This window comes from Colossoma macropomum, unplaced genomic scaffold (assembly GCF_904425465.1).
Source record: "Colossoma macropomum unplaced genomic scaffold, Colossoma_macropomum, whole genome shotgun sequence".
Taxonomy (NCBI): domain Eukaryota; kingdom Metazoa; phylum Chordata; class Actinopteri; order Characiformes; family Serrasalmidae; genus Colossoma; species Colossoma macropomum.
Genome location: NW_023494792.1, coordinates 8,772,074 through 9,011,252, shown reverse-complemented (window position 1 = coordinate 9,011,252; position 239,179 = coordinate 8,772,074). Strand labels below are relative to the sequence as shown.

Here is a 239,179-nt window from a genome sequence, read left to right as displayed (position 1 = left end):
GAGCGCTGAATCGTGGTGTTTTGTCTAATACTCTGATTAACCACGGCGTGGGCTGCCTTAAAAACGCTCAGCGTAAAGCCAGTGGGCCGCCAGCTATGCCACGAGTGGGTCAGCAGTGGCCCAGTGTGCTCCTGATGTGTGTCGGAACACGAGGTGAAAACAGGGCCCTGAGCACAGCGCTCAGTCATAGTGATCATTTAGGCACAACAGTCCTGACTGACAGTACATGTGCTGCAGCAGGAAACTGTTCGCATCCAGAGTGGAATATGTCTACAAATCAAGAACAGCCTCAATAATAATAATAATAATAATAATAATAATGATAATAATGATAATGATACAAAATCAATTTAGGTCATGAATTGGAGACGCTCCAAATGTAAAGAATGAATAAAATAAACACCACTGCTAAAAAGTCCAACACAAGAAAAATACATACTGACTTATACATACTTTTCATTGCCATTAGACTAAGGTATCGCAAACATAGGAGCCCCTGCTTTTAATTACTGGAACCTCTTTTTTCTTTCAATGTTCTGTGTAGAACAGCGAGCCATTTGAATGCATATCAGAGTATGTCACGGTATGATCGTCCATCTTTTGATTTAACCAAGTTGTTTGTGTGTCCAGTGATGCCGGCCTACGCAGAGTTCACTCAAATTTTACGAAAGATGATGGCTAAACTGAAAACAAATAAGCGTCAGTTTCTCTCTCAGCACTTCTGGACGTTTTGTGAGTTTGTTCACAGCCGTGTTTGAAAAAGCTCTAAATAGCTGTGCTGTGATTATAATGATGATGGCCAGTGAGCTGCGACGAGCTGCGTTTCACACAGCAGTTTCCGCAGGATGAGTTAATTTGATAATGTTTACATTAATGTATGTGCTTAATCCGGGTCATCAGAGCTCACTGCACTCTGTTCTAGGCCGCGTGCAAGATCACTCTCATTTCAAAATTCAAAACGCAACGAAACGTTTAAAAGAGCGCGAGACTAACCGTCATTTGTACCGCTGCCCTGCAGAAAAATCATAGAAACCGTTAAAGGTTTCTGTTGGTTCCTGGTGGTGCCCAGTACTCAGTAATGGTATGCTGTGTTGTCCTGATAGGTTGATATCACAGTGTAAATGATTTTAATGGTTTAGCAGGTGTTCGGGGGCGATTCCAGATACATTTGACAGGCTCCCCAATGGGATCTAAAGGTGTCCTACAGGAAACTAGTGGTCTCCATCAAGCCAATTCCCATTAGAAAGCAAAATCATCAGGTTTTAATAATGATGATTCTAAAGGTCTGTTTTCCAGCAAGGTGGAACAAGAAGAACTAATCTAGGTTCATAAAAAATAGGTTTGCTTTTAATTGTTCGTGTTGTTATCTTATTATGAAGACATAATAACACATGGTACGAAGATATGTACAGTAATGTATTGTAAGGTAATTTTGATAATCAACCCCAGCTAAGCTAATTTATCTTAATGTCAGACCGTTCTTGAAGGATTTACCAAGTCATGTTAGGCCAAAGGTGTAGCCAAGGGGCCAGGAACACTCTAACATGAAGCATAGCCATCATTCTCTGGCCATCCCAGTCATGGAAAGTGAGACAATCAACCTTCAATTACACTTCACGGTGAAATGGGGTAGCTTCCAATCGGCTATGAGAGTATGATGAAGCTGCACTTAATAATTAGCATATGGTGCTGTAATAGGTTAAGTTGCTGACCACACGGGCCAGGGTATGTGCACCTGGTCCCTTCAGCAATGCTGTCCCATGAGCTACATTATGAAGTAGGTGGTGTGATGGTAAGATGAGTTAACTGGCAAAATTGGTCAGCTATTAACATTTATCAAGCTAACTAATCACTTTTCACAGCTGAATACATGCATGCTGTGTGGGGTGGATTCCATCTGTGAAACATATTTTTGCAAAAGCTAGGTCAGCTTTGTTGTCTGGCTTTTAGGCCTTCTATGACCTGTCTATGTGCAATGTTATTATTAAAGTTAAGGTTGTGCACTGAATGTAAAGGCAGTGCTGAATGTATTTTGCTTGATTTAAATACATCATTTTCTCATGAATGACTAAAATTGGTTACATCACTTCAAACACATCAAAATATAAGCTTTTGTCTTTCAGTTTACTTCTGGCAATAGTGGAATTGATGTAATATTTTATTAATGTGGAAATGATGGACAGAGTTATGTGCAGAGAAAAGCCAGCACATCACTTTTTTTGTTATTTCAGTTCAGTAATGCTGTTTTATGCCACCTCAATAAAAATCTCTGGGTCCTGTGTGGACACCCCATTCTAAAGGTTCTAGCTAATCCCCTGTGCTAGCCAGCAGAAGCAGGTAGAGTAGCTAAACCCACACTGCAGAAAAATGATTGATGTTACTATAGTTATGACTCAAGTAGAAGTAAATGCACTTTTCCAAGAATCAACTTGAGTAGTGGTGTAAAATAATAGGCTAAATCTCAAAATTTAGATGCATGACCAATCACAAAGCAGCACAGATTCTGTCCCCAACCTATAACACAATGAAGTTAAGGCCAAAAAAGGAGAAACTAAATGTTAATGACTAAAATCTTGCCAAACAAAAGAAGACTTTCCACATCAATATATTACTTTAGCTGAAGAAGGACAAAAATGAAACCATCATTTTACCTGCAGTACGTAAAACATAGTTATGATATATATATATATATATATATATATATATATATATATATATATATATATAAACAAAAATATGGTTCTTCAGGGCTATATAGAACCCTTAACACTCAAAGAAACATCTGCGTGTTTAAAAAAGTTCTTTTTTGCATCATGAAATGGCTCTTTAGATTAATATAGAATGTGTTCTATAAAGAACCTTTTTGAAAATGGTTGAAAACCTTGCTAAACAAGACAAAGCTCTTCATAAGAGACACACAATTTGGCAAATTCATGTGATGCTCTTATATGGGAAACTTATTTGGACTAAATAGTGTGAACCAAACAGTCACAGCAGTGAAACATGAAATAGACTTCCAAACTGAGCTCTTCCACCTCTGAGGTTAAAGGGCAGTAATACAGCGCAGATATTGTTCACTACCTGCTGACCATAAAGCATAGTTGTATGTCACTGATCTAAGGCTATGTTTCTTTTAATACTCCAATTAAAGAATGAACTAAGCCTCTTACAGAAACACTGATATGTTTGAATGACAGGAACAGCATTTTTAGGGCCGGTTTGTTGCAAAAGGATTGGCAACTGTGCTCCTGGTTCTCAGTATTTATAATAAAAATAATAATAATAATATCATCTCAGGACTGACTGTACAGTTCAGACGTTCCAGAAAAGTATATGTGTGTTCTGCTACATTCACACAAGATGGTGCTGCTACCATTTCCATACAGCTGACCAACACTGACTTTTACAGAGATATAAATATCAATCTTAGCTTCTTCTTCTTCTTCTTCTTCTTCTTCTTCTTCTTTCTCTTCTATTATTATTATTATTTGTAGTAGTAGTAGTAGTAATAGTATAATATATATATATATATATATATATATATATATATATATATATATATATATATATGTGTGTGAACACAGCTTTACTTACATTTTTACACTGAGCTTTACTTATAGTTATACACTGAGCTTTTCTTATATTTATACAGAGTTTTTCTTATATTTATACACTGAACTAAGCTTTACTTTCATTTATACATGAACACTGACCTTTTTGATATTTATACATTGAGCTTTACTTATATTTATACACTAAACTTTATGCTTACATTTATACACTAAGCTTTATACTTATATTTATACGCTGAGCTTCGCGTATATTTATAACTATTCTTGAATACATGTACACTTAAAGACAGTTTTGTGAAAGAGCAGTACACCAATGCATTATAGGCGTTTTTGACGATATGCAAAACAGTTATATTAATTGAATATTAAATAACAGTGATATTGTGAAAACAATAATTGTAATTGAAAGCGTTTTATTAAATGAGTGGAATCATTTGCTGTGTTTAAACGTGAATGTGTGTGGGGCTCCATTTTTATTTTAACTAATTTATTTACTTATGTATCACGCTCTTAGTTCCGTATACTGCACCGCTTATGACATTTAATTGTTTTACCTTCAAAACAATTAAAAAAAAAAGAGAAAGAGCGAAAACGGCTGTTTAAAAATCTGCTGATGAAATAACTGCAGTTAAGAGTCAGAACTTGCTGACTACACTTTAAAATGTGAGGTATTTCTGTTCTGTACTTTCTCCCACATTATCTGTGGAAAAGAAACAGACGGGCTCGTTTTTGTGTATAAATAAGTCTTATCTTTATTAATCCCACATTCACTCGCTGAAGATGTATAAATATAAAGTTGAACGCTGGACACAACAAACTCCTCACACAGGCAGCATTAAATACACAGTTAGGTTTGATCACTTCTCCGTGTTCTGTTTCTTTTTTTCTTTTTTAACAAAACAACTCTTATGTACACATATACAAAAATGGTCCTCTACTTTTCATATCTGAAGTGGTTATTCTCTCGTGAATAATTAGGAAATAATAAAAGGTGACAGAAAAGAGAAAAAAGGGAAAGATATGGTCACATAATTGCAGCGCTGACACAGTTACATAAATAAGAATCCTTAAGAAACTGACTTCTGCAGAGCCATCATCATCATCATCATCGTCATCATGGAATTAGACACTTTCTACAGAAAAATAAAAAAGAAAGAATAAAAAGGGAACAAAAAACAAGAAAGAAAGAAAGAAAGAAAGAAATGAAACGTTAGAAAAGAAAGAATGAATGAAAAAATAAAGAAACGTAAGAAAAAAGAACGAAATGAAGACCGAAGGTGAGGATAAATGCAGTTTTCTGATCTCCCGTTTCTGTCCTCTCGCGGAGGAACAGCAGAGTCCTGAAGGCTCGTCCCGCGTGTCTGTGATCTACAGGACCTGGTAGACGGGGTCGGGAGCGCGCACGGCGTTCCGTGGGGAAGGAGCGCGCGGCCCCGCTTCGCTCAGAGCGGATCCGTCGTGCGGAGAGCGCGGGCTGCTGTCCGAGGGCTCGTGCGCTGCGATCGGAGGACACGCGGGCGTCTCTGTGGAAATCCGCTCTACGATACTGGACAGACAGTCCAGACTGGACACCACTGTGGACTTGTTGCTCCGCAGGTCACCTGGAGGAAATCAACAATAAAAACCGGTTAATATTTAATTAAGTTATGTCAAAATGTAACATTCGATATTTCAATATATGTCAGTAAGTTAGCATTTAATATTTAATTAACTAACTTTTGTCACATGAGGGAGAAAACCTAACGAACTGAGACATCCTGAATTATTATTTTATTTGTAAAGTTAACTTTAGATTTATTTATAAATTAGATTTATTTAGTAACGAGGAAGAGTCGTAATTGAAAAACATTCAATCAACATATTTAAAAACGTCATTTAAATGTTGAATTAAGCTCTTTGATATCGACTAAAAGTTATTTATTCAGCCTATTAGTTTGGTTAGGTCTCGTTGATCTTACCATTCTGACTCTCGCTGAAGTAGGAGCTGTCATAACTGTTTCTTCTTCCAGACGGGCATGTAGGACCATTGAAATCCATCTGGGGAGAAACAAATAACAATAATACATTATTTATTTATTCCTAATTGTACAATAGAAACATTATTTTTTACTCCTAATTAAACAAAATACATTATTTCTTTATTCCTAATTAAACAATCGAAACATTATTGATTTACCCCTAATTAGACAACAGAAAATGTATACTCGTATTTGAACAGTACAATGAAAACACAGGCAGGCGACGGATTCACCCTCTAGATTATCTATCTACTGCTTAATCAAGAACACGTCAGAGTCGCTACATGTCCTTAGAGGAGACCTCGGTTCCTCACCATGCCATCGGAGCAGTTGGATCTGGGGCTGGACGCGTCCGAGTCCCCGCTGTACTGATCCAGGACGGGGTAGTAGGAGTCCTCCTGGCTGCGCAGCAGAGCCTGCAGGGACTCGATGTAGCTGATGGCGTTCCTCAGGATCTCCACCTTGGGCAGCCTCTGGTTGGGGTTGGCCGACGTGCAGCGCTTCAGTGTCTCGAAGGCGTCGTTCACTTTGCTCAGGCGCCTCCTCTCCCGCATGGTGGCGGCCTTCCGCCGGTCCGCGTTCGTCGTCTTCCTCTTGCATGCCTTGCACGCCCACAGGAGGCACCTGCCCGCCTGGTGGTGGCCGCTCGGCGCGCGCACGTGCTCGTCCTCCGCGTGTCCGTGCTCGTCTGGCTTGAGCAGGCTCACGTGCACGAGCCGCGGGTCAAGGTCCTCGAAGAAGTGCATGTCGTTGGTGTTGAAGCACGGGTCGTCGTAGAAGTCGTCCGCGGAGGGGATGGGGAACGGGATATCCGACAGCTCCATCTCTTCTGACCAAAAAACAAAATAAAATAAAAAAAAAACACAGACTCAACTTTTATATGTGTGAAAAAACAAAGTCCAGACGTTCACGTGCATCCAGTGCGCACGGACGCGTTTTGGCTATGATCTGTTTTTAAAGACAGGCTCTTAAGGTCCTTGGTGAGTGAGTGAGTGAGTGAGGTCTGCAGGTGAGGATCCACCACTGATGTCCCTGTGCAGCCTGCAGCCACTTGTTGCTGAGGAGTCTTAAAGCCGGTTTATATGCTCCAGCAGCTGCCCGGAGGTGTGGCCTGGGCCTGGCCGACTGACCAATAGACGTGCGCAGCGAGGCGATGGGCGGTGTTTCATTTGTGCTTGATGAAAACTAAACTAAAAGACAACAATGAAGGTTACAATGAGAAATTCGTTCAAAAGTCAAAATCACAACTTAACGACTGGCTTAATATGAAAGAGGCAATTTAAATGCCCAGGAACATGAAACACCCGGAGACTGTCCAGCAGTTGTTGGTGCATTTTTAGGAAACGAATAATACCTTTGTAAATAAAACGAAAAAGTAAATATGGCAAAAGAAAGGAGACGTCAATGTCTATTCTGTCCTTACTTTGTTTATGCTGCCTGTCTGGTAAACGCAAATGACTTATTATAATACTGAATATTAAAATACTAATTTCTGTGTTACTTAAATGTAGCTTTCCGCCTGAACATATTAGAGGATGAGCTGTGTAGTCTAATACAATAAATACATCCATTACATTTATTAAAGTGAGGAGGTTTAATACATAATCTCAATATTAAAAGGCTAAACGAAAATCTTGACGATGTGATCAGGAGGGTTTCACCCAAACCACTTCACATATAACCAGACGACCCCTGAGACCCCCAGTATTCGATTACAGTAGATAGTAGTGCTGAGAAAAAATGAAAGCAAGGTTAAAAACGTCTACACTTATTAACTGGATTGAGCGCAGTTCCAGTTCTTTAGGATAATCGTTTCAAGTTTCTTTCTCTCTGATTATTGTTATGATTAATATTATTGTCCAGAAACTGTAACACAGCATAGGTAAAAGGAAGGGATCTCTGGTAATTAATGAACGAATCGATTTAATAAATAACTAAATGAACAAATTGCTAAATAACGTTTCTGACAGGGGGAACTAATTTTAGGAGTTCATTCGGTTCATAGACTACTTATGTCATGAACTAGCCTCCTTTATTTAGTTTCCCTTAAATATATCCTCTAGCAGTGCTAAGTCATCACCAACAGATGGCAGAAATGAGCCAATAGGATCGTGGTTTGTCATTCACTTCAAAGAACCAGGGTCACAGCAGAATCTACTTCTCTACACTCCAGAGTGCATATTCTAGATTCACCTTACAACCAACATATTAACAATGGACCTACCTTCATACATATGGGCTAAAATAAAAACCCCTAAAAATTTGATTATTTCCTTTATGTTTTATTTTTATGGCTTAAATCAATACACAACACACCAATAACTGCTAAAGACAATACAGTGCAATGAAGGACACACTTCGGTTTAATACTTACAATAACAATACATGTGGAGTTCTCTCTTTGGCCATGCAAACTTCTAGAAATGAATACACTTATTTGAATATAAGGTAATGTGTAATGATATGCTACATTTCTAAAAACACTCAGAGTGCATGCTTATAGAATGGCAGAGACAGAAATGTATTTGAAATGGAAAAGATGTATTATTAAAATCGCAATGCTACAGAAAAATAGGCAGAGTGTGGTAAAAAAAATGCCTCCGACACACAATCCATATCAAAAGACTCATTTAGCCTCTGTCAAAAAACAAATACAATGATCCATTGTAAAATAAAACGATTGTCTCTTTTTAAATAGAATCAGTCTTTATCAAGAATGGCAAGTTTCTTTTCCAAACTATAGGCATCTGATACAAAAACACATTCATAAGAACAAAGCTCTCAAAACAGCCAGCTTAATACTGTTGTTTCTCGTTTTAAATACTTTGCTGAAGTCACGAAACTTCCTCGTTTACGTAACAATAAAATTCACCCAATATTTCACTCGAGCAATACTTTTACCTGAGGAGGAATTTTAATACTAAGTTATAAAAGTGCTTTTCAACAAACCCATAATTCATTTCTATTAAAGTCTAGAACTACAGTTTGTGCATTGCTTTTAATAGCAATGAACTGTAGTTAAGAACAGAAAACATGTATAGGAAAGAACTGCTGGTCAGGCTTTTTAACGCATCAGTATGAGGCTCATCAGGAGGAAGCTCAATCACTTCTTGTCAGCTCTTCATACAGCTGGTCAATGATGTACTCTCCGAATCCTCCCGCACCATCACTGGTGCAGCCCACTTTTCGAGCATTGGTCAAGAGGTCACCTAGTAGTTTGATCTTTGGTGTGAGGGGCTGGAGGAAGTGGCTTTTGAGCATGCTGGCAGAGTGGGGGTCTCCATGCTCACGTGCTAGCTGACACAGCTCCACCATGATGGCCATCTCCTCCTTCCATTGGCCCAGCAGGAGCTCCAGAGCAGGGAGTAGCGCACACACCTGCTCTGTGCCTGGTCTCTGCAAACCCAAACACATGCTTAAAACACACATAGTGTATATTGTGTATAGGGTGGGTGATACGGTACCATTATAATATCACAAAATGTTCACAGTATATGAAATATAATTTTTATTTCTGACATTTAATAAGTTGGAACAGCAAACAAACATCAGCAGTGCCACATCTTAAAATATACAAAATCAAAACCATTTCAACTACATTTTCACATACTGTGCTGACTATAAAAGCTCTAAATCTAGTTGAAGCATACTGTGGTGTAATTTATCACAATAAAAATATATGTTGTCATATTTCCCACCCCTAATTAAATGTATTTATATATACATGTAGTAGCTAGAGATGTAGAGGTGTCTAAATGGCTAATTTTGATTATTGACAAATGAGACACCCTTGAAAGCAGCCTACTAGCAATAGATTAGAATTTCAGTATTCTGCTTTGATGTATAATTTTTACATTTTTTGAGACTGTATTGAAATTACACCATTAGTATATGCACACACAAATACGGAAACAAAGACCAGTCAGACCACTCTGCATACCAGAATACATCAGTAAGATGGGTGTTTTGCAAAATCAGAGACTGGATAAATAATATACATGCTGGAATTTGTGCAATACAAGCAAATCAAGGAACCATCTACTATCAATTATCATGAAATATGTCATGCCCGCAGCAAACACAGCTGTCTTGAACGTGGCTTTAAAATCCTCATCTTCATTTTAGTAGTCAAATCAAGAAACAGGAGTTCTCTTACTTAAAGGTACTTTAGTTATCTGTATAATTCATTAAGATTTTACAATCGAGCAACACAACCAGCTACTTTTAAACATACACATGCCTTAGTCTCTCCATGCATCAGCGGATAACAAGGTGTTCCAAATCGCTGCTGATGGACCCTCACCAGCCTCACTCCGGATCAATTTTACATGAGTCATAAAACTAGGGAAAAGGAGGAGGTTGGAAGGGAACAAGAGAAGACCCAGGCTGAAGTGGCAGCAGGGCCAGTGCCACAGTGTACATCTGGAACTACAATTAATGCACTGTCCTTCCGCTTTCACATTAATCTCCCCAATTTTCCGGAACTCAGGGGAAACGTATACCCTGACAGGCATTAGAGAAGAGATCCCCGCAAAGCCCACAGCGGTTTAGCCCTCTCCTCTCTCTCTCTCTCTCTGACCCCTTCCCCCCTAAACCGCTGCCCTTTACAGCCAAGAGCCACCCTAAAAAAATGAGATTTTTAAAGGTATAGAGAGACATGGATGGCTCGGTAATATGATGAGGATATCGTTTTGGCAATAACTGCTGGCACTAAAATAACTCTGGATAACTGAGAAAACTTTTTGTTCTCAACAACATGAGCAGGAAGCAGATCAAGAGTGTAAAAAGCAAAAGTGGCTATATTAATTCTGATATTCTGAACACACAAAGGTTCTCATGACTGACTAATATTTTTATGAAGAAAACAATCGTAAATTTAAACCCTTAGAAATGGCTGAAAGATTAACCATTTTTAAAGTGAAAGCACAATTTCAATGAGTGCAATTTTGATTATAACCTATACTGTCAACAACGCTGACACAAGTTCTACATGGTGAAATTTAACCTGATAACACTGAGTGGATCACCTGTAGATTAGTCAGACCATTTAGAAGCTGCTTAAAAAAAATTACATATCAGCCTAAATTGTTTCAGAATATCAGTGCTGGTTATGAACTGATGTAGTGCTGGTCAGTCTTTATGTAATCGGCACGTTACCTGAATATCTTTGTTGCAGTACTGTCCTCCACGCTCTGACAGGTAGTGGAGCATGGCCTCCGCCTGCTCGTGCTCCCTCGTGGACTCCTGATGGAAGTATGCAGCCACACGGGGCAATGCCATGTCATCCTGCTCAAAGATCTTAGCCTGAAATACGCAATATACACAAATTACAATGTAACTATTAAAACTGTTAAACAAGGGAGGGCACCAGACAAAAATATGATGATCATGTTCCTTTATTACTATAACTATCCCGCATACAAAATTACAAAACTATAAAAACAGCATATTATTATCACATTATGCATTTTAATTGAATTTCTATGTGTTATAAAAAAGCAATACTTATAACTGAATTATAAATTATTAACTTCAATTTTAAGAAAAATGAATCTTGATATATGTGCCTGAAAACATCAGTAATGTTAAAATATTAAACTAGGTAATGATGTGATGAGGCATAGACAAAACAATGGATTAATCATATGGAAGTGGTCTGCTTTTTGCTTTTAGAGTAGTTTTTCTTAAACTAATATAATCTACATCTTGAACAGTTTCTGGTAGGAAATGCACAGATCAGGTTATGTTGTTTGATGGCTTTCTTGCCTTTGTTGTATTAAATGTAGAAACAATATCAAACCCTATCAAACACCATGCTGTGCACCGCCCACCTGCCCTGAGGTCTGTTTTGTGAAAGTGATCCAAGTTTATATTGACATGTGGTTTCTAACCCAGTTTTATCAGCAAGTGTTTCTTGTGAGTTCTTTTGTCCCCACTGTTTGGCAACAATGGCAATGGAAGCTACTTTCTGCTTCTATCCCATCTAATGTTCTTTGTTTTAAACTTGTCATTACTTCTCTATTGCCATAATGATGCATTTTGCTGTTTCTGCCTCAGTTTCCTCAGTTTTGAGTCATCCTTTCACTATATGTCATCTTGAAAAGAAAAGAAAAAAGAAAAGAAAAAAGAAAAAGTCAGGAAAGAAAGACATGTTGTAACTTATTACATTTAATGTAACAGCCTGCCTTGACTTTCGCTTGAGATTATAGTCTTCTGGATATGATCCTTTGGTCATCTTTTAGGGTTGTTGGTATTGAGTCAACAGTGTGTTAGGTAATATAGGACATCACAGGCCCTGAATAATGAAGATATTTTTTACCATCCACCAAAATTTTATTTCCCACTACATTTCCCACTTATTTCATTTCCCCCTAAAAATAACATCAGTTTAACTAGCCTAATTACAGTACGTTCCTTCCTCATTTACAAAGAATACACTAATAAGCATCAGGAAACCGGAACAAACGAGATCTAATTAAGGTGGACCATAGTACCTGAATTCAACTGTACTTTGTGGTTTCTTCCATGCTATTTTCTCCTCATATTACGGCTAATTCTGAACGAATCTGAAGATATTAAGCTAAGAGTGTTGATAACTTTCATATAATCAGGTCTAATCTGGCATGAATGTCCCAAGGCCACCATTCCTCGAGCAGTCCCAGCAGTTCTGTTCAAGAGTGAGTAGGGAGAGGAGTGTAAGCAGACTGGATGTGAGGAAGTGTGAAAGCAGAGAGCGTTTATGTCTCCTGTCTGTCTCCTCTTACCAGCGCTTGGAGACGGTAAGCTAACTCCATGAGCAAGCTGGAAACTCCGCACAGCCCCTCCTCCACCACGGAGGGCAGATTCTGCCTTACTGCACTCCCGACCGAGGCTCGGTGTGTTTTACAGACGGGGACGCTGGTTTTTAACCTCTTGCCGCGCGGTTCCGACATGCCTGAGCCTCAACTCAACAGTCCTGCCCGCCTGGCTGTGAAGTGTCGCCGAACTGCTGCTCGTTTCGGGTTTCTTCACACGCCTGGGTGTTCAGTCAGAGCGCTGCAGTGTCAGGAAATAAGCTAAAATGTCTGCAGTGTTTACAGTAGACGCCAGAATTAAGCAACCGTGGATTTAACCGAGTTGACAGCGTGAAATCGTTTCCCGTTCAAACTGTCAAGTTCATCCGGTTCGTGTGAGCAGACGGGGCGCTGTGGGCGATAAACACGCAGCCCGAGCCTCAGCGCCCACAGCTCACTCAGAGACAGACAGGCGCTCGTTCAGGAACAGCCAGCGAGGCTCGTACACTGTTAGAAATAAAGGTTCTGCACAGGTACATTTCTTGTTCATCAAGGTACAAACAATGTAAATGTACCCTCAAAGGTACAACCGTAGTTTTAAGGTCCAAATGTGTACCTTAAATATATTTTTTTCCAGGTGAAAAGTACGTATTTGTACCTTTTCATAAACTAATGTTTTAAAACAGAACAATATAAAGCGTGGAGACGAGACGGGGTGTGTGGAGCCAGTACAACCTAGAAAATATAATTTAAATGGATTATGGTTCAGTTATATTCCCTGACTAAAGGTACTGAGATGTACCATTGAGGGTACCACCACAGTGACAAAAGGGGTACTGTGACAGTTTAGTACCTTTATTTTAGAGAGTGTATCGAAAGTACGACTGCAACCAGCTGAGGTACAATTTTAAATTCATTGGACTATAAATAATAAGTTAACACAACATAAAGCAATGGTTTTGTGGTGACCTATTAGAATTTCAATGAACTCAATTTTATTAACTTTTTTAAAAAAAAACATTCATTCATTCATTCATTGATTTGGTGTGGGCTTCAGTGCAGTATGTTGATAAATACTCTCAGAACAGTCTTTAGACTATTAATGTAAGTTAGTTACTTTGTTTTTGTCAAATATTTATATGCATTTATGATATACTGTATATTCTGTTCTCTATTCTTCTGCATCCACATCCACTGTCTCTCAGCAGTCATCACAGCATCTACTGTCTGTTTCAGTAAAGTTAACAAATGACTAATTATCATGACACATTGTATTTAATATTTTTATTTCTTACTTTTCTCTTTTTGTATAACTCTAATCCAATAGAGTTTCTATCCTGTATCCTTCTCCACTGTATTCTATCCTTTGACAATGGAGTAACTAAGATATGGGTCCTAGTACAAAACAATTAATGCTCCCCCATACGAAAATTACTTTAACTAATTGTTCTGCTCCGATGTCTGCCACTTCCCCCACTAGCATCTCATTTTTACCCAAATGTTTGCATTGGACAACATATTTAAGATTTTAGAGTTATAAATAATGAATATATATTATTGCAGGTTGTCAAAGCTCCTTTTGAGAATGATTACCATGTATGAGATGCATTATGAACAAGAAGGAGATAAGCAGTCATCAGGACTGTCTGTGTGGTGTTGATAGAAGCTAACTTCTGGTGAGGGATATTAAAAAAAATATATCTTTCTGTGATTAATGGGTGTACAGTTGGGTGAGTATCAATATGAGGGGCCCATAAGACCCCCAGTATTTATGCCCTGTCCACTGATATGTTCTAGTGAGATTTTGTCAACCCTCATCCTTCACCAAAATAGTTGTGTTTTCCCAACTCACTGAAAAACACTGATTGCTAATAGGTGATGAAGCAATGCCCCTCCTCATCCATGTCATACCCCTGTAACACATGCCATAAGTCGCTGACTGTGGGCTGTATCCCCCCATCCACTACCCAGAGGGATCCCTCTCTTGTTTCATTCATGGCCCGTGTCGCTGTGCTCTCCCTGGGCTGGATGAGTGACGTGAGGGACTGGACAGACCCTAGGGGCCCGTTGGGCCTGGAGGGAAGAAAGAGGAACACCCAGCTTATGGTCAGCCCTGGGTCACCACAACCTGCACCCTTGACTTGACCTCTGCTCTTTAAGACATATACATAATCACCTTGTCCGGTTTTATGTAAGTGTAACAAATTACAGATCCAGTCCAGCAAAACAGCTTTGATGGCTGGTTCACGATGAATCTGAGATAAAACTTTGACAATTGGAATTAGAATACCTGAGATCACCTTTCATTATAAGCATCATACATGGTGAGGAGGGTGTGTGTGTGTGTGTGTGTGGTATGCAGAACTGCAGAACTGTGTTTTTCCTAAGGAACAGAGTGACAAAGTTTGTCATACTGTTGGGAAGCACACTACAGACCTCCCTGTAGACCACCACCTGCCTTTTGTCCATGTTTTGTCTCTGGCTGAGCTGGAGAAGTGTGTCTCTGGGTGCAGCTGTCAAAAGATTCCCAACATTTTTAACCACTCTTCTCTACAGTCGTTTTCTTTCTTTCATGTTTGCACTTTCTGTCTTATTTAAAAATAATGTCATTTGTAGAAATCTATAGAAAAAAAAAACATAAAACAAGTTAATGGAAAAGGCATGTTATCGTAGTGTTTTTTGCAATAATATGCAGTCACTTAGGGCCACTGAGCCACAAGGGGCCCCACAAATATGTATTATCATTTATATATATATACATATATATGTATATATATATATATATATATATATATATATATATATATATATATATATATATATATGATGTTACATTTTTTCTGAAATTACCCTTCATGTTACTTATATAATCAAGTTATAAATACATAAATTCTTGCAATTAATTGTTGTCACTTAATTCAGGCAAGTTGTTTGTACCACCTAGTTGAAACTCAAGCACGCTTATTTTTGTGACATAAACAAACTGAACAAAACAAATTATAAGGGATTGTAGGGCTTTGTTTCCCAGAGTTCTTTTCGGTTTTGTTCTTTTCTGTTTATCAGCTCTTTTTATTCTTACTTTACCTTTAATAGGCTAATTTAAGTCCTTTGTTTTAATTTCATTTTATTATTGTATTCTACTTTATGTACTTTGTACTTTTTAAAATTGTTTTTAAAGATTTGTGTCTTTTATTGTTTTTCATTCTTAAGCACTTTGTCTTTATTTTTTCTTTTGACGTTCTTTCTCCTTTTATTTTTGTAAAGCACATTGAATTGGCTTTGTGTATGAAACGTGCTATAAAAATAAACTTGCCTTGCCTTCTGACATTGTTCACACATAAACCACATTTTCTCATTATGTATGTATGTGTATATGATGTTGCTTTGCATCTCTAGTAGTCAGTTTGTATGGCTGTCTGGTTGTTATTGCCATCTCAGCCATCTTTTTAAAGGCAGGCATAATAGTGCGTAACTCTGAAAACACATTTCTCTTCCATCTGATCTTGTGACTGTTACAATTGTACATTATCAAAATGCAAATTTCATTGGTATAAATATCAACAAAATCCATGAGAATAAGTTAAATAACGAATGCTGTAAGCTTAATCAAATTAGATGAGATGTGTATAAGTAATACTCAAGCTACTGCAACTCTATACTTTGATTGATAACTACTTACACTTTGTGAAATTTAAAGGTTTATGTATATTCAACACAATGAATAATTACACATTTTTCAAAATGTAATTTGTTTGGGGCAAAAACTTTGGTCAAATAGAGTAAACTAAATTTATCAGGGTTGTTCATATCTTTTCAAAAATTTCCATATGTGTTATTTGTAATACATGTGATCTTGGATATAACAAAACTCTTAATTGCTTCTCCCTTATAATTCCCCATCCCACCAACTACTTGAGTGTAAACACATAGTAGACTACTAAACTGGATTCAGGTGTTAATGAGCTAATTAGTTCAATTAAGTTATACCCAAAATAACTTTAGCTCAGCTCAGTGATACCTTCGTTACCGGACTAACTGCGCTGAACCAAAGTTAGCTTGCTAATCTTCGAATCTGTCGTTGCAGTATACTTGCTGACAAACTGTGTCTGTGAGTGACGGGGAGAGCCCCTCTCTTCACACCTGCTCTGGGCTGTAAAGATGGTGACCCTCCTTGACGCGCCATTATGACTACAGGCCCAGCACTGTGCTAGGACAGCCCCAGCTCTAGATTACATTACCAGTGGATTACACTCTGAACAATACTGAAAAGGACACGAGAACTTGGGCATGCTGCAATAGGGTGTGGGGATTACTGGCCCAAACCCAGATTTATGTTTATGCCATCCAGGAGCCAGTCGGAGGGGCTGTTTGACTTGTCTAACCTCTGCTCTCAAGGCTCTGCTGAGGCCTCTGCTGGCCATGTCTGCCCTGACTAAAGGAGCCACAGGATTGTCTTTACTTATTGATAGTCTGGAATGACTCATAGTGGCTAGACAACCCCTCTCTTAATGCTAGCCAAACATACCCCAGTTAGACAGAGAGGCTTAGCTGTTTCTCCCCAAGGGATATCGCTTTCTGTCCAATCAGATGATGCTGCTGTCAGCTTTTAATGAATTTAACCAGCTTCTTTTCGGGCTTGGCTAATAGGCTAAATGATTTTGATTAAGTATACCATTTGTGTTGGATTTGTACTGCCTCAGGCTTGGCAGTGATACAGAGCACTTCTAATTGTGACTGCACAGTCACAGATAGCGGTAAGGATGCCACCAAATAGTGGTAATTAAAATATTAGAAGGGACATTAAAGGAATAATGCTTGCCCCATTATCATCATTAAAATTAATTTATCTCTATCCAAATTCATCTCCCATCACTCACAGTTTAGCCATAGAGAAGAATGTTCCATATTTCTCATTGTCTAATGGAGGTGACTTGTAAAGTCTGTCTGTCTTCCTGTGGTTTATTATTTCATTTGTGGCGCTATTTCTGATGTTGTTGATCCGGGGCATCATGGAGTGTTTGTGTAAATTCTCAGTACGCTGGTCCCGGAATGTGGCCTTTTCCATTTTAATGCCCGTCTCTCATCATGAAGCTCAGAAAATAAAATTGAGCTCATGCACAGCAGTGGCCTTTGAATTCCTCCATTGCTTCTTTACAGTGGAAAGAATAGGTTGTAGTGTTCTGATAAGCACTCTAACAAGTCTAACACTAAAGAACCCTTAAAGGCACCTTCATTTCTAAGAGTGGGGTCCCGTACTAAAGTGGAGTGGAGTGGAGATTTTCAGCTGAAAATGATTTTTTAGGCTAAGAATAAGGTTAGTCTTTTTTTTGGACACCAGTGCCAGAGTTTTTAGATAGCTGAATGAAAAATTAGATGGCTAGATGAAAGAGATTAACAGATTAATTAATGAGGGATTAACTGTTGGCCCCAGTAAGTCACTGCCTTAATGACGCTGAGAATTAACAATGCTTGATCTCGAGTGTAGTGTAGATGAGTCAATATTTAAACCCCACTAAAATAAACATGCCACCAATTTAATGAAATAATGGCTCAAGTAGAAGTTGAAATAGGTACCATAAGCCAACTATGTGAGTAGGAGTAAAAAGTTTTGGGTCAAAAACTAAAATAAATTCCCAACTATAGTGAAATTTCTTAGTATGAGCAGGACCTGAGGTCAGTTAGGCTCTATTCTTCTGTTTTTAGGATCCTTTTAGTCTAAAATAAAATGCTAAAGCTCAAAAGTCAGTTAACAGTAAAGCAGTCCAGGTGCTGGACTAACAGAACAGGGAGAAAACGCATAACACAAACCATATAAGGCCTTTTTAACCCCTTAAATTTCCAAGCTTATTACATCCTCAGGATTATTATTGAATAATTAAAGAGTAAAAATGGAAGCCTTGATCCACCAGTAGGTCCTGGTTAATTAAAAGGTAAACAATAAAAATATGACGGATAATTCTTTGACTAATAACACATCATATTGCATCAGACTGCTACTGATTGTGTGCTATATTGTGTGCTATATGGGGCCATGACAGAGCACGAGAGGCCATCCAGGGCTTACAAGCACAGCTGGTAAGTACATCAGTGGGTCTTTGCTTTTACCAGGCCCAGCAGCTGTCTGTTAGCAATGTTCAGTAACGTCAACAGCACAACATAACCCAACCTACTGGCCTGCTAATTGCCACCCGAACAGCGCAGTGAGAGGGGCAAAGAAAAATACAAAGGGTGATCATAACACAAAAAAGCTGGAAAGCTGATCCCTTTGTCGACCCTCTGTTTCATAGGTGGTACCTGACACCTCCCCTAGAATCATCCACAGTGGAATGGCTGAGTTATGGGCTCCTTTACTGTGGTATAAGAGGATTCGAAGTGTGCTCCTCAAACTCTTTATTTGGATTTTGTAGCTCTGGTGAAGTTGTTGTTAAAGTGTTGTGAGTGAGATGCGTGCCGCCTCGTTGACGACCAGCATGTGCTGAGGGGTACTGTGTGTGTGTCTGTGTGTCTATGTACTCTGGCCTGGGCACATTTGTCCTAGGCACTGCGATTAGGCAGAAAGCCCCTGGAATGCTGGCCCCTCATTAAAGAGACAAATATAGCATACTGAGTTTGGGTGTGTGTAACATAATACCCTGTTTTATGCAGCATGAATTGAAGAATGATAAATGATGATCATGTTGTTGTTGTTGATGATGATGATGTGGAACCTTTTTAGAACTGAGCTGTTTAGAGTCATGGTGGTTTGGATCATTTCTGTTTCAGTTCATCAAACACATCAAATAACAACTAGAAGTCTAATAACAAGAAAAGAAATAAGATATATGGCATGAATGTAACAAGCAAATGATGATCATGTTGTTGTTGATGAACCTTTTTGGAACTGGGCTGGTCAGAAGCATGGCTGTTTTGAGCTGTTTTGAGCTGTTTCAGTTTCAGGTTATCAAATGCATGTTAAATAACATCAATAAATCTAAGAGCAAGAAGTGACAAGCAATAGCAAGAGTCTTTTTTTTATTTCTGCTCATCAGCTCAGGTGTGTTGAATAAAGTGCATTGGCTAAAGTTTGTGTTGCTCAAGTACCTATACTGGTACATTGTTTATCAGTAGTGAACCATCACTATTAGAGCTAGTCCCTATTGGATTTAATTAATTTAATAGTTTGTTAGCGCTAAGCTAACATTTTTTGGCTGTAGATTAAAAAAGGACATTTAAAGGCACATCTATATATTTTATGTGAAGCTTAATAATAGACATATTAACATATATATTTACCTTGTATATAGCAGTTTTTCATGACTCCTTCAGTAAAGAGTCTGTCTCTGCCATTTTTCATTTCAAACAACTAACTGAAAAGCATTGGTTAGACTACCACTTGTACTCGCAGTCAGTGACGTCATAGCCAGGAGGCCTAGGCTACGACTGAAACGGATCCCTATTTTCGTTTAGGGCACTGTTGAGTAAAACATAATTCAAGAGTGATTTTAAGGGCACTACATTCTCCCACAATTCACTTGTAATTCCTAGTGAATGCTGTAGATGTATACCATAGTGCATTGTGAGTTTCTTGTTATTAACGCAATGGACAGAGGAGCATTACTTTATCATCAAACTCTTATCAAACCCTCTCAACTCTCCATAGAAACACTACAAAAAACACAGTAGCTCTGTATAATTAAAAACAAAGACCCTAACGCTGCTCTTCAAACACCAAAAACGCCGAATAATAAATGCAAGTTATTGCAGTCGTGGGATATAAAATACATCCCCAGTCATGCCCTTCTTCCTTGTCCCCTGCACTTTTTGTTTATGCAACTGTTGAGCAACAATGCAGACAAGTAATGAGAAAGTGTCTGATTTCATTTATCATTAATATGTTTTTACCACTATTTTGTCAACTATACAGTTCTACCGTATGCAGTGCAGTGCTAAGAAAGTAGGGATCCATGTTGGTTATAGCCCTACAGTGACATTTCTTCTTACAAAATCAGTCAGTTACTAATTATGTTAGTAGTTAATCTGACACTTTAGGCCTTCAGTTTAGCTCCTGAAGTTCTCCCCAATGAGAGAGCTCGCTTGGCTGCATCTGCCTAGATACTACAGAGATGAAATCCTGATTGAACAACTTTAAAAACAACAAGCATAATGACTTATTACCTGAAATAAAAATGAACTAAAAATTTCAGACAAGCATTTTTTTATTTCACAGAAATGAGCAGGCCTTCTCTTAAGGCCTACAAGGCTCTGAGAGGTCTCCATTGTTGTTGAGATGTAAAAAAACAAAAAAGGCCTAATAGTTTTAACACATCATGATAGTGATATTTACTGACCCCAACACTAGATTCTCAATGTAATTGCACTAGCTCTGCAGCTAGCTTTGCTTAAATACACTCCTTGAATCCATGTCCTATGGGTGATTTAAAATAAGTTAGTGTTTGAAGTGCTACATCTTGTCGACGGTTTGGCTGTAAAAGTGGATAGGAGGTTCCAGCGCTCTGACGTTGAATAAAATGCAAGTCATGCCGTGCGTCCGGAGTTACAGGGGCAGGAGAGCATGGTGATGAGTGGGCCAGGGCTGGTGTGAATGTTTGGGATGCAGAGCTGTGGCACGGCTGCCCAGCTTGCCGGCTTGGGTTTCAGCTTGCTCTCCTTTGCTATCAGGAGTAATGAGGACCCTGGCACCATGCGAAAGTCACCTTAGCTTTATGGTCCCTGTAACGCTGTGCATTCTAGAACGTTCCACCACCACCACTTCATTCGTAGAAATGTACTGGTATGAGTTAGTCATCTATTGCTAAACTCCACTTCACTGTGGTGACTGATTTCACAGTTTAAAAGAGCAGCATGATGCACTGTTTGATACTACAATTTAGCAACAACCAAATCATTGTTGATAATTAAGTTACTACTTCTATCAATATATAAACCCATTCAAAATATGACTCTACAAGTCAGGAAGTAGGTTTTGTTGGGGTGAAGCTGAACAGTTTTTTTTTTTACTGAGAATAATGTATAAAGAGTCTTAAACCGGTGTGGTACAGAGAAATTATACTTAAGTTTATATTGTATTATTATTCCTTGAGTATTATTATTCCTTATTCAATTACAAATGAAAGTATGAAGTCAAAAATATACTTAAGTGGAAGTCAGAATGTTTTTGCATGTAAACAACCTTGAGTGTAATAAATTAACAGCTAAAATGAAGATCCAGAACCTTCTTTACACTAATGTACCTGAAATACAGGGCACAAGCTGATCATAAGGATGAACTTTGCATGTATATTTGCACTCTCACAACTACATAACTCACATATTAGTTTCACAGTAGTTAACAAATAATTTATAGTAGTGACCGAATAAGTAAGTTTGAACATTAAGCATTTAGTTTAGGGGGTTAAAACTTGTTTACACTGTATGAAGCTAAAGAATTTCAATGGTGAGTTTGATATGCTGGCAAAAGTGACCTATGGCAACAAGACTTGCATGTATTAAAAGAAATTTGGCACTTAGGATGACAGATGAGTATGTGAAGATTAGCTGGTGTATAAAGTGTCTGTGTGTTTGGATGTGTGTTTTTCAGATGGTTGGGACATGTCTTTGAGTGGGGTGGGGTGGGGTGAAGAGGCATCTAGTAGCAATTTAAAGGGCAATGTAATTCTATGAGATAGAGGGCTGAAACTGAACCCTGTTCAAGAGCCAGGCTCTGGGCAGCGGGAGGCTGGAAGGGAGGCTCAGGGGTTCATGGTGGGGGTCTTCTGCCTGATCCCCTGCAGTCTGTCAAAGTGGAGGGCCAGCAATATCCTACGTGTGTGTGTGTGTGTGTGTGTGTGTGTGTGTGTGTGTGTGTGAGAGAGAGAGAGAGAGAGAGAGAGAGAGAGCTTGGGGTGTCATGGCCTGGGTCTCCTGTAAACACTTCTTTGAAGAGGAGCTCTTTAAAACAACAGGAGCCATCATCAAGACACACCTTCACCCTGGCCCACCCAGTCTCAAACCTCTCTGTGTGTGTTTCTTGCTTGGGACTATCCATACCCCCATGAAAATAAAATTGTTATATGCTATCAGTATATAAATATATAACACAATTTAACTAGCATACAGTACTGTGCAAAAGAGACCCCATCATTTATTTCACCTTCAAAGTTTAGACTTAGAAATTTTTTGGAATTTCTGCTTCTCAGAAATATTAATACCAAACACATTCAGTGATGTAGAGGTCTGGACTTTGGAGTGGTCAGTCCATTGTTCTGAGAACACCAGCAGGTCTTTGTTTGATTTCCTTTTCTCAGTAAGGGCTTTTTGACAGCTACACATCCTTTCAGATTCATAGTGTTGAGTTGTCTTCTCACAGTGGAAGGATGGACACAAACACTTTTTTCAGATCTGATACAAAAGTCGAGCTTTATTTTCTCCTTTCTCTCAAAGATGAAGGCTTTGAGTTCTGCTTATAAGGACAGTATGGGTAGTCTACCAGGGCGTGCATGGTTGTTGGGAGTTCCGTTTTCTCTGTATCCTTTAACCATTTTTCAAACTCCAATTTTGGAAACTCCTTTTTTTACTTATTTTTTCGGTTTCTTCTTCCTCATGCAAGTGGAACATCTTATTATCTTACCTCGCATTTGAACTAAACTAAATAAATGAAGGGTTGTCGCTAACTTTCACACAGTACTGTTTTTGGGATATAGTTTCAATACATTTCATCTTTTATATACACAGAATTTTTTTTCTCATAGTAGTAAGGATATCTAATCTGTTATATACATATTTGAAATCACCAACTCCACTTTATATTGTCTGATTTGTTTTTATAGTGAATGTATTAATAGAAATAGAACTAGAAATGATTCACTTGCTTCATTTATAACACTCACACTAACCTATTCACTCATTCATATTCATGTGATATGAGTATCTTCAGTGATTATCCAGAAAAAGTTCATAACCATAAACCACACTGTTGCAGTTAGTTAAGGCCCTGTTTCCAGCTGACCCTGAAGACCACTTTTAAAATAAATGCGAGAAATACTGATGAGACTCATATTACACTGCCAGTTAGGCACAAGGTCAGACAAGAGTGACTGTGTATGTATGTGTGTGTGTGCAGTTGTGTCCATGTGTGTACATGTGAGTGCTTAGCTGTGTGTATGTGTGTTTGGACCTGGGAGGGGGTGTGGACGTGGGGTGCTCTCTCTCTGTGTGGTCTGTTTAACTCTCATCGGTCCCAAAGCCATGGGACCTCCAACACTCTTTGGACCAGCTCAGTCAGTGAAGCCGAAATGGGGCAATATATTACCACACATTTTTACCAATTATACCTACATTATCTGCACACTGGACAGAGATAATGCAGCTGCTGCTGTGTACATCACTCAGCTGAAGGAGCATTCTAGCACTTCTAGACCAATTTGTAACTGCGTAGTTCTTCGTTCAGCTTTACTACTTTTGTCTCATTTTCTGCCACTCTTTGTCAGTCCATTGGATAACTATTACACACTCTTAGAAAAAAAGGTACGAAACTGTTACTGGGGCAGTACCCCGTTTGTCACTGGGGTGGCACCCTTAAGGGTACATCTCAGTACCTTTAGTCAGGGAACATAATTGTGCCATAATCCACTGAAATTATAACATATATTTATAAGTTATATTGACATCATCTCGTCTTCAATCTTTTATTTTATTGTTCTGTTTTAAACCATTAGGCTATGAAAAAGTAACAAATGTGTACTTTTCCTCTGGGAAAAACTTATTTAAGGTACACAATTGGACCTTAAAACCACTGTTGTACCTTCGAGGGTACACTTACATTGTTTACACCTTCATGAATGAAAAATGTGCCTGCACAATATCTTTATTTCTAACAGTGTAGCTCTGTTTTTATAAGAAAATAAATGCTTATTATGGTGAGGCATTCTTTTAAAGTCTCATAAGTGCCAAGTCCAAAGTACTACGTAATTACTTTGGTTAACATACTCCAAGACAGTCTAACCAAATTACATTGAAATGCTTGACAGATTTTGGCTATTAAATAGAAAAAAACAACAAGATATTAACCCCCAAATCACTCAAGCTTCTTACATCATATTGCTTCTTACCCTGCAGCAATCCAGACTGCCTTGATTATTTTTGAGCATTGACTACAAGGCCTTGCTTATGACATTTACAGCTCTTAATGGCCAGCTCCAGCATATCTTACTTATCTGTTGAAGCATCATAGGCCATAATGACCACTTCGCTTTGCTCATATAGGATCACTTACAGTTCAGTAGGGGAAAGATCATTTTCTATTATGCTACCAAAACAAATTTTAGGAATGCAAGCTCAATATGAGTATTTACATCTGGATTAAATATAGAAAAAATATTTGTTTGGGTTAGCATATTCCTAGATGTATTATAGCTCATTTTCTCCTGCTTGTAATTGTGCTGTTATTTTCATTTAGAGTGTTTTAATCTTTCCCATGTGTTACTTACAGTATTGCATTAAGCACAGAATTTGTAACTAAACTGTTACATAAAGAAAGACTTTTAATTTATTGTTAGGTTGGTTATAGGGATGAGGAATGGTGGGTCCTGCTCATTTAAGGGGCTTACATATGCGCTGTAACTTTCCCTGTATTGTCATATGATTCTAAGAGATAAAGGGTTGAAAAACCTGGTTAATACCTAGAACCTAAGGGGATGGTAACAAATGTACCTCTGTCATTAGGGAATGTCACTTCTCACTCTAGTAAATTGCAGAAGCTCTCTCAAAGTAAGCCTGCATGGCTCAGACCCTCATGAACACCTCGGTGCTTTCTGTCTCCCCAGTGGTCTATGAGGTTGTCCCCAGCCGTGGTGGCCCTTGGCCGGGCATCGCCAATGCTTTAGCACCCGGGGGCAGGATCACAGCTCCACAACGTTATGATAGGCTCCAGGCTTTGATCTCTATGTGTTGGCTTGCGTCCTGGGGCAGGGGATCCAGGAGAACACACACAGACGCTGTCGTGTGACAACAGGACGTTAAGACACTAGGCCAGGGTTTGGGACCGTTATAGTGACGGGGAGGCAGGTGTGAAAACCAAGCAGAAGACAAACCGACTTCTCCCAAATTTAGCCCAGATTTAGGGGGAGGAGGTAGCTAACAGTGTGTTCATCTCGGTTAGCCACTGTCACCTCCCCTGCTTTGTTGCTTTTGTCTTGGTGGTCCATTTTGCTACATTTTTTGTCACATGCAAATGGCCAAGGTTGTTTTTTTGTGGTGCATGGTGGCCCAAATGTAGAATATCCTCAGTGGATGTGAGGCATAAGGAATGTGCTCTGCTGCTAATGTAATATACTAATCACCAGGCAGTCACACCTTTAAGAACCAGAAACCCACCCTTCATTTACAGAAGACAGAAAACCTATTTAACAAAAAAATTAATAAATAAAGTCAAAGGAAAAGAAGAACAACTAAATATAATATCAGATTTTTCAGAACTTAGTACGGTCACTCTTTGTCTTTATTACAGCTTCCATTCTTTCCAGTAGACTTGCTTTCAGTTATTTTCAAAGAAATCTGCAGGGATATCTTTCCACACCTCCAAGTTTAAAAATTAGACTAATCAATCTATAAAACCTTACGCCACATCTCAGATGTCCAGTTTCAGTGTTCTGGGAAATTTTTCTTCTTTTTGTCTATTTTCTTTTCTCAGTAACTTCAGCTGAGAAGAGCAGCTACACATCCTTTCAGACTTAGTGTTGTCTTCTCACAGTGGAAGAATGAACAGAAACACCTGTGTATTTTTCCAGATCTGAAGCAAAAGTGGAGCTTGATTTTCTCCTGTCTCTCAAACATATGAATCATTGTTATTCTGATGGTGACAGTTTTGGTGGTCTACAAGGTCTTGCATGGTTGGAAGGAGTCTCATTTTATGTATATATTTTAATCATTTTCTGAGCTCCAGTTTTGGAAACTAGACAAATTTTTCACTTCTTTTCCTTTGACTTTGCTTTATTGTGCAAATAAATTATTTTATATCTAATCTCCTCAGAAATATCTCCTAATAAAAATAAATAACTTACTTATATTAAATCCATGAAATGACTATTGCAAAATACTGTATATTTAAAATATATATACACATTATACAAATATACATTATACACTCTTTAAAAAGATGGTTGTTCAAGGGTTTATTAAAGGCAATAAAGAAGGCAAATGTTTTTTTTTTTTCAGAAAGATATTGAATGTGTTGTATATGGTTCTATATAGAACCTTTTTTATAATGGTTCTATATGGCATCAAAAAGGGTTCTACTACCATTATGATCTCTAGCTTGTAACAATAAAAAAATCTTTTTGGTTCTATATAGAACCATTTCCTAAATGAACCATATACAACATATTCCCCATAAATCTGAAGAACCAATTCACCATGCAAAAAAACATTTAAGCATGCAAATGGTTCTTTGAGTGTTCACAGTTCTATAAAGAATCAGTGATTTGGCTAAAGAACCCTTGAAGAGCCACCTTTTTTAAGAATGTATTCTATGTGTTTCATTTAACAGTTAGAAGAATATGCATCCTAGCCTTCTGTCTCCTTCACTTCTTGGAATGCATTTGTCACCTTAACAGTTTAGAGCATTAGCACATTAAAGCTAAGGGCCATCAGCATGCGAACTGGGCCTGGTGTGAAACAGAAGGTGCTGCTCACTAATTATACTCATTTGCGGTAATTAGCAAGGATGACACATGCCTTCTTTTCTCTGCCTGTCAACAGCCAGAATTTAAGGGCTATACAGAGCTGTCACTAGCATGCAGTCTCCAAAGACACACAGCAATGGTGAAGCTCATGTATCAGACCTTTATTGTCCTCATATTGTTAGTTTATACTGCTATATAGATGTAGACAGACTGCACTGCATTTTGTTAGTGTTTGTTTATTTATTTAATTTTTTTAAGCAGAATTTTTCCTCTTTGTAAAAGTTAGCTGTGACTGGAAATGGGCTCCTGTGCAGTTGTGTATTATAATGTTTTATTCAGTTAATTATCTTTAAAAGTTAGCATTAGCATGGTACACACTCTACTTGTTAATGTTATGCCAATGTGTTTCCCAATTCACACAAGGAAAAAGATGTTGAAGCAATGCTATTGTCTATTCTAGGTTATGGTAATGTGATATACAGACATGCATCTACAACTACTCTTAAATTTATTACTACTCTGTATATCACTCTTATTAAAGATTCATTACTTGTGACCCCTACAATACCCATCTCTCTAAATGGTATGAAAAGGTTGGCTGGTCATCTCTGGCTGTGCATCTGGAGACACACTGCCTTCTTACTGGCCACACACCATTAAACATCACAAAAATGCTTAATGTAAATAATGCAATTAATCAGACTTGTTCCAGTGATTGGATCGCCCTTCAGGTGCCGAGAGTTCTTACTGAACTAGGAAAATCTACTTTTAGCTACAGTGCACCAGCAAGCTGGAATTCATTACAGGAAACTCTAAAGCTTTTAGTCTCTAACTACCACTCAGCCTGCAACTGTGTTCTTTGATTTTAGGTAACTTTTTATATGATTTTGGTGTTTGATTTTGCTTTTAGTTATTGTTTTGTATTTACTGCTCTTTTTATTCTTAAAATTTTATTCTTTTATTCTTTATTATTAAATTTTACCTTCTAGTTAATGCTTAGTTATTGTTGTAAATTTTCCATTCTTATAGTTTTATTTTACTATCAACATTTTTATCATGTTATCCCTATTTGCTTTGCCATTTATTGTTATTTTATTTTTGCAATTTTATCAGTTAATTCTTTTTTTTTACTCTTAAATTTTACTACTATGATTATTATCAGTATTTTTATATGTTTTTAGGATGTTTTTTATATGTTTTTATAATCTATTTTTTTCACTACTCTTATTTCTTCAATTTCTGATTTCTGAATAGGCTTGGCTATATACAGTGTACTTTGAGTTTAAAAAAACATTGATTGATTGATAGATTGATTGATTGATTGATTGATTGATTGATTGATTGACATCCTGCATCCTTTTTTGACACTTTCTCACAACCTGAGAACTCAGAGAGTTAACAGTCACAGCTCCATGGCCTTCCTGGGTCACCTAAATCATATCCATTTTGCCTCTTAATTCCTCAAGTTCCTGCTTTTGCCCTTTCTGTCTCCATTCGACTAAGTTACTACCCAAATATCCTAATGCTAACGTGAAGCATAGCTGTGACGAAAGTGCTGGAATGTGCTCTCTGTGGACAGTTAGGAGCTTACCTTAGTGTTTATAGCCAGAGTGATGCAGTTCTGCTCTTAATGGGAGGTGCCAGGACCCCTGTAACACTGCAGGATAGAGTTACACAAGCTTGCACACACAGTTTGACAATGGTTCCTGAGTCTGACCATGTATGCTGTGTTATATCACAAGCAAAATAAGTTAAAGATCATAATATTGTGATTTAGTTTTTTATATTTCAGAAGACGTTTGCAGTTAGTTCATATCCAGAACTGTCATTTTTGTAATATGTCACACCATGGTAAACGAGATGGCGTCATGGTTGCATTGTTCTGCATCCTGCTACTGTAGTGCTTTGTAGAAAGATGGAGTGCATATGGAATCTTCATGTCCATGGCGTCAGGTCCTTCTGGCTAACTCTGCACTGCAGCATCCTCTCATACTTGCCTTTAGAGCTACCATTACTGAAAGCTTTGTCGTGCGTGGACAACATTATGGAGTATGTCCTATCAGCACCTGCACCATCTGCCAAGTCTGCACAACTGGCTTCGGTCAAACAGGCATTTTAAAGTAGCCAAGCTCTGAGGTCCACCCAGTTACATTAAAGCAAAACCCTTGAACTCTAGAAGCACCGGTGGGGCTCTGAGAGGCGAAATTGGAACCTTTGTTTTTTCAAAACAAAATTATCTCGCAAGTCAAAAAAAGAGGATTGGAAATGACGTCATTAGCATGTTGTGTCGGAGAGCAGGAGAACATGCAACTATAGAAGGGGGGTCAGCGTGAGGGGCTTGAGGCTTTGGCCGCAACGCATGATGGGTACTTTGGCAGAACCACTGTGTTCTCGATGACAACGCCATTTGGCTTGTGTCATGCTTTCTCCATTTCTCATAAAATGCCATGCAGAGTAGCTCATCACACGGGCTGTCCAGCAGTCCCAGCATTTAAAGCCCCCTCTCTCGTACTGTTTATCTTATGTTATTATTGTTTTCGTTTCTGAATCTGTTCAAAAATGTGAACACACTCGAAAGCATTTAATTAGATCAGATGTCTCGCAGCACCGAGAAACCTTTCGGGGGTTCCTCTGTTTTTATAGGTCATTTCATGCCTAATGCCAGGTGCGGGTACAGCTCTCGCTCAGGGTTTGGATCTATTCCCAAGTGTTGGGCCTCATAACAAGCCATGCCCTGGTGTACTGGGCTGAAAACCCACACGCAGATCACTTCCCGCACCGCGGCCTTTAAAAAACTGCGCCTGAGTAATCCCCACTCCCACAGCCTTGTGAAACATTAAATGTTGGTGTAAGCAGCAGAGGCGCCATCCTGCCCGTCCTGCACTTAATGTGGGCTCTGTGCCAGCCCCAGGGTGGGGGGTCTGAAACCGCTGGCATTGGGTTTGGAAAATAGGAGCGTGTTGTGCACAGAGAGAGAGAAAGGGGTGTGACTGAGAGGGGCGATCAGGTCCGAATGATGAGAGATGTTGAGAGGCTGTGCTAAGCCCTGCCTCCTCCCTCAGCCCCGCCTTTCTCCTAATGCTAGGATCAGCGATTAACCCTAGGAGCCCAAAGTGCAAATCAGATACAGGGATAAAGAGATGGCTGGGTATATAACAGCATTAGCATTCGCTCAGTTTCAAAGACACATCTTATCTTGGCAAATATTTCCTATATGACCTCATCTTTAGCAATGCAAAGTTGAGAATAGTAGTCCTTATTTTATCTAATTGTAAGCAAGTGCAGATTGTGACACTTCATTTGGTACAACCTCTTGCTTTTGTGATAAAACCTTATCTCTCGTTGCCATAGTGAGGAGAAGAGCAGTGAAGTGTTGACAGTGGGCGTTCTGCCATGCCCAATCCCATCCTCCATGCCCCATTCACACAGCCCATTAGCACGTGTGATCATCACTGCCCTCTCCTGCCTCCTGTCCTCCAAGCACAGGCAGGGCAGTGGTCAGTTCTGCAGATGCTTAACTTGTGCTGAAAGTGAAAGTAGTTTGGATATGGAAAAAAGTAGTATGGTTTTCTTATTGAAAAAAACGTATGGTCAGAATGATACTATGTTTTTTGGTGAAAGAATCTACACCTATAAAAATAAAGGTTTCTAGGGAAAAAACTCCAACCGCTGTAAAACCTTTACAAAACCTTTACAGGTTCTTTAAACTAAAAAATGTTGTTCAACTCACCTTATTTAAGAAGAATCATCCTCTGAAAGATTATTTAGAGAACTAATAAATAGAACCTAGGTTCAAAAAGACTGTAAAACATTCCTTGGAGCAGACCTTGGAGCAGATTCACTCTTATTTTTAAGAGTGTAGTTGTAAAATTTAAGTTGTTACCTTTCAACATTTGCAGTTTAAGGGGTTAAACTCTATTCAGTGACTACAATCAATTATTTTGTAAATACTACAAAACTGTAAGGTGCCCTTTATTTATTTAATTCCTAGTCAAACAGCATTAAAAGCATGTTCAGTGTCAGAAAAAAAGTAGAAAACATATTTAACAAAAACTTAATGTAATGTCAGCTTTTTCAGTATTTTATGTGTTCATCCTTTACTTTTAGTACAGCTTTGATTCTTTTCAGGAGACTTGCTTTCAGTTTTTCAAAAAATTCTGTAGGAATTTTTTCCATACCTCCAAAGTTCAGTCTTAGACATTTGTTGCATTTTCTGCTTCTCATGATGCAAGTAACCCCAAACACATCCAGTGATGTTGAGGTCTGGACTCTGGGGTGGTCAGTCCTTTATTCTGAGGACACCATCTTTGTTTGATTTGCAGATTTTCTTGTTTTGTCTATTTTTTGTCATAGTGATGAGTTGTCTTCTTATGTGGAAGCATGGACAGAAACACCTGTGGATTTTTTCAGATCTGAATCAAGAGTGGAGCTTGATTTTCTCCTCTCTCTCAAAGACAAAAGCTTTAAGTACTGTTTATGTAATGGTGACGGCAGGGTTGCTTTAAAGGCACCAAAGAATGGAAAACCGTATTTAAAGAAAAGAGGGCAGTAAAAGGGGCTGATTCCAAAATCCTAAATTGTTATGTAACAGTCTTGACTCAGTAATATTTACACCCCCAAAATGTACATACAATGACAACACAGCAACCAAAAGAAAATGGTGGACTATATGCAGAAATGTAATGTTCCAGGTTGTGAAAGGGATGTCAGCACTTTTCATACTCTTTTCAAGGAACTGAACTGCCAGTGGATTTAAACAAGGCTTCCTATTTGCCAGCTTCCTAATTGAATGTTCTGTTCCACCTTAAATACTACAGCTAGCACAGCCCCATTTAAGGTGGAACAGAAAATTCTCAAAACAAGCTGGCGAATAGGAAGCTAACTACAGCTCCCATGTCTTTAACAGGATCCCGAACTTTAATCCAAAGTTGTTAGTCGGGACAGTTTCTCAAACCTTGGAGAATACTGAGCAGGCTTCGCTCAGTGTTTGACACTGAAGAGAGGGGGCAGTTCTAACTTTATTAGCATCACAACCCCAACTACAACCTGTAGGTAGCATTTTTCACCCCAACCAAAATCACATACCCTCCATGTAAACATCAGAGGATAATTGAAAATACTAAATAAACGCATTCTGTGGCACATTTAACCTGCTCATGAGGCCTGGGGCTACAGGTGACTGTGGGTTCTATGGGTCTAGTTACAGCGTCCAAAAACTCAAAACTTCCACTGACGTTCGGCATTGCCATTCATCTCTCCATTACTGCAGGAACTTAAACCCTAGTCAGTCAAGGCTTGAAATATGCACTGAGAAGGCAGTCACTTGCTAAAGTTAGCTCCTTATTTGCTGCTTTTTTAAAAATTTCTATTCCACTTTAAATGGTACTGCAAGTACATTCCTGTGCCTGTAACTGCTTAACATTACTTTTTATTGCTAAAGTGAAACGGAAAATTCCAAACGAGTCTAAACGTGATAAATCCACTAAAGTAATCAAAACTGACATTCAAAAAAGTTTTATTTCATAACAACCGTGTGAGTACATTAAGTTGGAGTATAACAATGTAAACATATTCCGAACTATAGATGAACTTAAGCTCATATGTGCATATAGCTGCGCTCCTCCCAATCTGTCACATGACACTTGTGTGTGGTAGTGTTTACTTAGTAAAACCATCAACATCACCAAAAAAACCAAAGTCTATGACAAATGAGAAATGTTTATGTTCCATTCATGTTTTATCTCTGATGCATTGAAGTAATGTTTAGTTGTTTGCACTGGCATTTTCACAAAGCCTATTTCAACCTTTGTAGTAAAACAGCATTGTACGTACCTAATTTGCAGAAAAAGAGGTGATGATATTTTTGGTTTTGGATTTTTTTTCCTTGGATGAGTAGAAAACAACATTATCTACAAAGCAGAATCTCACTTTTAAACACACATCATTTAACCAGAAGTGGAACTTTAAATTTAAACACTGGTGCACTGATAATGAGCTGGCATATAACAATGGTTGCTGTGCAGTGATTGGAGGGACTGAGGAAAATAAGCTTATTGGAAAGTGCAATGATTTGATTGATCATAACACAACGACAGCACTCACAGAAAACATCAAAATTTTATTATCTTAAAAATTTTGGCTTAATAGGTATTCTTTCCACATTTGATTGGCTATGGTAGTGTTCAATCTAGGTAGGCTGAGGCAGTAGGGGGATAAATAAGTCTCATGAAAAAAAAGCCAATCAGAGGCGCTGGTCCCCTATGCTTCTACACTGGGCTAGAGCTCATGCTGGATGACACTTTTGGCGGTCTACCGGGTCTTGCATGATTGCCAGGACTCACATTTTCTGTTAAAAATTTTTTGAACTCCAGTTTTGAAAGCTTCTCATGTATTTTCCTTTGACTTTCCCCTTCTTTATGCAAGTATGTTATCTTAAATCTAACCTCCTCAGAAATATCTTCCAAAATGAGTAACTCATAGTCACAGGGCATTTTGACTCGAAATTAAATTAATATTGGATGATCTCTAACTTTTGACACAGTACTGTAGTTGTTAAACTAAAATTGAAGTTTGGTCCTGCCAATGGATCTGCTCATACTAGGGGTTAATCGCTGCTCATGCCAAGGTGACCTTTATTACAGTAAAGGTTAGAACTCTTCAGTATATTGTTGAATGAAAGTGAAGATCAATTGAGAGCACATTTAAACTCAATAATAACTAAGATTACAATATAACATCCAGTGTAAGCCTAGTAATTATTTCAGCTTCATTACATTACAGATTGATGAAACCATAATTACGCTAGAGAACTGATCTGAAACACTACCTCTACTCTAAATCTGTATTTAACACAATGAATTAACCCGGTCTCACATACGCATGCAGAATTACCACACAGTGCAGTTAAACCTCAATGGATTTAGCAGCTCTGGGCTGGCCTGTCTGGCTTGGTGAACTCTAGCAGGTATCAGATTTAATATCAACCTGTATCTCTGCGTGTTCTATGCTCCTAAAGAGCGTGGTAACGCGGTCTTGGCCCTCATACTGCAGGAATCGGAGTGAGTGTGAATAATCGCACCGTATCCAGGTGTATTTAGTCAAGGTGGCAGACAGGGTTGTAAATTGGTTGGTCTGGGCAGTGGACATGCTATGCTATGTGCTGGGATCCACATAAAAATTTGGACCAAATATCCAGATGTTGAACCTGGAGATCAGAAGTCTGGGCAAAAGCTAGTACCATGTTGGATACACTCATGTGTACACGGTCTAAACATTGCCCTTTCTACAGTTTTGAATCTGTTCCCTAACAAGCAAACATGGATTTTCTTGACTTCTAATTTGCTTATGAAGATCCCAAAAAATCCCAAAATGGACATGTGATGAGAAGATAATAGATTATTAAAAGTGTTCCTAGTTTAGCCACTGTGACCCTCTAATATTCCACCTAAGTGAAGGTATTTCAGCAGCAACTAATTTGACCTCTTTCTGCAGGCTCCTAATAGCCATTTCACCAGCAGAATGGAAATCAACTTGTATATTTTTTTCAATATGAACAAATAAATAATTTTTTCACATAACTCTCTCATAAATTAACTAGGCCACAGTTGGCCATCTATGTGTGAAATGTTGATTCTGTATTGAGCTGCTAGTAAGCAATGAGGGGTGAAAGGGGAGAGATAAGAAGCCCTGCTGTGAAAACTATTCACACCTCTCCATAAGACGGCCATGCTGACATAAACCAGGCAGCTTCCTTCATATCAAAAAATCATGTACAACATCCACAATAAAAAAATAGCATTTAAACACAATAAAAACACTAAAAAAAGAAAAAAGGTTAATATTGAGATTAAACATCAAAGAACTTAATAACTAAGTTAATACTTTCTAGACTTCAAAACTACACTCTTAAAAAGATGTTTTTTCAAGGGTTCTTTGGTAAAGACAATGGTTCTATATAGAACCATGAAAATTCAAAGAACCATCTGCATGCTTGAAGGGTTCATTGTATCATGAAACGGATCTTCAGATTGATAGAGAACATGTTGTATACAGTTCAATATAGAATGTTTTTGAAAAGGGTTCTATATGGCACCACAAAGGAGTTCTTCTATTGTTACAGGCTTGACATATAGAACCCTTTAAAAAGGTTCAACATAGAATATATAGAGAATATACAACAGATATATAGAATCTATATAAAATATACATACACATCACATTCTTCATCTAGCTGAAGAATCATTTCACCATGCAAAGGACCCCTTAAGCATGCACATGGTTATTTGAGTATTCATGGTTCTATATAGAACCACTGTCTTTACTAAAAAACCCTTAATATTTTTTAAGAGTGTAGCAAATAAGACATACCATCGTCAGTCCAAGCAGTCATATTTCATTTGATAGAGATGTCTTTAGTCAAAGTCAAATATATCTTTCTGTATGCACCAACACAATTATTCATCACTCAGGTATTGTTTTCTATAAAAAGGGGTTCTGGAATTTCATTAGCCTCTCTGCTTCTTTCCAGGTTGTTTTATGCTTTTCCATTTAAATATATTAATTCGGCGAGAATGCTTGCAAATGTTTTACATGTTAAAAACTGAAAACATGACATGTAAACCTGAGTAGAATGTCTTGGGGATGTATTTTCTTATTAATGAACAAAACAGATTGCTAAAAATACTAAATAGTTAAATAATATATGTAAATATATGTAATAAATTTACTATATATAAATTCAATGCATTCTTTTTCTATGTATATTTAATCGAAATTTCTATTGAAAATTGAGAGACTGACAATAATGTCATTGAAAATGATCACATTATTAAGTATTAGTTATCCTAATATTTATATTATGTATAAGCTTACAGTACAGTTTACCATTATTGCCTTTATAAGACTCAAATTTCTTAACACTTGCTCAGTGAATCATGCTTCAAGAACACTCAAAATCAGCTCACAATCCATACTTTCTCATGAAGCTCCACTGAATTAGTCTACCACATTGAGCTCTCTCTAAACAAATCTGTGACCCTGATTAGGGCTCCCTCAGTAGCATGGAAGAGCTCTCCCCGTGGGAGTTTCAGTCCCAAGCCCTTCCCAATCCCAGCACTGCTGAGTGGAGAGTGCTCTGGTAGCACTGTCTCTTCAGTGTTGATCTGAGATCAGCTGACTCTGATGATGGTTAGTGAGAATTCTGGCAGGCAGGCTGATCCTAGATCAGTGTTTAAGTGCAGTGAAAGGGGGCCTCGGAGAGGGCATGTACTGACATGCTGTTCCCGCCTGGGTGTTAATCACACTGGACTGTCTCCACCCTGCCCACTCTCCACAGGGGGCAGCAGTAGAGGACTAAGGGGGGGTTCAGTGAGGTAGAGTTAGATGTGGTTTCCAGATGAGCTAGGGGTTTTCCCCCACTGTCTTTATTGTCGTTGTTTGTGTTTTTTTTTCTTTGCTGACGTGGCATAATTCATGTTAAACATACACTGTCAGTACAGGCAGCACAGTATTAATTATTACTGAGAAACTGGTAAGTGTTGCTCAATAAGTGTTGACCACTTTCTCTGATGAGCACTGATAACCTCCTGGAGTTGGAAATATATAATCCCTCAATGATGACCTGCGTATTCAGAGGTCCTCTCATCACCCTTGACCTGAGGAGTATTGGGCTTTGTTGCTGACTGGAGGGCACAGTGACCTTCCTGGACAGTTTATCCTGAAACAGGAAAACAGAGCAGGTGGCCTGACCACTGAGTGACCATCTGCAAAACACATAGAAACTGGGCACAATATAGGCAATGAAGCGCAGAATCAAATTGGACAGATGTAAAGATGCAGTCTATTATAGGTCAGTATTTCATGGTTGCATCTCTTTGCATATATATATATATATATATATATATATATATATATATATATATATATATATATATATATATATATGCCAAACGGAGATTTAAAATGATAGAAAAAGTACTAAGGTTTTAAAATAATGGACTTACAGGCACCTGATAATATAAAAATTGGGCAACAAGCATTTATTTGGTCAGATAAACATTAATATTAGAATACAAACAACATTAATCCAAAAATGAGAGATTTTATGAATGTCATTGTGCTCATTTACCCATTTTCAAACCTCTTCTTGAGGAAGCCCAGCGTCTGATGGCTGGAACCAAACCTGTTTTTATTTTTTATCTGATCTTATCTTTTTCTGAAAATTGTATCTTTTTACTGCATTGTTTGCTTGCATTTGCAACATTTGCAATAATATTACATGGTGTTTTTACTGGCAACGCATATATATATATATGTGTGTGTGTGTGTGTGTGTGTGTGTGTGTGTGTGTGTACATATACATATACGTATGTATATACATATAAATGTCAGATATGTGTCAGATCCATATCAGATATATGAGATAAACAGTACTTAAAGGTATCAGACACTATGGACTGACCACCCCAGAGTCCAGACCTCAACGTCACTGAATGTGTTTGAGATTACTTGAATCAGGAGAAAAAACTTCTAAGACTAAACTTTGGAGGTGTAAAACTATATCCCTCATATTTCTTTGAAAAACTGAACTTAATTTTTCTGAAAAGAATGGAAGCTGTAATAAAGACAAATTGTGGGCACACGAAATACTGAAAAATGTGTTACTACAATAACCTCTACCTTGTTGCAGAACCTACAGTTAAATTCTCCAGTCCCATTAATCTCAATATGAATGGCGAGAGATATCATGTCATGAGTGGAGAAAATTAATTGTTATTAATTATTTATTGATCATGTTTAGTCTTTGTCTTGCGCAGGTCTACTCAACAGGTGGAGTGGTGGGTGATGGGGGAGCTGAAACTGGCAGTCTTTGCCTCTAAATTAGCTTCCTGTGTCTTGACCCCCAGGTCCCTGACCCACAACTGCAATGTATTTTGTGTGACTAACAGCTGTAATTCCCCAATTATCACGCTGTGTTGTCCAACTGCGCTACAGGTTTAGTTACCAAGAGCCTGTAGCCAAGAGCTGGACCTCAGGCCTGGCTCTCACAGTAGCATGAGCTGGCCTTCTCCATAGTTCCCTGCTTGGTGCACAAGAGCTGCGCTCCACTTTGCTTTGAATTTTGCTTTGAATTGAACCTAAAAGATGGCAATGTTGCAAATACATTTTGCAAGTTTGTAGGGGTTCTGACAGTATTATGCAAGGTAACCTTTTGTTAACTGGTGGCTATATTCATATTTTTATGTGAAGTATTCCCATTAGAAGAGGGGACTGTACTCCACTGTAATGTACTTCACATGGATGGTGAAATGTAATGCAATTCAATGGCTTCAGCTTTCTGTTAGAAATATGTATTATCTTCTCTCTAGACCACTCATCATTTTGTACATGTGACTGTGTGGAATTAGATCATTATGTACAACCTCTAAGCAATACACCTGATAAACACCTCTGACGCAGTTAAAGGGTTATGAATGTGAACACTCAAGATAGTTAGCATTCTGAAATTGAAATGTGAGAACAGTATGCTTAGATTGACTCAGCTGCAAATGCCACTTGTTGACCAATACCTTATGACACATTCTCCTTGCTAAGAAATGTTCCTTTATGACAATTTAATGTTGAGTTATAGCCCAGCTTTCAGCTTTTCAAGAGTTTTTCAAAAGGCTTGTACTATCCAAAGCTCAGATCACATCCTATTGATCTTTAGTAAACTGAAGATCAATGGGATGTGATATGAAGTAGAATCTATTCATTATTAGAATAAAGCCCAAAGCCCAGCATTCAGTAATCATGAAGTTTTTATACTGGTGTTTAAACTGAACCAAAGCTGAAAAAGCACACCCCTCACCCCTTCCCTCAACTTTAGACCCCTCATTCTTAGTTGTCCCCTGGGTTCAGCGAGAACCATGACATTACACAGCCTTCTCTCTAATTAACCAGTGACTTTCTCCAGGACATCAATCTGAGTCAGTCCAGCTCAAAACAAAAAACTCAAAGATCCTATTAACTGTCAACAGCAAGGCTGCCCTTGGCCCTGAGCGGCTAGACGCAGGAGGACAAAATGCAGTGCAACCTGTTGAAAACACCATTTATACTGCCAGCCTGCTACATATGGCTACTCCATTTTTAAGCTAGACTCTTTTAACACTTGGCAGGGAGGTGTGAAAGAAAAGTTACCTTCGGAGGTACAGGACACATTATAAATAGGTCCCAGGGGGCTGTTTCGATGCGATGCAGTCCAAACCCATATTGCGTTTAGGACAGGTTTCTAAGGCACCTAGGGGTGTATAGTGAGCTGCAGGATGCAGGCTTGTTAAAGTGAATGGGCACAGCTAAAACCCAAGCATCACTGAATATTTCATCAAACTCTAAAGTAGTGCAGAATTGTTTGTGAAACAGAATATCCACCAGCCAACATTTTTCAGCATAAATTAAACTTTGTGTGCCACAAGTCTAATGTGACAGTTGGTTCTGGTCATGAACCCTAAGAAAAAGTAAACCCTAAAACCCTAAAAAAGTTAAAAACAAATAACAACAAGTAACACTTTACTGAAGAGCAGCATTTATAAGGCTACATTAGCCTATCATGTCAATTGACATAGACATACATCAACATTTAGGAAGGCAACAAGCATCAGTTGTCGCAAATGCTTTTGTCAATTTTGTTGTAACAGTGTTACAACAACTGATGCTTGCTGGAATAACCCTATATAAATGTCTACATAGGTTTATGACAGATATCATTAAAGGTTTATGTAAATGTCATGAATGCTGCACATCAGTAAAGTGTTACTGAGTGTTCCTTCCTGGTTCACAGTTTGTAGTTTATTTCCAGGTTGTGTTATTTCCAGTTGGCTTAAAAAAGGGGATTCAAATTAACCTGGCTTCAGGTTACTCAGGCAGGTCACTAAGATCAAGTCAACCCTTGATATCCAAGAGCTTGATTGATAGTGATGCACCAAAATAACAGCAGAGCCCACTAGTCCTCACACAACACAGATATCAGTGGCTGAAGAAGCCAGTTCAAGGTGGTGGCAGGGATAAAGCGAGGGGTCAGTCGTCCTGTCAGGACCCAGACTGGGATGACAATCCCTGTAATCCACTAGCAAATAACTCAGCATCAATAGGCCCCAAGTCCAAGGTCAAGCAAAAAATGCCTGCACAGGGAGAAAAAAAAGGGTGCATTTTTGAGAAGTAGGGCATGCAGGAGATGTTTCATACGCCCTTAAAAGTTTTTTTAAAGGTTTTTCAGTAAGAGTAGTGGTTATATGTAGAACCATGACAAGTTAAAACACTTTTTGAATGCTGAAGGGCCCATATCATGGAAAAACAAGTTTTCCTCAAGTTATATTTATAAATAAAAGAGTTTTTGATGTAATGTGTTTCAAAATGTACCACACATTCTCCAATCTGTACAGTCCATATATGGAAACTAAACTGCAAAAACAATTTGTTTTAAATTCAGTGTTTCTGTGATGTCACAAGAACTAACTCATTTGCATATTTCCACCTATTCAGCCGGCAGCAGTTTAGCCTCGCCCATTCACTTTGAAGTTATAAGGGGTTTTACTGTTTGCTTAGTAAGGCACAGTACAGTGCAGCCAATCAGAATAGAATTCATTTACATATGTCAGTCTTAAAGGCACAGCAACAAAAAACAGGCTGTTTAATTCTAAGAGATAAAGATATGATGGAAAACAGTCAAGTAAAAATGATAAAAACCTTACAATAATCTTACATAAAAACCACACAAGTGTTATAAGTGAACAAAATACAAAAAAAATATATTTAATTTCTCCAACATTGAGAACCTGCTGTCTCTTTAAATAACTTTTCAAAATGTTTCATATAACACCAACAAGGGTTCTGCTATTGTTACAAATCATATAACCTTTTTTGGTGCTGTATAGAACCCTTTTTACTAGGAATGTAGTTTAAAACACTGCCCATTTCATTTCAATTATTATATTTTTTTTGGTTGTTCTGAAGCACATTTTTAAAGTTCTTGTTCTAATGATGGGTACTACCTCGGACATGTGAGTGAAAATGAAAAACATTCTCTCTAGGGTGTTCTGATACCTGAGTGTCTGGCTTCTGCTATGGCTCTCTCTCTCTTACTGTTATGAATGTTTATCTTTAGGTAAGCATAGTCGTTCCATGTCTTAACCATGAAAATGGATACGCCAGGACGATCATGGCCACTATTTACTCAACTGCTGTGTCCTAACCCTAATGTCTGTGGCAGGGTCTTGACATGATCCATGTTAATACTGACAAATGACCCTCTGACCAGGAAGTGTGAGGAACATTGAGGTGGGGATAGTTTCTTGCATAGTGGTTTCTTTTACCTGCATTGGTCAAACTGAACCATAAAATTGCTGAACTACTGTAGTTTGTCTTGAGAGCATACAGAACAGATTTCTAGTATGTATTCTACACATTTGAGGTTTAACACTGTAGTACAGGATAAAGTAGTTTCTATCTCAGGTGTGTGCATAAATGTATGGACTAGAAGGTTAGTGTTCAATGAGTTTATCTTTATTTACTGCATTTATAACAAATTGCAAAACCACCAGTAAAGTGGTGAGAAAACTCACCATGTTCATGTTGAAATTTACACTGTGCTCTTAATCCAATGTAATGCCATTGCAATGAGAGCAGCATGGGCCTGATAACAACTTGCCGAAACTCACATCATATCATTGTCACTGATGGTGCTGTTTCAGCTGTCCAGGATCATGCTGTGGTTTTCTCTCCCTCCACAAAATAAAAACTTCAATTAATGTCTTTATTAACTAGAGGATTTAGTAGATAAATTGTGCTATTCTTTTTTTGTTGTGTTTGGACTTAAGTAAGTATAAGTTAAGTATAAAGCTGCAGCCTTTTCTCTCAGACCTTCGAGAAGTGTTGGCTACCAGTGTGACAGAGCCAGTTCAAGACTAGTGTGGATTTATAGTTGTATACAAAAGTTTGAAAACCCCTGGTCAGATTAAATGTTTTATTTGTTTTCTAAGTGGAAATAAGGTAACACATCCTCTACAGGGAACAAACCTAAATATGGCATTTTTGCAGATTCTGCAAATTGTGGTGCACAATTTTTATTTATGTGCAGAGTTTATTGAAAAAAAAATTGAAACGTAAAATATAAATTGTGCTGTAACTTCTGCACAGGCCACATTTTATGTTTTTTTTTTTTTCCCAATATGTTACATTCAGCAAATAAATAGCAATTATGCAATAAAGCATGCAGATGTGTGTTCTCTGTAGAGGATTGTACTGATTTACACGAAACAACAAAAAATGTTCTTTGACCAGGGGCACCCAAACTTTTGCATACAACTGTACTGCATTAAATGAAATTGAAAAGCTTGATTTAACCATGGATTAAAACTGGTGTAGAGTGGTCTCATTTGCAGTAACCTGTAGGTTCTGTAGGTAAAATATCAGGGTGTCCTCAAAACATGCAGAAGGTCTAGTGGAGATCTAATATGGAGTGGAGAAGAGATCACATTAGCATGCAGCTTCGTTACTCATGCAGATGCAGTGTTTATAGATTGTGTCATTTTTAAACAGAGGTGGAGAATGTGGATGAGCAGGCCCGAGGTCCTCCATGCAGTGCATTAAATCAAGTTTGTGAAATGTTACAGTGGCAGCTGGACAACTCCAGCATGCTTTAAGTACCCAACGCCCATGCAAGTAGCCATCGGCTGCTATCCCATAAATTCACAACACTAACTGACCTTTGCCAAAGCAGAAGAACAAAGCATTCACTGCAAACTTCTGTCCTTCATTTGCTCACTGGCATGGCTTTGGCTACCAGCTGTAACCTTCACTGTAGTTTGAGGACAACTATGGACAGCAAGATGTCTACCGAAACAGATCAAATGCCTGTTCCCTAAAATTATATGGTCATATAGCAATGATTAAGCAAAAGAAAAGCATTTATCTCACAGCCATGCTCCATAGTGAAGCAGTGGTAGGCATATGGGGTTTCTTTAAAAAAGACAAATAGCAATGAAAGCCTGTAAGTGCTTTGTGGTTCAGACAATGGAATTTGTCCTCTCTCCGTCTTTTTTCTCTTTGTTTATCATTTATTGCATATAATTGTGCATGCTGGCCTCCAGCCTTCCATACGCCCTCTCTTCCTGAATCATTAGTGTCAAGTTTCTCAAGTTTCCCTTAATGGAGCCCCGGTTTGGGCCAGAGCTCTGTGTGATGTTGGAGAAGGACCAGATGGACCATCTAAAACACACTTCTGTATTTCCCTGTTCCCTAAAACCTCCATATCCAACTCATAGTGACAGACTCTGTCATAGGCTGTCATCACTGACAGTGGTTTAATTGCACACATCATCAGACACACATACAAAGAGCAGGGGGCCACTGTGACCTCCTGCAAATGAAAGCAGGATTTGGCCTCGAAAATGTATCAACAAATGTGCTGCTGCAACACAGAGGGATACTTCTGTAACATATTCAAGGCATATACCTTACAGTTAGGACAGTCAAAGAGCTTCCAGTGAGTGTTACAGTGACAATGGAGCTGAAGGTTTACATTGCATGCCAACTTGAAATCTGATTGGTTTACCAACTTGAAACTGCCAAATTTGCCAGCTGACAGTGCTTGAATTTTTATCAAAAGCATTTTATTTTAAATTCTTACACTTACACACAACAAAACATTAGAACTTTAATTAACTTCATTGAATAAATGAAATGTAATTGATTTAACTTATTTACCTGAACACAAAATGCAATTGCAATAAATGTTGACATAAGTTCAGATTTGTAAGTCAAACAGTCCATCCAGGATTGTTTAGCTATATACTAAAATGTTTGTATATATTCAGATTTAAATAGAGAATATTTGGTCTCACATAAACACACACTAGCTCAGCAATGTTTTTCAACTGTTTGAAGCCATCAGTGCTGAGTGGAAAAATACTGACTCGTCTTTCTGTAAAAGGTTGCCTGCAATTTTATTCTGTCCTCCACTCTGGGGTTTGATCCCCCACTGGGGCAAGCACCCTACACTACACCAATAAGAGTCCTTGGGCAAGATTGGGCAAAAAGGTAATCACAGAGAGACAGTTTTTCTCAGATGCTTCATAAGGGTTAGAATAATGTCAGTTCATTTTAAGCAAAAAGTGTCTAGTTCACTTCACATGCTATCTTAGCCTTAAATCCAACTCATTGACTACACTAAATCTTTATAGGAGTTTTACCCAGTAGTACTGCAATGCAACTCTAATTATTAGGTCTTTGTTGATTAGGCTGTTACATGTTCCTTGGTGGCTTCATAAAATGAACATATTAGTACATATCATATATCAGTAAACCAGGCTTTAAAATTAGTTTATAAACAATATTATTTTATTTATGGCCAACAACTTAATATAGTGTGAAAAGGAAAATGCACAGAAGTTGTTGCCACTGCGCTTTTGGGAACTTTCAGTGCAGCAGTCCAATCAACTGAATTTACCACAGGTGGACTTCAATCAAGGTGTAGAAACATCTCAAAGATGATCAAGAGGAATGGGAGGCCCCAGAGCTAAATTTTGAGTGTCATAGCAAAGGGTCTGAATACTTATATTAATTAATAAATTTGTAACTCATTTTTCACTCATTATAAGGGTACTGAATGCAGATTGATGGTGAAAAACCTGATTTTCTTTTTTGCATTATGTATATATTTTGCATATATATACATATAATTTCTGCTACCACCCCTATGAGATTCTATTAGCATGCTAGCGCTAAGCTAATGGCAATTCACATTCATATTTTTTGGTCATTCTGGATTAAACACACACATCTGAAATTTGTAAAAGACAATACATATTTTATTTAAAGCTTGTAACAGACATTAACAAATCACGGCTATGAAAAAAAAGTCCAAGTATCTCAATTTTTTTGCGATTTTTTATTTTCTGCAAAGTTTGAGCTCAGCAGCTGGTTTTTACATAGAAATTTTATAATGATTGGACCAATAAAAATCCTCCAAAATTGCTTTGAATAAAATCTCTTTACATTAACTTACATTGAAAGAAAAGAACGTTTTTGCCCTCTCCTGTAAAGTTACCAATTTGGAGGTACTTTTTTTTTCTTTGGACAGCAAAAATATATTTTATTTTGTATGCAGCAGTTTTACAGTGACTTTTTCAGTCAAGAGCTCTGGCATAGAGCAGCCGCTGCTGTTTTCCATTTCTAACATCTGACTGAGACACATTGATTAGGCTGCCGCTAGTACTTGCAGGCAGTAACATACCTAGAACTTCTAGAAGGCCTAGAATGATGCTTTTTCTCACAAAATTGGTCCTTCCCATTATAAATTAACACTTGAATAGTTGATTTCACTGTCCGTCCCTAATTGTGTTAGTGGTTAATCTTATGCGTTAGGCCTTCAGTTCACCTCCAGAAGACCTAACCAATGCCTGCAAATGTTTCCTTAGTCTGAAAACTGAAGTGCTGTCAAGGCTTCTGAAAGATCAAAAGGGTGGCCATTCACACTGATCATCATTGCCTGTTTCTCTGTCAAAGAAGTTAATTAAAGATGACTCACACTCAAAGGGACTTGTTGTGAGGGTGTGGAAGAGGTGGCAGGTCACTTCCTACTGAGGTAAACAGGGGACAAATGTCATGCTCTCTTGTTCCTGTCACATGGTTGCTCACTTGCTTTCCCTTCTCCTGTCACTGCCTGCGCCTGCTCTCTAACGTTGACTGCAGCTCATGCTGGTGTCATTAGGGACCCTCCACCTGATTCTGACATTAGGAGGAGTTTCCCACACCTCCCCCTGCCCAGGTCTGGAAATAACCTCAATCAGCCTTGTTTAGGGTCTGTGAAAGAAGCCTCTGATGATTAGGTCATCACAGAGAGACAGTTTTTCTCAGATGCTTCATAAGGGTTAGAATAATGTCAGTTCATTTTAAGCAAAAAGTGTCTAGTTCACTTCACATGCTATCTTAGCCTTAAATCCAACTCATTGACTACACTAAATCTTTATAGGAGTTTTACCCATTAGTATTGCAATGCAACTCTAATTATTAGGTCTCTGTTGATCAGGCTGTCACATGTTCTTTGGTGGCTTCATAAAATGAACATATTAGTACATATCATATATCAGTCAACCTGGGCCTAATATTAGTTTATAAACAATATTATTTTATTTATGGCCAACAACTTAATGTAGTGTGAAAAGGAAAATACACAGAAGTTGTTCTGATTGGTCTAAAGTTGTGTTTTTTAATAATAGTTATACCTTGGATGAACATCTAACAGTATAAACTAGAATTTTTTGGTTACGTGTAATTTTCACACTTATTTACAATCAAATGTTAAAAATCTGTAGACTCATGTGGCCAAAAGACTGCATTTATCAGGATAAATTAGGTGATAAAACATACTCTTTAGTCATATAGTTTGATTGATTTGGAAAGATTTCTTTCAAATTTCAGATCTGTACATATGAACATATTGAACATATCGACCACAGAAAATTTCATTAATACAATTTCAGATATGGGCATTAGTGGCATCATTTTAAACCCCACTGACTTACTACACTCAGTTACACTTAAGAGTTTTACTAAGTAGTATGACAATGCAACACTGAAAAAGCACTACTGTCATATTATTCTGGTTACAACTGCAGAAAGATTGGCATGGCTCTATATGACTTTGCTTCTTTGTTGTTTTAGGTCTATTAATATGGAAGTAGAATATGCAATGCCTCAAAAATTGATTCAAAGTTACCCTGTTCCCAAAGGCTATGTTTTATGGTACCACTGGTGTTATTAAGCATTCATTGCATATACGATTCATTGCATATTTTTAGTGTACAGTGCAGAGCAGGATGAAGTGGAGGCTCAGTAGTGATAAGATTTATGGAGCTTTTAGCAGCAGCGGGCCATGTCCAGCTGCTGTTACAGTCACGGGAATCAGAGGGAGCAGTGCACTCCTCTGCCTTAAACAATGGAGCAGTGAGTGCCAGGGAGAGAGTGAGACAGAGAAAGGGGTGCTGGGATCATTGGGGGTGCAGTAAGGGGAAGAGTCACAGGTTCTTCAGCGTCTGTGGAGTAGATCAGGCCTGCTCAGGGCGGGAGAACGCTGCCCTTATCGTTTAGGCAGGTGCAAGTTGTGTGTGTAACGGTGTAATGGTTATAGTTTTGGTTTGTGCCCTCAACAAACCTGTTGAGCACTGAATGTACTGAGGAGTTCACTGCATGTGATTCATTTACAGACACTCAGCTTTTCTTAGGTCATTTTTTGCCAGCATATAGGTTATCTTCTTAAATTGCCAGGACACACTGGCAGGTCCAAAGTTTTACTATACATTTCTATAACCTAAGAATTCCACCAGTTTGCATTGTAGTCCATTTAGTTACTGAATAATAAGCTTTAGTATGTAATAAGCCTGGGACTTTAAGGGGTTAAACCATAAAATACTTGGTTGAGAGTGTTCATGTGTTCATGCTATGGTATTTCCTAAATTAACAGAGCCGCTTGAGCCGCTGAGCAGTAGAACTGTGTCTTCTGGAGTGATGGAGCAGCATCCAGTACCTTTGGGATAAGTTGGCATTTGTGATCATAAACTGATCAGCCAACATCAGAACCTGACTTCATTAATGCTCTTGTGTCTGATTGTATTCAGACCCTTGCAGCAAAGTTCCAACATCTACTGTGAAGTCTTTCCAGAAGAGTAGAGGCTGTTACTGCAGTAAAGAGGTAAACTCCCTATTCATACCCCTGATTTCAGACGAAACATTGCATGAGCAGATGTCTACAAACTTTCGGACACATAGTGTGTATTTATTTTATGTGTATAAATGACAAAGTGATATGCTGTATTAGGGGAAGAACTCTCAATCAAATAAATGAGTTTCATGCTATACTGCCCTACAGTAGTCCATGCTAATGTTATTATAGGAACTGTGAAGATTTCATATAAAGATCATGTAGAATGTTGCATTTCTAAAGGTATACAAAGTTAGCACACCCCTGGTCAAATAACGTTTTATTGATTTTCTAAGTGAAAATAAGTTAATACACTGTTTATTGCACAGTTTAATGCACAATTACTGTTTATTTGCTGAATTTAGCATACTGGGGAAAAACAACATAAAATGTGGCCTGTGCTAAAGTTGTAGCATATTTTAGATTTTATATTTAATTTTCTCCGGAAATGTAGTCCTGAACTGGTTTTCCTGCTTTCTTCAGTGATATACTGAAGGTATAGCTTACGTGTGTCTGAATTGTGCAAATCAATTCGTAATTTGTTATTGGACATGTGTAATGTTTTATAGTTTTCCTCATGCTCCATATGACGTATAGTTCTAAACAGATGTGCTACACAGAAGTTTTTGAGCATTTTCTGTGACTGTGTAAACCAGAATAAGCTACGCTCCTTCACATTTCTTTGTACATTCTTTCACCTGTCCAATGGCAGGAGTCTCCCAGCAACTGCTGTTAACCCCTTACACTACGGTCTTATTATTCAGTCAATTCCAAGGCATATTATGCAGAAATTACTAGATCATACATTAAGGCTTATTATACAGAAAGGATATATTATGCATTAAGGATTTTATGCAGAAATAACTATTGAGTAACTACTATGAAACCACTACATAAGAAATTGTTTAATACATTGTTAGAGTTTAAGAGGTTAAATTGTGAATTTTTGGCTAGAAAGTATTCATTTTGTTCAATGGGATGATGTTCTTCTCTACTGTCTAAACCCAATGCCAACGTTGTTTTTCCTCAGTACTTTTTGAGGCCCATCATTATAAAAACATAAATAAGTCCAACTTGAGTTTGTGTGGGAGCCCTCAACAAAGACTAAGATAGAAAAAGTGCTCTGTGTGGGCAGAGCGAGCTGGCAGGCTTTATCCGCATTGCCTATTGACAAGGTGTAGATGGGCGTCCCCATAACATCAGCAGAGAGGAGGAAGCGGTGGATGTATAAGATCAGTACAGGGCCATGCTCCGGCCTGTCCGGCTCTAGCTCCTGGAATGGTGTTTACTGTTCAAAGCCAACTGGCCCTTCCAGCTCTGGGCCACTTGATCGTGCTCGGCCCTGCAAGCTCCCCCTCTTTCAGCGCAGAGCCGCTTTTCATTGGCTGCTTGTGTCGTCACGGAGACAACAGCTGTCTCCGGGATGAAGAAGCTACTTTTGGGGTGCCAGCCAGTCTGACTGCCTGCAACCAGAGAATCCCAAAGTCCCTCATGGCCTTCAAAACACACATTTGTATGAGAGCAACCAGCACACAGAAAGAACAGTGCCCTCTAGAGGAATGATAGAAACACTTTATGTTGATGGTCCACTGTACAGTGCCTTGTAGATGCTCACTAGTCATTAACATACATTGTAACTGTCTATTAAATTCAACTTCAAATTCAGATTTTTCCAAACCTTAACTTAACACTTACCCTAACCCTTTGCCTCAAGCTAAAACCCAAACCTAACCCTGGAATTCTACCCCAACCTCAACCCAAAATTCAAACCTAACACTCATTCTAACCCTAACCTTAAGGCGACACTGTGGCCAAAATGAAAAATTTAACCATGGCTAAATCTGTTGTAAACATCGACAGACCTAAATGACAGACTGTGCAGCTCAGTGTATGTCACAGTGACATAATGCAGATAGTATGACATCAAGCAGAGGTAAACACTTTCTGTGAATTGTGGGTAAAGTGGGTTTCATTTTAGTGTTTATAAGATCTAAGCTATGTCACATCATCAGCATTGTCATACAATAAATCAATGTCACCTGATATGTGTTGTTATGACAGACAGAGCCGATTATATTAAGTCATTCATCATGACGAGCTCATCTAGGTGTAGCCTTATGAATGCTGCCCTATAATAAAGTGTTACCCATTTGTCTAAGTCTGCATACTGTACACTCTCCATGAGTCCTAAGTGTGTGTGCCTGTTTGGGTCTATCCGTATGTGGCTGTTTGTCAGTGCGTGTGAGAGAGTGTGTGTGTCCATTCAGTGAGACAGTTGAGCTGCCCTTCATACTCTACACAGGAGAAGACCCTTCCCTAAGCTGCACCTGCTGCTTGCCCAGCACGTTGGCCCTGCCGGCTGATCCAGGCAGTCTATAAGAGCTGGAGTTGGTACGGCCAGGCCACTGACTGCCCGGCACCCTGGGGAACACGCACCCTGACCTACAGCACAGAGAGGACGCCAGATATACGCTGTACTTACGGATGCTTGGACAGAACATGGATGATTATGCTTGGAGTAGGCGGAGGGAGAGTTGTAAGGGCCTGAGAGGCCATGTTTGAGGATCAGCTGTTTGATTGGAGCTCATTTCTCTCAAGAAGAATGTGTTTTGTAAGGTATCATGGGCAAAGGGACTTTCTGATGAAGGCTGTGATTGGAGCTGTGTGAGCTGTGTGTGAGAAGTTCATTTTCAAGATGGGATTAGTAGTTTGACTAGTATTACTCATTTGATTATAAAATTGACAGTCTAAATTGTCCTAGCTGGCATTGCCTAGTTATTTTTAGGTTATTTTTAGGTTTAGGCTTATTTTTTGTGTTATTATGTTTTGTTTTTGGCTCCTCCACTTTGTCAGCTAAAAAAATGCAGCAGTCTTACAGGCCTCTAGTAGCTGGTATGGTCAAGACTGCACTTACTGGGGAGCAATTGCTGATTGTTATTTGTACTTTGTGAAGTTTTATTGTACTACTCAGGTCAGACCTAAAGATGATACTACAGCAAAACCAACTGAGCATGTGTGAATAGGAATACAGTAATGCAGTAATATTATAGCTTTCTGTCTTCAGCCATACCTCAGCATACAGACCAGGCAGCACAAGCTGTAAAAATAGAAGAAGGGTGTAGTTTTCAGCCCAGTTCATCATTAGACAGGTCATCAATCAAGATCTCCACTAAAGAAGCCCGTTACAGAAGAGATATGGTTCATGCTGAAACGTCACTGTAGGCCTAAAGAGAGTTATGACACTGTGCTTTAGTCAGTTAATCTCTTAAGAAACGCTCTCTGATTCTCTCTAACTCTCTCTAACTCTCTGTCTCTGTCTCTGTCTCTCTCTCTCTCTCTCTCTCTCTCTATCTGCTGATTGACAGGTGGGGCAGGTGTGGGCAGTACTGGGCTGTTCCAGAACCCCCTGAATGCCCCACCTGTTCACTGCACACTCCCTTCGGCCCTTGACCTGATGACCAACTTTTTATCCCCCCTTGGCTAGAGTCGAAACCCCCGTAGCCCACAGCAACTGTGGCCCAAGGGCCGGCTGGCCTTCATAAATAACGGCTCATCCAAACAGACTCTACCTGACACAGACCCCCTCTGTATGAGCTGCTCACTGCTGTTTATTGGTGCAGACCCTGTGCATGACCCCTGACCCCTGCCCTGACAAGAAATTTTATCACACATTACATGTACAGGCAATGGGCACAGCCATGTGTCACCATGATTCATTTTATTCACAAATTTAGTTGTTAATTTATGCAAAAAGATAAATGTGTGTAGTAGATGCACTGATTATGCTATGTCTAACATTTTATTATAGGAGCTACATGAAATACATAATAAAAAAAGAGCTATAAATCAATGAACAAAAAACGTGGGTTATTTTTCCTTCAGTTATGAACTCATGCAGAAAGATCTACTTGTAATTATTGATCCATTCAGATATCAACAGATCAGATATCATACTGTGGCATGTCTGATACTATTAGTAATGTAAAAGGAAAAAAACAAGGGGAAGGAAAAAACCTTCTTACTTGTTAGGAAGGTAACAAGTCATTTTTATCTGTTCATTATCATTTTTTTACACAAGGCAAAGAGTAACTTAAAATAAAAATTGAGATACAGTTGTATGCAAACGTTTGGGCACCCTTGGATTACAAATTACATGTGTTTTTGATTTTCTAAGTGAAAAAAGTTAACACATTCTCTACAGTGAACACGTTTGCATATTTTAAGAAAATGTGCACTAATATTTGCAGAAAAATGATGTATTATAATAAATTACATTAAATATATTTTATTATAAATTACATCTTTTTACACAATATGTTTCCCTGGATGTGTTAACTTGGTTTCAATTAGAAAATCAACAAAACATTTGACTGGTGATGTTCAAGATTTTGTATCCAACTTTACAAGGTTTGTTGCACAACAGTGATGATATGTCGCTAAATGTATTATCAATGAGTAATAGAGACAACTGCTTTGTCTAAGTACATATTTGGCCCAGAATTATCAGCTTTTCTTGTTCAATCAATGAATTCACAGTATTTACAATTGTGGAATCATATTTGTTATATTTTGACTAATTTGGCAGGAGAGCCAGACAAGCTAGCTCTTTCAATATGCTGACGTAGATCCAATGACACAAGTGACAATGACATGTTAGTAAAACATTATTCACTGAAATGGACACAGCAAGCACTGAATGGATTTTAACTGTAAAAATGTACCCTTTTCTGCTTTTACCATTCAGATTTAGACCTTAATAGAGCAGCAGAAACATGTTAATAAATAATACAAAAGCCTAAATGTATCAGCCAAAAAAGTAAATCACCAAAGAAATGTTTGAAATGTTCTAATGATGAATCACAATAGTGACTTATACAGTATGAATCTTATGCATGTCATGAATGTCACGTTACTTTCAATTTTATGTCCTTTCGCTACATTTGACTCCAGTACAAAATATTTACCCTGATACAGAATATACTATTCTACATCAGGGTAGAAGCTAAAAGGATAAACTGAAGTTCTCTGAATGAAAGATAGAAAATTACAAATCCAGACCCATTTGGAGACATGTTTGGGGCTCAACTCTGAGGGTGGGCTCATTATGATTTCAGGACTAAACTGGAAAGAATGTCTCTGTTGAACAAGCCAGTTTCCTCACCATGCAAAATCAAGTGAGGTAATCCGCGCTTTAACAAGCAATGACACTATGCGCAAAGTATGAGAACAGTCATGACCACTGTAGTTGACAGGCAAATAGGATGTTTTTCTTTGTAACTTATGAACAGAACTGTTGACATGTTTAGTTTAAGAGATACAGTGATGCTACCAGCCCATACAAGATCCCTGACTGCACAAAGTACAGTTATTTCTGTCAAATGAATCAGACATATTTGCGTTCTAAGTGAAGGGACTTCACTGTAACTTTAGTAGGTGAGGAGTTCATGAGGCACTCTGGAAGGCACCAGCACAGAGCTGGCTCCACTTACTCTGACTGTGTGCTCAGCCTCTGAGTTAACACTCAGTCATGCCGGCATACTTTAATAATCTGCCTACACAATATGACACATTCTCTTGGTCATTTTCATTGTCTCATAACGATACTGAAAATCATATACTTTCACCACTTAACAGATCTGAGGGGAGACAGGTGTCAAAGAAACTAGATTTGGGTAGCTCTGAATGTTGATTGCTAAGACACTTTTTACTGAGTAATATGCACAGTACTGTGCAAAAGTCAGAGACCACCTTCATTTATTTATTTCATCTTCAGATATTTCAGTCATAAAGGACATTAAGTACAATTTAATTTTTCAATCATATATTTAACAGAAAATTATACAGAAGCCTCATTATGAACATTTTCAGTATTTAGTGTGTCCACCGTTTGTCTTTATTACAACTTCCATTCTTCTCAGAAGACTTACTTTTAGTTTATTAAAGAAATCTGCAGGGATATTTTTTCACACCACCAAAGTTCAGTCTTAGAAGTTGGTTGAATTTTCTGCTTCACAAAATCCAACTAATCCCAAACACATTCAGTGATATTGAGGTCTATGATGGCCAATCCATTATTGTAAGAACACCAGCAGCTTCTTTGTTTGATTTTAACTTTCTTCTTTCCTTTTCTCAGTAAGGGCTTCTTGACAGCTACACATCCTTTCAGACTCATAGTGTTGAGTTGTCTTTTCACAGTGGAAGGATGGACAGAAACACCTATGGATTGTTTCAGATGTTCTCCTCCCTCTCGAAGATAAAAGCTTTATGTACTGTTAATCTGAGGGTGACAGTTTTGGTACCAAGTCTTGCACGCTTATTAGGAGTCTCATGTTTGAAATTCATGTTTTCACTTATTTTCCCCTTTCATATCCAAGTGGATTATTTTATCTAATCTACACAAAAATATCTCTTAACTTGTACTTCATGGTCATTTTGACTGGAAATTGAATATGTGAAGGGTGGTCTTTGACTTTTGCACACTACTTTATCTGATGGGTAACTTATCTAGATTATCAAGGGTCAACTTATCACTTTAATTAGAGAATTTAATCAGTTTGTCAACTTCATCATGTTGATTGGAGATTTGCTGGGTTCTGGATTTTGACTTTTTAGTGAGGAAGTGTGCATTCCTGTGTTTTAGTGAAATCAGTGCTGATAGTAAGGGTCTTTCCCTCTAAGCTGTGTTTGGGGCCTGAGTCAGCCGGACTGGCATTCCGCTCCCTCACCATCGCGCAAACACTCACTACATAGGGATTATCCAGCCACTCCGAAAAAGATGTGTGAAATTGTGATGAGCACGGAAATAACACAGGGAAGTGTGTGTGGGGGGAGGGAGTGGGGGAAGTGTGTGTGTGTGCGTGCGCATGTGTGTAATGTATGCCTGGTGTGGCACGCTAGTGTGTAAGCTGATATGTGAGTGTGTGTGCGAGTGTGTAGGTGCAGTAGCAGTATTTTAACAACATGTTCCTATGATTCATTAGGTTTTATTAAAAGATAGATCTTGAAATTCTTTCATTTTCATGATAACTTAATCAAAAGTGCACCGATTATTTGTGAATTGTGCACACAGAGCTCATGGAGTGAGCTAGGAACTCCAGAACTTTTTTTTCATTGCTAGTTCAAAAATTAAGCTTATTTTATTATTTCTATTGTCACCTCTCCTTAATACATTTATTCAATAGCGCATTTATTAACAGTAGAGGTTACGGAACGTGAAAAACTATGTTGAGTTTAGTTCTTGTATGAATATGAAAATAAGAACTTTTTACTTTCTTAGTAAAATGATGGCTTACATAGATGGCAGCATTGCTGGCAAATAAGCCAATATTTTTGAGTGATCAAGACATTTTCTGATAAATATGTATTTTGAAACTTGCCAAAAGCCGGATGTATTTTATTCGCCAACAATTTACCACAGCTGTGATTATCTTCTTTATTTTCTTTATATTGGAAGCTGATTCTGAACCTGAAGCTGTGATAAATGTGGTGAGGGCTAATATTCTATATAATCAGCCTATATAGTTTTGCAGTGTGTTTATTGCTTGAAGTGTAATCAGACCCATCCAGATCTGGGAACACTTTCAAAGTGCAATTATCAGTGTTGTGCAAGTTACTGAAAATTAGTAATTTTTTGCAGTTACTTGTTACTTTTTTCAGAAGTAATTGAATTACTTTACCAATTACTGCATATACAGGTAATTAGTTACTAGGGAAAGTAACTTTTGATTTTATCCTCCATTTTAGCATATTCTTTGTTCAGGTAGCTGGAAAATGTCTTACTGCATGGTGGTCCACCATATCTATTTGTCACTGCTATTTTGCCAATTAGTTCCCTGTAGGCAACTGACTCAGCTGTTGACATAGGTTGCATGTCTTCAACAACAGACCTGACAATCAGTCTGTTTGGTTCTGCCTGACATACAGACTGTACAGACAAATTCTTGGGTTTAAAATCAAGCCCTGGCTGTTTGGATGGAGTGACACTGTGGTCAGCGGCGCTAGCATTAGGGTCTCTGGCAATTAGCTTCGTAGAAGTGTGTTGTTTTAGCAGATGCCTCAGAAGATTAAAATGACTATTTTTGATGTAAATAAAGTCCTCAGACCTTTGATCACGAAGAGGGAAAAACAGTGCCCATATTTTCAGGACAGAAAACTCCTGTGTGGGCTAAAGCTGATTGATTGATTTGTTAATTCATTGCGCACCATGAGGTCAGGTGACATTAGATCATAAACAGGAAACTGGGAGAGTAGGCTGCATTTGTCTGATAGAGTCTGCAACTGTCCATTAATATTTTCACGTAAGACAAATATAATGAGTAACAATCCCATGTAAATTTCAGTAGCTGTAATTGCGTTATTGAATTTTAAAAGGTAATTAGATACATAACTCGCTCCCAACAAAAGTACAGTAATTACAGCATTTTCATTACTTCCAACACTGTTACTTACAGACAGCGAGGAGCTACATGCCATTTTAACATAGTGGACATAGAAACCCTATATTGTTAATTTTTGTCATGCTATATATAGTGATATGCAAAAAAAGTGAAAACGTTAACACATCCTCTACAGGGAAGACACTTGAATATGAGATTTTTATGCAAATTTGAGTTTAACATATTGGATAAAACATAAAATGTTCCACAATTCTTGCACAGGCCACATTTTATGTTGTGTTTTTTCTCCAATATGTTAAATACAGTATATAAGTGTGTACTAAAATGAGCAGAAGTGTGTTCTCTGTAGAGGATGTTTTAACTTATTTTCACTTAGAAAACATGACTGTACAATAATAACTTATACAATGGATTTAAATATTACCATCTTTAAATATAGAAGTACTGCACAATTAATTATAGTATAGTATAATTATTCATTTACATAATTTTCTGCCTTGAGTTGATCTCCACTTTTGAAACATGATGAATTGTAGATATAAGTGTCATTATAATAATCATCTCTGTTCATCATTCTGGACATTGTCTGTGAGATTGTGCAGGACTAGAGTAAATTCATACACTTGTCTGTATCTGTATCTGTATCTGTTTGTATTACTGAAAACAGCAATTCCAAACTTTTGAACAGTGATTCCAATCTTTTTAATGGTCATAAAAAGAGTGAAGGTTTTCAGAAACTTTTCTTTACACTTTGGCGATGAAACTAATGGAGCTCTGAAATTGTTCTTTGTGCTCTTCATATTCGGCCAGATGATCTTCATTAAAATTTGCTTTGGTTGAATAAGACACATTGCCAGAGCTCCAAAGCTGTGCTGTTGACAGATGAGCCCTTAATTAAAGGAGGGCCTGTGAAATTCCATACATAACTACAAGTGTAACGTGGGACTTCCACTACACACAGCCTACACTTACACCTTACCACTGGAAGATCTGACGGCCTGTCGCTCACACAGCTGGGCTCTGTGAATATGAATACACTGCAGGCGGCTCAGTGGATTACTATTCGTAAAATCCTTCAGTGGCTTTTAAACCTGACGTTTTCGGCTTAGTTTCTCATTACAAAGCAAGGGCAATTTAAAAGTCCTAATAATGAAAGAAACTCACACAAAATGGTTGTGCTCAGTTAGCAGAGGTGGTGTAGTAACTGGCTACATTTATCTAGTTTCATGTGCAAATAGACTTTTGATGGATTTTTACTTTCCTCCATGTTTTCAAATGTTAATATTTTTATTCCTATTTAAGTTTATTTGTGTTTTACTGAGTTAGGTTTGTATTGATATTTAGGCACTAGATCCTTTTTTGCATTTAATGTCATTATTTGACAGCATCTGTACTGCTTCACAGCTGGCCACACATCATACTTCTGAGGAAGTTTATTTTAGTATTTTTAATATTTTTAATAACAGTTTAATATTTTATTTTAGACCAAAGTTTGTTAGAGCCTAATAAACTTCAGTTCTGATACTAACAGATGTTGGTTGTACCAGAGGAGTTCTGTTACAGATGTATGAGTCACTCAGTACTTATAATATTTTAAAATGAAACTTAAAATTGTTTTTGAAAAGGTATTTTTATTTCTATTCGTTTCTACTTATTTCAGTAAAGTAAGAATACTTTTGTTTGAGTATGGGTTTAGGCTGCTCTACCCACCACTGCTGCTTTTCTCTGAGTTAGTTTTATGGTTTGGTTGATTTTCCTTCATTGGTTCATGTACCAGGTGCTAGAACCACAGAGGTATTTGTACGTGTATTTTGCCTTGGTAAACCTGTCAGCATCAGTGTTTTGATCAGAGAGGCAGATTAAAGGATTGCAGTGGAATGTAAACTCTGATTGGCACTGCAGTGGGGTGGAGAGGTCTGCATGGGCAAGAAGAGCCTCTGGGTAAAAACTGACTACGACTACGGCTACTCAATGGTCATACAAAAATATTATATCACTACTGTACAATACTTGAAATCTGCTTGGAATCCATAAATCAAAATTGCAAATATTACTGAAAAAAAATGTATAATTCTTTAAGTTTTATCATTGTTAGCAATTGGCTTAAAAATAATTTTTAATGCATCAGTCCAGTCTGGTGCAGTTATCAAAGCTAAACTATTTTGAATTTGTAGTGATGTAAGGATAGCAACATTCTCACTTGAAATTATTGCATTTACACCATGTATGTGTTGAGTGCATGCAAGTGTGTGCGGCAACACGTATGTGCAGACATACACACACACACACACACCCCTCAACCAAGAGGAGCTCTCGCAAGCTGTCTTATTTCAAAACTGTCAGCAGCCACTAGCCAACCCAGCTGAACATCTGCAGCGTCTCAAACATGGCTATGCTTTTTTCCTTGGTCAGTAAGACTCACTCTCTCTCTCTCTGTCTCTCTCTCTCTCTCTCCACAGTGGTCCTCTGATGGGCCAACACAGCTTTCATTTCAAAAAGCTGGTGAAAATGGTCTTATGGTCTACAGCTGGTCATAAGGGCTTTACTTTGAAATCAGAGCTGGTTTTCGAGTTGTTTGCATACCGCGTGTGAGCAGTGTGCAGGTTCGAGGGAACACATTAATTAATGGTCAGGATCATACTGGTCACTCAAAGTTATCCAGTCTCTTACTTCACCTCCTCTGTTTCTGTGGCCCATCACACATTTCTTTCTCAAAACAGAAAAGTAATGATAAAGCATCAACAATAATTCCACACTAATCCCTCAAAGTCTATATTTGAAGAGTTTCATGGAACAAACATGTAATGTAGTCTTGTTTTTGTGCAATTCCACAATTATTATGTAGTTACATCCAATTAATTACTCAGTTGACTATGTAATCTAGTACGTGCACTTTGACTTATTTCTGTTTATTTCAATGTACACATGGGGAGAATGCAAAGAATATTTTTCTTTCTGCAAAACCAAATTAGTTTTTCAACAATGTGGTATCAATTGCTTAGATAACTTGTTAAGAATCTGCAGTTTCTAAAGAATAGAGGTGAGAAATACTTGAAGAAGAAGAGCCATTTCAAGGCTTTTACACCATAGGGGACCTAGGAGGGTTAATGCCACCCTTACACTTTGTGACCCATCAAAGGATATACTGTATGCCAGTCTTCAGTACCCTTTGTATTGCTGAATAGTGCAACTGCTTTGTGATCACTCTGTTAGGCTGAGCCAGTGAGCAGTGGATCTGACTGTAGTCCACTCTGCTAGCGCCTGATCAAACACTTCCACCAAACTAGCAGTAGCCCTGTGAGTTAGTTAAGGTGTGGATCCTGTTTCCACTCCCGGCCACACTCGAGAGCGCCAGTTCCTCTCACAAATGGTGCTTTACCCTTAACCATGTAACACCAGCTCATTAGCATCCAACTGAGAGCCCTTCACACTCTGACTTCACTGCCTTTTCAGCTTCTGTTTAAGCAGAACCCAGGAGTAGTCAGTGTCAGGAGAATTAACTGTAATGGGATGAGCATGACACCCAACAGTTTGCCCTCTCACTCTCTTTCTCTCTCTCTGTTCAAGGTTTCTATATCACACCCGTCCCTCTCTCTTCTTTCTTTTGTATTCTCTTGCACACATATTTCACACACCTTCATTGCATTATGCATCCTTCAAACACAGGGGAAAAGGGCATTCTTCTGATCTGAGTATATGACCTTCTCTCTCTGTCTTTCTCTCTCTTTCTCTCTCTCTTTCTTTAGGATAGAAGGCCAGACACCCCCAGGGTCACAATACTTCCCAAGCCTCTCTCATTATCCCATGCAGATGTTAACCAGTCAGACAGTGCCAGTGTCAGTATTAGGTGGCCTCAAATCTAATCGATATCAAAACCCTATTAAGGCTCGAGGGAGATGTTAAGCCCTGCGCTAGCTCTCAGGTTTCACCCACTCGTAAAAGTCTGGATTTTTTCCTCTTTTTTCACTCTCAAAAGCCGTTAGTGCATGGATCACATGCTGTCCTGACTTCAAAGTCGCCTGGCATCAGAGGGCTTCCCTTCCACGGCCTCAGAAGGTCTCAGTTCCACCTATTTGCTCTGTGTTAGCATCCTTCAATATCTGGCTGGTTCGTGTCTGAAGCGCTTAATCAAATGAATCACGCTCTGACTTTTATCTCACCGTGGGGCCCTTTGTTTTGGGCCCCTGAAACAAAAGCATTAATAAAACCCATTGGCAAACAGTGGATCAAACATGGAAAAGTGATCCTGGGCCGGTATTACAAAGGGCACAGTGAAAGGGAATTGAAAGATTAAGCCAAGGATGTGGCTGTAATGACTTTAAAGCAGTTAATCCTGCCCATCTGGGCCTGGCAATTGTTTGATATTTATGCCTGATCATCAGCCTTAATTGGTTTGTTATTCTTTATGAATAGAATATGAATGAGAGGAATGGGGAGTGTTTAGTTTTCATTCAGGTCCTTTATTGTTCACACCCTGAGATTGGTTTCACAAAGTCTTCTTATGTTCGGGGGCTTTTGTGTATAGATGCCCCTAAAAGACATTCGGAGCAGACGATTTTAAGCCAAAAGTAAAGCATGGCCATGCTCTCTGCGTTTCGGCCTTAGAGTGGATTATTGTTAGGTTAGATGAGAGAGGGTTTCTCATAACACGGCAGAATCGGAGCTCGCCTGCTTTTCCTCCGCAGAGAACTTAGTAGATGTCTGTTTGAACACTGTAGATATCTGATATGTAGATGATACAGCTTCTCTGTTACGTTTATAGTTGATTCCAACATTTACGGTATGTAATGAGCCTGCATGGCATTCTTAAGACTTTTTCCTGTATGACTCTTGATGTCAGGGTATTGGAGTGAGTGCGTCACTCTGCGTGTGTCCTGTGGCTGATAGCCCTGCGAGAGCTCCACCTTTAGCCCACTTATGTGATGGATGGCTTTATGACTCTATTCTCGTCTTCAGCGTCAGTGGGAACCCAGCCATTCAGAGCTGAGTATGTGACCTTTCCTTCTCTCTCTCTCTCTCTCTCTCTCTCTCTCATGTGTTGTCTGCATAAGATGGAGGATGATGACCTTGTATATTTAATAGTGTCTTGGCTGTAGAGACTCATCTATGGTAGACATGCAACCCACAGCCAGTACGCTGTTGCAAGTATTTTCATTTTCTTCACTAGTTGAACATAACAGCTGTCCTTTACATTGTAGAGACATTTACATCTAAATTTCTTGATGATGAATGGGCCAGTAGAAATGCTCCAAATTTGCTCTGAATAAAATCTTTTCATATTAACTAACGTTAAAAGTAAAGAACATTTTTGCCTTCTCCTGTAAAGTTGTCATTTTGGAGACAGTGACGATATGTAACAGTGGAAATTCTCAGCATTAATGCTCATATCTTTGACATCATGTTACATTTCTTCAACAATACATTACAAGTATGCCTGTTACTTGATGTGTCAGGTCTTATAGGAAAAAAGGATAATATATTTGATTATTACTAAAATGATAATTGCAGTATTAGTCAAATATCTAATAATTCTCAAATAACTTGCAGAAAAGCAATTTCAGATGTGTTCAGAAATATGAACAGAGCTCTAGATGATTCTACAATAACCAAAAAAGGTGTTTAGCACTGAGAATTTTGTTCTAATGAATATCCTAAATGCCTCACATCTAAAAAGCAAAGATACAATTTTAAGGCTGATAACCTGATGTTTAAGTAGATAATTACAGCATCTTGTTTGCTATTTAATAACTTATTGTTGTTCCTCCAATAACTTGAAATATTATAGCATCTAATTTTTCTTTTTATTGTTTTTTTCTTGTTTGTGTCCCTTTAGTTTACAATATTTTAATTTACACTGGGTAAGTTCTTACTGGATAAAGTATATCAAACTTTTTTTGACTTCAAACATTTGTCTAGACCTTCTCCACATTGTATAACTGCACAGCTGTCTGCAAAACTTCAGAAAAAACACTGCTGACCACCAGAGGGCAGTCTGGAGTACCAGCAGCCTACATTCACTATGTGTCCAAAAGTTTGTAGACATCTGCCCATCCAGTTTTCTTCTGAAATCAATATTAATAAAGAGTTTTTCCCCCGTTGCTGCAGTAACAGTTTCTACTCTTCTGGAAAGACTAGATGACAACACTAGATGTTGGAACATTGCTTCGAGAATTTGATTACATTCAGCCACAAGAGCATTAGTGAGGTCATGAACTGATGTTGGATGATTAGTTCTGGATCACGAACACTGCGCCAACTCATCCCAAAGTTATTTGAAAGAGCTCCGTCACTCCAGAGAACACAGTTCCACTGCTCCACAGCTCAATGCTGGGGGCTTTATAACCATCTAGCCAATATTTAGTATTGGCCATGGTGCTGTTGGCAATACTTTTCTATAGAGGTTATACAAGCTGTATAACACCTGTGTCAGCAATGTGTGCACCTTAAAGTAGCAGAATTCACTAATTAGAACTGTCTGGATACTTTTGGACATATATGTTATTAAGCATTCCTAAACATGCTACACTTTGCTTCTTGCTGGTTTTGAGGAGCTGAAATTATTAAACGATAAACACTAATGGTAACAATGCATCTACATATCCAATGAAGTTATACCTTGATGTGAGGCCAAAGTGTTAAAATTCTGCAGTGTCCACAACAAAACAGTAAGAACAATGTAGTCCAGGAGATGCACAGTCCTCAAGCAGTGCTGACAGCAGTGCCAAATGTTTATGACTATGAAAAGGGCATTAATGTTGGTTGTGTATCAAGTATGTGGGATAGAGAAAGGTTAGAAGTGAAGTACTTCACTCTGTCTCGTAACACTCGTCCAGTAGGAGCATGAGCATGTACGCCATTGTTGCCTGCTGTGAGCTCATGCTGGGTGTGCCAGGGATCTACTAATGCCCACAGAGGCCTGTGTAATGCCAAGCATTCATGGTGTAATGTAGTGTCCACAGTGCTTCTCCTTTGATGCTTGTCTGCTCTGAATGTACTTAAAATATCTGTTGGCTTTTATCTGAATTTGTCACAGTCAATGTTAAAATTGTAGGATCAATATCTAGAATGCAGTTCTATGAAAGAGGAGAAATGAGCTTAGATCAGAACCAGTGCTTTTACACACTCAATAAATGTGGCCCTAGATATGATGACTGCTGTTTTGGCTTTTTGATATTATATCACGTTCATTTGGGTGGCATCAGAAGCTGGGGAATACCAAACTTCCCACTTTTAAATTGGAATGGCCAACAAAGCCATATTTTAAAATGGGAAACTTTTAAAGTTGGGATTTTAGATAAGTTGAATAGATGTAGTGTATAACACAAATTTTCACTTTTTCTGCCACTTAAGAATGGCAAACTTGGCATTAAATGCGAAAAAAACGTAGCTGATGTGCTTGTATGTGACCCAAACTCTTTTTAATATAGTAAAGAAAAAGCACAATATGCCTTCTTTGAACCTCCATGCCTACTTTTTCTGTGTGGTGGGTGTATCTTTCAACAAGAAAACTGTATTTTCTATTTTAACGTCTGCTTTGTACAACCTCCTGGGTTAGACATAAGCAGCTTGTTTACTTCCAGGAGATAGAAAGAGATCAGAAAGTAGTAGCTCAACGCTGTAAACACACTTAGCTGCCACTGTCTTCTAAAGCAACGCTGCCCCTCTCGGCCTAGGCCATATGTCCTGATGGTTTGGAGCGGTCGGGGTTAGAGAGGGGAGATGTCTGGCTGGTGTTTGGTGCGTGCCAGCGTGCAGAAACTTGGCTCTGATCTTCACCCATCACAGTCCCTCCACGCTCTTTGTCCGCCATAAAATCTCTGAGAGCCCACATCGTCACGGTGCGCTTTCCTTCCTCGGCCTGACCCTCTCTGCCCGTGCCAAGCAGCTAAACGCCAATCAGAGCCTCACTCAGAACAGTGAGTGCACCCAGCAACAGGCCGAGGCAGAGGGCACGCTCGCTTACTCTCTGAGCACAGCTGCCTGGAAGACTCATTAAACACACCAGAGTCTCCTCAACACTGAATGACAGAGAAGGAAGAGAAATGCAAACTGATGAACAGTGAAGTGTACATTTATAGAAGAATCATAAGCCTGTTGAAGATTTTTTGGGACATACGCACTACCATTCAAAACTTTAGAATCATTCATGATGTGAATATTTTTTGTTATTTAATACAGAATAATAATTATATATTAAAATAAACATTAGAAACTAAATACCAAAAGCTGTTTTTATTAAAAATCTTTGTAAGATATGACAAGATATAAAAATATACTGTAATGATCTATTCACAACATATGTCGGCAAGATCTGATAATTGTGAAATACGTTTGAAATATGAGGCATTCTGGATGTTCATTTTATTATAATAGTTGTTGTCTATTTACATTTTGCGTAAATTTCATAATGAATAGACCAAAAGAAACAGCCCAAAATGACTCAGAAAAACAGTATGGTTCCATTGACTTACACTAAACGTGAAGAATTGTTCTTCCTTCTCCTGTAAAGTTATCATTCCAACAGCAGCAAAATGCTAATTATTTGAAATTTGTAAAGCTGCACAGGACAAGCATATTATAATCATATATCTGTAGTTTTACACTACTTTACACAAATCAGAGACCACCCTTCATTCATTTCATTTCAACTTAAAACAAGCATTAAGTAAAAATGATTCATTTTTCAAGATACATTTCTGAGGAGATTAGACATAAAATAATCCACTTAGTGTAAGGAAGGGGAAAGTCAAAGGAAAGTAAGTGAAAAAATATGGGATTTCCTAAACTGGAGCTTAAAAAATGACTAAAAGATAAAGTGAAAACATAACTCCTAACAGCTGTGCCTGAACTGATAGACCACCAAAACTGTCTCCATCAGATAAACAGTACCTAAAGCTTTCATATTTAAGAGAGGAGAAAATAAACCTCCACTCCACTGTTTCAGATCTGAAACAATCCACAGGTTTCTGTTCATCCTTCCACTGTGAGAAGACATCTTAACACTGTCTGAAATGATGTGTAGCTGACATTACTGAGAAAAGAGAATAGACAAAAAAGAAGAAAATTTGCAAACCAAACAAAAAAGCTTCTGTTGTTCCTGGAACAATGAACTGACCACTCCAGCGTCCAGATCTCAACATGACTGAATGTATTTGGGATTATTTGGATTGTGAGAAGCAGAAAATGCAACCAACTTCTAAAACTGAACTTTGAAGAGATTTCTTTGAAAAACTTAAAGCAAGTTTCCTGAAAAGAACAAAAGCTCTAAAAAAGAATGAAGACACTAAAAACTGAATGTTAATATCATATTTTGTTGTTGAGGCTTTTGTGTATTTTTTTCTGCTTTTGTCCTCACAAAGATAAAAGGAGTGAAACAACTCTCCAAACCGAGAAACTCCTTAACTTAAAATGACATTTTAATTTAAGGAGGGTTTGGTTTGAAGAGTTGATTTTTTTTCCCTTGACACCAAAGAGCACCAAATTTAAACATTTAAAGCAAAGAATTTTCAGTATAGAGCATGGCTACAACTATCTTTCTGACATAAAATGAATGGCTTGCACTTAATGACCATTTTATTTGGAAATTAAATAAATTAAGGGTGATCTCTGACTTTTGCACAATACTGTATATTGCTTAAAACTCAGATTCAAAAGATTTGAACAGTGATTCCAAACTTTTGAGTGGAAGTCTTCAAAACTTTAATTGTAAAAAATTAATTGTAGTTCTGATAACATAGTTATTCAGGTCATCTTAAAGAAATGACATTGATGTTACAGAAAAGATATTCATGGTATGATGGGAATAATTGTTCTAATCTGTGTGTAAAGTTTTGGATGCACTGCACATTTAAGTCTTGATCTGAAGGCTGAGCTATCAGTAGGGTCTTTCCAGTGGTAGCGATATGATGATGCATAGCCTTGCAGTGAGTGTGCCAGGAGTGCAGGCTGCATTAGATCTTCCGCTCCTCTGGCACCTGTAGCAATGAGCTGTCCTCGGCTGGACGGCCAATTAGAAATGCTGTTTAATCATCGCGTCTCTGGGGAGCTACACAGGCCTTTGTGTGTGTTTGTAGCAGTGTACAGCCTCTCAGTGGGCTAGCAGCACACACAGCCCCCCCTATCAAGCCCAACGCCCCCACTTGCCAGTAATCCTTCACAGTTCAGGCAATGTAGGCGATGCACGCGAAACCCTCAATACGCCATGCCAACCGCCTTTAACACCCCTGACCCAAAATCATGACACACACACATGAAAGAATGGACACACATGTGCACATGAACACATACACACACGCGCACACCCCACATCACTCCATACACATGCAGGCCTTGTGTGGAGGATTTTGCTTCATCTCACTCTTTTTTTTTTCTTTTTCATGGGGCATCTTGTTTTTTCATTTGCTCCGTGACATTTGTTCTTGCAGCTGAACATGTGCAGCACAATTTCTCGATTCTTCCAGGGGCGGACAGCTGCAGTGCAAATTACACTAAAGCCGTTTGCTTTGGGGGGATTAGGGCTGTACAGTGTGTGTGGAGTTGAGGCAGGGGGTTCAGGCTTCCCCATGGGTCATATTAACCCCATTCAGCCAAAGAGCCTCACGCTCTCCCTGCACCCTCTCTGGAGACTCGCCCAGGGAGCTGCACTTAAGCACAGGCCACAGGACTTGACTGACCCTTAGGAAGAAGCATGAGTGGCCTTGAAATCAATAAAACAACTCTAACTTATGAAATTAATTGAACATATGATGATCATATGTAGTTTGTGTAGCTGACTATGTGGATATATGCCCTAAAATAGGTTGCATCTGTGATTTTTAACCCTTAAATTTATACCTCGGGTCTCTACTGCAAACAAATAATGATGTCATTTAAATAATGGATTACTTCTGAAAACAAGCAAAATTATCAATGGAATAAGATAACTGGATTAAATTGCCTAAAACAAGTAAAACATGGCACAAAATAGGATGAATGTTCTTATGCGTATGCCATTACAGTCTCTGAATGAGAAATTTTAAATATATTGATCAGATTTACGATGTTTTTACTTGCCCAGATTTCATTTTTTTGCAGTATAGAGAGCTGCAACCTCATCCCCACCACCTTGTCTGTGTTGTCAGAGAAGTGACAAATCAAATCTATACATAAAAATATGGTTTTATTAGTTTTTATTGTTAACACAGTTTTACACTACAATGGCAATTTTACAGTGTAAAAAAGTGTTTTAACTTGAAAAATGTTAGTAACTGGGCTGCTTTAAAAGTTCAGCTTCAGTGACCTTCAAATAGTACATTAACGGAATGTAATAGATGAATTTTTGTGCTGGTAACCTACTTTTAGAAGTAGAAGTTTTTTTAAGACAGAGTTTAAGAGATTAAAGGCATTTCCTAGAGCTATACATCCAAGACAAGAACCATTTAGCAAGCTTTACTTTTTTAGAGTGTAAGCGCTAGCTTGCTAATGACTGGAGCTATGTATGAACAGTTGCCAGAGCACAAAAAGCTGTGCTGCTAACGTATGCTGGGCGTGTAATGGTAGTGAAGGGGTTAACTTGGCCAAGGATGTGTTGTTTTAAGCCTTTCAGAGATTGCTCTGGTCCAACCTTGAACATGAATCATTTTAGCACAGAAAATATATTGATTTCCACAGGAAGAAGTTAAAATCCCCTGAAAAAATTGTGCTAGTAACATGATACCTCGCACCAGAGAGCAGAGAGTTCTGTTGTTCTGAGAGACTCTTGTGTGCAAGAGTTGCCCCCCTTCAATCTCTTCAAATCCGCAAACCGTGCCAACTTACGAGTCCTTTATTGTTGCTTTTCTTGACTGATGCATGGCCACGAGTTAGTCTGATTCTATGAGCAAAGAGTACAAGCAGATTTGTTCTGTTGACAGATGTTTAGACCTTCACTAACTGATAAAAACTTGGAGAAAGTACTAAGTTCCCTTTTTCTATTCAATGTTGAATGCTTTGTTTTGGACCCAAGAAATGACAAATCAGCAGTTTACCAAAATAATATGTTCCCTAATAATTTGTATGGTCATTTTAAAAGATATCATGTTTGCCAGAGCTTGTAAACTACTTGTGGAGATACCATCTGAAGATGAATGGGTGAAGACTATTGGGGGTTGGGGCAGGCTTTGCTCTTGCCAATGCAATAGAGCACTGACACAATTTTTACTTTGCTCTTTGAAAGTTGGACAATTTTCAGTGAGTTTTACCATCCAGGAGATGGTAGAAATTCTTGCCCAGCACCATGACATTGCATCTATACGCTCATTTGGGTTGCGTTTCTGGCCCTTAGTAAGACTGAAGGAATTTGGTTCTCATCTATTATAAAATCGCAAAGGTCAGTTTGTTAGAGAAGCAGAGTTAACAGATTGACTCCATGTGTTCTGGTGTCTATACGCTCTTTTGCAGGTTTGAACATGAAATAGAACATATAGTACAGAAGAAGAGCAAGATGATTGTCATTCAAATCTCTGGCAGAATAAGCTCCACTGTCAGATTCAAGAAGAGGTCAAAAGTAACAAATTACATATATAATTTTACACACACACACACACATTATCTAAGCCCCATGTGTCAAACACAAGGCTCGCGGGCCAGATCAGGCCCACAACACAAACCTATCTGGCCTGCAGAAGTATTTTAATTTTCTATTAATATTAGCCCATTTCACAAGGTGCTGCACTACAGTCCCCAGCATGCCCTGCAATGTAAACTGCATTCTGACTCTCCTACCCCAACAACAATCTTTGAGACAGTGGTTACACCTCAGTTCTACACAATTCCACACAATTCCACACCAGTCATATCACCGAACACACCAGCTGCATTTCAGCTGCAGTTCGGCTGATAAAAACACAACGTTTGCTCAGCAGCTCGGAAAATCAGCCCAAGAATTAATGAACGTGCAGCAAAAGAAAGAATGCCAGGTGTCTAGTTTAAGGAAAAAGGAAGGTTTAAAAGACTCAGCTCCTGGGGACATTTAAATTTTGAATATTTTGAGTATTCATGTAATATTTCAAGGTCTACTACAAGTGCCTATATTTTACTGCTAAGGTTTTGGCATATTTTGAATAAACAATGGCCACTTTGGGGTTATAGGTCAACATTAATTCAAAATGAAATAAAAATGTTTTTTTCTCTGGCCCTCTGATTTGTTTTTTAATATGGCCCATTTAGTGGCTGAGTCTGTAATGTAATGACACTGATTTTACTTTTATGTGTGTACATTCCTAGTAAAGGAAAAAAGAAGTAAAAAAAATCTTATCTTCCAATATGAAGACCCAATTAGCTGGCTGACTAGCTATACTGCTAGTTCAGCAATGAGTTCTTTTTTCTATTTTATTTTTATTTTGCCATTTTAGAAAAACAAGCACTGCAGGTCTGTAATAAACCTAAAAGTGTTGCCTGTATGTTCTAGTACAAATGCTCTTTAGTTAGCTAATTTAGCCGCAAGCTAATGTTCAGGGTAAGCTAGTGGGTTAGCTTGGGTGGCCAATAAACCCAGCAAAGCCTTGGATCTCCCTTCTGTAAGGTTTCTAGGGTAGCTTTTTTCTCCAATCTGCATTTACTTACCATTACGTCAGTGATTTCCTTAATTGATTCTTTTGCTTCTATTGATGTCAATTGTCAACACAGTATCACGGCTTTTCAGCATCCTGAACCTCTGAATTCAACGTTTTAAGTTGATTTCTATGTTTGTTCAGAAAAGTAATCAGATGCTATATTGTTAGTAGGTTAGGTAAACTGTGCTCTCTATGAATGGAATGTCTTAGGGTGAAATCTCTCAGCCTCTTAGAGCCAAGCTGATGAATCACCACAAAACAACAGCTTTAAAGAGGCTCACAGAAGATGCATATAAAGACAGCACTTGACCTGGGCTCAAACAGTATGAAACCTTACACTACCACCCTGGGTACTTAAAGGTGAAATGAAACCTGTTAGTACCCCACATCTGGGTTATGACAAGTGTAGGTGATGAGTGTGTGTATGTGTGTAACAGAGTTCAAATTTGTGGTGTGTGTGTGTGTGTGTGCTGAACCTGTATTACCTCAGTGATTGGAAAACCATCTGGGGGTGACTAGGTGTTGTTATCTCTTTGTGAGACTATGCAGAAGGTAACAGGCTCTTTTACTGCGCCTTATATTTACACGGCAAGTGGCAAGGCCCTGGCTGACACGCGAGTGTCTTTATGACTGCCCACACAGGCAGTTGGCTCACTTATGTTTATTTGGTGTCCAGTGCTGTTTTTTCAGAGAGATGCTTTTCTTTATCACCTCAGACTGGAAGACTCTTCATGATCTGCTGTCAGAGCTGATACAGAACTTGTTCACAATTAAACACAGACTAAGATCAATCCCAAACCAACTCTAACCTGCAGTTTATAAAACATAAATACAAATAAATATAAGACTATTGTAAATACTGTACTATGGCAAAGTACAATAGAGTACACAGTGACTGAAATGATTAAACATATGTTTATTTGGTAGAGCTTGGCATTTTTCCCACATCTTGTACTTTTTATACAGTCCAACATATGATGATATATTGTAAAAATAATAAATTTTACAAATTGTATTAAAAAAAAAACTTAATTTTGCTCTTCTAACTATCTACATTTGGTCACACAGTGGTGCTGAGTATCCTTTACACTTCCCACTAATGGTCAAACATGTTCTGTAGCTTATACTGTTAAAAAAACTTTTCTCCACTAAGTGAAACTAACCACTTACATTGCAATAAATCTTGTGATTGTGTTTGTGTTTTCCTTTAAATCCAACATTTGTACTAGGTGCCGTTCACAAATATTCAGATAACGGTGGGTTATATCTAATTCTGACTTGTGGGTTTTATCTAACCATTAAAGGTGCAGTGTGTAACATTTAGTGGCATCTAGCAGTGAGGCTGCAACCAACTGAATACCCCTCCCTCACCCCTCCATCTCCAAGCATGTAGAAGAACCTCCGGTGTACCTTGCCTCTCCCATTTTAGTTTACTCCTTCATGTTTTTGCTTCTTTAATGATGAGGATTCACTCTTCTTTGCTTTATAATAAGTACGAACCTCCATCTGTCAAAATGTGGGCTCTCAAAATTCTCACAACACAAAAAGGTGAGCCAGCACCAGCAGCAATGACTGATTCTTCTTCTTTCTACATCATCCAACCTGTGCTATGGCGCCACCAAATTCAAGCTGCCACTTCAAGCAAAAAGCATCAAAGGCGCTCTCTAGAGCCAGTGTTTGGTTTCTCCATTCTGGGCTACTGCAGAAACACAGCAGTGCAACATAGCAGTGTCTGTTGGAAGAGGACCAGCTCCTATGTAGATATGAAGGGCTCATTTTAGGCTAATGAAAACACAACGATTCATAGTCATGGGTGATTATACACTAAGGAAAACATGGTTTTATATATTCTATTCCATTTCTGTTCCCCCTAAATATTTCACACTGCACCTTTAAAACCAGGGGTAGACCAAGTATAACACTTCAGTACTTGAGTAAAAGCACACATACACTTGGTGAGATACTACTTGAGTAAAAGTTTTTCATCAATACTTGAGTAAAAGTGCAAAAGTACTTGCTTGTGAAAGTATCAAAAGTAACAAAAGTATCAAAAGTAAAAGTGCTTTATGGGGAAATATAAAATATAAAACATATGTGGCCTGTGCAAAAGTTATGGCACATTTTTTTTCCAATATGTAAAACTCTGTTGGTCAAAACACTGTTGGTCAAGACTGTTGACCTCACCCAAACCTATTACTTGTCGAACTAGTCAAATGTGATCAAAGCCCTGAAGCCATTTGCCAGTATAATGTCTACTGCAGACTGCTTATCCACCAACTCTTTCAAACTCTTTCAGCATATTGTGCATCTGTTGATTAAAATCCTCAGGTTAGGCATGTGTATATGTCTGGAGGACACTCCACAACGATCTCCAAACTTAGCCACAAAAATATGAACTTGTGTGTCATAAGTGAGATTTCTTTTAGTCAAGGGAGGACATTGCCATTGACCTCTATTGATAGGTGTCAGACAAGTTTTCAGGGCAAGACCTAGCAATAGAGGAAAGCTAAACATTTCCTAACAAAGCCCATCCACTGGGGAATTCAGCCTCAAGAGCAGCTGCAGAAACAAGAGCCCTACCTGCAGATGCACTGAACTCAGTCGAGGAAAGAGTTAGCCCTAATCCCCAAATGTTCCTTGGAGAATTGTCAACACACTTCAAACAGTGCTGCGAAAACTGAGGCAAGGATTTTGTGTATAGAGGCTTCAGTTTGTTGCCAAGATTGTTTAAGGACACACAGATGCTTATACGGTATATTACAAAAAGAAACACATGATGTATTAAAAATCCATGAGATACTCAAAGCCGTTGCTTGTGTTTTTCTTATTAAGACGCTAATGTCATAGAAGCCTACTGGGCAAAATGACAATATTTATTGTTACCATGACAAATAATGCTACATTATGTCATGCAGCATTTACTTCTGAGCACATAGCAGATATCATTAGTATTTAAAGAATACTGATCAACTGCATGTTTCATTACAAAGAGTTCACAATTAGTCCTCTTTAACTCGATTTAGTGTGGTGCAGCATGTAAGATGTTGAATAAAAATCATTGTATTTATGGTTTGTGATAGTATTTTAAAAATGTGGCACTGCTGGTTCTTTTTTGTTTGTTTCAATGTATCAAACCTCAGAAAAACTAAACATCATGTTAGATATTGTGTAGCCCAAAAATGTCTTAATGTATTGTGATGTTATATTTTTGCCATATTGCCCACTCTTTCCATACTACCATATAACATAAACAAATTTTTATTAATAACAACACAGCAGCAAGCAGCACAACTGACTTACCACTTATATCACAGGAAACAGTGGCTGTGCCATTCATAGATATGCACATGAAAGCTAGTCTACTTTCCATACTTTGACAAATTCAGGATGTATTAAATATAAGGTCAAACACTTTGATGTTTAAAAAGTGCAGATTCCATAAGTATGAAAAAAACAATTTACCAAACTCGTTTATTTTCAAATATTTTCATTCTGCCTTATGATTAGAATGGGGGGATCACATGACTTAAAAAGCACAGAAAAGTGTTGTTTTTTTGTGAAAACGTAAAGTGCTTAAAGCTGTTAAAGCTGCTAGAAAATTATTATTCGTTTCTGTATATATCAAGAGGGATTCAACCATCCCATATCAAATTCCTTGGTGTAATAATTTTGCCCAATATAAGACCACATAGACAATACATTGAAAACAGTATGTGCATAGAAATAACTTCATTCAAATGGTCATCAATTCCATATGAATAAAATATATCAACATGTCTTAATCTTATTTTGGACATCAACTGTGCTGATTTAATCTATTTTATTCATGTGAAAATGACGTGCATTCTTAAAACAAGTCAATAAACGCTTTACAGGCTAATGATAACCTGTATGCGTATGTTTGACCTCTAAGAGCAGACTGTCCTTATGAAGGGTACAGTCTTTTCAGTGTGGGCTCTTGCTCTGCTGGGGGAAGGTCATTGGTGGTGGGGCGGGGGTGGAGCGTGCCACGGACAGGGCCGCAGTAGCCGTAGTGACCACAGAAATGACAGCTGCAGGTGCCGACACAGGGCCTGGAGGGGAGCAGAGGGCCCAACAGCAACTGTTGGCCTAATGCCGCTGGGATAAATAATAAAACAACTGTTAGATAAGCGCTCCTATTCAAGCAAAAAACGGAGGGAGAAGAGAAGTGGAGGGGGAGGCGAAGTAAATGCATAACTTGTGGCAGAACCCTAAATCCCGGCACCCGCGGTTTGGCACAGGAGATTATGGCCAGAGGTTTAATTAAACAGATGTCACGATGAATATTTCAACTTGGGGGAAACTGGATAGTGGACAGAGGTGATGTAATTTACAGAGGGATCAGTATATAAGGCCCAGAGCACGCGTGGGTAGGGTGCCGACACTGTGGCGGTGTCACGCTCCTCAATGACCCCTGTGTGTGTGAGCACGTGTGTATGTGTGTGTATCCCAGTTGGTTGACCAGTAGACTCCATTAACAGATAACACAAGTGCTTTATTGGTGAGTATTGTACAGTTCTGCATATATTCCAGACACAGCGCATGCACTGAGTAAAATAGGAATGCACTAATTTTGTACATAATTCTACATGCACATAATTTCCACATGAATAAAATATATTACATAACAATTAGTGTAAAAGTAACTAAACTGAAAGACACAATTGTTTCAATTAATGTTTTATTCATGTGGCAGTGATGTATACATTTGAATAGAATAGTGTGAAATTAGTGTGAATATGGTGAAGAACACAATGATAATATCTACCTTTAACTTTTCTAGTGTAGTAATATACAGCTGTACCACAAAGACTCCAACCAAAGTTATGGCTAAACAACAGCCATAGGCCTGTCACAATCAATACATAATCACCTGATCGCCATTATTTGAGCTGATTGCAATTATTTAAGATGACTGTGATTATTTTTAACAGTTGTTAGCTTTCACAATCATATGTTTACCTCACAACAAACAGAATGTGAACTGGGTGCATTTTCAACATTCGGTTTAAGGTAAACGCATACAAGAAAGCATAAAGCATTTAGTGCTACACATCATGGGTCTTACAAAAACAACTCCAGTTCTAACTGAGGGCTGCTGCTGTAACACTTTTAGAGAGTTAGCGGTGAGTTATGTTAATTTGAGCTCGAGCTGTTTCTCTTATTAGCTGGGAGCTACAAAGTATCAACAACTAGGACATACAATAGCTGCCCAGCCAATTTGGTCAATCTAAGCTTGTTCTTTGATAGTTGCATTAAAACAAAAATGAAAGACAATTAAATCATTAATCACAATTACTTAAATGGCCCATATCATGAAAAACTAAATTTTCTGTGCATTTTCTAAATATAAAAGTTTGAGGTGCTATGTAAACACCGTTAAAGACTTAAAATGTAGTGTCCACTCCCCAGCCCATACAGTCCCTATCTGAAGTCTAAGCTGAATTCACTGTTTTTGCGATATCACGAAGAAAACAACACATTTACTTTATCCACCTATCCAAGGTTGTAAGGGGTGTTTCAGCTCAGACTGCTTTTTGAATGAGACACATTACAGGCCAGCTAGTCAAGACAGAGATCATTTACATATATCAGTCTTAAAGGCTCTTGCCTTTGTTGCCTACATTAACAATCAAATGTGGTCTTATTCTTTTAACTTCACACACTTAAAAACAGTTCTTTAGGAGTTCTTCAGTAAATGGATATTGTTCTTAGTCCTTTAATTCTATTTCTTAATGAATAATACCTGAAAAACAGGTTTTGTTCCAAACTGCTGAATATCCTTTTTTGGATATAGTTAGTATTTGAAAAGAATAACAATTGATGTTAATGAACACATTTTTATTCCTGTAATAAATCTGGTACTAATCATAATATAACATTGATATTTCTTCCACTCATAACAACGTACTTCATGGAAAAGCAAAGCCCTTCATACAGAACTGTGATGACTTGAAGAACAATTTGCATTCCTAAATGGATCTCTCTATGGTTAAACGGTTCCTCTCTATGATGGAAAGCTTTTTGTATATGGTTCTTTAAATAACTTTTTAAAGTGGTTCCATATAGCAGCAAAAAGGATTCTACTTTTCTTACAAGTCATAGAACCATTTAACTTCTTGTACAAATCTGTAAATGACTGGGATCAGAAAACAAGTGCATGGATGGCTAAAGGCCTGGGTTACATGACATGATGAACTTAATTGCACTGCTGCACTTCCAAAGGCAAGAGAGCACACACTGTCACCCTCTGCTGGTGCCTGAGCTGCAGTACATGCAAATCTTGGCATTTTGAGGATTTAAGTATGGTTTTTATAGATAAGGCATTATGAATTTATATATTTATAAGGGAATTACAAAATCTGTTTATATAGATTGTCATTCAGCTGAAAACATGAACTAATGAACCATGAGTGAACATACCGCATACTTGAAACTATCAAAAAAAACCCAAAAAACACTGAGTTAAAGCAACAGTAAAGTTTCAGTGTTAAATTAATTTGTGCGCAAGTGAAAATGACTTCTATTAACTTCTGCTTATTTCAGTGTATATCAGATGTTTCAGCATTAACGGAATAGTTCAGCAAAAAATCTAATTTACATGATTTTCCACTTTCCTTGAATGCAATCAGCCATGTCTGGTGTCCAAATTTTGCTTTTTCAGTTTAGAAACAGAGCCACTAGATTAATAGTTCTAATAAACACTGCATATCAGTACAATTTACTTAAATCAAATGTTATTTTCACATGAGTAAAATATATCACATCAACACAACTCTGTGTTATTAAATGTTTCACTTTACTTACTTGTGGCAATGATTGTTCTGATGTATTAAATGCTTTATTCCTGTGGAAATGTTCCAGATGTTGCACATTTGCATCAAGTAAATTCAGTGCATTACTATTTTCAGTGTAGGTGTTAATTCAACACAGTAGTTACTAATTTACCACTGGAAATTTTGGAAGCAGGAACATGATCCTAACTTAGCACTCCTATTCTGAGCTGTTTTGTGGCCCAGAATGTCTAATGCTGCTCTTATAACACTCTTGTAATGCAACTCTTGCTACCTAGCCAGCAGGACACTGGATGATACCACCTCAGACTTGTGAGAGTGCACTACAGTCCACAGGCCCTCTATCTCTCTCTATTGGGTGCTATCTCCACCTCCCCTGGGCTCGCTCTCTCTTCTTCTCAGACCGTTATGTCTGGCATCCAGCATGGTCAGCAGGGAAATTCTATCTGCTTTTTGCCTGTGGACGCTGGCCTCAGTGTAGCTTTCCCATTAACTAAAACAAATGCTGTCGTATTTTTAGCGTCTGTAATTACCCTGTCTCAGCATCCTGGCTCTCAGAAGAAGCACATATATACCCTCTACTCCCCCCACTCAACCCCCCACCATCATTTGGACACCTCTAACGCCCCTACCCCCCACCCTGGAATGGGATATGGGATAAGATCACTAACGTGAGGTGGGGGGTGATACTGTTGGCTCTGTGATGTGAGCTGTAATACAGAGGTGTGATTTTTCCACTTGGATCATGTGAACATGCTCTAGGTTTGATGATGACACATACTACATTTGTGATTCTTCAGGTTTACAGTTGTATTTGGACATTATGCACTTATAAAATGACAAAAAAGCTAAATTATTATTTCTAAAACTACAAATCACAAAAGCCTTTATTTTTAGGCCCAATTTTGCTAAACAGACAAAATAAAAATCATATAGCTTTACGAGCCAAGTGCCATCATTAATGCCTCTGTACCCAAGTATTGTGACTTGGGTGTTTAATTGTTTGTTTACTGGGAAACAGCAAGTCTCAGCAATCAAACAATTGAACATCTAGATCACTGACATTCTTGACTTTTACAACATTACTGAGCTATCATCAGCGTGATGCACAACGTTCCCTTTCTTTCATCACTTCTGTGCCAAATCTGCAAGTTATCTTGTACCACCACTGGCCATTTGCTTTTGAAGAACCATAACACCACATCTCCAGTGTCAGAGGAGAGAGCCAAACAAATAGTGCTGCCATTGCACAATGGATTGAATTTAGCCGCTTCTACATAGAGTGACCGTGTCGTCCTCCACACATCTCAGCATCCCTGTGATTAAAGGCTTTCTCCATCCCTTAGCAGCCTCTTGGCACTGACAAAAGCTGTCATTCCTCCGCGAGGTCGGAGTGTGCCAGCCAACAGCTGCAGTGCTCAAGCCTGTCCAGCAGCACTGCCGCCTGCCTATTAGTGCAAACCCGCCGGCCGCTGGGCCACCAGGAGGCCAAAGCAGGGCGAGTGTAAGGCTGAGGAGTCTGAGCCACCAGGGGCCAAAGTATATCAATGCAGCCATTGTTTCCTGATGGTACGCCCAACTTCTGCAGCAGATCACAGACAGCGCTGAGGTCTAGCACATGATGTGATATTCATTTACAATCTTATCAAAGGCAACGAAAGCTTGAACTGGAGTGCTTAACATAATGTGATATTTAATTACATAGAGTCACCAAAGCCTACATGACAAAAGCACAAATGAGTGGGGCAAGCTGTTCCACCAAAACTTACTATATCTAATGAGCAATTTGGGCACTAACCTCTCTGGTTACATAAGAGAAATTTAAGGGAAGCCAATTTTACAGAAACTGAGATGGTTGTCTGACCATAACAGATAAATAACGCAATGCCATCGAGTCAAATGACAGTAAATGCCAATGAGTCAAAGGTCTGTTGACCTTTGACCCAAGACTGGCATGTGTGTGCGCAGTGCTCCTTCAGAGCTCCTCTGGCCTTGTCAGCAGAGTCCCTCAAAATTAACCCTTACATCCTTAGCTGTTTTGCCAACCGTACATACTCAGGTTGTTAGCGACACTCCATAGCATCCATATCTAACATGAGCTGATCAACAAACTTCTGTGATAGTGTAAAACTATTTAACAAACAAAAATATAGTCTGTGTTATATTTTTCTATATATTTAGTTTGTTACTTATCTGAATAAAATGAACAAAGTTGGGGAGGCAGGAGGTCGGAGTCATTAGTGGTCTGAAGTATGCACGTAAGGGTTAAAAATTAGTGGAACAGCAGGAAACTGAGTTGATTTCATTACACAGTAGATGTCTGATGTAACTGGTCAGGCGGCAACCTTCCAAGCAAGCTTATTCTTCAGAAGGCCTGAAACAGTCTTATGCCTGTTCAAGAAATATGATGTTGTTAAGGGCCTTCTATTGTCCGTATCCTACACTGTGACTGAATCAATGACTTTGCATTTTCTGATAGCATAGTTGCAGAAGCAGCAAAGCTGTAGACAGCAGATGATTTACTTTGTCACGCAGTGAGCTGGATGAGTTCTGAGGTTTGCACTGCCATGAAGAGAAACCTGATATCCAGGATACCATGAGCCACTGTGGGTGTGTCATTAAATACTGTACCTCACGTCTCTTTACCAAGCTGCCAGCATGCACACTTCCCACTCCTTCTACTCGTCAGAGGGCTGACCTCAGAGAGGGAGATCAGGGAAACACTTAATCAGTCTTCTAAAGATAGCATGGTATGGACCCTTTTTAATCAGAGTTCCTGTTACTTGTCATTCTAAAATTACTGGATCTGTATATTTCACAGAAGATGGTTCTGTGGCCTATTTATAATATGCAGTAAAATCACAAGAGGTGCTGTGGGGAAGTGTCTAAGTGACCAATCATGTTGTCTACACTGAGAAAAGTAATTGAATTCACTTGATTCAAATTCCACAGGAATACGTTATATTACATTAAGGCTACACTATGTAAGCTTAAGGGATTTGGGGACCTCTCTGGCGAAAATACAGTACAGAATATTTTGTGATGGTAGTTGTGCAGATACTTCCTTAAATGAATAAATGTGACATTAGTGAATACATAGAAAGAGTATTCAAATAGAACACACAACTCGAAACATAGTCAGGGACATGCCTTCAGAAGACGTAATTACTGTTATCTTCATCAGTATGTTGATTTTGCATTTGAGATCTAAACATTGAGCCAGACCTTCTTTTTGAGCCTGTGCTTGTGATGTTAAGACATAAATATGCATGATGTGATCCAAAAAACTCCCCCAAAATATGACTTTTAATTATGACACTTTTAAAATATTATTTCAGGATTTACAGGGAGACTTGCAGCAGTGCACAAACAGTTTTTAGCATGTTTTTTTCTCCTGAATTAGTAATGGCACTTCTTTCAGTTTTAACAAAAAAACTAACATAGTGCAGCTTTCACTGTACCTTTGATAGGTGGAAACAATACAAGCTACATGTGTTCTTCTAATAAAGACTAGTTTGCATAATTCAGCAACACACAGACTTTATAGAAGTGTGTGTGCAGTAGTTTTGCTCTATGAAAGTGGAGTAAAGTTTCTGAGGGGCAAATTTAAGAAAATCCTAAATCGTTGCTGGATTTATATAAGGCATTATAGCCCCGAATTAAACAACTTTTGGGCATTTTGTAGATAGCAAAACACTCTGTTTACAAACGTTTGAATTCATTCTACAGTGTTGGTCCTACCATAAACACTGAAACAGGAAATACATTTTAAAAGGAGATGGTTTGGGCAGTTGAGAAATGTTGTTTGATTAGTACACATACACTAATAATGGAAACAGTTCACAAATTGCATCACTGATTACAACTTCTATGATGTTAGGACTTCACAAATCATTTGATTAGAGAAACAACTACATATACTTGCACCCAAAAAGTTTCTGCATGCGTATGTCTGTGATCTTTGTATTTGTGCAAGATTTATTTCTTCTATAGAGGACCAGTATTTCTTCAATATTGTCACACTGTACAGCCCTGAGAACTACATGCTTAATTTCCATGTTGATCATAACATTTGAGGATTTTTTTCTAGTTTTCACTATTTTACCAATCTTCTGCACTCAGAAATGTAGTTATTGAGCACTTAACATGGAAATCAGCAGCAGCATTCAAAATCACATAACATGCAAAATACTAGGTCAAAATAGTATACCTTCATTAGTGGTGCAGTCATTTTTGTAAATGCCTATAGTATGAATCCATGCTTCAAAAGAAATACTGACATACCCTGAGTGAAATTAGGACCTACACCAACTTACTGACACCTAGAGGAGTGCTCAAGCCCTGCAACAGCAGAGGTAAAGAGAGAAGGAAAAGAGAGGATGCAAGTGAATGATGAAAGTCCATCACCCATTATGAACTCTGAAGATCCAAAAGTGCAAACTTATCGTTACACATTAGAAACGCTTCGTGTTTTTCACTATAAAAAGGATCTTTCTAAAACTCATCCCGAACAGCAGTCTTTAACATTTCCTTCCTGAATGTAAATTCATGGGTCCATGGGTGTTTTGATGGTGAGTTGGAGGGATAGTATTACAGACCGTAATCCCTCCCTGTACACCCCCTGGGTCAGCGCCTGAAACCCCCTCCTCCTCACAAAGCACTACACTGCCAACAGCTGAACCAGCAGGGGCAAACTGGCTGCTCCCTATGCAAAATGAGCACTTTATGCACGCACAGACGCACACACAGATACACACAAACACATACTGTATGCTTGAACTGTATTCTGGGTCACGTACTGCAGGTACATGAAGTAAAACATGCATCACTGAGATGAAAACTGAAACTCAACCTCAGCTCACTGGTGCAAAACCCATTCCTCAGCAGTACATGACACTCATATTGTTTGTGATGGGGGATTAGAGCCTGAATCAAGGGTAGACTGGTGGTCCTAGACCCCCCACAAGTGCACAGGGACCCCCCCCCCAATAAGAGAGCCAAAACTGAACTTGGGCGTATTGGGTTATGTCCTTGAATAAAACTGGACATGTTTGGACAAAATGAATGCCCTCACAAAGTGTGATGGCCTTCTTTTCCAAGGTTTCATGGATTATAATCAGCAAATCAGTGTCAGTGGGCATCGGTATCAGGCCAATAACAGCAGAAAATGCTGGAGCGGATATCGGAGGGAAAACAACAAATTAATCAGATCCTGTCCTGCAACAAATCTAGCCTGAAATAGCACACACTCACATTGTATGCTGTGGTATTGTTAGATGTGTGGAGACTGAGTAGATTGAGAATGATAGCCTCAATCGAAATTGAACTGAAAATAGTTTTAACAACTTTTTTCAAAAATTCTGCATAAATCAGTGGTTGAGATGTAAACAAAGTCATTCAGATAAATGTGATATTAAACAAGTCATTGTAGAGAAACTGACTGGACTTTACAGTGGTGGTGATCAAAACCAGGGGTCACAACGTGTAAAGCACAATTTTTTAACTCTCTAAGACAACAAGTAAACCTACAGCTGTCTTCAAATTTAATATTTTCGTAAGTACTGTTGGTGATGGTAAATTAGTGCCAAATCTAAAAAAAAAAAAAAGAGGTTTTCTTTGAGGACTATTTTGCGTTATAACACACCGCATGTTCCTCTCTTGGTTGTAGAACTGTAACATTAATAAGATGACACAATGTTTTGAAACACTGACACTAAAAAAACCTGATGCTCTATATATTCTGAAAACTGTGTCGACAATTTAGTATTCATCATGTATTTTATGTATATATATATATATATATATATATATATATATATATATATATATATATATATATTACACTTGTTTGGTAATATGTTGTTATAGGTCAGATTCTCCACCAGAGGGCACCACAAAACCTCTGTGTGCTCTTGACTATGTGATAATTTTAGTCTAAAGCGTAAATAGTGGGTTTGTGCGGTCTAGAGAACACAGAGGAGCTTAACAGATATATTCTCAATATGCAGGACACAATTTAAAAAAACTTATTAAAGTTATATTTTTTTTTTCATGAACTAACTTCTCACTTCAACTGTTTGGAAACAGGCAAAGTCAGTATATTAGCACTTCACACATTTTACACATTCTGTCCTACCTTTACACTTCAGGAAACCATTGCTCCGTTGCTCCTCTTTGAGGCAGATTCTCCTTCAGACCTATGACGCAGGTTCCATTACAAAATGCAGGTTTTAAAATAAGTAATCAGTTGTGTACTCTTGTCTTGCCTATTTTGTGACAGGAAAGACATTATTTTTTGGATGACTCCATAACTGATGTGCCATTTAGCCCTTGTAACTTTGGATCATTTTTCAACGTTAAACCTAAGAAAACTTGACTATTCAAAAATGTGTTGACCCATCTTAGGATCAATATCTATTTTTTTACAAGCTTTCTTTGCTGGCAGTGGATTAAATGTGTAACAGTGTTGAAAGTAGTTTTTTAGCGCAGAATTAGAAAATATATTGAATGTGGTTTACTAGCATCCATTCCCCACAGTTGTGGGGAAAATCAAATTCCTAATGAATTCCAGATTCCAGATATATAGCGGTGAATGTGTTCAGCTGACAGGGTTGAGTGAAGGTCACTACAACTAAGATGTACATTTTTCATAAACTATAAATGGATGACTCGTGAAAATAGGTATCTCAAGCATGAGATGTTAAATAGATTAATACAGTAACCAATGTTATTATTTTTGAATACTTTAAAGATAATATTTCAAGGTAAAATCTGCTGTGATATCGCACATACGTTGTGGAGAAAGACACTTTGTCTATGTTTAAAATGTCTTTTATGTTTACATGCATATTTATAGCTAAATGTAACACTAATGGTGCACAAATGGCACCACAATCGCGGAATCACCTTTTTCATCATGATCTCAGAGCGACACAATCAAGCAGCAGTAAAATTGTAAAACGCATCAGTAATCGACCTCTGACCGGTAGGCTAGCTGTGCTAACATGCACGACGACACCTCAGCTCACTCTCTCATTCTCTAACACACACACACACACACACACACACGCACTAGTGTACCGAGGCACCGGCTGGAGGGACAGAAGCGAGACAGACGAACACAAACAGTGGAAAACGATAAACTCCTCTTAACATGGAGCGAAAAGTAGCTCGAGAATTTCGTCATAAGGTAAGCAGATAATGTGTTTGAACTGACCTTCCCTCAAAGATGCCTCTGTAAAGTACATACAAAGTAGCGCTAAGCAAGTGCAGGAAGATGATGACCAGTGGCCCTTTAAGAATGGCGGAGGTGCAGTGTAGCCTAACAAATGTTAGAAAGGTGTTACTAGTACAACAGTTTGCTTGTGGCTAATACTGAACACAGTAAACAGACCTTTAGATATCTTCTTGCTTTGGTATGTGTTAAACTACCTGTACACCTGTTTCCTGACCAGCCTAGCTAAACAGGACTACTTTGTTAAGGCTTTTATGCACAGAACAAGTTTTACCTTTTTGAAAATGTAAAGTACCACAGGGCATAGCCAACATAAAACGAGTTTTTTATATTACACAATTTTGCTGATAACTGGCTAGGGTGAAGAAAACACAATGGAAGCTATTCCTCAAAATATATAGTCCAGCAAGCCCTTTAATATTTACAGTGACAACTGCAGATCACAACAGTGACACTGCAAATAATGTCTATTTGTCTTGCTTAATTGCAAATAATTATGAATATCCTATTAGACTTAGCCTAACAGCAGTATAGGTTCCGTCCTCAGTTTGAAACAGATACAGAAGCTTCCCCATGTGAACTGTATGTAATAAGCCACCATGCACCATCTGCTGTGTGAGAGAGGGTGATGGCGGACACAAAGGGCCGTTCTTCACTGTTTTAGATAGATGAAGTGACAGAGGAGTGCAGCCAGGCGAAGAGGATTGCTTCATTTAGTGTTTGGCCACGCTGCTGTGTGTGTAGGCCCAAGATGCAATAAAAACCTTTTGTTATAATTTGATGCCTGCATGAAGATCCTCTTACAAATGAACTTTTGTGAATTCTTTATAGTTTTTCATTAGTTACACACTAACAGTATTTTCTTTTTCCCCTTTTTCGTATCTTATACTAATCAAACCTTATTCTCTGCTCATATTTCTCATATTTGCTATAGAGGAGGATGGGTTCCCCTTTTGAATCTTGGTTCCTCTCAAGGGTTTTTCTTTTTGCTCTTAGGGAGTTTTTCCTTGCCCCTGACGCCATTAGCTTTCTCATGGGAGCTTGGACACGGATTTTTCTGTAAAGCTGCTTTGTGACAACACCTGTTGTAAAAAGCACTATAGAAGTACATTTTGACTTGACTTGACTCGACTTCTCCATGCACACTTCAGAGCACAAAACTGCTCTGTGCTCTGAATATCAGCTTTATCGGTTTATGGTGTTAAAGTCCAGGGTGTGAGGCCTGTGAGGCTTTTATAATACACATTTATTACACCATTTATCCTCTCCACCCACAACAGAGCTCTAGCAACACTATTCTATTCTATTCTATTGTCACATTCTTTTCTGTTCCGCTCTGTTCCATTACATTAAGATATGTACTGTTTTATTCTCTTCTATTCTATCAGGATTATCAATAAATAGACCAGAAAACAAATAGATCGGCAAGTCAAAAAATAAAAAGTAATATAAAAACTATACTGAAGATATTTTGTTAAGAAAAAACATTCTACATTTTACAGATGGGTGACAAATTAAAAGATCTTAAGAATAATAATAAGTGCAGATGCTTCCAGACAAGTGTACCTAACTGTGGTACAATTAAGCTGTTAATATCCTACCACACTCTGTGGCATGTATAAAAAGGCGAAGGCCCAGGTCCAGTTGACCATGATTTTGGATCAAGATGGTAGGAGTGATCAGACTGTGCCAACAAGAACCATCTGTCATCTATATTGTTAGGTATATTATGTTAGATTTGTAGTGCAACCCCAAAGACAAACGCCCATTTGAGAGTTCAGTGGTGTAAAAACTACAAGCGCTGGTCTACAGAGATGTGGAAGAAAGTAATATGGTCAGATGAGTCATCTTTCATCATATTCTCCACAGGTGGCTGAGTACGTGTATGGCGTACATCAAGAGAACAGTACAGGCCTGAATACTTGACTCCTATAGTGAGAGGTTCTGGTGACTGTATTATGCTTTGAGGGCATTTTGCTGGCATGGATTGAATCCACTTCTCCCCTTAGAAGGAAGGGTCACTACAAAGCAATAAGAATTTATTCTGACTGATCACCTTTATATCATGGCAGTGGACTTATCCAAAGATGATGGGACCCCCATCCTCAGGGTATGAGGAGTCACTAAATGATTTGAAATGCATGCAATTGATTTAAATCATATTCTGTGGCCCTCGCAGTCACCAGATCCCAGCCCATTTGAGCACCTATGGTAAATTTTGGACCAACGTGTAAGACAATACTTTCCATCATCATCATTAAAACACTAACTGAGGAAATATCTTTTGGAAGAAAGGTGTTCCATCCATCCAGTACAGTTCCATAGACTTCTAGAATCAATGCCAAGTTGCACTGAAGCTGTTCTCACATCTTACTAAGACACACTGAGTTGTGTTGATTTTTCTTTTAGTCTGTCAACCATCTATTGTACCAAAATCATTTATCCTGTTTTTTGCATTTATACACAATGTTTGTGAGTTTTAAATGTCGATCCTTTTTTCAAAATAATATTTTCATTTGTCCATTTTTATTTTTCCTTTCAAAGCTGTTTTCAATTGCACATTAAAACTTTCCTCGCATGTAAGTATTTGGTATGGCATAGCAGAGACCCTGCACAATGCTGTAAAATGAGCCTATTCAGCATGAGAACATTGAATGCAGTGCAATGAGCAGGTTTAGTGGAGCAGAGCAGCACCCAAGCAGTTCCACTCGACCCGCCCAATCTGCAACAATAGCATCTGTGACTTCAGTCCCTCAGGTCACATAAGCACACCTCCCGCACAATACTGCACATAGCTCTACTCTCTGTCTTTCTCCTTTCACCCCTTCCTCTTTCTTGCTCTGTCTCTCTTTGTGCAAGAGATGTGCTACATCATTGACTGGCCCAAGCGCTTTCTTAAAACTTTTCTACAGCAGGTCAGTCGCCACCAGGTGAGTAGGATGCCTCAGAGGGAGTTTTGCTGTGAGTGTGATTATCACAGTAGCTTATGGAGGTTTTGTATATTCTTGTTCTTTGCAGGTGGAGTTGCTGATTGATAATGAAGCAGAGAAGGATTACCTATATGATGTTCTGCGCATGTATCATCAGTGAGTCTGACCAAGATGCAGTTTTGCCCTGAATATATTATTATACTTTGTCTTTTTCTGTAATTCAGGCTTAAAAATGCTGAAAATGCCAGAAAACCATTTCTTAATCTTGAGTAGGCTGCAAATATTTCATTTTACTGTTATGTTTCTGTGGTCTGTGTATGCTGTTTATACTACACTAGCCTAGCATCTCATGGTATATGTCATTAGAAATGTGCTTTACAGATACAGGGAATATCAAGGCTGTATTAAAAATAATACCCCCATAATTAGATAAATAAAAATGTTTTCTATTGTACATCATCTCATTTTTGCTCTCAGATTCATAAATAGATGATAATACGTTGTTTTACAATAAATAAATCCAGCACACAGCATTTTTCATGACAATTTTAAAATATTTTCATTGATTTTCATTGTAGGTAAACATGCAATGACAATAAAAGGAAATACAATATTTCAAAATATTTTATTAGCTAATAATTCCTCTTAAAAGTTGAGAAAGCACTGAGAAAACACTCCTCATCACATGCTGGGAGAACAGACAAATGTATTCAGTTTCTCTTCATTCGACTTGAATAAGGTCAAGTGAATAGAAGGGAAATATACCTGCAGGCTTTTCCACCTGATCTTTGTGTTGTTGCTCCATTGGACAAGGAGCTCAAGCTTGCCCTATTGGATGGAGATCTGATAGTTTCCACTCTCCTCCACCCAGTCACAGGCAGCCATTCACTAAAGCCCCTTTGCCACTGATATTTGAGTCAGGAGTGAAATACCAGTTATTAATGATTCATAGACCAGGGCAGGACACTAAATTCATAAGCAGTTAATATTAAGGGTCACGTTCTTTTTCAGATCGCTAAGAGTCTAGGCCAGGGGGATATTTAAGCATCCATGATTCATGTATCTTTTACCATGATGGACTTTCTGTCTCTATGTGTAAGTTCCCCTTTTTTGGATAATATCTCCTATATACTATATATTGACAAACTGGAAACCTGATAATGCAAAATACAAAGGTAGGCAGAAGCAGAGAGGCCTTAACGTTAGTGTGAAAGAGTTAAGCAATAGGGCAGGCTATAAAAAGTACAGAAGTGGGTAAAGTAGCCTAAACAATACTCAAGTAAAAGTATTTACTAGTGGGTAGAATAATGACAAAAGTAAAAGTACCTTTCGAAAAAACAACTTGAGTAGAAGGTCAACAAACTACTTAAGTAATGGGTAACTTACAGAACTGCAGTGTAACTGAGTACATCTAGCATCTGTCAGTAAAGGAACTGAACGTTATATGGCTGTGTTCTTCCCTTCTTGGGATTCTTTTGCTCTAAAATAAAATGGTAAAGCTCCAAATTCAGAGGTGCTACCAATCACAAAGCAGTACAGATGCTGTCACAAAATAATAATCAAATGAAACACAAAAAAGGAATTAGTTGCTGAATATGAATGGCTAAGATGTAACTGATTAGAAAGAAGACTTTTTTACTCTCTAATATATTTGAGTAGGAGTAAAAGTATTATGATTTGAAAATACAGGAGAGTACAAATCCATCAATTATTTACTTAAGTACATGTACTTGTGTAAATGTACATAGTTAATACCCACCTCTGGGAACATACTTTAAATTAGTTTTTTAAACACATTTGAAACTAACTCTAATGCATTAGGAATGCCCATTATATTCTATTATTTATGGCCCAGCATTCATTTTACACATCTAAATGTGAGATGTTTAAGTTATGCGGTGTTAATTGTGTTAAAGGTCCTTTGCTCCCCTTCATGTCCAGGCGTTGTCTCAGAAATGTGTTGCTTTTTTCTCTTAGGTCTATGGACCTGCCTGTTCTGGTGGGGGACCTTAAACTGGTGATCAATGAACCGAACCGTCTGCCTCTGTTTGATGCCATTCGGCCTCTCATTCCTCTCAGACACCAGGTGGAATATGACCAGCTTACACCCAAGAGATCCAGGTGAGTGGACAATCTAAATAAAGAAATAAGTATACATAGTTGAGATGGGTTGCAGAGAAAGAGAGCCAGTGATGAAAGGGTGTGATGCATCCCCCTTTTGCTGCTTCAGTGTAATTGCTGTCTCTCATGCTTATTGAAGCGTGACAGAGGAATGCTGTTTATGAGCCCCGGGAGTGCAAACGTGTGTGACACACTGTTCTGATTGGGCAGAACTGGCCAGCAATCAGCTAGGACTCAACAATAGACTGCATTGCTGATTTAGAGAAGCTGCAGTAAAGACCACATGAACATCCATTTCTGTATGGCCAGTGCACTTATTTGGCATTAGTAACAAAAAAGGGTGAGTATAAAAAAGAAAAGAGTCACACCAGGAATTGCACAGGAACAGTTCAGAGCTGTTATGGCAAATGTGTGTTTTTTGTTTACCAAAAAAAGAACTTGGGTCACGTTGGTAAAAATCGAAATCCAATCAGTGATAAAAATTCCTGATCAGTGCATCCCTAGTTTAATGTTTGCAACAAATTTATGATTTTTTTTTAATTGAAATTCAAAGATGACATTTTTAAGAAAATATTTATTATATATTTATATTATTTCCTACTGTATCTGTATCTTTTGTATCTAGACTGATAATGTCTTTCTGAGCTTATTCTAATCATGTTATCATGTTATTGTAATAGCACTGAATTATAGCTGCTAATTATGTCGTGTAGATTATAACAGGACTGTGTGATAAATCATTTGTTAATCCTTAAAGGTTAACTAATATTAACTGTTGCAGTACTGATATTGCAGGAGACTGTAATATGCCAACAGACCCTCTAACAATTTGCAGGATTTTTTTTATTGTGTACTGAAAGCAACCTTGTATTTCTCCTAACGAGTTTCAGCGGGATCAACGCAGTCAAACGCAGGACAGTTTTTAGTCATGTCACATCAGGGGGTTCACCAGTATGTTTTTTTTTGCATGTGGCGAGACACACAGCAGTCATAATATATGACAGTGCAATTACAGTATAGTACAATATGGTATATTGTCCATATCATACAGCCCTAGTTTACAGCATCATATGGTGTGATGTAGTTTGATAAAATGTGATCCCTGTTGTGCACTATACCAAAACCTACTTAACAATCTTTCATGTATAAGCAGGAAGCTCAAGGAGGTGCGTCTAGACCGCACTCACCCTGAGGGCCTGGGCCTGAGTGTACGAGGTGGACTGGAGTTCGGCTGTGGACTCTTCATCTCACAGATCGTAAAGGATGGACAGGCTGGGAACGTGGGTTTGCAGGTGAGATAGTGAGAGACAGACAGAGTGAGAGAGAGACAGTGGTAGCTTTGACAAAGAAGCAAAATTACATTATAAAAATGAATTACCAATTCAAATCTCCAGCAAAACAAAATAATGTTAGAAAATTTTAATCTGACATTGTTTCTTCTACCTGCCATAGTTAGCTATGACAGAGTTCATCCAGTTGCTGTGTACACCAACCTTAATTGATCTGAGGATTTGTGTGTATGTGATATGGTGCAGTAATCGAACGGTTTATGTTTGCCTCAAAAGAGCTGCCACTGTCAAAACTTACAGAGTGCAGCAGGGATCTATGAGCGTTGTGCATTGAGGTTAGTGCATCCTCACACCACTAGATGGAGTAAAGATCCATGCTATGTTTATTTTCACCAGCCCTTTCAATAGCACCATCAAAGACATTCTGCTTTATATTCATAGGTTTGCAAAATTTACCACATTGGTGTGGGGGTCGCATTTCTGCTCAGTGGGCTGTGGTATACAGAAAAGGGAAAAAAAAGAAAAGGGTCTGAAAAAACTAATGGGGAATCCCACAGAAAAAAAACAGCTATTTATATGCAGTCCATGTATCCTGAATGTTTAATGATTAATGAGATGATAACTATGACCTTTTTTAAAAAATGCTAATTAATACAGAGCCTGGAAGCACATACTGTACTCTCTTTTTCAGACCCTTTTTCTAATTTCAGCAAGCTTTTAGTAGAAGCTAACATTCAGTTTTAAAGTAAAAAAGTGATGTGCTCTAATAAATCCAGTGAGTAAGTGGCAGCAATTAATTTACATACAGCCATCTTCTCAGTAATACATGCCAGCCAATTTCACAACCATTTGCTGTTCAGTTTTAGCCAGATGGGGCTGGATTGCTTTGCTGTCCAGTCATCGTTGCAGTTAATTACCTGAACAGAATCTATTTGAATTCAATGAAAGGACCTCCAGGACAGATCTATATCAACCTAAACCCTTGACTAGGATCCATAATCAGCTCCTTAGAGCAGACTGAGAGACTGATATGCTTTAATAAAGAAACAGTAACGGTAAGCTTCTCTATGATTTTAGTCATGTTGTTTAACCTCTTTTGGCAGGTGGGGGATGAGATTGTGCGTATCAACGGCTATTCCATCTCCTCTTGCATTCATGAGGAGGTCATCAATCTTATCAAGACCAAGAAAACCGTATCACTTAAAGTCAGACGTGAGTTACAAATCTGTTCTCTAGTAGTTAATTGAAAAAAAGGTCAATTTGTATTTGTCTGTAAATTTTTATGTTAAGCCTTGTTTATTGATTAGTTGGCATTGAGTGGATGAATGATAATCGATTTGTCATGTCTTTCTTCACAGATGTGGGAATGATCCCAGTAAAGAGGTAAATCTTTACTAAATGTCAACACCTGTTATAGTTTTCCTGTCATAAAACGTCTATATTTTGGATCAAGATATGTTTTCCTCTTTCTGTCACTCTGATGATGTGTCCAGTAGACTGGGCTTCAGGTTAATTTTTGTCTCATCTGTGAAAATGTATCCTGGAGCACTACAGCTTTTTACAGGCCAGGTTGTTTTCTGTTGCCAAGCTCACCAGTGCATCCTTGCTTCTGAACAATGTACAATACAGAAAATGCTAACACACTTAAAGGGGAATTTGTGTATAATTAAATCAACACAAGGTCAATAAACCATTCAGAGTGGTATAATGTGACATACCCCATTGTAAAGAAGAGAAAATAGTGGTAAATCTGAAAAATAAGTTCATCTTTATCATAGATTCACTGGTCCTTTTGGATAGTAAATAAAAATGCTATATTTACATTGTAAAGATATCGGGGTTGATAAGTTTCTCTACAAGGCACCATTTCATATCAAAACACTCTAAATAACTTTATTTACATCTCAATGATTGAATTACACAGACTGCTTTAAATATTGGTGGAATTTGCTTATTAATGAAACAACAGCAACAAATACCAAGCTACAAGTTTCTCTTATGTACGAAGAAATGATGGAATAATATACTGGTCAATAAATATCTGAGCAGCCAATTGTCCAATTATGTTTGGTCCAGTTAAATGGGAGGACTGCGTGTAAAAAGGGCTGTCACTTTACAATGTACATGATTTTAGTTAACACAGAATTAAAGTAGATTTTTACCCCTTAATCTCACAATCACCATTTTATTTTAAAATACACTGTCTAAAAATTGTCACTGTCAAAACTGTCCAATTACATACAGACTGCATTGTAAATATAAAAATATAAGTCCATTTATGTTTAAGAATGACATCAATAATTAACATTCTCTTCACCAGTTCCTCTGATGAACCTCTAAAGTGGCAGTTTGTGGATCAGTTTGTGTCTGAATCAGGGGTAAGACCCGGCAGCTTTTCAGTTCCTTTGCTCCTAACACATAGTAACATCTTACACATTCTGACTGCTGATGTCTTTGTCTCTCAGGAGAAGAAGAACAGTGTTGCTGGCATGGCCTCTCTAGGAGGAAAAGAGATTAAGGAGAAAAAGGTGTTCCTCAGTCTGGTTGGCACCAAAGGCATGGGTATCAGGTAAATGCATGTACTGTATCTTAGGTTTTTTTGTTGCATTGTTTTGCTTCTTATTCAAGTGTGGGGATATCCCTACATATCTTTTCCTTTTTCTCTCCTCTAACACCCTTGTTTCCACATATTCATGATAAGGTGTGTAAAAAAAACACCAGGAAAGCAGTGTAGGGGTTGACAAAGCCTAGGATTATTTTATTTTTATGCATTTATCTTTTAATTTTACCAGGCAAGCCAATAACAACAAATTCTTATTTACAATGGCAGCCTGACAAGAGAACATTATTATAGCCACATGCTATGACACATGCAGTTCTTTCTTATGGCGGTACAGAGTAAAAGAACATTAATATACTGGTTTTGTTGATTTTCTAAGTGAAAATAAGTTAAGTAATGTCTATGAAATATTTCCCAGGACACTGCAGCTTTTACAGGCCATTACTGCACAATTACTGTTTATTTGCTAAAAATAAAATATAATGTGGTCTGAGCAAAAATTATGTCTCATTTTATATCTTATGTTCTTCCAACATGTTAAATTCAGACAATAATAAGAAATTGTGTACTAACATTGCAAAAAAGGCATAGTTAAAGCTACATTCACATTACAAGCCTCATTGCTTAATTCCTATTTTTTGCTCAGATCTGATCTTTCTAACTGGATGGTTCACATTTGCGTAGGTGACTCAAATCTGTCATTGTTGTGAACATGTCCTGAAAATCTCACATGCATACAACCTAAGCAGTAACATTATATGAATTAACCATGTGTGCTTTAAACAAGAAAGTAACCAGCAGGACAAGCATTTGTCATGAAGATAACAGCTCTGAACAGCTCTCTCCTGTTTAGTATCAGAGCGAGTTGAAGATGAAAAACTGTCAGATGCTTTTGCACCGTTTGCTGGGACAAATTTTGGGTTAGGCATTGCTGCCATGTTAAAGCTGAGTGATGGCACATGCACAGTAAAAAGAAACACATAAATTCCAATCTGAGTGTTCTCTTTAAGGTTGCATGGCCATATCGGATATATATCTGATCTAGGGCTACATATGAAAGTGGCTTAGGTCAGATTAGAAAATGTCAGATTTGTGGCCCAAGTTTGTTCCCAAGAAGAAGAGTTTTTTCTCTTAGAAAATCAACAAAAGATGTCATTTGGCTTGTAGCATTCAAACTGTTACGTGGGACTGTAACCAATACGACACGTCAAATCCTATAATTTCTGCGATCTGTGGCCGAAGCTATAAATCTAGATTTAGTTTCAGCAATATATAGAATGGCCAGTATTTTTGTAAAGGCCAAAGGATAATTACTTGATCTCTTCTTGCTTTGTCCTTTAGCATCTCAAGTGGTCCCACCCAGAAGCCAGGCATCTATATCAGCAATGTAAAGCCTGGCTCTCTGTCAGCAGAAGTGGGTTTACAGGTACTGTCCTGTCCAGTCACTCTGAGCACCTAATCGTTTGCCCCTTGCTTAGAAACTCCTTTAGGAAATCATTACTGTGTCATTGTCTATACAAAAGGACACTGATGTGATTATGTGTGTGGGGGATGTAGGTAGGTGACCAGATTGTGGAGGTCAATGGGGTGGATTTCACTAACGTGGACCACAAGGAGGTAAGCCATGTTACCATGGCAACCCTGTACACTGTAGACAATTATCTCGCACATCTTTTAGATTGTCTCATGGTTCCTGTTAAAGTTTTACAAGTGCAGAATCAGCAGACTTATTAGCATGGGGATTTGAACTGGAAGTAATGCGGTGTTTGTGTTTTTCTAGGCAGTTCGAGTGTTGAAGAGCAGCAGGAGTCTAACTATCACTGTTCTCACAGGAGCTGTAAGTACTGTAATTCAGTCATCCTTATTCTCTCTGCCCATGTGGTGCTCCTTAGTGCTCCACTGTGTCTCATTAGCACCTAGCAATGCTGCTCCCTCTCTCGCAGAGTCATCCATTACACAGTTTTCACCGGCTTTACTCAAGAAGAGGAAATTAAAGTCATGCTTCTGGTGCTCTTTTCTTAAGAGTTTCCAGAGCAAATATTGTACCTGAAGGCAATGTGGCTGTGGAAATCTGATCAGATTATTCTCATTTTCTGCCCAAGATGAAAACAATGCATTCAGAAATGTAATAGTGTTATATAAGCTCTGTGTTACACTAAGGTTTATTGGCGAACTATTGGCAAAAGCAAATTTGTTTAAGATGGTAGGTGTTGAAAGCTTTCTTATTGAAGGTTAGGTTTATGTTTTTCAGTGTGTAAGTGTGTGGATTTAAGTAGGTAAACAGATTGTGGATTAATTTGTCCTCAATTTGCCTGGGTGTTTTTCAGGGTAGTGAGTTGTTTATGACAGATGAAGAGAAGTTGGCAGTGGAAGCTCGGCGGGAGCTGGAGCGTCAGGAGCTCATGCACCAGAAGAAAGTGGCCCTGGAGACCAACAAGATCGTCAAAGAGCAGCAAGAGAAAGAGCGCATGTCAGTCAAGAGCCTAATTTTCTCCTGCTGCACACATAAACCAAGCCCACACCATCACCCTACTGCAGTCCTACTCTGTTTCTGTAGTTTTGGCTGCTACAACAAGAAAAAGACATTTACAGAATTACATATACTGAAAAGTATGTGTAACATCATCCTGCAGCAGAACGTGTGACTCAACAAAAAAACTAATTAATCACAAATTTATTCATTCACAAGAACTGTATAGTACTGTGCAAAACTCCTAGAAAGAAATGTTGTTTAAAACTTATAAAAACACTTGATTTAAAATAATAAGATAAAATAAAAAATATTGATCAGCAGACATTGGATAGTAAATGTAAATACGGGCTTCCTCGAGGAGAACTTTGGAAATGGTTAAGCTAACACTCTCACAAACATCAGATCACAATGTATTGTTTATTTGGTTATTTGTGTTTCTTCTAATGTTAGTGTTTTTTTTAGCAATGGATGCTTACTGCTTAGATAAATAGCTTTACGTATCATTTTTATGATGCCTAAGACTTTTGCACAGTACTGTATATAATATCTATTACTGTATTTACTGTAACTACTTGCAGTACTATGCAAATTGTCAGGGACCACCCTTTATTTATGTCAAAATTGCCATTAAGTTACTCATTTTCCAGACATATTTCTGTGGAGATTAGATATAAGAGATGGTATGACCTATTTGCATAAAGAATGGGAAAAGTAAGTGAAAATGAGTGGAAAAAACAGGAGTCTGCAATACTGGAGTTCAAAGAATTATTAAAAGATAAAAAAAATGTAACTCTTAACAACCATACAAGACCTGGTAGACCACTAAAACCATCAGATAAATGGTACATGAAGGTTTCATCTTTGAACTGTAGCAAAGATAAGGTGTGGACATACTGAAAACTGCTAAGTTTGATATTATATGTAGTTGTTGAGGCTTGTGTGTAATTTTCTGTCAAATACATGTTTTCTGCTTTTTTTTGCTGATGCTGAAAAATGAGTAAATTACTTAGTGGCCTTTTTCACTGGAAAGGAGTAAGAGTAATCAACAGAGCCAGTGTTGTGCACGTATCAACATTTGTTCTGAGTGAATATTCAGGAATTCAGAAATTGAATTTCATTTGCGCGTCTCATATTTTGATAGATTGAGTTAGTTGGTGTTTCAATTTGCAGTCATTTTACTCTGGTAATGGTGATTTCTCTTGTTTTTTGATGTCTATTGTTTTTGTAGGAGAAAGATGGAGAATTCCCAGAAGGTTGCAGAGGAAGAGGAGCGATACAGAAAAGAGATGGAAATGTATGTTTCCTGTTTTTATTGATTAAGTAGAAGTGCATAATATTATGCTCATGTGCTCATTTGTTTGTTGTTCTGTATGTGTGTGCGTATTAGGATCGAAGCTACAGAGAGGAAGCACAACAGAGAGTGGGAGGAAGACTGGGGATCCCGAGAGAAGTCCAAAAGCCCGTCTCCTGCTCCTTCTCCTTCACCCCCGTCCCACTCCCCACCTCCTCCCAAACCCAGGAGCTCTGGTATGACCGCAGCAGAGATAGAACACACCCCTCATAAGCCTTCCTTTATGTGCATGAGTCTGGAGACTTCTCACTGAAACTTTCCTGTTCTTTAGTTACAATAATATGCTCACAACAGCAGATACGCTACTTCCACTCAAAAATCTGTTCTTAGACTTTGAAACATATATTCTCCATATTTTTTTCATTTTATTACTGCTCTCTGGCATGTACAGATGTGCATTCAGTCTGTGTGAATGCAATCCCTTTTCTCTTTCTTCTTTCATCTTCCTCTCTCTGGCTTGTGTGTACTATGGCTTGCCCTCCTGACCCATACAGCTGCTGAGGCTGATACTTTTGAGGAAGAAGAGGAAGAAGGCAGAGAAGTGAGTGGTGCAGCTCACTTGTTCTAAGAAGGAAGCGTGATTCCTTTGACAACCCATTCAGTCGCTTTTTGTCCAATTCAATTTAACAGCACACCATTGTAATTTTTTTTTGTTTGATTGGGTCATTTCTTGGCAGCTGTTGCATTTTTAGTCCACTCAGCTTATTCACTCATTCTTCAATGGTCCTATTTAACAGATTCCTCTTTTGCTCCCATAGCTCTCAACTGGTTTTACCGCTATGAAGGAAAGTTGCCTACACTCAGAAAGGTATTCTGTGTGCAGTGATTGTGGTGTAGTCCTAATATTCCTTCTGTGATACTTGTAAACTCAGTCTCTTTCTGTGATGAGTTTACTAGTTACAACCTACTAAATATCTGCTAAAATAGTCTTTGAGTGGTGTTAGTTGGTGTTACTTAAGGTGCACTTAAGTATGCAATCAAAATTGCACCGTTAATATTCAGAAAGGAAAAGAGACAAAAAAGAAAAAGAAGAAGATGTCCAAGACAGACACGCTCCCAGCAGAGCGAAAGAACAAGAAAGAGATGGAGTTTGAGCTGAAGTTGGCCAAGGAGAAGGAGGAGATACTTGAGCGAGAGAAACAGATGAAAATCAGTCGGCTCCTGCAAGAGGTACAATGTTCAGAAGTGTGCTTTTGCAGCGTGATTATGTGTGCATTGGCCATGCTATGGAAGTGCACCTTAGTATTGGTTAAAAGCAGCACTGTCTTTTGTCCTGAATGTCATTGTATGAAGAGAAGCCTTCAGCTAAAAGTCTGCAGGTTTGTTTGAGGGAGTAGCAGTGTTTCTCAGAATGGCGGGTCTGATGTGGGCAGGTATCTGAGACAGAGCGAGAGGATCTGGAGGAATCGGAGAAGGTGCAGTACTGGGTGGAGAAGCTCTGCCAGACTCGACTGGAGCAGATCTCTTCAGTGGAGAACGATTCTACTGAGGTATAAGCTCATGGGTTCCTCCTAAAGCTCAGGCTGAATACAGAGTGAGATCCAGTTCACTGAGTATTTTCATTTGTATGCAAATGTTGTGTGAAACACACATTTGGAGTTGTTTGTGTGTCACTGATGTAAGTGTGGATTATGTTGACTGCTTACGGAGACTGAGTATGTTAAAGCAATGGTTCTGTGAAAAATAAAATTTACACAATTTTCCCCTTTCCCGAAATGTAGTTGATCAGTCAAGACATGTTTAGTTTTGTTGCTGGAGCCACGAGGCTGCTCTAAGTAGCAAATTATGGAAGCTTGTAGCGAGCAATTAACATTGTGCAGATCGCATACCTCAATCATGATGTCTGCCAAAAAAGCCAGATCTCAATGGACTTACTCACATGATTTCAGTCAGTGTATCACCGTTATCTAAACACAGACAGTTCCATGACTTAAAACAGTTGTAGTAGCCATCTAGAAGCCAGTACTCTTATCTTTTTTATTTCTTATCTTTTACCTTTTAACATCAGATTCCTAACATGTCTTATTAATTAGATTTTTTGCTTAACAGTCTTGTTAAGTTAGGGCTCTCTGTGAGTGTGGCATCGTGAGGCCATAGGCAGGATTAGTGTTCTAAGCAGATAAGGTGTTTCTGCAGATGTCTCCGTCTCGCTCTCCCATGTCCACTGGGCCAACTGTGAGAAGATTTCCTGGAGGTCTGCAGTTGGCCACAACTGACCTGGATGACATCAATCTGGATGAGGTGGATGAGAGTCTGAGAAAGCCCCTGAAAAGACTAGCTCCAACTCCGCCCACTTCCAATCACCCGCCACCACCTTTACCTCTTCCCCCACCCTCACCTCGCCTCCACCAACCCTCCACTCACCCCTCTCCATCCCCGAGACCCTCCCTGACTCCGTCACGCCATGCTCCCCCCTCCCCAAGACCGGCTCCTCAGCGTCCACCTTCTCCCCCCGCTTCCAGGGTGCTCCCTTCTTCAGTCAGCCGTGGAAAGCCCCCCATGCCTTCTTCTCGAATTCACTCTCAAGCCTCCTGGGCTCCATCTTCCTCTCACCCTCCTCCTCCTCCACCTCCACCTCCTCCTCCTCCCCCACCACCTCCTCCACCTCCTCCTCCTCCTCAGCACGAAGAAGACAAGTACCACACCATGCCACCCAGCTACCGCCGTCCCTCTGAACATGGAAGCGAATGGGAAAGCAATGGCTACAGGCAACGAGGAGGCTTTCATATGAATGGCCATAGTGAGCCCACCTATCCTGGCAGTGCAAAGGTAGTCCTACAGCAGTCTGATAATAGAGATGGCACAAAACCACTTTTTCTTTTCCAGTATCCTTTCTGATACTGAAACAAGTCTGATATTTCTGTCTTTTAAACTACCAAATTTTAAAACAGTTTGAATTACATCACTTAAGATGACAAATTCATACTAAAGTATGAATGCTCTACTACTCTTCAGGAAGAATAGCAAACAGTGAGATACAAAGCTCCAGTGTTGATTTAAAAACAGGGCTGTCAAAGTGAATATGTTTGACGAGTAAAACAAGGAAAATGCATCAACGATACAAAAAATAGTGATGTTAGTAATTCCTTTAAGGCAGGTGTGCACCTCTGAATATAACTATTCAGTTATTTGAATTTCAATTTAATCAGTTCAGATAACTATTCAGTTATTTGAATTTTATATATATATGTATATATATATATATATATATATATGTGTATATATGTATACACACACTACTTGTATAATATTTAGCAACACTTATGTAATACAATACAATACTTAAATGTTATAATCCTATACATGCCAAATATAGATGCCAAATATAATATAAAGTGCATCTCAAATTTTATACAGTCAATATCTAAAATCTAGTTCAGTATTTTCTGGTGGTATCAGCCTGATACTGGTTTTATGTATTGAAACCAGGCAACAAATCAGTGTTTGATTGATTATCAAGCAGAGAGAATTCAAAAGACCAAAGGAGCTACTCTTTGTCTTTAAAGGACTGTAATCATGGACCTGAAAAATGTAAGATGGGAAGCCAGTACTTTTCATAACAATGACGTTGATTGTGTAAGAGTGCTAAGAGGAGGAAGATTGAGCTATTATGTGTTGAGGCTATTCTTCATGCACTTGCATTCTAATTTGTATCTGAGGTGCTGCGATTGCGATTTTTTACTTTTTATGTTATCACTGTGGTCTAGGTTATGAGAAACACTTCTCATGCTAGCAGAATATCAACCTCCAGCAATCCACTGGTGAGCATTTTCCCTTCTGCTTTGATCTAAGGACATTTGCTGTCTGGGTGTCTTGGAGGCACTTGTAGTTAATTCAAACTGGATCCTCTGTTCATACAGGCTGCTCTGTACTGTGCTTGACTTTTCCTCTCTATATCTCTTCTCACATTCTCATCTTTACCCTTGACCTTAGGGTTGTTGTGTGTGTTTAGTTTGAATTACACAGGTTAAGAATTGCTTGCTGAAGGTGATAGTCTAAATACCATCCCCACTAATCCCTAATGCCCAATTCTAATCACACTGTAGCAAATAGCTCCCAGCCCTCCTAACCAGAGGAGACAGGTCAACCCTGTTATGTCAAAACCAGTCATGCTGCCCCAGTCTCAGGCTTCACACAGACCGGTATTACGACCAGAACCCACGGTGAGTGTGAGCACTTGTGTGTGCATGTTGATCGTTGTGGAAATGTACAGGCTTGTTACACTGGTTATTACTGTGTAAAATGCTTACTAACTTGAGAGTGGAGAATGTGGGAAATCACTGTGACTAACCTGCCTTTGACTGCAGGCAAGCATTTTAGAGAGAAAGAGAGAGGGAGAGAGAGAGAGAAAGGGAGTGCAAGGGAAGAAAGAGAGAAATAGAGAGTGGGGGGAGAGAGAGGAAAAGAGAGGAAAAAAGGGGGAGTGGGGAGAGGGAAGCAAGAGTTGGAGATAGAAATAGAGAGAGAGAGAATTGGAGAAAGAAAGCAGCATACAGAGAGAAAAGGAGGGGGATTGGGTTAGAAAGAGGGAGATAGAGAGATAGCATGTGTGTGTAGTGGTGGTGGTGGAGAGAGGTATGGTTGGAGAGAAAGTAAGAGACTGGTTCCGACCGTCCCCATGAATCATTGCTTGAAATCTAAAGTCTGAGTGATAGACTCTCTAAAATTTGACCCAGCCACCCTTTTAGCCATCGTGTCCCATTTTATTAAATCACTGAAAACACCAATTACTTTGCCTTGTCACTGTTTCTCTTGAGTGGGAGCTGCTTCATCAGTGTGTCTACAACAAGGCTCTGCCATGGTGATCTAGCATCTTACTCCATTGGAATAGAGTCTTACAAAACTGAAGGTGCTAAAAGATTCTTTGGAGCAATGCCATAGAAGAACCACTTTTGTACCATTGAAACCACTATAAAAGGTTCTGGAGGAGCAAGAAGTTGTTCTTCAAATCTTGTTCATTACCTTTATTTTTAGGAATGTATCACATGTACTGTAAATGTGGAGTAAAAACATCTCTGACCTGGCCATAACAGGCCAGTATAGTCTATTGCCCCGAGATAAAGAGGAAGGAAGCAGGTGTATTTTCTTAGTCATCCAATTCCCGTATCAGTTTTATTTAAAGAGCAGTCAGGCAGCCTGTGTGTTTGTGCAGCTCAAAAGCAGATTAATTGAGACTGTATCCCGCTGGGATGCTGATGTAGAGGGAGTGAGGGAGTCCTGTGTTTGTGTATGTGTATGTGTTAGAGAGAAAGATTTGTATTTCCTGTTAATAACTGTCAACTCGTTCTATATGGTAGTCTCCACAGATGCTTAAACGGATGGTGGTGTACAACACATCCTTTAAGACCAACAAGAAACAAGTAATCAGAGTTATTCATTGCTCTCTGAGTTCTTCTGAGTGTTTTCTGTGTGTTGTTCTAGCTTTGGTGTCTGGGGGTTTACCTATGAAATTGCATGCGTTGTGGAGTGATTGCTCAACTGTTTCCATCTTCCATAGGAAGATGTCTCTTCAAGACACCATTTTGCACTGACGTCAGACCAGCAGGTTATTAATGGAAATGTCATGGTAAAGGTATACATATACACAGTACTGTGCAAAAGTGAGAGACTATCCTATATTTATTTAATTTCCAGTCAAAACAGTGATTAGGTACAAGTTTATAATTTTTAAGTATCAAGAAAAAAGCTGAAAACACACATTTAGACTTAAAAGTCCATAAAACCTTACACCACGTCTCAGATGTTATCTCATTTTTGGTCTTCTATTAAAAACTTTCTTCTTTTTTGTCTACTTTCTTTTCTAAGTAACAGCTTCTTGACAGCAACACATCCTTTCAGACCCATAGCATTGAGTTGTGTTTTCTTGCAGTTAAAAGATGATGAAAAGCTGTGGATTTTTTCATATATGACACAAGAATCAAACTTGTTTTTTTACTGTCTATTAAAGATCAATTTCTCCCTTAAAATAAATGACATGCACTTAATGGGCATTAAGGGTGGTCTCTGACTTTTGCACAGTACTGTACGTTGTGAAATCTTTTTTAAAATTATTAATAAGGGCCAGCTTCTAATAATGCTTTGTAGCATGTCCTCTCCTTTCTTTCTTGGTTTGTTTCATTTCTTACTTGACCCTAGATAAACCTTCACTCTATTTGTAATGTTAATAGTTTGTCATCCATAGTGACGGCTGGGCGTAGGGGAATTTGCATAATGTGACCTCTGGATTGACTCAGCACAGAGCTTTAATGCAGCTGATTAAATTACAGTGTTGGAGGCATATCCTCGATCAAGCTCTTAGCACACCATCATTACTTAATAATAACTCTTTAAAGCCCTGCTCATAGCGCTTGCCAGTGTTCATTATAAATGTATTATAAAGTATTGGCAAATAGTGACGCTGATAGATATGGAGCTATTGAGTAAGGTTGTTTATAAACAGTATCGTTAAAAAACCCTTAACAGGAAATTGAATAGGACACACACAAATACATTCATCTTATGGGAAAGATTTTCTGTGTAATCTGATGTTATTTTATTGTTGGTAGGTTATTAAGAAAATTGAATGAAGCTTCTGCATAAAATCCAAACTTACATCGTCAAACCAGCTTGTTTTATGTCCTTAATTTGTTCAGAAAGCACAAATGAAATCCTATCTGATATGCTATTTCCTCAGAACTGAGCTTTAAATAGGTGTCCAATAAACAAGGTCATTTTTGCTACTTCTATTAAATCTGGACATTAAATCAATAGTAACATAATAGTGGTCCGTCTCTCATTGCACATGTGTATGATAGAGAGGGACAGAGAGAGATAGCAGCGACTATCCTTTACTCATGCAGAAAAAATAGCTCAGTCAGGCATTCCAACCGTGTTTTTTAAGGTTTGTGTGAGTGTCTGTTTGTGTAATAGATGAGCAGTATAATCCTTCACTATGGCAACATCCAAATGTTGTGGATTGCAGTATGACATTCTTTGTTTGATGCCATTTTGATGCCTGTGAGCATTTGTCACTACCTATTCACGCCGCACATCAAGTGAGACAGTCGGCTTTTGTTTCCCTGTTTGGCTTCATCCACCACAAAGCTGCCAGTGATCCAACCAAACAAATGGCCTTTACCTCATGCCCTAAACTTAAATGTATGCGGAATGTTTAATGCATCGCCTTGTCTGGGCATTAAGAGAGTAGGGGAGACCAGGGAAGGCTGTAACTGTCTTTGTCTTTACAAATTGGTGGTTGATTTGTGCTACACCCTTCAAACATTTATGTAAAATACCTATATTTGCAATAATGTCAAAAACTAGCGCATAAAACTGCTTACTCAGTAGCAGTAGTAGTTCTGTTCTTACTTCATGCTGCACAGTAGTGATGTAGCATTTTTTTTTGTAAAACTGTGAGTGTGACAACTTACCCCAAGTAACAACTGTCCTTGGTTCCTTGGTCTCTCCTATGCGTACTCTTCAGTTTCAAAATGATTAGAAACTGCGTTATATTTCTTTGAACATTTGAACATATTTTTTCAGTCAAAAGTAATAGTCTCGGTATTGATCTATGTTTGAAAGAAAAAGGGGTTGTCAATGGAATTCCATTCTTATCATTCACAATGATCAACAGTGTTCAAATTGCAATATCTGTGATTTAAAGTAATTAAATCCATGAGAATGCGTTAAGAATTAAAGTAATTGAAACTGATGGATAGTGTTAAATTGGAGGCAGATGTGTAGTGTTCATTCTCTGGGAAAATCAGTATACGCTAGATTATGTGTCAGGCGCTGCTTCTTACCGACATAGGCCTACCTCAACCTCACTGATCTAACTGTTTCATCTCCTATTTACTTGTACAGGGATTCCAGAAATATGTGGACGACTTTGATCCCTACTCCATGGTATTGTATAGCTGTGGTATTCTAAAGTGGCCTGTTGATGAAAGACTGTTGTTTCACATTCTACTATTGGACTCTTTTGGAAGTGGAAGTGTTGTTTAAATGAAAGTTGGAAAGCTGCAATAGTTGGCAAGGATTGCTGAGTTGTAAACAGCTTTAATATGTGAAGAGATGATAATGCTAAATAGGAGCTTTTTAGTGTTTTACTCCTCAACCATGCTGGTCAGAGCTAGGTCAGTGTTGACGCTTCTCAATTTCTAGTGTACTTGAAGCTGATCCAACTGCTTTTGGAGAAGGATACATACAACCATGAGTAGCATTTGAAGTTGTTAACTCCTTATTTGTCAAAAATAATGTGAAACAAGTTCTTTCTTAAATGGTGCCCTAAGGCATGCAGTTATCAGCTAACCATTTTTGTTCTTACTGTCCACTAGCTATCTGCTTATATCCAGCTATATCTGTAAACAAGTCTGTTGCCCATTTGACTCGCATACCCCCAGCAGCCCATCTGTGGCACTTAGCCAATGTTCCATTGTTCTGCTGCTGTAACTGTTCTGGTATTGGTGCAAAGCTCTATCTACATCATTTGTTTATCTCCATTGCCAGTTCACTCCTGAGCAGATAGCTGGAAGAGATGTGCGGCTGCTGAGAATTAAGAAGGTACTCACTTACTTATCAGCTTGAATTTGAATTCTAGCTAGGTTAGGATTAGTGTTACATGTTTTTTATTGAAATTAGTCTTATTCTAAACCAGGGAAGGGGAACTGAGGTCTGGCGTCCAGCACAGTTTCCCTGCTCTAGCACAAAAACTAAACCTAGTAATTAGCTGATGAGTTACATCAGGTGGGCATGAGTAGGAAAATCACCACGGACTCCCTTCCTGCTGGACTGGAGTTCTTCACCCCTGTTGTTATAAGCTTTATGCCTATAATACTATGAGTCATTTTAGTCAAAATTCACACATTAAAGACCACAGTGAGGAGAGAGGAAAATGGCTATGCCCTGGTCAGTCATTACCATGTACAGTTGACCTGTGCTGTTACTTGAAATGATATGCTTATATTTAATCTTCCTTATATTGTATATAATGCAAATCAGTTATTTGAATGTGGAATTAGCAGATTCTGATAAACAGATTTTTTTACAACCTGAAATATGTTGTAGGATTTCCAGCAGTGATAGCCAACACAGGTGCTAGAGGACTACAGGGCATTACAGTTTTTCTATGCTCTAATACATGTGACTCCAAAAGTCAAGGGATTACTTTTTGGGGATAATTGTTTGAAGAGCTGAGGTGTTAGAACAGGGAGGTAAATAAATTCTAGTGATCTGACCATTTTGTCTTCATTGCTGTGTGCATTCTGCAGAATGGTCAGCTGGACCTAGCTGTGGAAGGAGGGATAGACTCTCCGCTGGGAAAGCTTGTGGTTTCAGCCGTTTATGAAGGAGGCTCAGCTGACAAGCATGGTGAGCTGACTGAAATATCATTTTCATTACTACAGTAATCTAATCTGCTTCAGGTCTTATAAGAGAACCTCACATTTAGAACATTTATTACAAGTATGGCCTTCTTTAACTGCCCAGATTTGTCTTTGTTTTTGTCTCTCTCTTAGGTGGGGTGGTGGCAGGTGATGAGATAATGGCAGTTAATGGAAAGATTCTGACCGATGTGACCCTGACCGAAGGGCAGAACGCTTTAGCTCGAGCCTGGAACAGTGGAGGGGTGAGAGCTCACACATATACACTGCTGCAGATATTAACCACAAGAGCCTGTGCTTACCCGTCCTGACTCAAGACTTTTGGAGCCATCATTGTCTTTGAGGAAGTCTGTACCAAACTGGTTGCAGTAATCTGCCCTGGCCTAATTACATTTGAATAGTACAACAAAACAAAAGCAGCAGCTCTAAGCTTCTAAATATCGCAAAGTCAACAGTTCTTTCTTTTGATTTGCTATTCTATTGAACCGTGATAATGTAATTGCATATAGTCACTGACGGCGCAAAACCTTGTATCTCTAAAAACATCCTTAACTTTATTTGAAGTCAATGGAACAAGATCTTATTCTCAGTCATTTTGGCCAATTTTCTATATGTCCATTCATCATGAAAGTTTGACACAATGTAATCGCCGACTGGATTTTCAAATTGTGAAAAAATGAAAAAAGCACAAAAATGGAGATACAGGTTTTGTTCCGACAGCGACGATGTGTAATCACATAATTAGTTCCATAAAGAACTGTGTTTCATCCCTCCCTTCCAGGCTGTTCATAGTGTATTAACAGGTTTGAGGCTGCAATTCTGACCTTTTGCCCTATGTTTCAATATCATGAAATGACAAAAAGGTGGGAAAGATGTGGAAAGGATGTTTTTACATCCTTAAAAACAATACTAATCTCACAACAATAACCATTCATCAACTTTAAGTGAAAAATATTAAAAGATGTCCTTGTTTACTCACAAATATGGTATTGATTAAAAGGTTAGCATCCATGCTTCTGACAGAATGTTTCCACTTATTTCAGTGAGAATTAGTATTGAATTACATCATGCTTTTGTTGTTTTGTCAGCAATAACTGTGAGTTAAAGGTTTAGAGCTTTTCTAATTCCAGACTAAAAGATATCTACATACACTAAGGTTGCCCAGGTGATTATTATGTTGGTGCCAAATTTTAGTGGATCAAGTGTTGTCTCACTTGGGATTTGATTGTTTCTGGTCTCTGTGTGCCACAATTGGGATTGATCTGACCAGACTGAGGGAAGAGGAAATCAATAAGCCTGATAGACTGCCTTTCATTTTTTTCATAAGGCAAGGAGAGATTTTTTTTCTGTGAACAGTTATTGATTTTTTTTATTAAATAAGATCACACCACAAGATAGCACATACACTTCTGTTTAAATAGAAATTGTTTGTCATTGTTTTATTGCTTTTCATTACTTGCACCCTGAGAGCTTTTGGCACTACCGGTAATGAATAGTGTTAGTGGTTTTTAACCAAAGATTAGGGTACAGCAGATGATAAATGAGATGTGGTGAGTGGGATAATTGTATTTATCTGCCTACCAACTGGTATTAAATGTGTTTGTTTGTGTGTGTTTGTGTGTATGTTTTCAGGATTGGATTGACCTGGTGATAGCAGTATCTCCGCCAAAGGAATATGAAGATGAAGTGTACGTACACTGTCAATGTTATTTATGCTTCCTCTCAGCCCTCTACATTAATAACTTAATCACATCAAAAACCTTTACATTTGCTCAATGAGGGTTAACCAAAACGTTCAAAAATGATGCAGTCAGTCTTCATCGAGCTAAATTAAGTTCATCCATGTCCATGCAACACACACTTCTTTTGCATACCCTCATGGTTTATATATTTAATTCCAGAACATAGTGTGTATGTGTCTTTGCTGAATGTATGCCTGTCCTCTGCGCTACCTGTCCAGCCCTAAAGCAGCATCAGTCAGTTCCACTGCAAACAGAAAGGTTTTCCAGGGCAGTGCCTCAGTGTACAGGCAGGGCTATGTGCTACAGATGAAAGCCCCTGGCCCTCCGCCCTGATCAACTACCTCTCCTGGGTAACCCCTGTGAACTTCTGACCCCCCCCATGCAAACTAGACTAATTGTATGTATCATGTACATGTGACGGTCTCCTCTCCATTCAGAAGCCTACCTGTGCCGTCCAAGATATTTTCAACCAGAGAGTCGAGGTCCATTTAAATGCTTCGCAATTCTATTTATACGTATTGTTTTTCATTTTTCCACTGAACATTCAAAAATCAGAACTGATCCAAATGGAAACCAACAGAACATACTGTTCTAGTTCTGGTTGAGTTTTTACCTATTGAGAGAGAGCTGGAAGAATAAAATAAAAAACACCATTAACAATTTTTGGTCATTTAATATCAGTAATTAGCTTATTAGCTACCTTGCTTATTGATACATTGCACTGTTTTGTGCTCACACCCTCACAAAAAGGTCTACATTTACACAGAATCAGGTGTAGAATCAAACAAATTCTGTTTTTAAGTATGAACGTGTGAGCAAAACACTTTCTGTGGAGGCTAGTATAAATGCTAATAGCAGCACCTTAGCAAACTCTTTACAAAGTAATAATTATAAAAATAGCCATCGGACATCAGACAACATATAATTTACATTTTTGGTACCATCTTCACCTCAAAGAGTAAAGAATTTGCTAAACTGTTGTTGGCTTCAACTGTAAGTGTTACAGATTCCGAGAAGAACATCCTTGAGTGCCATTAGGTCCTGTTGGTACTAATCTTAAGCAGGTACCAAAACCATAAAACTACAACCTTCCGTGCTGGATTGATGGCCAGTGAAAAAAAAGCACAGTTCCACTTTTCTGGTGCCAAAAGTTCTGGTATGATGTGCAGTGGAAAAATACTTACTGTGACACCCATTGCTATACATTAAAATATATAGTGAATTTGATGTGGTTAAAGATTGGACTGCTTTGTTTTGACCAAAATTTGGTTGGATGACATGAATTGGAACATTGATTGGTTAAGATGCTCAGAACACAGTAGAAAGCATTCTGATTGGTTAGAGGCTCGTTTGCATATTGCAGCCCTAATATCAGTATTGCAAAGGTCAATATCATGATGGTGATTAATAATGATATATTGCACAGCCCTAGTCCATTTATAACTTCTCTGTAACTTGTACATGAGAGACGCTGTGAAGCATGAAGCTCTCATCTAAAATGTGTCCAAAAGATTTCCTCAAGTAGTATTCAAATCCTTTTGATTTAATCCGCAGACGATTTACTGGAACTGAATGCGTAGGCATCCCAGCCAGAACCTTTGGCAGTCACTCTGATTGATGTTGTTCAAAGGGACTGTTACATGTCATGACTCATACAGATAGATATTGATTTTGGTGGTTTGATCTCAAGCCGTGCTGCAGCATGTTGCTATTACCTCTCTTCAGCACAACAGGTCCAGGCATGTTGTGGCAAGCATGGATGTTAAAATCACATTTATTTGGGTCTTTCAACTTCACACGAACAAATAGGCAAGATAAGTCAACTGTAATATGATGTTAAATGAAGAACTGGCTTAATTTAGCAACATGCTGTGCGGCGGATGTGTTTCTATCAGCGTATCTACTTTAGTCCCTCTGTGACTCTTGTGTGAAGGTGTGAGACAGAGTGAACATCTGGTCAGTCAATGTGAGTCTTAACTGTTCCTTATATCTCTTTTCTTGCAGAACATTCTTCTAAGACCCGTTTTCCCAGCCCGTGCGCATATGAGGAATGCAGAGTGGCGGCGAACACCATTCCTTTGTCTTTATTTCTTAAGCTGTTTTGCAGAATAAAGTCAGATTAAATGTTTACACAGAATATATTTGTTAAATGTATTTAAATGGACTGTAGTTCATATATTATACACTCACATCCATCTGCAACTGTTTTTCCATAACACACTCCAAACAGACGCATGTGCTTTGCAGGGCCAATAAAAGATGAGTTCCCTGTGGAGAGAATCTGTGGTTGGTCTTCCAGTTATTTATGTACTTCTTGTGATTTGTGGTTGATTTATTGTATATTGATGGCCAAAGAGACTCTCGCAGATCGATTCAGTTATTTATTAACTGTGACCTGTGAGCTTCATCTGGGCTAGGTTGCTGTTAAGTTCATCGACTGTAGGGGGCAGTGGTGCGCTTCATGACATTGAGCTGAGCTGCTGACATTCAAAGGCCAGTTTTTCAATCTGGAGCCTTTGTCTGACCTTTCGGAACTACTGCTCACTTTGTTTTAACATGTTAAAATATATTGTCGACCAAGATTGCCTGGCGTAAGTACAGCTCCACAGTACTCAGCCTGTGATATCCGATAATCGTAGCTTTGGAGAACATGTACACACCACCTATGATGTTTTGAATATATATGCAATCAAATGTCAGATACTTTGCAGTGCAATAGTTCAATAAAATGGTCCAGCAGAGCAATTACTCCCTCGCTAACTGAGTCACCCCGTGTAGGTGTTGTGTAACTGAAGGGCTATGACCAGCAATTGACGTGTGGTTCACTTTCATATGTGGTTGGCTCCACACAGCAGGCTGACACTGTAGCCTACATGTGTACGTGACAGCCTAATGGCTGTTGGGTTGCTGGGCGCTCGAACCTCATCCTGGCTGATCTCAAGGAGGAATTTCTATTTTTTTACACGTCGTTTTTCAGCACCATGGCTAGTTCCACCGAGAGCAAACCGTGACCATCTGCTGCAGTGACTCTGCCTCAGCCGCTCCATCGTCTTTGCTCGATAGCTCCGTTTTCCTGGAATTGGGTTCAGCAGCGCTTCAGTGGCATCGGGCAGAGAGCATGTAGCTCAGCGAGGCGCTTTCAGGCGCTGCTTGGCGCTGGAGGTGCTGCGCGTCATCGCACCGCTGGGTCCTCCACCTGAGATCCGTTTTGGGTAGAACGTGGATGTTTTTTGGCGTTAAGATGATTCCCCGCTACAGACCGGTATGTACGCTGTTCTTTTGTTCTTATTACAGTAGACAGTGGTGGCGCCATTTATGATGTTCATTTTGAGCCATGTAGCCTGATAGTGATAAAAACCAATGGAGAATTTTGATGTTTTTAAAGCAGGATCGTTTTGGGACACATGATCGTAGCATCATTGTTATTATTTTTGCAAATTTGTTTTCATTAGAGTCTAAAAGTTTGACTTAACAGATCACATCGTGACCCTCCAGGACCCTCTCACACACTTTGTGTGATGCAAAATGAAAACATAACGAATTCTGTTATATATAAACTTCGATCTTCGTGCTGGAGTTGGTCATCTGAGTTGTAGATCTTTACTGCTGTGGATGTGCAGCCATGCGAGGTATCTGAGAGACAGTGAGGGGCTGCCTTGGGGGGCAGCTAGATAATCAATCTGCTTCTGAACACTACACTAGCCCTGGCCTGCTGACCATGCTTTCATTGCCGTTTTTTTTGTGCGGGTGTGTAAAGTAATAAGATAAAGTAGAGAGCAGAGGCTGTCACAGCTCAAGGATGCTCCAGCTGCCCGCTATGTTTATTAGTGATGCATGGTCAGCCTTCACCCCTGACCTCTGATTTCCTCAGTAGTCCAGTAGCGGTTCAGCTGGGACCCCATAGAGCGCTCCATTCACCTCACGCAGACACACAGGGACGTCACTGTCTGTCAGAGCTGTTATTGTGTCTGATTTAGAGTCGTGACACAATGAGAAGTGACATGATTTTTGTTGTTTTGGTCCTGCGCTCCAACACGTGGTCTTGAAATGAAACAATGACTATGAAGTCTATTCTCTTCAACTTTAGGGGACCAAATATATATAAACACATAATTCACCTCCTTGTATCATTGTCCATTTATCAGCTCCACTTACCATAGGGGTGCACTTTGTAGTTCTACAATTACAGACTGTAGTCCACCTGTTTCTCTGCAGACTTTGTTCCCAACTTTCACTCTGTTCTTCAATAGTCAGGAACCCCCACAGGACCGTCACAGAGCAGATATTATTTGGGTGGTGAAACTGATGTGTTGATGGTGTGTTTCGCTGGTACGAGTGGATCAGACACAGCAGTGCTGCTGAAGTTTTTAAAGTCACTGTCCACTCTATTAGACCTTGTTGGTCCACCTTGTAGATGTAAAATCAGAGTCATCCTCTAGTCCTTCATCAGTGGTCACAGGACGCTGCTGGCTGGATATTTCTGGTTGGTGGACTTTTCAGTCCAACAGTGATACTGAGGTGCTTATAAACTCCAGCAGCACTGCTGTGTCTGATTCACTCGTACCAGCACAACACACACTAACACACCACCACGATGTCAGTGTCACTGCAGTGCTGAGAATGATCCACCACCCAAATAGTACCTGCTCTGTGGTGGTCCTGTGGTGGTCCTGACCAGTGAAGAACAAGGAGAAAGGGGTCTAACAAAATTCACAGAGAAACAGATGGACTACAGTCTGTAATTGTAGAACTACAGAGTGCACCTATATGGTAAGTGGAGCTAATAAAATGGACAATGAGTGTAGAAACAAGGAGATTTAATGCTATGGCTGTTATTCCGTTCAGCCTCATGAGAAATTGTAACTCAGTTTTTGTTTAAATGCATTTGGAGTGTGATTTTATTTCAAGTGATGTTTATTTTGTATGTGTAAAAGGTCACATTGATAGATTATTTATTTATTGACTTATTATATTTATCATGTAATTGAGCTAATGTTTGCATATTTTTTGTCATGTAGCAGCTCTAAACAGTGCACTACAGTTTCTCATTATATTGAATAGGACTTTGACCTACGTTCTGTAAAGCTTATCCAGCCTTGCAAGAGCATCTATGTAAGAACCCATTTTGTGGGCGAAGGTGGATAGGTCAATTGGACATTTGACTGTTCAGTTTGCTTGCCCAGTTGTTTGTCATTGCATTATTAGTGCATGCTCAAGAGAGCTAGCAAAAGGTCAAGCGCTGGCTGGATGTGGCATTTGCATTCGGAGTCTGTTGTTTTCTCAACATGAGGACCAAACAAGTGGCAAAACCGGGCCATTGAGAGGAAGAGAATAAATCAATCAGAGAATTAGCCAAAGCAATTAGACTGTTAAGAAGCAAGAACAATCTGGTGAGCTCAACATAAACAAACAACCTGACAGAGCACAGAAGACCACAACAGTGGGTGAATGAAGAATATGGTCAGTCATGGGAAAAACAGACAAATGAAATAAAAAATAAATAAACTGTTTAACAGATCAAGAATTCAGTCTAAGATGTAGACTTTGTATAACGAGAAGAATCCACCAGCGTGACCTCACAGGGTTTATCAAAAGATATAAACAGCATTCAGCAGCACAGTAAGTACAGGTTTGCTAAATATTACATTTAAAAAACCGTGCAGCTCTGAGACAAATTCTTATGGACAGACAAGATCAAATGGACCTGTACAAGAGTAATAGAAAGAGGATAATGTGGAGAAAAATAAAAACAAACTGCTCACAATCCAAAGCAAACCACCTAATCCTAGAAACCTGATAGGCGCCTGGTTCCCTTGTTTTTATTGACAATATGACTACATATGTCACAAGTAAGATGAACTCTGGAGTATCCAGAAGCCTCTTAACTGCTCAAATCCAACAAAATGACTCACATTTCAGTGAATGGTGCTTCACCTTGTAGCAGCAGTGTGACCTTAAAAGTACATCTAAAGCAATTAAGCAATTGGTCAAAGGGTGAAATGACCCAAACCCCACTGAACATGTGGTATACTGAGACATAATTAAGGGATAAATCTCATCTAAGCAAGCAGAAACTGAAGATGCTTGCATAGCATCACCAAGGAAAATTATATCAGTGGGTCACAACTGTAGGCAGTCATTAATTTCTCAAGAGTTTGCTAAACATGATCATTTAATTTATTTATTATTCATTTATTACTCTGACGTGAGTGGACCTTGTTTAAAAATGGTTTTTATGTATACAGGGTTTCCTGAAACAAGTTATCTTTATGTTGTAGAACTAAATAACGGTAGTCTGGACCTGCTGACAGGTTTCAATGTGCTGAGTACACAGCCAAAACAAATGCTGTGTCACTATTAAATTACTGCACTGTATGTTCTATGGATTAAAGTGCACCTGTCACACCTGACATTAAATTAATCAAGTAGGTCACTTCATAAAGGTTGCAGTAAGCTTCAGATTACTGAGTCATTTCATTCAAAACCACTGGAGAAAACATTATGTTTGAAGATTAGAGGTGTGTTGCAGTTTATGTCCTATTTATAACATGCTCTCCTCCATTAATATTCAAAGTTAGGCTTTAAACTAAGGTACTTTCACGTTGTGCCTAACAAAACCCCTTACATGTCACTGTAACACACAGCCCCTTGAGGCTTATTGCTAACATATAGAGATTATATTATGTATAGAGACTTTTGATCCAGATGTCATTCATACATTATCAGAGTGTGTGTGTGTGTGTGTGTGTTTGTATATTTTCAGGACAAAGTAATGACTTTGTAGGAAAATCAGAGAATAGCAAGCAGATTCTGGTTTTCATTGTTTAAAACTAAAGGGCAAAACTCTTTTGATTACTGAAAAGTTAGTGTTAAGGCTCAGAAAATTCTTCTCACATATATTCAGAGTTGGGATGTAATGGAATACAAGTGAAAATGAGTATCACATTCTCTACAGAGAACAAACTTTAATGGCATTTTTATGCCATTTTACCATTATAATTGATTTATTGTACATAACAGTGGGTCAAATAATTGTATTCCAATTTTCAAAGATGTTTACTGTTACCATTGTTTGTGAAAAAAAGGATGTCTGATGCAGAAACGGTGAAGAAAGAAACTAGTTTTATAGCAAAATCCATAACTCTAAAAGATTTTGAGGGGTCATAAGAAGTACTGTTGATAAGGGCACAAAATATCTCTAATATTACATTGAAGCCTCTAGCTCTCTAATTTCTACAACACTTTAGAAGCATAATTAATATATGTTGTGTTTGTCCATGACAGGGTGGACACAACTTGTGGTTGCATCATAAGATGTTGCCTTGCCATTGCAAAGTAAAAAGGGTTTAAGCTGAACACAGATGTTTTCTGGGTAGTCTATAGTCTTATAACTATTAAAAGGAATTAAAAATCGTTTTATTGAAAGTTATGAGTTCCCAAAGGCACAGTACACTGATAATGACTCAGCTTTTTATTATTGGGGTATATTGTTATTGGCATATGGTGAACTGTTTGCTTAGACACACGGTCCTGCTCAGGGGATTGTGGGAACAGCTGAATATGTTACTGAATGAATATGCGCAATCGCTATTCAACCATCACTGCTTTGTTAAAGTATTCTGCCTAAAAGCATATAGTCTTTATTTGTATTGTTTTTCATTTTTTTGACACAATTAGATGTACCGGCTGCTCTTCATTCTCAACAAAAAAATTATAATTAAAGGAATGTAAAATATATTTACACTAGCTTTCATTAAGATTTCCTTTTTCCTGCAAAGTCACTACTTTTTTAGTTTTTGTCTAACAGTGACAATATGCATATAAACATGATATATGGGGCATATGTACAACACCACATTGTGAAATTGTAGATGTCAGAGTGTGTTCATCTGTATGTGCACTCCCAGACACCCCTCATTCCACCCCTTTCTGAGTGCCTGTGAATCAATGTCCTGCCTTATGCTGCTTCTCATAAGTTGAGTGTATGGATGAAGGTTCCCATGTCGACTGTGGGGTGGTATTTGAGTGCAGGACAGGAAGTGAGAGAGAGGACGAGAGGGGGGCTGTAAATGCCTGGTTTCTGATTTCTGCATGGATCAGGTAACCAGCTTAGACATAGATCATAGAATTGAACATAGAATGAAATATTGGGGTTAGACAAGTATCAGTTATTTTTATTTACAGATTTGACTGGGAGTTGTCAGAGATAATGAATGACAGTTGCTTTATGTCAATACCTTCAAAAAAATAGTATTATAAGCAATAGACAATGGACAAGTTTCACATTAAGCTGCATACTAAAATGCATTTGTTGAAGAAGCTATTCAAAACGCGAATCTCTTTATGTTGGATTATGTTGGAGCTCTTCGGGTTGGTGGTTTTGATCTTCTCTGCTGCCTTCTGTGTGTCCTAGTTACACATGCTATTTTGTGCTTCTGCCATCCTGGAGGATTTATGTACAGCTTGCTTTAATTTGCAGAAAAGCCCGGCAGGGCAGTTTTTCTGAAGGTTTTCCATTCAAATCGACAGTCGTGTGTGATTTATCATGCCAAACACGTTCCTCAGCATGACGTGTGAAAAGCGTCCTGAAGCTGCTGCATGTCTCCTCTCCCTCCCCCACTCTCCTTCACTCTATCTCTCTCTCTCTCTGTCTCTGTCTCCTTCCTTCTCTCCCACACCATCCCTGCCTGTCATGCGAACACACACAGATGCAAACACTCTGAGGCACAGACATGCACCGACATACTCTCACAAGGTCAGCTTTGAGTGCTTATGCACAGGAGAAGAGACTGCAGTGTCTTTCTAGCCGCTGTCCTCCTCTGCATGTGTGTTCGTCCGTATGTGAGTGTGTGTGGGTTTTTTTTCCCGGAGCGGAGATGCTTCCATTTTTTTTGGCACTGAGCTGAAGAGGTTATTAAAAGGATGTCTTTGAGCTGCTGCGCTGGTGCCGGTGGAACCCGATGCAGGCATTCCTCAGTTTCTCCAGTTAGCAAACAGCAGCTGCTTAGCCAGGGGGATCTGGAGTGGGACTTCAGCAGCCGCAGACTCTTGCCTGTCTCCTGCAGTCCACCTGCAGCAAGGATGTAACTCTGCTATGCCCTGACAGCCTCTCTTTCAGCCTTTCTCCTTTACCCTTTCCCCCATCTCCCCCATCTGTTTAACCTCTGCTGCTCCTGCAGAGCCCGGGCTCAACAATGTCCTTGTCCTTCTGCGGCAACGAGAACAACTCAGCCGCCTACAACGTGGACCAAGGCGTGCTCAACAACGGATGTTTCCTAGACGCGCTCACTGTGGTGCCCCACGTCTTCCTGCTGTTCATCACCTTCCCCATCCTCTTCATCGGTGAGTGTCTGGGACAGGCTGAGTGCCGGGGCACACGTGGCAACGTGCCGTGTTGTGTCATCACACGAAAAGCTTGAATGATGCTGCCATGAATCAGAAGGCACCTGTCTGTATTTGTTGCATGTGACCTACTGCTCTCCCATTTACCTGATCAAGGTAATCTTGCTTGAGTAATGTGATTTGCAGTTTAGTTAGTCAGCTAATTTAGAGCTTAACTGGCCATAAATGCCTAAAAACCTGGGCTGGGTGACACTGTTTCAAATAAAGATTCCTAAAATGGTTATTTGGAGCAGTGCTGTGAAAGATCCACTCTTGATTCTCCAAGGAACCTTTCAGAGGATGAACTGCTTTAGTAAATGAGTGGCATGAGTGTAATGACAAACCTTTTTGAAGTTTAAAGAACCTCCACATAGGTATGAATGATGAATCATTTTTATATTGAATTGCAATTTGAAAGAGAGCACTTTTTAAATCGCAACAGCTGCAACTTTAATTGTATCTCACATTATTCAATGTAGTCTTAACAAGTTTTACATGGGGAAATTTAACCTATTAGAGCTGTTAAACTGTCGGTCTGGTACCTTCTCTTCAGCATTCAGTCCTCAAGTCTGAAAATCTGATGTTATTCTTGTCAAAAAAAAAGAAGAAATAAACAGGCCTGGAGCTCATTTTATAGAACATAATCGCATTTTAATCACAGTCGCAATGTTTGTCAGAAATCATTCAGCCCTACCTCCACAAGTAAAGCTTCTATATTAATGAAAGGATTTTTCCTAGAACCATATGTCAAAGTCAAGAGCCATTCAGGACACTTTACTTTTACGAGTGTAAGTGATGGTACAGTAGCATGGGACATGCTACAGTAATGGTTTATCTGACATAAGACCAGCTTAAATAGGCCCTGCAGGGCCAAAGATAGACTGCATGTGTGAGAGTGGTTTTTTAGAAATGTGACCTAGCAGAGGCACCCAGGGGGTTGATGATGTATTCTGAGAACGCAGCAAACAAATATGACCTTAGCTGTGAAATTTACAAAACAGGAGCTGAAGCCATCACTGAGTGGTGGTGTTGGTTGGGAGTGAACTTTATGCCTGTGGCCGCTTGCATAAAACATAAGTATTTGTCTTAGGTTAAATGCTTAAGGAATGCATTTGAAGCAGTACATTTAAATTTACATCTTGCATTTGTCAATAACTAATATGGTGAAAGTTAGACTTAGAGTCTAGAAGTCAATTTACAATTTACAGTTTATGCTTAAAGGGGAAGTCCACAATTTTTTTTCAAAATTGCTGCATAATTTAATTGTTAAGATGTAAACAAAGTCATTTAGGGTCGTTTGATGTGAAATACTTTATTCTAGAAAAAATTACAGGGTCAGAACTGTTCACAGTGGTGGTGAGAAGAACCAGACGTTTAAACCATTTAATGTCACTAAAAGCTCCCTCAGAAAACTGTTACATGAAATGGTCATGAAACCACTGCCTGAATGATTGTTTGCGGTAGTTTTGACAGAAGATTTTGGTCTAAAACGTATTTTTAAAATCTATTTATGGTAATAAAGTGTGTTGTGAGACTTTTTTTTTAAGTTTTCCACTATTTTACCATTATAAACATTACATTTAACATTCAAAAGACTCTTGTAGGTTCACAGATCATTTTGGATAGTACATAAAATGGCTGTATTTGTGTTTCGACCCCTTGTTTCTTATTACCACCACTGTAAAGAAATCTCTGTAATGAACCATTTCACGTCAAACCACTCTGAATGACTTTGATTACATTTAAAATAACCTTTCAAACCGTTTTAAAGCTCACTTAAGGTACAGTGAAAACTTAAGGCCAAAAGTCACTTGATTTTTTATTTTAAATTAACATACAAGTGGCCAGTTGTCTCTTAAACACAGCTGTATGCACCAATGTTGATGTCATGTCTTGATCAGAAATGCAAAGAAATCTTCACCCTCTCCTTAGGCATTAAAGGCAAAGATACCCAGACTTGCTTTTCTGCATTATGAGCAGTCTATTTACAAGTAATTCATCTCACTGAATGTTCTTGAGATGAGAGAGGAGGCTCTTGGAGGCTGTAAGGCGTTAGTTAGCCCACATAAAGAAGAGAGGCGTTAAAGCTACACAGATGGATCAGGAGTGTGGAGCTGGAGGCTGTGAATCATTCTCTCCAGGATTAAACTCATCCCTTCACCTGGGAATGCTCCATTAGCATAATGTAATCGGCAGGCAAGTGGCTTTGGCTCCAGAATAACACATTACCAAGCTGGACAGAAGCCAAAATACAATGAGCGGCAGACCTTTGTTCTTTAGGGGTGTCTCGGGATGTGATGCAGCAAAGGGACAGATGTTGTGCTGCTAGCTCTGCAGAACTTTGGCACTTAAAAGCCCAAAATTAGCAACTCCACTATACAAGTTACAATTTAGGTGTCAAGGTTCCCAACCATTTGCAGTGGTTAAAAATGACAGCCACATTTCAAAGTTGTTTTATAGATGTGTATAAAAGCAAAATAGCATTAGTCATCATTGGCTATTGATTGCATGAATTTGTCCTGTATGTCCATTTGCAGGTTGGGGCAGCCAGAGCTCCAAAGTTCACATCCATCACAGCACCTGGCTGCACTTCCCTGGGCACAACCTGCGCTGGATCCTCACCTTCATCCTCCTCTTTGTGCTGGTGTGTGAGATCGCAGAGGGCATTGTGTCCGATGGGTAGGTTTTGCTCAGAGCTCTTGCTTACAGTTAACGCTTGCAGGACTCCTGCTTACCCTGGCTTTACAAGATGAAACTTTCAAGTTACGAGTTGCAGAAAGAAAAATTTTCTAGAATAACTTGGCAGAAGCATTTCAAAAATAATTAAAGCCTCTTGGCAACACATTTGATTATCCCACTAGCTTGTAAGATTAGCGGCTATAGTATGTTTTACATATCATAAAAAAACCTGAAAATGAAAATTATATTAAGCACAATACATTCTTAAAACTGATGTTATATTGTGTGATATGTTATTGTATGATATGTTATTGTATGTTATTATTGTATGTGATATGTTATAAAATTAACATTTTAACACTTAATGAAAACAGAACTTAAAGGGGAATTCCACTGATTTTTGAAAATGTCTACATAATTAGGTGGTCGAGATATAAACAGATTCATTCAAATTGGTCTGTTGTGAAATGTTTCATTTGTATAGAAACTTGCAGACTCAGATTTCTTTAGAGTGGCGGTGATGGGAACCAGGGATGGCCATGTCTACAAAACAAATGCAGGCAGTTTATTTACTATTACTATTGAAAACCACCAGTGAACCTACACGTCTTCTGAATTTTTTATATGTAATGTTGATGATGGTAAAATAGTGGTCAACCTCAAAAAATAAGATCTTTTTGGAGGCTATTTAGCTGTAGAAAGCCCTTCATGTGTCCCTTCACCATGAATTGATTAAAATAAATTGATTAAAATTTGTTTTAGGCCAAAACTTTATCACAGAACTATCGTAGAATTATGTCTCAGACATCAGGCTGTGTATTCATAACTATTTAATGTAATAACTTTTTGTGAAGGAGGTTTTAGAGGCATTAAACAGATGTCTGGTTCCTATCACCACCACTCTGAACAATTCTGAGTCAGTATGTTTTTATGAAATGAAGCCTTTCACAGCAAACCACTCTGAATGGCTTTGTTTATATCTGAACCATTAAATTATAGAGAAATTTTGAAAAATCGGTTCCCTGATTTGCGTAGTATGTTTTATAGCATACAAATGTCACTACCATTATCATATTGAAAGCTGTTTTTTTCTTAGATATAAAATGTTTTTGATGGAAATTTTTCACATGAATACACTGAATGGAAATGTAAAGCGACTGTTAAGAAAAACTTAAAACTGAGCTAAGATGTATATTAACTGAACATCAAATAATAAGTTCACAACAATATTATATATATGAGTAACTTCAGGGGTTCCTGAAAGGTGAATCTATCTAAGCTAGGTGTGTCTGGTCTTATCAGCCAGTGGGGCTACAGGTTTAATTCAGCAGGGGCTCATCAGATTCCACTTGTTTAATCATTTAATATCAGTCTTCAACAATTGATCACATGAGCTATTGCTTTATTGGAATGAAAACCTGCAGCAACACTGTCCCTTTGCAGATAAGACCATAAGACTAGACACCTCTGGCTTAGATGGTTACCACGCATATTTCTGTGTCCATAAATGTTTAATGGGGGGAAGTTTAGTAAAAGTCAGGAAATTATAAGGAAAGAGAGCAAGAAAGCTAATCGTTACTGAGATGCTGAACTAAAAAGATGTGAGTTAGGAGAACTAAGACGTTTGAGTTGGGGGAACTTTAGTGTCCTCAAGTTGAGTTAACTCAAGAAAAATAATAATGTAATAAGTTACTTTAGAATCTTAAGGTTTTTTTTTTTATAACAAAAATATTTTGTGTTTATGAAAACTGATAATGTGTTTCATTCATTAAAAATTGTTCGTGAAAGAGCCTATTTTGCATTCTCAGACTAGATATAAAATCACACAAATATTTGAGAAGAAAATAATATGGGTAATACATTTATGTCTTACTAAACATTCTATGAGCAAAGACAAAAAAGGAAGGCATGAAGGCCTTTTTGGTTTTTAAAACATGTTTGGATCCTCAGCAACACTTTTTACCTGGGGCACAGAATGACTCAGGTGCCATTTCAAGCTGGAAATGACACGGACATGACTACAACACTTTCTTAAATGCCCCATTTCATCAACTGTAGCTCAGAGCGCGCTGTATCGGAAAAGAGTCTGTACTTGCTTTGTGTTCTTCGTAGTCGAAGTTAAATGGATTTATTCAGCAGTCTGTAAGACTTTATCCTTAGATTGTATAATCCACGTCCTGATTTGATATTTTAAATTTCCTTTCTTTTAAATTTCCACATTCTCTAATCATACCGTCTGAAGAAATGTTATAAATCAATTGAACCACAGGTCTAAGAAATGTAGTCTTTCAGTCACACAACTAGGACTACTGAATTTTACCAATACAACGGAAAATCCGAATTGATTTTGAGTAAAAGTACTAAAATTACATTTAATTAAAACATTGAGGCGTTTTCCTGTTAGATGGCCACCGAAGATAAATCTTAACTATTTTAAATTCAAATTCAACGGAAAACTGGATCAGTACGAGGCAACTGCCAGCATTATTTACTTGAACCACTAGCTAACCTAGCTAAGTTAGCTAGCTACGTTACAGTTGAGTAAAACCAACCGTTCAACTGTTAAGTAAGGTTAACTTCTCTGCTAGTTGTTCTCACAGTTATGGTATTGTGCTGTGTTTACTGAATTATAATTACGTGTCTTTGTAAGTCTGATAAGTCAACATAAACTGATAATCAACTTTAATTTATCGTGGCCTAGCAATACGAATAATCAGGTAGGTCCTTGTGAAATTAACCGACTAAGCTAACGTAGGTTAGCTACTTAACTAAAGTTATCCTAGCAGAGTTCCTGAGGTAACTTGAGCTAACTTAACGTTAACGTTAGGTTAAAACCGACGATGAGAGGTGATTTTTCTTTTGGGTGTTTGAAGCAGTGTAGTGACAGTAGGAGAATTTCAGATAAGTCGAGTAGTTAGTAAGTTAGCTAGCTAGCTATCTGTTATCTATCATTACTCGGTATCAGCTGTTGGCTACGTTACATTACCTAACATAGCGTTAGCCTCTGTCGGTGTCTGTCTGTTATAAGAGCAAGTAAATCAGCTGCTGGACCGCCTCTGAAGTACATGAAACGGTCACTGCCTGCGGTTCATGTTCCTAACATGGTAGGTTAATGATGTTGAATTTCTAACATGAGGCAACGTCTCTTTTATCAACAATACATCAATCCGTTATTTCACCAACATCTACAAGCATAATCAGTAATGAAAGTCGGACTTTGCATCTTCGTTCGTAAAACAGAAGCACTGTGAAGTTGCGTGAACGTTGCACATGTAAAGTCAGCCTATGGATACGTGGAGTCCACCAGTATTGACAGTTTTATTGTTTCAGACAGATAAAATAGGTAAGCACCCGCGCTAAAGTAATCAAGTAAAAGCCCTCCAGCATTAGTCACTGTTTTCACTCAAGTGGCAATATGGCAAAGATCAAGCCTGAGTCTGAAACCTCGACCAGTGGGTCAATACTCAGGGGCCTGAAAATCTATTACTGCGCTGCCTTTTGACTAAACTGCATTGCATGGGTGCAGAACCATGCTACAGTTTGGTACATACGCTTTTAGTTTGTGTGCTGGTGGGACAACAAAGCCTTAATTTACTTTAGGGAAGTAAAAGAGCACTTTATAGCCAGATAAGACCCAGGTTGTGAAGAGTGTAATGCGGTTTTTGTCAGTGTATTACCTTTTTTTAGTTATGTTCAAAGCTCACATATCTCTGTGTCTCTTTCTGTTTTTATCTCTCAAACAGGTTCACTCAGTCTCTCCATTTGCATCTCTATATGCCCTCATGTCTGGCCTTCATGGCTGCCATCACTTCTATAATCTACTACCACAACATAGAGACCTCCAACTTTCCAAAACTGCTGTTGGGTATGTGTTAGTGTCAGTCCAACTATGCACATAATACTATTCCCTTTACAAGTCTAACTGACACCTTTGCTATTGATTTCACTGGATGAATAGTGTTGTTTTAGTCTTAATCAACACTTCATTAGTGACACTTTTGAATAGCAAACAACAGAACAGACAGGTTGCTGGTTTGCCTCATGCTGCCCATATGGTCACTGATAGTTCAAACAGCTGTATGTAACATAGCATAATTACATCTTATCTGAGGCTTATTTGATTAAGAGGGATACTAACAGACGTTTAAAGATCAACACGATAAAATGCTTTGGCATGCCTCTATGTCCCAGGGGTCCTTGTGATTATAACCACAGCCACTGATAGAATTATCCTCATTAGGACAAAACTACAGCTGCAGTATATCTAATAAACAATGGGGGCATTTTGGATTGTTACGTAAAAGCCACTGCATTGCAGTATGTGAGATTAATGCTTGCTTTATGGTTGAATGGCGTTTTCCATTCTCTAATATGAATTCACTTGCAGAAACATGAGACAACATTTATATGGCACTGGCCTATCTATGTGTTATTTATGATCTGTGTAAATCCCCAGTAATCTCTTTGAGTCAATATACCCTATACAACCTTTTCTATCAGTTGTATCACTGCTGTACAGCGCATCTAGGCTTACGTGCTTCAGGTCATGATTATGATGCTAGATGTAACCTTCATTCATCTCTCAGAGCATCTGGAGAACTCTCATGACTAACAGAAAAAAATAGAAAGCTTAGGCTTCTTCATTTACGGCTGTTAGTATCCCTGTGCTTATCAACATCATTACAGTTTTCAACCAGTTAGATGGTTATTGCTTTGAGGGAGCACAGAAAGTCTAAAAGTACTTTGGTTATGCATAGCTTTAATAACATGACTAGCTTATTGTCCTCTCTTGTTACATACTAAGGAGTCATTTTCAAAGCTAGTACTGATTGCTAGTATGAAGAATATGAGCAATCACTGTTTATGCTCAATCTGCCCACAGCTTTGCTTATTTATTGGATCTTGGCATTCATTACAAAGACCATTAAGTTTGCCAAGTACACAGAGCATGGCATCGGTATGAGACAACTGCGCTACTGCCTAACTGGTCTGCTGGTTCTGCTCTATGGCCTCCTGCTGGCTGTGGAGATCAATGTTATACTAGGAAGGGTAAGTATTGTGCTGCATGTGAGACACGTGTGTGAACCTCATTACCAGTAAATTTAAAAATTTGTATGATGGAGTTGTGTGAAGATAACTAAAGGTATAGTTTGTTTCATAGTTCCATAGTTGTCTCATATATATCACTGTTGTTGTAACAAAACCTTGTATCTCCAAAATGAGAACTTTACAGGAGAGAAAAGGAAAAAACCTACTTTACTTTTAATGTAAGTCAATGGAACCAAGTCATTTTTGGTCCATTCATCATTAAATTTACACACAATGTAAAGGGCTGAATGTATTTTCAATTTATGTCAAAAACACAAAAAAAACGTAAAAAATGAAGGTACGAGTTCCGAGTTGTGGTACAACAGCAGCGAGATATATATATCTGATGAAAACCTTGTATCTTGGTTTTTGTCGTTTTTCGGCTTTGGACATAATTTGAAAATATATGTTGCCCTGTACATTGTGTATAAATTTTATGAAGAACGGACCAAAACATCCAAGTAACTGTTGCAAGGTTGGACAAGCTTAGGTTGCAGGGTTGGATTAGCAAAAATTCCATTCGACCTAGCCGGAAACGGTAGCAATCTTTATTTAATGATGGGTAACAGTTTGGAAGGTTACACTAGAACTGTGTTCTTATAGCTACTTTAAGCTGGAATGGCTGAAAATGATGAATATGTCACCATACACCATTAGGGATGCATTGATACCATTTTTTCAGACCAAGTTCAAGTATTTTTTACATATAACTTACACATAACTGTGTTACTTTAGTTACCTTGGATCGAGTAGCATTGCAGTAGAGAAGAACTGGTTTTGTTCAACATCAGAAAAGTACTTCTGTACAGTTGTAAGAAAAGTACATTTCATAGTTTTGATGCTCCTCGTCTGTCTCGTAGAACATCGGTCTCTTTGTCACAGTGATAGCGGGAATCACATTCGAGGCTAATCTGAAGAGCTCACTCGTGGAGTTTTATGTCTACAGTGTTTTGTTTGGCTAGTTGACCTGTAGTTGGATGTCCTTTAAAGCCAGACATACACTGCACGATTTTAGAAATCTTTTTCTTTGGTGAGTCACACTGTAAGTTTGAATAGTCCAACATGTACGGACTAAGCCTACGATTTACATACTCACACTGTATAAAAATGCTCAGTCCATGCTGTGTGAAATGCAGCCCCTACTGACAGCTCTGTCCATGAACAATTTAAAATAAAGCTGGTTCATTCAAAATAACATACTGCATACATACTGAGCAAACAAGCTGAGAAACAGCTGCAGCGCTGCTAACCAAACTGTGCCTTGAAATGTACACGTTAGGACAGTGTAGTCTCTACAGCCTATTTTGACAGTTTTAAAAATTAATGTTTATACCTCGCAATTCTACTCAGTCAAACAGAGTAAAGGCATATATGGGTGACTTTTTTGCCTCTGTTTTGTTAGCCTGTGTGTCTCCACCCATACTGGCAAAGTGTTTATGATTGTGTTTATGTGTGTAAAAATGGCATAAAATCGCACTGTGTATTTCTGGGGGAAATTTGCCAAGGCAGAATATTTAAAGTGACCATTCACTTTGTGTCCACTGTCACGGTGTCAGAAACACCTCAGTGTGTGAGCACACAGATTTGGGGGTTTTCATAAAAACTGTTGTGAACTACAATTTCTCGTTAGTCTGAATGGAAATGGAAATCATTAAAGGTCGACCATCCTTGCAAGAGTTGCTATGAAAGAATGCACAGGTGGGCAGATCATGGAAATGTCAGTCGTGCCCTCTGCAATTGATTAAACATAAAACGCACCAACTGATTCAATAATATGTCATCTACTGCATAAAAATACAGTTAAATCTACCACTGCATTTCTCTGACCCACTCTGACCCACTGGGCATCTTGTTATGGTGTGTTCTATAAACTCAGTTAATTGCAGAATAATACAGTAATTACAATGACAATATTAACTAAATCACAAGGTCCTAATTATGTGTGCTTCTCTGTACTCAAACCTCTTCTGTTGACTTTTCTCTTTTATTGGTTTTCTCCTTTGTTGACTGAAGCTGCTTGAATTGATTTGTGGCTAATGCTTGTATTAATGCGCATTCAGCTAAGAGCGGTCTCTACACTCTTGTAATAAACTGAAAGACTATTTCTGAAGAAAGACATTTAAGTAATGTTTGTTAGTCAGCAACTCTGAAAGACTTGCTGTGTCGGGGTTATTAAAGTTCAATCTCAGAGGCTCTGACTGTAGGCTTTTTTAGCCTTCAGTTGAAAATATAGCGTTTTTCTCCTTGATGAGAAATTTCTCAGCCTGACCTTCTCCTCTCAGCCCTAGAAGGGTGGCCATGCATCCTCAGCATGTGTATGCTCAGGGACACGCTCCTCCAACATCTTTACCAGCTCATAAGCAGACTGTCCTTATCAGCACTTATTGTCTAGGCCTGCAGTAGCAAGGGAGGCCGATTCTATCAGAAAGCAGCATTGTTTGAGAGGGAGACTTGTGTAATCAGGGCAAGGGGTTGTTAATAAGCCTAGGATAGTGTTGCTGCTGATGGTGGTGATACTGTGGACAATGTTGTGTCGTGCTGTTTTTTTTATTTTTTTGTTGCATGATGTGAATGGCAGGAGCTCTGTCTGATCATTGGAAAACAAAAGTTATTTCACAGATGAAAAGATCGTCTTGGTTGAATGATAAGTCCTTTATTGCTGTATCGAGAGGTACGTGATGTGCATAAACAAGAGTAATTTTGGGGTATGTTTATGTGCATTTGTATTGTCATTGATCTCGCACCATGTGTGTTTGTGCTTTCATAGAAATTTCTTTGATCCATTCCTAGAGTGTCCTTCAAAGCATAAGTTTAGTTCCAGTTGAATGGACACTGTGTGTGTGTTTAGATTGGAAGCTTAGTTGTGGCACATCTGTGCTCTCTCCAAGAGCAATCAAGCCTCTTGCCTTTTAGCATCATCCTTTTGATTTTTCCATGCCAACATTGAGGCTTCTTCAATGCCTTTTCTAATTGCTCTTAGTACTGATGAATATAGGTTTCTGTTGGAGGCTACAATGTGTAAAGGCTTCAGTCCCCCCTGAGTTTTTTTTAACATTAATGATGCATTGATAGATTGAACATTCTTTTAGGAGTCATCTATTGTAGGGTTAATTACAGGATTTGTAATTATAATTGTAGATGGTTAATTGCAGTGGTTAAGCTGGAGAGTAGTGGGTTATCTGTATGGATATAAATAGCCAGCTGCTTGAAAGCTCCTTGTATGATCTTTTGCTGGCATGTAACCTACTTTTCTCAGGCTATCCATTAATGCTTGTCAGTGATGCACAACAGAAATGCAGAGGGATTTTTTTTGGTGGAGTCACTCATGATAGAATCCTGGCATCCATATAGCATTGTCCATTTTTCCTGCTCTGGTTTCTTTCTTTTTTATGTATGTCACCTTTTATGTCAACTACATACTCCAGACTCTGTCTGGTATACAGCGTATAACCTACAGCATCTGGCCATCTTGTAGAAACAGTTCTTCTTTATTTTATTTGAAGATGGTTTTGCTTATTGCTTGTGTGGGATGTAGGTTTCAATTAATGTTTTCTGTTGGCTCACTAAATAAGCATTATTTACCACCTGCAGCCACTCTCAGAAACCATGCCAGTTCTCGAAGCAGCCTGTCTGGGTAGCAAGGTTATATACAGAGCTGATTTGAGAGAGGTATTGCATTGCTCTATATGCTCTAGCAGATATATTGTATAAAAGTGTTTTTTGTTGTCAAAGTGCTGTGTATTCTCCCTGACTATATATATGTATGTATACTTTGCCCCCAGGCATTTTATCCTAATTTCATTACAGGAGTTTTCTTACAGTGGGCAGTGTATTTCTAAGTATTTGTTACAAATGTACATTTAATGAGGTTTGTCTTTAGTGGTACACTACACATCTTTATTTTTACCCCCTAGTCCCTTGCTCATCTTGCTTATCCGTCTAATGCCGTTGCTCTGTGTGTACAGCGCTATATGTGTTTTGCCCACCCCACGGAAGTGAAGCCTCCTGAGGACCTGCAGGACCTGGGTGTACGCTTCCTGCAGCCATTCGTCAACCTGCTGTCGAAGAGCACATACTGGTGGATGAATACCTTTATCACGACTGCTCACAGGCGTCCTATTGACCTGAAGGTCATCGGCAAGCTGCCCATCGCCATGAGAGCTCTCACAAATTACATGAAGCTGCGCAAGGCCTTTGAGGCTCAGAAGGTACCAGACCTACTGTATACTTTAAGAACAGAGAGATCGCAACCATATAGGGAGATTATATTACTGTTTATCATTGCTGTTATAAGAAAATATTGCAACTCCAGTTTTTCTGTTTTAATACCTTTGAAAACACCAGCTTCCCTTTGTGTGCATATTTCAAGATGGATAGAATTGGTCTGAAATTAGATATAAGATTTTTTTAATGATGATAAGTTTAGAACATTTATTCCTTCTTCTATAAATGTACAGTTTCAGATAAAGATAGAACAGTGACACTTTTTATTTACCCATACCAGTATTCAAACCTTGATATATATTTTTCATTAAAAACTACTAAGCTTAAATACTGCTAAGCTATTTTAATTGAAGCACTTTTCACTCATGGAAGACTGAAACACTCTACCACCTTACAAGTAAAAATACATTGTCAACAACTTGTCTTATATAAAACCAAGATTTTTTCTCCATTAAATGGGTAATCAGAATTATGATGTAGTAATGGGAGATTTCATATGAAAAACACAATTTGTTGAAATAGTGAAACTAAAAACTTGCACATTTTCAGTAGGTTGGTAAGTTAACAAGTGAACATTTTAGTTCAGTTTTATGCTTTAATTTAGTTTAGTAGTAGTAATTTTTTAGAATTTCATGAGACATTTAATGCAATGTGTCTGGCTCTGTATTAATATGTGTTCTGATTTAAGCATTTTAAAATTAAAATATTTTACAAAAATACATATTTTCATATTAAAGAAAGCATTACACAGCCATGTGTTTCAAGATGGCTACCAACTAAACAAAACGTTTCATGTTTTTCCAGCTAAAAAATAAACATTTTCTAGTCAGACTCATCATGCTATTGATTCTCATTACAACTGAGGGTAATTTCCCATATTTAAAGAAAAGTTAGATTATTATAGTTTGATCAATACATACTTGTTTACATTCTCAATATATATATAGAATAAAATATTGCGTAATAGCTTCTCTGTTTTTGCTCATCCACTGCAACACCATTCTTTTTTTCTGACTTTTTTTAAAGCCACTGAAGTTTTGTTTTGTGTTTGAAATAATAACTGTCAGACTGCTGAAAAGCTGTAGCAAATATACTAGGCTGGCAAAATAGGGATAAAATAGACAACAACCTGGACCTCCAGGAGGAATACAGAAGAAAGGAGTGAAAACAGTTAGGGGTCAGAGAGGTTGCAGTAGGAGTAATCATGAAGCCAAACTGTTTTAAATAGTCCTAACACACACTCTTTCTCTTATTCTGTCCCTTATCCTATAAACCCCCCACACACAAACACACATATGCACACAGCCAGCAGGGTTATGATGATGTCATTGTGTACTCTGCAACAGTAAAAATTTGTTCACTGGTAGATATTTAGCTGTACTGTTTCCATACCATACCATGGTGCTTAGACAAAGCAGTGCTGATTATCTGAAGTTGAAATGACAGGACTGCTTTACATAATTTCCATGTTAGCGATTGGCATCGTTTCACAAATAATCCACAGTAAAATCATTTTTTAATCATAAGAAATTTAGAAGCTTTAAAAATGTTCTATTTTATTACATCAGAAAGGCTCTGTAGTCAACATTTTCATCTCATCTTGTTAGTATTTACCAACAGTGAACACAGTTTTTGAAAATACTTTGGGTTAATCTAAAAACACAAAAAAATGGTCTGAAAATTTGGTTTGTGTTTCAGTAACTTGTTATGTTTTTTTTTAATCAAAAAGGCCTTATTTCATTGAAGGTTTTATTATGTGTATTTAAATAGTCAGATTTATTTTTCTTTTTTTTTGGTTTGCGATAATTACATTTTTTTTGGACTCGTTCAAGAAAATAACCATAAAAATGTGGAAAGTGGTCAGATATGTCTTGATAATTAGGCTGACTCCTGACAATAGTAACAACGATAACTCACTTTACATTTCATGTTCCAAAGCTCAGTTGGAGGTTTAGAATCTGCACTTTTGACAGAATTTCTCTGCTTGTTTCAGTGAATGATCAATAATTGAATGAGTAAGAAATAATTAATATTAAATTATGAATATGATTAATATTTAGTGATATAAGCAACTTCTAAAGGTTAAAGAATTACAACAATTACTCAGAAAGAAATACAAGTATGAGACTTTTTCTTCTAAAAATTACTCATCAAAGGCTCCTTGTCCTGTAGACAGTGTTTATTATTTACCCCTCTTGGCTGATATGGAGATGGATTAGTAATATTATTCATCTGCAGGGTCTAGTGAGACATAGCAAAAGAAAAACATGCATTGAGTTATTTTCAGCTCCACTTCCTCATTCACTTTACCCTGTCACACTGCAGCAATTCTGTGATTTTTTCAGGCTTTATTTGTCATCAAATCTAACTGAATTAGTATTTTCTGATGATACTGACCTGATGACAGAATTGGGTGTTGGATCAGTGTCAGTAGTTTAGAAGATAAGAAATTTTCTTGCATAAGCAATGCTATGCTTCTTACAAAGCTTTAAGACTGAAAAGTGTTTTTTAATGTTTTATTAGAGAGAGTTAACAGAAGGACTGGCTGGTCCTGAACCTGCTTTTTTCATATAATACATATGAGATCAAACAAGCTTAAGCTTAGCCATCCTGTTAACAGAGTAATACGCATTTAAAGAAGATGAAGACGTGTTAGTGGATCCTCTTTCTGCTGTAACTTTGGTATTTGGTGTGGAGGCCAGTAGCTTGAGCAGGTCTTTGATGGTGATGAGACAGGTCAGATGATTCAGAATGGTCATGCTACGGGCTGCATGCTGGAGTCGGGGAGGTGGTCATTTTCTGCTCATAGGCCATTACTAAAGAGAGTGTGTGTGTAAACCATACTTTTGCTTCCTTCCGGGGATGGAAGAACAAAGCTGCTCCCTTTCCACTGTGAATACGGCGACATCTTGACCTTTTGTGGGGTGAAAGCTCTCTGTCACTTTCTGTTCATGAGAATGAGAAGGACTATGTGTGTGTGTGTTTGTGAGAGAGAGGGGGAACCGCAGGTAGACGGATGCTGTGGCTGTGGTTCTGCGTCAGTGTTCACGTGCTTTGGGAGGGATGTGTGATGGCAGTCACGTCTCTAATCACAAACACTCTCCTCCCCCGTCCAGATGCTACTTAAGATAACAAACACATATTAAACTGGAACTTAGGGGCTACATAGCTGACTCAATAAACATCATCACTCACATGTTAGTATTGCATTAGATTATTAAAGTGTCGTAAAAGCCTGCAACTACAAATAAAGGTGCAAATATATTATTTGGGGTGAAGAGAACCTTTCAATGCATGGTTCATAATGCGTAAGTATTTTTCAACCTAATCTCTATCTGCTGCTTCTGTAGCAGGGCTGGAGAGAGACTTGTTTTCAGACCAAGGGTTACATGATGCAGACCAGCCCACCCCAAACTCTACATACACACAGTGTGGGTAGGCAAACTAGACAGAGATTTCGTAGATACCATTTCGAAACACACTAATGTTCAGCAGTGTCATTCCATCAGGTTATAGGCTATTCCTAACAGCAGTGCCGTCATCACCCTACATTTTCAATATGTTTATGGTGATGCAAAACAACAGCAATCAACCAGAAAGCTGGATTCATATAAACACAACCAGCACTTCAGCATCTTTATTATCAATGATGCATTCACTCAGCACAGACAACGACTGCAGAGAAGATGATAAAACTTAAAACTAAAAGTTAAAATCAGAGAGTTGAGATGTACAAAGACAAGGAAAAACAACGCAGCGTACTCAACAGGTAGAAAAGAACATACTTTATGGGACAGATATACTTTAAAACGTCCTCGGGATGATCTTTGTATGCAACTAGAATTAAATTTAAATTTAAAAACCAGTGCTTTATAACGAACTGAAGACTTTAAACAAATGGCATAAACTCTGTACAGCACTGTCTGTTGTGTCAGCCAGCATCAGGTTAGATACTATTGTGGCCAGATTCATACAGTCGATTACAGTACAGATCACAGTAAATTACATGCTAACATCTAAATCAGGCATGTCAAACTGGGGACCTTCCAGGCCAAAGTGCTGCGCAGATTAGCGTTCACCCTTGTCTGACACTCTGAATTCAGTTCACGAAGGCCTTGCTAATTAGCTGATGAGCTGAATCAGGTGTGTTTAATGAGACAGTATGCTGACGTCTGCAGTGTTTTGGCCCATGAGGACCAGAGCTTGACACATGTGATCTAAATTAATGTTCACAGTGAGCAGCTATAAGCTACAGAGGTGTCAAACAGTGATTAGATTTAAAAAATGCTGGTGTAGTACTTTGAGGAACCATCCATTAAAAGATTTAAGGAACCAAAAATGGTTCTTCTATTACTCCCTTTCAGCAATCTCTTTTAGCACCTTTAGAAACATTGTAGTGATTTTCATGTGAATTTCATGGTATTAGAATAAAAATGATTTTAGATAAAAATGCAGTTTGATGCTGATCATCTACAGTCTTGAAGGAAAACAACTCTTTATTATTTTATAATTGAATCTCAAGTGCCATTGCCACATCTGCTGGATTTTAAGAGCCTTGACTTTTTAAGTAATTAATTAGCGTTCTAGAGCTAATGAGTTTCACCTTTGAAATTCTGTGATGCAGTAGCCTTGGCAAGAAATGGACACACCAGAAGCATCGGAGCTTGCCAATTTCTCTCTACACTCAAGCGTGAAACCCTCCTCACCCTGCATAAGTCTTTTGCACTTTCCTGTAGTATAGCCATCTCTGAACTTCATTACTGCAGTGCAAAAGGGGTCATCTTTAAATTGTTATTGCTTGTCTAATGTTTTATGTTATCTCTCTCTCTCTCTTTCTCTGACAGAGGCCGGATGGGCTCCAGCCTCAGGGACCCCAGTGGATCTGGAGAGCCCTGCGTCAGGCCTACGGGAAGCCCCTAATTCTGAGCATCACTTTCCGTTTCCTGGCTGACCTGCTAGGTTTTGTCGGGCCACTGTGCATCTCAGGCATTGTGCACCACATCAGCAAGAAGAACCACACAATCCAGGCACCAGTAAGAGCCTCTAACTGCTAGAGCTGGGAGATAGGGCCCTCAGAATAATGCACAAGAATTTTAGTGCCATGATGCTTAGTAACATTATCTCAGAGGCCAAAGAATTTTATTTTGGCCAAGAAATGAGTGCATGTTTTTTTTAATATTATTGTAATCAGTTAGAATCAGTTATAGTGTTCCAAAATGGGTGCAGTTGAATTGCCACCTGCAGATCGATGCACCATGATGCATTGATGAGTTTTTACACATTTAAATATACAAAAACATTTATAAAATGTAAAGATGCAAGGAGAAAATGTATTTTTTCTCATCAGTAGAGAAGATCAGTGTGCTGTCACAAACATTTGCTGTGTCATAAAACATTCACTCATGTATGAAACTTGACTGGTATTATAACATATAGAACTGTCTTGCTTACCACTGCTTATATGTTGATTATTCCTCAGTGTATAGCGGTACTGCTGATTGGCTTACTCATGCTGAAAAAAGGTTCTTATTCATTTTGCTGATTGTCCTGTTACTGGCTTCAAGGCAAGGTCAAGACTTTTAGAGTGTCTTTGAGAGTTTGATTAGGGAGTCATTCTGCTCTAATGCCTATTAGCTCTAATTCAGCTGTGGTTCTGCACGTAGCATTTCTCTGTGCTTCATTGCCATGACGTTCTCATTCATCTTCATCAAATATTAACAGGGCTGAATAGACTGATGTCTGCCTCTCAAATTTCTGCCCTTTCATGTGTCCGATGTAACATCATGATGTCCCTTAACACGTCAAGAGCGTGTCTCATAGACATGGCAAAGTTTCTTGGACTGCAGGTGTGATGCCTACTTGCTTAACACTGATAGCTGGTCTTGTGCTGTAACTGAATATTAAACTGATAGTTCCACATATGTTCATCCATGAACTGTTTGCTTTCATTACTATAATAAGCAGTATAAGAACAGCTCAGTAAATATAACAATTTGAGCAGTGACTCAGATTGAAAAACATTTAATGGAATACTTCATGAATAATGTCTGTCATAGGCTTGTGTTCTTTCAGGCAGTATTTATTTAGTTACCTCTCTGGCCTGATATGGAGATTAAGTAGTAGTATTGTTCATCTGCAGCACCTGGTGAGACTTAGCAGAAGGAAAAGATGGATCTGAATTATTTACAGCTCTCTTTCCTCATCAGTCATTCCATATGCCTCCACTGTGCCACTGTCCTCTCTCTTTGAGTTCACCTCAACCTCTGTTATTCTTAGTTCTCCTTACTCTCTCCTTTCTTGGCTTGCTAGCACATTGTAATGCATGATTGTGGCTACAGGCTTTGTAATTTATTTTAATCAGAATGCCCTGCTGGACTGTCACTGTCTTGCCTTTAAAGTGGCAGTAATCTCTCACACTTAAGGCGATTACTTTAGACTGAGAAAAGACACCCTACAGACAGAGGCAATGGCTAATTCTGTTGTCGTTTTAGGCCAAGAGCCCATTTTCTTAATGATAATTAACTCTTCTCAGCGGCTCTAATCTTTAGGTACAGAGATTCATAATTAGACATCTGTGAAATGTGTTCTTTAGTGTGTTTACATGTGAATAGGCCTTCAAATGAGTAAATATTTTTTTTGTCTCTCAAGTGCTTTACAAGTATGTAGATTTCCTTTTGTAAAATTCAATTAGGCTTTGATATCACTTCTACTCCTTTTTCATTAATGTCAACACACAACATACACTGCTGTTTGATTAGGTTCACCTATGTGGCTCTTGTGAGCGTTCCTCATTGGTTTTGTAATTGAACATATTCAAGCTGGACTGTCTGTTTTATGTGTTTGGTCAATACATGGGCAGTTAGTTGGAAATGTTCTAAAAATTTCACGTTCACAAACTGTCTGGATCCAGATAAGCATTTTAAACGCCCTGGAGTTTGTTTAAGAGATGGTTGCAAACTTCCTGGCCATGCTTTCTGCCTCAGATTGTTCTTGCTGATCTCCAAGTGCTCTTCACTACATGCTGTAGACATGCAGATGACTAGAGCATCAAGTAAATATCACTTGGAAACAAGCAGTCACTTTGAAATGTATTAAGGAAGTTCAGAGGTGAGAATGCACATATACTGTCTTGGTTATGTCTAAACAGCCCAAGGTTCCTTTTAAACCACATATGGATTTATATTCCACGTGGCAGTCATGATTTCCTTAAAAGATGTAGCTCCAAGCCAAATGTGTGATACCTGATATCAGCTATTGCTTGGCCAGTTTGCTGAATCAGTGTATGTGAGTGTGAAAGCTTTCCCCTTCCTGTTCCAGACAGAGTGACCTTGAAACCTGGACGATAGACACCTAACACAAGGCAGTGATGCTGTGCTCACCTAATAGTGTATTTACCTCCTTTTGTTTCAGGCCCAGTTGTTGGGGATCTATTTCATCTCCTCGCAGGAGTTTCTTGCTAATGCCTATGTGCTGGCAGTGTTGCTTTTCTTTGCTCTGCTCCTGCAGAGAACGTTCCTTCAAGCCTCCTACTACTCAGCCATCCAGACCGGAATCAACCTGAGAGGAGCCATTCAGGTATATATGAGCTTATATGAGGCTAAAATATTTTCAGTGTGCCGACACAAAGGCCATAAAATGACAGACATCAATGTTTAATCTGCCAGGGACACTATCAGCAGTATAAATGTCAGGTTGTTGTCTTACTGTAGTAGATGCCACTTCAGTAACCAAAACAAACAGCTATTGTATCCAGCATGGTTCAACATAAGTAAGGTTAGGCAGCCGTATTATATGACAGAGGTCAAGATTATTGTGTTTGCTATACATCTTTTTATCACTGTTTCCTTTGTGGTCTTGTATCTGGCAGACAAAGATCTTCAATAAAATTATGCGTCTGTGCACCTCTAACATGTCTATGGGAGAGATGACAGTGGGCCAAATTTGCAACCTGGTGGCCATAGACACCAACCAGCTAATGTGGTTTTTCTTCCTGTGTCCCAATCTGTGGGCCATGCCAGTACAGGTAAGATTCACAAGAGCCTTCTGGCTCCTGCAGTCTTGTGCGGTAGTGTCAGATATTAGCAGTCAGAAAGAGCCTTGACCCTGCTGTGTGCACTTGTTTCACTGGTTCTTTCATTTCATGCAGTGCTGCTCATTAGTAGCCCCCCTACAAGAATCATAAAAGGAAAATGCACATAAATTTATCTTTAATACTATAACAAATATAGCTTTACCCACCAATCACTGATGTGGTACTCTACCTTAATTTAACTTTATCACTCCTTAAAAATACTAATGTGTTGCCCTAACGCACTGCTGTGTCTGATCCACTCAGACCAGCCTAACACACACTAACACACCACCACCACATCAGTGTTACTCTAGTGAACCACTGTAGAACAGGGTAAAAGGGGGCTAACAAAGTATGCAGAGAAACAGATGGACTACAGTCTGTAACTGTAGAACTACAAAGTGCACCTATATAGTAAGTGGAGCTGATAAAATGGACAATGAACATAGAAATAAGGAGGTGGTCATAATGTTATGCCTGATCGGTGTGTTGTCTTTAGTGTTTTTTTTTCTGTGTTCTAAGCCTGGGGTTCTCAACCTTTCCCTACCCAAGGCCCACCTGTTTTTAACTGCAAATCATAGCGGCCTACAGGAAAACTAAAATCAGCTTTTTAAAATACAATTTTCTTTTTCTTTTAAAATGCTAACACTGAAAACCTGAGAATTAAGGCCTGAAAAGGATCAGATCATCCATGCCCTCTGTCAGTAGATTTGCAAAATTTGCAGTTGTGTTAAAAAACATATAGCTGTAGTGATATAAAGAAGGGAGTGAAAAAGAAAAGTAGAAATGTACGAAGTAGAAGTGGAATATGATCCGGAGCTGCAGTCCATCGTATTTTCACTGAAAATGCTCTGCTGGCTTTCCCCAAAAGAGGAATCGTTTGGTCTCTTTAGTTTTGAGGGGTTGAAATCATCAAACCACACTAAAGACACTCCACTCAACAGGGCTTTTGGAGTAACGCTGTCACAATCAACAATAATAATCAATAATCTTACTTGATATCTGCTTCTCATTGGTTGATCAGTTTGAGTTTAGCATCCATGATGACATATCAGTGCTTGTCCATTGAGGTTTTTTTTGTGATTTTAAACTTTTTGGGGCAGATTTACTAGGGTTGCACTGATATCGATACCATGTTGGTTTAAGTGCCGATACAGCATCGGTATTGTGATAGGGATACCGATATCTATGACTGACACCACAAAAAAATTTCTGATGCACCTGCACACCAGTAGACAGACCCTAACAACACATTGTGGGTTGACAAGCAGCAGTGAAAATGATAATCAGGGTTCAGTGTTAACTTTTTTTCCCAACTTGCCCAATCGGGCAAGCGACCTAAAAGTTCACTGTCCCGAACCAAATTTCTACTGTCCTGAACAAATCTTTGTATTTTATAGTATAGTATTCATATATAAATAAGCACATACAAGCTAATGTATTCAATTAAGATGTTTTTTTTAAATATGTATGCACTTTCACAATTACTTTCACTGGACTTATTTTCTTTTTGCTGTAAATAAGCAAAGGTTTTATAACAGCAGTACTGTGCTGCAGGTCCTCCACAGCCACAATGTGTTTATTACTGGCTCTCCATACTTTAAAAACCTCACTATCACCCCTTCAAGGTCTCTTGTGCTGGCATCAGTAGAGGCATTAGCCAGAATGCTAATAAAAGCTGGACAACTGAAGCTCTTTCAAACGGGATTCCAATAAAGCATCATAGATCACCATAGATAGAAACCAAATGAGTGGCGCAATGTTTTTACTAAAAGTGCTCAAATTCATACCTCTGAATTGCATTTCTGTTTTATTATGAATACATTCACATTAAAGTTATTAATAAACTTAACATTAGCATTTGCATGCACAAGTTAGCATATATAACCTTATGTTCTGCAAGCCATGTCAGTACAATACTGGCTACCAAGTTCCAGTCCACCTTTAATTTGAAGGTCTATCTCATGTGTACACTCAGTAAAAGGTTTTTCTCTTTTGACCGTGTGATATGTTGTGACTAACTTGGTCAGTTTGGAATCTGCTTCACTGTTTATCCATCGTATGCACATGGTGAGCGGCCCAGACACGCAATCGGCTTTTTTTCGCTGCTATACACGCATGTGACACAGAGGTTTGTTCTGACGATTACCTTTTCTAAAAGTTGTGTAGTACTGACAAACAAGAGCCACTTTTATCTGCCTTGTTAGGATATTGCCTACAAAGTTTACAGAACATCTCAGGTACAGAGGAATCTGAGTCTGAGACGAGTCTGAACCCTGGTAATGGCAAAATCTGTAACGACAGTATGTTGTGGTAGTAGTGGGTGGTATACCATTTGGAATTTTTCTTGGTTTCACCGTTGTCACAAATACACCAGATAACACAACATACAAACAGTGAAAAACATGCTAAACCTTAGCAACTGTCCTTCAGTAATCACTCATCTCTTGCTGTATAGTTACAGTTACAGTCTGAGTTAATGTTAGTCTAAGTTGTTTTCAAGGATTGTGTTAGATAGACACATGGAAGTCAAAATAATCACTTATTTTCTTGAATTTCTGATGTATTATGTTCAAGTAATGTCTTGTTTTCTCAAAATAATTATTACTCCAGGAGTAATAAGTTTTTTCTCATCTTTGTCAATGCTTTAAAGTCAAAATCATGAGGAAATGTCATTATTTCTATTTTTTACCCAGTCTTGCACCACAGATTTAAACTTTTTCTACTGTTTTTACTTTATTTCTCTTAATGTTTCATGATTCATGTGTTGCTTAAACTGCAAAATTTTGATTTACCAGCACAGCCAGTGCATACCAGATGTAATTTGTAGCGGATTAATCCCAACAGATCAGTGAAAACTGTGAAATACTGTCACAGCATGCAGCACTATTCTCGCATTTTATCTTTCATGGCTTCTATGAATGTCTATCACACCTGTTTTGTGGCTTGTGGCTCCAGAGAGCTGAAACGTCAAATATGCACGCAGCACATGCTATTTATAGCCTTGTCCTTGAAGGCCTTTCTGCAATCAAACTCAATTTCTTCTAGTGTGGTTTCTGTTTCTCTCCCACTGAGGTTCTCCAGTGATGGAGCAACTGCACATTCCTATTAATTTGAGTGTAACAGGGTAAAACTCTTAACATCTCCTCTTACAGATTCACAATGCAATTACATTAACCTTGATGGGATAAGTGCAGTGATTTATGTAACAGGTTACTGACTTATTCTTGTGAGGAACGGAGATTTTTTACAAATAAAGCAACATGATTCAGATGCAGCAATTGTGTGAAAATGAATAATTGTCGCCTGTGCTGTTGGTGGTTTCAGAGATGGTAGCCCAGATTCAAAAAGATGATTTTGATGATCAATGAAATGTAGTTATCCTCACCAGTGCCTTCATTTTTGCAGATAGAGAGTGTTTTTGTCATTCATTTTGCAAAGAGAAATTGGAATTCTCCATTCATAGCTACAGAACAGTTTCTGGTCCCTTGAGTCTTTCACCACATGCTGTTCCATAATGGCCTATGTCAGCTTTGTTTTGCACTGCAGTATTAACTGTCACTCATGCGCACAGGGCAGCAGGACATTCTTTTCGTTCATTAGTGATTACTGTGGCAGATCGCAGTGACTCAGAGAATCCACCAGAGGTATCTGGACCAGGGATAATGACAGGAACAGACTGTCTGCTACAACCCATCTCAGTCTCTGAGCTGTTTGGTGTAATTTTCAGATCAAAAATGCATGGGAGTGGATTTTAATCTCATTTAAAAAATAGTCCTCTTAACATAATGCTGTGGCACCACGGGACAGCCATTATGTCAAATAAAATTATATGTACAGGCTTATGCTGCACCTCTTTATTTTGTTCCGTTATCCAATATACTGCAAACTTGGAAAACACACTACATTGAAGAATGAGTAGCCCATCTTTGGGGCGTTTTTTTTGAAAGTGTAAAATTAACACATTTTCTGTCTTTTTTTCTTTTTCCTCCACAAAGCTTGTTAACAGTTTCTCATACTCCATAAATCGGCTGGCAGATAGCCATGAAACTGTGAAATTATTCATGTCACAAAATCTTTACTGAATAAGGACTGGAAAATGAACTAAACTGGCTTCTGCTCTGTTGTAGATCATAGTGGGGGTGATTCTGCTCTACTACCTCCTGGGAATAAGTGCCTTGATTGGGGCAACCGTCATTGCTCTCCTGGCCCCTGTGCAGTACTTTTTGGCAACTAAATTGTCCCAAGCACAAAAAAGCACTCTGGTGAGTTCCCTTCCCATTTAGCATCCCAAATGCTACCATATACAGTTTGCGCTTTAGAGTCTGGCTATGAGAGCATGTGCAAATATGGACTGCATTCAAATATAGATGATACAGTATTTTGGCAGTAACTGCACTGTCACTTTTCACCAAGGTCTAGGAAACTTACATGCTTTCTCTGTGTTTAGCTTGGTTGTTTTTACATATGATGGCTTGATTCCAATCAATAATAACATGCAAAAAATGCAAAAATGGCTTTTCTGCTGTCCATTAGGAGTACTCCAGTGAGCGGCTGAAGAAAACCAATGAACTGTTGCGGGGTATCAAGCTGCTGAAACTCTATGCCTGGGAGCACATCTTCTGCTCCAGCGTAGAGGAGACAAGGAGGAAGGAGCTCACCAGCCTGCAGGCCTTCGCCCTCTACACTTCTGTCTCCAGTGAGAAAACCCTATTTATATTGTGCTCCATGGATTAAAAGCAGCAGATCTTATACATCTGTGTTGAATAAAGAAGCAACAGCTGATTTGAGATTGCAATCCTAATATGCTCCTCATGCACATTTTATGTGTTTTTCAGTTTTTATGAATGCCGCTATTCCAATTGCTGCAGTTCTTACTGTAAGTACAACTTTCTGGTTAGCACTGAACTGGCAAAGTCCAGCCCAGTGTGGTTATAGAGAGACACAGACTAAACTGTTCTTACACAGGAATTCAGACCCTGTTTATATTTACCCTGGCTTACTGTTTAACTAGTCACAACAGTTGCAGAGCCGATAAAAACAAAACTGTAAAGGTGAACGTTGCAGTGTTGTGTGTTTGTTTATATGTGTGGGTGTGTGGTTTATCCAGACATTTGTGGTCCATGTGCACCTGTCGGATGATGCAGACCTGTCCCCAGCTGTGGCATTCGCCTCGCTATCTCTTTTCCACATCCTCGTCACACCTCTCTTTCTCCTGTCCAGTGTGGTTCGCTCTACGGTCAAAGCACTTGTCAGGTTAGCCACATATTGTCATGGCGCACACTAATATTACTTTTTCAGGGGTCTTCTTGCAGCTGCAAAGACAGCTGTATATCCAAGTTCCTGTTGCTAGACTGTTATTTATAGCTAGCCATTACAAAACATCAGAATGTAGTGGAATTCCTGCAAGACATTTTAAGGAGCTGGGTCGTGGAAAAATGTTTTTTATTTGCTTTTTTGCAAACATTGTTCAAGTTGTTTAGTTTTAAAACATTCCCACTCTTATTCCTGCAGTACATATGTGAAAACAAAGATGGAGGATATGGGGATAATTGAATAAACTAAGCTTTTCTGACTGTTAGAAAGCAAATGTACTCTATATGGCTAAAAGTTTGTTGACACTCCAACACGGAGTTGAGGTGTTTCAGCCACGCTCACTGCTAACGTGAATAAAATAAAGCACATAGCCATGAAATCTCCATAGACTGGGTCCATGTGCACAAATTGAGGTCCATAGAGGCACGTTTTGATGATTTTGATTGGTGAGTTTGGTATGGTGGAAATCCAGTGGCCTCTTCAGAACCCTAACCTCAACCCCACTGGACACCTTTGGGATGAATTGGAGAATTGATTGTGTTGTCAAACATCAGTGTCTGACCTCACAAATGCTCTTTTGACTAAATGGGCACAAATTCCCACAGACACACTCCAAAAAAAAATTGTGGAAAGCCTTCCCAGAAGAGTGGAGGCTGTTATAGCCACTAAGGGGGTGCCAAATCCATATTACTACTCATGCTTTTGATAAGCTCATATAGGTATAATGATCAGGTGTTCACATTTTGTTAGCCATATAGTGTGTCATTGCAGTTTTCAAATTAAATCAGACATGCCTAAGGATTGGTAAAAGTAATTTTTTCCAGGGCCCTTGGAAACTTAACAGTTCAATTTCAGCCCTGACACAGTTGGCACAATACAGGACAGACAATCAAAACAGGTCATGTACATACAGTGAGAGGAAACAAGTATTCAGACACTTCTTGTTTTTGTTATTTAGTATACTTCCAGTGCATATATCCATGTCAAATGTACACACATAATGTCTTTTGACTTTATGTTTGTACATGAACAAAATTGATAAGGAAAAATATTATGAGAAGTATTATGAAGTATTGTGACACTATATGAAAAAATACATATATGTAAAAGTTAAAAATAAAATGTAAAAAGCTCTACAAATAAATGCTGCTAAATAAAAATATTCTTATGCAGATTGCACCCACTGTCATAATAAAACACGTTGGCATTGGTTGAGAAGATTTCACAAAATCACGAAAAATGAAAGAGCTTCCTAAAGATCTCAGGGACAACATTATTTAAGAACATTTGAATGGAAAAAGCTGCAAAGCCATAGCAAAGACCTTGAACAACCCTGTCAGTACAAGTGGTGGGACACCTTATCAAGATTACTCTTAGACTATTGATAAGGAAGGAAGCCAGCAGTCACTCAAAAAGAGTTGCAGGATGAACTGCAGGCAGAAGAAAGAGAGCGGTTACTCAGAGAACAGTAAGCAGTGAACTGCACCAGAATCGTCTTCGTTTTGCACACAAACATTTAGATAAACCAGTCTAAACTCTTTTGGATCAATGTACTATAGTCAGAGAAAACAAAGATAGAACTCTTTGGCAAAATTTCAGCTCGTCATGTTTAGAGAACGAAGGGTTGCATGTCTGATCCCAAGAGCACCATATCCACAGTGAAGTACAGATGTGGGAGCTTCACAATTTGGAGCTGCTTTTCTGCAAGCAGTGCTGGGGCATTACTCATCATCAAAGGAAACAGGAATGGAACAATGTACTGAGACATAATAGAGGATTATTGAATCTCACCAGCCAAGAAAGGGGAGAAGAAGGATATTTCAAGAAGACAATGACCCCAAACATACAGCCAAAATAAAATAAAATAAAGTCTGGCTTCTATCAAAAAGGTGCTTGAATGCCATGTTCAGGGCTAATTGCTTTTTTTTCCATAGACTTTTCAAAGCAGTAATTGCCAACAGTGGCTTTGCAGCAATATACTAATTTATCAATATGTGGTGTACATAATTTTTTGTTGATATTTATGAGTACAAAGTCAAAAGACATTGTGTGTACATTTTAAGTGGATAAGTGTACTGGAAGTTTATTAAATGGTAAAACAAGAGTGTTCGAATGCTTGTTTCCTCTCACTGTATATCAATCTGAATGCACAATAACAAAAATATCTTGTTGGGAATGGCAAGAGGTTGGAAAATGGCAACAGATCTGTGGTTTCTGAGCAGAGAACAGATTTCCATCTTTCTCTGTTTAACTTCTTACTGTTTCTTATACTGCAGAAATATAATTCCTGCTTTTTGTCTATGGTAATGGATTATTTGAATATGTGGTAAATACCCTGTAAATATTGGTAATTGGTAATGGTGAAAGCAAGGACTGCCTTGAAATACATCAATGTACAGTTGACACAAAAGGCTCTGGATTTACTATCTACAGGGAGGCAGTGTAGGTAAACTTAATTAGCAGTTTCTATTTATTAGTGTCAGATAAATCATTTGGATTCAGTGGAGTGCTGTGCATACATTGCCGTGAGCTTTTATTCTGTGAGTCCATTCTGCATGGGGAATTGGAAACCGCTTGTGGCATCTCATAAAATCAGTGATGTGGAACGGGTTTAGAACGTGCAGGCTGTATATAGCGCAGTGTTACTGGTAAGTGAAAGGCAAAATAACAGTATGTGTCAGTCCTGGGGGTGTTTTATGGCACCAGTGACAACATATCAGACTGGAAATTGATGGGACTTGGATGAGATTGAAACTGACAGTTTAATTATATAACATGGTCACCTGTTTGCCACCTTTCAACAACAGGTTTTAAGCATGACAGTGCTAGATGTTGTGGTAGGCATGACAACACTTCGAATTCCAAAATGTTTTGAGAAACTGACTCCAATCACTCAGACAGATTGCTTTCTGATGTGTAATTTCCCTCCGTGGTCCTTCATGCTTTATTTACGCTGATGAGTCAGGTGTTCTATAGCTGTGCTGACTGGAGGGGCTGCTACTAGGAAGAGCTGTAAGTACAAGATAGGAAAGGGCTATGAAAATGATAAATAAATGGAAATGAGAGGACATCATGCTGTGCTTCACCATGCAACTGAGTATCACCATGTTCTAAATGACATACACTATAGACCAAAAATTACAGAAGCCAGCGGCTTTAAAGCTTCAAAAATGTAATATAATTAGGCCAATTTGCCATGACATGTAGTTTGACTAGTTAAGGTTTTTTTTAAAAATCTTCAGTTGTTGTACTTTTACTGTAGCATGTTATATAAGAAAAGCTTTCACACTTTTTGTTGATAAATGTCCCTTACGTTGACATTTGTGTAACACACCACGTTCAGTTAATCAAACCTTCAGCAGCATTTGGACGTGAGAAATCTGCAGATATAATTAGAACTGCATTAAATCTCTGCAAGATAATCCTCTGCATCAGAACAAATAAGAAATCAGACTTTCACTATTGCTCCAGACATTTAGTCTAAACCTTTTGCTTGATTATAATAAGCATTGTTTTTTATCTCATGAAAATGTTCACATCTATTTTTTATGTTAATATATCCTGCATATGAAACCTTAGAGGATGTTTGTGTGTCAGTGTGCAGAAGTTGAGTGAGTTCTTCTCCAGTGATGAGATTGGAGAGGAGCAGGAGCCCAAGGCTACCATTCCAACCAGCTCCACCAACCATAGCAATTACCAGGCCCTGGTGAGGATGCTCTCTGACTTTGTCTTAGTCTCTGTCTCTCTCTGTCCATCATTCTGTCAGTATATGTCAACACTTAGATCCACTTAGAGTAGGTCCCCGTGTTCCTAAGTGCTGTTTCTGTGCCTGTAGCCACTAAAGGTTGTGAACCGTAAGCATCCAGCTCGAGAGGACTGGAACAGCTATGGGCTACATAGTGAGCAAGACACAGAAACAGCAGCGGTGGAGGATGATGATACCTGCATCAAGGTGCGCCCCTAAGGAGCTGGTGGGATTACCAGATTCTCATTAGTAGGCTTTTACAGTAAACTAATGCATTACCTATCTGGTACAGGATGGAAGAAAAAAGTATTTTAGAGTTGTGAGTAAATTGTAATATGTTTTGGTTACCATTTTCACAGATAACCGGTGGATATTTCAGCTGGACTGATGGTGCACCCACTCTTTCGAATGTGGACATAAAAATCCCATTTGGTGAGTTTCTAAAAAATAACTGGAGGACACTTCACAGTAAAAAATATTTGTAAATGTCTTTTTACAGGCTATTTCTCTGTACGATTAAAGCAAAATGTTTATCTTTTAGCATTCACATGTAATTTGTTGTGTAATTTAGGTACAGTATTAATTTAGACGTAGCTGCATTATTGATCAATTTTATATATTAGTTGAAGTTTTATTAAGGTAGCTTTTAAGTTGGAGAACAAGCTAGTGAAAGTCACATTGAAGTGAATTTGTTTTGTCATTTGATGATAGAGATTATCTCTGTTTTACCTTTAGTAAGAATGGTTAGAAACTATGGTTGTTCATTAGTAAGACTTTTTCACTTTTTGTTTAAAGTAAATATGTGTGGAGTGTGTATAATTACCCTATATACTGTATAAAAACAGGCTATGTACTGTTATTTAACAGAATTTTAGATTGAAAGAGTGATGGAATTGTATGTTGATTTTACAGAAAATGTACTGCTGTTTTTGTTTGTATGATAAGTGCTTGGTCTTGCCTTACTTAATCATATGCGTTTGTCTTTGTGTATGTGTGTGCTTTTGTATGCATGTGTACATATACATGTGCATTTGTCTGTGTGTTTTCCACCAGGTCAGCTGACTATGATTGTGGGTCAGGTGGGATGCGGGAAGTCCTCTCTGTTGCTCGCTGCACTGGGAGAAATGCAAAGGATTTCTGGCATTGTCACCTGGAACAGGTAGTTATGCAGTACCCAGTAATGTCAACGTAAATAATTTAGAGCTAATTTGAAGGTTTGATAATCACTGTTTTCAGTGTTTCTCCCTCAATTTTGTTCAAAGTCCATTTCAAAGCCGTAGTGAACTTTACATGAGAGTGACCAGCCAACATTTGCCATCGCAGTGGCTTTAACTGTGGGTTTGAGAGGAGCTCAGTAAGGGTAGAAAGGGAAGCTTTCTATAAATGGAAAATGGAAGACTCTGGTAATTGAAGAGCTGGAGGTGATGGTAGAATCTGTATAGCAGAAAACAGAGTGCTCATTCAGCTATTTGTTATGTGCAGGGCTTATAGGTTCAGTCATTTATATGTAGATTGAGAAACTGAGCTTAGATTGTGGCATTTGCATTATCACCTGCATCTGATTTTATGACAAGATTATGTGCAGGAAAGGCAGTCATTTTTGTTATATAATTTGTGCGTATATTGTTTATATTTCATTCTACAGAGCACTGCAAATCACTTGGGAAAGCAACAGTAAAACTGCTTTGTTTATGAGAAATCTATTTTGTTTACCTGTACTTATCTCTTATTTTTAGAGCACTTGCAGGTTTGTTTAAGTCAACATATTTTTAAAGACTAGAGACGTATTTAAAAAATAACTATTTCTACAGTTCCAAGACAGACTTTTTATTCCAATACAGTCAAGTAAGTGTGTGTGTGTGTTTGCTGTCTCACAGAGACTGTTTGTGTATAATTACATTACAGAGGATGTGCTTTGATGCCAGAACACCTCACTGAGGAGCAATATTTAGGGAGATATAGGACAGATAGAGCCACATTCACATTTGAGTGCCAAACAGTAACACTTATGTTCCTGTGCCACACCATGCCAAGTCCACTGTCAGTTGATATGTCACCATGGTGGCTGCTACTAAACTGTGGGAATGGTACTGTCATCTTTGTCCAGTTTAGTGTGTTAAGTAGATTAAAAGACAGAGGAGAGTGATGGACACCTCTGTAATTAGATAAAAAAAAACATTAGGGCAGCAGTCAATAGAATGATTGTGTGGCTAAGTAGCAAAGACTGCTGTTTTTCTCACTGTCATTGAAATCTAATTAAACCTTCAGCTGAACATTGGCCAGATTGACTTCCTTACAGGCAATTGAGTTTTTTTTTATCTGTATTTATTTCCCATGCTGTTTTTTCTGTGACCCAAAAAGTGACTCATGATGATCCTAGTGTTTGTGCAGACACACAAATTATCTTGCATCCTTAGCTCTGTTTTGGCACTGTATGCTAACCCCAAAGTAGCTGCAGCTATCATATTTAGATGCAGTTCATGTGAGGGAGGAAATCCCTCATATTCCAATAGGGTCATGAAATGTTCACAACTGTACTGAAAAAGAGAAGGCCTTAGCAGCACACGATCACATGTCCAAACATAAACTACAGTAGCAACAGAAAACTGAAGATTACTGCTACTGCTGCTACGAAGGCCAAGGACAGCTTATCAGTCTTTGCAATCCCAGTCTTCTAAAAATACTTTCAGAGCAGAAGCTTTATTCAAAGAGCTTCTTTATCTAAGACTAAGTGTAATCTAAGTGGAACTGGCCCTAAATGTTTGTATGCTTTTTACGTGACATGTGGACAGTGTTGTTTGGGTGTGTTTTTGTACTTCAGAAGGAAATGGTCTTTAGATAGTTGCAGGGGACAAAAGAGAAGCACTGGCTAATGTTGAGAGAGTTATTTTATCAGCAGTTGTAGCAGGAAAACCTTCCCTGTCTATCTATATAATTTATCAGACAATTACTATGTGGACTTTCTTTTAGTTACGACAGATTGTTCCTACCGCCAAAGTTTGCGTCATTTCAGGTTCTTTATTGAATGGACTATGAAGATGAAAGTCACCATTTAAGCATTAAATGATGTGTGACACTGATTATTTATTTAATCCATGTTTACAAACAGTCACTATTACTTAACTTGAAGAGCCTTTCCAGCAATCATAGACAAGTTAATGTGTATTATTTATTTAAGCCATGTTTACAGTCACTTTTACCTAACTTGAAGAAAAGCCTTCACAGCAATCATAGACAAAGTAAAGGTGTATTAATGGGTTCGTTTTTGTTGTGTGCCTTTTAGACTGGATTACAACCCCAAATCAGAAAAAGTTGGGACGGTATGGAAAGTGCAAAAAAAGAAAGCAGTGATTTCTAAAATTTACTTTGACTTTATTTCATTGCAGGCTGTATGAACACAAGATGTTTCATGTTTTGTATTGTCAACTTCATGTCATTTGTAAATATACATCCATTCCTACCATTCAGGCTTGTAACACATTCCAAAAATAAGTTGAGACGAGTAGTTTAGGGCTAGTTATGAGTTAAAATACTTAAATAATGATGTGATTTGAAACAGGTGATGCCAATGGGTGATTGTAATTATGATGTGGTACAAAAGCAGCCTAGGCCTTAAGGAGCAAAGATGGGCTGATGATGGGCAACAAATGTGAGAAAATTATTGAAATTTTTAAAAACAATGTTCCTCAAAGAAAGATAGAGAAGGATTTGGATATTTCACTCTATGCATAACATAATCAAAAGATTTAGAGGAATTTCATTGCATAAAAGACAAGGGTGCAAGCCTAAGCTGAATAACCGTGCTCTTCGATCCTTCAGACGGTGCTGCATCAAGAACCATCATTCCTCTTTAAGCAGTATAACCACATGAGCTCAGGATTGTTTTGGTAAACTTTTGTCAAGCACTACAATACGTAGTTACATCCACAAATTCCAGTTAAAACTTTACTGTGCCAAAAGAAAGCCTTATGTTAACGGTGTCCAGAAGTACCCTTGACTTCCCTGTGCTCGGAGGCGTCTGGGATGGACCGTCACACAGTGGAAATTTGTATTGTGGTCAGACAAATGAGTATTTCAGGAAGTTTTTGGAAGAAATGGACACTGTATGTTACCAGCAACAGGTCCAAAAGCCACGACCTGTCATGGTATGGGATTATGTCATTCCCTTGGCAAAGGTAACTTACACTTCTGCGGTGGCACCATTAATGCTGAAAGGCACATAGAGATTTTGAAGCAACATATGCTGCCTTCAAGACGACATCCTGTTCAGGGACGCCCATGTGTATTTCAGCAAGACAATGCAAAACCACATTCTGCACACATTACATAGGCATGGCTGCGGAAGAAGAGAGTGCCGGTGCTGGACTGGTCTGCCTGCAGTCCTGACCTTTCCCCAGTAGAGAATGTGTGGCTCATTTTAAAACGCAAAATGCAACAAGGAGGCACACTTTAAAACTAAAAACGAAGAATGGGACAAAATTACACCTGAAATGCTTCATCGCTTGGTGTCTTCAGTCCCTAAACATCTTTTAAGTGTTGTGAAAAGGAATGGCAACATTACAAAGTTATACATTCTTTACTGTCTCAACTTTTTTTTTAAATATGTAGCAAGAATCAAAATTAAAATAAGTGTATATTTTGAAAAAAAAACCTTTAAATTGAATTAATTACAATTTTATTCAAATAATGTATTGCATTGTTTTCAATGCAGTAGATGTCACTTTACAAATCACTGTTTTCAGTTTTTATTTTAACATACTGTCCCAACTTTTTCTGATTTGGGGTATTTCATTAGGCTAATCTGTTGTTTATGTATAGCCTACTAGATATGTTCAGTAGCAGCTCATCTAATTCTGAGAACCTACAGACGATCAGTGTGACTGTAGTCTTTGTGCATGATCATTTTACATTGTGTTGGAAGATAGTAAGGTGAGAGTCTAAGTATCAGTGCTCATGTTGTCTGCTTTTAATCTGTGTCTCAGATGCTGGAGATGGTTGCTTTTTCACCCAGGACAGCTTACCTGAAGTGTGACTAAATTTAGATCATGAAAAAAAGCGAAACAAAACAACATGTACCTCATGTGGTGTTACAGTTTAATAGCCTTAGCGACCTCCACCTACAGTCAGTGTAAAACCCAATTCCAGAGAAGTTGAAACAGAATGTGAAATTCCAGTAAAAACAGAAAGTAGTGGTTAGTAAATTATGTTTGATCTTTATTAAATAAAACATAAAACATAATATTTTATGTATCACCTTATGGACTTTGTAAACATATGCTCATTCTAAATTAGGTGCCTGCAACATGTTCCAAAAAAGTTAGATAACATTAACTTTTCATTTTAACAGTACTGAAGTGCTGAAAGGACTTGGCTGTTCATTGTGGTTTTCAGCCTTGTCCATTACACACAGATATTCCCTGAAGCTTTTCATTATATTATGCACTGAAGAGGGTGAAATACCTAAAATTCTTCAATTCCTGTTTGAGGAATGTTATTTTTTAAGGTGTTGGATTTTTTGCTGATACAGCTTTTGCAAAGTGGTATGCCTTGACCCATCCTTGCTCATAAAAGTCAAGGTCTTTTCTTGGCTGCTCCTTTCACATCCAGGTGTGATTGCATCACCTGTTTAAGATGTTTTTCGAACATTTCACAATTTTTTTAGTCTTAAATTGCCCTGTCCCAACCTTTTTGGAACATGTTGCAGGCATCGATTTCAGTATATATGTACAAAAACAATTAAGTTAATGAGATAAACATCTTTTCTTTGCATTATTTTTGTTTTCAGATACAATGGAGATTTATAAATCACTGCTATCTGTTTTTACTGTCTGTTGATGATTAAGGCTAACAATACTAGGCAAGCTGTTTAGCTCAAGCCCTGTTGGCTGCCTAGCATTTGTTATGTAAGTGTCTGTGGTGCAGATATGTGTATTAAAAAAATCCTGTACTGTCTAGTGAAAGTCCAAATTTTACCAGCTGTGTCCTGTCATTAAACAGTTTTTTTTCTATCATATTAATACCATTGTTACTGCTACTGCTACTACTAATAATAACAATAATAATAATAATAATGATAACTATTATTAAGCTATGCCTACTATGCCGAGTATGTAGACAGCCATGCAGAATAAACTTTGTACACTGTAGTAAAAATAGGTTTCCTTTCATAGTAGATAAAAGATGCTTTCACTTAAATTATTGACATCACCTTGCATCACAGATAATATTAAATCTTTTGAATCTACACGAACTATGATCTCCTTGAAAATCTGAAAGGAAACCCAGTAGTTTGACAATAGTAAATATAATTATAGTAATAAGGGCAAAATATTTTATTATATACATGATCATATATGTTAAAGTTTTTTATTTCTTTTGATTCTTATCTTCTGCAGTAATCCAAAACTGGATTCAGAAGGAGATGAAAGGTACATTTTCTACTCTTGCAACATAACACACATTGAGGAAACATTCTTTTGATCGTGATTAGGTGCTGTTTTTGGAGAGACTTCAGTTTCATTTGATATAAATTACTGCTGTCCTTTAACTTAATGCAAAACTCCTGGGTGAATGGATGTGCTTGGTCTTGCATGCCTGTGTTTGTGCTTGTGTGTATATTTCATGGTGTGTGCACTGCAGCACCTTTCCCCACGATGGGTTGCAGTGGGCTGTTGTTAATCCTCACGCCATGATTGGCTCTGCTGAGCTCCGTAATAACAGGGCTAAGCCCATAACCCATCCCCACTCACCCTGTGTGTGCTCAGCTGCAGTCAGGCTCACCGCAGTCTACAAACTCATTCACATTGCTTACCCTATCAATAGTCCTCTTGCTGTAATAACATAATAGAGTATTTTTTAAAAGCTTGGTTGGTTATCTTCCGCTAGTGAGGCTAAATTGTATGATAAGCCATTTCCCTTTTGCCCTTTCCAGCCTACGTTGATTCATTAATATAAAGTGTAACTACATCAGGTTTGTTTATTGGGGACATGACTGTACTCATACCCATTTAAACGGTGCTGTGTTTTTTTGTGAAAACACTGTCATCATCAGAGTGCCCTAAAAACCATAAGAAGTCTGAAGCGCTACCAAAGAGTCATTGGAAGAATCCATCGATGCTTAAGAGCTTCGTTCTTTGCTATTTATTATGGCCTCCCTGACCTCAGGCTGACACTGTGGTCATTTTTTCTCACAGTGTGTGTGTATTCTCTGCCTTTCTCACATTTGCCCTGTGTGTGTACTTCCTATGTTACACGAGGCTTGAATGGCAGCCAAGGACAGACAGCTCTTGTTACTGTTGGCTGCCTTCTAGCTGTCAGAAAGCTTGAAGCTCTAGGTACACTCTGAATGGGCATTTCTAGTCAAGTCAGGTTCTTTATTGTAAAAATGCACAGAGAAGTGAGTTTTGTGTTGAGTTCGTCTTAGTACAAATGAAAATATAAATAGTGCAAAATGCAGACAGCACTAATATAATGATGTGCAAGGTGTATAAATTCCCCCGAAGTGTAGTATTTGTATGTTTGAGGGGACTGGTGATGAGTTTGTAATTTGATGACAGTCAAAACGTCAATGTCACAATAGGCTGTGATTGTTGAACAGATTTAGGGCTGCCTTGAGGTAAAAAACTGTCACAAAATAGGCCCTGCGAAATGGACCTAATCTTAGTCACTAACCTAAACAAAACTCCTAAACCTCACCCAGTTCCTTTCCTTCACCACAGTGATTTCAACATAACTGCTGACTGCAAATATTTACATTTTCACCAAGTATCGGAATCCAGCAAACTTCCCTCATCTTAGCCTGACTTACCTCTTAGGTGAAACAATTGCATGTAATGGTGTGTGTGTGTGTGTGTGTGTTTGTGTGTGTGCGCACTCTTTTTCAGCCCAGATGCAGCTGGTGATGATGAAATCAGGTATGTGTACACACTTATCCTCCAGATAAACACACACAAACATGAGTGAGGCTCCCATGTTTTAATAAGACATGATTTTGTTTATATAATTTCTGATTATCAACAGAACAACATTATGATGCTCTCCTAGCTATGCTGTACTGTATAACCGTCTGTACTTTAAGTTCTTAAATGCAGAATGCCACGTTTATATAACAACGGTGGATCAGCGGAAAGTTCAGTCAAGAGTTCAGTTTTCCCAGCTTTTGCCGTTGACCGTGTTTTGATGTTGATTATTTTGAGAGCCATAGACACTGAACATATTATTGTTGACATTTGTGCTCACCCAGTATTAGTACCGCAAAATAAGAGTACAGAGCATCCTCCTGCCTTATTCTTTCTTAAATAAATAATGGACACCGCTAAAGCCCTCCTCAGATAACCATCCATTTTTGCCAGCCATCACCACCATGACCATTTCCATAGCTACGTTCCTCGTTCACATGCTACTGTGAGGCATAGTAGACACAGCATAAGATCTGCCAGCGAATCCAGGCCTCAATTCCTCACTCATATAATGTATTGCTATAATTTAAGAATAAGTTTGCATTATGGGATAAATGGAACTGTATGGTTCTGATTCAGGGTTATCTGACCTTACACCTTAAACAAACATTACTGTAATATAACTGCCATTGCAATTATTTGCAGGCTGACAATGACAAAGTACAGAATATCCTCTCTGTCTTCCAACAGGAAGAGAGGAGCTGTAGCGTATGCTTCCCAGAAACCTTGGCTTCTTAATGCGTCTGTTGTAGAAAACATTACCTTTGAGATGCCTCTGATCAAACAAAGGTAAGACCTAACACTTTACATTCATCTCTGTAATACAAGTGAATATGTTCACATTTGTCCATTTCCTGCTGTACCTGTTCTCTGCCAGAAGCTTGGACTGTCATGTCCCTCTATAGATTTCTATCTACAGGTTCTATCTGTCAGGTTCATTCTGTGATTACCAGCATTTTCAGACACGATCTGTTATTGTCATAATGACATCATTAGCGTGTTTAAGAGTGCTCCTGATGGTACTGTGTTTTTCTTTATGGACTCTAGCTGCTGGCTCTCTCTCAACAAAGAACTGAAATGATGCACCATATGCTGCCTATTTTTTTCCGTGACCGTTGGCAGCAGGTTCTTTTTTATCAGTCCTCCAAATGGCTTCTCTGACAGATCCATTGACATTTATTGTGGTACTGGAGCTAGACTACATGCCCTAATGGACTGTCTTTCAGAAGACATTAGGCAGCTTCTGGCCAACTGTTGCTGTGGTGAGGGTAGAAATAAATGGCCAGTGTTTACACTGCCCTTCCCTCTCAGTCTACATTTCCTGCTCTTGCCTCTCTCTGTCTCTCGCTCAGACATGTGGGCCTAGAAAGATGCACAGAATCCTTTAAGATTCACACATGATTGTGTAAAAAAAGCAAAACCATACATTCTATACAAAACTATACATTCAGTTGTGATGAGCAGAACACACCGCAGAAACAAAGCTCAGTAATTTGCCTCTCATTGTTAAATATAGCATAATTTCTGATCTAAATTCCTTTGTTTATCTTGTATTTTGCCACCACGAGTCTTTGCATATTTCTGACAGAGTCAGATTTCTGACCTGACATACCAGATTAGTAAGTTGCAATATTTAATGCTGGGACTAACATTTCATACAAATCATTGTGGAGAATGAGAGTGTGCTGGAAGAAATAACCTTCAAAAACATTCAGCATGATTGAGCAGCATGGTATGTGTGTCCTGACTGTGTACAGGTATAAGACAGTGATCGAGGCGTGCTCTCTGCAGCCAGACATCGACATACTACCACAGGGCGACCAGACAGAGATCGGCGAAAGGGTCAGTCTGCTGTCGATCACACCAATCACATCATTTTATGTTATGTTACAATTATATTAGATACAAAGCATTTCTTTTAAAACTTTTCTAATAAAAAAGCAGATTTACTCATGTAAGAATTTGACAATTTTGTGTAGCAGAAAAGATACAGTTCTACATCCACCCTAAGAAGAGCTCATTAACAGAAAGTATGATAAACACACATCTGAGCCTTTGCCAAGTATCAGCTGTTTGAGGAATTTTTCTTAGTGTGTGTGTCAACACGTGTACCAGCTCTTTTATTAAGTACATCCACCCTCTTTGTCCGTTTTTACAAATCCAACATATAGGTGCACTTTTTAGTTCTACGATTACACAACAGTGCTACTGGAGTTTTGGAACACTGTGTCCACTCACTGTCCACTCTACTAGACACACCTACCTAGTTGGTCCACCTTGTAGATGTAAAGTCAGAGACAGTAGCTCATCTGCTGTGTCTCATCCACTCATACCAGTGCAACACACACTAACACGCCACCGCCACATCAGTGTCACTGCAGTGTGACCATCCAAATAATAACTGCTCTGTGGTGGTCCTGTGAGGATCCTGAACATTAAAGAACAGGCTGAAAGAGGGCTAACAAATTATGAAGAGAAACAGAGGGACTACATATGGTAAGTGCACCGGATAAAAATGGACAAAGAGTGTAGGCTCCTGAGGTTTACTGATCATTTGTAGTTTGTGATAAATCATCTGAAGGTTTTTACAGGCTCCTCCTTTTGAAAGACAGCTGTATATGCCCCAGCTGGCCACGAAACAGCTGAGCAGCCAACTGTCCATTTATATTTGATCTTCTAAAAAGGAGGACTGTGCGTAAAAAGTGCTGTGATTCCTATTGATGTGCATTGCCTGAAATGACATGAAGGAGATTCTGCCCTTAACTTCCACATGTAATCCAGTGTGCTGGAGTACAGACTAAAATAACAAATTGCGTCACTGTCCAGTTAATTGCAGACCACCCTGTATTTACCTGACATTTATTGATGGTGATGCTCTCTCTCTTTCTCTCTCTCTCTCCCTCCCTCCTCTGAAAAGAGCACATGTGTTGCTGTTATCTAACTCAGGCCCTCTTAGGAAGTACTTAGAGTTGTCACAAGCACAAGCCTTGCAGCTTGTGTAAAGATTTGTACAAACCAAAACCAACACAGTTAACCTGCCGCATATTTACTTACCTTGATCTATGCAAAGTAATGTTGTACAGACATTTCTGTTTATTTCTGTTTATTTCTCACATGACCACTTTTTAACCAAAATGAAAGACAGATACAATATGCTTATGTCAAAGAAAAATCACAGTTAAAAAAAAGGTGGATTTCTCTAGCATTATGAAGCATCTGCATTCTTTCTCTGTTTCTCTCTTTCCCTCTCTCCTCCAACTTCTCCTTCTCTCTCTCTTTCTCTCTCTCTCTCTCTCTTTCCCTCTCATGTTCTATTCTCTCTCTCTCTCTCTCTCTCTCTCCCTCTCTATCAGTGAATGTGCTTTGTTAGCAGTATGGTAACCTGTCTGATGAGCTCCTCTTCTTACTCCACAGGGAATCATCCTCTCAGGAGGCCAGAAACAGCGCATCAGTGTAGCTCGCGCTCTCTATCAGACCACCAATGTGGTTTTTCTGGTGAGTTTAAACACTCTCTAGCACACCTTCTGGGAGTGTCAGAGTCAGTCCACTCCTTTCTGTATACACAACACTGAGTTTAGATTCTGCCACACTTTAATTTTCTGCTCGGGCATGTTAACTTTCAGTGCCTGAGGCCATGGTTCTGCCCTATTTATTATTGAATATAGTGCTTGCTATATCGTCAGTTAATTATTGTGTCACACTGTTGTAGGAAGGCCCTTTGACTCCTTGTATTGTTTTACATCATTTTGAAAATTATATTGAGAAGGACAAGTATTCATTGCCTATGGAAATTTAATTCAAAGCTATTTTCAGCTCTGCGCAGGTGGCACAGTACAGAGCAGACAATCAGAACACAAACATTTGTATATGAGAATTTAGATAAATAGAGCTGTTTTGGAACAGTGTACTCCAGTAAGGCAAGACAAAAATAACTCATTGGCAAAAATTCAGCTCATCATGTTTGGAGTAAGGAGGGTTATGCTTCTGATCCTAAGAACATCACACACAAAAGTATAAATACCTCATGTAAATAATACGTTTTGTTGATTTTCTATGTGAAAATATGTTAACACATTCTCTACAGGAAACAAACTCAAAAATGCAAATTTTAGTGCACAATTTCTATTTGTTTGCAGAGTTTAACGTACTAGAAAAAAAGACAAAATGTGTCATGTTTGCATAAGCCATATTTTATGATTTTTCTCCCAATATGTTAAATTCAGCAAATCAACAGTAATTGTGCATTAAAACATGCCGAAGTGTGTTGTGTGTAGAGGATGTGTCCTTATCTGAACTGCTCAAACTTTGGCATACAACTGTAGATGGGAGCATCATGATATGCGGCTGCTTCTCTGCAACCAGTACTGGGGCATCACACATCACCGAAAGAAATATAATTAGGATAATGAACCTGGAAATTTTAGAGGAGAATTTCATCTCATCTTGTTTGAAACTGCTGGAAGATCTTCGATGTGCCCCAAATGTAGTGATTTTTAAATTCAGGTTATTAACATTTCTTATTTCATGTACTTGCTCCAAAACTTGCTCTTTATTCTTACTGCATTTTCACTTTTAATAAGCTAAGTTTAATAACGCTTAAGTCATTTGCCTTTAATTTTTTATGTTGTTTAGTTTGCTTTTTTGTACTTTGTACTTTATTGTAATTATCAGTCTTTTGCACTTTGTATCTTTTTAGCACTTTATTTTTTATTTTTATTGTTTTATCTTAAGCACTTTGTCTGTATTTTTCTTTTTGGTGTTCCTTTTGCTTTTATTTATGTAAAGCACATTGAATTTCCTTTGTGTATGAAATATGCAATATGAATAAGCTTGCCTTGCCTTGTCAAAGAAACAGGAGAAGATCTCCTGGCTTGAATCCCATTAAACATTTGTGGAGGATTTGAAATTGTGAGTCCAGCAATAACCTTGGGGAATTGAAAACAGTTTGTCAAGAGGAACGAGCCAAAATTGAACCACAGTGCTGCAGGAAGCTAATCTCTTACCGTAAATGCCTCAAAGTCTTAATCCTCAAAAACAACTTTGCAACAATCTCATATCAGTTTCATTTTTTTAAACCTAACTGTGTTTATCCTTTATGAATAATTTTTTTTTAATTTATGACCATCAAAAGACATTGACCAATATTCATCAGAGTTGTGTAACAAAACACTTTTAATGATGAATTGCTCTGCATCAGATTCATTGAACTTTTCTATGACATGGAAATGAGTGGCGATTTGAACCCAAATGATGAATCAGCTTCATTGCGTGAAAACAAGCAGCAACCTAACCTTCCAGTACCTCATTTACAGGAAGCACGCCCTAATCCATGCAGATTTTTTGGTAGGGAGCCAATAAAACGATAGCATTCAGTGGCTCATGAGCCAATTGCTGTGCTCGTAGGTGGAGCTTGTGGTCGAATAGAGAGAGCACTGCTTCTGACCAAACTGTATAGTGTTATATTTACTACGACTGGAAAGAATATAATGTGAAATAAATAAAACCTCTTAGTTGTGTGAAGGTGGTAGAATGATGTGATTGTATAGTGTGATTATTTTCCTGAAATGAAATATTTAGACGGCAGTAAATTTGAAATGTAATCAACAGAGATGGAGAAAGATAATTAGTGCGTCTCCTGTTTATATTATTTGAAAGCTTTTACACTTTTGGGCCATATACTACTGTAGACTGTTATGGAGCTTTCTGGTTGTTTTGCAGGACGACCCATTCTCGGCGCTGGATATCCACCTGAGTGACCACCTAATGCAGGAGGGCATTCTGAAGCTCCTCAGAGAGGAGAAGAGAACTGTGGTGCTGGTCACACATAAACTGCAATACCTTCCCCATGCAGACTGGGTAAAACACACACACCAACACAGATGCATGCAGGCAAACAGTAACTTTTGCCCAGGAGCTTCTTAAGCTTCTAAAATTGTGTTTTTCATTTGTTTCTTTTATTTCCTCTAATTGTTTTTCTTCTCGACTTGCATCCTACCGTTCCTACCGTTCATTTAATACAGTGCCCTGGGTGATAGATTGAAGCGAAGACGCTCCTGCTCACTTTGGCAGTGACTGACATAATGAATGGGTTGCTCACATATTCATCTCCCTCCTACCGTCCAGTGATGGATGGCACTGTTCCAGGAGAGCATTATTTACCTCTCTGGGCTGATGTCTATTACTCAGCTCTTAATTTGACACAACAGGCACCCGTTCTGTTCTTAAAGCCATCTTCATCAATTGCATGTCCTTATTTTCCTGAGAGATGCCATCTGTCTGTTGTCATATATGGAATGTGAGAACTGTGTTATTGGGAACAGAGGGATGTGCTAATGGTTTGGATGTCTGCTTGGGCTGTCTGTAGATCATCGCGATGAAGGATGGAACAATACAGACAGAGGGTACATTGAAAGACATCCAGAACTCTGAGCCAGAGCTGTTTGAGCAATGGAAAACCCTCATGAATCGGCAGGACCAGGAGTTTGAGAAGGTACAACCCACAGAGGGAGCAAGTGCACTATCCTAGACTAGATCAGTATGTGATTCATGATACAAGAGCTTATTATATAGCTAATACAATTATATAGCTATTATATATAAACAGCTAAAAAATGTAGAACAATTTATTGGGGAAGTAAATGTGTTTTTGCTTGTGAATTAGAATTAATAAAAAAAAGTATTAATACATTAAATGCATTAAAAAAACTTGATATCTTGTGAGATGGTTATTTTTTCTACCCCAAGCACACCTAATTGAACCTAAGAAAGTATAAGCTGCCTCAGTCAGGGTCTTGAAAAACTGGTTATGCTAACACATTAACATACATAACATTTAAATAATTGTATCAGTGTTTATTCATATTTATTATACTGTTCTGATTCTAATTCTCAGTGCCCAGATAAATATCTTTAGGTATAACCTTCTGAAGTGGTCAGACTTTTACACAGTAATGTACATGTCTTGAACTAAAAAGTGAGTGCCTTTATTTTATTTGAGAATAAGCCTGCCTGTGGGCTTGGGTTTGTGTTGTAGGAGACTGTTGCAGAAAGCATGACTGTACTGGAGAGGAAGAACTTGAGGAGAGCCATGTACTCCAGAGAGGCACTGAAGACCGAGGAAGAGGAGGAGGGTAAGAAGAAGCATAGCATACTTGCTGCTTACACCTGTTTCACTTGTGAAGATTTGTCTCTGTCTCTTCCATATCACTGTGTTGGCCTTTTCTGTTTGGAGACATGATGTACCATGTGCTCTGTAGTGTGGTGTCAGGCTGCATTTGAAGAGGGCTGGAGCTTTATGCAATGAAACATGCTTAGTTCATATGATCTGAGATGGCGATGTGCTTTGATGTCCTTATGTCTGTTTGTGCAAAGGCGTCCGCTTTACCTAACAGCCTATTCTAGGTTGACCTTGACACCTGCCTCCATATCCTCTGTTCTGAACCTGCCGTACTCAGTGTTGTGTTTCTGTCCTTTGGCAACACATTGATCAGTGTGTCCCTCTTCTAGAACAGGGTTGGCAGCTCCTTCACGACTGCTGGATGGCTGGCAGTCAGCCCTACTATATTACCTTCCAATAGCCACATTGTGCCAAAAGATAGTATTTGAAAAAAGCCAGAGCAACCTTTCGCAGCGTTGTTGCAGCCTTCATCTTTCAGCCCAGCTCATTTTTATTCAGTCCACACAAACACAGAGCCATTTTTCTCAAAACACTATCAGTTAGTCCTTAACTTTTTAATTCTGAGACCAAAAGGGGCCCTTTTTTGACTTATTATCTACTCTTGTTCTTTTAATAACACTTTTCTTTCTCCATGCTCTTCTTGCGTGTGTTTTGATATGCAGAAAACATGATCTTGTCACAAACAAATAATTTAAATGTGACTTAAATGTGATGATCTTGTTGGTGTGATAGTTGCACAGCAGCTCCTGTGGCATATTTATAGTAAAACATTTGATTTTATCAAAGTAAACACATCTGTTATCAAGTCTTAAACCAGCTGTGGAACTGTTTTCTGGTACTTGGGAAAGAAAGAGAGAAAAAAAGCTAATATTGCTGCCAGAATCTCTTCTTTAGCAGATTCAATAGTCCTGTGGAAAGTGATGGAGTTTGTTACACTCTGCAGCATAGTTGTTGTAGATGGCTAGCATGAATTTATGATGCATTTGAAATGATGATTTCGTTTATTGAAGGAAAAATGCTGTTCAGCCCTACCTGGGCCTATGTGAAAAAGTAATTGCCCCCTTGGCTACTAAATCAACCAGTTAAACAAATTCAACATGGTGGTGGTAGCGTCTTGCAAGTTATCGCAAATGTTTAGTTGTAGTTGTTGCTGCCAAGGATGGCACACCAAGTTATTAGGTTGGGGAGGGGGGGGGCAATTACTTTTTCACATGGATGATATAGGTTTTGAATAAATCTTTGTCTTCAGTAAATGGAATGATCATTTAAAATCTGCGTTTTGTGTGTACTCGTGTTGTCTTCATCTTATTTTAAAATTAATGGATGATTAATTGATAATTGGATGATCTGAAACATTAAAATGTGACAAATTAGCAAAAATAGAAGAAATTGGGTGAGGGGCAAATAATTTTTCACAGCACTGTATCTGTTTTATAGTTAAAATGAGTGTCTGTGTGGCGGGGGTCTGATGCCCCCCCACCCCTACTCCTCTTTATTGTTGTATAATTTACACTCTGGTTTCTGTTTTTCACGGCAAAACAATGCAGTAAATAGTTGTGTAAATCTACACTGTTCAGCCCTGCACTAGACGATAAAGTGGCCTCTTCAGTACCTGTCAGGCCACTTATAATTGACGCCAGTGTCCTCTTATGTGCTGTTGTTCTGTGAGATGTTAATATGGAGTGTTATCAGGCTGTGTTCTCTGTCTCTGTCTGATGAATGTGGGTGGCCCTGTGTGGACTCTGTCACTACAGCAATGGGGACTGCACTCACTCCTGAAGCAGGTGTGGGTTAAAGTGCATGTTTTTGTCCACTCTGCTTTTGCCTTGTAGTGCTGTGTGCTGTGCCTCTGCCCTTGGCTGCATGGCTCCATTCATGCAGAAATGCTGCTGCTTTACACTGTCCTTTGAGAATACATCCAGCATGTGTATTAAATGCTACCTGCCTTTGTGGGGTCTCTTTCTCACTCTCTGCGTTTCTCTAACTTCATCTCTTACTCTCTCTTCCTCTCTCCTTCTCTCCTTCTCTCCCAGTCCTCCCAGCATGTCCTCTTAGGGCACACCCACCAATGCACTTAAAAAGACTGCATGAGGCTGTGTTATAATTTTAGAATAGAGAGTGGGTGGAAGAGCTTAGCATTCATAGTCTGGGTAAGCCCACCTACCACAGAGACATGAGTAAACATTAGACAGAAAGCATAGAAACACTATATACTTGCTTTCACTACTTCTCTCTCTCTTTAAGTGATAATTTTCCCCTCACCCCAGTTATAGTCACTGAAGACGTTCTTCTTAAGTTCTGTAGATCTATCAGGCCAGTGTAACAAACCATAAATGTTTAGATTTGACCAATATTTCAGACTGATGTATGATGACGTGTTTGTTGTACCACCGAAGGGCAGAATATCAATGTTCCCATATTCAGGTTACACTTTGGCGGTGTATGGTAACCCGCCAAAGTATATTTTAACGCAGTTTTTAAAGATGTTTATCATGTTTTTCTTATTCTGTTTCAAAAAATGATTCGCCTTTACTCCAACTTGGCTGCTATATGAACATAACTCGGGTCGGGGGGGAGAGCAATAGAAAAGAAACCGGGAGATTGATGAAAAAAAAAATAAACGAGGAAAAGAAAGAGCCGAGCCATGCTAACTGTTAGCTAGTTGCCACTGGTGAATACCAACATTGTCCTCATTTGATTTAGCACATTTAACAGTCATTGGGCTTGCATGAACTTAGCTAAATACAGTCAGAAGAAATGACTATATTAGTGAAGTGAATGTTAGTAATTTTCAGCAAAATCAGTCTCTCCCCACCTGTTTTTCCTGGCCTTCTTCTGCCTTAGTGTCATTCTTTCTTTTTCTTCAGGTGTGTTTCTGTCTCTCTCATATGCCTCCTACCCCTCTCTCTTTCTCTCTCTCTCCTTCTCTTTCTTTCTCCTGCTCCTCATTCTTCATTCTACATGAGTAGCCTGACAGCTCTAGGCACACATACATCTCTCCGAGAGGCCCTTTTTAGCTCCCTCTCTTCTGTCAAGCTCTGTCCATTCTCTGCCATGCTAGTACATTCACCAGGAGGCTAGGTTTAGGCTTTATGCTGCTTGTGGCAGAGCAGTAAAGTGTCAGAGGCTGGATAATGTGACCTCCAGAATTATTGGCCCCCCTGAAACCCTTGGCAAATATGAGAAAATATGAAGTATTTGTTTTTTCTTTTACAGATTTTGCTGCACTGAAAGGTTAGATTTTGCTCATATTTTCATTGCAAGACCATAAACAAGATGGTAAACAACAAAAACAGCTTTTCTCTTGCCTTTATGTTTATGAGGGGTGCCTGTAATTCTAGAGTGTATCTACATGTTTAGACTAGTGTGAGTGGTGCCGTGTAAGAGATGAAGAAAAGTGAAAAGAATACTGTGTTATTTCATAACACGCAATCAAATTGAAGTAAAAAGTGACAGAATCTAACAGTTATCATAGGGAAAACTGTGATTTTCAGTGCTAATACAGATGACTGCTTGTAGGTACTGTTTGTAATAAAGCTTGCTTGCCATTGCTTAATATTATGTCAGCCAAAGTGGTTGATAGTGTTATGCATCATTTGCAGAAAATGTTTTTTTCTGTGTTGTTCCATCCATAATCGTAGTAGTAGCAGTAGAAGTAGCAGTAGCTAATAAACAGGCAGTCACATCACGGAAGCAAAGCAGGCATGAGGCAATCTCCAATCAGAGCGTCCCTCACCTGGCGTCGCTGTGTGTACCTGTAGAAGAGTCGGTGGAGAGTGATGATGAGGACAACCTGTCGCAGGTGATGAGGCATAGAGCCACCATTCCATGGGGATCATGTGGGAAATACCTGACCTCAGCCGGCCTGCTACTGCTGCCGCTGCTGGTGCTCTCCCAGCTGCTCAAACACTCGCTCATGGTGGCTATTGACGTGTGGCTCGCACACTGGACCTCTGACGTCATCCGTGCCAAGATCCACGCTGACCAACACAACTGCACATTGGTTCAGGTAAGCACTGCGAACAAATGAGGTTGTCTATTGCCACTATGATATTCTATCAACATTTGTGTGTTTCTCTAGTTATTAGAGCTGTAGTGAACACTGCAACACCACAACACCAAAATAGTAAAATATCGACTGTGAACGTCACCAAGACGTATTACCTTTTGTCCCGTGACTGCATAGATAAGGGAAATCATGTGGTAATGGTAGTGGTAACAAAGTGAAGTTTTAGGGGTAACATTTTTTGCCCATTTGCCAGCCTGTTGAAAATTCACCATCGCAACAGCACTGCAACAGATTTTCCATTATTTAGCAGCTCATTATTTTTTTATTCATTATTTATCAGCTTATGTTAACAAGTGGAATGAAGAAATTCTGTTGAAACTGCATGTTCTAACTTTTAGTTGATACCGCATTAGGCTTGTGAGACTGTGTGTTTTATAGCATCATTCAATTTCCCTCTCTAACCATTGTCGACTGACGGTAGTACTGTGGGGCGGTACAGAAGAAGGGGCACTTATTGGGCATGGTGATAGGAAAATGAGAGCACTGCTATAGAATAGAAGGAGACTGGAAACTGTAGATAAAGAATATAAACTAAATGCAAAGGAAATGTATGACATAATTACTTCAGTTACACAATGGTCCTTAAATAGTATAGCATTAGATGAAACTAATTAATACATCTAAATTTTTATTTTATTAACTTGTACAGGATGAAATATTCATAAGAAAAAGTGTATTCTGTTCTATTCTATTGAGATGCTATGGTTTGAGAGAACTTGGTCACTGAGTATGCTGTTACGTGTGCTGAAAGATTCTTCTTGGCATTGAAGATGTGTACATGCTACACTTGTACTGATCAAGTATCTACAAAAATATAATACTCAACCACACATTGACACATTGGACTGTCATAATATCTGCACTCAGCATTGTCATCATTACAGTGCCAGTTATGACAGCTTTTGCATGTATATGTCATACCAGCTTCATAATTTAAGTACACAAGTTCTGACTCTTAAATTTAAAGGGCACTTCTTGTGCACATTTTAAAATTGAGCATTCTCATTTGAATGTTATAAATACATTTTAAGAAGTTGGGACAGGGGAAACAAAAGACTGGTAAAGTAATGCTAAAAAAAAACACCTGGTGGAACATCTCACAACTAATTATGTTAACTGGTAACAGGTCAGTAACATGATTGGGTATAAAAAGAGCACCCCAGAGAGGCTGTCTTTGAGAAATAAAGATGGGAAGAGCTTCACCACTCTGTGAAAGACTGCGTGGATAAATAGTACAACAATTCAAGAATAACGTTTCTCAACGTAAAATAGCAAAAGACTTTTCATAATCTATGTGACATAATATCGTTAAAAGATTCAGAGAGTCCAGAGAAATCTCTGTATGCAAGGGACAGGGCCGAAAACCAGTATTTGCTGGCCATGATCTTCAGTGGGGGCTGCATTAAAAACAGATGCGATTCTGTAGTGGAAATCACTTCATGGGCTCAGGAACCCTTCTGAAAACCAATGATTGTGAACACAGTTCATTGCTGCGTCCACAAGTTAAAACTCAGTACAAGTTAAAACTCTACAATGCAAAGAAGAAACAGTATATAAACAGGATCCAGAAATGTTGCCTTCTCTGGGCTCAAGCTCACGTAAGATGGAATGAGGCGAAGTGGAACGGCGTCGTGTGGTCCGACAAATCAACATTTAAAATTCTTTTTGGAAATCATCAAAACCGCATGCTCTGGGCTAAAGAGGAGAGGGACCATCTGTCTTGTTATCAGTGCGTAGTTTAAAAGTCACAATCCATGTAGGTAAAGGGGTGCACTAGTGCACATGGCGTGGGTGATTTTCACATCTGTGAAGGCACTGTTAATGCTGAATGACATATACAGGTTTTGTAGTAACATATGATGCCATTCATATGATGTCTTTTTCAGGGAAGGCCTTGCTTATTTCAGCAAGACAATGTCAGACCACATTCTGCACGTATTATAATAGCATGTCTGCATAGTAAAAGAGTCTGAGTGCTAAACTGTACTGCCTGCTTGATATGTTGTCTTAGTACAGTTTTCAATTAAATATAGGATTTGAATTATTTGCCATCGTTGCGTTGTTTTATTTATATTTTGCACATCGTCACAACCTTTTTGGAAATAGGGTTGTAATTCCTTTGTTGGTGGGGGATGTGACGACTGGCTGGTCCCATCCATTGGATGGAATAAGTCTGGGATTTTAAGGGGTTAAACAACTGCTGGAAGGTGTTTGATGCAAAAATTACATTATGATTTTTTTAATGATAGTGCATAGAAGATTTTTTTTAATGTAGTAAGTAAAAGTCAAAAGTTTAAAGTGGAAAAAACTACTTAAGTGCAGTAACTAAAAATATTGTGCTTCATTACTTCCCACCTCTACTTTATGCACACACACACACACACACACACACACACCCATACACAGTGTGTGAGAGGTGTCGTAATGACATTAAGGTCACAGCAGGTGTATGGGGTTATCTGAGTGACACACACTCAGACTTTATTAATAGACATGCCAGTATATCAGCTTTGCTGTGAGAGGAATAGCAGACTGATCACTCACAGTCACGCCTGCACCAGTGCACACTACAGCAGGACATGTAATACATAGAAACTCGAATGCCATAAAGTCTTTAAAATACAGTCTTGAAACAAAGTGAACACGTCACCCACTGAAGTGTTTTCAGCTCCATGAAGATTTTTAGCACTACTGTTCCTTGTGTGATCAACCACCTATAAAAACCCCAGTATTCTGCCTTATGCATCACTGTTCAGAGAAACTAGATAGAGATCAATGAATCGTATGAACTGGGCTAACCTGTAGTGACCTGCTCCTGCAATTCAGAGAACCATTTATTTTTATGTTATTTAGTATCCTAATTAATATTTAATCCACTGCCATTCCATTTATGCACTAAAAGGATTGTAAATTGCATTATGCTTGCTGAGTGGAATTTGCTGCTATGGTGAGAGAGATTGGAGTCTCTTTTAATTTGTCTGATGTTTTACTGCTGGTGATTTCCCATGGACATGCATTAGAGTTCCTAGGAGAACAGACACAGTCCTTTGGGTTATTACTCTATTGATTTGCTCTGCTTTTAGCATTTTTTGGGCATGGATAATTAACTGAGTTTTGAACACATTAGGTTAATGCTTTAGACTGTCGCTGGTGCTTTGCTTTCATCATAACCTTTTCCCTGCCTGTATTGCTAGTTCTAGTACTATTCATTTGGACCAGTGACACAGTATTTGAGTATCTTTCTGTTTTTGTCTTTGTCTTGCAGGACTGTGGTTTCAGTCACTCTTCATACCTGCTGGTCTTTAGTGTGCTCTGCTGTCTTGGCATCGTGCTTTGTCTGGTCACCTCCGTGGCTGTGGAGTGGACGGGGCTGCGCGTAGCTAAAGAGTTACACCACAGTCTGCTCAATAACATCATCCTCGCCCCCATGAGGTATGCACACCTGGGGCCTTATTAATGCTTTATTAAACATTTATTACCTTGATATTAAACAGACCTGTTTGTGGTGTGTATATGAGTATGCACTTTCCTGGGTGGTCGACCTTAAAAACGTTTACCGTTTTGCGTAGTCAGTCCCCAGTGAACTGTCTGCCTGTTGACTGATGTATCCCATCTGCTGGGTTGAAGACAGCAAACAGCATTTGTGCTTTCAGCACCATGGCAACATCATGGCTGCTCATGGTTAATGAGGGACACATTACACACTGTGTGGTCAGGTGACTAATGTTCTCTGAGTAGCTCACCCCTCATATGGACCAGTGTGATTAGACAATATCACACTATAAATAACAGATGTGTAATGAGGCAAAATATGGGTTTATAATGTGGTAAATGCTCCAAATAAACTGGGGATGAGAAAGCTCTATCTGCATATTACGCTTGAGTCTTCTGAGTGATGGTTTCCTCTTTGTTTGCCAGACTCTTTGAGACAACCCCTTTGGGAAGCATTCTGAACCGATTCTCTGCTGATACGAACACCATAGACCAGGTATGCTACTCATTCACCAGTAGTGAGAGACACTTGCTCACCATGTGGGTCCCGTATTACTTTATACCATATTACATAGTCATACCACAAGGAGGTTACTGTGATTATTTTGGTTTTAGTGAATGTTACATATACTTTTCTTCATGCCCTGGTGTTTTTTGCTTTCTAGTGGAAATAAAATGATAATTTTGCCATTTGTAACCAAAGGAGTTTTTCACAGTAATGGCACATTAATGGGATCAGTGACCCCATACGTTTAGTTTGATGACTGAGGCTGTCATTATTGTGTGACTGATGTTCTAAATTTGTCTGACTTTTCAGGAGGAGTTCAGTCTTAAAAAACTTAAAATGTCTTAGTTTCACTACTGCAAAAGCTCCAGGCTAAGTTGTTTATATTTTCAGATGCTGTCGTTACAAACATAGCTTGTCTGTTACTGTATTTTGACTTGGTCCAGATTCTTTTACTCACATGTACTGTTGTTGTGGTGTGAATACTGCAACCATCTTGCATTTTCTTGTGACCAGAAAACAAACACTTCCCTTTGTTAGTGCTAATTAGTAAGCCTGTCAGGATCATAACATTTTATCTGACAATTAGTTGGTAAATAAATAATTATGATTAACAGATTAATAGTATTTTTGTTCACTGTATGCAAATATTAAAATACAAGCCTAAAAAGGTCAAATTGGTTTGATCACATATTTTGCTTTGTAGATTCCCACTGATGACAGACATAGCTTGAGCTCAAATAAATGGACATTACTCACCCCTGCCCTCTAAACACCACCAATCAGCACCAATCAAAGTTACATAATTTCATTGTACAGAAATTGTGTAAGTTAGCACTTTTTGACCTGTCTCTACAAATAAACATTTTTATCATATATACACTTCGAAAACATGGAGTGATGCCAAGTTGATCAACAATTGTGATCAACTTGGCATTAAAATTTGAACATAGAAGATGCCACAAAAGTGACATTTACAAGAAAATTTTCAAGTTTTAAAGCGTATGATGCGTGCTGTCTATACATCAGTTGTAGCCACCAAGAATAAATTTGTGTTACACTGTTTAACCAAACCAACTACACTGTTTAACCAAACCATCCTTTAACCAAAATGGGGAATGACAAAGGAGATGCTGTTATTTCCCATGGAAATGTGATTCCATTTTAAATGTGAGACCAGGATTCGCTGTGGCGTTAAGGGTTTTAGAGCACCTTCTGCTACACTAATAGGTCTCAGTGCCCCACTCGCACCAACACTTTGCTGATCAAGCTAAACAAGGTAATGACACTGTGATTAATGGGTGTCCTCTCCCTTTGTGCCTTTTCTCTCTTTTCCTTCTCTCCTCTTCCCTCCCTCTTCTCTCTGTGTCCAGCACATACCTACTACTCTAGAGTGTTTGATACGCTCCACACTGCTGTGTGTGTCTGCGCTGGGTGTGATCTCATATGTCACACCTGTCTTCCTCATCGCTCTCGCTCCCCTCGCCATCGCCTGCTACTTCATCCAGAAATACTTCAGAGTGGCATCCAGGTATGCTATCTGCAGAAGCACTGCTTTTCACCAGAGACAGTCAGTGTATTTATAGACATGGTTAGAAATAGAAGCAGGCAAGCTAGAAAATAGAGCTTGTTTAGTCTGTTTAACCTCTTACACTTTGGGCCTATTATTCGCTTATTAATCTTAGGATGTATTATCTAGCAGCTACTATAAATTGATCTATACATCATTAACATGAAAGTTATGTAGTTATGAAATTGAGGAATAGAATTCTGGAGGTTAAAGGGTAATAATACTGGCACTCGTTAATAATTATATTAACAATAAGTTGAATTTGTATAGTGCCTTTCTCAAAGGACGCTTTACAAAAGTACCAAAATACATAATCAGCAATAAAAAACAACCCACAACAAACATGCAGGCGCACACACACACACACATACAGTTCCTCACCCGACCACGGTATAGAGTCACTTAGCTTGCCTAAAAAGAATCTTTTGGAAGGTCCCGTGGGAAGGGCCCTTTTAGCCCAGGAGGCCTCATGTCTGTGGTGTTGCATTGCGAAGGTGACTGCCTTGGGAAGCCTCTACACCCAGAAAGAGTCCTTAGCCAAGATGGGAGGTCCCTCTTAGCCCAGGCAGCCTTATACCTGCTGAGTAGCATTGCTCAAGCTGCTGGCTCAGACAGCCACATAACTGTGATGTAGCATCACTCCAGTGTAGGCAGCCTTGTAGCTGCGGTGTATCATATCAAACAGAGCTCCATGAGAATGAGAGTGCAAAACAAGGTGGTGTGATTGAGTTAAAAATTAAGTCGTTACAATTAGAACCCTAATGAGCCAGTCAAAACCAGTCTGGTGATTTCAGCAGCGTTGGTCACAAACACAGTGCACACTGGAAATAAGCAGCTTTTGGTTAGATATAATCTAATTCAGCTTTGGATAAATTGAATTGTCATTTTCATGCCAAAATTCTGAGGCTTATTTGACTGAAGCTTATTTGCCTATCGTCCTTTTATTCCACAAGATCTACAATCTCCAGTGGAATGGGATAAATTAAATTCAGTTCCTTCTTCTTTTGTTTTCTGTACTGCCAGATTCTGTCTCTTCTTTCTCCTTAGACCTCAGTCATGAGCTGTGTCTAGTGTGAAGATGGAATTGTTTTGTTTTTTCTTTCCCATCCACTTTTATCTCTACTAGCCTGTTTGTATAAAGGCCTGTTTAAGTGTAATCAGACATGCAACAATGGCACAGGCCTCTAGATAACCAGCTTCCTACCTTCCAACCTGTTCTACGTATTGTAATATGTTGTGTTGTTTTAGTCTGTATTTTAGCTTCTCAGTCACCCCTGCCATTATCTTTGAGGTTGCCATTTTCATGCGGTTAGAGCAGCTGTTTAAATAAGATGAGTGTGCTTGACAGAGAAAATCCCTGTTAATTACCATGTCCTCCTATTTCTGTGCCACTTCCCCATGCACAGAATTGCAGGAGCCTTTTGAATTGACTCTCATGGTTTTTGTGACGTATAGACCTATCAGCAATTATTTCCCTTTATTGACTCTTAATAATGTGAAATTAAAGCTTGATCATAGTGGATGAGAAATTGTTTTAAGATAAGCTCTTTGTGTATACTTGTTCAGAGATCTACAGCAGCTAGAGGACAGCACACAGCTCCCTTTACTCTCTCACTTCTCAGAGACAGTGGAGGGGCTCACCACCATCAGAGCTTTCAGGTGAGAGACCATTCTAGTCAGTAACGATAAATAGGTGTTCAGCTGAATAAAATCAAAATTATTGATAAACAGTGTCTAAACACTGATATGAGTCTCTCTTTAGCTGTGTTAATCTGCTGCTGTACTGAGTGTTTTTGTATGATGTAGGTATGAGGCCAGGTTTCGCCAGAGGCTTCTGGAGTTCACAGATGCTAATAACGTCGCATCTCTTTTCCTCACTGCTGCCAACCGCTGGCTGGAGGTTCGCATGGTAAGTTTGCCTTCTTACACATTATCAGCTTAGCTGATAAAATAAATAAAATACGTTGCATTAACACAGTTTTGTATTTCAGTTTGTTTACTTTTGGCAAAAATGTGATGTAGTATATTTATTCATTTGAAAATGATATACAGTGCCCTCCATAATATTTGAGACAAAGTAAAAAAATATTTTTATTTGCCTCTGTACTCTGCCATGTCAGTCACCTGATCTGAATCCCATTGCACATGCCTTTCATATGCTGAAGATAAAACATAAGAGAACTAGAAATAAGCAGGAGCTGAAGATGGTTGCAATACAAGGTTGGCAGAGCATCACCAGAGAGGATACTCAGCACCTGGTGATGTCTGTGAGTCGCAACTCAAGACTTCAAGACTTCAAACAGTTTGCATGCAAAGGATATGCAAGAAAGTACTTAACATGACTAACTGATAGTTCACACCACTGCTATGCTCTAAACATTATGGTGCCTTGAAATGGGGGGTATATAAAAAGTGCTATAACTTCCACATGATAAAATTGAATGTATGTATGCATAAATTGATAAAAATAGTGTTTATTAAAGTCTGAGAATGTGCACTTTAATCATATGTGAATTGCTTAGGTACAAATTAGGGAGGACAAAGACAAATAAATAAAACATGCTTTTGTCTCAAACATTGTGGAGGGTGCTGTACATACCTGAGTCAAGTCAATTAATGTATCACTTTTTCAGTGTGTTCCATCTGTTCCAAGTGTTGCCTTTGTTCTTTTGCTGTGTTTTCTTAGCCTAAGTAATCCAAATGACCAACTAACTGCTTACCTGCTGCTGTTGGTGTGTGACTCTAAATACAGCAGCCTGGCTACTGTTGCTATTATCATGATACATGAATGTTTCGCAACATTTTGCAATCAGTAGTTCTCATACAGTAATGCACCCTCATACAATAATTTTTTATTGATTTAGCTGTCGATGTGGTAATGTCAGACCACCTGTCCATGATGTCTCATGTTTCATAGTACTGCATTTCAGTATGCTTCATTCGAGCATTTTTCACTTTTATTGGGTATTTGCTCCCTCTATAGGATTTCATAGAATTACAGGATGTGAGATTTTTAAAATGATGCGCTGACTGTGTATTACAGAAGGAGCAGCCAAGATTGTAAATGCAACGCTCCAATTAGGGCTGCAGCGTGTTTGACCCTGCTATTGACAGGTTTAAGAAGAGATAATATAGGAATGGGTCAAGAGCCTACATGCTGTCAAGACAGATCGTTACAGATGACGTCAGCTCGAAATGCACTTTTTTGTGTACTTCTTATTCTTTCCCTTTTTCCAGGAATACATTGGAGCCTGTATTGTCCTCATAGCAGCTGTGGCCTCTATCACCAGTTCGCTTTACAGTCATCTCTCTGCGGGGCTGGTGGGGCTGGGCCTGACTTATGCTCTCATGGTAAACACACAAAACTGTAGGGTTGCAGTAAGGATATTCAAATTTGTAATCTGAATGTAATGTTAGGAATTGATGCCTCTGTATATTTGCATGTTTGCACTATTTTAGCGATATGCTGATGATTTTATATAGAGAGATATTTAATATAGAGTTTGGAATCAATGTTCAGTAATATTAATATAAAAACAGTTTTGTTTCGGACAAAGAAACGTGTATAAAATTATTCTAATATGATCCTATTACAGCTTCATGTGTTTCAAGTCATTTGATTTTTAATTTATAATTAAATTAACATCCAGAATGCATTCATATTTCTAAAGTAGTGATTGAACCTCAAGGCAGATAACTTGGCAGAAATACTGTAATTAGATAATTCCACTATTTATTCTTTACATACTGGTGTTCCCGTGTTCTCAAAATACTTAAATATTGAATGAACAAAGTAAAAATAACTTTTCATGTCTTGTTTATTACATTAAAATCTACATTGTACAAATTATTACTGTAAATAAAATCACAAAAATTATGCACATGGCATGTGATTCCCATCTTTTGGATAGTAACGTGTATGTAAATGTCTGTTGACCCTAGAATGTTGGCAAATAAAGACGATTCTGATCTTATTAAATTACTATGATGTAGCCGTTTGCTCCTCTGTGTAATTTCCTCTGCTGCCCTTCGGTCTTATAGTTTGTACCTACATGTTTATACAGGTGTCTAACTATCTGAACTGGATGGTGCGTAACCTGGCTGATATGGAGGTGCAGTTAGGAGCAGTGAAGAGGATTAATACCCTGCTAAAGACAGAACCAGAGAATTATGAGGGGCTGTTGTGTGAGTAAAAGGCATTTCACACACTGAAGGGCTGGTTTTGACCCAGATCCTACACAGGCCACTTGGTATTATACTGTGCTTCTTCACAATTTTCCCACAGGCATGCTTTTTACTGGCATTTCTGTAGCTTTCACTCTACTGTGGCTTCTACTGCATTGTACTGTCTTGCCCTGTCTCTGTAACTCCATCAGAATGTCTTTTGTATTCTTTTTTCCATCACACATACTTTTCTCTCTCAGTCTTTGTAGCATTTTAACATCTTTTTCTGTATCTGCCTCCTCTGTCTCTCAGCTGCGTCCCAGGTCCCAGAGGGCTGGCCCCAGCAGGGAGAGATTCAGATCCAAAACCTGAGCGTTAGGTACGACAGCACTCTGAAGCCTGTCCTAAAGCATGTCAATGCCCACATCAAACCCGGAGAAAAGGTATAGCCGCACTTCTCTACAACTGAGTCAGATCTCAGTATAAACATTGTGACAAACACTACACTTTAAACTTTTGGGTGATGTAGCAAAAATAGAACATTATACATAATACCTTATGTTATTTTCTTGATACATGATATGTTGTTTATGTAGATTATTGGCAACACATAATATGCATCATGATATGAAACACCAGTAGTGGCATATTTTAAAAATCTTTCAAACTATCAAAAGCTACGAATATAATCATTTTTATTCAGTGTTTCACATTCTGCAGTGCACTAAATCCAGTTTGGATAGCATTCTTTAAGTACTGATGATGTCTGTGATACGATCAGAAAACGTGACGTAACTTAAATGTTCAAATACTACCACATGAATAAAATTGTTTTCTGCCAGAAGTAAACTCAAATATAAAATTGATGTAATATATTTTATTGATGTGGAAACAGTATACATATTTGAATCGAGTAAATTCAGTGAATAATTTTTTCAGCATGCAAGGACCTATGTATGAGTCCTCGCAATGTCATAGCTTACATGTTAGTTCCACATAACCAGAAAATAAGGTTGAGGTTAAATGGACACAGTATAAATGTGTAATACAAAATTCTGCTGTTGTCTGTGTTTTTATTGCAGGTTGGCATCTGTGGCAGAACAGGAAGTGGAAAGTCTTCTTTCTCTTTAGCCTTCTTCCGTATGGTGGATACTTTTGAAGGTGTAATTTCAAAACAAAATTTTTATGACTTCAGAATTTTAATTATTCTCCATCCTAAATTATGTGAACTTGTACTTTATTTTAACAGGGCGCATAATCATAGATGATATTGACATAGCAAAGCTGCCTCTTCAGACACTTCGGAGTCGCTTCTCTATCATCCTCCAAGATCCCATTCTCTTCAGTGGAACAATCCGGTTAGACACATTTCTAATGTGCCGCACTGAATTGAGCTAAATGAACAGATTATATTTACACTGAATTAAAGCAATAATTCTCTCAAAATGGTAATGTTGCTTATGTTGAATAAAAGCAGATAGCTTCCATTCAGAATGCAAATAACAACACATTAATTGATGGCTGCTATAGCCATGTTAGCACTACTTCTGTAAGGCACATATGTAAGACACACAGTTATTCTTCTGCAAAGTAATGTGTTCTTGCCCTTTGAGTGACTTTTGTGCTTCAAAGACTGTTCTACCACTGTGACCAGCGTTTGAGTCCCAGTTGAGCCATATGCAGTCCCTTGTCGGGGGTCCCCAAGATGCCATTGGCTGCACTCTCGTTGGACCGGAAAGACAGCGGGGTACTTCTCTCCCCATCACTAAGCAACGCACCAGCCAATTGGGGCATCTGCTGGATGCTAGATATCTCCCTCGGGCAGCCTGAGCTCTTGAATTATGCTGCTTTTTTGTTCAAAAGTGGTTGCGTCTGGCACCGCCGAGGGTGTGAACCTTCTTCCGTCCTGATTGGCGGTGCTGATTGTATGGTGTGATAGAGGAGAGGAAAGGAATTATGAGAAATTGGGACTAAAACAGAAAAAAAAAACTTTTTTTTTTAACTTGAACGATCTCCTTGCTCTAAAAATGCTCTAAATATCACTTTTGTGTTCAGTTTTAATCTAGACCCAGAGATGAAGGCTACAGACAGTATGCTTTGGGAAGCTCTGGAAATCGCCCAGCTCAAACCAGTGGTGAAAACCTTGCCTGGGGGACTTGGTAAGGGAGGTGTACACTAATTGACACAGACAAGTTGTTTATGTTTGAGATAAGCTTGTAGTTTTCAGTGGTTAGATTCCTTCCTTTCTATTTTAATGTTTTATAGTTTGAGTCAGTCAGGGCCTGCCAATATATTAAAGAGTCGAGAAGCGAAGCCTTCATTACATATATTTCAGAAAGGCTCCAAATTTGTAGAGGGTTGGAGCTAGACAGCCAAAAGGATTATTAAGAATTCATGGCTCATCTTTCAGTAATCAGAGATGTGTCTGCTGCAATTTAAAGAGGCTACTTATGAAATCCACTGCCCACTCAACTGGAATAACAAAATCATTACTGTTTCACTGTACAGTCATGTCACTGAAACTGGGGGCAACTACAATGCATAGTAAAATGAGTCAGGATGATGCGTGTTAACATGCAGGACCATGTGTGTGGTTTAATGATTCCTACTGTTGTGCCACGTTTTTTTCTGAAGCAGTCCCTGTGGCTTTTGCTCTGTTTTAGACGCTGTGGTGACGGAAGGTGGGGAGAACTTCAGCCAGGGGCAGCGCCAGCTATTCTGTTTGGCACGGGCATTTGTTCGCAAGAGCAGCATTTTGATCATGGATGAAGCCACTGCATCAATAGATATGGCTACGGTGCGTGTATGAGAGAGAGAGAGAATAAGAGAGAGAGAGAGAAATAGGAGGGAGGGGGAAAACCCAAGGGCTTGACTCCATTCTCTTTAATGCGCACTATTTCCTTGTCTTGTCTTCCATAGCCACAATGCACGGCTCTCAGCATCAGCATGTCTCTCTGAGCAAATGGAGCATGGATGCAGTAAATGCACTAAATGTTCCAAATGCACTCGCTTCACTGAATAGCTGAGCAGACAGACTTGGACTTGAATGGATATACTCTGCATTTCTGTGGAACTACAGTTAATGCTGACTTTAAAAACTCTCAGACTGAACTCAAAGATAAACGTTGCACATTAATTTGACACATTTATGTTGATTTACCCATGACAACAGTATTTTGTGCATGACCTTTCCTTTTACTACCTTTAATCCCTCTCCTTACCTCTGAACTGTTTTCTCTTTGCAAATAATTTTTTGGTCTGTTTTTTGTTTTACAGGAGAGCATTTTACAGAAAGTCGTAATGACAGCCTTTGCTGACAGAACTGTGGTTACCATAGCAGTGAGTATCCAGCAATACACCCCTATATCAGTTACACTGTATTTTTGATGAGCTTTATCGGAAGCACTGTATGCATGATCTATAGCGCACATACCGCATGAGTCAATTTTTTCTGCTGACATGTGCATGTATTTATTTCTTTTCAGCATCGAGTGCACACTATCCTGAATGCAGACCTGGTGATTGTGATGAAGAGAGGGGTCATTCTGGAGTACGATAAGCCAGACGTTCTCCTCAGTACTGAGGACAGTGTTTTTGCCTCTTTTGTTCGGGCAGATAAATGACCACTGACGACTGTCCGTTTAAAGTGCAATTCTACCATGTATTATTATTTTATATTTCAGCTATACATCATGTTTGTAAATAAGATGGGATTTCTTTACTAATAAAAGATAAATGCCTATATATATATATATTCATTTCTTTTTATCCATATTTGTCCATATAAATTCCATAACTATATGATGATGTGCTTTATAGCTGCAATACCTGACTTTTACTTCTTAATGAAGTATTAAAGGGCCCATATCATGGGAAACCAATTTCTTTCTCACCTTTATGAAATCAAAGAGTTTAATGTAGTATGTAAACTTTGGTAAAACTACCATTCACTCCACAGTCCATGCAGCTCATATATTGGATACTAAGCTGCAAAAATAGCCAGTTTTGAATATTTTGTTTTTGTGACGTCACAAGAACCCAATACGTTTGCATATGCCTGCCTTTTCAGCTTACATTAGATCAGCTCAGCACATTTTTTTAGCCTGGAATGCTTTTTGACCGAGGCACAAAACACAGCAGTCAATCTGAACAGAGGTCATTTACATATATATATATCAATCTCCAAGGCCCAGTAACATTAACAGGCTGTTTAATTCTAAAGTAAAGAGAGGTTGGATAGTGGTCATGTAAAAATGAATTATGACTGTTTGTGGTACATAAAACTACAAACATTCAAGACGAAAAAGAAAAATGGAGAATATGAGCCCTGTAAATTTAAACATGCCAAATCAGAGTTTGAAACAGACTGACATCAGTGTTGACTGACATATGTTAATGTTCAGATGTAATAATGCAAGAAAACAACTGAATATTTGTGAATGACTTGTTGAGCATTTCTTCTATTTCCCACGTCAGAACTTCCAATGTGTTTTATTTACATCTGCATTGAGTATGTGTGTAAATCAGCAGTAGTCCATGTGAAAGTATGAACCCCTGCTCTGTGTGGGATAAACAGAGATGGCCTCTCCCTGCTGAGCTCGTCACATAGTTCTGTTACCCGAATGCTGCCTCCCTAAACAGGCGGAGAGTGACTCTAAGGATGGTTGACAGAATATCCTGTTTCAAGTGACAGACAGCAGCAGCTGAGCCACTGGACGTTGAATATTCTCACGGGAGCGATCTGACTCTTAGAACCGAGTATGTAGGACTGTTGTCTTCGCAGGGCTACTATTATCACACAAGCCGAGTTTTGCCATAGAAAAAAAGCGTTTGACGTGAAGGATGACAGTATAAAGCTAAAGGTGAGTTGCTGTTAACGAGGAACGTCGAAACTGAAGCCTACACATTACTGCTAAACGCCCACTAATTCAAACGAATCACAAACTCGCGCAGCTCGATTCATCAAATGGGCATTTCCAAGGAACCGAATCATTAAAGTGAGTCGCTTCAATTGGGGGGAGATTCGAAAGAATCAAATGAACAATGGGAGTAGCTTTTATGCACACATGCAGCACGAATTCGTCCACAAAGGAACATCAAAAGGAGATTCGTTTAAAACTGCACGTCAAAAGAACAGAATCATGGTGTCGAGTCGATTCATGCAAAGAAACGAATCAGAATAAAAGTGAGTCGATTCGCCCAAAGAGATGGCTCGGAAGAATCGAATCTGTAAAGTAAGTCGTAATGCCCATCACCGCTGCCTGGCCAGGACTGAGGGGTAAGCTCAGCGCGCATAGTTTGGGTGAGCAGCTGACAGCACATGCTGTGGTGAGGGTGAAAGACTGGCGGAGTCGACGGGAGCCTCCTCGGCGTTTTCACCGAGCAGGTGCTGCAATGCGTGCCTCGTAAGGAACGGCGAGCACCTGAGCTTCGGAAGCCCTAGCATGGGACAGCTATGTTGTCCAGGAAAGGACTCATTCCCGACGACTTCGTGGTGACCCGTCTGGCTGAAGATGTCCTGCAGCCCAAATTCAAGACGAAGCAGCGCAAGGCGCGCTTCGTGGACAAGAACGGCGCGTGTAACGTAGCGCACACGAACATCCGCGAGCAGGGCCGCTTCCTGCAGGACGTCTTCACCACGCTGGTGGACCTCAAGTGGCTGCACACGCTCTTCATCTTCACCATGTCGTTCCTGTGCAGCTGGCTGCTGTTCGCCATGATTTGGTGGCTCATCGCGTTCGCGCACGGCGACCTGGACGCGGGGCGCGCGGACGCTGTGCCGTGCGTCACGGACATCCACTCGTTCTCCTCCGCCTTCCTCTTCTCCATCGAGGTGCAGGTGACCATCGGCTTCGGCGGCCGTATGATCACGGAGGAGTGCGCGTCGGCCGTGCTCGCGCTCATCGTGCAGAACATCGTGGGCCTGGTTATCAACGCCATCATGCTGGGCTGCATCTTCATGAAGACGGCGCAGGCCAACCGGCGCGCGGAGACGCTCATCTTCAGCAAGCACGCGGTGGTGTCGGCGCGCAACGGCCGCCTGTGCTTCATGTTCCGCCTGGGCGACCTGCGCAAGAGCATGATCATCAGCGCAACGGTGCGCATGCAGCTCGTGCGCCGTGGCGCCACGGACGAGGGTGAGGTGCTGCCGCTCGAGCAGATCGACATCCAGACGGACAACCCGGTGGGCACGAACGCCATCTTTCTCGTGTCACCGCTCATCATCAGTCACGTGATCGACCGCAGCAGCCCGCTGTACGACGTGAGCGCCGCCGACCTGCAGCGCCAGGACATGGAGGTGATCGTGGTGCTGGAGGGCGTGGTGGAGACCACCGGTATCACCACGCAGGCACGAACGTCCTACGTCTGCGAAGAGATCCTGTGGGGGCAGCGCTTCGTGCCCATCGTGTCCGAGGAGGACGGCATGTACGCCGTGGACTACTCCAAATTCGGCAACACCGTCAAGATCCCGACGCCCAGCTGCAGCGCCAAACAGCTGGACGAGGAGGGAGGACTGGCCAGATTCAGGCTCAGAGAGTCCGCCGCTGCCCGGGGCTCAGTGAGGAGGAGAATCAAACAGCAGCAGAGCACCAGCAAAGAGGAGTGAGCTCTTATTTTGGAAAGGAAACGGACGTGTGCGCGTGTGTTTGTGGGACAGTGGAGGTGGGCTCGAGAGAGTGAGATGTTTTCAAGCAATTGTTGAGTGGATGGGATGGGGTGGGGTGATGTGAGATGGGGTGGGGTGGGGTGAGGTAGGGTGGGGGGGTACTTTTTGTACTTGCTTCCCATTTTCAATCCCAAATGCTTAACCCGGTGGTCTCCTGTCCTGCTCCTGGACATCGAACATGCTTCCCCCATGCTTCCCCCTCCCCCTATACCTACACTAATGCATCCAATCAGGAACTTCTGAAGAAGTTCATTAGCGGGAGCAGGTGTGGCAGACTGTGGTTGGAAATAGACCTTGCAGGATAAGAGATCTCCAGGAGCAGGGCTGGTTGGCCTCTGCCTTAACCCATTACTGCGCATATCTGAAATGTTAAATTTCCTTTGGTCCAGAGCTTCTCTTAAGTTGTCTGAGAGAAATTTTCACACTGATCACACTATTTGGGTCAAAAGTGAGCTTTTATATCTTAATTTATGGTGTAAATGTTAGTTTTGTGGTCACTTAGTGGTTTTTTAACAATAGAAAATCCAAATTTGTGAACAAAATGTAAAAATTACATGCAATAAAAGTATAAAATAGGCACTGTTAGATGTTCATGCAGGGTAAAACTACAAAATTTCATCACTTCAGTCCGATCAGGACGTGTATTTTTTTTGTCTGGTCATACAAATAATGTGTGTTGTACTGTATAGACCAGAGCTGTGAGAAGTGACAAATATGCATATATTTGCAACCTAATATAAATGAGTGGTTTTCATGCAGTTCTAGAGTGGATATTGGGGTATTTTGTACTTGCTGACCCTCTTTATCCATCGCAGGCATCAGAAATATTATTACTGTACTATAAACATTGAACAAAGTACAGAAACCAACATTTATATACACAAATAATATATGCAATTGTTTGTAGACTAATGTAGATGGAATGAAAGCAGATATATTTTCTAGGCCTAGATATGTAGTATTTTGTATTGCTTCCTCTTTTTAATCCAATCCATCCTCTTTAAAAATGTTATTAAAGCCACTGTTACATAGAACATGGTAGGGACACTGACATTTGAGATTGGTCCAGTTCTTTATAGGCTGAGAATAGACAAGGTCAAGGCTGAGATTATTTAATGCAGGTTCTGAGTAGATATGAGGGCATTTTGTATATAAATCCCCACTTTTTAAATGGCTTTACAAATATTAATGCACCATTACACAGAAGTGCTATGCTGTCAAAACAGTAACTTATATTTGTCTCTAAATATCATAGCGGTGCACATTTGCAGGACTCGACTGGATAAGAGTATTTTATATTTACTCCCCCTTTTTAGAACATTCAAGACATCAAAATATTATTAATGCACCACTCCAAGGCACAGAGCCATGGAACTGACCATTATATATTCATATAATATATGCAGTTGTTTGTAGCCTGATATAGATGGGGTCGAGGCTGCAGGCCTAGACAGGGTTCTCACGTTTTGCTGACCAGGAACAAGTTTTCTTGCTATTCATAAAGGTCACTAACAGTACAATGGCAAGAGGAACAATGAAATATGATATGCATCACGGACACTGCAGCAGGTCAGAGAAAAACAGAATATTTTCTGATTTGTTCCTTTACAGCACATTTATAATACTGGCACTGGGAATCTGTTCCAGGTTTTGGAAATTAGTGCATTTACATGTCACTTTTCCAGACCTGCACGAGAACTCTGCCTAGCATGGATATGGAAATATTTTGTATTTGCTTCCCCTCATTAATCCATTTCAAACTATATATTATTAATGCACTACTAGTTAGAACTGAGCTATGCTGTCAAATAGTTTTTTTTGTCTCTAAATATTACAGACATGCGCGTTTGAATGCTATTTTTCTCAGGGTACTGGATGTTTGAATGCACATCTTGGTTTGCTGTAGTTAAATGCTGAATGTATGCCTCCTTGTGGTACACGGGCCTTGACATACAAATAAACTAGACTGTTTATATGGGTTGCGGTGCTTGGGTTCATTTTTAGCGGTTGTTCACAGCTGACATCTGCTGGCGAGTCCGTGCAATTACATCACACAGTATCAGTCAAAACCATAAACTCCACGAAGATGCGGATTCATTACTTTGGAAAACGTCAAACTGCAATCCCAGGAAACACTAACAAATGAACATCAGTTGTATATTTTATCGTTTCAAAAATAAAGTTAAAAGAAAAGAGCTTTTATGGGGCATGATCTGCTTTCTTCCACAGCGGCGCTTAAATAGTTCAAATTTACACAATTTTACACTTACCCGAGATATATATTTGCTCCTTTAGTTAAACTCTTGAGTTACGAGGCTAATGTAGCTAACAAACATGATCAGTCACCAGACACCCCACATCTTTTCTGTGAACACATCCACAAACCTCTCAAACCGCTCACACCGTATACAAATCTTCATTGAGGCTGCGCTGACTTGTCGATGTGCTTTAAGACATGGTGGACTTAATGTGAACTACACAAATGAACAAACCCTCACCGTGTAACAGTAAATTAACTGTTAATCGTGAATTTCCTGTCTGAAAATAGCAGCTTAAAGACAGAAACAAGAGAAATTGAGCTATTCCTCCCGTTATATCAGAAACAGGACGCCAGAGGGCGCCCGCGAGCGAGCCCTCAATGAATGGGGGTGAATGGAGCTAAACGGCTACAAACGAAAAGTTGAAGAAGTTTCTAACCACTTATCCGGGACTTTCCTTTAATTTTAGAAAGTAGAAAGGTGTATTTGCCAGGTTTTGCGCAGTAAGATATTAGCATTAATGCTACTGAGTGCTGATTGGTTGGCGACCTGATCAGCTCATTGGCTGAGTGAAGCAGTTTGCAGTCACTGAGGTTAATGTACATGAAGTGTCCTTATGAAGACCTGTAACAGTTCAAAAACACTTAAAAATATAACAGCAGTGTTTTGTGCTGCTCTGTGTTCAGTAACTGAATACATTCATCTATATAAAAATGTTTAGGCACTTACAAACTATGATTGTGCTCAAATGCTCCATATTAACCCATTTACTTTGGCCTCACTCAGGAGCGCCCTCTGGTGCCTATAAAAACCCAGAACGCATTACTGAGTGGAGATTCTCCTCTCTACACATTCTCTGGGATTCTTAAAGTAGAGAGAGGGTCTCTGATATTCTATGGCAGAATTCGGCACAATAAAGGAAAGGCTTGGGCGACCTAATGTTTGTTAGGAACGTCAGCCTCGTAGCACCAGTGATACTAAGGAACTACAGAAGCAAAAGTTGGACACCAACATGTTTTGACTGACTGACTACATTTAGGTTGAGTGGAAAATTGTGTACATGTGATTTCTTCGCTGAACCATTCCTTTAAAATAGCTATACAGAAATGAACTGTAAAAAGCAAATATCAATTGCTACTTAAATTTCATGCTAATATTACTCGCACAACTTGTTTCAATCATCCCTAATGATACTGAGGTTCACTAATGCTGGAGATCCTTACATAAGAAATCTACTAAGCAGAAGTTTTTTTACAGCTTGGTTTTAATATTACTGCTAAGGTAAAACAGCTTGAGTCAGGTTGTTTTTTTTTCCATTTTTTATTAGATTATAATTTGCAGAGCTTAAAATAATAAATTGCCTTAACTTAGATAATTAAAATACATAAAAGAAAGCGAGAACTGAAGAACCCTGCAAATAAAAAGTCAAAAATAAATAAAATAAAAGCGGAGACGAGTCTCCCTCCATGGAGGCTATTCTGACATAACCCACTTGCGATTTTCTCTATATAGTTACAATCTATTTCTTAAAACTGCAAGCAGAATGTGCATGTTCTACATACGAGTAGGTTGCCATAATTTCCATGACCTCTTTGATAACATAAAAAGAAAAAATAAAAACAAACTGAAAAAGTCTGTGACCCTGGAGGATGGATCCTCATCAGTCTGACCCAGTAAATGGATTGCCACAAAAAGGGTGAATTCATCCCAGGCAGAAACCACCTGTGTCATCTACCCACATCATCAATCTCACCCATTCTGTATGCCATCATATCCACATTCCACCAGCTTCAAGCTGGTCACTGTATGAGAGAGAAGAGATGACCATTCTGGTCATCAAAACCCTCTAAGACATTCATCTCTGGTGTTTAAGTATTGCGTGACCTCTCAAAACGTCTGAGCACATCAGAATAGAATTTAACTATGGACGAAGGAACAGGAGAGAGGGAGGAGACAGGTACGATTAGGAGCGACGAATGGAGACAACAAGTGAATTGGAACCAGCTTGACTGGAATGAACGTTTACAGTGAAGTCCCAGTCACAGAGAACTAACAGTCAGGGCAGCTGGCACCTTGTAATAATTATTTCTCCATGAGGGGGCGCTAGATTTTCAATGTGTGTCTCTATAACGTTGTCTAATAGCGCAAGACAGTGCCTTAGTCTCACGTCTTAGGTATTGATAAGGTACTAAGGGCCAATTTGAAAACACCATCCCCATAAAACAACACACATCCTCCAAGAATAAATAAAAACGAAAAGATAAAAGCAATTAAAAAAATAAACAAACATTGTTCCTAGTCAGATTGCAAGGTAGAGAGTTGGGCTGTTTTTTTGGAAGGGGGAATCCACACCAGTGTGCACTGGTCAGAGGCACTGCCTTCCCCCCATGCTCCGCCCCTTTGACCAATTCTTATGGTGGTAAAAAAGTGATCAGGATGTCAAAGGGTCTGCGAGTCCTGCCAGCAGCCCGGCCCTGCCCAGGGCCTTGTCTCACTCCCTCTTCATCCTCCTTTTCTTCTGCGCTAATGGGGCTCGGCGGCACTGCTGGCAGCTCATCTTTCTGTCACGTGGTTCTGTTGCGGGGAGGGGGGCAGAGGGGTGCACAGCACCTCCGACAGGTCATCCATGATGCATGTCTCCTTTGGGTCGACCAGATTGAATTCCCTCACAAAGACGATAAAATGTGCATACAGCGTGTTCAAGTGTCCCTGCAGCTCCAGCGCCACCGTCTCCTTAAAGTGCGCCCAGTAGATGTGTGCCAGCACGTGGAACAGGTACCGGCAGATCTTCTTCACCAGAGACTCAAACGAGTTGGGGAACTCTTTCCCTGAGAGAAGAGACGATAGAACACAAAGGAGGCACGTATTAAGGCACTGCGGATGCACTGGCTTAAATCTAAAAACTCCAATTACTGGAGATTACTAATCGCTGAACACTGGATCAGTGAATCTATGAATGAGCTGACATGGAAATTCAGAATCAATGCAGATATCCAATGTTTTCCATGCACATATATCTGGCAATGCTGAAGCCAATACATAAGCATTCATAAAATGTAGATATCAGGATTACATCTACCTGGAATAGTGTTACAGAAAAATAAAGCGTTTATCTCTGTAGGGTTACAAATGCTGTAAAATGAATAAAAACTGATATGAGCACAGTAGCCCAGCGTTGCCTAAACATAGTATAGAGTAAGAACAAAAAGACAGTTAACAAAGTTAAAACTGTTTAACTACAAATAAAAATTACGTTTTTTTTTCTGTAAGTTACTTTGTTCCCATTTGTATTGTGTGAAATAATATTGTTCATTTTCACTAACTATGGATGCACAATCATATCGGACTCATGAGATAACTTTAAGAATTTTTTTTATTAGCATCAGAGAGATGTTTAGATTTGACCAATATTTTAAACTGATATTTGATGATGTATTTATTCTACTCTGGAACAGCAGAGCTTTTAGGTGACTGAGCTACTGTGCTAAAACTGTTTTTTAACTGCATTTGTAATCCTTTAAAAATAAGTGGCATTTCTCTGTGATGCAAATTCAAGTGTGTATATATACACACGCGCACGCACACACACACACACACACACACACACACACACACACAAACAAACAAACAAACAAACATGTATCAGACATCAGCATCTGCCCAAAATTTCCTTGTCAGTGCACTGCTATTACTAACCATCATTACCGCCATATTTTTATTGCTGAAAATTCTGTATGGAACATTACAGTAAGGAGTAAGCAACAACCTCTTTTTATCAATACTCGGAGGTGCTAGTTTTCCTCAAAACATCTTAGGACAGAGCAGCAGGGAAAAAAAATAGACATTTGCAGAAATGACCACAGGGTGGCACCGCAGTTTGCTTACCATATTTCGTTGGGAAGATTTCCTCATCCGTCACTAGTTTCTGCACTAAACTCATGACAAAGTCCACATACTGAGGTCCTGTACACTTGGTCTTCTTCCCCCTCTCATCATACCAGTAGTATATTCTGTACAGATACGAAAAGAAATGTGTTCATATGGTAGAAGCAGAGCCAAAAAAAACAACTCTTAACACTGTCTAAATGCTTACAATGTCACGTGCTTGACAAAAAAGATTGCCCTTTAGGTTAGCTTCATTAACAGAAGCAGCCAAATGAATGAACTATCTGCCCCACTGAACGCCAACGCAGTAGAACTGTGCCATTCCACCGAGCCGCAGGTTGGAAGTAATGGACTGGAATTCCTCCACCATCAGAGTGTTTAAGGAGGCGTGCAATGAGAGGGGCAGACAGGAGAACGGGTGGAGGGCCTCCAAGGCGTGTAGACATTACAAATCCCCAGGAATGTAGTCTCTCCACATAGCTGACCATGCTACAGGGACCCACTGACCGATAACCAATGCTAACAATGCTAACACCACTTTCTGTCCAACCGAAGATGCTTTGTGGATGAACACAAGCAAACTGAAAGACTGGGACAGGGGAGAACCCCTGCCTGCTCAAATTTAACTGAAATAATTACTATAGTTAATTAAAGGGTAACTAAAGCCCACAAAAACAAAACCTATGCCCTCTGCGTCCGAAACCCGCTGAACAGGCTACGCTGTTGGCTCAGTGCCAGTAACGGGTTTCCAACTGCCACCTACAACAACCACAATAATGCTAATGAGATCTCAAAGATACATGTGGGTTACAAACATCGTTCGGCACAAGATCTATATGCTGTTATAAGCAGTTGTTGACAAACTAATCACAATTGGCAAACCAGACATCCCAAGTGTTTAATGCCTCTAAAAGCTCCCTTACAGAAAGTTATTACACAAAGTGGTAAATACATTTCCTGATATCTGACAGACTGTTTTACAACAGTTTTGAGATAAGCTTTTGGCTGAAATGTATTCTTGAAAATATATTCATGGTGGAGAGGCACATGCAGGATACCCAAAGGATTACTATTATCAACATTACATATGAAAACTCAGATGATGTGCAGGTTCACCAGTCGTTTTGGTAAGCAAATAAAATGGCTAAATTTGCGTTGTGGACGACGCAACCAATGTTTGTGGAGTCCCATCACCACTACTGTAAAGAAAATCCAAGTCTGTAAGTTTCTCTACAGTGAACAATCATCAAATACTCTGAATGATCTCACTGTGTAAATTATGCTGAATTTGGTCTGAAAAATTAGTGAAATTCCTTTTCCATTTTTCTTAAATCTAGCACGTACCCTATTATCACATTATCCAATTTAAAAAAAATCGTAAAATAAAACTATTTATGACCGACATGGCTAAAAATAACTGTCTTCTATTTGGCCAATAACACATATGCATTTATCATAGTCAAAGTGCGTCATCGTGTGCACTTTCAAATTACAAACTGTTGACAGTAAGTGACTTGTCACCTGAATAATCACAGCTATTGAGACACAGCAATGACTTCATCTGAGGAGGCTGTTTTGACGATTAAACCCATCTTTGCTATTTTACAGGCTGAGTTTGAGTGTTTTGAGTATTTTCTCCCAAAACAGAGTTAAAAGGGGGTGTGTGTCTGTGTGTGGCCGGGGTGTTTCAAAAGTGGGAGATCAGGTTCAACAGGACCAAGGTGTGATTATGCGTCACCTGCAGAGGGACCTGCCCTAGAGGTACACACAATACACACACCTCTAAATCTCTGGCCAAACAGGGCCAGCTTGTTAGGTGATGAATTTGAAAAAGGAAAAAAAAAAACAAACCATCCTCCTTTGGATTACACAGCTAACGCAGAACTTTTCAGTATAGTCAGTTAGCAAAATTCATTTTCTTTTTTAAAGGCATAACATCACAACATTAAAACCAAGATGGTGTACTTTATCAAACAACTCATGAACAACCTCCAAAATAAAAAGATGCCAAAACAAGCAATTAAACTGGACTATAATTAAATCTGGAAACTTTTAAAATGAAAGTGTGAACTGAGAGTGAGCAGCCAGATAATTATAGTTTAATATCATATAATGGTCTTGTCAAAGCTAATACTACAATCTTTGGAATCCTGATCTCCACCCATCCGTTAGCTCAGTTCAAACCTTTTCCTCACCTGAGCAGTCTGAGAAATCGATTGACTTCACTTTTTAACCTCCACTTTATCTGGTTTACCCTTGGGACCTTAAAAATTAAAGTTCATACTTACCAAAGCCTCCTTTAAGAGATGTTAACCCAACATGCCAACAAAAAGGAAATTCTCAACAAAGAATGTGTGCTGACATGTACTGCACATTCCAGGTCTGGTTTAACCTACTTTCCTCTGAGAGACCCAGTCACCAATCTCTCTCTCACGTAAAAAGAAATGAGGCCACTGCGGGAGCAGGTCACAGGGAAGCCCTGCAGTTCGGCAGTTAGCCTCGAGTTTTTGTGACGGAGGGAATCCGGTTCTAAACAGCACTCCTAGTCTACTTCATGACAGGACCTATACTGCTCAATAACTTAACAGATTCTTAAGTCACAGTCTAAGCTTAGTACCCAAATATGTGGTGCTGGAAGTGTTCTGAACCTTTATATGTGGATCAATCACTGAAACTTTGAAATAGTCTGAGTACAGGCCCTGGTTTGAGGCGTCATTGTGAAATTTTAACAAAACAAGGACTTACGTATTACACGCCGTCATGGCTTGACATGTGTCGCCAGTGCAAAACTCTGAGATTGTGCTATACTGCAGGTTGATGAGATTGAAGAAGGTTGTTGCTGTGGAGGACACAAGAGAAGAGGAAGTCAGAGTAAAACAAAAAGAATTTACTTAATCATCAAATAACAGAAGATGTTGTATGATTTGTATTCAAAGTGCCATGGAATGTAGGACTCACTGAAGCCACAACATGAGCTCATGAGGAAACTTAGTTCATATGAAACAGAATCTTATTACGGAATAAGATTCACTGACTGATACCAACAAAGTGGTGTGATCCCAGCTACTAAAGTATTTCCCCTTAAAAAGGCTGCTTATTTCAAAACTACATCACATGAACAACAAACCCAACAAGTAGAGTGAGGTCCTACAACCCGCTCGGCAGGAAGTTGTTTGTTTGCGAACTTAAGCAAACAAAGTCTCTACAAATGTCCCTGATGGCTTTAACGTGGGCGATAAAGAGAATCTGTTTATGTAGTAAATCAGACAGGCCGGGCTAACTCACTGTTGCTGGCCAGCCATTCGTTGAGGTCTATCTCTCTGGGCAGCACCACCAGCTCTTTGAGGTCGAAGTCCACCACCCGCACTTTAGTGTACTCCGGCTCCAAATAGTGCTTCTTCTCTTCAGCTGGAGGCTTCTTTCCATTGGGCTTCGTTTTAGACTTCCTACATAACACAAAAAGGGGGGAATTTTAAATAGCAGGACAGAAATTGGTCCTAAACTAGAACTCTATTGTCAATAGTGGTTCTCCAGTAAAATGCTTCCAGCTTTAAAAAGCGCCAGGATCATTTAAAACTCAGGTGAGAAAACAGCTTTATACTTCCAGCTCTGTTTTAAAACTACTTTAAAGTGTAAACGTTAAAACCACACGTCAGTGGCAGTTTTCCACCATAAACCGTCTGTGACTGAGGTCAATGGCCAAGGGTCAAGCCAAAAGGTGTTAACAGGCTAATAAAGGAAAGAACAGAGAAATGGACAACACAGGAATTATGTGTAAACCCCCCCATGAAAAACTAAGACTGTAAACACTGGATTTGTCTCCGTATAACAGTCCATAAAGGCAAAAAAAGGCATTTTGATGTGGAACACTTCACACCCTAGTTATTCCCCAGGCTCCTCTCTTTCCTCTCATTTTTTTTTCTTTCTTTTGGCAGTGCTACTGTGTTTAGGTTTAGATTTGTTGCAAGACAACGGAATTTCAGTGCGCTCCCATAATTTACCGCTCTTCTTACTGACCTTAATTTCCGGCTTCTCCACACCCGCTCGCTCAATACTGTGTAATCATCCCCTTCTCCCACTTAAATGTTTTTGGCCTCCTCTCTTCCTCCCATTCACATCAACTCCCTCCCATTCCTGGACAACCCACAAAAACCAGGAAAAGGACTTATCTTAAAGTCCTAAGTCCACAAACGACTTACTTAAGCACTGGCCAACAAAAAGGAATACCCCGAAGCGATTTGCGTTATTTTGCTTTGCATCTGAGCAGGATAGATGTTACCATCATTTATGTCCAGCTTTAAAGTCTAAATATCTCACTAGGCCACCACAGTAGAGCAGAAGGATTAAGCTCAGGAGCGTAGGAATCAACTTAACCAGTGGTTCTCAAACCAATCGCCAGTGGCCCCCAGATAGTCCATATTTAGCTCCATCCCTTTGTGTTGAGTTGGGACAGAGTAAAAAAGTGGACTATCTGGGGGGTCCTGACGATTAGTTTGAGAACTACTGGCTTAAAGGTTAGCATACCCACACTCTACCACACATTAGATTCAAGCATCAAAGGTACAGTTGATATAAAGGAACTGGAGACGTTCAGGTCCACACACATGCACTCTTTAGTCTGTTAAGCAATCTAACTCTTGTAGGACCTTCCGTGATGTTGAACCAGCTTGTCCTCATGTGTGGCAGACAAAGTATGGAGCACCAAGCAGTGCAGATCTAAGCATCCTCTGTAGGCACCAAAACAGATGTTGTCCTTTCACACTGGTCTAAGGCCAGCTTACTCTTCCAAAATCTCAGCCTCAGCCAATGTCACTAATGATCTCAGATCAGTCTGGGAAGCATGCAGAGAGAGCAAGTGAAAGGCAGGCAGCTGTCGTGTACAGCTGGTACAAGAATGAAAAGGAACTATGGCCGGGGCCTGCTGAGTCTGTCTGACTCTGAGTGACCAGCACAGCTGAGGGGAGAGGAAAGACCTCAAACAGTACATTAAAAACCTTACAACAACAGATCATGAGTATAATGTGAGGGAAACACATTTGCATCTGATGGTGTGAGATCTCTTTAAAGTTGGTTTGGAAAGTTTTGCAAGCAAAATGTTCTTCTTGAGACATCAAAATGCCCCAAAGAACATGTGCAAAGAAACGATACTACATGAGGCTGTAGTATCATAGCTGATCTTTATCTTCTCTCTGGATGTACAGAAGCTGTGGCTGGTTTTGCTCTTTGGTCAAAGCTTTCTGGCCTGAACTCAGCCTACAATACCTTTTATGGCGAAGAAATGTGGAAGTTACCAGGAGCACACACAGATTTGTGAGCAAGTATGTGTGTATAAGGAGGAACCCAAGTAAGCAAGCAAGCAAGCAAGCAAACAAAAGGGCTGCTGGCAGTGAGAAGTTTTCTTTCTCCTAAAATAAGTTAGCTAATGCCTTTAGAATTTGCCCTGTCCATGTAAATCACAAAAAGAAATTCATCCTGGAAAATTACACACACAAAAAAACTGGAAACGGCTAAATAAAACAATGTGTCACAAGAACCCGTTGTTGGTTTTTGGAGGAACAAGTTGTTCTTTCCTCACTGAAAACTAATCTAATTTGGGGTAAATTCAGTGTACATGGAACATGGAACATGTTCATGCATACTTACCAGAGGTATTTTTCCTACCAGCATATTTAGCTGTGTGTGTGTGTGTATGTGTATTGGTACGCATACGCCTGAGCTGTTTAAGGGAATGAAGGAAGAGCATTCTTGCTTGTTTTTATGGAAGCCTCTACAAAATGTGACTAGAGGTATTTTGTCTATGCATCTCCGGCATTAAAAGCAGTTTGGTTTCAAGGCACAATAACTTGTTTGGTTCAAACACCCGGGAACGTTACTATCTAAACTTGCGCAAGCAAAGCTGAACAATGCTCTGCTCTGGCTCAAACAGAACGGAGGTGATCCAGGAAGGAACTTCACTGGCACCATATGGATGGCATTACCTTAAGCAATTCCAGCAGACACATTTTAAAATTCCAGCAAAGAAGTTGCATTCGGAGCTGCTAGAGGCCAAAATCTAAAGTGTTTAAATGTTTAACACTGCATGATAAGCGTTCATTAAAAATGAACGAATGGTTCTGAAGGGAATTTTTAGCAGGTCTAACAGTCTCCCTATCCAGAGGTTAAGTTATATTAATCAAATCAAGCACTTTATGCAAAAGGTTAAGACTCCCAGCAGAGTCCTGAATATTAAAGCCAGTTCTCACAATTTGCACACAGCTCACAGCTCAATTTAAACAGTGACAAAAGAAGAGATAGCAGGCTTTGATAAGCACACTAAACGTACACACTCACTGGTCAGGATGTTTTCAGCTCCACGTGCCCTTGGAAATCACTCCTAAATGTGACACGACAAAAAAATCTACAATGTTTTTTGAGCAACATTAATGGGATCAATGCGTGGTATAGTGTAGTGGGTAACACCTCTGCCTTCTACACTGTAGATTGGGGTTCAATCCCCCACTTGGACAAACCGCCTGCACTATACCAATAAGAGTCCTTGGGCAAGACTCCTAACACTACCTTTGCCTACCTGTGTAAAATGATCAAACTGTAAGTCGCGCTGGATAAGAGCGTCTGCCAAATGCAATACATGTACATGCAATGCAGGAAATGGCAGGCGAAAATTGCCAACAAGAAGGTAATAAGATATTATTAACAATAATCGCCACCAGGGAAACTGCAGGAACTGTATACATTTCATATTAAAGAGCTTTTAATGCCACTGAGCTTAAGCTGCACAGATCTTCTCCAGCTAAGCTTCTGAATGGCAAGTCAAAGGGCATTTACAGAAGCTGTTAAACCTCCACTTAACATTCAGACAAGTTACCTGCAGGTGATTTTCTCACACCTGTGGTTCAAATCAAATCTGAAAAAAATCTATTTCTATGTTTTGCTGTACGTGAAGAAAATGCACATAACGTGGTGGATACATTGAGAACAAAAGGAGATGCAGACAAGAGGTCAGTAAAGGCCTGTTTAACACAGAATCAACACCAAGGGGACGGTACAAGAGCCCATCAGCATTACAACAGCTTTGTGGACGAAGAACTGAAGATAAAGCCCTCACAAAGTCTCTCCCCCCGACTATGCACCATCAAGAGACACATTTGTGTGAACACCCAAAATACGAGACAAGGTGAAAGTGTGATTTTATTACCTCAATAAAGGGGGCAAGTGAACTGGTAGTTGGGTAACTTGATGGCTACCAACGTCACAAACTAAACAAAATCAACTTCTAATGAAAAGGAATATTCACTGGTCCCTAATTAGTACAAGTTTACTGTGATCTGAGTTTGTTTCATCTCCCTCATGCCTAAGAGAGATTCACCTATTGTCTCTCACTATATGACAACTGCACTCAAAAGTGCACATCATACGTTTACTATGCACTAAACGTCGAGATCTTTAACGCATCAGGTTCTTGCATTTTACCCTTGTGAAAAAAATGAATATATCAAAAAGAATAGGGCAAGTTGCAAGTTGTAAAACCCCAGCTTTCTCTTGCTGGCGCACTACTAGCCGCAGTGAAAGGGAGTTGGGTGAGAGCTCCGCAAACGTTGCAGAGAAGAATGATTTACAGCGGTAGGAGCGCAACTTCAAAACAGTGTGATGATCTGGAGACTAAACCCATGTATGTGCGCCATGTTGAAGACGCATGCGTGGCAGTGCGAGGACACGGAGCCTCAAACAGCGCAAACATGAGGTTCCTGGGGCAAAAAGAAACACCAAAACCGAGCATGTAAATAGAGAAAACACGGCTTTCGAACAACACGCTGCCAGTTTACTTAAAAGAGATGCTCCTGCAACACAGACAATCAGCTTCTCTGAGGACTAAAGAACCAATAACGTGGCGGTGGATAAAAACAGTTGAAACCTGATGAAACGTCTCTGCACATCAAACACCATCGTCATTCTGACGGACACAGCAGCGAACCAACTACAAAACTTCTCGCACGAATTTCCTTCATGCGAAGCTCCGATAAACTCGCATGTAAACTATTTGTTAGCGTGCTGATCTCATCCATGGTGGGTTAGACAAAGTAACGAAGTGAACGGAGCGAAGCTGGTTTACCTTAAAACTTTGCCCACAGCCTGAAGGACCATTTTGCAACTCAGTCCGCTTTTGGAGGTTTTCTGAGAGTGCATATCCAAAGTGCTCCAATCACATGGACCTGCAGTCCACAGCGCTCCTCCTGACTTGTGCTCACTGAGCAACAACTACAGCGGGACAAAACTTTGGAACTGCTGATGCAACGCCCACTGCAAGGGAACCAATCAGAAGACGCAGGGGGCGGGGTTTTGAATGCGTACCATGCAGGTTGGTGTTCCGAGTCTTTCTCCAGTAAATACACTACTGCAGTGCAATAGAAAAGAGGAATGTTTTGTACAACTGTGGCACTATGACATATCTTATTTTTTTTTTATATATATATATATATATATATATATATATATATACACACATACACACACACACACACACACACACACACACACATTTATACCACAGGACGGAATGGAATAAACAACAAAGACACTACTGTAGCAAAAATATTGCAGAGGAGTCTGGACACAAGTGAAAAAGGATGAACTGATAGTGGTACAGTCCTTGTTATGGAAGAAAGCTTAAATATGTTCCTCTTTAAGTTCTGCTCACGTTCAATAAGAGACTTCTTAAGAAATGACATTCAGTTTAAGATGGAAAGTAACACTGAGATGGACAGAAAAAGCCAGAGCTATTTCTCAGTAAAGGGAGGTGTAAGAGCACTTATAAACCAAAAATCAACCTTGATTGAATGAAGTTTTGCTGTTCCCATTGATTCTACTATAATACTGAAGCAAGGGACTGAAAATATGTATCCCACTCAAATTTACCTATAGGACTCCAGTAGCTCCTAATGACTTTCACTTAATGATTTGTTCATTAATCATTAAGCTGTTCTGAACTGAAGGCATCAAAATGCCATGTGGTCATAGATAAAAGTTCTTAAGTTGATGATAAAAGGCCTCTGAATCTAGCAGACAGCAGATTTAACCAGCGCTTCTGAACTGGCTCTCGGTGAAGTACTCATAGGAGCCATAACTCGTGAGCATGTCGAGACAACTGAAACAACATTCCGGCTCATGACACTGAACCTTGCCTGAAGCCTAACTACACTCAGATTCTTGTCAAAGCCAATGAAGAAACATGTCCTTACTTGACTCCGATGAGCACAGTCAAAGTGAAAAAGAAAGAAAAGCTTAAATATTAAACAAAACATTAAAGAGAAAAAGAAAAGAAGGCTTCAACATTACAACAAAACATTTAGGGGGTCGATGAAGGAGAAAAGCATGTGATCAGGCAGACGTCAACATCTGAACATAACACAGATGAACAAAAGAAGAGAAAGAGAAGGAAAAGGAGTGTTGCTCCTGCTAAAGATAGTTGTGTAACTGTGGGTCTGGCCTTTCTCAGCAAGAGCAAATTCAGACCACATAAACAGGAGTCATGTAAAGCCATACAGACCACAGATTACACAATTAACATATAAGAACAAGGTGAGAAGGTGAGGATGAAACAGGAAGAAAGAATTCTGAGTAATGGTTGGCTTATCAGGAGGGAGGAAGCTGATAAAGACTACGCTACATGTCGTTTCACAGTCTTAAATAAAAAAGAATCAATATGAAAGGAAAACTTACTTGAGACATAGAAATTTAATGCTGAATATAAGCCTTTATACAACAGTTGGTTCCAAAAACAAAATCTTCACAATAACTTTCCGCTGAGCATCAGTTGCTAAGTACTGGCCTGCTTTGCGCTGTGGTTAACCGTTACCATGTTTCTACTTTAGCAGACTTTTACATAAGATACATTAGAGAACTTCTAATAATATATATTGACCTGCAGTCTGTTTGGTCAGATTCTGCAGAAGAGTTTGACATCAGGACTACATCAAATTCCAAACCAGTCATTACTCCTGGGCAAGATTTTGGTCGGCAGCTGTGATGGTTGAATAACTAAAAAACTGAAATTAGAAAGGAACAGAAACAGAATATACTTCAGCAAATAAGATGAGCTGTAAAAATACTGGAACAAAATATCATTCAGGTTAATATGGCAAGTTTTGAAAAAGATGAGCTGAACCTGATACTGCAGCAGTTTTATGGCTCTGTCACACAAAAGGCTACTTTTCTGTAAAGTACTGTCAATATTAAAGCATATTTGATAGAATATTTGGATCTTCTTTGTTTAACTTTAATTTACAGACCTGTTGTATAAAAGCAAAAGAACACTTGAGGTCATATGTTATCATGAATAATGTCACAGCTGTGACAATCTATGATACTCGCCTTCGGCTCATGCCTGCAACCGTGTCAGAGCCATGATGTTATTCACAAAAATCACACCCTCTCATGTTCTATTGCTTAGGTAAAACTGAGTACGACAAAAGAAGCAAATATCAGATGGTTTGAATACCACAGTTTATATCTTTCCATTACATCCATGATGACAAATATCCTTATTTTTAAAGACGTCACTTATCAAACTGGCCTTGGTGCAACGGGCAGGGCAGAATTCTGACATATCAAAATAAAAATCATGTTACTTTTCAAAGAACAGAAGAGTCACACAAGATAACAGGACAGTGTTTGAAATGTAACGTCACTTTGGGTAAAAAATAGACAACAATTTCAGAAATCCTAAACACTTTCAACAAAAGGACTGAATTCTTCCTTCACTCTGACATCACTGGAAACTCATGCAATGACTAGCAGAGTCAGAATAGAACATGTGTTCTTCCTCTAATGTGTATTCATCACCTGATTAAAGCAGCATTCCAGCAACATTTCTCATGTCTTGTAACTTGTTTCCTACATTTCATAAATTTAAGACTTTGATTGTCCAAAATATGTTTCCCACAAAGAAACTCTCAGATCCTTTATTTTTTAGAACACCAAGTATTGGTGAGAGAAAACAGGATAAAATGTAAATGTCATTCCATAACCAAAGCTGTCTTTCATAGTAAAAGAACGTTGTCATTTCAGTAGATAGCCAGACTGTCTGTGAAGTACAGAGCCTCACGTTATGTGTGAACAGAAACTCACTGTTGACTAGTTAAACAACAGGAAGGAAAAAAAACAAAATACTATCTACCAGTGATGTCAGCTAAAAGTGAGCAATGATTAAAACTCAGCATGAGCTAAGGGAACAAGCCAACTGTTCAAGTGAGCCACTGAGATCAGTGGACTAGACAAGCAAATCAACTATTTCAACTTTTATTATTATTATTATTATTATTATTATTATTAAATTACTCCCAAGGCACACAAGTTATTTTAATTACTCATAGAATGACCAACATATGAGTGTTACAAATAAAAAAGTAAATGTTAAATGTAACTGACCACTGCTCATCTAGTTGCTTTTAAACTAGGCTTTCAATATGTCCAATTGTGACAAAGTTGAAATTTTTAATATCAAAATTACAAGTGCACAGCCATAATAGGAAATATGAAACACCCAAGTCTACACATTCACTCACAGTAAGTTATGCCTGTATTATCAACAGCAATGGTATTCTGAAAGCAAAAACATCAGTACTAGTTTAATCTGAAATGTAGTTTCTCAAAGCGCAATCCAACTAAGTGCAAACAAAATGCTTTTACACTGACACATCCCAAACTACGCTGGACTACTCATCTGGTTAAACTGGTTGGGTGGGAAAGTCAACGAATTTGAAAGCATGAAAAGTTCATCGTATAATTTTACTCTACGAAGCCATGAAGATGGGCAACAAAGAAAGAAACAAGACATTCAACTACAAACATCCCTCAATATGCCGATCACATGCTGTGCACTGCTATTCAAAAGTTTGGAATCACTCATCACGTTAATAGTTTTCATAACTCATACAGTGTAGACTGAAATATTATCAGCTAGACACCACAATATTTTACGATGTTTCATTCAATATTTCAAGTTATATGGGAATTTTAAAACCTATTAAACATACATTTTAATGACATTTCTAGTAATGTGTTGATATCTGCTGTAAGACTTGCTCACTTCTTTTCAAATACAAGACATTCTAGATATTCATTTTTATAAAGTTCATTGAAAGAAAGCTTGTTTTACAGCTTTCTCAGATTATCTACAGGTCTCATTCTGGACACATCCAAAATTAGGGCTGAACACTTTTCAGGTAAATATGTTGATTTTCTGACCATTATTGAGAGACGTTTATTTAAATCACAATTATTTTCAGGTTCAGGCCTATTTTTGTGGCCAAGAAGACCAGCATATCCACTTTTTCTGGCTTCGGGCCTGAGCACTGAGTGTAGTGTGCCTGACGGCTAGTTAGTTGTGGGTGTTTTATCATGTATACATCATGTGGGTGTTTAGTTGCCTCTGACAGGTCTAACTCATCTACAGGCAGTTCACAAGCTCTGTGTAGATAGGCCAAATTTAATATTATATATGTACCTGCAACAAAATTGGTTTTATTTTACTGAAAAAAGTGAGTCCACACTTTTGAATGGTAGGGTATATACACAGTCGTATGCAACAGACTGGGCACCCCTAGTCAAATTGCATGTTTTGTTTATGTGAAAATGAAAATAAAAACAAAAATAAAAAGTGAAAATAAAGAAAACATCTTCTAGAGAACACTTCTGCACTTTTTAATGCACAAATACTGTTTATTTGCTGAATTAAACATATTGGTGACAAAAAACTAACACCTATCGTGGCCTGTGCAAAAGTTTTGGTACATTTTATATTTATGCTTTATTTTGTTCCAGTATGTTAAACTCAGCAAATAAACAAATTGTACACTAAAATTAGGAGAAAATGCCATATATAAGTTTGTCCCTGTAGAGGATGTGTAAACTTATTTTCAAAATCAACATGCAATGTGATCAGGGTTGCTCAAACTTTTGCTTATGACTGTATATACTTTTTTTTTTTGACCAAAATTATGGTGTTTCATGTCCAATCTTCCACATGTAAAAAGGTTTCTTCTTGTTGCAATAGTATTTGTTTACTTAAAGGTCAAAAGTACATAGTCAGCATGTGACAAGGAGTGGGTCACTAAGGTCGGATATGATTTTAGCTGAGAGCTCCATGACTGACTTGTCGTACATGTAGGAAACTCAATACCACACTGCTCTGACTTATTCAGTCAGGAGACATCAGCTCAAAAAAACAAAAAGTAATGCAAAAGAACAAATCATCAAGGTCAATATTCTACAAGGGTTCACTCCATCATCGATATCAGTCATCTTCTCTGCACACATTTTTTTTTTGTTCCACTTGGGTGTAAAATATAATGAAACTTCCTTGGGGTTGATAAGAGAGGTCTATATAATGCTACAGTGTATTGAATCTCTGAAGAAACAAACTGTAATTTCTCCTTCTCTGCCTTGCTGTCCTGGAGGTCTGCTGGAAGGCAGCCATGGTAAAACCAGCCCTATATATCTCCCTGCATTCCAGGAGGGGTAGGCCTGCAGGCACCGACACGCTCTGCTGCCTGCTAACAAAACACAGGCACACATGCATACACACACACGACAAAAAGAAAGCCAGGGAGAAGAGGATGGATTCGTGGAAGAGCACGCTTCAGCTACAAGTACTGGGTGTTCAACGTTACTCAACGTCTTGTACGAGCTTGTTACAGATTTAATCTTGCAAGTAAGCAGTACTATGGGTTTTTAAAAACAAGTCTGATCAAGGTGAGCCTGAACCGTTTCATATTTTAAGACTTGTGTCAACAATTCAGCGCTTTCAACTAGAGGGTGAGTTTTCTTGGCAGTAATCAGAATGATGGTTTTCATTGAAAAGCCTGAGGACATATATGTGTGTGTGTGTGTGTGTGTGTGTGTGTGTGTGTGTGTGTGTGTGTGTGCGCGCACGCACGCACGCACGCACATTCATTAAGCTGTACAACACTTCAACAACTAAGAAAGAAAAAGAAAAAAATTTTCACAGGGCCGTGCCATGCTCTCCTTGCATTCCTGAGGTTGAAGGCTGCTTGTGTGGTGTAGGGCTGCACCTGGAGGGCGAAGAAATCTCCACCAACCACCAGTAGCCTCCTCTACAACACCTGCTCCAGGGGCAGGAGCACACAAGTTACTGGTTTAACAATGATTTGAGGACAGCTCTTCCAACGGCAAAAGAGGATTTGGAAAGGAGACAGTGGCTTTCAGAGAACAAAAACAGCACCTCCTGCCAAGAGCAATGGGCTGAAGGCCAGTGACCACTTGTATGAAACAAAACTTAAGGCTAAAATTTGATTTATCCATCCCTTTAACTTACTAAAGGGCCCATATCTCAGATATCTGAATTTACTTCACTTTATTTTTTTTGTAAAGTAAACATTGTTAAAGTTGGACTGCTTTTTGAAAAGCTGCAATAAAGGACAGCCAATCAGAACAGAGCTCATTTACATATATGTCTTAATTGCATAGTAACAAAAATAGTTTAAGGGATAAAGAAAGGTTGGAAAATGGTCATGTACAAATGAATGATGACTGTTTTGATACATAAATTAACACAAATTTCATAAGTGGACCTTATGGGGGGGGAAATACAACAGGGTATGGATATGGGTTTTTTTTAACATAAAATCACTTTACAGAAATACTTCAGCAGAGAGTATAAAAAAAAAAACCTTAATTGCAAAGTCATTTTATGACCGTAAAGTCCATTTCTTAAAATTTTCATGGCTGCAAAAAAAACACACCACTGTACAAATACTCAAGTGTAACCCTTATCTTACTTGAGCAGTTTAAATGCAATGCATTTCAGTATTAATATTAATCATATTTTAGGTAAATTTAGCATTTAAGCATGCAACTTAAAATAAGGCCACATATGCAATTCCAAATCAAACACCTGGACATAAATATGCTACTTCTGTTCTGTCTGTTCTATGTTTCAGCCTAAGGCAGAAGACTTTCAGGGTTTTTTTCAGAAGACATTCAGGTCTAATCACTCCACCTCTATCACCCTGCAGCAATAAACAACGAACATTAAACATTATATAACCAATCGCAAGCCACTTGATTTCACACTCTGAACAGCTACATGCCAGGGAACTGGACCGGTACTGAATGAGCAGGAAAGGAGTTCCGCTGTAGTCAAACAGGCATCGAACATGCATCACTGAAAGGAAGTGAATGAAAGCCTCATCAGGGTCCTGAAAAAGGCCCATGAAAAAGGCGCCAAAGGCAAGCTCAACTGTCCAGACATACATGAAAGAAACCCATTATCCTGACTGGATGGTGCTCAAGCATGAAGCAGCACTGCAGACTAAGCACTAACATGAGAGATCTCTCACTCACCTACATACATGCACACAAACAGAACCATGACGTGGTGGATTTATTCCACACAACATGAGGTTTTATACAGCAGATGTAGAAGAAACACCAAGACATTGTTTCAGTAGTAATATTTCTTAATTTAATACAGTTCTGAATCTGCTTTGTAGGTAAAACTCAGATCAAGAGCACCTCCCATAGGTGAGAGATAGAATATGACAAAGTTCAACAGCACAAGATGCCTGCTGCCACCAAGTGGCTGGCCACGGAAAAACAGACAGACAACTACAACAAGAGTAAAAACGTTCAAAGAAAGATTAAGAATCAACATTTTCTTGCATAACAGCATGAAATACAATTCATCACTTAATATTTACTACAATATTGGTCTTTCTAATAGTGATACTGTCAAAAAAAAAACAATAAAACATCACTGAATGTTTTCTAAATCTGTAAAAATACGGAGCGATTCTCCTCAAACATCTTACATGAGTTTGTGTACATGTTTAATAAACTGAAGTATTCTCATAATCAAAAACCAGTTGAAGTCATGCAGGCCAGGCTTTAACAATGTCACATTCATGATATGCTGACATGGCTGTAATATATTACACGGCATATTGCAATTGCTATGTACAGATATCTAATTGCAATGCAGTGCTTTGCTCCAAAGTGCATAACTTTGATTTTAAAGCAAATGCTCCATAACGTACATTATTATACTAAGTATCATTAAGTCTCTGAGGTGTTCACTGAGTTAGCCATGGCTAATATATCCCACGTTTACAGTACACAAAGGCACTGGCTAAACAGTCTGAAGCTTTGCGTTCCATTAGGTGAGAGGGTGCATGATAAGAAGATCTGTGTGCTGTAAACACAAGTATTCATAACACAAAGGCCATAAGCAGCTCCCTCCACAGACTCCTCCACAGGAAGGACAGAGAAGAGCTGTGTATTCACAAGACCTAGAGACACAGCTAAACCACACAGCACAGTATGCCAAATATATATAGACAAGAGAGAGAGGGTGAGAAAAAAGAGAAAGAGCACAAGAAAGTGGTGTACACTCTTAAAAATAAAGTTGCCAAAAAGAGTTCTGTGGCATCACTTTGAAAGAACACACACTTTTGGTTCCCTAAAGAAGCTTTCAACGCACGGTTGTTTAAAGAACTACTTTAATAAAAGATGTGTGAGCATGAAGAATCTCAACATAACGTAAAGCTTCTATACCAATTAAAACCACTTAGGAAACTTTAAGATCAGAGAGATGGGGTTGCAAAAAGCTTAAGAACCCCTGGCCTAAAACATTATAAAGATGCCACATGTGCTCTGTCCTCTATAAAACCCTGAACCACATCTTCAGTGGTACGGCCCAGTTCCCTCCACCTCAGGGTGGAGTGGTGATTTTTGCACAATGCTGGCACTGAGCTGACTACATGAGAGATAACAGCTTGATTACTGACAGCTGGCTTGCCACAAACAAAATGAGAATATTCTGTTTAAAAGTATTGGCACACTCAGCTTCTTACGTCTAAGATTAAAACTTCACAGCTGGCACAAATTAGTGCTGTGCAGCACTGGTAATTTCTAAATATATCATGGAATCATGGTGTCAGATGATATTTATTTTTTGTTTATTACAGTAATGTGCAAAAGTTGTATACACCTGAGAAAATCAGATTTAAAAAAGCGATGTAATTGGGCATTAACTGGCTTTCTGAGTACTGGTACTCTAAGTTAAAAGAATGTCTTTGTACTTCTGAAACAGACTGGTTTGATTGTTCATTTCTACTCTCTTACACAAAACTGTGTATGTTAACCAGGCAGACCCAAATCTCCAGAAAGGAAACTATTTTGTTCAATTTTTATATTTTTGTGTACTGGTATGAACAATATATCACCCAACACTAGCATGGACACTACAGGCCTTCCCTTAGCATGTCTTATCGCTGGAGATTTAAGCCACTTGTCAACAATAGCTGGATAATGACAAAGCTTAGCAAAGACTGATTGCATTATATCAAACTGAGTCAACAACTAACGTACCACAGGTGTCTGCAATTTAGCAGTCATTTCCAAACAGAAACTGTAGGCAAGCATGTGAAAAACAAGGACAACTTCAGCTTGTTACTAAGACACTTGTGGCCTCTTGTGCCACAAAGAAAATGACATGAAGAACACAAGGTGCATCACTGGTAGGCAGTGTCAGAAGCAAGGCTTAAGATTGGCTGCTGAATCCACAAGAGCAGCCCAGCAGCTCAGGTGAGGCTTGTGGAAAGTGTGCGTTAACCATCTGTAAGCAGCTTACAGAGCCACTGGGAGAGATAGGGCTTGTGAAAACACCCAGCTTCATCAGCCAGTGTCTCTGCAGTAGCGCTGCAGGCTCCCTGGGGTTGCAAGGGCCAAAACAACAGCACATCACGCTATGCTCCTCATCCCTAGCGATGCTGAGCCAACAGTAACAACCTGCACCACCAGCTACGAGGAGATTAAAACAAAAAATGAGAAATGTTTTGATAATAAGGGGGGTTTAGTTCTCATAACTCTCTCACCTCTAAGGGTGCTTTCATTGTCTTTTTGGTGTTGACAGACTGAAGCTGAGAGTGTACTGAAAAATGTTTAACTTCTGTGGTCAAACAATGCTATTACTTTAGATGGAGTAATAATGATTAAATGCAGCTGGTATTGCTCACACACAGATGCACATTGTCACATTTTTGTATCATGCATTGTTACAGCCCTAGTTAAAATTAACACTGGCTTTTCCTATACAGACCTGGATTTTGTTGCCCAAAAGGTAAACTTGCTCCTATTGCTCAAGTTAACTACCTAGAATCTAGGGCTGTGCAATTATTCATATTTTAATAGATCATTCTCACACTTGTTAAAGTGTAAGTGTAAATACTAGCGTTAAATGACTTCTGGTCACGTTGTAAACAGTGGCTGAGACTCCTGTCCTGAATCACTGCAGCATTCCTAAACGCACCAATATTTCAAACATCATTACCAGAGTTTCCACTCAATCTAGTTGAAAAATACTGAACTTCAGCAGAAAAGCTTTGCTTGTTGCGTCACTTTTTACAAGGTAACCAAGCAAAAAGAAGGTAGATAAAACTACAGTGTGAACATGGGACAAAAAATGCACAGCTTGAAGATAATTATTAATCCACTGGCAGATTACATCTGGAAGTCATCAGAGGTTTGCTTAAAAACCTTGAGAAACAGATAGCCACTGTAGCTTGGTGAGTAGTTTACTTCAGTGTAGAAATATGATGTGCCCTTGGTGTTTAAGGCACTTGCTAAGGTTCATATGGGTTAAGCAGGAAGAATTAACTTCTCTTGGACTGGACTTTTTCCCCCTCAAACCGAAGCATAGTAAGTGCTAGGTTCTTTAGTTTATTCTTTTAGTGTGATGTGTGTTCAAGTTTGAGCTTCCTGCCCCTAAGACTGCTCAGAAAGATCTGCTCCACTTCACAAAATTTGTCACAGGGGGATTCCTTGTGGTTTCGACACACATTATTTGTGGAATACGCCCAGCCACCTGAACGCAGCTGCTTTCACTCCGAACGCATACAATCCACAGATGCACATTTAAACGCATTATTTCCAATGGGTGGGTGGCACAAATGCAGATTTTTGGTGCACGGTGTGGCAGATGCGCAGGGTCATACCAAGTTTAAATGTTTTCAACTTTTGCGCAACACACTTCCACCAAGTCAAAATAGCCTTCGTGAACATAAGAGCTAACTACCAGACACACTATCTGCTCTCCTACTGGCCATGTTGAAACTTGGCCGGCGGATTGTTTGATAATGCTACTATTTACAGTCGGATGTGAAGATGCAGCAACTGTGAAAACTGTCTAGTGTCATTGCAATACGGGTTTCCAAGATAATAAAAAAAAACATACATAACCCAAACATTGTCAGGGGCTGTGATAACAGAAGGAATCAATATACACTGCATGTGTAGAACAAAAGTCTTATCCGTTTTGCTATCCAGCTGCTTTCAAAGGAAACCCACATGCACTGCTGAACTACTCTCTCTTTAAATACTAGCTTATAAAAACTAATTCAAACTTCACAGCTATTCTTAATTCCAGTATTGCAAGTAAAATGTGTGAAGCAGGAAAAACTGTCACAATAAACCTGCATCACCATAGGGAACTGTTTAAGGAATTACATTTGTTTTTGTAGGTCTACATAGAAACAGCCATACAGGGAATGCTAACTTTTTCTGAAAGCCTTACAATGCACAAAACATATGCTTGGAGTAGCAAACTAGCTGCACACTAAAATTGGATATTTTAATCTCAATTTATTGCTTTTCATATAGTCATCGCACATTGAATTTATGTCCATACAGTGCAGCTCCACTAATATCCATGGGAAGAATCATTGGTATGCTACATGTATAATGTAGTGGAAAACAAGACAAGTGGATTTGAAGTATTGGGACAATTATGTGCATTTCCCTCACACTAAGCTGTCCACCATATTTCCCAATCCATCCCAATGATTTCCTCCATGTGAGGATGCAGCCCTAACAGTCTGATCACAGACATCTTCCCAAGGCGGGTGGATCCTGTGACCTTCCAGTGTTATGCAAGAACATGCTGCTGCGAGCAATACTGCGTCCTTTCCTGCATCAAGGAGTTCCTGTGCGATATATATAGAAATGCTTGTCACTGCAAAAAGATCACTCCCACTTTGAGCAATGAACGTCACCATGTCAAATGAGAGAAGGAGGGAGATGAAGCAGCATCTTCAGGCACTTAGCCATGAACTCATACCTTCACGGTTTGTACGCCCTAACACTGACCATTCTAACAAATGAAGGAGTCACACCTGCTAAGAGTTCAGTGTGGTTCCAAGGCAATTAGGCAGCTGAGTGCCGGTGGGTGCAGAATGGGGGGAGGCCTCTTTTCTGTGCTGCTGGGGCTGGAACTTAATGGACTGACCTTGGGAGCTGACGCTGAATGATTGTGCAGCAATGCTGTTTGGGTTACATCAGGTGCTTCTAGCAGCACTGCAGCTCTAAATGCAGAGAGAGGGAGGGAGGGAGGAAGAGAGAGAGAGAGAGAGAGAGAGAGAGAGAGAGAGAGAGAGAGAGAGAGAGAGAGACACTGACACACACACACACACGCGCGCGCACACACACACACACACACACACACACACACACACACACACACACACACACAACTGCCACCTGATCAGCATAGCGGTCAGAGGGGGTGGATTACGCAATACCGTGACTGAGAGACAGACAGAGACGGAGGTCCGGGGGAATACAGATCATTCTGTGACTAAGTAGCTACAAATCCAAACACTGATTAACAACCAACATCCAGTTTCTACAAAGGAAAAGCAAACAATGGTTTTGTATTAGACAGTACTAGTTTAAGGGCAGGAAACAAGTACTGCAAATTTCTGCTCCACAGTCTCCGCCCAGTATAAGAAAAATTTTGAAACACATGCCTTTCCATTACAGTAATATGAAAAATGTGTTACTAATTTGACATTTCCTTTTACTTTTATGTGCACTCAGATAGTGCACCTTGGTCAGAATCCTGAATACTCTATAATGTCGCTCTCCTTTGGACTGGTAACATTCATTACTCAAAGTAGGAATGTTCTTTTTGTGCCAAGCATTTCTACAATTTTAAACAAAGTATTTTTTTTTACTGCTAAAGCACTATAAAAAGATTGGTCATTTTTCCCCAAAAAGGGTAAAATGCATGTAAATAAACTGTACATATGCTGTATTTTAACATTGTGGATGTGAATTTATAGAAATAAAATGTAAATTCACAAAATTATCACCTTTATTTCGCAGACACTTGCATTTATTTTAATGGTTTTTACTGTTAACATGCCAAAATACTGTACGTCAAAATTATTAGGCAGTATAACACAGGAACCATTTAGTGCAGGAAGGGTCACAGTATAGCTCACAGAATCAAGTTCTTATAAAAAATTTAATAATAATAAACTTATAAAACAAAGAAAATAATGATAATGAAGTGCTTTACAGCACTGATGCTCTCTGTAAATGTCATGCATATTAAAAATATTTACTTCCTGTACATTTTACATAACAAGTGACCATGTTGTAACTCCACGTTTTTATACCACAGGAGATATCCCACTTTACTACCCCACTTAGTCTTCCACATAACTTGATACATCCAGCTATTAACTGACTGGATTAAAATTTAAATTAGGTTATGAGCTGGATATATAAATATTAATGTCATATTAATTAATGATTTATTCTAAAAAGTAACATTGATTAAAAACTGAAACAGAGAACCAGTAAAAATGTGTCATGATAAAATCTCTTATATTTTCTCATAAAATAAAAGCCAGAAGGGGAAAAACGAACGTCATTCACCTTTGAAAGGGGAAGTATTTAACATCTGCATGGGCTTCAGCCTTATTAGCAGTTGAAGCAGCCTTTAAGGCGTGAATTCAAAGCCTAGCCAAGAGCTTTTTGTATTTTACCTTGGGAGATGACCGTCACAGGAGATTGGCCCAAAGCTAGTGAGGAATGCAGACAGGCAGGAACCAATGGCTGAACCACACCAATTAAAGCACATCAGACAAAACAGAGGCCCAGTCAGATGGCACAGCTGATAATACAGCTCACTATTCAAAAGCCAGGCTAAAACTTGTCAAATGTGCCATTACCACCTACTGAGACAGCTTTGCTAAAGCTAATATTTGCTCCTTTGAGAAGGGAGTGCTGAAAGCAGGAACACAAGTCTAAGATCAGTTAAATCTTTGTTTACATTATCACAAACAGGAAATGGCTCAGGACAGTGCACGTACAGTGGGTTGCGGTGCACCACCCTTTAATAAGGATGTTTAGACTGAAATAGTAGGAGCTGCCAATTGTAGTCTACCATTTGAAATTTTCCATTCACTCTTCGTTGAATCGTGTGTGAATATACAGCCTAATCAAGATTCATTTGCCTTTGACTACGTTCTTACATAAAACACTAAGCCACACCAAAATAGAAAGTTCGACAAATAATACCACGCTTACACTTATGTTTGGAAATTGGTCTGAGCAATTGAAACATTTAATAAAAACTAATTAGATCCTCCAATACAAGGTCTATTAACTCTGAGTCAGACTGAGAGTGACTCTAAAGTGCTAAAAATCGCTCACTTTAGTTAGTGAGGTAAAACAAGGTTTTTCAAGGCAAAAGCTAAAAGTAACATCTCTGCTGAGGGGAACAGAACAGGCGACGCTCAAGCACAAAGGCCTACATGTTCCCCCACGAGAGAGAGAGTGAGAGAGGCAACCATGAATCACTACAGTCTGTTGCTTTTAATCAGATACAGCTGTGACTGCTTCAGTTTGGCGAGCATCATCAAAAACGCTGGAGCTGCAGCAAGTGGTTATATATAGAACTATACTGCATTGAGTATAAAACCCCAACCACATGTGAAAGAAAGTAACCCCATTTCTCGTCCTCCTCATCCCAACACATGCTTGTGCTGGCTCGTTAACATTTTGCCAAGTTCTGAAAACAGTCTATTCGCACAGATAGCAAGCAGAGCCAGAGGTTGCAGCAGCTATCCTTTATCAGGGCAAAGTCTGCCCTTGGCATACATGGGAGGAGGGGGAGCTGGATGAGAACACCATGTCCAAACACCCGCTGCCCTCAAACCCACAAAAAAGCCCCATATCATGGGCTATGCTGACACAGAACTCTGGCTTGCTGCCATGTAAACTCCAAGCCAAAGGCCCTGGGTAACCGGTATCCTCAAATGTCTTCAAAAGCAAAACGCAACCCCTACACACCAGATAAAAAGAGTGGAAGAGACTGGGGCAAAACTAGCAAGAATAAAGTAACTCAACAGTAAATAAATACATAATCAAATTTAATATTAAAGTCTAGTACCTATAAAAGAAGCAATCGCAACACACTAGAACCCCCATGCAGCTGGCCTTCTGATTGGCTGTGGGCTGAGTTCCAAAACCGGTCCTCCCTCACGCTCGCTCACCGGACACAGGAGACTACAGGTGAGTGAGCAGGACAGTCAACAAAGCGTGAAGCCTCAGCATAATGGCCGTCAATAAGTTCTGCAGTAGAGACCTGCACTCGATCCCAGCTCAGACTGTGTGAAGAGCGTGCTGTTAGCTTTTTGGCGACAGGCGGTTCCCCTCGGCGTGGCGCAGGCAGAACTGCCCTCCAGTCAGCAAACAAACAGCAGCGTCCACAGCAGGCAAGCGCAGCCAGTCTCGCACGATCACTCAGCACTTGTGTTCTCTCTGCTGCTGCGATTGCCAGCCTCCCTCTCCCTCCCACCCCTTTTTCCTCCCCTCTCCAACTATGCCTCCTTCTCATCCTCCCTCCCTCCCTCTCTCTCTGCCTGCATCTCTCTATCTCCCTCCCTTCCCTTCTCTCTCTCTCTCTCTCTCTCTGGCATTGACCCTTGAGGCAAAAACATTAGGGTTGGCAAACACACTGGCAGCAAAATGCTGACTGGCCACTGCAGAAAGAGCTCTAGCCAGGCATCTTTAAGGGCCCAGTCAGCCTTCTCAATTGGTGACCTAAAAGATTTCTCCAGTGTTTACTGGTTTTAATCATTACATTTTAACAAATAAATTAAAGACAAAAAAAGTAGCCAACTTCGTACTGTCAAAGTGGCAGCAGACTAATCAAAAGGGTGAAAAAAAACGAACTGTTCCCAAATCTTCAAACCCTTAGTGCCGCACTAAGCTATGCAAAACAGATCTCATCTGTGAACATCTCTCTGGCATACTGGAAAGATCAGAATCTGTTAAAACATCCATTTCAGTGCTAAACTAAGTTCCGTCCTTACGACTGCATAATTCCAGGAAAACACTCCAGTGAACTGACAAGCTGGCACTTCTTTTATAGAGTTTCATCCCAATATTGCTAGTACACTTCTCTTTATCTGGACATGAATATCACATACACATATTGCAGTATGTACCTGTTTCTTATGACTGATTTTAGACAGTCAATCTACAGAAACAGACCAAGGTTCAGAATTTAGTCTTCCAATTCCATGTTTTTTTTTTTCACTGGACCATATGGTACAGCACAATATGATTACAAATTTGAGACCAGAACTACTAGTACCCTAGACAAGTACCTGAATCTGTTTACGATAGCATAAAAGACATGTAAAAGGAGACAGAGCTCTATTTAGCTTATGTAGTCACTTGATTTCTCAGGCAAATCTAATGTTAACAGTAAAACAAACAACAAAATCAACGACAGAGCAGCTGTACCTTTTACTGCATCAGGTTTTATGTGAAGTCACAGACAGCAATTTTGACAAGCTAGTGTTTTTTTTGATCATGTTTGTCACATTTTGACAGTTGTGTTTGACCAAACAGCTGTTTGCATCATTACTAGCCACACCCATGTGTTCTGGCTCGGTTCACCTGGTATCCAAGGAAGACAGGTAACCAAATTCAGTATGGGTACTCAGGAATAGTACGGTTCATTTGGCCAGGAAAATGTGCAATCACGGATTTGTAACCGTACTATACCGCACGGTCGAACAGTAAAATGCCAACAGAAATGATATTTAGTATCACTTGCAGCACAAGCACACCTCCATAAAGGCTCAGGTAGCTAGTAGTTTTTTTAATTGAGTAAGTTGAGTCTGATTGGTGGCATTCATACTGAAGGCTGTAAAACGGTTTGAGTGACCATAATAAACTCTGGTACATCATAGTTCTTTGCATACTTTATTGACTGTAAGAGAAAATGAGCTCATATTTAAAATAAGCTCCCTCCTCCAATATGGGGGGATGATTTCATCACTTTGCTGCATCATATCCAGATAATACTAGAACACAGAAAAAAAGGCTACGATTACGTTACTGAGTGTTCAAGACTGATATGAGAACAGCAGCACCGCTCTCTTAACTCTGGGGGCTCTGGTGATAAGCACCTTTCCATTGTGCTGCAGTGGGTGTGACAGCTAATAATATACAACGCAGATCTCTTCAGAACCAGTGCACAGACCTGATGACTTGGAACAAAAACCAGATGGTTTCATATTACCAAAAAAGGCTAAAAATCAAGTTACTGGGCCCTTATCATGGAAAACCAAACTGACCTTTTTTAAACAAAAGTTTAAATATGCAAATATTATTAAAGTTTCAGAATCCACCATTCAGTCTCCAGGCCATTTATGGAAACTAAGCTGCAAAACCAGCCCACTTGGAAACTTTTTTTTTTTTTGATGTCACAAAAAACAACCCATTTACATACATCTAGCTGTTTAGCCCTGCTTGTTCACAATGAAGGTGTAAGTTTCAGCCCAGAGTGCTCTGTAAATAAGGCACAACACAAGGCAGCCAATCAGAACAAATACACATTAAGAGATGATGAGAGGTTTGGAACTGCTGTTCTTGTATTAAACCTCACTAACGTTATTAGATGACCTCAGGGGAAAATACAGGATATGGACTCTTTAAAATGAGAAGCCCCACTGCAGTTTAAAATAGAAATGTTTCATGACAAATAAGATTACATTAAGTCTTAACAAAAAAAAAATCAATGTAGCTAACAGAGAAGGACAAAGAAAGTCGGGAAGAGAGACGAGGCATGGAGGGAAAGAGCATGTGACTGGGATCCTAATGTGGAGTCTGAATGTAGGAGGAGAAGGTGTCTGTCTGTACAGGGAAATGAGTAAGAGCTGAAGGAAGGGAGGGAGTTTCATGGATGAGAGGATGCTAGCCGTCCGTTTCGGTTAACTTTTTGAAGGAAGTGGAAATAAAACAAAAGACAGTAAAAAAGACTTCCACTAACAGCAGGACCTACAGGTTTCCCTCTTCTAATGTACTCATCCAAAACTAGCAGTTCAGCCAGAACAGGCTACGAGTTAAAGTGGGGAAAGGGAAAAAAGAGGAAGCGCGTGGAGGGTCAGGATTTGACGTAAACTAAGAAATGATCAGGACTGAACATCACCAGATTATTAGTATTTTAAATACGCGTGAAGGTCGCAGGTCTTTTCTTTTACGCCGTGTGGAGGAGCCAGAACCAGACGAGAGTAAAAAAAAGTATTTCTGGTGACCTGAGTGAACCGTGCTGCTACGCCAAAGTGCACGAGTTCAACAAATGGCGCATCTTCACATACAAACCCTCAGCTACGTCTCATTTATAAAGAATTTAAACAGACCATCGAGATAAATCCGTGTAATAATAACCGGAGTCTATCAGCGCGCTGCTGTACGAGATGCCTGCGTGTGAAGAAGGGCTTACCTATTCAACGTGTACGAGCCGTTTCTTTTAAACCTCATTCTGAAGGACAGCAGTGAGTCGACGAGCTCCAGAATTGTGCAAATCTCGCTCTTCGTCTCGCCACCGACACTCTTGCTGTTCGCGGCTAAAGACAAAGGAGGGGAAGGCTTTGGGCAGACTTTCCATGTGCAGATCCAAGACCGCCTCCTCCCCCAAGCAGCAGCCGTGCTTCCGCAGGGCAGGCTTACTCTGAGGCTACAGGGGGACAAGAGGGCTCACAGTATCTGCTCTGTTCTGTTCTATCTCACCACAACCACTGTGAAAATAACACAGTGCAGCAGGCTGGAATAATAAAACGAGCCTTGAGATAACACCATTTTCTCCTTGAGAGGCAAAGACGTTTATACTGACTGATACCTCAGGAGCTGTGAACCCCCCAAACCTCATGGTTCCTCCTCCTACATAGTGGGGTTTTGGTTTTTTATCAGAAGTCAAATAACAGGGGCAGAGCTAAAAATAGATCCTAAAATTATACATCTGAAGCTATAGAGCAGAAAAAAACTCCACCCGTCTGGAGCTACATGCTGGTTTCACTTAAAACAGCCCCCCAGCCATTAAAGGACTTTGCTAAAAAATAGCAGCAGGCCCCAAAGTGAACCTTGATGAAAGCCAGTTAACATCATGGCAACACACTTTACACCAAGATACTGTATCAAAATGCAAGGCCAGGGCAAATTAGGAGCTGTTAGAGAAATATTTGCCTGGAGCAAGGCCGACGTGAGTACAGTTCACCAAAAATGTTCAACAGAACAAAGGATTGGTTTTGCTCTGGACAACCATGTCATATCCTGCCTCTGTGCCAGTAGGAAATTGCTGAATAACAAAAGGCATCTGAGCCTAATTCAAACTCTCCCAATCCTCTAAACCCTACATGTACATTATAAACGACCGGACAAATTAAATCAAGAAGGAAGGACCACCAACCAGCCACTGAGAGGGAAATGAGCAATTATTTTGCAACTGCTACGATCCAGATCTTTCATTTCGCTCTCAGATGTGTTTAACAGTGATAGAAGATTATATTTTATTGTTTCTTTAGTAACAGCTGAATGTTTTCACCCTGTTGGAGAAACTGGTCAGTGAACAAAAGAGCAAAGTAAGCCCCTTTTCAAGCTTACGTAAGAAGTCAATGTGCTCTTTTGGTTCATTCATGTGGTGGTCTGACTGCAGATGATGAATGCCTCTGTCTTTCTCCTTCCCTCCCCTGTCTCCCTCTCTCCTGCAGAGAGTTTGGCTGGCTGCTCTAAGTCCAGCTCCAGGGCCATTCATTAGAATAGCAGCTAGCTGGCATTGCCCTCAGCGATCGATGAGCCACTGCAGACTGGATTGGGGGGGGGGTGGTTATGCAATCTGCTCTGAGGACCAGCAGTACATCAGCCCTGTGCTGCAGCAGAAACCCACAGTGCTGGGACAGTCAGCTATTTGCTGTACAGCACGTAATGCACATACACAATTCTTGAGGACACCACTTTGTTTTATATGAGCTGTGAATCTTAATGAAGGCTGTTTTCAGATGCAATCTAATCCTGTGCCATCACATTGTACCAGGAGTGCAAATATGAGGCTGAAAAGCCAACTAACCACTTGCAGCTACTTGGATCAAAGATCAAGCAAAACAGATACTACACAGTTTCTACTTTAACCCTTTGTTAAAACATACAGAAGTGTTTTGGCACTGATCACGGTGGCCAAATGTATTGATTTCTCTGCACAGACAAGGGCGAAGTGCTGAAATGTATCTTTTGTCCGTTTTGGTACAGTTATCTGTGTCCTCTGGTTGGGACTTGGCATTGCTTCAGTATCGACATTTAGAGGGCAGTACATTCAGTGCATTCACCCAAAGAGCCTGATACTCCAAAAACTCTCAACCTAAAGCTATTCAAAGCTTTATACACAAAGCAAGGATTAATCCATGCTCAGAACATATTTCAGCTCTTTTCAGAGCCTAAACTTTCAAGCCTTTATCAAATACAGACTTCTGGTGAAACGTCTGCCAAAAGGTTACAACACAGAAAAGTGTCTCCAACATGGACCATCCATCAAAAGCTGTACGGTAAGAGCTGGGCACTGGAACAGGATGCAGAGCCAAGTCTGAAACTCGGGGGAGATGAAAGTCAAAATGTTCCAGCTTTCATATATTAAAGTGTGCAGCTCTGAAGAGGTGAAACGCCGTACCACTGTTCAAAGTTTCTAGTTGATAATGTCATGGAAGCATAATTTTTCTTTTCTTTTTTTTTAATAAAAAAAATGAACACAAGGAGCAGTCACTCCACAATCCATATATGCAAAGTTGCAAAAACAACCAGTTTTAAATTCAGCATTATTCACCTCATTACAGTTTAGCCCACTATACATGTTGAAGTGACAAGGAGTTTAGTCACTGCAGTCTAAAGCAAAGCTACTGGAACAGAAGCTGTTGAGAAAACAATTGCATGTTGTGTTGTTCAAGCCTGTTAGAAAGCAAATGTAAAAAGGATAAAGAGAGGTAAGAAAATGGTCATGTAAAAATAAAACATTTTTAGTACACAAACGATGCACTTCAAGTGCACTTCAGGGGAACAAAAATGAAATACAAGAATAACATTGAATGTTGAACATTGAATTGAACCTACCCTGAAGCAATGAAGTATTTTTAAGTACAAAAGATTGAACTTTTGCAATAGACAAGTGTTACCCATTCACTGAGTAGGTTTAACATGGGCCGTGTTGTCTGAGCGACGTAAGCATCATCAGACACGTCAGACCCCCTGATCCTGCCCACAGGCAAGCAAGCATAATCAAATCAATCATCAGCAGCAGGCAAGCAGGACAATAGGCAGAGTCGTCCACTCTACACCGAACTGCTGTGCAAAACAGCTCAGTCTGCACTAATCAGGATCTGGAGAGCAGGCCAGAAAACAATGGAACTCACTTATATTCACTTGCTAACTTGATTAGCTTAGCACAGCCTTCTAGTCATAATCAATGCCGAGGTTCATTTAGACTCACCCCCTGGTTACAGTGATGAACAGAGTCAACAAAACTAAAACATCATGAACTACATGGCGCCATACTTATGAACTTATATAACCCACAATTTATGAGCAAGTGTGCTTTTCTAAATAAGGTTATATGTGTTGGTATTCTCTCCAGAGGGCGGAGGTGTTTGAATAGTAATGGTGCTTCTGTGGGAGACTGCACAGTGTCACTCTTCTGACAGTGATCTTTACTCTTCTGTCTCCTGGAGCATTCCACTCATATCTGCTGCTGGACAGCATGCTCCAACGTCCCTTATACAGTAACAGAATGTGAGACCTGCAAAGAGAACTCAAAATATGGATCAAGTCTGTTACTAATACTGGATTACACAAGAGTTAAGTTTGGGCTGTTGCTATCAATTATATTAGTAGATTTTATTTATTTGATTTTTCAAAAACGCCATCCAGGGAAAATTTACATAACTCGATTCTACAATCTAGACAAACTAGACTTATCCCATGGAAAGTATACATGGAAAAATAAACAAATAAATAGACAGAGATTATGAGCAGAATTGCTGTACACAGAATACTGTGGATGGGCACTGGGGTGATTCTACCACCATCTACTGGACACCTGAAAGAATTCTGCCTCCCTTCAGAAGAAGATGAGTGCAATATCAAATGTCTTATACAAGTTCACTCTTTAGAAATGGAACATTATACTCTGGGTGGAGCACAACTCCTAGAATACAATATTAAACATATGACTTGACAGACTTGAAAGGCTTGTGTCCGTGTTCTTTACAGCATGCCTCCTGGTTACACTTAGCTATGTGATAAAGCAGACTCAATTACATGCCTGGTCACATATATATCTCTAGTTTGAAAGACATGAGGGTCTGAGGAATCTCAGCCTCTGAGCACTGAACTTGGTTCTTCTATGCCTCCTGCTGTCAAATGTCCATTATGGAACCTCATAATGTGGGCTACACTATAGCTTTAGTCACACATTAGTATATTTAAATAAAACCAATAAGGTCACCAATGCTGGTTTTTGTGTGAATGGACTCTTGAGTGTTTATTATGGGAGATCCGTTTAGTTTTATTGTAAGTGCTCAACTTACAGACACAATGTGGAACACATCTGCCCCCTGGAGGCATAATCTTGCACTATGTGCATTATTTTCTGATAGGAATAGGTGATAAAAGAACAGAAGACTTTAGAAGGGACTTTTCTAGGACAACAGACCTAGAATGCTTTAGCTCAGAACAAAACAGTCATTGTGATTCTCAGAAAAAAAGCAATATCCAAAATCAAGAAGCACCTATTAGGTACACATCCACATAGTCAAACAACTGTTCTGAACAGCAATCACAGAGAAATAATTGTTCTCTTACTGAAAAAAAACAAACTTCTATTGTAGCCCAAGTTTACATTTTTCATGAGTACTTCAAATGAGCATTTAACTGAGTGTTTATGTTTTTTTCTCTGGCTACATTGGGCCCCCCACCTTTGGGAGAATTGCCTGGGTCTGCTTCTCTAAGGTGTACAAGGACACATCTGTAGCTGTCGACACCAAAACACTGCAGTCCATCAGCTCCAGTGCAGACAGCTGCCTCCCTTTTACATAACACTCAGAGGGGGAGCGCTGCAGGAGTCATCTGCCTCTCCACACATTAGGGGCATGTGATCAAACAATATGACATTATCATGATTAATAATGTTACTATAAGCTTTCCTGAGCAGGTTGTTTGGCCCTTGTCACTAAGTCACTCAGCTTTTCACACCTGCTTTTTTTCCTGCATCCAACACGTCAACTATGAGAACTGCCAGTTCACTTTCTGTGTAATATATCCCAGACTTTGACATGAACCATTTTATGAGGTAATCAACGGTATTCGCTTCATCTGAGAGTGGTCATAACGTTTTTGCTTATCGGTGTTTGTATATAAAATAACTTTTTTCTATATTTACTTATTGAATTTAATTTTAATGCTTTTATGGTTAAACATTCTACTACCCCAAAAGACAAAATATACAACTAACATCATCACCCCAGGTTTCTTTTTAAATCAGCCTGATACCGATACCTGGTATCAGATTAGTGCCATCTCCCAATGTTCTGTTTTTGCCATTTTGCCCATTTACTCAGACACACTCCCATTCAGCCTGCTTCATGCTAGCTCTAATGGGGCAGCGCTCCCTGAAGTAAATACCACACAACAACACAGGAAGTCCGTTATCCTATAATCACATGCTGAATTTTTCAGGGCTGACTTACTGTTTGTTTGATGTGGTTTTATTTTGCATTAATTTGGAGAAGAAACATGAATATGAAAGCTGGACTTTTTTCCATAGGCTTAAAGACTGTAAATCCGTTGATGTAATTAGATTGTAAAAATAACAAGCAATTACTGCTAAGACTGGCTGGAGGGCAGCATTGATTTCAAATAAAAAGCTCTGTATTGCTAATTAGTAGTACCACTCTCAGCTAGATAACACAAAACAGTAATATGGCACTTCTTCCACAGTATCTCCCTCCTTTCTGTCCATGTATGTGCCTGAGTCTTCATGCATGTTTCTTTCACTCTCAATGCCAGAGCAGTCTAACATCCAAGCAAGCAACTTTCAGGGTCCAAGGTCTTTCATTCAGCAATATATTGCACTGTACGCTGAATAGCCTTTTATTGTGTTGGTAATCCTTGCTAGAAGAAAAGACAGCACATTGAGAAGCAGGGTCAAACAGATTCTTCATAACAGACTGTGGCAGTGTGCATGTAGCCCCACATATGGAAGGTATGAAGACAAAGATTTCATGAGCCTGTCTCTTTTCCTCTCCTTTCAGTGGCTCTGAGATTCTACATCAGCAGAGATGGCTCTGTAGCAGGTCTTTTTTGGGTTGTCCACAAAAACACGCTGAAAAACTGGTCTCTGTTTTAGCATACCTCATTAAACCCTTCAGGTGAGTCAGAACAGCTAAAACACAAAAAGGTAGGTGACAGTGCACAACTGGGATCCACTATTGGGGTAGTGACAAACTTACTGAGTGTGTGCTGCAAAGACTTCTCTATGTGTTTCTATTGCTTTCACTAATCCCCTATGCTATATTTATCAGACAAAACTTCACATTGACTGTTCTGGTGAGCAAACTGGCACTCAAGCAAAGACACGCAACAATGCACCAAAGCATCTGCTACACTCTTAAACATTTCTAAATGGTTGTTGGCTTGTTCCAGTTCAAGGAAAAATCTTTAACTGGCATACAAACTTTACATTATATGGAGATTCCTTAAAGACTAGTTTTTCACATTGACATACTTAATACAAAAGTTGCTCTTTAAAGAACCATCCATTGAAAGCTTCTTTAAAGAACCAAAAGTGTCTCTTCTGCCTGCAGTTTTCTGTAAAGGAAATTTATCAGCACTATATAAGAGACTGTTTGGCCTTCAGTACTTCTGTGTGTCAAATTGCTTCTGTTTCAACAGCAATTAAAGACTAACCAATTGTATATCTTCACCCTTTTTTCATTTTATCTTAAAATTAATAATCATTAGCACTGAGCAGAAATGAGTAAAATCACAACTTTATGTTTAAATTGCTGTAAACCATTTCTGGACACTCTTCAAAATCAACTTTGACCTATTTTACCTTGTTAGTTCATATTCCTGGTCATATTAAGATTTATTACACCATATTTTTAAAAAGACAAAATTCTTGTTTTCTTTTTATCTTTTATTAAAATGTATTGACTTTCACCTGCCTTCACAACATGTTCTACAATGTGAAGAATGTGTACGTTTCTGTGTTAAAATTTAAAGCAGTAGCATTACTGAGTCAGGAGTACAAAAAACATGCTAAAATATGGTGTGTGTAAAATAATATCATGTTTCACCTCCCTCTCCCACCAACCCTGCCCATCATTAAGCAACATGCTCAAAGGCCCTCACTGATACCATGTTTCACTTGGAAATATGTCCTGGCACAGAAGGAAAATGCACTTTAACTTCCAAAACATATCGACTTTAAAAACAAAGGTGCCAAAAAGGGTTCTTTGTATAAGCACTTTTCTAAAAACCTTCAAAAAACGACTCAATTGAAAGGTTCTCAAGGGATTTAAAAGTGATTCTTCTATAGCATTGCTTGACAGAACCCTTTTTGGCATCTTTATCTTTACAAGTGCATAACTACAATGTATCACTACTACTAACTGGCATCTTTTATATCCAAGGTACACGAACAACAGACCACCAGGCTCACAGCATTAAATACTATATCCAGCACACTGGATGTGTGGGAATAAATGATGTGAAGTGGGAAAGGAATGTGCCAGGCTGATGATAACATTAGCTTCTCTGAATTAGAGGAAGTACAGAATGTCTCACTCACACTTTTCTCCTTCTCTCGCTCTCTCGCTCTCTTTCTTTCTCTCTCTCTCTCTCTCACACACACACACACACACACACACAGCACCACCATGAGAATGGAAGGAACAGAGAAATGGCTGAGGAAGTGAAGCTCCATCTTTAGGTCATTCAGTGACCATCTCTACTGCAATAACGTCACAAGAGACTCTGAAGCTGAACGTAGCTGCCGAAAAATGCTAATCATGAGGGCAGCATGCTGCCAGTGTCAGAACAGCAAAATTGAGGCACTCCTGGTTCAATTTTCTATTTTCATTTGTCTATTCCAACTTATCAAATCTCTAAAAAGAAAAAAAAAACACCTTTATGAAAGAGGCACAATACAACTAGCAAAAACAAAACAGAGGTCATTTACATACCTCAGTCTTCAAGGCACGGTAACAAAAACAGTTTAATTCAAAGGCATAAAGAGAGGTAGGAAAATGTAAATGGAAAATTTAATCATGCTTCTTATGGTACTTAAAAGTGGGCTTGAGAAAAATGTAGTTTAATGGTTCACTGAACAATTTTCCCCCATTCCCTGATACAAAATCAATCAGCCAACACATGACTGGTGTTTGAAGTTTGCTTCTTTAGTTTTGCAGTGGAGCTTCAAGGCTAATGTAGCAAGTAATGGAAGTCTTCGTCACCCAAAATGAAGATCTGACACACTTTAAACATCTCCAGCCATTTAGTTTCTGCTTTGAGAACTGGATGTGGGGCCAAGCCTTGTACCGCTCAACATAAGTGAGCATGAGATAGCAGACTAAAAAGATCATGGAGTGTAATTGTCTCTTCCATTAGCAGCCCTTTTTGCTGAAGTATTGACACCATTTGCTCCACAGCATCAAGCTATCAAGTAGTTTTTGATAATTGCTTTGCTTTCGGTTAAAGCAGAAAAACTAGCCCTGGTTTTTGAGCAGGGACACTATGGCAGCCACAGTGTGGGCTGAGTGCAGGTCTATGGCCCTGACCACATGCCAGCAGTGCAGGAATGTAAACGGAACTGACCTTTCTCAGTGCAAAAGCACTGGCACTGGCTCTCTCAGAAACAAAAACCACGAAGCCTGCTGCCATCGAGACTAACTCCAGAGCCGTCTGCTCTCTCTGCACAGATGGGTATGCTAAAACACGGCGTAATCAAACAAGTTTATTTGACAAGCAAAGGACTCTGGAAACAAAATGGCCCAGTGTTCTAACTGAGGAATGACTGATGACGACGTTGTTTTAGATCTAGTCTTACAAGAGACTCTGAATTCAGCAAGCAGCCTGCATTTCAGCAGCTAAGCTAATGATATAAGCTGTAGAGAAGATGTTAACAAGGTCATGAGTATTACTTCTGCATTCAGAGTATTTTGGTTTTGATCACGTTTAACATCCTTTTACACATTTTGTACAAAAAGACTTCTTTTACTGCAACATTTTCTTTAATTAAATGTTTTTTTTTTCATTTTCCCCTAATAATTATAGTGAAAAGTAGAGGTCAACTGAGTATAGGCCGGGCTGATAATTGGATGTTTAGTGTAGGCTTTATACAGTTTTTGTAGCATCTATCTATCTGGGCTTTCCTATGTGCACACATTCATGGAAAAGCTCCACCCCTGTTGTGTGCCCTTTCAACACTGTAAGTGACTCACACTATGTATGGGTCAAATAAGGTTTTTAAAAATTACAATTTTCAAAAATCTTATTAAAAAAGGACATGAAGTGCATTTTTATATCTACATATATATTTGGATTTACATTGGTGTGCATTTTATGTTTCAGTTATTAAAACTGCTGGTCTGGTTGCACCATTTGACCTATCTGATTGTGCCAGGCATCGGCTCAGACACCCATAGAAACTTTTAAGATTATACTTACATTTTTTCAAATAAATAAACACTATTATAATAATTACACATTTTCATGGGTTTCCAGAGGTCATACCACCTGACATTAACTGAACCATTCTATCTATGACTCAAATGTGACATTTTTTCCAAGATCTGTGAAAGGGCTACTGACCTTGGCATTACACCACAAATGTCACTTCGTGGTCCTCTTTATGATGCAATACCCTGGCCCCTCTTTTGTATAAGCAAGTCAAAATAAAAGTTAAGTTTTCAAACATACAATCATGCATGTCACAGTGACTGTGTCTGTGCTTATATCGATGTAATTTTGACGGTACTTATTAATGTTTGCCTGCATTGGAGAGGAATGTAAGCTTCATGTGATATCTTAAAAATAATTTAAATTATTACAAAAAAATACAAAATCATGCCAAATTATTTTATTTAAAATTTTACATAAGTAAACACCTTTTTTGATAATTTACTTAATCAACATACATGGTTGGAAGGCTGTACCACCTGACATTTTTAGACTTTTGGAGGCAACAAGAAAGTAAAATGAATTTTATATGGATGTAATGAAAATTGTTTCACATAAAAGAGGTGTTGTTGAACAATTTGATATGTGTCATGTATTCATTAAATTACTTTTGCAGAGAATAATGGACTTAGACACGTATTTGTTATTTGTTTTATATAAAAATTATACTTTTACACTGTAAGTTGCAAGTAACAGTTGCATTTTTGTAAATTTTCACACTACAAACATCAAATTTATGGTAAATGAGTATCAGCCCCAAATTATCGATGTCCTTCATCACTAATAATTGGTATTGGCCCTGAAAAAAATATATCGGTTGACCCACAGTGAGTAGCTCCGTAAAGGGGCACATTATCACTATAACTAATCCCACCACCACCACCTCCCCATCCTCTGCTTTCCCTGCTTCCTAAGTTATTTAGCTCTGTTCTATGATACAAGGCTCAAACTATAACTTAGTCAGATCACTCCATAATTTCAATTTAGGCACAATGCTCAAGCTTCCTACACTTTTAAAATAGACTTGTCACCACACAGGTCATGGCCTGTGTGACCCAGATGCTGTGCTATTATATCACTTCACATCATGCAAGTCCTTCAACATTCACTGAGCCGTGATTAAACAGACTGAAACTAGCCTGTGACAAATAGTTCCAAATTCAATTATTCAAGACTTTCAAACAGCAGTAACTCTTCCCTGTTTAGACATGTTCTTCCTCAATAGGTTTCCGAGCATGACTGGAACTCCATCTAGGACCTAAGAGAGGAAGTCTTGCTGTTCTCCTCGGTTCTCTCTGCCAAAACAAAACTAAAAGTCCCACAACCCGTTTCAAAGATCTCCAGCCCACACGGAATCTCCCATAACAGCCCAGTGTAGAACTTGTCTGCCAAACATCTCATTCCATGTAGTGTTTCTAAAACATGAATTTCTAAAGCCTACTGGTACCTTAAGCTAAACTTATACATAAAACAAACCCTACCCTGGGCCATATCAAAAAAGCAGAACCATTAGCTACAAATGTCTGGAGAGTCTGCTCTCCCACTCTCTACTGGACCCCAGAGTTTGCTGACAGCACGAAATGCAGAAGACATATGGGGCTCAAGATGCTGGGTTTAATTAGCCTCTCTTTAATCTACCCATGTTCTCTCACATGTCCCATAGATCAGGTTCAAACAAGGCCTGTGATGTGCACAGCACCACACAGCACCACAAACAGCATGAGCGAGGGTGAATGCGGACAGAGCCTGCTGCCGCTGCAACTGTATCTAGCCTAAGTCAGCATGGAGGAAAAGGGATATGCAACCCAACACATGCTGGGTGACCTAGAGAACAAACAAGGAGCCACAGGACCGAGCACAAGGGCCTATAGCAGAAAGGCTTAAAAAACAAGCTCAGTACTTACCATTTGGTTTTATGACATGCTCACATGTTCTGTCAAGACCCCATGGTTTTCCATACTAGGACTAGGTTTCATGTAACAGTATTTTTTTTTTTGTTGCTGTTTTCCCTGCATTAAGACACCTGATTCATCTAGTGTAGGATTTAATAAACATGCACAAAACAGTGGGGTCCCCAGAACTATGACTGAGAAGCACAGCTCTGGCCTGTCACAATGTATGTCTCACTGTCAGTGAATGAGACTTTCTATGCTCTGAAAGCTAAACAAGTTAACCAGGCCCATCCTAATAATTAGACTGAAGAAGAATGAGAGGCTTCGATCTGCTTTTTAGCTTGCAGACAGAAGATCTGGGGCAAATTTCTTAGCACATAATTCGACTTTAAGTAATGGGTACCACTGCACTACATGCAAACCATGAAACCATCAAGCTTAGAGAAGATCAGAGAAGATGGCTGATCAATGGAATGAGACATGGGTTAAAACTAAATCATAATGTGAATATGGGCTGCAGAAGACAGACTGTACCAAGTTAAGGTGTAATGAAGTTAGACCAAAATTGAGGAAAAGACATAATCCAATGCCTGGTCTAATTTACCATCCAGAAACACACATTCCACTGCTAGTCAATCACAGGCCAAGGTAAAGGCAAAGATAAAGGGCCCTTTAATAGCAGCCAAAATAAGATTTTAAAGAGCCACTTTAAAAGAAGCTACATCAGTTTGGCCATGTCAGCTAAAAAGGTGAGCTAATGCAAATAAAAACCTGCTAAGCTGATTGCTAGCATTAAATTCCCAGAAGTTAGCTAAAGAGCACCATGAGAAGACCAAGATAAAGACGTCTACTACCTTAGATGTAAAAGACACCAGATTGTGCTACAAGGGGTGCACTAAATTAGCAACAGGAAAGTCTGTGGGCTCTTTTCTGACGGAAGTGGTACCACAACGTCTTCCTTGCAGGGTGTATAAGTCTGTGGTATTGCAAACCAGTTGGCCATGAGAAGTTAAACTGCTCCTCAGTGCAGAGAGGGGAAAGTGGAGCAAGATACAGTTACCTGGCAAACAGCTACACAGCAACAGAGGAAGAGAGCAAAGTGGAGTGCACTGGGTCAAAGCCAGACAGAGGGTACAGGCCCAGAGAGCAAAGCAATCCACTCCGCTAGCCTGCAGTGATCAGCTGAGCTGAACTGCTCTCAGACCTTCACAAGGAGGCCTTCGCCCTGCCTGATGCAACACCGCAATAATCCAATTACTGCTCCATATTCCTGCCAGGAGTCATGTAGCAAAGCTCAGAGCTCAGAACCAGTAGCACCTGTGTTTTAAATATAGTGGTTAAAGTGTTCAGTTGGCAACCATGAAGCTGAGAATTTGAGCCCATGCACTTAGCCATTCACCAAAATGCCATAAATGGTAGTTTCATATCAGTCATTTTGTCTACTATCATGGACTTTCAATCTAACGCAAACCAGCAATGTAGTTTGTGGTAACTGAGATAACTCTTCAGTGTTCATCCTAAGTAAAATCTAGGTGCAAATGCACAAATTACAAACACATTAGCATAACATTCTCAGTATCAGCTGGTTTATGGCAGTCCATGAAAAGACAACAGAACACAGGATCCATACAAGCAGCAAAAAGCAGTGAAAACAGTCTCATTTTAAATAGGCCTCATTTAATGTGCTTTTGTATATATGTACACACACATACACACTTACACATGCTGCACACTTAGACTGCACATGTACAGTTATTCAAACATCTCTTTAGCTCCTCCTCATGTCTCTTTATTATTCTTTATTCTATTTTATTTTAATTTACATTTTTAATTGGTTAAATATTTGTTACTAGTCTGTGTGTTTGTCCGGTCTGTTCAGTATGTTACATGTCACACATGTGTGCACTCACCAAGACAAATTCCTTGTATGTGTAACACACTTGAAATAAAGTGATTCTGATTCTGATTTTAACAGGTTTAGGTATAAAGGAAGACAGACCCTCTAAAGCCAGTGCTCTACAGCCAGCAAAAACACATACAAACTTACGTTTTGACCCAGAGGCCATAACTTTTAGAATACTGACTTGTCTGATCATCTGAGATGAAAAATAAAAAGCAGAAAAAAAGCAGGAAGGATTATTCCCTAAATCTTCTGAGCAGGGCTGCCCCCAGGAAGGCTTTCTGGAATGATCTTTATTTCTATACAGACCTTAACAATTTCCTAAAAGAACAACCACTAAAGTTTCAACACAAAACCACCAGCAGGATCTAAAAGGAGGGCCAATAACATCCATGTAGGAACTGAGTCACCCACAGTCTAGACGACTTCACAGAGGGGAGCTGGAGAAATTAACCTGCTGTCAGAGTGTGTTTAATCTATTGTGATAACAGCGATATGAATCCGGCCAGGACCTGATGACTAACACGCTCAAACACAATAGGACCACACGGGCGGCCCCTGCTGTAAAATGAGCCTTTAGAACCTCATTTATCCATTTGGTTCTGACAGTTATACTGCTGTTGCTTTCAAGCTGTTCTCAGTTAAAGAGGCAGTTATGGCTAGACTACAGAGCAAACTGTGCTCTGATCTTTGGGGCTTAAACAGCTGTAATGTTCAGTAGCTTTGGCACAGTTTTTTTTTACTAGGAAAGAGCAATAGTCAACGGTCGTCAGCCTGCAAGTAAAGGGTTCTGATGACATACAGACAGTGAAAGAATGATAACTAAGGCCAGATTTTGCAAATGAATTTAAGACAAAAATGTATTATCTTAAAGAATCATTAGAAAGTAAGATAAACCTAATAAAAACAACAGGGGCCTAGTTGTAAAATAAGGAGCTCTCGCTTTTCCAGTTTTGGTTGTTTTTCAATCTGCTGGCATTGCCAGTTCCCCACAGAGCAGTTCTGTACGAAAGAGCAAACGCAGTGGGAGTGTAGCGATGCCAAGGAAAACATGCACAGAGTACAAACCCCAAGGACAGGACAAGACCTATAGTAGAAAGCAGATCAGCAGTAAAACATTAAACAGTGCAATCCAACCAAAATGTCCAAAACAAACTCTACAAGCCAGGAAAACATGAAATATGCAAGCTTTCTAGAACTGTATCTGAAGACATGCATTTATTCAAGTATTATTATTATTATTATTATTATTATTATTATTATCTTAACCATGAGCTCATAATAAACTGGCTGAAGCTGAAGGCTTTGAGGTTGCTTTAAGTGGTCTGCTGCTCAGGGACAGTGTAAAGCAGCGCTATATTTGGCACATTTGCAGTGGCGTCATGCAGTAGCCTAAGCGCTGTCCTGACGTAATTCTAGACCATCAAAACCAATGAGTCAGATTAGCATTCAGGCCTGCAGGCCAAAGCTCAGCACTGCTACGTTCATCGTCAAACGTCCATCACCAACATGCTACTCACATAAGACATACAGTGGTGTTGAGATAAGATCAAAAGCATCTTTACTCATCTTCAGAATGCAGACTTGCCTTAATAAATGTCATGGCCATTGTACGAGCTGACAAAGTGCCCTTAAGCTACTGCTTTGAAAACAATAGCTCTCCTCCACCCAGCAGAGAGCGTTTCCTTCCCCTGGCCTCAACGTCATCTCTTTATTTTTGTCTACACAGAGAAACGCTCTGCTCTGTTAAACATGTAGCCGAATAATCCATTCCACTGGTTTTGTGTCCTTTGCACTTGCTCCCAGTAGCTCTAATCCTTGGTCACTAGAGAGGCATGTACAGTGAACGGGTGTGTTCATTCAGCAAAATTTCAGATTCTTAAAATTTTGTCTCCCAATATTACATATTTTAAGACCAAAATAGCTCAAACTGCTTGCCTAGCTAAACAGCAAAAAACCCACACAGTGAAGGCCCAGAGTGCTCCAAGGCCACCAAACACGTAAGTATGTACATATACTTTAGAAATGTTCATACATCTTTCTGAATGCACCATCAACCAGCAGCGCACAGGAGATGCTGCTTATGTAATGGGAAAAGAATGTGGATGTATAGCGGGGACTAAAGTCCAGTTAAGGCAGCTAGATGATGGCATAAACCCAGGGGAATGCTCGACAATGTCTGACTTTCCCTCCATGACCAGAGGTTAACATGATACACAGCGTCCATCTCAATATATATCTACCTATTGTTATGGTCTTGTTACTTCTTATATATTTGTGTGTCTCTATTTTTATATATCTGTGTGTCTCCATTTATTTTATGATACATCATTTGAAGGCAGCTGCCCTTTTTTTTTGTAAATCTTTCATGATGAATAAACCAATAGAAATGCTCCAAAAAGTATTTGAAATAAAATCTTTTACAATGTGTGTGTGTGTGTGTGTGTGTGTGTGTGTGTGTGTGTGTGTACAGCTTACACGATCAGTATTTGCAAGATGACTATAAAATAGTTTATGAAGCAAATCACACTGTATTGACATAAGAGCCTTCAACTAAAGTGATGGACATCTGTTCCATTTATAACACTGTTATGTAGCCTCATTCTTGTGTAACTGAACTGATAAAGCAGAGGCCTAGTTCAAGACCACATTAATCAGCTGTATGGAAAATTTTGATCTCTCAAACTAAGCATTTTCATTCAAATTGTCCTGGAAAGTCCTGCATCATTTTAGTTTTGAGGGTGTCTTTCATTAAACTGAAACACTATATAGTGGTCTTAAGTGGGCCTCTGCCTAACAAGTTCTTCACAACAGTTATATAAATGAAATTAATGTCCTTCACTTTACTTTAAGGCTCCTTATGTCATTTACTTAATAAAATATTTTGAGTCATCTTGCGATTACTAAAATAAACTTTTTCTTTAAATATGTTATTTAATGCATATGCATATGTCATTAAGTCCTGATGCAAGTAGCCTTCAAACAAAGTGTTACCTTTTAATGTTTATAATAGCACCAGGGATGAACAAGTAAAGACAGAATTTCACTGTACAGTGCAAGTTGTTTCTCTGAGCATATGACAGTAATGAGCTGAATCTGAAAGACTTGCACACTACATGGCACAGAGACACTAAAGAGATTTTTCAGATGAATTTCTGAGTGTGTGTACATCTCTCAAATTGTCGTAATCCACAGTGCAACAAACATGCAATGTCCTAAATGGTGCAATTAATCCCCTCTAGCAGAGTTTGTCTTGACACTACTTTCAGTCTTGGCTGCAGCACATAAAATTGCTCAGCACGCAAAGATCCAAGTACATTATCGTTCCACAGAGCAGACAACGAACTGCCTCAGAAAACAAATAAACAAACAAATGATTAGGCAGCAGAGCAGGCCTGCACAGATCCAAAATGCCACTGGACTAAAGGAAAAGGCAATGAGCTGGATTCTGTCTAATAATGCTTCTCAAACAGCTTCTCAAGACCCTGCTAGAAGTAACTGACAAGTGTTTCAGGTCAGTTTGACCTTTAGATCGACTTCAGTCTTTGATTGCTTTATTAAACAAAAGCCAGTAAATACCAACTAACAGAGCCTTAGATAGCCACAAACAGAGCAAATGAGAATATGCCTTGAATTTAAGTCTAGTGACAGACAATAAGATCCTAGATAGGGACAGATCTGAGAACTGTTTGCTGTCACAAACACACTATTTATAAAATGGAAATGGAAAAAAGAGCCATGAGTCAAAAGCATGGGTGTTAGGCCTCTTCCTCCACCCCTCTTTATTTTGGCGTGACATGGGCATGACTTGCTCATAAATAGAGCAGACTGTACTCAGCACTGATATAAACCAAACAGAAATGCAGCACAGCCAATGCACCTCACTGAAAAAGTAGGCAGGTGATCTGCCATTATCAACAAGACACGAAGTCTGATTCACATGAAGTAGCACACAATCCCATCATAATTTGGTTTAAGCTTTTAAAGCCCATTAGGCAATCCACATAGAGCCATACTGCAAGGTTTTATCAGATGGACTCTGGTAACAAAATAGAGAGGGACAAGACGACTTGAGTACAATGTTGCTAATACTTCATTAGGGCAAAATAGAAGCATACTTGCCCATCAGATCCCACTGGCTAAGCTTGCAGCCTTCTCTACACTGGCTGTAAGATGGTGTATTACAGTGACATAACCTACATTTATAATAGTCCGTAGCCCATTCTGACATTACCGTCCATCATTCGAAAGGACGGGATTAAACATCTGTCGCCTGAGCCTAGTAGATGAGCAGAAAAAAAGACACGTTTTTAACAGTGATGTAATATCCTGTCTGGGCCTCTCTAAAGCCAGGTCAGGGAGCTAGCTGCACTGTGACATGAAGTCCATTAAGACTCTCTGTGAGCAATACTAAAACCGTGAGGAACCTGACAGACACAAAAACAGCCACCACAGCCACATCCTGCTCAGGATGAGCGAAGATCTCACAATCATAGACTAAAATCAGAAACGCCAGCAAAGTCCTCAACAGCAGGTGATGTGCATGCTAGGATGTAGACAACAGCAATCAGCGAGAATGTAGTCAGTCACGATTGGTTTCTTCGCCATTATAGGCTTGTTTAAGTTACTCATGTACTTCAATCCTCTTGTGACATGGAGGATGTGGGCTACACATACAAATACCTACCAAGCTCCCGAGGGTAAGCCACAGTATGACCAGTAATGAAGTGCAGGTGCACGATTAGCGAACTTAGATGCACATGTACTGTGAAGCTTTGGCCTAAAAACCACCAGAGGTGTGAAAAGAACTTATGTATTTAGGTTTGAAATTATTTTTGATTCCGATGTCAAGATTCAATTGGAATTTCAATATTTTACATTTTGAAAATGTCCTGACTCTACAGAGATCTAATTTTAGCATACAAAATACAAAATATATTGACTACCTGAACATTTCCATCTCTATGTAAAGTGACTGTTCAAAAACATGGAATTTGATCCTAAACTTTACATGAATAACGTCAGCTCAGCTTTCTGTGAGGTGCCTTCGCAATGGCAAAAAGCATCAGTAAAAGCCTGGCATTGATAGGACAATGAAGAGATGTGACATTCTATACCTCCATAGTGGTGCTGCACAGCAACACAGACCTCAAGAGAAAGGCTAATTCTATCAGAACATTAGAAGAGGAACTAGTACGTTCAGCAAGTCTAATAGAACAGATTAGATTCCCTCTTTTGTAATGTCTGTACTGATGACAAGCTTTAGGCAATGCTGCATTAATGTACAGGCTTTTATAACATAATGGGCAAAGTCATATTAAAACCTCTGTTCCTTAAAATCTTTCTGTAAGTGAAAGGAAGTCTGTATTTATTTGGGTCACAAGAGGGCAACAATCAATCAATCAGCCACACACCCTAATTCTGACACACTTTGTGTCTTAACTATACCAACACTCTGTATTTTCAATCCTTTCCTAATCATTCAATCAGTGGCAACAGACACACCATTACTAAACATTTCTCAACAGATTTCAGGTCACAAGATGAAGTGAAATCAAATAAAAAAAGAGGTTACATTATGTTTTATTACCAAACAGTGAAATTAAACAAAAACATACATGGTGATAACTCTGCAACCTTGATAAAGAAAAAATCACTTTAAAGTAATGGATAAATGAAATTTACACAGCTCTCTTCTTACAACAAACACAAGTCAACCCAGACATGTTTGGTGTCTGGGGATACGAGCTAATGTAGCTAAAAAAATATATAAATTTTACAATTATACAGATATTACAATCTACTGTATTAGCTCCAGTGCAAAATGAAAGACGCAAACTTTGCACACTAAACACATCTTGGCCGATCAATTACATTAGCACTAAGAGGAAAACTGCCTGAACCCATTCCTTTAAAGCAGACTGCCCAAACATGTGTTCGACAGGCCGAAGCTGGGCTGTGAGGGCGTTTGATCTTCTTCATTTGTACATAGTTTTGCCTTTTTGTTCCTCATGACAAAAGGTTTGGGCAGCCCCTGCAACATGCATTTCTGTTGGGGATCTTAAAGGCTAGATAACTTTTAGACGGGTGTATTATTAGATTTAATTTATCCAGACCAACCATCCACCACCTATGACAGATCCCCCAATGACAGAACTAAAGAGTCCCCCACAAACATGACCTCCGAGCTTCTGGCGTTTCTACATGCTTTCACTGCAAGCAGCAGACAGAAGGCACGAGGGGAGACTTCTAGACACCGGTAAACGAAACAGTGCCAAGCTTACACAAGACCTTGATGTTAACAGCCAGAAAGAAAAGCTGTAACTTAGGCAGGCAGCCTGCGTAAGAGGAGCAGAGCACAGAGCAGGAGTTTGGCTGTGATAAATATGGAGGGAGCAGCAACACCCAAAAAACTAAACTGACAGCGTGCATGAACGTTAGCCGGATGTCACCATGAACTGAACAGCACACGAGTCGGGCACGGCGAAACACGATCGCAGACGCGATTCTACAGAAAATTATGTGTTCTGCTGCGTGTAAGACTGAATATGGTCATGTTTTGTTCCCAGGAGGCCTTGCTTGTAGGTTTAAAGTGCTTACCGATATCACAGCGGTCACACTCGCTCGCTCGCTCTGTTTAGAGCAGCTGCACTAGCACAGCTAGCCGGCTATCCTCTACTTCAGTAGCTTAACCTGCTTTACAAACAGCGGCTACCCGAGATATCTGCATTTGGAGCAGTTTTAGGGGTAAACAAATAATAAACACATGTAGTACCGGAGTCAAAACCACCAACGGACTGTAACCGTGGCAACCGTGGCATCATGAGTGCGCGTGAAAAAGTGAACTCTTGCGTTACTATGCGAGTCAATTTGATTTACAGCGCTGTCAGTCAGTCAGTAAGTAGCTTATCTCCATCTCCATCTCCACCCGCTCGGAAATACACCGAGACCGGAGACCGGGCGTTTGGAGGGAGTGCGATAAGCAACGAATAATTCAACTCACCCCATGAACCAGTCCATCCTGCCGGTGCCAGGGGGGATGATGATGTACCAGCGCAGCCCGCTTTCTCCTCCTCGGCTTATCCGGCCGCTTCCAACCGTGTCCGGCCAGGGCAGAGTGTGTCTCTGTGCTCCGACCCCCGGGTGCCTCCAAGAAACACACTGCTACAATCCGCGTGTCAGTCTAAAGCCCGGAGAGCAGCAGCAGTGAGAGAGAGAGAGAGAGACAGAGAGAGAGAGAGAACAGCGGTGTGGATCTGAGGGCGGATGAGGAGGAGGAGGAGGAGGAGGCTGCATTGACTTTGAGCTTAAACACGGCAGCGGCAGCAGCGCTAGGTTAGCAGAGCGGCGGCGGCGCGTTCAGAAGAACACCGGAGCCCTGAGTGACTAACGGAGCCCACACTGCGCCGCGCCTTCGCTGAGCGCCCTACAGAGTGTCCGGGCAGTGCCGTGCGGGACTGATTGCAGCAGCGCTCAGTCTCCGCCGCTGTACCGTCCAGATTCGCCCTTCTGCTACATAGCGAATCCGGAAGTAAACACGGAAGCGACCCCCACCTGCGTTTCCGTGGCGCGCGTGCGTATGTGTATATGTGTGTGTGTGCGCGTGTGTCTGTGTTTGAAACCTATTCTTTCTTTTTTATTTTTTTTTTATTTTTCAAAATTCAGCTTTTAGTTGAAAATTTGTTTATTTATTTATTTATTTTAATTAAATTTTTTAACAGAACAGTTTTTAACTGACTATTTATTTGTTTGTTTGTTTAAAAATGCATATACTTGAAGCAAAAGAGCCCCAGTATTTCCTTTTGGCTCCTGGGGTGGAAGAGGATTTTCGCTTCATTATATTTCCTTTTTTTGTATTCATTTATTCCTTTATTTTTATTTTATTCGTTTATATTTATTTTAGTATTTTATTTTTAATGTATTCTTTGCGGAGATGTATAGGCCGGGCGTTGTAAGGCAAACTAAGAGCTACACAAAGAAAAGGCATTTTTCAGTTTTACCACTATTTTACCATTATCAACATTACAGTATATTACACGAACTGTGAGTGTGTGCGCGCGCGTGTGTGTGTTGCGGGGTGGGGACGGGGTGGTGCCTGGTGGACCAGTGTGTTACGGAATTGTGACATAAAAACAACAAATCAGTTAAAAACCTATTACGAAGCCCTCCGCAGTCACTGTGTGATCTTTATGCCTCTGTATACAGTTTCTGTTGTCTGTAAATTAATTACCTATTGTCGAACTATATTGAGAAATCCAACCAGCAGATGGCGCTGTAGTTGAATGCAAATGGCTGCATATGCTGGCATATGTGTGCGCAGGTACAGCATATATTTATTAAATAAAGAAATTAGTTACCATAGACAACTGTAGGGAGAAATATCAAACTACAAGCATATATCAGGCTACAGATTAGCTTACAAGCAAGAGTGCTATTTTTACAGTTCTTTGAAGAGTGTGTAAATACTTGATGAGGTACGGTTGGTGTCTCTCTGGAGTCCATTAGTAGCTCGGGGTTAATATTCCTCTGGCTCAGGCAAGGCCCTGAAAGCCATTTATCCAGTGCAGCAAGCAATGAGCAACACCAATAACTACAACCTAAATCACAAAACAACCAGGAGAGAAGGCTGCAGTGCATACTGGGAGCTATGACATTATCCACTGCTCTCCCTCTCTCTTGCACACACACACCGGCATCTGAGTTTGTGCTGTCTTAGTGTCTGTGGCATAGCCCCTCCCTTTAAAGGTCATCCGACCTGACAACCTCTACATTAGAGCCCAAACAGCATTCAGTCCAATACATAATCCTGCAGAAGGGCTGTAACACTCCAAGGGCATCACAGTGCACAGTTGTCTAAAGATCTCTCAAGCTCCCTGTCTCTAGCCCCTTTGGTCCTCTGACTCCTGTGGCTAGTACAGGATGAGCCAGTCCCAACGGACAACTACAGTTCATTGCCCCCCACCAGAGGGGCAGCGTCCCTTTGTCTGTCACAGTTTGAACTGCTGTGACAGGGCTCATCGGCTCAGGGGCTCCCCCAGCACCACACATTATAAGCCCACTTCTGGTGGAAGCTGGCTTCTCCCTGGCTCAGGTAGGCAAGCTGGTGTAAAGCCTCCATGCGGTCCTGAAGTCCTGCAACATATTCCACCTCCGACGCAGCTTCACACCCTGCCCCTGGTGGTAGACCAAACACTAGATCTGTTGGTGTCTGCAACTCATGCCCCAGCATCAGCATGGTCGATGTGAAACTCATCAACTCCTGCACCACTCTCTGGCTTGGCCACAGCACCAAGAGCAGGTGACAGTCCCAGTCCTGTTGACAATCGGCATTGATGGTGATCTAGCCAGTTCAGTTGAACTGCTCCACAAACCTGGGACTTGAAGTTCTGCCTATGGTCGCTGTGCAGCATCGTAGGTAAGCTGAAATGAGAAATTCTCACACAGTCTTTCAGAGGTGGTGCCAGTGCGCTGGTCTGCATATGCCTCAGGCCACTTCATAAAGTAATCCATGGCCATGAGGACGCAGCGGTTTCCAGCGTAGGAAATTGTAGCCATATTGTTATTTTAGCAATATTTGCTCGTTCTTCCTTGCAGATCATTTCTAGTTTGTGATATTCAAATCGGGGTACTCCAAAAGTTCAGCTTGCATTTCAAGTTCATGATGGATTTTGAGTGACGTTTTGTTTGTAGAAGCCATCTTCTTTTCAGCTTCTGTTTCTTGACTGTCACATTTGCTTCTAGGATTTGCTGATATTTAGTGAAATCCTGTGCTACTGGCTGCCACACAACTTCAAAGCATAACAGATCCGTTGCTATACTTAACAGATGACAGGGTGTTCTTTTCATCAGATACTGCTACTTTTTTCTCCAAGTATGCCTTTGTTGATTGTGGTCAAGGGTTCCATTTTTACTTCAACAGTCCACACCACTCCAAAATGCCACTGGCCTATCTAGAAGTTGTTTTGCATACATTTCTTCTGATGACTCTTCCATGCAGATCATGTTTGTGCAAGTAATGCTTTACAGTGGAATCCCTGTGGAACCTCCCTCTTTTTATAGCCTTACCCAGCTTTGCAAGCATCATTTAGTGTCAGATTCTCAGCCAGCTGCTTATAGGAGTTCATGGTTGTTGAGTGTTAGCACAGGGTTTGAAGAGCCAGAGGATTTATTCCAGCTGACATTTCCTAATGACATCTCATGGCCTGCCTAACCAGACCTAATAAGTCAATTAAGGCCTAACGAGGTAATTAAGTTCTGAGACTTTACAACTGAAAGGTCATTCAAACTTTTGCATATGTCACAATTACTATATTATCTCAATTGAATAAAAAAAGCAATTGTGCATTAACATTTGCAGATTTTTAAGAATAGTTTGCAGCAGATGTTGTATTTACTTCTTTTCACTTCATAAATCAACAAAATATGTCATTTGGTTAGTTGTGCCCAAACGTTTGCATAAAGCTGTATAGCGTAGTACAGTCCCTATTTTTCCTTCTCTTTCTTCTTATATACATTTAAAGCTACAATGTTTCTAAAATATGTAAATATATAATGGCATGTAATTTTACAAATGTAACCTATGTTGATTTTGTTATATGTTGGCACCATTTGTGAAGGCAGTGTCATTCGCTAGGTAGTTAGATGGTCAAGTGTATCGGAGGACCCAGAAGCATCACCCCTTTATCAATTTAGTTTCCAAGTTCCCAAAAGTGCTTGTAGTTTATTAAAGTATTACACACAGGAATATTTACACTTACATAAAAAATAAAAGAACAAAACAGTTTAAGAATAACCTCAGTGACCTAGAGATCAATATCTGACTGTTATTCTTACACTCTTGGACCTAAGCTGTCCAAGCTGTGTCCTCCTAGCTGCCCCCTTATGTCTCCCTTTTAAGCAGGTCACCCCTTCCACTTAGGATCTGGGTTGTACACTTATATTACCCAAGGGATCTTTATCTTTCATAAGAATAAGACAGAATAAGAAACATCATTATACATATACATCATTATTGTCATGGCCATCATAGTCAAGACATGTGCATATATGTTACACTCATGGTGCCGCTGTCACTTCTTTAGTTAATTAGCTCTAATAATGCTCTAATAATGCCTTTTCTTTCCACAGGTTCCCCCTTCGCTTGGATTACAATGGACCCCTCCGGGAAAGGAACTGGATCACCTGCGCTCTCACTCCTATAGTGACATCATAACAGGTAGGTAAGCATTCCGTCTTTACAATGTCTGTTATTCTTGTGTGTGTTCATCATTGCAGTCTACTTAAGATGAGGAGTGTTAATACAGTCTTGGTGATGTGTCAGGGCTACCTGAAATCATCACAGTGTCTTTAACTATGAACATTGTATTAGAAACCAGTGCTATTACTTGTACTATATTATTTTTGTGCCTTCATATTTTCCCTCAAGTACATATTAACACTCTCAGGACAAAACCTTGTACCTCAAAAATGCTAATTTCTGCAGAGAGGGAACACAGTACAAATGACCAAGACCTAAATTATACATAGTGCAGTTAGACAAGACACTGCATAGCAAATCAACTGCAGTACAATCAATACACAACAGTGCACACCTTGGCTCAATACCCAGCAATAAATACAACACAATACAATAAATATGCGGAACCAGATATTAAGGTGTTTAAGAA

At 39.1% G+C, this 239,179-nt stretch overlaps 6 protein-coding genes across 17 annotated transcripts; 3 read left to right on the top strand and 3 right to left on the bottom strand.

The window, feature by feature from the left end:
- Nucleotides 1–4,304: 4,304 nt before the first annotated feature.
- Nucleotides 4,305–6,640, bottom strand: myod1 (myogenic differentiation 1). The gene is made up of 3 exons (XM_036575841.1): nucleotides 5,905–6,640; nucleotides 5,531–5,609; nucleotides 4,305–5,173 (listed from the first exon to the last, which is right to left on the bottom strand). Exons 1-3 carry the CDS (start codon nucleotides 6,412–6,414, stop codon nucleotides 4,941–4,943), a joined length of 822 nt encoding a protein of 273 aa, XP_036431734.1. The 5' UTR covers nucleotides 6,415–6,640; the 3' UTR covers nucleotides 4,305–4,940.
- Nucleotides 6,641–7,030: 390 nt separating this feature from the next.
- On the bottom strand, nucleotides 7,031–12,791 carry zgc:172145 (uncharacterized protein LOC559095 homolog). The gene is made up of 3 exons (XM_036575840.1): nucleotides 12,355–12,791; nucleotides 10,748–10,894; nucleotides 7,031–8,986 (listed from the first exon to the last, which is right to left on the bottom strand). Exons 1-3 carry the CDS (start codon nucleotides 12,520–12,522, stop codon nucleotides 8,690–8,692), a joined length of 612 nt encoding a protein of 203 aa, XP_036431733.1. The 5' UTR covers nucleotides 12,523–12,791; the 3' UTR covers nucleotides 7,031–8,689.
- Nucleotides 12,792–83,615: 70,824 nt separating this feature from the next.
- On the top strand, nucleotides 83,616–109,875 carry ush1c (Usher syndrome 1C). Of its 6 annotated transcripts, none has more exons than XM_036575835.1 (21): nucleotides 83,616–83,725; nucleotides 86,789–86,856; nucleotides 88,678–88,821; nucleotides 89,975–90,113; nucleotides 91,214–91,322; nucleotides 91,469–91,493; nucleotides 92,431–92,488; nucleotides 92,576–92,679; nucleotides 94,012–94,096; nucleotides 94,228–94,287; nucleotides 94,451–94,507; nucleotides 94,998–95,140; nucleotides 96,372–96,437; nucleotides 96,531–96,670; nucleotides 96,989–97,035; nucleotides 104,337–104,378; nucleotides 104,982–105,035; nucleotides 105,743–105,842; nucleotides 105,989–106,098; nucleotides 107,486–107,541; nucleotides 109,600–109,875. In XM_036575835.1, the coding sequence occupies exons 1-21, from the start codon at nucleotides 83,690–83,692 to the stop codon at nucleotides 109,610–109,612; spliced, it is 1,656 nt and encodes a 551-aa protein (XP_036431728.1). In that variant the 5' UTR covers nucleotides 83,616–83,689; the 3' UTR covers nucleotides 109,613–109,875. The 6 variants fall into 6 exon arrangements, 5 of the variants coding, with proteins under 5 accessions (XP_036431728.1, XP_036431727.1, XP_036431730.1 ...); XM_036575834.1 differs by having other exon boundaries at nucleotides 89,972–90,113; XR_005007483.1 differs by lacking the exons at nucleotides 104,337–104,378; nucleotides 104,982–105,035; nucleotides 105,743–105,842; ... (1 more) ...; nucleotides 107,486–107,541; nucleotides 109,600–109,875 and adding exons at nucleotides 97,253–97,302; nucleotides 97,497–97,664; nucleotides 97,868–98,563 and having other exon boundaries at nucleotides 89,972–90,113.
- Nucleotides 109,876–110,781: 906 nt separating this feature from the next.
- abcc8 (ATP-binding cassette, sub-family C (CFTR/MRP), member 8) lies at nucleotides 110,782–178,915 on the top strand. 4 transcript variants are annotated; one of them, XM_036575830.1, is made up of 41 exons: nucleotides 110,782–110,857; nucleotides 116,775–116,937; nucleotides 119,514–119,655; nucleotides 123,399–123,520; nucleotides 124,538–124,704; nucleotides 128,709–128,951; nucleotides 133,812–134,000; nucleotides 136,378–136,542; nucleotides 136,835–136,990; nucleotides 141,169–141,303; nucleotides 141,575–141,737; nucleotides 141,877–141,917; nucleotides 142,149–142,294; nucleotides 145,952–146,060; nucleotides 146,190–146,306; nucleotides 146,459–146,531; nucleotides 147,153–147,258; nucleotides 152,495–152,527; nucleotides 153,983–154,012; nucleotides 154,748–154,846; nucleotides 155,815–155,899; nucleotides 157,472–157,552; nucleotides 159,776–159,913; nucleotides 160,422–160,547; nucleotides 161,091–161,187; nucleotides 162,989–163,018; nucleotides 164,996–165,243; nucleotides 168,569–168,735; nucleotides 169,222–169,291; nucleotides 170,674–170,831; nucleotides 172,437–172,529; nucleotides 172,677–172,779; nucleotides 174,108–174,221; nucleotides 174,935–175,055; nucleotides 175,347–175,477; nucleotides 176,117–176,195; nucleotides 176,284–176,392; nucleotides 177,090–177,193; nucleotides 177,698–177,831; nucleotides 178,311–178,373; nucleotides 178,520–178,915. In XM_036575830.1, the coding sequence occupies exons 1-41, from the start codon at nucleotides 110,819–110,821 to the stop codon at nucleotides 178,655–178,657; spliced, it is 4,827 nt and encodes a 1,608-aa protein (XP_036431723.1). In that variant the 5' UTR covers nucleotides 110,782–110,818; the 3' UTR covers nucleotides 178,658–178,915. The 4 variants fall into 4 exon arrangements, with proteins under 4 accessions (XP_036431723.1, XP_036431726.1, XP_036431724.1 ...); XM_036575832.1 differs by lacking the exon at nucleotides 110,782–110,857 and adding an exon at nucleotides 115,653–115,695; XM_036575833.1 differs by lacking the exon at nucleotides 152,495–152,527.
- Nucleotides 178,916–180,263: 1,348 nt separating this feature from the next.
- On the top strand, nucleotides 180,264–181,722 carry kcnj11 (potassium inwardly rectifying channel subfamily J member 11). The gene has a single exon (XM_036575829.1). The coding sequence runs from the start codon at nucleotides 180,490–180,492 to the stop codon at nucleotides 181,639–181,641; it is 1,152 nt and encodes a 383-aa protein (XP_036431722.1). The 5' UTR covers nucleotides 180,264–180,489; the 3' UTR covers nucleotides 181,642–181,722.
- A 2,106-nt stretch (nucleotides 181,723–183,828) lies between these two features.
- Nucleotides 183,829–234,722, bottom strand: mob2a (MOB kinase activator 2a). 4 transcript variants are annotated; one of them, XM_036575828.1, is made up of 5 exons: nucleotides 214,447–214,684; nucleotides 191,130–191,290; nucleotides 190,590–190,683; nucleotides 187,845–187,969; nucleotides 183,829–186,787 (listed from the first exon to the last, which is right to left on the bottom strand). In XM_036575828.1, the coding sequence occupies exons 1-5, from the start codon at nucleotides 214,482–214,484 to the stop codon at nucleotides 186,513–186,515; spliced, it is 693 nt and encodes a 230-aa protein (XP_036431721.1). In that variant the 5' UTR covers nucleotides 214,485–214,684; the 3' UTR covers nucleotides 183,829–186,512. The 4 variants fall into 4 exon arrangements, with proteins under 4 accessions (XP_036431721.1, XP_036431720.1, XP_036431719.1 ...); XM_036575827.1 differs by lacking the exon at nucleotides 214,447–214,684 and adding an exon at nucleotides 234,517–234,722 and having other exon boundaries at nucleotides 183,831–186,787; XM_036575826.1 differs by lacking the exon at nucleotides 214,447–214,684 and adding an exon at nucleotides 211,099–211,473 and having other exon boundaries at nucleotides 183,831–186,787.
- Between the last annotated feature and the right edge of the window lie 4,457 nt (nucleotides 234,723–239,179).

Coding starts and splice junctions, on each gene's coding strand:
- myod1 (XM_036575841.1), bottom strand. CDS start 6,414: ATGGAGCTGTCGGATATCCCGTTCCCCATCCCCTCCGCGGACGACTTC. Junction 5,610..5,904: donor CCAACTGCTCCGATGGCATG/GTGAGGAACCGA, acceptor GTTTCTCCCCAG/ATGGATTTCAATGGTCCTAC. Junction 5,174..5,530: donor CTTCAGCGAGAGTCAGAATG/GTAAGATCAACG, acceptor GATTTCCTCCAG/GTGACCTGCGGAGCAACAAG.
- zgc:172145 (XM_036575840.1), bottom strand. CDS start 12,522: ATGTCGGAACCGCGCGGCAAGAGGTTAAAAACCAGCGTCCCCGTCTGT. Junction 10,895..12,354: donor CTTACCGTCTCCAAGCGCTG/GTAAGAGGAGAC, acceptor TGCGTATTTCAG/GCTAAGATCTTTGAGCAGGA. Junction 8,987..10,747: donor ACTGCAACAAAGATATTCAG/GTAACGTGCCGA, acceptor TTGGGTTTGCAG/AGACCAGGCACAGAGCAGGT.
- ush1c (XM_036575834.1), top strand. CDS start 83,690: ATGGAGCGAAAAGTAGCTCGAGAATTTCGTCATAAG. Junction 88,822..89,971: donor CTTACACCCAAGAGATCCAG/GTGAGTGGACAA, acceptor TTCATGTATAAG/CAGGAAGCTCAAGGAGGTGC. Junction 90,114..91,213: donor CTGGGAACGTGGGTTTGCAG/GTGAGATAGTGA, acceptor CTCTTTTGGCAG/GTGGGGGATGAGATTGTGCG.
- abcc8 (XM_036575830.1), top strand. CDS start 110,819: ATGTTTTTTGGCGTTAAGATGATTCCCCGCTACAGACCG. Junction 134,001..136,377: donor ACCACACAATCCAGGCACCA/GTAAGAGCCTCT, acceptor CTTTTGTTTCAG/GCCCAGTTGTTGGGGATCTA. Junction 141,304..141,574: donor AAGCACAAAAAAGCACTCTG/GTGAGTTCCCTT, acceptor GCTGTCCATTAG/GAGTACTCCAGTGAGCGGCT.
- kcnj11 (XM_036575829.1), top strand. CDS start 180,490: ATGTTGTCCAGGAAAGGACTCATTCCCGACGACTTCGTGGTGACCCGT.
- mob2a (XM_036575825.1), bottom strand. CDS start 196,028: ATGCACTCTCAGAAAACCTCCAAAAGCGGACTGAGTTGCAAAATGGTC. Junction 191,291..195,954: donor GCTGTGGGCAAAGTTTTAAG/GTAAACCAGCTT, acceptor TGTGTTATGTAG/GAAGTCTAAAACGAAGCCCA. Junction 190,684..191,129: donor CGAATGGCTGGCCAGCAACA/GTGAGTTAGCCC, acceptor TGTCCTCCACAG/CAACAACCTTCTTCAATCTC.